At 50.2% G+C, this 233,089-nt stretch overlaps 1 protein-coding gene across 4 annotated transcripts; it reads left to right on the top strand.

Moving 5' to 3' along the window:
• The first annotated feature begins 17,851 nt into the window (after positions 1–17,851).
• msi2b (musashi RNA-binding protein 2b) lies at positions 17,852–218,538 on the top strand. Of its 4 annotated transcripts, XM_029255555.1 has the most exons (15): positions 17,852–18,062; positions 18,413–18,453; positions 18,878–18,959; positions 19,663–19,747; positions 25,772–25,813; positions 71,512–71,604; positions 126,718–126,766; positions 162,842–162,924; positions 174,408–174,522; positions 178,622–178,696; positions 193,573–193,635; positions 205,617–205,796; positions 212,324–212,478; positions 215,681–215,757; positions 217,780–218,538. In XM_029255555.1, the coding sequence occupies exons 1-14, from the start codon at positions 18,001–18,003 to the stop codon at positions 215,720–215,722; spliced, it is 1,167 nt and encodes a 388-aa protein (XP_029111388.1). In that variant the 5' UTR covers positions 17,852–18,000; the 3' UTR covers positions 215,723–215,757; positions 217,780–218,538. The 4 variants fall into 4 exon arrangements, with proteins under 4 accessions (XP_029111388.1, XP_029111390.1, XP_029111391.1 ...); XM_029255557.1 differs by lacking the exon at positions 193,573–193,635; XM_029255558.1 differs by lacking the exon at positions 205,617–205,796.
• Positions 218,539–233,089: the final 14,551 nt, after the last annotated feature.

The following is a 233,089-nucleotide window of genomic DNA, read 5'->3' as shown; positions in this document are numbered from 1 at the left end:
GCTGCGGACACTCCGAATCCTAAAGGATGTACATGACTGACAGTGGAGGGGACTGGGGCCACTTGTGGGACTCGGAGCTCTAACTCCACTGTCAAGGACACTGGGAATTCAGGGTTTTTGTTTGGTCCCCCTTCCGCTCCCTCCAGCTTCCCCAGGGTCTAAGGTTTTTTTGACAGGAGTACTGGAGTGTTCTCTGCCCTGAGCTGTTCTAGCTCCTCCAGTTTCTTGTGTAACATTGTGGCCTTAAAGGGGTGCCGGTCGGTGTTCTGTCACGTCTAGCTTCTGTGGAGTAGCCCAGTGCCCCCCATGGCCCCCGACCTCTTTTCTGTGAATGCCTTCCCTGTCAATTGGCCTAATATAAAATGTGTCCACTATACACACGTACCACTACATCGTGCACATCCACATCCTGGCTGAGGAGCAGCTGGGATGCAAACACTGCACTCGGACTCTACCTGCTCTGTTGAAATGCTGGTATCTCGTCAATGTTTTTCCTTACTGTGTGATAGTTGACCAGTTGGATGGTCCTGTTGATCTTACTGCGCACATGGGTGGAACTAGAAGACTGTTTTGACTCGCACTGTGGAATGCAATAGGAGTTGCGTGTGAGGTGCAGGGATGTGGTACCTTTGACAACTCCTTGTCCTCAGTTCCAGCATATGCTTTGTCTGTAGATGAATTCTTCATTCCCCCCAGACCAAAGGTCATCTGCTGTGGCTTTTGTTCCACAGACCTTCCCATGTGTCTCCTGGGCTGTTTTTCTGTTGACTGGCCTGTTGAGCTGTCTGGTGCAAGGCACAGGGCACAATGTGGAAGGTGTCAATATGGACATGCTCAGATATCATCTTGAGATCTCCTTGAAGCATCCATGGTATGTTTCACGATCCAGTGCAGCTGCTCACAAAGTATCTTGGGAAATGCAGTGAATAATATCCACATGCATACCTGTTATTTGTATGTACGTGTTTTTCCTGGTCATTGTGTAAAAGCCATCAAAATGGTAAAAGGGGTCAATCTGCGTACTTGTCATGACATTGTAAAAGGTTTTTAAAGCCTTGTCTGTAGCTGATCTCCAGTGTCTAGGATTGGTTAGGATTGAAGATGTCCAGTTTGTTCCATAAATGTTTAAGCAGTACGTACACTACTGATTATGAAATAAGAATCTTTCCTTAATTGTTTTTTTTTATTTTATTTATTTTTTTTTTTTTTTGGGGTGAATGGTCAGCAATCACACTTGAAATGTTTGTGCAACTATGAGTTACCTGCTTCTCCCATGCTTACTCTATTACAATGCAGAATCTTTCCTAAGGTGCCACTTATTTCCATTGGCATAATCACTTGTCTTGATTCCCAGGTAAGGTTTTGGTGGCACTGAAACTGACATCGCGCTCCTGAATTTGTCATCAGCGTTACCTTTTTTTGGATGATTAAACGCTCTGATTGTCCTTCCTCCTCAGTGGTTCTCCTCTTTCACATGTTGTTGTACTTAAGTTGACATCAGATTTGAAAAATGATTCATGCATTTCATTCATTTGAAGAAATTCATGCATTTCACTTCTGACACATTTAATGGCCTCTCTGGCATCCTTGTTTGTCCATGTGGGAATCCACAGATTAATATGAATCTGTAGTCTACCGGTGAAACCCTCCTGCACTTAAGGTACATCATTCTAGGTGGCCTTAACATTGAAGAGACCTGGTGTATGAAGTGGTTTTGTTTGGTTTTTAAACCCTCTGCACAGAAAATGGCGCTTTTCTCACCCTTGGTAGCAATACAGGCACAATCTTGCCATACCTTCACTTTCCTGCGGCATGAGGAGAAGTGCTCATAACTCTCCCTTTTTTTTTGACGAAGTCTTGCCCTCTAGTTTCTTGTGATTTTTCCCACCCCTTCATTGGTTTGGATGGATTTTTAACATGTTCATACATGGCATATTTTTCTATAAAGAAAATCTACCCACTTGATTCAGCTGATTTGCCCTTTACAGATGTAATTTCTTTACTAAAATGTGCTGTACCCCCACCAATGCTGCGTTCTCCCCTGCTTTAACCCTTTACCTTATTGAGCTTGATTTGTCAAATGGAATTTCATGACCTGTGCAGATCTCTGTAAATAAGATATTTCGCTGTACTTTTGTATAACACTGAAGAAGGTAAACAAAAACAAAGGGAACACTCTTTGACCCCCACCTCCAAAATCCAATCATTGTCCTATTGGTCAGACTGGTTTGAAGTGTTTGCTTAGCTAGATAATTGATCGTTTTATTATTTAAACTGAGTGTGTTAGCAATCCTGCTCAGATCGTATACATGTACAGGCCAGTTTGCTAGACTCATGAAAGATTTGATTCTCGGTTGTACAGATCTATTAAAAAAAATAAAAGTATTAAAAATAATTCTGCTTTCTGTTGTGTGTGGTGGTGGGGGGGCTGGGGTCATACTTGCGCCTTTGCTGAGATGTTTCCTCAGGGCTGTTAAGTGGGTTTGTTGTTTTAATGTCTCCCTTTGCATTTTTAATGCCTCCGATATTGGAAACGGGGTCTTGAGTTGCTGTATCCTGACACCTTTTTTAAGAAACCTTTTATGTTTGTCGTCGTGTGCGCCGTGGCGCTCTGCAGTTATCTTGTATGGGGGTTCTGCACCTTCTCATTGGGGAGGATGTCTCCATCTCTAGTAGTAGAGTTTTGACCACCTGGCCTTTTTTCTGAACTTTTCTCTCCTCTCCCCAATGTTTTTTGCCTTTTGTGTGTTCAGGGATGACATGTGAAATGATCCACTGAGATGCTGACATGTGTACTCATTGTTTGTACACAGTGATCTCTAGAAATTCAATGCCTCTGTAAATGTGCTAACACTCCAATCATCAGACTATGTCCCGGCATGTCAGGCATTGACTTTACTCAGTATATGTCTTTGCGGGTTTCTTGAAATATGAAAATGTGAATTTACAAAAGCGAGGCTCAGATGGGCCTCTATATTCAAGGTCTCTGAACTTCAGTGGTGCTTAAAGGTAGGTAGGTGTGTGTGAGAGAGACCTTTTCCAGTGCCTGAAGGGGGTGCACTAATGCTTTGATTAGTGTCACCTGGGAAACTTTCAAAACTCAAAGGGGGGGGGGGGGGGGGACAGCTGCAGAATGTCACCTTAGCAAATAACTCATTGTACTCCAAATCCAGAGCTGGTTACATTGTTCTAATTTTAATTGATTTACAATACAGGTTTCCCCCCCTTACATGAAACCATACCATTAGGTGGGGAATGATTATGCAGGGCTGAGAAATACCATTATTTCCAAAGGGGAGAATGTATCCACAGGTCCTCAACGTTCAACCCTCGAACCCTTCAAAACATGGCAAACAAAATAAGATTAGTGGGGAAATAGGTTCTGCTCCCCCGTTACTTAACACCTTGCTGGGTTAAACTGAGCGTAGAGGTAAAAATCCCTCCGTATTGAGCCAAAAGGCCATTTTGTGAACAAACAAGGTCCTATTTTTATTTACGGTGGGATCTGAACTCACAGACAATTGGGACTGGAAGCCCGTCCGTAACTTGATTTGTACTTAACTCCGGCTGCTGTCGCACTCTGTACAAACTTAATGTTGCCTATGTCCCTCTGGTTCGGTTGTGTGAAAATCTCAGATAAAAACGAATGCATTTCAAAGAATACAGCAAAACTTTGATTTTCATCAGCTGCTCATTTTATACAAGGTCGCTGCATTCTAGAACATATTATGCCTTGGCAGGTAAGGCGTGCGGTAGGGAACACTGTTCAGGCTCCTTACCACCTTTTTGAAGTTAAGGTTATAACATTGGTCAGTACTTCTGGCCACTTTATCTGTACAATCAATGAAGGTAATAATAGCGATGTACGTGGATTTATTCCCTGGGTAAGTTCTCTAGAACTCTGATGTAGCCAGAAAATAGCTTATTTTAACATTAACTTCCGGGCGCTTTAGAGCTGCAGCTCCAGAAATATCTACAAATTTGTATTTAGATTCCTGTTTAGCACAAAATGCTCCTTGAAACTATTTTTGTTCAACTGTAGAGCAAAAGTTGAATGCATTTACAAAGGCGGGTAATTTTTCCTGTGTTAGTTTAGTCATGTGTGGTGTCGTGTCGTGGGACAGCAGCAGGTAGCTTAGCGGATAGACGTGCTGCTGCTCAGGGACGGATATTTCTACTGTAACGAGGCGCGTCACTGGCGGGCGCCATGTTTGAGCGGGAAAAGATGTTTCTTGTGAATAAGTACTGCGACTTTCGAGGTCGGTTTGTCGTGCGGAACATCAGCGTGTTCAATCTTTTCGCTGAGTTGCTGTACGTCGCTTTGGGGAAGTGAGTGAGTCGGGGGGGGGGGGGGAAGTTATGTGAAATTCGGGGAAAAGTCAAAGTGCGCTAGACTAATTTAGCTCATCCTCGGATTAACCTTTACGCAGCTACTCCTGTAATGTAACGTAAATGCTTACATGTATCTATATTAAAAGACGAAAAAATACTAGGAAGGTGATTTGGATTCGTCAATATTCTCATAAGTTTTCTGCAGCTACTCGAGTCGTCGTGTGACGAACACATGATTCGTTGGTTCATATGATATGGTGGAAAGAAAGTAACTGCGCTCAAGAATCACGCATCTGCATCCAAGTGTCTCTTTCTCCTAATGTAATGAACACGCTGTATTTTCTACGAGATGCACGTCGCTTTGGAGAAACGCGTCTGCTAAATGAATAAAAGTAAATGAAATAGAGCCCGGATCCGCCCGCGGTTAATTTCCTCATTGAACCACCAGATGGCGCTTGAGGCCCACTTTTCACCTGTTGTCCTCACGAGTTCAGCGCTCAGGTCAACAAATCATTTAGAGAAACCATTTCGTCCCACTGAACTTCTTCCTAATCTTCTTTTAAATAACGCCCTCGGAGGATACGACTGTTAATTCAAATGTGCCATTAAATCATTGCATAAATGACATAAAGTGGATGACCGGCTTCAGCAAATGCCATGCTGTGCGGTATTAGGAAATGGCACATTATACTGTGTATATCATTCATCTTTAATATTACTGACTGGGTTAGCAAAGTTAAGGTTGCATTTTAACTGCTTTTCATAATGTTTTATGCTCTTAGTATTACATTTAACTGTTGAGTATTCCAGTGTCCTCGGTTAAAGTGTCATCGTTAAAATATTAAACGGCGGAAAAGAATGTTCCACTTTATGGATGTGTTGAACGTTTGCCAAACCTTTTCGTTAGGTCACGTATTCAGTCGTACGTACAGAATCGTTTTCTTAAAGTGATCAAAATGAAATGTGATCTTGATGGAATTATTACAGGTTTGGTGGTGAGATGATATACCACAACAGTATGTAAGGGACAAGCGGAGAGAATTGACTCTCCTATAATGAAAATCCAATTTCCGGAGGTACAGGAGCAGAATCGTCTGACAGGTTGCCTATGGGTGTGTGGTGGCGTTTAAAACAAAATGTAAAATATACATGCAAATATATTCCGAAGCAAGTGATTACATTTCACTTTGATTACTTAAAAATTGAGGCCTTGACAAACAAAGGAAGAAAACAACGAAATGTCTCTGCGCGACTGTCAGCGCTTGAGCAACTCGTGTTGTGGGATCCGCACAACGAATGACAGTCCTTCTGATTATATCTTTCAAAGTGCCCTGCTGTGATTTCCTCTACGCTGAACTCTGTGAACTTACTCATTCACGCTTGGAAAACCGTGTATACAGCTGCTCATTAACAATGAAATTGAAATTGAAATCGTACAGCGTTTTACTTTGGAATCGTATGTGACTGAAAGACAGCTGGTGTACTTTTTGGTAATGACTCGTAATTTTACTAATTACGAAAACGTTTGCAATTTTCGTACAGGAGTTGTTAAACAATATACTGTATGTTCAAGGATTATACAAAAGTCATCCGAAGTATAATTCTTAAATGTATAAGGAAAGGGGTCATTTAGGAATAAATGCGATAGAACGTGTACCCAAAAATACAGAATTAATGCACACATTTCTTGTGATTAATTGTCATTACGTAAATTTCATTGGTTAGCAGCAACAAACTCAGTATCCAGTAGCAATAATAGTCATGTCTTCAGGATTTCTGTTGTTTTCTTGCGAAAGATTTTGTTGCGACTTTCCCATTGTTTAGTTCATCTGAATTTTGGTCGGTAAATAGTGTATCGTTAAACTTGATTTACCTGTCTATTGCTTCAAGAAATTCAACACACACACACACACACACACACACATTTTCTGAAATCACTTGTCCCAAGCAGGGTTGCGGCGAGCTGGAGCCTAACCCGGCAACACAGGGCACGAGGCTGGAGGGGGAGGGGACACATCCAGGACAGGACGCCACTCCATCACAAGGCACCCCAAGCGGGACTCGAACCCCAGGCTCACCGGAGAGTAGGCCCTGGCCAAACCCGCTGTGTCACCGCGCCCCCTCGAGGAATTCAAGGCAATGTCAAATTGGGTAAAGTCTGATTTACATGCCAGGATAAATTGTGTGTGTCATAGCAGCAACACTAACAGTACAGAAGTAAAAATGCGGTACTGCTCAATTACAACTACTCTCCTATGCCGAATGAAGGAGGAGCGGAATGTCTTTCGCGCACAGCGCAGACTCGGCGATGGCCGTAGCAGCATCAGTCACGATTGCGAGAGGCTGCTGTGTGGTCTGTTTGCGCTGGCACAGTCCAACATAAAGGAACAAGTGACGGAAGCATCCGACACTCTTACCGAGCTCATGAATGAAGCTGCCTTCTTGTCGTATGGAACTGCGGCCCTCTGGGAAGCCATTAGAATGAAAGCTAACAACGTCTTTTGTCTCGCTTTCCTTGATGTGGGCCCGTGTTAAAACCGGATGCGCTTTAGCTCAGCGAATATGCCAGCGTGCTTTTCTTTGCGCCGAGGAATTAGCAACAGGCATCCCACTGCGATGACACATCGCACCACAGCCGAAACAAAACATCAAATGGCCGGGCGATAAAGGCATGTAATGCAATATGGTTCGGTCCATTGAGATTTTTTTCATTAAGGAATAAAATGTGTTTTAATTACAGGCAGCTGAGAACAGATAATGTTTTTGTTCTGTTTTCCAATCTTTCAAGATCTAAAGCACAAAGTCAGACAAGACGTTTTGGTATGTAATGTGTTTAGCTCAGTGAAAATCTGCTCCCTGCAGAAAGGAATTCTGAGCTGTTGCCGCTGCTGCTTCCTTGCTGTACAGTATCATCATGGGCCGACCAAGGTAAAACTGAGTGGAAAGAACAGAAAAGCTTAAAAACGGCTCGTCCGTCTCCGTCTCGGACATTCCTCGGCGAAGGTAGAGCTATATAATCGATGTCCCCAGAATAAAAGGAGGCTATAACGCATTGTTAGGTTTTTGGAGAACTCGTGGGATTTGAACACATGCACTCAAGGCACTTTCACTTATAACAAGGTTGCTACTGAAGTAGCTGGAGACGAAAAAGTCCGAGCGCCTGTAAGCTCCAGGGTTCATTTATACCGTGTGGACGGATCCCTTCGGAGCAGCGGACTCGCTGATGCTGTACGATCCACTTGGGTTCTCAAGAAGAGGACGGGTCGGTAACGTACAAACTTTTCCGCGACGCCTGCGCACCGTGTGTTGCGCACGAAACGTTCCCTCTGGCCGCTGCGTTTAACTTGGGGGGGGCAACCTGCTGTTTCCTGGGGACAGTAGGAGACCGTAGCTTTACCAGGGTTCCCTGACCCTGTTTACCCCGTGGGCCTACTAACTAGCAATTCGGAAAAGCTCCGGGAGCGGGCGAGGGAGTCTTTGTGCACTTTAGATTTATAACCTTAAGTGGGTTAGAATGTTAAATAGGAATTTTATTTACTCAGCTGTGAAATGTGGAGAATAATGAGTTCCATAACACCGATTAAAAGATTACCTTAAAAAGAAGTGGAAAATAAACTATTAGCGCCTTCATTGCCATCAATCAAGACAGGAAAGCAAACATATTAGACGCTTTCGGTTCGCCGAACGTAAGTCTCGGCTCTTTTGCGACGGGACACGACTGGCGAACGCGGCTCTGTACCCCGAGCTCTCATTTCTCAGAAGGGAGCAGTAAACGGCTGCTTTTTCCCCTCCACCCCATACGTCCTCATGACGAATAACGTGTGCTTCCGTATTCTTCTTCTACAATAGGCAGCTTTATCAACTATAGTGATGTTGCTTAACAGGCGCAAAAGGCACGACTGATACGCCGTACTGTGAATTGTGTCTCCGGTGACTGGAAGAAATGTGTACAGTAGCTTTAAAAGGAATCTTAGATCTGCACAACGTGTGGTGAAATGAAATGTCTCTTCCAACACCCCATTGATTAATTAAGTCACAGTTTGTCACTCTCATTATCTTTGGCTCCGATAATAGAACAGACTCCTTTAGCCAACATGAGAAGAAAAATACACTTGAGGGTTCTCAGTGAATCCTTCAGCTTTATCTCTGCGCTACACTACTAGATTGCTTCTCCCCTTACAACTGAAAATATAAAAGAAAAAAGTGCACGAAATGTGTAGCATCATTTCCGAGGAGGTCCCCGCGTTGTCGCGTGCCGTCTCGACGTAAAGGTGGGAAAAAATTCTCCGTTAAAAGTGACCCGTGCTCAGTTAATATAGGACAGAGCACACCTTGGGATACTTGAGCCCAGTTTGTCGGGTTATGGAGATGGTCCTGCGTGATGGATTGTCCTCTTAACCAATTGCAGAGGATCATTAAAAAAAAAAAAAAAACTATTGTGCTCATTTGTAAAAATGCATTCTGCACATCTGTGAAAGCAGCAGCACGAAATCATCCAGTGATACATGTAGTAGTAACAAAACAAGGATTATTATTTTTTTTTTTTCTTTAAGAGTGTAAGGTACTCTGTACTCATTGTGTTCTAGCATGAGTTAGTTTTAATCTTGTTCAGCGTGTAACGCAGGCCGTGTCAGGAGTCTTCATTCGGGAGATTATGTGCTAATGTTCTCTCAAAGTCAATGGACTTTAAAAAAACTAGGGTTCTATAACAAGTACAACAATGGTGTGACAACCTAATCAGAGCATTATAGTCCACTGAGTTATAATTTAGGGTTTAAGCATGTGAGCTGGAGAGTTTTAATTTGTTTTTTCCTAATTCTATTACAAAAGGACTGTCCTGATGAAGGTCAGAAAATTAAAAAGTTAAAAAAAAAAAATTTTTGGCAGATACTGCTGTACGGCAGAAACCAAACAGGAAGGTTTGGATAGTTGAAAATCACCAAATGGGATGGCGGAGAGGATGTTAAAGTGAAGGAAACATTTGCTCACATGCTGTTTAAATGAAGGGGGTACGGTGGTGCAGTGGGTTTGACCGGGTTCCTGTGGGTCTGGGGTTCGAGTCCCACTTGGGGTGCCTTCTGATGGACTGGCGTCCCGTCCGGGGTGTGTCCCCTCCCCCTCCAGCCTTGTGCCCTGTGTTGCCGCTTTAGGCTCCAGCTCACTGCGACCCTGCTTGGGACAAGCGATTTCAGACTGTGTGTGTGTGGTTGCTATTTAAATGGAATGATATTAGTTGGGTTTAACGGTTACGCTCAGAGGCCTTGTGCGGCGTCACAAAGGATGGGAGAGTTAAACTGCGCTGCGGGTCTCAGGATTGAAAGTCTATTTGGGAGCATCACAAAACAGTTGATACTCTCGTTTATACTGTGAATACTTTGTTGCTGCTTTTAGAAATGGAAAGAGTGAGACGGACGAGCGGATCGGTGCCTCAAGTCTGCAGTTTATTCTGTCTTTTTCACCTCCCAAAGGCTGAGTACAGACCTATGATACTTTCCCACGATCTAACGTCAGGGATTTCGGAAGATGTTACTCCAACAGGTTATATACTGTAGGATATTACAGCAATTATGGCTTTTGCCAGAAACTTGATTATTGCTTTGCATAACAGGGGCCTTTGAGGCTCCGGGGAGAAAGGGATCCCTTAACCACAAGAAGCGTCTTAGTGCCGCAGTCGCCATCGGCACGATCTTCTGCTGGAGTCTCTTGTCCATGGCTGCTCCGTTCTCGTTGCGTTCCTCCTTTCTGTCCATTCTCACGTTCCTTCCTTACTCGGTGCTTCGTCATCGTCTTCTATCACCTTCCCTCACGCTCGCTTCTCCTTTCTGGCCTTCATTCCATCTGTGAGCTTGTAGCAGTTGTGGGAACGGCATCAGTCCTGGGAGGGCCTTTGAGACCTGTCTTTTCATTCTCATATTTCCTTGTCGCTTCCTTTTGTTTGTTATTTTTTATTTGTTATTTTTCACCTTAATTAGTCACGGCCAATTAGCCATCCTTAAGTCCCTGGGTGAGAGCGCAACACCCACACCTCCCGGGGAGGGCTGAGCACATGCACACACCTCCTCCAAAGGTGCACGTTGTGACACACTCATCTGGGTTCATTTTACAGGCTCAAGGCTTCATCAGGTGATGTTAACGTGGTCAGCGGCGAGGGCTACTTGTCCAGTTGCTCCCTCAGTCCTGCACGCCATAGGCGCCGCTGTCAGCGATGAGGGCAGGAGAACCGAGGACACGTCGCCAGTGAAAGGTGAACGCAGGCCCCTTTATTTCCTGCCCTTCTTTGATAGTGTTGCCTGGTCAGGATTTAAACCTGTATTCTGGCTCTAGGGTGCGCGGCAGTTTACCGGTGGGAAGGCCTCGCTCGGCTATTTTAATTGAGCACTTTGGGATCGCTCATAGCGAATGCATTTTCAAGGGACTCAGTCACTCATTTAAGACACCGGGCTCTCCTGTTTATCTGTCCACAACGAAAGTCAACAACCGCTTGTCCCGAGCGGGGTCGCAGCGAGCTAGAGGCCTATCCCGGAGGCACGGGGCGCGAGGTGCAGGATGCAGGGACGCACCCCGGACAGGACGCCAGTCTATTGCAGGGCTACCCCAGCAGGACTCGAACCCCGGACCCACCACACAGCAGGCACTGGCCAAACCCGCTGTGCCACCTCACCCCCCCCGTCTGTCTGCTGCATTTAACAAACGTAGGACATCAACATTTCAAACTCGTACTTTAAAAACTTGAGTTAAAAATGAAACAATTGTCATTTAGCACCGGGCACTATTGCCAAATATCCTTTGTTATTAAATGATATTTCTACTCACTTCCCTGAACAAGAGGCTGCGACTTATATATTAACTTAAAACTGTTCGGCAGAGAATAGCCCCCCACACCCCCTGTGCAAATAATGCCGCGTGTCTTCGATCGCACAATATTAATATGATGCTGCGAAGTGCGTTTCATATTCTTTATGGGTAAAAGAAAGTGCACTTACAGACAGCTGTGCTAAAAGCTGGCAGGCCGCAAGAGCTGCACATCTCTTATGTTGTTGTGAAGGCTTAATAGCTTTTCTGACACACTCACTTAACACTGATAGCTGCACAGATTAAAGGAAATGAACAAACTCTCCATAAAGCGTGGATTTAAATGTTTTCATTGAAATAAACAGAAGAGCTGTCACAATTACAGTGATTTATGTGCACCCATGTAGGTTTGTTCCGCCGTGTGTGTTACTGCGCTGCCCAGCAGTAATTTCTCACTCGCTTTATTGACCTATATATTTACACGTTTACACACGAGGAGCCCCTGTCACACTCAAGTTAGCATTCGGATTTAAATATGGATTTCAGCGGGAGGAAGATGTCTTTTTGTCAGCGACACGGAGAATGAGAAGCGATCGAAAACAGAGAGAAAGCAGACGAGCGCATAAACGAGGCACGAGGCCGCGCGCTTAACGTCGCCACGTCGAATTATTCCCACACGTAATGCTCCCGTGCCGTCGCTCGTCTCCCTTGGCGATCGAGTTGCTCTTATAAAACTTTATAGCACAGAATCCAATGTAAATTACCACCCAACCTTTCTATGTGTCCCGCCACACAGCAACCCATGAACAACAAACAAAATATGCTTTCATTTTCTTCGTCTTTATTTGCAGAAGATGTGGCAGCTGTTCTTTTTTTTTACTATTTTTATTTTTCTCACCGTGTTTTAGGAAGCTGTAACTTTACGAGGCTCTTCACCGGACCCTGTACATCACTAGTGTGTCATGTTTGCGTGACCCGGAGTGGCACGGTTGAGTTTGCCTTCGAGAAGAGAACATATCTTACTTCTTCCCCGCGAGGACAGCTTAACAGCCAGACACTTTATTGCTGTGGATTGTGTCTCTCTGTGTGTGTGAGGTGAAAACAACGATTTGATCGTGTGCTGTAACTGCGCTTAGAAGTGACTGTCCTTAAGGTTACCGGCTTGCCGTGGGAAATGTATTTCTCATAAATGATAAATCACTGCTTCTCCATCCGAGTGGGCGTCTCAGATCGGCGAAAAGCAAATAGGGTTTACTGGGTTTTGTTTGAACAAATTAGTCTGTTTCTAGTAAAATCATAACCTAGAGCCTGAGCCTTTCGTATCTAATGAAAATCTTATTAGAACCTGGAGTAATTTGAATTACTATAGATTTCTCATAGCGATAATTCTTGTAAGCTTAATTTAAAATGTAATTTTAAAGTGCATTAAAGTTAAATAGGGCATCGCTGCTTCTGTGTGTATTTGTATGTCATTCAGAGATCGCTTCTTGGCCACGTAAGCTGTGCGGAGCAGGAATAGCAGCTCTCGCCTCTTAAGCCTTCGCCGGCTCTATTATTCCTTTAGAAGAGGTTTTGCAGCTCTGTCTGAGTGACATTGGTTTTCCACCTGCAGCCACATGTACCGCTGCGGGCTCAGCCAAGGTCATCTTCACCGAGGGCACGATGGCCACCTGTGTCCGGAACGACGGCGGAATTCACTGCCGCTTTCCCTGCTCTGCACTTGGCTGCTAAAGGGATCCTGGAAGAGAATTCAGCCTTGGCGCTCTTGATTTGCTTCAGACAGTATTTAGCACTTCGGCCTCGGTGTCGCAGAGACGTACACGTTCTGGGAAGGGCAAGGGCCTCGCTTGGGAATAAGGGTTATTTTTGCCACATTTTACGTGTCCTGTACTTCACTTAATGTTTCATGCCTATGATGCTTATACAGGCAGATGTCGATAAGTGTGTTTTACTTTGGACTCCCCGTCTATAACGAAACATTTTTATTGAGCGCTTGACACGTATCGTGAGAGCGGGTGTCTGTGCCCTGTAATGAGGATTTCCTTTGCTTTGTGTAGTGAGGCAGGTGAGAGAAGTGAAAAATGCTATTGTGAAGGTGAACGGGGGTAATATGGGGTTATTGCTGAAAACCCAGAGAAAGAATGTCCTTTTTGGAAAAAGCACAATGTTTTCCCTTCTTGTTTTCAGTCACTTTTCTAATACTCCTTAATCCAAGGCAGTTGCTGTAGAGCAGATATCACGTCGGAAATCACGGCACCGTTCGCAGGAATTCTGAACTTAACACTTGGTCAGGGGTTCGAAAAAGCTTTGCGGAGGCCGACATATTGAGGTTTAACTTGAGTCTGATGGAAACAAGACTTGCGATGGAGGGCATGTGATTTCCGGCCTTTTGCTTGGGACTAAGCCTCTTTAAGCCCTGTTCATTTCTTCCGTTTTCTTTTTCGCACCTCTGACTTGTCAGAAAGCACGATACACCTTTATTACGCAACATTTCCAACTATTTTCGCGCCATTTTGAAAAGATTAGCGTCTACGTAAATGTGTGCGTTTCTGTACCTTTTATAACGCCTTCATCCAATTTCGAGGCAGTGTTAAAGCTGTGGGCAGGGGTAACCTCTTCGCAAGCATTTCTTTACGTTTCTGTGCTCGAACCTTGTACACCTTACACATTCCCGTTTCATTCTAGTAAGAAACCGGCTGTAATAACGAAAGGTGAACGGTGAAGTTACGCTTTGTTTCGTAAGTTTGTCCCTTCCGTTCACAGCTCCGCTGACCAACATGTAGACGGTGCTGGAAGAAGCCATCCGGCGAGGTGAGACAGCTGCATTCACATGTCAGTCGGCGAAAAGGATTTGCGTCAGCGCTGCTTAGTCTTCGACTTGATGTGGCCCCTCCGCTTTTTACTTAGCTGCTGTCGGACGGCTCTCTTCGGGAAAAAGCAAATAAGGGGGTAGAAAAAAAGAGAAAAGATGGCCGGTAAGCTGTCTCCGGGCCACGGGTCTCGCTCGGACCGAGAGCGAGGAAATAAACAGCAATCACTGTAGCATGACTTAGAATCCACTGAGCAACCCGCCTTAATTGAGCTCTCACTTTCAGATTTAATGGAAAACCGGGCCCGCTTCTCCCAGTTACTGAGTAATGAGCACGCATATTTAGAGCTTATAATAGGATCTTCCTTTCCTTTCCTTTTCCTTTCTAGTAATGGACTTTCATGCCCCTTTACAAAGTGAAATTTTTGTGTCTAGCTACAAAAAGCTCATTTTGCGTTTTACACAAGCACTGTAACTCCTTTGTTATTTTCAAAATAAATGAATCTAATTAGCCGGCAGCATTCAAACGTTACATATTTGGACGTTTGCAGAAATGTTGTCGCTGCGACATTATATGTGGGAACATTTTCGGTTTGCGTGGTGCTAAATGTAACCTTCAAAAATCCAGTCGTATATTTTAAGGTAATGTGCTTATTAATGTTGTCAGTTAAGACATCCGTATAAGTTAATACCATTTCATAACATCGAATAGTTTGTAGTCTGACTGAGCAATTTGAAAAAATTGAGAAAAAGCTTCCGGCCATATGATTCTAAGTAATGGATATGTTTGGATAATATGAACTTACTTCAGTTCGTTTGTGGGCAAAAATCTGCAATAATGTAGACGTGTAGACTGGAATCCACTGTAAGGAACATAATGATTGGAATAATCTATATCAACTGTATGTTTTTTGTTATGCTATTCAGCAGGTGAATAAGGCTCATCAGACTATGAAGTACACAAAAATGAAAATATAACTTGTACCTTATTCCACGTACACTACACATGCATCTGTATGTTTGTATGTGAATGTATGTATATATAAAATAAACATGTATGTATATAGTATAAGACACCCACATATGCAAGAAGTGCTTACATTCTTTAAAAATGTGTTTTTGTTATATTGATATTGGTAGATTCCTTAGTGCAATACATGGTTTTAGTGCAAAACGTAGAATTTAATATTAAGATTCTTGGATTTGGTTCTATATAAAATTATGCTGAGAAAAAACATAATTTTATCAACAATACGTCTTACTCCTTATTATTATGACTTGAAATCAGATTAAATTTAACAAATTATTAATACTGTAGTTTACTATTTATGTATTCAGAAAAGATTAATTACCAGTTTAATTTGTTGGTGAATTAGTATTTTGTGTAATATTACACTCATTGTAAATTTAATACTCACTGTGGTTTTCTGTTTAATGGTTTAAAATGTAGTTGAGCTAACACCTTTCCCAAACTGATTACAACATACATGTACCCAGCATTACATTTTCACTTTTTTAGCAAATAACTACAAAGAGCTGTCTAAATTGTTTCAACACAGCTCCGTCAAAGCTCAGAACAAGAACCAGCATTCAGAACTGGCCTTCAACACCAACATTAGCAAAAAGTGAAAGACTAGAAGGTGCTTACATCGGTCTGGGTTGACCAACAAAGGTGTGTTTGGAGCCAACTAGTTATTTCAGTGTGTTATGTAGCACTAAACAATCATAACAAATAAAAACTTCTGAAATTAGAGGTTAGATTTCAGTCTCTCCAAAATGACCACTGGAAATACGAGGCCCCTGAGAATGAAGAATTCATAGCGTACATCTGTTTTTTTTTGCATTTCAACTATTTGCACTTTGTTACGTAACTGCATTATTATCTTGAAACAAATTAGTTTACCCCTCTGTGTGAGAAGACACCCCATTACTGATAGCACATTTCTCAGAGGTACAACAGCAGCACCCCTTCCTGGGATTTTAAACAGAAACATTCAAGCTTCATGTCCACGCCACATTCTCACCTATGAGTACTTTGTAATCCATCTGTATTTCCAAGCAAGCACAGTATCAAACATGCACTATTTTGTAATACATGTATATTTTAATACTGTTCTTAAATATAAATGATAAGCTTCTAAACATTTCTCCAGGAATGGCATAGCAAGGCTCAATTTCTTTATGTGTCTTGAGCAAAGCCATAATTTTACATATAATTTTTAAATTTCTGCACATAAATTATACGTTACTTGTTCATCCTGACTGACACATTTGTCTCCACCTAAACTGGTAACAAATCATCATTTAAGAGATGGCATTATATTTAATGTTTCAAATCAGAGAGATGTCACTGGCTTTTATTTAAAGAAGCAGCTATGTTTGACTGACATGTTCCCACTGACAGAGACATTTTTTTCACTAACATTTGTCAGATGCATACAATATACAAGGTGTTACATCACATTAATTTACATTATAAAAATATAACATTTTACAGGGGCGCACACCTGAGAATCTCTGCGCTCAGTAGCGCGCCGAGCTTTAACATTCTCCGTGGACCTCTGCGGATATCCGGAAGGTCAAGTACCAAAAGCTCAGTGCTTGAAATAAAATCACTGGCACTGAGATTTGCAAAATGACTGTGTGCAGTAGGATTTTCTTCATTTGATCACTTTCCCCTCATACAGCCTCACAGGATTGTAGGAGTTTCTTTTTCCTACATGTTTCTGAAAAGAACACTTGACGTGTGCGAGAAATGAAAAGCACTGCATTTGATTTTTTTTTTTTTTTACTTAAATGAGCCTTTTCAGGGATCTGCACCCCGTTATTGATGCCATTCGAGAGCTACAAAACATGGCACAAATAATAATCACTGTTTCACATGCCTGTGAGTGGAACGTAGCTTCATACGACTCTTTGTTTGCTTCAGAAACTGCTGTTGGTGTGTTGCAGTCTCTGTGGCAGGAGGCTGTGTGTGTCCTCCTTCCTCCTGGAAAAAGTTTGTGCGTTGAACTGAGGTGTTGAGTGCAACATTTTTAACAAATGTCCTCATCGTAACATTTCTCCAGCGGAGTTTTCCTACCAACAGATGTGGCTGTAACAGAAGAGCAAAGTGTGGAGATGAAGAAGAAGCCTGCAGATGAACAGAGCACCTGTCTGCACAGCACACACACACACACACACACACACACACACAGAGCAAGTGGCAGAAAAGAGCAATCAACACACCACTCTGAACAGGGGTTACACCAAAACAGAGCACATCAAACGTCGGACTGTCTGTTTATGATGTATGAATCGTGCATAATTCATACACCAAACTTTTTTGCATTAATTTGCAAATTCCACTTTGGCGTCAATTTGTCACCGAGGCTGAAGCAGGAGCTTTTCTGTCGAATGAATTTATTGTACGGAGCGCCATATGTCTCTCTTCTTCCAGATGTGTGACGGAAAAGTAGCGTTTTTAGGCGGTGTGAATTATGCTCGTCTGGTGGCTGCTGTTTCCAATATTGTCTTTTTGATACAAGTTTTTATAATAATCATGTGTATGAGACTCACTCAGTCAGTGGCAGAGAACAAACGAGGAAAATGAATGTTTCCAACCGACGTAAACTCGTCGGAGCATTCGATTCGTTTCCGTTTCGCGTACGTTATTATATGAACCGAACGCCGTCCACTTATTCCGCACGTTAGGAACAGCGTGAGGAGGACATTGAGACGCCGCCGCCGCCGCCACCGCCGCCACCGCTGGACACGGACTCTCGTCCCCTCCGCTCCCTCCATGATGTCATGGTTTCCTCGCCTCGCTTCACACCAAAAAAAACTCCCGAGGACGGCGGTCTGAGCTCCGCGTGGGCGGGGCCAGTGCGATGACGTCAATGCATTGGTTAGGTGACGAGCGCAGCTCCGCCCCAGTCGGGTCCAGGGAGGGGGAGGGAGCAGGCTGAGCTGATCCCACGTGTGACGATTGCATTCCCGGCTCAGTAATATTCTCTTAGCGGGGCTTCGCGTAGCTTTCGCCGTGTCTGTGTGTGTTTTGTTAGTTACTGCCTCTAGTTGGGTTAGCTATGGAGGGAGACGGGAGCCAAGCCACATCTGGAAGCCCCAACGACTCGCAACACGACCCGGGGTAAGAGAGCTAATTATAGCGACACTTTGTGTTTAATTATTTTGTTATGTATCAATAACGGAAAGATACGTGCGCTTCCATCCGTGCACGAGCGAGGCTTTTTCTCCCCGGATACAGTTAGTTACACCTTTGTTTGGTGATTTCGGCGAGCGGGGCCTCCCCCCTTCCGAAGGGTAGCTCGCTGGGCTAGCTCTGTATTCCTCCTGCCTCCTCCTGCCTTCCTCCTGCCTTCCTCCAGCCTTCCTCCTGCTCCCTCAGCTCGCTGTTTGTAGCTAGCCGAGTAGTTAGCTACACGTCAAAATGGCCGATCTGACATCTGGACTCACTTCTGCTCTCTTCTCTCCTTACAGTAAAATGTTTATCGGTGGCCTCAGCTGGCAGACCTCACCAGGTGAGCGCTCGGCTCGGTCGTGCAGCGGCTTCGCCGCCGCGGTGGCGGCGGCGGCAGCTTCTTGTTTCGTGTTCGCGTGGAGTTGTGTGTGTGTGTGTGTGTGTGTGTGTGTGTGTCCGTGCAGTTCTACTTGTTATTGTTGTGTTGTGCGTGTGCGTGTGTGCGCGCTCTCCCCCGTGCCTGCGCGCGCTGTGCGGGATCCGCCGTGTGCGCCTCCGCGCGCCGCACGCAAGGTTATTCCGGATCCCCGGCGCTTTGAAGTCCTCTATTCGACCCCTGCGCGCAGCGGCGGCTCCTTTAGCACCGCGCGCGCGCGCACACACGCACACGCGCGCACACACACACACACGGCGCTCAGTGGAGAAACGCACGAGCGAAAAAGCTGACCAGAGGTGTTGTCCCCTTGTGCTTTTTGTGTTCACAGACAGCCTTAGAGACTATTTCAGCAAATTCGGGGAGATCAGAGAATGTATGGTGATGCGAGACCCCACGACAAAACGCTCCAGGTAAAAAAAAAAAAAAAAAAAAAAACAAAAAACAGGGCACGTTTGGGCTCTTCGCCTTCACTTCACTTCCACCTCGCGCGACGGTGCATGTGCTGCTTGTCCGCCGCACTCCGCGCCTGCAGTTTGTTTATCCTCGTTTTTATTTTCGTCCCGAGTTGTGCTCTTCGCTCCGACCGAGAGGAGCTCAGCTGCGCGAAGGTAACGCTGTTTGACATTGACTGTCTCGGCTCTTGGCGCTCGGGCTCCCGCTGGCGCTGCTTACCTCCTCGCAGCGCTTTTCTTTTCTTTTTTTTTTAAAAATAAAAGAGAAATTTGGATACAATTCTAAGCGCCACGCGCATATTATTATATGCATTTGTTGAAGGCTGTTTTTTTTTTCTTTTTCTTTTTTTTTTCCTTTGCGCGATCATGATACGAAGGAGCGCCGTAAAGTGAACAATTTTAACGCGGATGATGAGATGTGCCGCGCGAACCAGGCAGGCGGTCCGCTCCTGTTTTTTCTGCTTAATGACGCGCTGTCGCGCGGACACATGATTTTCTTAAGCCGTTCGATTCGGCGCTGTTTTCGCGATAAATTGTGCGTCGGTCGGGCGGCACGTGTGTCTGCATTCAATCAATGTGAATTGCAACGGAGCGCTCTCACTTTAATTTTCTCTCTGTCTGTCTGTCTGTCTCTGTGTGTCTGTGTGTTTTTTTTTTCCAGGGGATTTGGGTTTGTTACGTTTGCGGATGCTGCCAGTGTAGATAAAGTCTTAGCTCAGCCACACCACGAATTAGACTCAAAGACGGTACGTTTGCCTCCATTCGTGTCTTTTCCCTGCATTTGTGTGCCTCTCTAACTCTCATGATGATGATGTGTTGCATTGCTTGGGTTCGAGCTGCGCAGTGACATGATCTAAAGTAGAGCAGCAGTGTCACCAACACACACACACACACACACACACACACACACAGAGTGGGCGCAAAGAAGTCGTTCTTTCCCCACTCATGGTTTAGAGCTTCGTCCACTTCGAACCCCTCTCCCTCGCTCCTGCTCCACACAAAGTGCACTGAAACCCACCATCTACTTAATGGGATCCTGCTGTATTTTCATTAAGGCTAAATGGCATTTTGACTCTCTTGTGTGTCCTTTCTAGTCCAGCTCCCTATGCATTTATACACAGATTTACAGTGATACAATGTAATCGCGGTGAGAGTTCAAAGCCACGTCTAGCTGCATTGTTCAGCTTTTCAACTTGTGTCTTAGGACCGTGCGGAATAGAGCCGAATCCCATTCATGTGCTTGGAGCACGTTATTATTTTATTTAGAATAATTTGCCAAAGCTGGATAGGTGGCGTTTCTTTGTGGAGAGCTTGCCAGCACTCAAAGAGCACTACTCTGGTACACTGTAACATTTTACCCTGTCTCCCTGCAATAATGCATCGATGAGCTTAAATGAAAACCCAACCCATTTACCTGGAGTAGAGGCATCTTAGCTGCTTCTCTGAGCATCACACCTCCAGCAGAAGTGCCTCTGAAAACTTATTTTTCCTGCACGTTATTGGTATTTTTAATGGGAACATGAGACGGGTTGTAGTGATGCAAGTACTCCTTTGCACAGGTAATTTTAAACTTGGAAGTAGCTGATGAAAATGTGTCACACGTATCTAAAGGTGGCACCTGTTTATTAAAAACACAATCATGTTGCTGTAGGCTGCTTGTTGATGGCTTTTACTCACACCAGTGATTGACACGCTGTAGAAGAAACGCATCATATTAAATATCTTTGGAAAGTGTCACTCTGCTGCAACTTCTTTGCATAAAACATTGATACAAAAGTGCTAAGCCTTCTTGCTGTGTTTTTTGTTGTTAAACTATGTGTAACGCATAGCTTCAAAAAATGTTTTCAAATGCTTTTTTTTTCGCCTCTGTGTGGTTTGGAATTATTTAAACGTTTGAATTTTCAAAATTGAGAACTTTTTATTCTGGGAATTGTTTTAACTTAATGTTTAGATTGTCTTAATATAGAGGGGTTACAAAGAAGTGTAACGTTAGGTATTTTTCAGGTTTTGTATAGTGACAGTATGTACTGAACTGACTGGAACTGATTTTGTGTAATTTACATATTTGTATTATAGTGCAAACCTTATCTCTAGATATTTCTTGCTAGTAGGATAGTATTTTAGGATCATAATATAGGCATCATGGGCTTTAACATAGGTGATGTTAAACTGGATGTTACTAAATTGGTCTCTCGGCACCTCATATTTGACAAATTGCTTCTTAATTTTAACATCTTACATAATTCGTCAGCACCTGTATATTGTCATTGTAGAGAATATTTGAAAAGCCACTTGTCAAAGTCACATGGGGGAAATGAGTGGATTCTCCCTGTTGCAGTCTCATGGAAAAAATAAAACCATGTATGGATGGTAGATTAATTCCTCCTTTTATTTTATTATCAATGTTGTAATTTTTAATTTTTGCATATTTCAAATAAACATTTTATTTAAACTGATTGATTTAGCATTATTATTAGCATTATTAAAATGCTTTCGAATGTGCTCTGTTTGGGAATAGTACTAATGTGGTTTAGCCAAAACTGTTTTTTTTTTTTTTATGGTATAGTTCCATTGTGTTCAGTAATATTGTGCATTTGTAAAGATCTCAACATTGAGATATCTTTCTTGAATTTTTTTTTGCTGTGATTAAAGAATGTCATGTGACTTTTTTTTTTTTTTTTTTTTTTAAAAAACATTAGCTTGTGTGTCAGACTTAAGCAAACACACAATTTTTGGCTGTGGGAACAGGAAGTACCTGCCTGTGGCACTAAATTTTGCTGTGCAAAACACAGGAGGGTACTTTTCATAGATTGCTGCTTTTTTCTCGACGTGACAGCATTATTTCAGGTCGTGCGTAGCATCTATAAGCGGCAGCTGCAAAAACCGTTGTCCGTCGTACCAGCCCTTGCAGTTACGTGTACGTACTGATTTTATTTACAGTGTTACGATAGTGTAAAATTGTTGCTTATTCCAATTAGAACTTTGACCTCCATTTGTTTGTCTTTTTTTCCTTTCCTTTTTTGGGATTGTTGGTGGAGAGAGTTTCTTATCGATTTCATTTAGTGTCAGCTGCAGGGAGCTCTTCCTGTTAATGAATTGATCGTCACAGGGCTGCGTTACAATCCGAAGCGAGGCCGCCGTGCGGTGACGATGGCCGTCTGAGCGCGGAATGGGCTTAAAAGCAATTTTTTATTGCGACCGCCTCTCGGTAACGTCAGCAATATGGTAAGAGATTACGAACAATGTAGTTTGAATGTGGAATCTTGCTTGAGGATATTTATGAGGAGGCATGCGCCGTAGGTAGCCGAGAGCGCGGGGAAAATAAGAATGCAACGGCGGTCCGGTGATTAATGCGGGGATTACTTCCTGTTGGAGTGCGGTGTCGTGCTCCTTTGTTTAATTCGTGTAATTGAATGGCTGGAGCTGAAGCGTGACCCCATTGATAGGAGCAGCGCGCGGATCTCGCGGAAATCGACGGCCTGTTCCTGCGGATGCGTCACAGACACTAACAAGGGCCCAGCCCGCAGAAGAGGCCGGAACTATGCCCACCCCCCTTAGGGGCCTGAAACATTCTTTTTTCTTTCTCTCTCTCTCTCTTTTTTTTTTTTTTTTTTTTAAAAGCTCCTAGAGCTGGTGTTGCTTCTGTCTCAGACAACCAGGCGGGTTCTCTGGCTGGAGTCTCCCTGGGAAGGGGAAAAAAAAAAAAAAAGGCACTCAAACTGGAGCTGTTGGGAGTGTTTGAGAACTTGTTTCCTTCAGGTTCTCGACAGGTTCTGTGTGTTTATGTATGAGATGTTTACATAAGCATACAAATATTAATTTTTTTTTAACTGACATCTATGTATTTCTTAGAAATTGAAAAAGCGTTTTTTTTTTTTTTTTTTTTTTTTTTTTTTAAACTGGTGATATTGCAAGATTAATCAATTTTTAATAGATGATACTCAGGTGGTGCTGCAGCCAGCTGTAAAGCGGAATGCCTTCTGTTATTGTCTTGCAGTTTTTTTGATTTATGCACCAAAAAGATGCATCTTAAAGGGTGTCTGGTTGTGACTCCCTGAATATGTCAAGGTGGGGCTGCAGAATGATTTTGAGGTGAAAGAGATTTTTTGCTGTGAACAGCACGCGCGCCATAGTTTCTACGTACGTGGCCAACACGTGTTCTAAACTGTATTTTCTAATTGAATATTTCCGTATTCTGTTTTCCGCCCATATTTTCCTCATGCAGGATTTTTCCCTTTCCTAAATCGGGAATTTGTCGGTCATAACTTTTGTGCAAGTTTTTATACGTCATTAGGAAGAGCTTCGTTCACCGGGGCGACGTGCCGAGCTACACGCGGCAAGTTCCCCCCGATAATCCGATCGATTTGACACTCGCTGAAAACGCCTGTTTAGTGATGTACCGTCAGGTGTATTGTTGAATAATTTGGATGTTATTTAACAAAAAACCATTGGGTTTCCAGCAAGTATTAACTTCTCCTGGGGTCGTGGGAGACCTTTAAGCACTATTCCTGGTTGGAGGTATTATGAGTGGCTTCTCTAGCTTTCTGTTAAGCACGTCGCTTCCGAGTGTTTTTAACAAAGCTGTGACTTCGCTCACTATGTCGTAGCTCTCGTTGTAAAAAGTTTTTTTTTTTTTTTTTTTTTTTTTTGTATGTTATGCAACGATATGCTTTTAAACTTTGCCGGTGGTACCAGGTGCGGTGGTTACGGAACTGGACTTGTGTTCGAAATCCTAAGACCCTCCTCTTGCAAGGGGCTTAGACTAAGTTGCTTCAGCACAAGTCCACCTGTGCAAGCGGATAAGTGCTTAGTAAATGGCAAAAGTTATGGGACGTTAACGGTAAATGTGGCGTAGAGTAGCGCTTCAGTTTTGAACAATTGACGTCAGGTACTAATCACTTTCTGTTTAAATTGACTTATTCCAATTTACGGCAAATACGTAATCCCTTTTCTCCCTCCGCTTGTCCTTTTTGTATTCGTAATTTCACGTGTAGAATTCTGCTAATGGACTTTCTTCCCGGTTATGATTTGTACTCTAAGCACAGATTTCATTTCCCAAAAAGTCCCTCCGCAGACACTGCGAACTATACGTAGCTTTCAGCTGGTTTATAAACGCTTGTATTGTGCAATACAGCTCCTCGCACAAGGAGGAGTTTTAAAGATAAGAGTGAACCTCTTTGTGATATCTTTCATCTAGTTGTGGTGACAAATCTCATTTCGATTTATTTTCTATTTAAGTGATTGGCCTTCAGTGTGATTGTTTTCCATTAGGAAAATTATCACTGTTTCTGTTTTTGGATAAAGAACAAAAGTGGACAGAGTACAGAATTAGTTCTGTTTTTTTTTTTTTTTTTTTAATAAAAAAAAAAACAACAAGCGGAAGGGAATGTATGCGGCACACAACAGCTGTTCCTCAGATAGCGTACACCGCTTGTTTTGGATTCAGCATGTAAGTCAGCCTCTAGCTCCTGACATTGCATTGTTTATTCAAATGTAGTCGATATCTGCCTTTGACAAAAATTCAGCTGCGGTCACTCCTACTGTGACTCCTGCATTTATTGTTTTTTTTTTTTTTTTTCCCTCTCTTTCAGCTCTGGAAAGTAAATAAATGTGCACATAAATACACAGCCATTTCACCTCACGGTGGTATTTAATTGGAATCAATAGAAATTAAAATGGGTCATTTACCATTTGTCACGTTAACCTCTGAAAATAATATAAAAATGTTTGCCTCTCTCTAGATCTAATATAAAGAGCGGCTGCATTGAGGTCCTTAGCATGTATAATGAGCTCGGAATCATAAATGATTAATCTGTGCTTAAACACATGTCGCTAAGCAGTTTTTCTCTTGGACTTGATTATTGACAGGAGGGCATGTTTACATCTTAAACCGGTGCTGACAATGCTATAAATAACAGCGAGAGTGGCTTTTAACTTCTGCCTTACTACGTTTATCTGTGTAATGCGAATGAAAGGACTGTCTGCTTTCGTTTTAAATTCAGGGATGGAAAGGCGACTTAGACGTGGGACTTTGGTTAAATATTGGATCGTATAAACTGAGGCTCTGAGAAAGTGCAGAAAGAAAGTGTGTTATTTGCACTTTGATGATACTGCAATGCCCTTTGTTTGCATATCTTGATGTTGGGAACTTGGTGCCACAAGGTAACTGTAGATGAATTTTTTTTTTTTTTTTTATTTCTGAGTTACTCTTCGTACGAAATAAAAATTACGTAGCGATAGACTTTTACGCTTGTAAATGCAGTCTTTGATATAGTTTGAGACCAGATCATAAAATACTAAAACTAGGCATTTTTTTTTACACTTCCCGAATTTCACTTTCTATGAGGTTATGAGAAGGTCCGCAGAGCAGATTTCATCTGAGACTTCGGTGCATGAACAGTTAACTGAAATTGTCGCCCCTGATTCTGAGAAGTTGAGCTTCCAGCAGTCTCCTTAGCTCAAGTGGAAAAAGTTTATAAAAAAAAAAAAATGTAATTAGCAGGACTGATAAGGACAGTGAGAAATATGGGATATAGAAAATTTTATCCGATTTTCCCCCTCCGTCTTATTACAGGAAGACCTGATGTATCACTGGGGTGTTGCTGCGCATTTACTTCATTTATTTCCTCAAATAACATTCCATTTTTAACCTTTGCAGTTTCCCTTTTACAAATGTCTGACTTTAAAAGTGTGGTGATACAGCCAAAATGATATATATATTTTTTCTAACATCTCTCCTGTCTGTGTATTTCTTTCTTGCTCTTCTACAGATTGACCCTAAAGTTGCCTTTCCTCGACGTGCTCAACCCAAGGTAAGGAGAGACGCGGTAACCTCGGCGCTCCCGTTGTGTTTTGGGATGAACGAGAGCTTTTGATGTGTTCGCGTGTGCGGGCTTTTCTACGAGTAGGTTTTAAAGAAGGTGAAATAAAGCTGTTTTGTCCCATTTTCTCCCGATCGATGACCGTGTGGTCAGGTTGCGAGACGGAAAGCCATCAGAGGCGCCGCTTCAGGAGAAGAGAAGGTGGAGCTTGTGACGGTACTTTAGGAGCGGGGTTTTGTGTCGACTAACTGAAGTGGTTAATATTCCACGAGGAAAGGGTGACTCGGACGGCGGGAGTTCTTGTTTTCATAGAAATAAGTGGGCATTGATAAACCTTTGGTCTGTGTAATAGGCTCTGACATTTCCAGCCTGCTTGGTTGGACCCATCCTCACGAGTAAATTGCACCACGCTGTTTGAAGGAGAAGAGGAGCCCCATTCAGTTCAATTATTCTCACAACCCGAAAAGCCTTTTTGCCCAAAACAGGCCGAGATCAGTAATGAATTTTTCCTCCTTGTGGCAGACAGAGAGGTATTGTTGCCGAGCAGTTCAGGTTTCAAACTGGGAATTGGCAGCGAAACCTTTCAAAGCCTGAGCACATGCTTTCTTAGGAGGTATCGGCATACGATTGAGAAATCACCAAAGACCTGTTTTGTGTGAGCTGCTCTTCTTTTTTTTTTCCTCCCTTGTTTGCTGATGTTTTTTTTTTTTTTTTTTAAAGCCTTAACCCCTTCTTTTCGTGTAACTCTAGGATAAGAAGGTGTTGAAAGCAGTAGTCGTAAATAAAACGGCTAGTTAAAGCGGCTCGGTTTAAAAGAGGATCATTCCCCTAGCTTACTGTTTTTTGACAGGCTTTTTAAAAATAGTTTAAGTTATTGTCATAGGAAATGATGCATTTATCCTCACGAATAAGGTCCGGTGACACTTGAGCCAGTTATCTAGGTTAAACTGTATCTTGAGCCGATGTAACGTCCAAAGCTGAAGGGCAAGCTCATTAGTTAAGAAAATGGGTTTATTTGTTTTAAGACAAGAATGTGGCTTCTTACTGCAATAGGATTAATGGTGTTAGATTAGTGTAGCATGCTCTCCCCCCCCCCCCCCCCCCCCACTTGGAGAATGATTTTAAGGTCCTGAATAATGGTCTCGGTGTGAGGCTGCACGTGGAAAGTTTTGTCATTGTTTTACCATGGTCCGGGCTGAATCGCCTCCCTCCCGAACTCCGCCGCGGTGCGGTCGCTTCGGGTTACGCGGTCAGTCATGTGATCTCCGTTGCAGTGTCACTTGAGTAAGCGGCATGAGGACAGTTGGCTCTCGCCCTTCAAGGCTGTCGCTCCAGCCGTTTCCCATAACCCCCCTCCATTCTGAAAAGTGCAAGGTTATCACCTACATCTTCTCTGAAGGCAGAGGGTGTTTATTACCACGGCGGTGGAGGTAAATTGAAATGGGAAAATGTCTGTCCCGAGCACGGTGTGAATGGAGAAGGAGTTGGGCGCGTGCTCTCGCCGACGACACGGGCTTCCGCTGACGGGAAGATCCCCCAGTCTGTTGGTTGCTGGGTCTAAACGCCAAGCGAGCTGCAGCCTCCAGGCATCTCTTTGTGTTTAGCAAAACCGCATAAAATGAGCTGATTTCTCTCGCTACGTTGTTCTGCTCGCTTCGCGCGGCGTCTCGTCACGTCCCAGTGTTTGGAGAGGCTACGTGACCGTGGAAGAACGTCAAACTCTTTGTTAGGTCGCAGTTGTGCGTCTTGAGCCATCGCTGAGCTGCGAGACGAGTTGATATGTTTTCTATCCTTATTTCCGTCATTACTCAAGATTGGTTTCCAGCCTCTGCTCTTTTTGGTTGTCGCCGTTGTTTCACGCAGCGTTTCGCAGTCATCTTGTCCAGACATGATTTTAATTGATAATGGGATTGTGGCGACTTTGGTGGGAGATGAATTCGGAAACCTTGTTATTGCACCCTGAGGAACGGGGGGGGGGGATTTCACCGCTGGCTTCCATCGTTCTCCACCGAGGCAGGTGACCCCCGGTGCCTGTCAGCCAGTCACATTACTAGGGATGTGGTTGTTATGTCCGTACCCAGGAACACATTTGTTGTCATTCTTATTCTGTTCTTAAATGAGCAATTGCACCAGCTTGATGTGTTATATGAGGCCTTAATATGTTGAAATTTGATGCGTTTCTTGAGGCTAGGAGGCAATAATTCTGCAAGTCGAGGTAATGGAGTGCTGTTACATATCAAATAGACGGTATCTTCTCTCATTTTTCGAATGGATTCTAATGCTTTGAGCTGTGACGTCATTATGGGGCCTATTTTAGGGACTGGGAAATGTGATATAGGTTAAAACATACAGTTCATGCCCTTTTGTTCCAGGAATGGCGTGTGTGATTTCACAAGCAGTTGGAATTTCTGTCTAAAGAAGATGAGGAAAATTAGTATATCTATATGTATCATCTGAGGGCTTCAACGCAACATTTCGTTGTATTGCGTTGCGTTGCATTGCATACGATGACAAAGTATCTCATCTCATCTTATCTGTTTGCTGGTTTTAAGGATCGCTTCATTCTTTTTTTGACATCCAACAAGTTTTAGGTCACCGGCACAGACTTATACGGTGTACAACTTTTGGTGAAAGGGTAACGTATTTTAGGTTCAGTTTTGTGTGAAGTCGCGGAGAATGTTCTAAAGTCTGCAGTCATTTGTTGAGCCCACGCTTTTCTCCAAAGTGCTCAGTGTTGCGCTACCTGCAAGTATTTACCCATTTATAGAGCTGGGCGATTCGATTTTACTGCACCAGTTTAGGGCACGTACCTTACTCAAGGGCACTACAGCTGCAGGTGGGAATCGAACCTGCAGCCTTTTGGTCCAAAAGCAGCAGCTCTAACCATTACTGTGCCAGCTGTCCCATAAATGTAAGTGGTTTAACTTGCTGAATAAAAAAACTGAGACTTTATTTTTTAAAAAATATTAGCTCATTTATGAATAGAACACTACATATGTAAAGTAATGGTGACACGGTTTACTCGTGTTCTAGCTATCGGTTATGTGACAAGGTACGTTAATTACATTTATTCATTTAGCTGGCGCTTTTCTCCGAAGCGACTTACAATGTTAAGGTCACAATTACAAGCTTACAGTGATTTATCCATTTATACAGCTGGGTAATTTTACTGGAACAATTTAGGGTAAGTGCCTTGCTCAACGGTAATACAGCTGGTGCTTGGGATTGGGATTGAACCTGCAACCTTTGGGTCCAAAGGCAGTAGCGCCAACCACTGCGCTACCAGTTGTCCCACCAGATTACATCAGATTCCCCAGTAATGTACCTGTGATGGACGAGAGTCTCTGCTAGGGCGTACCGCTCCTGGAATGGTACTTGGTGATTCCGGGTTAGGCTCTGCGCCGCTGTCCCGACAAGGACAAGCGGTTGACGAGAGTGTGAGCGAGAGCGTCTTTATACATTTACCGTTTGGATGGCAGGCGGCTTTCTTCGCTTATTGCGGAGGGTTTCGGCCTCACGCGTCATTTTAGTTCTCATTTTACGAAAGGGAAAACTCACCTTTTCGGATGCTTGCGGCTGCTCTTCACACCGTTCTGTGGTAACGTCCGTGTGATGCTGCCGTAGATGTACGTCATCAACTTTCTAATTTAGGTTTCGAAGATGCGTTTGCGTTACAAGGCAAACACCTCTTTAAAACGCGGTGCGTAATCTTGTTACGGAATCGATTCGGATACAAGCGGCGAATTTCCGACGTGTAAAAAGGAAGCTTTGCCTGCATGTTCCGCTCTTTTGTGTGTTGCAGCACCGAAAACACACGCGGCATCCGTGAATTAGAACCTCTAGGTGTAGAACTAGGCTGGGAACTCGGGTTGTATGTAGAGTGGGGTCCCTTAAACTCCGCATTTACACAAGTCACTTTCTTGGAGTCTCTAATCACCGGTGTTGTTGGCCGTTGAATGTTTTGTTGCGACGGTTCCGTTGTAAACCAAAACTGATCTTGACTCTTGAGAGTTCATAGCTCTTGTTGAGACCTCTTTTCAAAGTGTCTATTTAATTTCTCCAGCTCTTTCCCGTGCCCCGAGCGCCGTTACACCCCCGTGCTGGCGGAGCAGCCCCGATGGGTCATGTGGTTCTGCGGCCGAGTTGGACAAACCTCCTGGCCGAGTTTTTTAATGAAGCCCAAAGGTGAGGCTGTGTGATGGCCTGCCCCCCCCCCCCCCCCCCAATCCCTTCCTAGCTGCTGCCGGGAGCTCCGTTCCCAGCCCGCACCTCAGCAGTCCACACCACCAATTAGGCGCCCCACAAAAGCACTGTTGAATTCCGTCCACTGCACTCTGTTGCTCTTTTCACTTTTCATCATGGACCGCTTACAAACTGGACGTGTGATGAATACTGACCCCGCCTGATTGGACCGTTCTTCCTATGTCCGTTGTCTCATGACTTCCTTCCAGTGTCGCATATACGCATTTATTCATTTAGCTGACACTTTTTTTCCAAAGCAACTTATGACGTTAAGCTTCTTACACGTATTCACCCATTTATGCAGCTGGCTGGGTAGTTTTTACTGGAGCAATTTATGGCAAGTATCTTGCTCAAGGGTACTACAGCTGGAGGTGAGACTCAAACCTGTGACCTTTGGGTCCAAAGGCAGCAGCTCGAACCACTGCATTACCAGCTGTCCGTTGAGTGTCCGTGTGTGTACATATATCTATTTTTTGAATGCCAAATTTACTAAAACGGTTAAGTGGAATGAATGTGTTACTAGTATCGACAAGTTTTTAATTTCACGTATTTGTATTGCTTTCCACGTTTCCCACATCAGTGTAGAAACTCATGTAAAAGCGATTTTAAAAACAGTTCATAGCGGTTTATGAGGCTGCATTGATTGGAGGCGAGTCTCCTAAATGCCCGTAAACTTTGCTGCCTTCAAGCAATACCCCCTATATCATTTATAAGTTCTCGTTTGTCCGCAGCGTTTATATCGACAAAGTTGTTTGCCTGTCTGTTAAGGAAGGAGGCGGCCGAGCGGTAAATGGTGCTTTGTACCGCTACAGATGTCTTCTGTAACAGACGCCTCTTGTTCTTTACGGAGGAGTTCTGTTCAACGCCTGTTCTTTTCCACACAACAAAGGTGAGGTCAGGAATGGCTGCTGATAGTGGGCAGGGACAAGCATTTAACGTTGCTTGGGTATTGTTTATCACAGTTTACTGTAAGCATCGCCTTGTCCAAATCGTGATACGTGCCTTTGTTTCCTGTCAACACAGCTATATATATATATATATATATATATATATATATATATATATATATATATATATATATATATATAATTTTTTTTTTGGGCCATGATGGTAAGTTGCTGGTTTGCAGAAAACCCTGATTTACGGTAACCTGAACAAGCTACGATGAGTTATTTTTGCGATGGCAGTGAAACTGGTGGGAAGGCGAAATGTTATCAATGGATGTAGCACCGATTTTGCTTTCACTTTTCAATCTTTTGAAATGTAACAGTAATAAATTGGGTGTGCAGCTGATTTTATTCTTTGCAACAGCGTCAGTGTGCTTTTTGTTTTTTTTTTTTTTTTTTCTGTTTATTCTTCAGTCAGCGCCGTCGCGAACATCTAAATAAAAACGAGATACGTTGTCGGGGGGGCCGTGACATTTCGTGTCCCGTTAGCCTCTAATGCGCCACACAAACGCACGTTTCCATCCCTCTACGAAAAGACTTCTGCAAATTCTTGAAGCTGGTCCGCTTGCTCTTCGGACCAGGGACCGCGAAACCGTATCTCTCCCTGTTTCCGTCTGTCCTCGTGAGGGTGGGCTGCTCTTTATATATCTCCGAGGTTTCACTCTTTTTCGTGCTTTTTATTTGAGATCGTTATTCAAAGGGTCCGGGGCTTTGTGGAAACGTGGGCGCGGGCGGCACGCAAGCGGCAAGAGGAGGGTAGAGGCCCGCTGGAGTTAGCCTAGCAAAAACTGATGTTGAGTGACATTAATGAGGAGACCAGGCAGGCGGGAGGAAAAACAAGGTCCCCCTCTCGACATGACCGCTAACAAAGCCTTTCGCGGAGCCCCGCGCGGAGGGAGAGGCTCATCCGAGTTGCGCTCGTTCCGTATTCAAATTCGGATCCGCGTCTCGAAAAACAACACGCGAAACGTCTGTCAAAATGCCTCTTAGTCTTATAATCTTTGCTTTGGTAATCTCCCACATGGCATATAGAGAGGTCAACAGAAAGGCTCTCGGTGAGCATAATAGATGGGGGATTCGATGATAACGCAGCCTCAGAGACGCGGGCCCAGAGCGAAGGCGAAGAGGCATGGCATCGTGGGAACCGGAATGGCTGGCGAAGATGGCTTCCTTAAGAGAAGTGTCTCGAAACGAAACGAAAATCCAATTTGGGCCCCGAGTTCTACGGCCTAGACGTTCGAGCGCGGAGAGCCGTGCGGAGGGCTTGTAGCGCGCTGCCGGAGCCTGGGACGAAAGCGGCGCTTTCGTCGTCGTCCGGAGCTCGGAATTTACGGGTAACGACGCGGTCCGTTGTCTCGCTGGATACGAGTTGGTTTTCTTTCGACGTGCGGGTCGGAGCCGGAGAATATTCCCGCGCGGAATCTTTCTTATATCCCCGCGGCGTCGGGCATGTTCTTCCGTGCCGTTTCACTTTTTTTAAAAAATATTCTTCAGAGCGATGGTGTTTGTGATCAGTTTTTTTGTGTGCTGTCAAAGCTATGTGCGTGTTTGTCAGCCGTCAACTTTGACCTTGGCTGTTTCGTGTCAAGAATGCTCATTTGTGAATGAATGGGCTTTGTTCTCCGTACGCGCGGGAACCCTTTCTGTTGCGTTACCTCACTACGCACTTGACTGCAGGGGTATGCTGTCAAGCTTCAAAACCAGTCAGCACCCAGACGGGTTGTTATGCGGTGACAAACCTCGGTTGTAGCGGCGCGTCCTCGACTTCTCGTACCGGTTTCTACCGGAGCGGATGACTGCCAGACCTGCCGGAGAGCATCGCGGGAGCAGACGGCACTTGCAGCCAGACTCCGCGCAAGAGTGTTGTCTTTGATGCTTCCTTTACCACGGGTGTCGCATGCGTTCCTCTGCTGTGGCCCGTAGCCTTGTGTCAGCGCGTTAAGGTTAGCGGTGGCTCGCGCTCCCTTCCTCCGTTTCCGTGACCTCCGCCGTAACGGCGTCTTTCTGTATGCGGCTTGCTCGTGACCGCGCGGCCGTCTTCTTACTCGCTTCCTTTGGCGTTGCGGTTACTCCGCGTTTACGTTAAACGTGCCTCGGCCGTCTCGCCGGGTCTCCGAGCGGAACGAAGATGGATTGATCCGGTTTTGTTTTTCCCGTTGAGAAAAGCAGCTCGTAATGAGCCCTGACCCATGCTTGTTCCTGTGCTCCAGCTTTAATGGTCCCATCCTGGACTTGGATGCTTGTCTGCTCCAGTGGCTCCAATTCCCCCCACCCCCCCCCTCGTTCCCCCCCATTCTTCTGCTGCCTCAGAGCACCGGGTTTTGTCTCCTTGCCTTTCCGCTCTCCCTCCTCCCTGTCCTCGTTTTCCTTTTTCCTTTTTTACCATAAATTTAGACGTGCGTCTCCTCCCTTCATCTTTAGCCGTGGGGCAGGCCTCGGCTGGACCGCGGCGCGGAGTGCCGCTTGGAGCCGGCCCGAGTCCTTTTCCCACCGGGCCTGAACGCGAGTCATGACAGACATGCCTTCGCCGGCTACACCCCCTACCCCCTCCCCCTCCGCCCCCCTTTGCTCTAGCTTTCCCTACAGCTTGATAAATCTGATGCTAAATTTAGAGGCAGTTTTTCTCGGGCAGGGAGAGATTACTGGCACATAGAGTGTAGGGAGACTGGCAGCCTTCCTCTTGACAACAGCACCATTACGAGAAGACAACAGGCCTCTCTACCCCTTTACTTCCCTCCTCCAGCTAGGTTTTTCACCTATAAAAACACATGTAATTTAGTCCATGTGTTCTCCGAAATGTATTTGTCCCAGTCACTTCCTATCTCACGGTATACTCTTGGTATCAGATAATATATCACGGGACATCGCTTTATCCAAGGGACTATTTTTATTTACGTTTCTTGCCTTGATATAGCAGAGTCTGTACAAATAGACACGGGCCGTGTATGGTCTCTCGGATTTTTGTTTACGCCTTTGTTCACATGTCGGAAATCGTGTGCTGGGTGTTGGTCGGTCGAGGGCTCGGTTAAACTGGTCCGGGCTGAGCGATGGCTAAGTACCTTGCTGAAGGGCACCGCGGAAAGGCCCGTTGCTGCAGCTGAATCGGCAGTCGTCGCATCGAGACCGTTCTCAACTTCTCTTCTTCTTGGTCAGTAGTTAAGTCTTTATGGTGGGGGCCGGTCGAGCAAAAATGCTCCTTTTTGGGCAATCTTTTGAAGTGGGTTCATGTTCCAGATGCAAGCAAGGAGAGCATCCATGTGATTGCAATTGGGGATGGCAAGGTGGGTTGGGGTGGGATGCTGGGGCACAGCTGTTAAAGCTCAGCGGAGCCGTGCTGATGGCTGATACCAGCGAACCGGTTAAAGTGTGCAAAAGAAACATACTCTTCCCATACGAAAAGACATTATTGCAGTTAACTCGGTGTCAGGTTAATTTGAGGATATATTGTAACCTTTTTGATGATTTTGTCATCTTTAACCCCCCCCCACTTCTATGCTTCATTAACCCTGAAGAAATTTGTCAGGTTGGGCACAAGCAGTGAAGTGTGCGCAACCGTGGACGTTATAGAGTCATAATTATGGTTGTTATTATTAGGTTTTTTCTTAGAAATATGCTGTAAATGATCCATTTCTATGTAAATGGCATAAAAGGCTTCGACTCTGTCTCTAATCACTTCCACAGCTTAAAGCAATTATCTATGGTTAGTACTTTGTGGTTTTATTCTATGTCAGTTAAAGTTTTTTTCATTAGCGTTTAAACTGCATGTCTCTGCTTCCTAACCACGGACATCCAGGGCCTCGAGTAACGGACTTGTAGGGTTCTTCCTTCGTAGCTGTTTGGGTCGTTCTTCTCGCCGCTCGCATAGGCCTGGGAGGGGGCTGATGTTTGGAAGATGGCGGGAGCCATGTACCCGTGTACAGGTCTCAGGTGCCCGGGCACCAGTCTCCTTGAGATGTTTATGCATGAGCTGACTTTATGGCTGTTTAAAGGAGGGGGGTGGGGGAGGGAAAGCCCTTTCTCCAGAGCTGGAAAGCTGCTCTCGGTCAGCAAGCTGCTCGGTCACGTTCGCTTTATTGAGGATAACTAATGTTGTAAAGTGTAATTAGTTGGCCGTCAAGATAAATAGCGCAATTATCTGCAAAGTGCTACAGCACTTAAGTTACCTTTAAGCAAATATCGCAAAGATTTAGGGATGGAAGCCGTGGGGCGTTAGGCCTCTGACAGGGTCCCGCTCATGTGCTTTTAACAGTAGCTTTTGTGTTCGAACCTTTTGCTTGCTGCTCTCGTGCCTTTATGTATCCCTTAGGAATTCGCCATCCACCAGGTGGTCGACGGTAAGGAATCATTCATCGGCTCTCTCCCGCCATTGTGCCGCGCTCTTGATTTCCTGCCGCCGATTCCCGTCGTCTTACTTAATCCCGCATTCCCGCCGATAAGACCGTGTTCGTCTGGGAATCCTGCCCTTCTCAGCACGGCGAAGCCTGCGAAGTCGGACGCGGGCATTTCCTGCCGGGCTGGTCTTCGGCGTAACGCGACGCGTGGCGCTCCATCGCGTGCGATTTGCTCAGAAGGGACCGGGTTCCGAGGCTTTCTCGCGAGTACCCGACGGACGACCGGAAACGAGAAATGAGGCGAATCCGTCGAAGTCGTCGCTTCCGTAAAGCGATCGCGAGCCGAGGCGGATCGACGGCTTGCGGCCCTGCCTCGGGGGATCTCGACGCTCGGCACGTACGCGAGTCTTGCCTTCGTAAATCTTCGAGGCGGAGTCGCACATTTGTAGTAACGGAAATTATTCTTTGCTGTCCGGTAATGAACGAGTTACTATAACGGCCGCTTGCAGATTTTCCGTGAGCCCTGAGATAAATTACCTCGCGGCTATCTTCTTCACGCAGTCGGCTTTACCTGTACACGTGTGAAATCTCGCGCTTTGCAACCGTTTCCTCAAGTCATCGTTGCCGTCGTTGTGAAAGTCTTGAATATCAGACGTTTTCGTAAACAGTCCTTAGAGTCATTAAAACAGCACATTCACGAAGATATTTAAGGTAATGATGGCCATTAACACAAGTCCCTGCTTCATGGGTCTTAAAGGACAATCTCCAGATTCCAGACAGGTACAAAAAAATAGCTGACCTGTATTTTTTTTTTTTTTAATACCCCAAGTCTTTCAGTGTACAGTGTACATTACCCTGCATACATTTTAGATTTAAATTGTAATAAAAATGGCCTTTTGCGCAGAGGCTTTATATAATTAATGTGTTTTCATGGACGAGGGGGAGCCTCTGGTGCTGCTGCCCTTGCCTGTTGTACCGTGTACTTTACCACGCTCTCCTGCACCCCTCGCCGCCCAGTCGCTCTGCAGCTGGGTCTCGCGCACCTTCGCCTACCGTTCCGAACGTAACGCGGATGCTCTTCTGTGAAGGACGAGGTGCGTTTCACGCAGGGACTTCAAGTTTTATTTTTATAAATTGCACATCTATTCAAGGAAATAATACGTTATTTTAAGATTTTTACACTATGCGCCATTATGTTGCAGCTGAAATGATTCAAAAAGCCTTTCGAAGCATCACAGGCTACGGGGGCTTGTTGGTACTGATCACGGTAAAAGACTATAATCAGCAACTCTGGGAACACTATACAGGAATCATTGTAATGGGTCACGACGAAAGTAAAAGTAATAAAAAAAATAAGTAATAAACGAAGGAAGGTGGTGGGGGCATAAAGTGGGTTTTATTCATGTAGCGCTGTGGGCTCCAGGGAGAAAATGTCAACTCCCCGTGGTGCCGAGCCACCTTTGCCTTAGCGCGGTTGCTATGCTACTGCTCCGCGGTGGCGGATATCCTCCCTGGAGCGAAGGGAAGGTAGCGAAGCCTCGGCCGTGGGCCGGGGAGGGTAGGGGGAGGGTTGCCGCCGCAGTCCCTCATAGGCCGGTGGTAGCGGCAGCGAGGTAATTGGAAGAAAGGGGGCGGGTAGGCAGGGATCTGGGCCAGGGCAGGGGGTGGGAAAGAGCCTGGAGTTAGGCTGCACCTCCCAGGTTCCTGGGGCTTGAACTCTGCCGCTAGACGCCTGGCCTGGGACGTAGCTCAGAGCTGGAAGCAATTGAACTAAAGAAGCTATTAATTCTCATTCATCGCGGCCTTTGAAGGCTCAGGAAGGTAGGAGGCCGGGGTGTGTTGAAGACTTCCTGTACACAAAACGAGGTCTTCGTGCTGTATCTGCGAGGAAGTGATGATCTCAGCCTTGAATCCCCCCCGCCGCCACCACCCGTTTTGCGTTTCCCTTGTCGCGAGTGCCCCGTTGTGTTCCGTAGCCCCGCGACCAGGTGAACAACAGAGCGGTGCGCATCGCTGTTCTGTTGCGTACAGTCGGTCAATGTCCACGTGACCCTACTGGTGGGGGAGACGCGGTTCGTCGATTCCGATTTCGCATCGCTGCCCCTTTCGTGCCCGGCAGGGGGTTCCCGACCGGGAACGGCCCCGGTCTAAGTCGTGACCTTTCCCAGCGCAGCGTGGAGACGGGAACCGCTGCGGGGGAGGGGCTCACGGGTAATATTAGCCTGTTGATTGGTGACGTAACGAGGCCATTGTTTCGACAGCTGTCGGAGCGGGGGGATCGGCCGTTCTTCAGCCGACCTTGAGAACGCGCCATTCCGCGCGTCTTCGCGCCGCGGTATGCAGCAACGCGCAAACTTCTTTCGCCGACCGATAACATGTGTTTAGTTCATTTTCTCATTTTGAAACAGACCGAGTAATAAGTCAGGCTTTATTGCAACTTTAAATCACAATGAAAGCATCATTAGTTTTTGCTGCGGGGAATCTCTGTGTTGCAACTTTTTTTTTTTTTTTTTTTAAAAATCAAGCTGAATGATTTGCATTTGGAATCGTATCTGATGGAAAGTTGTAAAATGAACCGCAACTTTTATCGTTCATGTGTAACACCAGATACAAAATGCTGCTATTCATTAGTTCTGTTTTGAGTGATTTGTGATAGTTGTGCGTCTTCTCCAACCGTTGAAGGTATTTTGGATGAAAATTGAAGCTGTCGAGATGTTACAGCCAGACCGCTGCGCCATTTATTAGTCGGGTTTTCGGCTCTTGCGATGTCGGAATGGTGCGGACCTTGCGTAACGTAGTCGGAGATCCGCGACCACGTTGTCTTTGACGTTCGCATTTGAGCGATTTCCAGCCGGTTCTGCCACGAAGTCCGGCTTTGAGCGCCGTGCGTTTTCTTGTTGGAGGAAGGGGTTGACGGCTACGGGCGAGACGTTGCACCCTGCTCGTGCTTCCGAGGCCGGTCTTCCGAAGCGTTTCGCACCAAGGCCTGCGTTTTGGGGAAACCGCAGGAAGGCCTTAATGCGAGCTGTTTGCCGAGCCTCGATCAAACCGCCTATTAAAAGGCTATTAGTTCGTTAATGAAGGGTAGAGTCTAAATGTGGACAGAAGAGTTTTAATTGGCCTGATGGGGAAGGTTATTGTGAAGTGGCGGGCTGCCGTTGGCTCTGTGTGTGTGTGTGACGGCTGGCCTGGGATTTACTCCTGCCAGAACGGAGGCATTGACATTCAGCGCTTGCGTTCAGCTTTTGTTTCTCGGCTTACTGATTCTTTCTTTCTTTCTTTTTTTTTTCCTTTTCTTTTTTCCTCTCCCCTCTTCTTCCTTTTTACAAACCCGTCCTTCATCCTTACCTCGCTTACCCCCTTGTTCGGTCCCCCTGGAAAAAAAAGCTTTTCTCTGTGGTTTGGACATTAGTCTACGACATGTTATTCTCTTAACGTGCTTTTACAAATTCTTTCGAGAGTTGTTTGCACAAAGAGAATGGATAGGGAGTGTAGTAAGGGGGCTGATTTAAAGCAAATTACATTTCATAGTCGCCGCCATTCAGTAGAATGTGTGCGTATGTGTGTTACGTGGCAATGTGTGTAAAAATTAATAAATTAAACCAAGATGTGCAATTTGTTTACTGAAGGCTAGAAAGCATCCATCCTAAGTGTTGTGCTCTGTGTAACATGGCAAAGATTAATAGTTGAGGCAGGGCAGTAAATTAAAGTTGATTTATTGCTCGTATCATACACTGCTGTGCAGCTCATAGAATTGCATACCGGGGCTTTAATGCCACTGTGTCAATCAGAGGAGTCAGCTGATGAATATGTGAAGAGAAATTCGACAAGGTGATTAAGACGGAAAGCCCACAGGTTTAAAAATGACCCTAATATTAATTCTTCCAGCCCACGAGCGAGTTTGGCCTGCCAGCTCTGTGCCCAAAGGGAAGGATGGGTGTAGAGTTGTATAATAAATAAAGATGGCTGCTGCTGATTTTTTAAAAAAAAAAAAAATTAAAAAGCTAAGCTGATCGCTTGAAATTTGTGGTTTAACTGTTTTATGGCACTGAAGCTTGTACGGCAGCAGCTTTATTCGCCTGCTTTCCGAACATTTATCGAGAAGCCAGAAACACCGCAATTAAAGACAAGCGGCACTGTAACCGAACTGAAAGAAAAGTGTCAATCGCGTGCGATCGCAGCCTCGATGACCCTTTACATAACATTGGACAGACTAATTGCGTAATTGTTAGTTGACAAATCCGAGCAGCATGCTGTCGCAATTATTTCGTAGGAATGCGTCATCCTTCGGATAATGGGAAAAGCTCGAATCTTATTTTTGCTATTGTGATCAGGCCATTATTTTCCATGCGTTCTGTTCTTAGCACGGCACCTGTGTCATCTACACGATCTTGTACCTCAACCCCCCTCCTTTTGTCTGCTGCCTCTCTGCTGGGGAATGAAGACAGATGGAGGTGTGCGTTTGCCTCCGCACATCTGCCTCTTCCTGTGGTGGGGGGCAGCGTGTGGGGGTCAGGGGTGCTGGGAACTCCTCCGCACGTGTCCCCGCCGTCCCTGGCTCCGGTTAGGACCGAGGGGCTTGGAGGGGGGGGGGAGGCTGTTCTGCAAAAATCAGAGGGTGAAAATGCTGATAATGGGAATTCATCCATGTCTTATTGAAATTGCAATCGGCGGTAGGCATTTTTTTTTCCCACTGCGGCAACGGACAGACTGCCGCCCGAGGTGACGGGCGTGAGCCTGACAAGCACCGCCACTGCTAAATAATGTTCTTCCCATGATAAAGAACTGAATTAGAGAAACCATATAGAAAACGGTTTTAATCGGCATGTTTTGAAAATGCGCTTTTTGAATATTCGGCAACTCCAGGACAGAAAATGAGACGTGGTACTGCGTTGTTTTGACACAATTTGACTCGTTGAAATGACAAAATATAAATATTTGGACATTCTAGGTGATGCGCAGTGTGTTATTAGTAACGGATGCATGCAGACGACGTGTACGTTTCAGGGTCCCCCCCCCCCCCCCGCAATTTTCAGCCTGGGTACAGCTGAGGCCAGAAGCCTTGCTCAAGGGCAAAGGCATTTATAAAGCTTACCTCGAAAATGTGTTCGAAGCCCCGTGTTCTCCGCCCGGCTCCGCTCGCTGCCCCTGTGTTCCGCACGAGCGCCATTATCCGCGAGGCCTAGCGGTGATGTGATGGTGCCCGCCGTTCGTGAGGAGCTCTCGGCACACTGCTCTCAGCTCGGGATGACCCCGCAGCTTGTAGGCCGGTGAAAAATGGACTAGTTTATGGGCTACAGACTGCGACTGGCTCTCTAATCAGAGCTGAGCTCTATCTCCTGCCTCATCTACGGCTTAAACAAACACTTGCAGTACAAGAGCTTTTAAACAAACATGCCGCACCCAGGAATACGCTGATTTCCAGTTCTTATGAAAAGGGGGGAAAAAAAAAAAAAAAAAGAAGAGAGAATTGAACCAAGTGCACTGATTCCTTGCTGAATGGCTCTAAAAGTCAATTTACCACTTTATCTTGCTAGATTTTTGATTATTCAAGTCTGGGTGGTAGAGTTCTTTCCTGCGGGTTTGATTATTTTTGCTTTCACCTGGTGGGTAATTTGGCCGGTGAGTATTTCTCTCCCCCTTTCCCACCCGCGTGGCTCTGCAAGTGGTCTCGCCAAGGGCTGTCACTCGAATCAGGGGCTGAGCCGTAGCTGCGGAGGAGATGTGCTAAAAGTAGCCGTCCCTGACAGCCGCAAGTGAGAGCGCCGCGTCCCTGGCGTGCTCCCCGCTCAGCCTCTGATTGCAGGCTTCCCGGGGTTCAGGAAGTGTGCGCGGTGGGGGTCGTGACCCTCTGGGGGCCCCCAAGGCCCTGGCTCGAACGTGACCCGCTTGCAGGTCCTCCGACAGGGGCGGTACTCTTGCACCATGTAACTTTCAGAAGAGCTTGTACCGTCTTGTCTGTCCTACTCTTCTCCAGTGTTTGATGTCACGGTCGATGTTTTTGTTTTGTTACAGCTTTAGGTGTATGTTTCCGAAGGCTGAATAATGTAAACCCCATTATTATTATTAACGTTTCTCTGGCGTGTACATTTTTCTTCACCTTGTGGTCCACCACGGCACCTGGTAAAATTTAAACACTAAGCTGGTAGATACTCAGTTTGCCTTACAAGAAGATTTATTGAACTTGACTGTATTTTTAACCGTTCAAGATTGTTTATAACTTTAGGTTTGATATTTAATTTGGCTTACTGCTTGTTTTCTGGCTGCTATTTTCAGAAAATCTACCATAATTATGTGGTGAAGGTAGGAATAGGTCAAATACTATAGAATCAAGTTCATCTAGGAGCAACAACTTGCGTGGTTTTCATGGTCAAGGTAACTCGGAAGGTAAGTGGTTTGTTGCTTCCTTTTGTGCAAAGTCATAGCTAGAGTTGGGTTTGCCTGCCTTGATTGACAACCTAGCTCATTTGTGCCCGAGCCTTTTTTTAATTATTTTTTGAACTCCTGCTAAATTATTGGATGACCGCTTGTACTTGAGTAATTATGTTGTGAAAGTAAAAGTACTTTTACCTGGGTACTGTGTTTGACTACTCTATCCGCTTGTGTGCGGTGGGGGGGGGCCTAGCGGGTTCCAGATGATGTAGGAGCTCATTCAGTGATGTTCAATGCGTTGTAGGCTTTGGAGCAGGAGCAGAGCAAACATGTCTGTCTGGTAGCAAAAGGTCATAGGCTGCTATGACTGGGTAGGCTTAAATAGATATTAAGAACACTGTGTACACAACCAAAGGATTTCCTTTCCCCAAATCAGAAGTGGCTACTGTCCTATTCCCATCCCGATTGAATAAAATCCACTGTTTTGGAAGCGCTCGGCCTTAAATTTTTCTTTAAAAAAATTCAGGTTGACCTTTTTTCGCCAATTCGGAAGGAACGCTGCCTCTATTTAAACGAGGTATAGTTGCAATGTAGTCTTCAGGTATGTGCGTGAGTGTTCATCGCCTGTCGATTGATTCAGAAGACAGCCTTGCCTGCTTGTTTCCAACATTTTGATGGTACGTGGAGGAAAGCCCGAGTGATGGCTACTATTATTATTCAACAAACATTCGATATGTTCGACCCAGACGGTTTGAGGCGATGAGAGCTTAATGCGTTGAGTGCTCCTCATTCTATAAAAGAATTCGCTTTAATGTGAAATTGAGCCGCCTCCTGCCTGACCTATGTTTATCAGAACAGCGTTCCGCAAATGGTTGACGTTTTCAAAAATAAATAGCGCTACCTTTTAAAATAGTGTGCATTTTTTTGGAGATAACTGGTTCGTTGCAAGTTTCGAAAATGATGAGTGCGATCCCTTTTTAAGAAGGGGCGAAAAAAAACTATTCCGACTCAGACGTCGTACAAATGCACACGCTTTGATCTGTAAGGGTTTTAATCTGTGAAGGAACAGAAGACCTCTGCAGCATGAAAAGTTAAATTTTCCATTCAGCACCGAGAGTAGTCTTTTGAGGGGACCGCTAGCTCGTGCAACGCCTCTTTCGCGTGCTCTTCCCACCGGTTAACCTCAGCAAGATGTTCTACAGAGAGCCTTAACCGGAAATTTGCCACAGAGGTAATTGAAAACATATCTTCGGTGTTCATATTTTAAAAAAGGAAAATTTGGAGGTGGGGAAAAGGATGTGGGTGTCAGTGGGTTACTCTGCGGGGATATGGGCAGTACTCATCGAACCCGTAGTATTGTCAAAACATATGTAAGAGAAGCGCTGTCGAACGTTCCAACGTGTTTGTGAATTGAATGGTTTGTTGTGCAAGTAGTGTTTTCCTCACAGGTCACATATGGTCCTATGACCTCTCGCATCCCCTTCATCACCCCACTGGCCAGGTGAACAAGTGCGCCCCGCTCTTCTTCGAATACCCAGAAATCCGTGCGTCCCCTGAGGTCAGCTGGAGTACTTCCTACCATCCCCACCGCCTGCAACTCGGTCTATATCGTTTCCTGGCTCCTAGTCCAGTTAGTTACCATGCAAGATGATTACTATATTAAAATGTCTTCTGTTTAATGGGATGGATTTTTGGGCTTCTGGTGGGGCAGCATTGTTTTCAAAAAAATTTTTTTTTTTTTTTTTTTTTTCCTTCCCCTGTTTTTCTCTCTCTCTCTGTTATTCTCTGTCATTCTTAGTGTTGCAGCAACAATATAGACGTGAAAATCATGATGGAGGGCCGTATGACCACTTTGGCAGGATACCAGCATGTGATGACCTGGGGCTTTGGCCTTCCTTGTGGATTTACACCTTAATTAGAGACCTTTTTTTTTCTTTTTTTCCCTTTTTTTTTTTTTTTTTTTTTTCCCCCTCCCCTTTTTTTCTTAATTTAAAAACAGCCTAAAAGGCTTTCTCGGGGTCAAAGGCAACCTCCAAACAAATGTTCAAGGTAGTTGCTTGGCTTCCTGTTCTTTTGATTTCCCCCCCCCCGGAAAATTTAATTGGAAGTGGGGGAAAATGGCTCAGCAACCAGCATGTAGGATGAATGGCTTTTAAACTTTGGAAAGCGATACTGTTGTATCTTACTGTTGCTGCAGCTGCTATTTTTTTTTTTTTTTTATCTGCCTGCTTGTTTTTTCCTCCAGCCCGGTCCTGATAAAACAAAACAAAAACACACAAAAAATCCTGCTGACAATATCAATGTCCGGTTCCTCCAAAGCTTGCTCTGCGCCAGGAAGGTGCATTTTGAGTAGGTTTGGATCCAGCAAACCAGCTGTCAGGGAGGAGTACGTGGATGGAGACACACTGATTCGCAGGTACAAACAACAGGCTCTACATACTGGTTTGTTTTTTTCTTTTTTTTTGTTGTTTGGGTAGGCAGGCCTGTGTTTTTATCGCTGTCAGCTGTCATATTTTACCGCATCAAAGTGAAATTGGCCCCTTGAAGTTGCTTGACATTGAACGGCTCCAGGCGGGAGAGCGAAGAAAACCTCCATGCTAGTCTTTATTTTATTTATTTATCTTTTTTAAAGTTATGTTTTCTGGAAATTGCGCCTGTTCAAAAGGGCGCGTGGCTTTTTCCACAGGTTCGGTTGAAGCAATAAAAGCTAATGGAGCCCCCTGCTTCAAAGCAGGTACGTCCAGAGCCCTCCCCTGAAAAATCAGACGGCAGCAGGAAGATTAAAGCAGGTTTCGATTGTTTGCGCCCAGAGCTCCAGCTGTTCCCTGTGACACGTTGGGAAGATGAGCTTTGTGAAGCCGGACCTGGACCGCGCACGCTAGCGCGCCCCTGCGCCGACACGTCGGCGTGAGCTCGCGTCTCGTCTTTTCCTTTGTGTTCCCGAGCTCCTCTTGACGTGAACCTTTCCTCTGCAGAGGGTCCTTGCCGTTTTGTTTCGGTCAGATAGTTAACAATTCGTTTCCGAACGTCCAGCGCGTGAAGTTCTCGTAAGTGAGCGGCACGGAAACATTTCAAGATCCGGAACGGTCTCCCGAACATCGTGGGTTCTAGGCTGCTTGAAAGGGCCTTTCCGCGATCCCTGCGGCCGGCTTTACGAATAGATAAAAGACTCGCGTCGCTTTGTACGTCGGTGTCGGCGACGCAACGAACGTGTCTCTTAGGTTCTAGTCGTCTTGCCGTTTCCCCGAGGGGTACGTATGTGCATAGATTTTGCTAAGGGCAGTCTCTCTCCCCTTCTTTCTCTTTGTTTTCTTGCCATGTCTCCCCCTCTCTCCTCGCTCTGCTGGAACCAGGCGGATCTGCAGAGTGCAACAACATGCCAGTCTTCAGGTCTGCTCAGCGTCAGGCTCCAGAAACTAGATCTCGCTCTAATTTGCCGACCTTAAACAAAGTGTAACCGCTCAGTTAATTCCCCGGGTTTGGTTACCGCGGAGCGAGACGCGGCCCTTCCTGCGCGCGGGGGAGAGACGAAGACGTGTCGGAAGAAGCTCCGGACGAGCGCTAACCCCGGTGGCGGGTCACGGAAACGGGCGGTTCGAGGCCCGCTCCGCCCGCAGGCCTTTACGAGGCCCTTGAGAGTTGATGACCATGTCGTATTCCTGTTGAGGAGCTCCTTGCTGGGTTCGGCGCTTACCTGCTACCTTACGTTGCCTCTGAGGTCAGCGTGAGCGAAACGGATTCGTCGCTCTCGGCGTCAAAGGAATTCCAAAGTTCTCGGGGGGAGGAGAGGATTCCTACGTTTCGTGCGGCTGAGATCCTTGAACTCAATTCTCATATCATGCCACATGCTAATGTATTCTGTAGTGTTCAGTATTTTTGTTTTATGCATCTGTGAACATCTGTCTTTGTTTTTCATACTGCAGAGCAAACGATAATTGTCTTCAAAAAGTTTGTGTTGCTTCTTTTAATGTGCATTATTTGTTTCTATTTGTATAGGATCCTTCCGCAAACACTGGGCTGGACACTTTGTTCTTTTTACCGCATTTGTATTGTTACGGATGTATAATTAAAATGCGTGAATGTGATTGTGCAGACTAAGCAAATTCAAATTAAAAACTCTGGTAGGTGGCTTTCAGTGGCTTGAATGCATGGATTGACATCGTATTACAGAATTTATATTTTGAACAAAAATCCACACGCTTAAAAGTTGATGAAAAAAGAATTATTTTATATTTAGAATCAGTTGATAGCAGTAGCAGCAGTGCGTAATGTCTGAAAGAAATGACCACAGGTGTTCAATTATATTCAATTAGCTGATGCTTTTCTCCAAAGCGACTTACAGTATTTAGCTACCTACGCTTATTTGACCATTTATGCATCTGGGTAATCTTTTCCCGGAGCAATTTTGGGTAAGTACCTTGCTCAAGGGTACTACACCTGGAGGTGAGATTCAAACCCTTGACGTTTGGGTGCAAAGGCAGCAGCTCCAACCCATATTGTGTGTGTGTGTGTGTGTGTGTGTATCCTGCATGTAAAAGAAAAGTGTGCAGTTGTTTTCCCAAGGAACAAAAAGCAGCAAAAAATTAAATAAAATTTTCCTATGTTACATAGGCCTTTGTTTAAAAAAAAAAAAAAAAGGGCAGTTTGATATCTAAAGCTGTTTAGTTTTCTGTAAGAGGTGCAGACAAACGCAGCCACAGCCGAGAAAATTGCAATTCTCTGTGTGACGTAATTATTTCCACTGCTTGCCGGGTTTAGAATATGAACACCGTGCTATTTTCAGACTGAATGGGGGAAAAGTGCAAAGTGGATTGAAATAATTGAGTGTGTGGGCAGGGTGATGTTTTTAAATTGCCCAGTTAATTATTATTTTAGGAAACAGCCTTTTTCTGTTGCTGTTTGTGGGCTCTGCTCTCGCCGGTTTACCTCTGGGTTACGGGGGATTTTTGTCCGAGGGGGCAGCGGGGGGGCTTACGGGAGATAAATGTCATTAGGATTGATCAACGCCCGCGCGGGAACGCTCTCCGATGCCAGCCGGAACCTCTTTGGAGCGGTGCCGTAAAAGGGGATCTTTCACGCTAAGGTCCCCGTTGAGACCTATTTGAGATTACGACTGTGATCTCTCTCTTTAAGATGTGCGTGAAATCATTTCTAGTAACCGGCGTATGAATTATGCACAGCCTCTCAAACCTTGGCCTCATCTATTCCTTTTTTTTTTTTTGTTTTAAGCTGTGGGGGAGAGGGGCGGAAAAAAATAAAGGGGAAGAAAAGCAGTAAAATCCAGCGCTGATGCGCAGCTGAATGAAGTGAATCCAGAAGTTGAGCTGATTCATGACGGGCCTCTCGCCTCATCAAGTGTTCGTCTTTAGCTAATCAATCTTGGTTACGGCCCTTCCGTATCGAAGCGCCTGACCTTTCGTATAAAAACATTTTTATAAATTCATCCTCCATCCATTTAAATCACGCCGGCCCCTTCTCGTAAATGTGGCCCGCCGATCCGTTCTTCAGAAGTGCCGTTGTCTCTTGCGCTTCCGTTCCGTCGCGTGCTACGTAAAGACGGTCTGCTGGATGTTCCCGGCACGGTCCTGTCAGTTGGGGTCCAGCTGTACTTGTCCTCCGCCGCTGCTGAAATGCATGTGTCCTGAGGCGCCTCGGCTGGGCGCCGCATGGAAAAAGTTCTAAATTTAGCCGCGGCGTCGTCGATGTACCCGTTTGTGCCAGCAGCCCGCCGGTGTATTTATATGTGAAAAGCACTTCGACGTTAATGATTCGAGCCGCCGTACACATAAGCGACGCGACGAGGAAGTCGGTTCACCTCAAACGAGATGTGCCTCCGGGCACGCTCGCTCGCTCGCTCTCGTCACTTTTGACTGACTTTCTCGTTCCGCCGAAGCTTTGCGGACCTCCTCGGATCAGTTGCCGGATGCTTCGGGTTCCCCTTTCTCGTTGCAGGCTTCTCCACGTCTTGTGAGCAGTGCTGCTCCAGCTCTGACCTTGTGGTCGTTTCCATGTTTCCGCTGCATTCGCAGAAGCTTTATGTGCTTTTTTTTTTTTTTTTTTTTTTTTTTTTTTTTCCTTCATTGAGTTAATTTTTATGCCCAATATCAGGAGAAATAGGTCTTGGTGTTCCAGTGAACCAGTCAAGAAAATCAAGTCAGTGGTAAAGAATCTTATTAGCCTCGGGAAGCATCCAAAACGTGCTCGTTGTTTTAAAAAAAGCAGTTTTATTTTTGAAAGGGTATTATTTGATTTTTCATGTCTTCCAATGTTCCAGCCTTTGAGAAAGTCAAAGGGCATCTTCCACAATGTAGATGCAACAGCAGTCATTTGACATGTTTTCACTTACATTTACTTAGCAGACACTTTTCTCCACAGCGACTTCCAATGAACTCTATGTAGTGTTACCAGCCCACACACCTTATTCACCACGGTGACTTACTCTGCTAGATACACTGCTTACACTGGGTCACTCATCCATGCATCAGTGGAACACACACACTCTCTCCGTCACTCACACCCTTTGGGAGAACCTGAACACCATGCCTTTGGACTGTGGGAGGAAACCAGAGCACCTGGAGGAAACCCACAGAGACACGGGGTACATGCAAACTCCACTTGGATTGAGCGGGGATCGAACCCATGTCCTCTCGCGCCACCCAGGCACCGAGACAGCAGCACCACCGTGCCACCTCTGTTTAGATGTTAGTAGATCTGATTGAGGCAGTTTAAGGTGATGTTGGCTCTTATCAAGAAGGGAAGTTCTGCTAAATTATTCAAAATCCAGCAATGGTACTGTGCTTTTTCGAATGCAAGGCAATAGCCTTCGCTGAATCCATTTCAGGTAAATGCCCTCAAAGGAAGAACAGCTTTGCAAGTCAATCCAGGACAGCAGCATCTGGCGAATGAATACATAATGTTCAGGTTATTAAAGAGGGAAAGAGCCCTTCTGAGTGATATTTAGCGAATGATATGTTACAGGCGATAAATAAGATTTTTGTTTAGCAGAAGAGATGGCTGTTCCAGTCGAGAGTCTGAATGCCGAGTGACTTCTTGCTGCTTGTGCTCTGAAAGTACTTGCATCACATCGAGGACCTCAGGCTGTTAATGTACCATTTTTGTGCATATTAACGATGGGCAGAGAGCGTGAACCCGTGTGCTTGGAGATGCACTCTTTTGTAAGGTGAAAAGAGCGTTTTGCACCAGTATTCTTTCAAACTCCGAGTTGATACAGCCGCGTAGGCCCGGTTTTGCGTAGCGGAGAAAAGGCGGCGCAAGATTTTGGCGTGGTCCTTTCAGCGATAATGTTTGTGGAAAGTTAGACCGTGCTATTTTCCCCTCTTCTTTTTCCTCCTCTGCCGAGTTGGTGCAAGCTGGAGTTGGCTGGTAATTGCACAGGAGGCATCGGTAGGAACTGTTAAATCTCCTTTGTCTTTTGCCAACTATGGACAATAGTTAGCTGTGCAGTCTCCTCAAAATAACTCCGACATGGCCCAAAGGACACGAGCGGACCTTCAAGAGAATTTCAGTTTTGTCCATATAAGGAGAGAGCGAGAGAACGGAGCGACTCCGAAAGCTGCCAAAGTTCTCCTGCAGGTGATCTAAAAAGACAGCGGAGATCTTCCACTTCCTTTAACTCCTCCCGGTGCAGCTCTTTGCCGTCACGTTGTCGGTCTCTCGTTGGCGTTCGGCCAAGATGCCTCCCTTCGATAATGCTTATTGTCGTTCGCGCGAGTACAGATTGCCACCGCTCTTAATTTGTTTTCATTATCCTCCGACAGCGGCATTTCACAGGCGTTGCTCTGGAAGAAAATGCGAGGTTATTAACGGAAACGCGGAGAGTCTGACGGAGCCGCCTCCTCGCTCTACTGACGTCGGTCCTCGAAGCCGGAGCGCGTTCGTGAACGCGCTGAAATGTGAGATTGTAGAACGGCCGTGCGCTCGGCAAGGCCCGAGGGTCACGGTCGCCAAACTGCATCGGCGGCCGCCCTCAAGTAGCTGGTGTCCTTGTGGCCCTGGAGCGAGGTTGCCGGGATTTACCGCGCGGGATCGTGAGCCCCGGCGGCCCCGGGTGCGACTTTGCAGCGATGCCGCTGCTCTCGCTTATGAGATGCGCGTCTGCGCTCGGTTCGTAGCGCGAACGCGGGGTCGGGTGTACGGCGTCGTAACTTTGCGACGCATAGCTTGAATTTCTTCGCCGGGGCTTCCTCGAAAGGACCGCGTCCTAAAAAGCGCCTTGCGCTCCCGGAGAAGTTCGTTCTCAGCCGAACCGGGAGCAACGGCCCGTTTTCCTATTCGGAGCTTGGTCCGTCTCGCGTGCGAAAACAGCGGAGGCCTTGGGGTCGCCACTAATACGTTTACCTGTTTAATGTCCGCGCCGTTCTCGCTTGCCCTTCAGGCTCCTTCTGCGCACTCACATATATTGTTTTACAACAGCACACTCTGCTTTATGCTGAGTGAAGCAGAAACTGCGGAACGGTGGGAATGAAACAATACAGCGCGAGGCTTCCGCGTTGGAGCTCAGCCCCTCCTACTGATGGAAATGTCAGAGTTGTCTTCCGCGTCGCAGTACCCGGGATGCCTTTGAGAAAAATTGCGTTTCCCGCATTGTGATATGTAAGAACACGTGGCTATAAACATTAGATGCATTAAGCGCTCTTTAAAGGATTCCGTTTGGAGAGAAAGAAGTCCTTGATGCCGTGTCTTATTTTCTGCTGGGTTCTTTCCGCCGGGACGCATTGCGTTGGGAAGTATTTATGACATTTCTTCCGACGGCCGTAGACCGTGAAGCAAAACGGCTCGTGCCCTCTCTCAACGTTTCGCGCGACTTTGCTCCGAAGGCAGGTGAGGGTAGGATTACGAACTGATGCCGAGGTCTTAATATCTAGCGCCGTTGAGATTTATTTCCGATCGAGCCTGAACGCGGAGGTTACATGTCTTCTGAGCTTTTCGTAACGGTATATAAAATTTATACACGTCACAGGGAACCATGCGTATACCCAATACCCACGGTTTCCACGACGCTGTTATACTTGAGGAATAAGTCGCAATGATCCTAACGTGAGTAGAAATGAGTCATAATTATAGTGATTGACGTGGGCTTCTCACTATGTGATGTTTCATAGGAATATTTGCCATTTGTTGTCACTTCATTTACTTTTTTTTTAAAAAAAAAAAACAGTGGATACACATAATCAGTGTACTCCTTTTAAAAATTGAGGAGGAGGTCTGTGGTCATGTCTTGTCAAGACCGAATACAAACATTGAAAAATGTTATCAAAATGCTAGCAAAACTTTAGTGTCTCACAGTGTCTGTTTCGCCTCAAAAGCAGAAATGGTTTTAATTCCGTTCGTCCCGTCAAATTCTCTGTCATAAAATCCTTATTGTAGTCATTTAATAAATTCATTTTCTGGTCTGGCCTCAGAGAAGAATATATTTCTTTAATCTATATCTCTATTTGATTATTTAATCTTTTCTATGTATTTCTATTGCTTGATAGACTTTTGTTGATTATTTCATACATCACTCCATAAATATGGATGTCTAGATTTGCACTGTGACATGGATGTTTTGCACGTTTGTAATTATTAATCGTTCATTATGACGACGTTATGTTCGCTAAGGCTACGTATCTGTGCGGGTTGAAGTTTGTGTAAGTTTGTGCATGTGTATACTTTGTAGAAGCGTGTGCTTTTAATAGATGTGTACACCAGGCGATGGTACACACCTGCGGCGTTCCGTACACCAGGAAGTCTCCGACGCTCCGGGTTCACGAAACGCACAAGGCCGTACGCGGGTCTTGGCACTTTAGTGATTTTTGCAAAATCTATACATAAACAGACTGAGCTTCTTGGGAGATATTTTGGGAAGGAATGTCCTAAATACATATATTCACACATTAGCTATTGTTGAGGGAACACCGGTGAGGTATAACCGCGTTGTTTCTCCTGCACGTCTATAGTCAACAGATACCTCCCACGTTGATGATGTTTGGAATCCCATGTGCTTCCGGGGCCTCTTGAAACACCAATGCGTTTGGGACCGAGGGACCGAACTGCGAGTTTGAGGGTCAAGTATTCAGACCCGGTTTGCTGCACTTGACCCTGGATAGACTCTAAGTGGTTTAAGCGGGATGAACGGTGAAGTTTGAGTGAGAAAAAATAGCTGAACTGTACGAGTGCTCTGCCACCTGGTGCAAAGACTGCTGGCTCTTTTTCAACTTGACACTGGGGGCTTTAAGGGCGATGAAAACTACAGACTTAAGTATTAATTTTTTTTGTTTTGGTTTGCTTGTTTATTTGACCTTGAAAGGCCTTAACGCTTAATGTGGTCGACTTTCAAGTATGCTCGAGGCAACTTTTGGATGAAAACGGATCATCCCTCGAAGCCGATTCTCTTGGTTCCTGGACCCCACGCGCCCCCCGTACTCCCCACCGCTTTCAGAGAAAGGGCAGCAGGTTTGCACTGCGGTGGCTGACGGAAGTCAACCTTGCGAGGAATTGGAAGCCTTCGGCAGGGTGTTAATTACTGCTGGCGATTAACGCTGCTTACCCAGGATGCTATACGGAGAGGTCACCTGAGATCCAGAGGTGGAAAAAATTGCTAATTCTCCTAAATGCACAACCCAGACAACGGCAGCAACCGAAAAACAAGGAAGCGAAACAATCAAACAAATCTAAACTCTGCGTAAAACAAGGTTTTCCTTTCCTCCGGGATGTAACAGGAAGAATTTGATCCTTATTTGAATCCTTAAATTATACCTTATTAAAAATGCATGGGGAGCCGTTTAAATGAAAGCGGAGGGAGCAGCAGACTGCTCTGTAGGCTTTCCTGTGATGTTGGGTTGGCGCGAAGGTTGCAGAACCCTTTGAACAAGTCGGGACTTATTGGCCCACTTGTCTTTGGGCGTTGGGTATAGATCTACATGTTTAATCTTCAGTCCTGTCTCTCGGTGCCTCAGAACGTACTTTTCTGCTCTCCGCTTGAAACGCTCAGTTATTGAGAAGGGAGAAAAATGGGTGAAGCACTGTGCGCGCTGTAAGAAATGATTAAGCAAGCTGCTGAACGATGGAGAATGCAAAACAGGGATTCATCTCTGCGAAGCATAAAGGACCCGGCAACTTCTTCCGCGGCGGCAACTTGTCCGGACACCGAAGCTGGAGGGGGTGGCACGCGTGCGAGGGTCTAGATGCCTTACGCTCAGTCCCTTCGCCGGCGGCGCTAGCGTGTCGACCCCGAAGCCCTCTCAACTGCCCCTCCACCACCACGTTGCCCGTGCCTGTAGACCAGCTCTTCTACAAGTTACTGTCTCCCGAAGACGTCGTGCTCTATCTGCATCTCACCCCTTCTTGCCCTCCCACACAACAGGCGTGGTTGGGTAGCGTGTATGGAGGGCAGCTGCCTGGTGCCCCAAGCGTGGAATACCGTATTTTGTTAGTTTGCGCCGCGTTTCCTTCCCTCAGCCCAATTAACATTTATATTACAGCTGAAGGTGTTGGAAGTCCCTCTCACGGGGGGCGGTTGCTGCTGCTGCCTGTAGAACGAGAGGAGGCCCCTGAGTGCTGTTTCCATTCATGTATATTTATTCTTACATTCGCTGTCCCTTTCCTTTCTTTTTACTACTTTTTACTGCGCCGTCAGCATTTGCCTGTCTGTGCGCCAGAGCCGCTGTCATGTGGCCACAGGAATCGTAGTTCTGAATTATTCCGGTATCTTTAAAAAAGGATCAAGGAATGTGTCCAGATAGAGGAAGAAGTCTCTAAGTGCTTTGTTCAGCTGCGGTGCATTTTTTGCGAAATGCGCATGCGACGCCGTCAAGACGGGCTGATGTGGACTCCAGCTCAAATGATCTCGCCTGGTGCGGCGGGAACCTGCGCTTAGAGCAAATTCGGCTGGTCACACGTAATGTCAAGTGCACTTCTTTCCCCCTGGGCTTGTTTTAACACCTTTAGCACGCTCGAGCCTCGTCATTTTTTTCCCTCGTCTTTCCTGTCTTCGGGAACTGAGCCTATCAAAGCCCTGCTGCTCCCAAAGGTATCGGGAAGAATCGACAAATGCTTTTTACAGCTCCTTCTTACCCAGGGATGATTGCGGGGGGGCATCTTTCTCTTTGTGCTCTTTGGTCACCGATTCCTTGTTGCTCATCGTTTTTTCTTCTTCCTAATTCGTGGTCGTTGGGAGTCGAGTTACGGCCGTTCCGCACGTTTAGCGGCGGATTTAGGTGGTTCCGTCTCCGGATGATTCCTGCTCGTCTGCCGTTCGAGAGGCGCGGGCAACGGCGAGAGATCCGTACCTTGACAGTAAATAACAGCCTTGTCAATAGCAATTAAAGGCAACACAGGAGACCCCCTCCTCCTTCCCTGTCTGAGCCCAGCTTCCAGCTGATTTAAAGCTAGATACGAAAGGCGGTATAAATATTTCTTGGAAGGAAAACCCGCCAAAGGGTTTTGAATGACTGTGCTTTTATTCTCAGCAGTGCGTTTCGTGTTCGGGTGCTTCCTGCGTGCGGTGCGGCGCGGAGCGCTGGCCGACATCCCCCTGGCCTCCTTCGCCGCGGTTGTCTCGCCGTACAGTCCGGCTTCCTCATCTGACGGTGCAAACAAGCATAAAGGGGATGTAATTAAAATTCTACCACACGCGGGCGCACCCCCACCCGGCCTCGCTCGCGGTTCCCCTGCCCTTCATTAGCCGGGGTCGGTCTCCGGGGGGGGGGATATCTGTGGCGCGCCCGCCGGGGACACGCCCCGGGTTTCGGAATCGCTGACTCGCGACTGTGGGGTGGGGGCGGGCAGGGCGGACGCCGTCCGTCTGAGGGATCGGATTGTTGTGTTGTCATCCGCCGCAGTGGAGATACCGGCTCAGGGCTGTTTACCTGGCCCGGACGCGCCGAGGCAGGACGGCGGCCGAATGGCGCAGGCGAGGGGCTCTAGCGGTGCTGCGGGTTCCGCCGGGCTGCGTTCACGCCGGAAACGGTCCGCGCGCTTCCTTCCGATGCTATCGGGCCCGGCTCCAGCCGCCTCGTGCGTCGTCCCGTGGGCCTCGTCGTTTAAGTTTTTATTTGGTTTTACCTTTAATTACCTGCCGCGGTACCGTTTCAGGGGCATGACTCGGTCAGAGCGGCCACCGGAAACGTTTGCGTACGCCGGAAGGTACCTTCCTCCCCAGAGCTCGTGAGCTGTCCTCTCTTACCTCCCGGCTGAGGTTAAAGGTGGCATTTATTTTTCAGTGTTTTCGTGCCGAAAGCAGACCGGCGCTGGGGAATTGACAACACTGTGCTTCTGCGCCCGAGTTCACGCGCAGGCATATCGCGTCCTCTGTTCTTACCCGAATTCCCGCGAGTGTGTGTGTGTGTCTCTTGCTCTCTTGCTCTCTCTCTCTCTCTCTCTCTCTCTCTCTCTCCCTCTGTGCTCGTCTCCTAGCGTAGCAGGCGTGAGTGCTTGTCAGCTGCTGAGGGCAGGGCGAATGTTCCCGTGCAACGCTCCCGCTCCAACCCCGGGGCCTTACCCTACTCGGAAACGAAGGCGTAGGGAGAGACGCGGGTTGGGGCGGCGCCGTTGCGGTGGGAGGACCGGGCCTCTGACGAGTCACTTCCCTTCCCTTCCCTTCCGTTCCATTCCCATCCTTTCCCTCTTTGTGCCCGACTTGCCCTTTTAGCGACGGCTCCGTGCCGAGCTCCTCTTCCCCTATCAGCTATCAGCATTGTTTCCCTCCTCTGAAAGCAAAAACAACTCAAGCAAGTTAAGAGGTTTTGGCAGCGCTCGTCTGGGAGGGTTAATTAATCCACCGTGCCGCTGTGTTTCGGTGTAGTCAGGCATTCATGGCCCTCAGGTGGAGACACCCTATTGCGACTGGAAAAGAACTCCTCCTCCTCCTCCCTCCCTCGTCTCTGAGATGCACCCTTGTTGTGGTGGTGGAGGAGGAGGAGAGGATTGTCCTCCAGGTTCATACTGCCTGAATTTGGATCGCAGCTCAGCGCTCGCATGGATCTCATTGTGTGCAAACAAACGGACGCGGCTGAAAAATGTCGGCGGCTCCAGCCTTTGAAACAAGTTTTCCTAATAGCTGTTATCGGGGCTGCGGTCCCCGACCGGCCTTATTTGTGCAGCTTTAGCACTCGACGGCGAAGGAAGCGCGTTCGATTTGGAGGCTAAGTGATTATTATTACTACAGCGTGTTGGGAATAAAAAAATTCTATTAATTTTTTTAAATAGAGCTTGATTAAAATGTTAAGTAGAGAATTGTCCCAAAAGGTACCCTCGTCGCTTTGGAAGCAGGGCTGCGCGGAGCTGCACGGGCAATCCGCCGTGCCCTCGTTTCATCTGATTTGCATGCAAGAGAGAATTAGGTAATTGGCATTTATGCAGAACAAAAGAGGATCCGCTCCTGGAGCAAGATAAATAAAAAAATAAAGACTAAACAAAGGTTTCTGAATAGAGGCGAACGCATGTCTTCGTCTCCTCGTCTCGTCTCGTCTCCCTCCCCCCCCCCCCTCGCGAAACATGGGAGGCCGGGCCCGGCGTTTCCAGGCGAGAGGGAGGAGGGACTGGAGCCGGCTAGGCGGCAGGACACCCTTCGTTCTTCCGTATCTCGGCTGCGGTGCCCGGAGGGGAAACGTGCGCACGAGCCCTCGGCGCCCGCTCTTAAAGAAACGCGCCGCTCGGCAACCGGTGGTAACCTTGCGGAAATCGGACATCTCCGTGTCCCCCCGCGCGGTTCTAGAGTCGCGGTTTGCAGCGCCTTCTCCCCCTCTAATTATACGGAGCGGTAATCCAAGACGGAAAAAGGGCCTCGCTGCTCCATAATAGGTGTTATTAGCCGTGTTGGTTTTTGCCTCGGAGAGGGAGCCGAGGGCGACGGTTTCGCACTCGGAGCCGCACTCGAAATGGGTTTGAACAAGCCTTATCTTACAATGGCAGAGCTGCCCGCTGTTTACACTGTAAACCTATTGGGCGGCGCAACCCGCGCTTTGGAGTTTTATTAATTAGGCCACGTGCCGTGTTTGAGTGCAAATATTTCTGGAGCCCGATTTATTTTTTCAGCTGATATCGCTGTCAGAACAGATGTTACGGCAGCGCGACGGAACGTTTGAGCGGCGTTTTTTTTTTTTTCGGCGGAGGGGGGGGGGGCGCGAACGCGAGCTACGCGTCGAAGAATTTGTTTGCGGCCGTTGAACCCGCGCACGAAGCGACGCGAGTCCCTCGCTCCCCGCTGTTTGAGCTCCTTTCTCGCGTCGAGAGGAGGTGCAAGGTGACGCGGTGCCGAAACGGCGCGAACGAGCGGACGGTCCGCGGGCGCTTCGGGGGACGGCGGGCGGCGCCTCGGAAGGTGCTTCTTTGTTACCGGGAAGGAGGGAGGGGTCAAGTAAAAAGCTTCGCTTGTTAGGACCTTTCAGCTCTCCTCCGTCCTTCGTGAGAGACTTTTCTCAAGGCTATTTGTTTCCTCTACAAAGGCAACAGCATGCTGGCGAAGTTGTTTTCTCATCGATTCGCTAATCGATCAGTGTAGCCGAGCAGCTACAACAGTTCCTCCTTTCATCTGCCGTACTTTGCACGTTGCGTGTTGGGTGAACAGGTAACACGAGTTGTGTGCCACGGAGTGTCAGAACGAACACACACACACACACACACGTCGCTGTTTTTAACTTTCACCGAGTTTATTTGGCCCAGACTTTCGATCCGTTGCCGTCCTCGGTGACATTTCCGGCCTACGTGTGTGTTCCCTCCCGTTGAATGCTCGGCGATGTAGGGTTGTAGCGCTTAGTCAATGGTAGGTCGAGTTTATAAATGAAAAAAAGGCAAGGCTTTTTGCGTAGGTCGCCTACACCACAACCGTGTTCACACACCGTAGGCTCCACGGTTAATGGCATAATGACATTTTAAGCTTTTTTTTTTTGTTTTTTTTTTTATAAAATAATGCTGTGTCCATGAGTTTGAGTGTGTTTACACACACGCAGGGGCACACAAACACATATAATGAAGATAAATCTAATTAACACCTCCTTGTTAATCTTACATAGTATTTATATTATGCCGGTTCACTTTAATTTTGATTTGTTGTTAGGATTATTTAAGACATTTTAGTTAATTCCTTTTCTCCAAAAAATAATTATTAAATGACATTCACGGAAATAAAAATATGAGGTTGACATGAATTTCGATATTAAATACAGGATTATGTTTAGGCGGCCGCTTGTACGGCGCCAGGCAGTCGGTCCAGAAACGCTTTTTTGGATTACCGATTTTTTTCGGATCCTTCATTGTCTCGCTCCTTTGTTTTCAGACACCGCTTTACCTTATTCTCGGCGCTGGTTGCCAGTACTAATTGCAGACTGGGCTTGCCGAGGAAAAACGGGTTCGTCTGGATTGCAGGACGCCGAACGTACTTATACACTTATTACACCGAAAGCCTAGAATTTCACACTCGTACAAATTGAGTTGTTGTTCGATACGTACGTTTCGTAATCCAAGTGTGACATTTTCAAGTCGTTTCTGTGACGTGCGAACTCCTCTGCCGTTCGGAGCTTTCCGAGTTCTCGTTACGCCGCAGGAAAGATGCATGAAATTGCTCATAATTTGTTTATGCACTGTATTTTCTTTGTTATTCCAGGCTAATAGCAAATTGAATGCATGAATTATCTGCTTTTCTCTCAGTATCTAATACCTGTTGCTTTAGTGACGTCCTAATTTCAGAGAGTGGAAAGATTACATTGCGTCCAGGTTGCAGTGTAAAAAAAAAAAAAAAATATATTACATACCTGCTGAAAAATGATATTTTGAAATAGACCGTTCCATTTAGAAATACTAACTCGAGATGATCATTCGTCTGAATGTCGTTAGAAAAGGTCCATACGTATTCCTTTATGACGTTAACCCTCTTTATATAAACTAACCGCACACACAGTCGCACACAACGTGAAACACACACACACACACACACGCGCGCGCCTGTAAAGCACCTCTACATGAAAAGACACAGAAGGTAGTTTGTACTTGGCTCCCAGTCATGGACGAGTGGTACCTGGGCTACCGACACCAGAAAGGTGAGGCCCTTGTGACACAAGAGTGGTTTTTATTTGGACTACGGTGGAAAAAAGCCGCGACCGACGTCAGGAACCGCCTCGTCGAGTCTGTTATTACAAGCTGAAGGTAAATGAACGCTTTTGCACAGGGTACTGTTATAAAAAGGCTTTGCAGTCTGAGGTCAGTTTACAGAAAAATAGTTTTTCCGCAGCACCGGGACGCTGCGCTAGAGGATGTCGGGTCGAAAGTGTACAGACCTTTGCAGGAAATCGGGGTCCGGAGCAGCAAACTCGCTCCAGTAGGTTACCGCTAGGTTGGCGTTTGCCGACCTTAGCTGCTAGGTCGGACTGCCCGAGAGTCCCGTCCCGTCCCTCCGTCCCCCGGCTATTGGCTTTAGGAGCCGCGTCCTGGCGCTCGTGTTTTGGTCGGGTGTTCCCAGCGCGGATGGGAGTTAGAAAGCCACCCCTCGGGCTCTCGCGACGAACGCCGAGTTCACGGATGGAGCTTGATGGACATGGCTGCACGATGACCGCGTAGATTGTGGTAAACGGCCTTCCGGAAGCAAAGTTCCACACGTATAAAGCGGAACGTTAAACCGTAAAGAGCGGGGGGGTTTTGCGTTTTTCTTTTTCGCGTTCTCTTCCCCGCCAGTCGCTTTTCTCGAGAGCAGAAGTGGTGAAAATGGCACTAGCCACAAGCTGTTTTTCTAATTTCAAACATGAGAGAACAGAAGATCTTCATGGATATAAAAGTGAGGTTTTCCCTGCTTCTTATTCTCTCTCGCTCTGTCGCAGGGAAGTGGCTTTATTCTCCCGTTCAAGACGAGAGGAAACCTTGTGGCTCCTTGTCACGTTCTTCGCCACTGTATTGAATTTCTGGGGGCAGAACAAGTATAAGTTCACAGATGGAATCCTCTCAAGGTTTTAAAGTGTCCGGACGGATCGTCGACGGCAGCGGCGGGCCGCTGCGATTTTCCCTCTCGAAGGCGTCCTCAACGTGCGCGACTTCGCTGCGAGGCCATTTCATTCAGAGATGCTATTCTCTGCCTCCTCGGCGAGGTCGTTTCCGGCCGTAAGGGGGAAATAAGTGGTCGCGCTCCGCTTAAACAAGATATCGTACCTCGGCGCGTCGCTCCCGGCTCTCGCTCGTGCCGAATGGCCCGGCCGACCTCTCAAACGCGCGTCCGCCTCGTCACGGCCGGAATCCCCTTCCGTAGCCCGCGGTCCCGCGGCGGTTCGGGAAGCGCGCCGGAGCACGCCTTCGCCTTGCCTCTCGCCACATTATTATTCTCCCGATGCATTTTTGTTCATCTGAAATGTTATGCGAAAGGGAGCGGCCGCATTTCGGCGCGCTGGAAATCCCGAAAAGATGGGGGAATTACGTGGCTCAGTCGTTTAATATGTTCAAATCATTATTATTGATGATATGAATTTGCTTAGCTTATGCCCCTATCCGGGGCGACGTGCGAGACCTGTACAATAAGCGCACGATAATGACAAGATAAAGCCCAGAGAAGAAAAGGGAATTTCCAGTTTAAAATACTGATGCTGTTTAAAAAAAAAGAAAAAAAAGAAAAAAAAAAAAAAAAAAAGACAGGCTCGCTGTATCAGAGGGAGGCCAATTATAATGCAGAAGGGTTTTTTGTACTTGTCTCTGCGTGGTTATATAAGTACACGGTTCGCTGTGATGGCATTTAAGTGATACGTACTTAACACATCACCTTTCTCTTGGCACCGTTCTTCTCGGTCGTCATCAGTCGTAGGCTTTCGTCTCGGCTCCTTTCTCTTCCTCGACGGTCCTACCATTCGAGAGCGATCCACCGTTCCTGGAATCGCTCGAATGAGGGAGTGGACGGTCGCGCCGCTTTGGACGGTTCTCCGACAAAGGCGTTGAACGCTCAGCGCGGCCTTCGGTTCCAGTAGACGGTAGAAGAGAAGCCCTTCGGAACGTTGGGTGATGGGGCCAGCGGAAGCAACGTGTTCGCGGTGACGCTCGGCTGTCGGCGAGGCGTGCGTAAGCGGTAGGGGTTGCTGCCGCCGGGCACCGCAGCGCCGCGGTAATCCCCTCCCCCCCCGCCAGCCGTCCACACGGGCGACCCAGCTGGGTCCTCTGCTGCCTAACTGCACAGCCCCATCCTGTGGGAGAGCTCATCACAAGCATCGGTGACACAACTGCAGCATCTTGTTCTTCTTTTTTTTTTTTTTGTTTTGTTATGTTTTCTCCCCAGCTCTCCCGTGTTTTAATCGCAGGAATGCAAGAAGAGTTGCTTTGCATTCAACTGACGCAATCTCTTAAAATATCGTCATCAATCATTAAATAATCCGACGCGTATCGGCAGCATGCATGGGACGTGTCGGTACAGTGCAGGAGGAGTATGGCGCTGTTGAGTGAAGTGCGCTGGGTTTGTTCTTTCCTTCTTTCCCACTGGGCCTCCGCACTATTTTAAAGCCTCCTCATTTTACACACTACCTTTCCTTCGTTTTACATTTTGAGTGTGGCCGTTACAGGCCGTGAAGCTTGACTGAATTTTAAATTTGAAATGCTCTGTCGTGGATGCTTAATATGCACTATTATTGCATTTTACTTATTTTGCAGAGGTGCTCAGAATTAGCAGCCCTCAACAAATTGCACAGTGTATTGCATCTGTAAGTCTGTATATTCTTTTGAGCGTATAAACAGTGTAGAAATAGCCAGTTAGACAAAACCGTTGCATGAATTTCTTTGAAACGCACTTGAAACGTCGTTTGGGCTATACGTCAAAAGTACAGTTTCATGTACTTTATTCTGCACCTTTCGCACCTTTAATATCCGTACTCAGTAATAATAATAATGAAGATATCAGTATTTCTTGTCTCCCTGCCGCTGTGTATCGTAATGGCTACATTTGTCTGAATGATGCATAAGAGCTTCGTACACACGGTGTATAACGTACGCTGCTTTTTTCCCCATTAATGCTTTGTCAGTGATGAAATTAAACAAAAAGATCTGCAGAGATCGCTCCGGCCACTTCATCAGTTTGCCATACATACTGATGATTTCTCCCTAATTACTAGAGATTGCTTTCTGGTACAACAAAAAAATATCTACATTAGTGCAAAATAATCAGCTGCACTCATAAAATAATCAGCCATAATAGCACCAGGTTAGGAATTTTTGCACAATTTTGCCAAATAAAATATGAATAAAACATGCGTAACAATAATGCACTAGAGCTGCTGCCTCACTGCACCTGGGTGGTGCGAGAGGACGTGGGTTCGATCCCCGCTCAGTCCGTGTGGAGTTTGCGTGTTCTCCCTGTGTCTGTGTGGGGTGCTCTGGTTTCCTCCCACAGTCCAAAGACATGCTGTTCAGGTTGATGACTCTAAAGTAACCCATAGTTTGTGCGTGACAGAAAAACTGTGTTTCACTGATGTATAGATGAGTGACCCATCGTAAGTAGCGTATCTAGCGGTGTAAGTCACCACGGTGAATAAGGTGTGTGGGCTGATAACACTACACAGAGTTCGTTGGAAGTGGCTTTGGTGAAAAGCATCTTCTAAATAAATAAATGTAATGCATAAAAGCTATGAAAGTGACAGATATATTTTGAAAGCTCCAAAACATCTGTAGTCCGCTGATATATATAATTTAATGTTTTTTCATACTCCAGTTGCACAGTTGCAGTTATGCCAGCCCATTCCCGTCTGCTGTTGGGGCAAAGGTCATAATGCAGTTTTTATTTTACTGCAACTTTGCTCTCTCCTCGTTCCTGCAGAAAATCACGAGGTTGAACTGATGTGGTTGGCTGTTCCGAGATCCCAAATGTATAAATCACGTCCTTTAGTTCAGTAGTAGAAACTTTTAGCCTTTCTGTTCAAGAGGAACCATAAAAAGTATGTGTCAGTGTATTTTTTTAAGGCTGCTCTAGTTCTAGAAAATCTTGGTACCACTGAAGCCTGGTGGATGGAGGTAGCCTCCGTAAATATGCTATAGATCCTTAGATCATAATGGGCCAGTTTACCAGCTGCGTCTCCCGAGATTCGGAACATGGGGCGCGTTCGTGGGAAGCACGGCGTTGGCCGATCCCCGCCGCGCTCGACGGACGGGGTTCGAGCGAGCGGAGCGGCCGGCAGCCCGTCGCAGCAACGCGTTAGAAGTCTTCTGCAAATAACACAAAAAGGCCTCCAATATCGGTCTTCTCCCCAAAACGGCACGCGTGAGGATGACCGTCCGAGATAATCCAGGATCAAACAGCCGCAGCGTTGTGCCGGCTACTCTCGGGCAGTTTGGGTTCCGGTCTCCCCGAGTGCCAGCGAGGAGCGGTGGGCTCGGGATGCAGCGCTCGGACTGACAAGGCAGGCCTGTTAGCGGAGGGAAACAGAAGGGCACCCCAATTAAAGCGGAGCCAGGCCAAGCCCCTGCCCTTCAGGGTTAGGGACGTCTCTACTGGTGGGGCTTTTGCTCCCGTCTGCTGCTCAGGGCACGAAGCCTTCTGTCGGGTGCTTTCATTTACCTGGGCTTGGGCCGGACGGGGCCGACGGACACCGTAGCCGCAGAACGCGGGATGCGAATCGAATCCCAAGTTCAGTGTAGCATGCAGTTGTAAATGTATCTCCTGTATTTTTCCATACTTTTAGGCAATGTATTTTAAAGCAGATTATTAGTTGAGGGGTTCACTGGTTCACTCGCTCCCTCGGTGCATGATTCAGGTTAGCGGCATGTTTTACTCGTGTCCGCATGGCTTTCCTCGCACGATCCACAACCGCGAGCGGAACAAAGCAATGGTAACCAGTCCCCCCCCCCCCATGGTTTAAGTACCTTCAAGCACATTTTTTGTTAGAGACATTAAGGGTTGTTAACATGGGACGCGAGTGCTCCGTGTCGTGCCCTTTGCCGGCGTGTTGACGATGTACTATCTCTCCCTGCCTGGGGTGGCCCTGTCTTTAACCCCATCCCCTGACACCAGTGCCGCTGGCCCCGAGTCACAGTCTGCTTGCGTCTGAAGTCGTTGAGTGAGGGGGTCGCTGACGCTTTCTTTCTGATCAAAATTAGATTGTGTTCCCCCCCCCCCCGTCCTCCCACTTTTCTCCTTTTCTACACGCAAATCGTATGTTGGTCCAAACTGAAGGCGTGTGCTGCGCTTGGTGCGTGTTTTCTGGAGTTCTCCCCGCCACCGAATGTTGCAGAAAGCTTTTGGGGTTTACAGATCTCACCTTGAGTAAATTGCCTGATGGATAGCTTCGCAGTTGGATCATGATTATTTTTTTCTCGTGGTAGGACACAGAGCCTGCCGCTGCGGAACGCCACGCAACGGGCAGGACGATGCGGGAGGATGTGCCTTGCCGTACGCACGGCTCTTCTTGGAGATGGCCTTCCCTGGGTGGGATTGGAAGCCTAGAAACATATTGTCACGGGGGACTGAAATGAGAGCACGCTTAAGCTTTACATTATTGCTGCGGCATGGTTGCGTGTCGTCTTGTCGTTCCATAGACCTGAGGGGGGTGCGGCTGGTAAGTTGACCGAGGTTTTTGTTTATACTCTTTTTATTAAATATGCCTGTTTGGAGATTGAAGTATATTGGTGGGGGCAAACATATTTTCTCGGGGCATTATCTGTGGAGCCTGTTGTGTATAAACGTGGTTATAAGATGCGGTCTTGCCTTAACTCGAGCCACGTTCTTGAGGAGTTCGGGGGGGAGGCTGGAAAAATGAAACAGAATTTGACGTTAAGCATGTCATAAACGGCAATCCTGCGTTTGTTTTCCAGCTCCCCGGTTTGTGTTGAGTTGTTTATACTCCCATTTGGGCGGGGGGGGGGGGAATCTGATTTACTTCTCTGCTGAAGAGGAACGTCAGGCAAGAAGAGAAAAATATGTATCGGAAGCATTGATGAATTCTGCCTGTCTGCTGTAGATCTAATAGTTCAAGAAACCACATTAAGTCAAACATTCCTATTTTATTTCCTTCACTGGCAACAAGGGAAAATGTATTTCAGAAATGGCAAGATCTATTGTAATAAAATAAGGAGGGGGGTAGTCACTTTAAAAATGTATACTGCTTCCAGCATAATAGTGTAAGTAATTTGTTAAGTGCTTATAACTCCCTTGCTAAAGTTTCCAAGATTTTGCCTGAAGCAAGCACTTAATTAGCATATTAATTTTTCAGAATGGCTTTGAGGAGAGCTTTTCAATATTTCTCCTTTTTTTTGTTGCCCCTTAATATGAAAATATTTTTACATTTGCACAGTGTTTATGAGGACCTGGCTCTGTTTGCTTCATTTGAATGCAGTGTGAGCACGGTCTAAGCTGTGGGAGGCCACATCTCTTCCAAGTCCTGCAATAAGTCATGAGCCACTTCTATCAATCTTCATAACTGCAATAACCTATTGACTATGACTCGGGGTGTGAAGTGCACCTGATCGTTAAAACAAGGGTATAGAACATTGTTTTTTAACCTCGTTCTCGTGAGACCTGGTTGATGGCTACGGCATGTGGCCGAGGCATTAAGCGGAGACCGGAAAATCACAGTTGCTTTGCATAATGTATTTGTAGGCGTTGTTGTGGCGATGTGACGAGTACGTCGTTATAGATCCGGGTGTATCGCTTAGCCGTCGTTCGTGCCGGATCGAGCTCTGTAATACTTGTGTAACGACCGCAACGAGGATTGTCTGATTAACGAAAGATGAGATTTAAAAAATATTGTGGGCGCCGCTCAGCGCTTGGAAGCTGTTTCCTCGATTGCTCCTTTCAAGGCAGCTTGGCACTGCACCCTTTTGAAATGGCACTTAATGTTTTGAATTTGACGGAGAGCTCGGCTTCATTTGTATTTAAGAACTGTCAAGGTGATGAGTTCTTCTGGCTTCCACCGGGGGATTTGCAGCACGGCGGAGCGTGCAACACGTTGGTAAGCGTTCTGCATATTCTTTATAATGACTGTAATGAAGCTCGGGTCTTCAGTACAGGAGACGTCGACCCCTGATTGACCCTGGAGATTATTGACCGGTCGGTGCGCTGGGGTCATCGTTCGGTTTACCTCAGCACGACCCGAATGCTCCGGCAGGACGTGATCTAATTTGAAGACACAAAGAGCGGTGGCAAAGAGCAGGAGTTGCAAATAAATCTGATGGTGGGAGGTAGTTGAGACTGAAAGGCTATATGGGACTGATCAATGGCAGCCACTTGGTGAGCTGTGGCTTCACTGTGACCCCAGAGAGGACAGCTGAAGACTGATGGGAAAGTGGAGACACGGGCCTGATATCCTGCGGAAGAGAACTCTTCGTGATTAGATAAGTTTATGGCAGCGTAACCGTTTGATTGTAGCTCGTGCGACCTCTGTAGGCTTCGGTGGGATCATGTGGAGATCTGGTTTCTGCTTATGCCTTCTGCGGTACGGTTCATACCGGTCACCTGCGGGCTTATTTGTGTCCAGCAGATGCGTGAACCTGCCTTGGAGTTACAAAGTAAGAGAAGCGAGTTGAAGGCCGACGGTAGCGCGTCTGGTTTGACGGTAACATCCGGCTTGTGCCCGGAGGCGATGCCGGTTTGGCTTATGCTGGCCGGATAGTACCCGCATCTTCTCTGTTGTGCGGGCGAGGATTTTGTTTTCGTTCGCCCGCGTGCTCATCGGGCGTCCCCTCCCAACAGCTGAGGTCTGTTGTCCTTGCGCTGCAGCCTTGTGTCATCTGGAGCCACGGTGCTTTTGCCTGCCACTCAGCATTTGAGCTAAGCGTCTTTCTCCTCCCTCATCTTCTCAGTCTAATTGTATTGTGGTTATCAATTAGGTTTCTATTTATGTACTCCATGAGCTGAGATTGGACCACTTTTTAAAAGAGCTGGAACTAGTGGATCATCTTCTGCGCCCCTGCTCGACTCCCAAGCCATTTTTGAGATATCGATTTTGCACGGCTTGTGCCGCGTTGCGCCTCCGTCACCTTAGTCGTGCTGGAGCATCTACCTGTATGGGTGCAGTCCTTGCATCCGGTGCAGCGCTGCGGTTTCAACGTGGAGCGAGATACCTTTTACTGAAGAATGAGTCCTTCGCGAGCAAGGTCGTCGCACAGCTGCCGAGACCGAGCTAATGTAAAGCAAAGTCCACCTTTAGCTCGTTTGCTAATTTTCAGTTTTTTTTCTTAGTTTAGAGAAAACCGTTAAGCGAGCTGCTGCAGAGCGTGCAAACATAGGGAATGATACGCTGCGAGTAGCATCGGTAATTGCGGCGGAGAGTTTAAAAACGGGCGTGGTTGCGATGGCCGCTGAGGCGACCGAGGAGAGGAAGCAAAGCTCCTAAAGCTGGTGCGGAAGGGCCGGCTGACTGCCCGGTCCTCCAAGGCACAGGAAAACGACGCAAGTAAGGGCGATTTCCGCGTACCGTGAGCAGTCTTCGGAGCTGTCGGGCGTCATTTGTACCCCTTGTCTGGTTCCCACCGCTAGCTAAGGCAGTACAGAAAGCGAGGGCTCATAGGTGCACGAGAGACGTTGAGCGCAGACATCACGAGGCCCGAGGGAGTCGGGGCAGAAGAGCAGATACGTACGGTTAGTGCACGTCGTGACAGTTAGCAGCTAATTGACTTAAAGTCCAAAAAGCCAAAAGATACTTAGGTCTGACATGTGACCGTGTCACGTAAGAGTCTGAAGATACTTAAGGACACGCGAGGAGCGCGGCGCATGTTCCGCGTCTACCGCTAATAACGCAAGCAAGCTGTTGTGCTTTTCAGATTAATCGCGTTGTCGTTCGGTGCCACTCAGGAAAGGCAAATGAGATAAATGAACGACTAATGTGATGATGTTCCGCGGTCGCCCGGGTTAGCGTGTCGCACCGACCGATTCGTACCCTCGCCTTCTGGCGCCGGGCCCGGTAACGGAATAACCGGGGCCTTCTCGGCCCTCGGGGACGGGCGGACGAAGGGTGCGGGAGGGCGGGGACCCGCGAGTTCGCAGCGTCTGGCAAATGTAGCTAATCGGCTCATCGGAGCTCCCCGTCAAACATTTCCACGGCTGTCAATCAGGGTTAGCGGCAGTCGCCGAGGCGTTGTTTGCCGGGCACATTTGACTGACTGCATTAAAATTCCACTTCGCAAATATGTACAAATTGGTGCACCCGGAGCTAAATTTAGCCGCGGAATAGAATGTGGCGAACGCTCAGTTTCGCTTTGCTCCGGCGGGGCGGGGCGGGGCGTCGCGTCGCGTCGCTCGCCCAACGTTAGCGGAGGTAAAATGGGCCTTCGCTCATGGTGTCGGCTGTCTGGGGAATTATTAGCGGCGGGCTTGTGGCAGGGGTGTGCCGTGGCGGAAGGTACAAGTACCCTGCAATCAGCGCGAGATGTGCTATTTGAGATGATGGTGGGGTAGCGGGTGGGATATTGCGAGTTGCATTATCTCACTTTAATCAGGGTGATCCAGCTATGTAAATGGGAGCTGAAGAGGACCCTCTGATTAAAATGCCTGCTTGTTGCAACACAAGAGTGTCTTGCCTTTAGCTTATTTCTTTATTAAAAAAACCCTCCGTGTCAGTCATCCGTAATCAACGAGGAAAGTCTGCATTGCGGCTAATCAAGGCACATAAATAAGTAAATAAAACAAAGTGCCGCTCGCGTAGGCCGCCGGGGCGTCCGCTTGCCAGGGATAAGTTTATCGGCGGTGACCCGTCGAGAAAGGAGCGCGCGGGCGCGTCGCGGACCTCCGGCCCCTCGCCCTCGTGTTTACAGACATCTTTTGACCCCCATTTCCTGTTATCGATCCAGGTGTGAGCGATTTACTCTAGGCCCTCTGTCTTTCGGGATGTGAGGCAACTTCCTGTACTTTTCTCCCTCGTGTTTATTGTCCTCTTCACCCGCTTTGCTGGTGGGAGGGCGGCAATATTCCAGCATTTTCCATCTAATAAAAGACGTTACTGCTTTCTGTCGGAACGCCCAAAACGGTTAGAGTCGCGCTAGGGCGTTTTACCTTTCTTTGTAGCCGTATCGCAACGGAGCACCTTTCTCTGAATGTGTCGACGCAGATGCGGGCGAACTCGTACGTTCGTGATCCGTACTGAGGCCAGCGGCGAGCGCGAGGAGCTGCCGCTTTCAAATAGTTCACGCAAAGCCTCGTCCGCCGGCAGCGTGCCGCCGTCGCACCTCGGCTGAGCGCCGCCCGGGTAAACTTCGGGGAAGATGCCAGAAAAGGGTAACTTCTGCCGGGTACCGGACCGCCGAGCCTTCCCTGGCCGCGCGTTCGGTAAATAGCCGCTCCTCCCGGGGGCCTCTGGCCCCCCCCGTTTCCCCAGAATGCACCTGTCTACTTCCATTGCGGTTTCTGTTTTATCAGCACCTTGCAGCCAAAGTGAGGAGAACTCGGCCCATTACAGCGGTCCGCATAATAGTATCTTTCACCAGCAGTCTGACAGCTGACATTCTCACTGTGCAGGCAGAGAAAATACGGCAAGAAATTACTAGACACGCAGAGAATGATCAAGCTCTGTCCATGAAAGATGACGGGGCCAAAACGGCAACATCAGCAACGGAAGACTCCAACTCACAAACTCAGCTGCCATATATATATATATATATATATATATATATATATACACACACGTATATGAATAAACACATGCACATCGCGTTCACATCGCTTCATGTGGTGTCATTCTGATTTCTCAGCTCTTCTTGAAAGGTACTTTTTCATATTCATGTATTCTGCCGTACCTCTGACTTTTTATATTTTAGATTGCCAAGGCTCCGGACCTCGCGTTATCTTTAACGTAGTTTTCCACTTTTTAATAAGGCCCTCGTCGTTGCAGCGTAAGGTAAAGGCCCACCCCCTCCAACCCCCACCCCCACCCCGCCCCAATGCTTGCTTAATTTGTTTTTAACAACTATGGCTCATCGCTGCTGTGCGTGGGGCTCTCTCTCGTCGTTCCACCAATAGAGCTTTTCAAATTTGCACAAATAATGAGTAGTTGGTATCTTAACTGCGGGCGCTGAATCTGCAAATCCCTGCGCAATAAGAGCGGGAGATATTTTTTCTGTTCAAGCATGTTATTACAAGACGTGGCAACTCCATCCATTACTCCAGCCTCTCAATCACAGGCCTGACTCACGCTGTTAGGAGGTGACGCGTGATGCATCGTGGCAGCACAGTTCCTGCAGCAGCTGGGGGCTGCGGAAAGCCGTGCCGCTCGTCGCACGACGTGCGTTTTTTGCGGGGCAAAACGCCGCACCTCAAAAAACGATGCTGAAACGATACGGCCTGGATGTGACTGCGGAGAGCGTTAAGTCCCTGTGCCGCGAACGCTGTCGATCCGGCGCCGAGGAGGCGGCTGCGGAGACCGGCAAGGGTGAAAGGTCGTTAGTCGTTTCCACGGATACGGCCCGTCTCCCGTCACGGAGTAATCTCGGCACGCCACGTTTTCGGCAGCCCGTGACAGATTCGGCCCGTTCCTACGCGCAAGTCCGTCGCGTTCGCGGGAGCACGTCCTCCGGTACCGGCGCGCGTATGCAAATAGCAGGGACGGCGGAGGATGCGGGATGGTGGATGCGGGATGTCTGCTCCCGTGAAAAAGCTGCGGTTTTTTTTCCCCCCGAGGGAGGTGCATCGGGGGAGAGGAGCAGAGAAGGCCTGTTGACTGTTGTCGCCGCGGAGAGAGAAGGGGAAAGTAATTGCGCTGTTCCAGGGCCCAGAGAAATCCCATCAGCTATGGGCCGTGCTGTCAGGAAGCATAAAGACGGCGTTAAAAACTTAACTCGCAGCAGACAAGCTGAGGAGCATGGGTGTAGAAAATGACTCGGAGAAGACAGGCAGATTATCTATCAAGGGAAGCAGATGAAACAGCTGTAAAAGATGTAGGAGGGCGAGCAGAGATGAAGACTGAAGTGGCCCTGGCCTGTGTTTCTGTTACAGAGATCGCCTGAGATAAATGTGAGTGATGTTGATAAATCCCACCCTACCCCCACACGAGCACGTGAGAGCGCGCACACACACCGCTGCCTTCAACCGTCCGTTTTCTCGGCCGTGGCGCGGCGGCTGATGGGCGGGGTCGCCCCGGAGTTCTCTCGGGGGCGGGCTGTAGTCATCGGGTTTGGGAGGAGAGCGGTCGCACGGTTGCCTCTCCGGCCCGGGATCCTCCCCCCCCTCCCCCATTTGCCTGCGTGCTCCTGGCCGTGCCGTACATTTGCATGGTGACTGCACGCAATACAAATATCTTCACAGTCCATGCAAAAAAGGTTTCATGCCCAGTCTCTGCCAGCTCTTTGCTTTCGCCACCATCTTTTTCAGAGAATTCACTCAACAAAACAGTGTTCGTTGTGCGAAAGGTAGAGAGATCTGCGATCTGCGTTCCGTCTCTCTTTTTAAATCCCTAACGTAATTTTTATACGGTGATGATTATTGAATTAAAATAAGCTGCGTGAGATATGTGGAGTATAGCGTATATACACAGTAAGCGGCAGTTAGTACTCCGATGAAACGAAACTCTTATTTAAGTGACATCGCCTACCCGTAAGTGCATTTTTTAACTTAGTAAATTAACGGTCGTCGGTATCATTTACGTACAGATGTCTCTGGGTAAAGAAACAGGTGTGGTTGCTGAGAATGGGCTTTAGAAAGGAAGTGGGGGGGCGTGGATTTGCATGCGTCTCTGTCTCCCGGTGCTCTTAACACATGATTATTCCCAAGCTGTTCTCTTCGTGGGCTTTTCCGACGCGTTTCCCCGGTGTCACGCTTTAAGCTCCAAATGGTCTGCCGTGCTCGTGTTACGCTCAAGCACAGTATCTTTTCGTGTGCTTAACTCAAGAGTTTTTTTTTCTCTCTCTTCTTCTGTCTTTCCAGATGGTCACAAGAACAAAGAAAATATTTGTAGGCGGATTATCGGCGAACACGGTAGTGGAAGACGTCAAACAGTATTTCGAACAATTCGGCAAGGTAAGCAGTTCCTTTTGGTGACTTTGTGGGACGCCCTCGGAGGGCGCGGCACGCTCGGATTGGTCGGTCGCTCCCGGAGGCTCCTCCCCCTCGCCTGCCGTTGGCTGCCGCCGTGAGACGAGGCTCCCCGGCGTAGCGTCAAGGTGACCGTGTCGCCGCGCAGGTGCAATCCTGCTGATGAGAGAAGTGCTCTTGTCCTGCGCAGAGGACACCGGCGATCTGCGCTCTCCGTAACAGGAGGGCTTTTCTCTCATGGGGGAGCGCAGCCCGTAGAAACTGCACCGCGCAGCTATAAATTGACCATTTATTTGACCTTAAGTAAGGCCCATTGATTTAAACGCTGAAAATATATGAAGTAGGGTCTGAATTTTTTTTTTTTTTTTTCCCCCCCCCCCTCTCCCCTTCGAATCCAGTCCTGTTAGAGACACTGTGCTCCATGGAATTGAGTGAACACAAAGGTAAATTTTAAGAGTGCCGTTCTGGCTCTCTGCTCCTAAAATATTCAAAATTTCACCCATAGTCATCACCACGGAAGGGGATTAAGCTGAAATTTTTATCCTGATTGAGTGACTTGATTATGGGTAGGTTTATTTCTCCTCTCTATTTTTTTCCCCCTCCCAGAGGCATTCTGGGAAGACAAAACAAATCAGCCTGATTGAGTGTGTTTCCTGGGGGCCACGTTCAGTTTGATCAGCGCTGTGTTTGAGGTCACCGGATTGGGTGTAAAGCGGCAGGCTTTCTGTCTGCCTGTGTCTCTCCATACCCCTCCACCGCACTCACTGGGGTAATTTATCAAAATAGCCTGCTTGGTCATCCAATATGGCCTGCCACAGGCCGCTCTCTGTTTGCTTCTGCGAGCAGTCAATCCGGGAGGATGAACTAATTAATTTACTTTCTCCCCGATAAAATTAAAAGGGACTGCTCCAACAACAGCAGCAGCTCTCGTCTGGGGAGGGGGCGAAAAAACAAAGTAATGGTATTGAGGTGGGCAGGGGCAGTCGCTGTCGGTCAGCGAGATGTCTGAAATGCTGCAGGCTTAAATTTTCCTTTAGATGACTCGGCAGCCCCCCGCCCCCCATCTCCTTCTCCCCCATGGGCTCTACGGGCTGCTTGAATAAGGGCCAATTAGCAGGGTGCTCGCAGCGTGGGGAGCAGCTCCGAAGAGGAGGAAACAGGTGCCGGGTTGCCCGGGGTCACGGGATCTGTCTCTTCGGAAGGTGTGCGGGGCCGGGCGGGCCGGGGACAGGGGGCCTTGACGCCCGCCGTGACAGGGACGCTCCGGGAGGGAGACCCTGCCCGTTCCCTCCAGAAGAAGGGCAGAAGGATGAGAAGCTGCGCAGCCCCGTGGAAGAAAGCTGCTCTTAATTGTACATTTTAAACGGAATAGATGGGGATCGACCATTCTTTGCCGTTGCGCCTGTAATCACCTTTTGGGATTTCGGACTCTCTTGCTCTCCATAATTGTCCTCTGCGAGTGATGTAAATAATTTATTTGAACTAATACGGAACGATCATTTGTTTATTCTCGACTTGGTAACAAGGGAGATGCGGTTCTTCCGTACATTTTTATAAACAACGAGCAATGAATTGCTGGCGTTCTGGACAGCGGGTTGAATAGGAGCTGCTTCATACTTGGTGCTGGACGCGTCATCGTTCGTAGGAAGAGAACAAGTTTCGCCGTGCAAATCTCCTCACAAAAGGCCCACCGCCCAAGGTCTTACGCGCACTGAAGGTTTTTTATTCTGCGCCCTGGTCCTATGCATAATGCTGCAGTGGACTGAACCAACAATGTGGGGACAGGTGCTTTCATGATCCACCATTGTAATTATGGGCAGTAAAAAGGTTTAACCTCTGCGCCTAATTTGTAGAATAACCTCCAAGAAGAAATACATACCCCTCTTGTGCTCCGCTACGAACGTGGTGAACTGCCTAATTAGTAAGGACGGCTTTTGCTTAGTCATTGGTTTTTTTTGTAATCGGCTTTGAGTATGTCTCAAAACAAAGTGCTCTTATTTGGCTAAGCTGAAATAACTCCTGCTTGGTTTGTCCCCCCCATCCAACCTTTTCTTTCATCAGGACCCGGGACTTTACTCTGCCGCTGTGTCCCGGGTTTAGTTTCATTAGGCCTGCGAGTCATTTCCAAGCCAGTGGGTAACTACAATCAGCCCTTTGTACCTCTTCTGCCCTGGTTCCCATGTCCTTCTGGACGGTGGCCAGCCACTGTGTTGCTTCTGGAGGGACTTTTTAACCTTTTCTGTCCCATCGAGGAGGGCTCGTGTCATGCGGTGAGAAGACTTGGAGCCCTGGCAGACACAAGTTTGGACTGGCTGTGGATTCCGGTTCTTGTTTTTGACCTCCTACCATACGGCTTTGGCCCTGAGAAGATTGGTGCCCTAAAAAAAGAAAAGAAGAAGTTGCATCTTCACTTCTACCTGAAAATTTGGAATTTAAAAAAAAAAATAAAGGAAAAAAATGCTGCTTTCCAGCTCATCGTCTAGCCATGACTCACACCCTCAGCAGTCATACAGCCCAAGAGGGAGAGAAAAATTGAATGCGTTGCACGGTGACAGGGCAATTGTTTTGCCGTTCTGGTAATTTAATGTGCATTTTTTGTGTTCCCTTAGAATTTGTTGACAGCACAAAATAAGAAGTGTGTGACTGTCAGTAATGGCTATGTTCAAGACTGTCTATTAGTTAATTTAGCACACCTGGCGGACCTCTAACATTTAATAACAACTTCCTATTCTACCCGTTCTTGTAAATAAAAACAGTGCTGGGGTCCATTAGCATTTTGCACAAGTCTCCCTGCACCGGTGAACAGATTTGGGAAGCTCCTTTAAATTGTTAGGCGCTAGAAACAATATCAGTCTTTCTGTAACTGTTTTTGTTTGTGTTTGCCAGGAGGGAGCTGAGTAAAGCTCCCATTTTATGTCTATTTCTAGATAGCGCTGCTAGAGCGCTATATGTTGGAAATAAAAACGATATTGCGTCCGTCCTCTTTAGAGGGGAGCGATTTTCGGACGACTTTTGACTCCTTTCGTTGCCTCACACGGAGGACGTGTGGTCTTTGCACCCGCGTAAAACCGATCGGCCGCTTGTCAAGCAAACGGCATTGGCTTTCGCCGAAAAGCGTTCGCTTTATCGTTTCCGGACTCCGCGAGTATTTATTTGAAGGGCACCAGGTGAGTAGCTGACAAAAGGTTGACTTCTGAAGTCCATGAAAATATCCGGGCCCTGAGTGTTCCTTTCCAGTGCTGCCTTTTGAGGGAGGAATCCAGAGTCGCCGAAGGATGAAAAAGGAAAGCGAGAACCCGGTCTCTGTGTATTGAGTCCACAGGATTAGTTGTACGATAATGTGTTTTCTTCCCCTCGTATAAAGCCATGTTAGCGAAGGCGAAACTGGTACTGGTTTCAGCGGGACTCTGAATAATATTTCCAAACGGTTTGTTCAGCTTTGGTGCCAATCGAGGGAAGGAAGTAAGACTTGAAAAGATAGAAAGTACAGTTGATCTGGTCGTGGCGAAGCTGCGTCCGGCCGTCTCCCCCCTCGGCGTTGAGCGTTTAGTATCGGCACGCCCCCGGCATCTGAGATTGCGGTGTGTTTTCCTGCTCCCGGCTTCCTGGAGAGAATGAGCAGGAACACATGGACGGAAGTTTTTTAATTATTATTATTTAAAGAATTTTGTCGCACGCCGTGGTCTTCAACCTCCATGTTTCGTGATGCTGACTGTAGCTCTGCACCATAGCCAACTAAGCTGAACTTATTTGAAAATGTATTGCGTGTCATCCGTTGCATCCGTGCAGATATGACGGCGGGACGTATTAGCGTTACGTTCGAAGGTGGGGTGCATGCCACCAGATGGCACAGCCACCTTACGTAGCCGTCCGCGTGGTGTCTTACCCCGGAAAGCATCGGGACGCACGGCGCACAGGGAGTAACGTGCGCGTTTAAAGGGCAAAGAGTGAAAACGCGGAGCTGCTGGAACAGAGCCCTACGTTGGGGGTCTGCATCCCGCCTTCCTCTCGGGGGGGATAGCGGTGGGGGGTCGCAAGGGACTTCAAAGTAAAGGACAGATGAGTGAAGGATCAGGCTGCTGTTTTCCTCCCCTGCCTCGCATGCCTCAGGAAGTTGTGCTATCCTGGGTGAGAATTAATGGACACAAATCCCGCTCTGCCGCCCCGCAATTTTACACTCTGGGACACCCACCCCACCCCACCCCACCCCACCCCCGCTGGGTCCTAGTTTGCAGGTTTTTTGCTCTTTCCTTTCCCTCCCCGTGAGAGCTCCATAAAACCCCCATCTCCGCTTTTTTTGTTTTCGACGTTGTTGGCGTGTTGACGAACACGTTTAGTATAACAAATGGTTTTTTGAATAAGGCGAAGTTAAATTCCTGTATGGTTCTGCAGGGGTAGAACACCAGATAAAAAAAAAAAAAAAAAAAACAGCAATTTTCTAACAGTCACTGTGTAAATCATTCTTAAAGCAGTTTCGCAGAAACAAATGCAAGAAGCCGTGCGATTTTCCGCTGCTCTCGGGAGAGCTCTGACGGTTTAATCCAAGCACAATCGCATGCTGTTACGGGCCCTAAAAAACGAATGAAAACTAACCGAGCTTGTTGTAAACCTGCTGCCTGAAAAAAGAGGAGGGGAAGAGAGACTCGGACAGATGATTTAATATCCCCCCCGACCTTTGTTTGCTCTGTGTATTGGCAACGTTTCTGCGAGTCAGGGGGGACGATGTTAAAACACCCACTTGAGAATAGGAAGTTTTACTGCCTCTTGGCAGGGCTCTCACTTGTATCAGCCTGATGGTTATTTATTTATTTTATTTATTTATTTATTTATTTCCTTAAGATGAAGGCTTCTGCATCCTTGGAAGCAAAACAGCCCTCAGTGTCGACGCTGCCTTCAATACCTTAGCTTTTACAGTGCTCGCCCAGTGGCTGCGGCGGCCTTGCCCGGGTACCTGCGCGCAAGGTCAGAAAGCATGCACACCGTGCCACCCACTTATGTGTTTATATTAAAACGCGATCCATGAGGAGGAGGGGGCTGCGTCGAATAATGCGTGCCCTGCTCGAGGAACGTGCCTAGCTGCATTCCCGTCATGCTATTTTTTAATACGTATTCTCAAGGAAGAAGTCACTCTGCGTTCCTCAAGGTTAATCTGACATTCTAATTGCTGTGGTTACTCTTTTTTTCCTTTAGAACGCTGTAATGATTGGCTTTGTTTGACAGCTTGGGGTTCTGAACGCTGGGCGATGCGGGTGGGTCCAGATACAAGACCCGGTCCTGTCGCCATGTCACGGTTTTCAACGTGGCCCGATGTACTACTGACAAACGGTTCTGTACGAAAAGTCGGCTCGTTCACGTGACCTTGCGCCTCCCTCTCGTTTTGTGGTTCAGGACCGAAGAGAGCGCAGAGAGAGACTGGTAAATGCCTTGAGGAGCTGCATCCTCCATTGAGGAGCTGCATGCTTTACCGCTGTAAGAGCTTCATCCTCTTTCTCGAAATCTCCATAGATGACTTTGCCAAACACCTCCGCAGCGCTCCACATGTGGCTCCCCAGCTTCCGACAGGTGTCGGGTGCCATATGGGAAGCGCTTGTCCTGTGTAGAGTGGCACGTGTTGGACAGCAAGCCCTGTGGCCTTCGCGTGAACTCAAACTCCAAGCCCAACCTGGGCCAACCCAAGTAAGCCGAGATTCCCTTGATTGCCTTTGGAGCGAGCCGTCGTGTCACCGGCTAAAGTGTGTGCCAGCCCCAGCGGTGCTGCTTAAAGATTGAAATGTTTAAAGAAGATTGAATGTGATTGAATAGGATTTCCAGCACCTGCTCAGAAAGGTAAATCTCGTCGAGATAGTAAGCGGGAATCTTTGGTGCGGTTTAGGGTTGGGGGTTTGGGGTTTGCCGGCGATTGTGTGAAGTGTCAGGTAAAGCACCCTTTCAGATTTCCCACATTTGAAGATAATGTCAAAATGTCAAAGGGACCTGTCAGAGCCCGTCTGCTGCCACGCGTCTCCCAGTCAGACAATCAGCTTCCGCTCCTATAGCAGGCCCCCGAGCGAGCGGCCAGATTGAAATCGCCTCCGCCACTTCACGGCAACAAATTGCACCAATTAATCTCGACGAAGAGAAGCATTCGGATTTAAAAAAAAAAAAAAAAAACGCATTCCTTCAGACACGTGGATTCCCTTATCCATAAACACAGTGAATTTACCTGTGGAGATGGTTTTGGAGTTCTAATAACTTTTTTCTCAGGGGGTATGGGGGGCGGGGGGGGGCTGTTGGCTTCTGATATTTAAACGTGAGAAGCATTTCAACAGGAGAAGATCGCACTTGAAAACTAATCTTTCCCAGCAAAGACTCCTTTCAGCAGCTGAAACGCATTTTCTTTGACCGCAGATGTGTGTTTGCAGGAAGGTGGCGGGTAATGGACGATTTTTATTTATATATCTCATTTATTTATTTATTTGTTTGTTTGTTTGTTTGCAAAGGCAGCGATGGCCGCATAGGAAATGTGGGACCGAGTGACAGTTTTCAGGCAGACATCACGCTGCTGCGGAAGGATGGGGTGGGGGGTGGGGGGGTGCCGCAAAATGAGAAACAAAATTACGGTGTCACATTTCAAATCGCATTCCGAGCCTTTTTCCGAAGAGATGTGAGCATCGGGAAGCCTTTCTCCAGGCGCTGAGAAGGTGGACGTGATAGCCACGCTCGTGGTTCTCGGCAAGCAATCAACATTTAATGCAAAGCAAGGAGGGAGGCTGGAAGAAAAACGGCCACCGTAGGTAATTTTGCCTAAGTGTGACGAGGGGGAGCTGCCGTTGCGGTTCCTAACTAAGCTGCCATCACTTTAACTTTCTGCAGGAATTCTGCTCCTCGTCTTGCCTTTAAAAGAATAAAACAGTCGCGTCCCATAGGGGTACTTTCTTCCCGCTCGAAACAGTTCCGAAATTGCTGGGTAAATGTCCTTGCCCCCCCTCCTTGGGACAGGAGAGGTTGTTTTTGTCTATAGTTTAATGCAAAGGACTAATGAAGCCTCCCAGGTATTGAAAATCATGTACAATTACTGTGCTTACACAGCGGAGAATGGCTGTATAACACAGCTACCGCCGACGCTCCGCAAAGTCCCATGGAGCCACACCGGCGGCGGAGCGGCAAGCACGGAGGAACAAACGCATTGGCGTTGCCTTCAGCTTCGTCAGACCCGAAGTTCAAACGAGGCTTGTCCACGTACAGCGGCGTGGGGGTTTGTTTTGGTAGGTAAGGATGCCAAGATCCTTGATTCGCGTCAGCCTTTGCGTGTGCCTCAAAAAGTGATCGTTGTTAGCATTTGCCCCCCCCCCCCAGAGTGTCTTTGAAGGGGAAGATTGACATTTAGTGCGTTTCTCGTGTGTCGTGCGTGCGAATGGAGAATGGTGTGTCCTCTCTCCCGGTTCTCGCAGTCAAGTGTTCAAGGAAACAGTGAAGGACTTTCAGGCAGGTACACTAATTAGCTGAGATGCCATTGCTCTAATTTTTAATGAACCCTCAAACCCGAACCAAGTTTACTGACAAGACTCGGTGTACACACTTAATTTGCCACCTTTTTTGCTGGTTTATTTTTCCATCCTTTATTGCGTTGCTTTCGGTTTTCTGTCCCTGCACTTTTTGACTATCGAAATACAGTCATCCCGTATTAATTTGGCCGAAAAATTGAGCTATTACAGAGTTCCTTAGCTCAAGTGGATGAGTTAATGCAGTCGTGATATTTAATTTCTACTCATTCATTCATTCATTGTCAGTAAGCAGTCTTCTAGTGCAGGGTTTTGGTGGGCTGGGCCCTATCCTGGAAATGTAGGATAGGAGGCACAGTACACCCTGGACTGGACGATCAATGTCATCCAGTCCAATTTAGGTCAATCACACACTTTCACTCACACATACACATGATTTAGTGTTAACAATTTGGCAAAAACACGCTTGTTGGCTGTGGAGGGAAGTGGAGCACCCAAAGGAAACCCAGGATCTGAATCCACCGCTGACATGTTATGAGGCCTCTGTTGTCTCCGCTACAACACTGTGCTGCTGCACTGTTTTTTATTTGGTCTACATATTAAAAAATAATTTCTTGGCATTTTGAAGCCAGTCTGCTGCAAAATCATTTCTTTCCAGTTGAGGTGGATCTCACATTCTTTTCACTAAATCAAGATTATTGTCTGATAGTACTGTTTAAATGGTAAAAGATAGTGTCACTCAGGTCCTTTGCCTTTTAGGAGCTTGAAGATAACTTCATAATCTAGACAGTCTCGGCATGGATGCTTTACCCAAACGGTGGTTTTGATAAACCGTGTCCTTAAATCATCCAGTTGCAGAGTAAAGTGTGTGGCACATTAAAATAGCCCTACTTTGAGATGTAATGGCATTTTACAGTATTATACTGTATATCAATGTCATGCTTTACCATTTTCATGGTATTAATTTACATTTATTCATGTAGCTGATGCTTTTCTCCAAGGCGACTTATGGTGTTAAGCCGCTTACAATTATTGACCTATTTATACAGCTGGGTAGTTTTTACTAGGGCAGTTTAGCGTTAGTACATTGTTCAACGGTACTATAGCTACAGCTGGGATTTGAACCTGCAACTCTGGGTCCAAAGGCAGCAGCTGTAACCACTACTACACTACCCTACTACTACTCCTCTAAATAAGAAACGGTTATACTGCTAAATTGCACAACTAGGCACTTTGTTTCAAGGGCTTTGAGGTTTGAAGATGCACAGAGTGTAGTTTTTCCCAAAATGTTTCTGTAGTCCTTTATAATCTTCTTTTAGGGTTCAAGAAATAATTTCCATTTTTTTTCCAAGGGGGAGTTTTCCATTACTTCCAGAAAATCACTTGTGCAGCTTTGCGAGCATGCGTGTAAAAATGGTCAGTGGTCCTGCGGCTTGTGAGAGGTTACTGATAGCAAAGGTCTAAAATACATCATTATATCGGTGTGGGGGGGGTCCCTGGCCCCACCCCAGAGCCTCGCCGGGAAGCGCGGTCATTCTCAGCGGCCAGATGTGCGAGACACAGTGTGTTTTGGAACTGTATTCAAAACCGGCTGCGACATTTCGAGTTTTCTCTACCTCTGTGTCTGCAGTCAGCGTTTGTTTTTAAATCATTCTAATAGTGTCGTCTTTTACGTGGACAGCTGGCAGCGTAGTGGTTACAGCTGCTGCCTTTGAATCCGAAAGGTTGCCGTTTCGATCTCCACCTCTGGCTGTAGTACCCTTGAGCAAGATGCTTAGCCTACATTGCTCCATGAAATTATCCAGCTGTATGAATGGGTAAATAATTGTATCCTTATCACTGTAAGTCGCTTTGGAAAAAAGTGTCACGTAAATGTTTAAGCTCATAGGCTTACTTTACTTCAAACCTTTATGTGGGTAAAACCAGAAGTGTTTGCATGCGACGGCTGATACCGAAGAGGTCGGAGCTTCTGTCTTTGGAGCTAGATGTCAACGTAGCTCCAGCTATAGTACCCTTAACCAAGGTACTTTACCCTAAATTGTTCCACTAAGAATTACCCAGCTGTGTAAGTGAGTAAATAATTGTAAGTAGCTTAACATTGTAAATCGATTTGGAGGAAAACACCGTCTACATATGTAAATGTACTTCGCCCGAGATCTCTCCGGGTCGTGTACGGTGTAAATGTTCATGCGCCGTAACTTCATGAGCATCCCCAGATAAGCCTTTATTCAGCCGCTACTCCGGCAATGTATGTCGTTGTTTGTGTATCTTATAATATTATTAAAAAAAAATTGGTGGGAGGGTATCGTGATTTGTCTGTCCTGTGTCTTATGCACCTACTCGAACGATGAACCTCGGTGCAGCAAGCGGTAGGTAACGAATTAGGTTTGCTTGAGACTTTCACATCTGCAGCTACGTCTCCTTCTCTCAATGTAATGCATAAATTGTACTTTTGCTGAGATACGTGTCGCTTTGGACAAAAACGTCTGCTAAATGAATAAATGTCAATGTAAAATGTGGGTAAAAGGAGAGGAGATGGTACAGGCGTGTCCTTGTGTTGCTTTCACCAGTGAGAGAAGTGGGGAGGAGTTCGGTTCCAGCTCTCAAAGCTGGTCCCTTTGCAGAGACGAGATGCGATCTCTAGTCCAGCGGTGGGAACCCCTCCCAGACGCATCCTCCTTAGATTTTAAATGTGAATAAAGATTTACAAATCATTTATATTCACATCATTTGCTCAAAGCAAACCTTCCAATCAGAGGACATATTTCTCCTTCCAGACCAAGTTCCATTATGGCTGTGAGCCATAGCTAAACAAAATATTTGTGACTATAAGTAAACAATAATATAAGAATGACTCACTAGTGATTTGAATTGTGAAACATTGAACTCTTTTGTTATGCTTTAATTACAGTTCATTTTATTACATAAAAGACAGATTGTGAATTTCACATTGCACGATTCTAAACAGTTGATCAACTGTCTGCTGTTCCTTGGAAACAAACTACAATGGAAGAGTAAATAATTAAAGCGACGCGACCGGGAGAAGAAAAGGCAGATGAGCTCTCTAATTTCCCCCGACGGCAGGTGCTTGCCATCCGTCTGAGAGCTGTTGCAGACATCTGGTGCGGCTGCCACTGTGCGGAGCGCGCAGAGGTTCGGGGAGGAGGAGGGGGGCAGGGTCGCGGCCCGAAAGCCACCGTCGGCCTCCTTAACGATGACAAGCTGCCGCTGCTCTGCCCTCTGAGATGAGGGCCACGTGCAGATGTTCAGCCTTTTATGCAGCGCGTGAGAGAGAACAGCCTTAGAGCGAGGAACTCCAGCCAGAGCAGACCCATGCTTATAGTGCAGATGTCCTCTCGTTTTGCCGAAATATCGGGATGCGTTGCACCGCGGGCTTGGTTGCGGGCTTTTGGACCGAAGGACTCCTAGCTTAACGTTGTAAGTCGCGTAAATGTAACTCTGCGCTCGGCTCCTTACGTCGTCGCCTTTCGACTGACGGACGTCTCGGCCCCGCGTCAGCATTTCCGCACAGACGTGCGCCTTGGACTTTGCTGACGTTTTTTCCAAATCCACTTAGTACTTATATCTCTATGTTGACAGTAACGTACAGTTGATTAATCAACATTGGATATTATATGGAAAATGCTGATCGTATTTTGTCCCTTGAGCGTAATTTTATTTTGGAGCTTAAATATTTTGCCTTTTGCTGGTCACTGTGGTCATCCTATGCCGGGGTATTTTCTGCTTAGGGCACCAGTCAAATGTATCGGCAGTGATACCTGACAGCATCTAGTCTCTTCTGACCTTGTTGGTCTTTGTGATGCAAGAGTGTCGACGTGTTTGCTTGCAGATTTGTTTTTTTTAATATCCAAAAGAGGTAATATTTTGCCCTTTTTCTTGCGCATGTTTACTTTAATATCCTCAGTGATGTTTGTACCATCGCGATTACTCGATGGTCAGAATATAATTATTTACCTCAAATTTTTGTCTTCAATTTTCCATAGCCTTGATGGCTTCTCCCTCCTCTGTGAACCAAAATTTAATGCCATATTAAAAATCCACTTCAAGGAGAGAACATCTCTTTGTTGCGTGTTTCTTTTTCTTCCTCTGCTGTCATTTCGTTGGTAGCCCTTAACACAGTGACCGCAACTGCTCAAGTGCCAAATTGAGCCCTTTCGGAACCCTGTATGTGGCTCAGAAATCCCATCAAGGGTAATTATTTCGGATCGTGAGTCAGCCGGAAGGATGGATTTTTCTCCCTCCCTCTCTAAAGTACGACTGGATGGAGCCTTCAAATGGTTCTCTCTATGCTCCCCTGCCGAGTCCATCAGTCCTGTCTTCCAGCTGGCCTAACGCTGGCCGACCAGTCCGCCCAGGAAGCTGGGGGCACACTGTGCCAAACACTGGCACTGCCCGGACCCCCGGCAGAGAGTTTATGGACTACCGCGGTGCGGACGGGCCAAGGCCTCTACTGCAGCTGAGTAACAGAACCGATCTGATCTGCGTTCACGGGGGAGGCCTCCTCAATAGCCTCCCCACGTTTGTTCGGATTACTCTTCCTTCACTTTGTTGTCTAGCCAACTCTTTCATCCAAAGCGACTTTTCCCCAGTCCATGTAGCTGGGTATTTTATTGAAAGAATTCAGATCAAGACTCAAGCCAGCAGCCTTACCGTTGCAAGTCGATCTCTTGAACCACCATGCTACCTGTTGCATGTGTACAATAACGTTTGTTGTCAAGGCTGTTCCCCCCCCCCCCCCCCCCCTTTACTGCATTGTTTCTGGAGTCGCTTAGTGTTATTTAATAAGAAAATCACACTTCTCAGAGCTTCATTATTTGTTCCCTCAGTTGATGCTCTTGTGCAGACTGACATACGTGGCCACCAGCAGGCTTTTACATTTTCTGCTCCGTTCCCCTGGCCTGGAGCGCCTGGGAAAATTGACCCAGTTCCCAAAACATTGCACAGAATGTCCCTCCCCTTCTCAGCCCTTCTGCGGAAATACTTCACGGAATACAGATAACTCTAAGGGAGAAGTCTCGTTATCGTCTTTCCCCGTGCTCGCTCCCTGGTTTGACAGGCCTGGATCGCTTAACCGTAATTTTCCTCCGCGTACGCGTTCGTTTCCGCGGAGCTCCTCAGCAGAACGTTCTCGTAGAGGTGGTGGGTTCTCCTGTGAGCTCAACGTGTCTGATCGCCCACCGGTTTTGCTTTAATCGGCCTCAGTTCGGCCGCAAGATCTCCGCCGCCCGCTTCTCTCGAAAATTCACGCTCTCTTCTTGCGGGGCTACCGCAAAGCCCATCTCACTTTATGTGGTTCTCGTAATTCCAGGTTGTCTGTAACAACTGTCACGTCCCCCCATTCTTCTCCTGTTTTAGCCTGTGATTGTTTTTACAGTATACGCACATAAAATGGAGCTAATCGGCCATCCCTAATTGCCAAACCATTTTAAAATGTTAAGTTCATGCTGTTTAAGAATGGCTCAGAGGGACAAATTAGGTTCAGGAAGTTTTCAGTGTTGTCTCAAATTTACGAACATAGTGACTGTGCATTACTTCCACGCAGAATCTGGAAATTTCAGTTAAAAAACAAAAAAAAAACTTGGAAGTATTTTAACGAAGTGACCGCTTTTACATGAGCGGTTTCTTGGCCGAAAACTCGGGTGTTTTAAAATTATTACTTTATTCATAGGGCAAGCTTCACCTCTTCTTTCTTTGCGGAGTGTTAATTTCATTCACGCGACTTGTATCGTAACGGTAATTTTCAACCTTCGGACTTAGTTTCGGTTTACGAGTCGGAGAGGAAATCGTGCTGACGGGTCGAACTCGTTCAAGCCACGAGTGTACGAAGCAAGTCGGGCCTTCGCTTTGCTTGCTCTTCCCTGCCTGGCATGCCGTCACCGGGGAGGATGCCCGAGAGCCCTCGAGTCCTGCCTCGGCCGTCCGGGTGGGGCCGCTTCCCGGTTTCGGAACGGGACCCAACCCTGTGGCCGAGACGACCTCTCCGCAAATGGGTCGACCTTGGCTGGGACGCTGTGTGCCTCAACCTTTTTATCTCTCATTTTGTCTTTTTCAGCCGCTCGTTTGATGTTTCTCGTTTGTTAGCATTCTTTGCTGGCTCGCCGTTAGTTTGCCTGAGAAAGAAACGCCATCCGAGCGTCTGAATTTTTTTTTTTTTTTGGAAATGACGCAACGAAAACCGGCTGTGACACAGGGAGAATATGTCAAGGTGTCTCCGGTGCCGCGATGCATAGAGGCACCGTCCCCAGTGTGACTTTACTAAGGCGCGAAACAGCTTCACTCAGCCGGTTTTGGGTCGCCAACCCGTGTAGCGCCGGGTTCAGCCCGGTACGGCGCTCGTCCTCGAGTGCCACGGTCAGCATCCGTGCCGTTGCAGCTGCACGCTACTCCCATGAGCACCACACTCCATTTGTTGCGGAAGTAGAGCGGCTGAGCTGCAGTGGATTGGGGGGGGGGGCGCTCCTGCCAGCGCCACCCCGACCGCTCCTCCATGTCCACCTCCAGCTGCGCGTTGCCCTGACTCCACCCTGAGACCATCGGACCCCGGTGACCTCCATTGTCCATCATGAGCCAGGGGCAGCTTGACTCTAAAAATACACCGAACGACGAGCCCTCTGTTAAATACGCCTTTCTCCGAAACCCGACAGGCTGATGGTTTTTCTTTTTATTTTTTCCCTCTGACCTTGTTGTGTGTGTGTGTGTGCGTGCGCGTGCGTGCGTTTGCATGCGTTCGAGTGTGTGTGTGTGTGTGTGTGTGTGTGTGTGTGTGTGTGTCTGGAATGCCAGCTAATCCACAAAAAAAAAAAAAGAGAGACTATTTATAATAAACAATGAGAATTACATGGTATATAAAACAATGCCTAAACGGAGAGCTCAGTGCATGTAATAAACATTATGACATTTCCGCTCCTCTGTCTCAGGGATAATTGTGCATCGCGGAGAGCGTGAAGGCTGAATGTGACCTTTAAAAAAACACAATGCATGCGCATGTGCTGTGTTGGATACATTTAATTTGAATAGCCCTCTTTATTTTCCGCTCTTAGTGTTTTTGTAGCAGCGTGCGTGGCGTGGAGCCGTTTTGTGCCTTTTTCTTTATTTCTTCCTTTGACTTTTATCGCTGGCTTCGGTGCTAAATGGCTTTGTTTGGGGGGTGTTGTTCTGCGGGAAGGTCGAAACCCGTCCGCCCGGTCCCCGCCGTTGCCTCTAAACAAGGAAAGGAAGGTGAAATTCTGTTCTGCCGGTGCTCTCCGTGCTGAATTCCAACACGTTCCCCCCCCCCCCCCCCCTTCCTCCCCTATCACACCTGATTCCGTTTGACAAAAGCCCCTAATGGCTCAATATTTCAGTGTCTATCGAAAGCAAGCGAAGACTAAATCCTGGAGCCCATCTGCCGCATCTGTTCCTTCCCTGTATTTGTGACACATTTGCTCAGAAGTGTTTTAATTTTTTGTGTCAGCACTTGGAAAACTACTCCGTAACGAATTACTCAAAACCCTAATGAAAGCCCCAGAGAGCTGGCTGCGTTCCTGCGTCGGGAGCCCGACGTCAGCGCTAACCTTTTCCGCTCGCGGCGGCTTGGGAGCTCGCGTCTGCGAGGCGCTAGAACGAGGCACGGCGGAGAGGGCGCGCTCGGTAAAAACATCTGGGGCCGAGCGCCGTCACCAGACTGTGACCGGGGGCTAATCCGGACATCTCCTTTAGTGCGGGGGCCGGGGGGCCGGGGGGGGCGAGGCGTTCGAAAGCGAAGAAGAGGCGCGGAGAAGCTTTTCGTACTCGGCCGTAGAGAGACTGTTGACCTGTGCTCCTCGTTTTATTAGCTAAAACGACACGTCCTTCAGTTTCGGCGCTTCCTTTCTCTGCGGTCGAAGCCACGCCGCTCCTTATTTATTTATTTATTTATTTATTTATTTTATAGGGGGCAGCTAAGGAAAGTGAGCGCGTTCTCCTCGAAGTTAATAACCATTCACACTAACAGAATGCTTCATTACGCTCCCTGACCTCGGTGGCATTTCACTGCTGCCTGGTTATTAAGCCAAGTCTGCAAAAGTGCCTTTGAAAAGCTTCAGGGAAGCCAGGAGAGCTGAGGAACTGGTTCCCATCCAAGGAGCGCAGGCTGATTGTCAGGTGCAGCGTTTTGTAATTACTGCGGCGACGGCTCAAACTTGAGTCCCCCGCCTGCCTCCCCCCCCCCCCCCCCCTTAGCTTTATTAGGTTCCGTCAGCCGCCGTTCCCTCCTTCCTGCCCCTCCACATGGTGCGCGAAACCTGGTACGTGCTACCAAAGGGCAGCCGTATGTCTACCGGAGAGCCGCTGCCCCGTAGCCTTGTGCGGTCGATCTGGATCGACACTTCGTGTCCGGGTAGTCGTGTTCAGGAGATCGCTTTGGCGAGTGGCGTTATGTTCGCGCTACGCTCGTTTTTTTTTTTTTTCTTTTCTTAATATTACTCATTAATTGTAGAAGATGCCAGTGTTGTTGTCTGTAGGATCTATGGACCAAGTTGATGTTCTTGTTGGTTTTCAGGTCCCGAATGCCAATCAGTGTAGAGTGCTGCCGAAATTAAAAAAAAAAAAAAAAAATCTTTGTTGGCTCTTCTATTAACTTTCTGCTAACCATTACCTCTAATGAATAAATAATGAAATTAATATTTAATAGCATGGAAAAAAAAAAAAAAAACGTGCTTGTGACATAACGCAAGTGATGGACTTTCTACATAAACTGGCCTGCAGAGAAGAACGGTATGCGTTACCAGGGCCAGCGAGGAGATTAGTCATATTGGACTGAGCACCTCTCTTGATCTGGCACACACATATGGTCTGACCTCGGTTGAGCCGTTCTTCTCAGAAAGTCTACCGGCAAAGGGACCCGCCGTAATAAATTATCGATCAGCATGAAATGTTTTTGCTGGGCCTGCTGTCTCCTATCACATCCTACACGTTCTGTTCTTTCATGTGTGAGCGCATTGGAAAGCTGCGATTTCAGAGGCACCCAGGTATCATTAAAAAATCTGTTCAAAGATCAACGTTGGGTGAAGTACTGTTTCAGAAAACGGCGCCGTGCCCCCGTCGCTCCACTCCATTGCATTAAAACCGAATTGGCACTCGTGAGAACAGTAGGTGGTGAAGCGTGGCAATAATCTCAACAGTGTCAATCGCATCCCCTCAAAATACAAAACAGTCCAGCACTCATCCCTGCTGGTTTCCGTGTCAGGTATGAAAAGTGAGCCTTTGAATGAATCTGTCTGCTCTCATTTGCATTAAACATTTTATAATGAGTTCTCAGATCCTGGAGCTGGGCAGATGGAATTTCGGATTCACGCGGTTCGGCACGTTTCGACAAATGCCGTCCTGCGGTATTTGGGGACCCGTGACCCTGCACCGGGGGTCAGATTCCCCCCAGGTGATCCGGGGTGGCCGATAACGGGCCGCCTCGTTGCGGACAGCCGCCGCTAACTTGCGCGCGGCGGACGGGTTCGTCGGAAACATGCAATTAGTCGATCGGAGGAAGCGTTGCCATGGCGACGTCGGGAGTGACGGGAAGCATCGAGGTGAAAGGTCTGAATTTTCCTGGGACGGCGCTTGGCAGCTCTCGGAGCTGCTTGTTTGGCTTCCCGGCCAGCGAAAGCAGGAATGGAAAAAGAGTTTGCGTAGACCCGGGCATGACATCCTGGAGAGAAAGTGTTCCCTTTAATGACCTTGGAGGGTCGCTCAGCTGCGCTGGTTACTCAACACCACCCTGAAACTGTCTCTTTCGTTCGAGCACAGCTGCAGCGCTGCCTTTGGCTGCGAGTTGGTGACCTTCAATGACAAACGGCTGAAGCTGGGAATAAGGGAAATGTAAATGGTCTGCCAAGAAACCATTAGTGCTCCTCAATGAACACAGAGAGACATTCTCTTCATCCGATTGGCCTAATTCAGTCGCTCCTTTGCCGGAGCATTGGTTGTTCTCGAGGAAACTTGATTACCGGTGTTATGAATGATCACACTGTTTTATTTATTTTGCTTCGTTTGCTTTAAAATTATTTCTTGAATGCGCTCACCGGCGGCGGCGAAGGTGTCTCGATCCGCCGTTGGATCACCGGTTTAACCCGGTCTTCGTGCAGGGCAGCGCCAACAGCTTCATTTGTTAAGGAGTTTTTTTTTTTCCCCCCCCTCTCTCTTCCTCCTCGAGGCAAAAGTGGTTGCTGTGCCACCTCGCTGGGACCACTCTCCGAAACCGACGGCAGCCTTGAATCACAGCTAGAATGTTCTCTTTAACCTTGTGCCTGCCCCCCATCCTCAGCTCAAGCACAAAGTTCAGCCTTTGTGTGGTGTTTGAAATGGAGGTGCCATAATCTCCATTACATGGCCTGGCCAGAAAAGATGAAACATTGTTATCGGGAGGATAATAATCAAGAAGCCAATCTCTTCATTTCCATTTTCTGTTTTTCTCCCACTTGACTGTGGTAATGCTTCAGCCCGTCCTCTTTGCCATAATCACTGCGGCAGGTCTTAGGAAGGAGAGGATGGATTAATAGCATTAAAAGCCATGTTTAAAAACCAAAAAAAAAAAAAAAACAGGTTTTATGGGTTTTATTCTCCCAGCTGAAGTTGGGGATCTATAAAATTGAACCATCTAAACAGCGCGCAGCGTTGGGAATGCGGGTGGTCCCGGATTTACGAGAGTTCGGCTCACAATTTTTCGACTTCACGATGGTGAGCTGGGGATGGACATTCAGTAGAAACCGTAGTTCGAATTTCGATTTTTCCCAGGCAGGCGATGCGGTGCGGTACCATTTTGGAATGCCGGCAGTGATCCGCATCTCCCGGTCTGCCATGCAGAGGTGTGTATTAGGTGTATTGAATGTATTTTCGGCTTACGATATTTTCGATTTTCGAAGGGTTTTACGGAACGTACCCCCATCGTATGTCGAGGACCACCTGTAACGGGTTAAAGAAAGATCTTAACGTATGTACGTCCTCAGTATCGAGCTCCTTATGTGCAGAAAATGCGTCCGTAAGGCGGTTGTCCGGATAACGATACTAATGTCACCATTGTTTCTTAAGTGGGAAATTTTTAATCGTGTCCAAGAATGACATAAGTTTGCATAAAAATGACCCAAAACGTACACGAACACTAGTCGTGATATTATGCTTAGCTTGTTGTTGTTATATTGCTATCCTCATGTTACTCTTCTATAAAGAGCATCCTCCAGTCACGTTTCACGAGACACTATTACCGGTGTAGTTTTATATGACCGAGGTGGATACTGTGCCAGCGGAGTGCAAGTTTTATGACGGTATTCACAATTGCATGGAAACAGTACCACGAGAATAATATGAACAGTTTATTTGATGGTGTAAGGAATGTATGTGCGCTGGAGACAAATTAATTGGAATATCCGAGTGGAAAAGGGAAACGGCACCGTGAGCTGTGGGCGCACTTTAACGGCTGGAATGAAGACAATGTACGGTATTAAAAAAATAAGTGTACAAAATGGGCTCTGCAGCACTTTGTGCGGTCCGTTACAGTGATCGTCGCAACTTTTGTTTCTCTCGTCACTCACAAGGATGTCCGCTCGCGGGGAGAACGCGCCGCGGGGTGTTATGTACACATGAGCCGAAATGGCATCGGCATCCTCGGCCCGCACCCGCAGATGTTTGCGCGTTCATCCGCTGGGAATAGTTACCGATCTGAGTCGGGGGGGTCGTTCTGTTCGAATGGTTGAAGATGTTTCACCCCAGATTTGGGGCCCTTAAAGACCAAAAGGTGTGGATATTGGGGACGGAATCTTATGACTAGTGTTAGCGGTCCACATTCTTACTGTTAGTCTAGATAAGGTAAGATCTGTATGACAAGTGTCTTTATAAAGTGGAATTGCTGTGTATATTTCGGCACGGATTCTTATTCGTTGAAAGTCTGCGCACCTTTTCTTTCGAAAGTCATTAGGAATTCTGAGCAAGGGCTCCAGATTTTAAGTTCGGAAGCAGTTTGATTAAAACACTAACTACTGCTTAATGATTCAGGATATCAAATTTCCTTTGTATTAATGCTTCCTTGTTAGGTTTACTTTAAGCTAATAAGGCTAAATTAATGTATCCCCAGTTATTACCGTGTCGTTTGTCAGCAAGCCACTTCAAGTCGCCCTTGAGGGGTCTAGTAATTCCGTCCCGAAGAGATGGGCAGGCGGTGCAGACCGTTACCGAACCGCTATTTCGACTAGTGACCGTTACCTCCCGACCAATTTCACCGCATTCCATAGAGCCAATTTTTTTCTAGATGCGGTCCGAGACTGACTCCGATGTCTCAAGGAAGGGAGAGGGGCTGCACTTCAAGAGCTGCTTTTCCCCCTCATTATATATTTATTCCCTGGATGTTCCAGCTCATAAGGACCCTATAACTGGAGCCCTTTCTCAGGACAAGTAACACACACACACACAGCCACTTTACGGAGTGTACGGCGGCAGCAGGACACCGTCCGGTGTCCCGGTCGCAGAACGGCGGACGATTCTCGGATGCGGTCGGACACGTCTCGTCTGCTCGTGTTTTGAAATGCCCTCCCTTCGTTCGTTAGCAATTGTGACGTGCGAGCACCTTGCCCTGCACTCGGCGTTCGGAGAAAAACGAAGTTTGGTCGGCAAAGCCGATGATCCCCAGGGGGCTGATTTTCCGGCCTACTTGATGCGGAGCCCAGGGCCATCCCTGTGCCGGGTTCGAGGGTTAGGGCAGGAGAAGAACTTGTCGCGGTGTCGGAGGGGCTGCTGGGATACCACCCGTACGATAGCAAGCAAGCAAACGAACAAACGATTGCATTTAAGAGGGTACGAGGCGTTTGGGGCAGTGCGGCGTAATCACAGTAATAGTAAAGTTCTGATACACCGAAGCAATTTAATTTCTGTTGCCTGCGACTCCGAGGTCGCGGCAATTTGGAGAGTGCTAATTCGGTTAAAATCCGCTAATAAAGATTTATTAAAGAATCCGGTGCACATTTAGGGTGCTGGAAATAGGAGGTAAACAAGGCTTTTGGGGGAGGCTCGTAAACACGGCACTGTTGTCGGGGAACGACTAACGCACGCGTCCCTGTGTCCGTGTGTGTGTGTCCGTGTGTGAGAGTGCGCGCGCTCGATCGCGCTTTCCGCTCGGTCCCTCATGGACCACGCTTGATCGCAGCGAAGGTGTACGTCACAGCCAATCACCCGGAGCAAATCTGCACAGAAGCTAATCGCTTAGGGGGCAATTTAAGTATTGAATAGATGCCCTGAATCTAAAAGACAATGTTTGATTGTGTTATGTCATTTTCGCTCACTGTAATGAATGTGATTTGCTTGAACGGTAATTTTCCTCGGTACTCCGAGTAACTGTTCGTCTCGATGAGTCAGACGCGCGGCTAAATGTTGCCACCTGCTACTCCAAGTATGCGTAATGTACATCAGGCCTCGATTCCTCGTGAAGCAGGCCAGCTACCGCAAATAAATGTAACTAATATAGAAACGCTCGAACGGTTTAATCTGGGTTCTAAAAGTGTATGATGACTCATTAGGGCAGCATTTTTGTAACAGTTAATTTTATTTGTGGTTTTTCTTTTTCTTTTTTTTCCCCCCCATAAAATCTGACCGTTTCATTTATTTAATTTTTTTCCGAGATCTCTCTTGGCCTCTTCGTTTCGAGCTGAGGATGCGGAACTAGACGCGGACCGCCGTTCCCCGTCTCTACCCACGAGGCGGTCGCAGGCAGCTGAGACGGGGACTCTTTGGAGGTTTTCACAAACTAATAACGAAATAAACCTTTTGAAAAGGCAGCTGCATTTCCTGTTCTCTTTTTAAAGAGCGTTTCTCCAGCTGTGTGAATACGGAAAGCTGCTGGCAAATGGTTTTCTATGCCGCGCTGCATCTGAAAATCTCGCCTTAAATGTCAACTGCTGCGGAAGGAGCGGAGTCGAAACCGGTAGCCGGTGTTTAAGCGGCGAAGCGTTCGCCTGGCCCATCCCGAACCGCTGGGCTACTCGCGCGCGTCCACGTTAAACCTGCTCTTCAAGAGTCGCCCTCCCCGTTGACGGCTCGAGACGTTGAGCCCCGTTGCATTATTTTTTTCCCCTTTCCTTTTATATATGCGGTGCAGGTTCTGTCCATTTTTGCCTTCTTTCATGCTTCATTTCTGGAGCCATAACATTTTAAACATTGTCAGTGTGACACATGAAATGCAATTGAAATTGATTGAATTTCAGGCCGTTATTATGCTCACCGAGAGACCGAACATCAGTTAGAAAATGAGCAGATAGGGGGTTATCTGAGGCCTGCTGTGAGTTTGGTATCATAGTAGATAATGAGTCTGTTAAAGCAGTAAAAACAGCTAAAATGTAAAAGTGCTGTTGTGTCATCTTCCCGAGACACTTGCGCGCAATGTTTCTTAGAATGGGGGAGACTGTGACTCATGGTAAATTGCAGGAATCAGTCAGCGGCAGGGACCACGCGGGATAATGGTACATTGGATTTCTTTATTCGTCGTGCTTGAGAACCGCGCACTCCGTGAACTCTCCACCTATACGCTGCAGTCAGGCTATTATAATAAAATGTACATAATGAGTGGCGGAGATTAATTAAAAAGCTGAGGGTTGGGTCGGGGGGGGGAGGGGAACGTAGGCAGAGGAAGGTGTGGGAGACGTGGAAACGAGCGGGGAAAGAGGGGAAGGAGTACAGTTTGGCACACGGCCCGTGAGCGCCGCTTAAAGTTTATTTCTTTTTTTCCCCCCCTCATATTATTTCTTTTCTCTTTTTATTGAAAGTGCCAAAAACGCCGGGAACATAATCTTCCATTCTTCAAGTGGCTAATTAAAATTCTGCGATAGCTCCCTTTGTATCTATCCTTTGTGTCCAGCCGCATAATTTTTTTTGTATAATTTTCAGCGGCATACATCTCGACACGGCCCCGGTCCTCGCTCCGGTGCGTACGCGGCCTCCTCCCGGCATCCTCCCGGCATCCTCGCTCCACGTGCGCCGTCCATGTGACCGGCGCATCTCCCTCAGAGGCCCTTTATAACGACTTATGACAACTGACGCAGAACTGTCAGAGTGTAATTAACTCAAGCCCTAAACATAACCCTGACAGGCTGTCAATTGGCATGAGCGCTTAGCTATTCAATCATGACTGGTGTTATGTGGTGCATATGGAGGCGTAATGAAGGCTTCGTAGAAGGGTTGTCATAAAAAGTGCTCCCTCAAAGTGTTCTTTTTCCTCCGATTTAAGCTCTCGAGAGCAGAACGAATGAGTCGCAGCGCGATTAAGTGAGGTTCTAGGGGACCGCGACTGTGGAACGGCTCCGTTTTGACAGCCTGACGTCCTCCATCTTCCCGCCGCTCCAAACTTTACCCCCCGCCCCACCTCGGAGCAGCCTCTGACTTCCTGCCACGGCCCCGTTTTATATTTAGATCCGACGGCTTTTTAAATACCAGCGATTGTGTTTACAAGCGGCTCTCGTGCTCTTTGCTCAGTCCCGCGTGGGCGCCCCTCTGTTCCAGTGTGGCTCTGCTTCTCTTGTCAGCATTTCTCCCCGCACCCAGCTGGGTGGCACCGCCGGTGTCTGGCAACCCCCCGCACAAACATAGATCCGGACCACCGGCGGAGCGGCCGAGGAGATGTCCTCGGGCGGAACGCGGCGCCGGGGCTCCCCCCCCAGTTCTAATCGTGACACCATCTGCTCGGAGAAGGTTACTCGCTGCCGCTCCTGCCGAGAGCCGGCGTCAGTCTCCCGCTCCGGTCGCTCCGCCGGCCGGGTCGAACTGGCAGCTGGACACAGGGCTGCGGACCGCCGCGGAGATGCGGCCGCGGGGCACCGCTCGCCGGTCCCGGGGGGCGTTCGCGGGGGGGAGGGGGCCTGCTGTCCACCATCTGGGCCGTATGAAATCGCGGCAAAGAGGATGGTAATGCGAATTTGGGGGTGCCATGCGAGACACCCCGGGGAGCTGATCGCGCGTCGGGCCCGCGCCCACGAGCCATTTAGGGTCATTGATCTGAGCTATTATCTCGCGGCTGGAACACTCCGCCATATGCACGTCGCTGCTATCAAAAGGTCACTGGACAACCGGAGACTCGGAAGCCGTAAGAGCATTCGATGGGGCCGGGGGCACTTTCCAGATGACGGCAGATTGCGTGCCCAAAGCGGAATGGAAAGCGAGGGAAAGTTTCTCTCGTTCGTTTTTACCGAGAATATAATCGGTGCGTCTCCTGTTTATTCATTATGTAATGTTGTCCCACGCTGAGCGCGCGCCGTGCTCCGTAGCTACCGAAATTGTCAATTTCGTGGGCTTCGGTCTCTGATTACAAAGTGTGCGCAGCAGCGAAACATGCTTGTGACAGCCAGTGGTTTTCCAGACCCCCGTGAGCCTCTGCAGCTGAATGTCAGCAGGTGAAACTTCCCCCCGACACACTCTCCTATAGAGTGGATTATCTTTCGCTTGTTACGGCCCAACTGGCCTCCGCTACGGCCGTGACGCCGCAGCAAAGTGAATAAAAGGCCAATTAATTTTTTTTTTTTTCTCCCCAGGAAGGGAGGATGGGTCGGATTAATGGTCCACTCGAGCGCCTCGCTATATCTGTCATTAAAATACCACTGGGAGCCGTCATAGCGCCGCTCTGTGCCGTCCCTCGGAGGACTTGGCGGCGCTCGGGAGGTCTCTGTTGGAGAAGCCGAGTTAAGGATATCGCGCCCCCCCCCCCCCCCATTTTTGTAAGTTACGCCACGTAAATATACTCGTACAATTGTGCGCTTCTTGTGAGCGGTTGATGGATGACAAGGAAGCAGATATTCAAATAGCGGTTGTTTGAGAAGCCCGGTTTAAGTGCCTGCTGTGTTCATTTTCCCCTAAGGAAGACAATGCAGCAGGAAGGTTTGGGGGATTGGGGAAAACCAGGGTTGTTATTGCCCTCCCCAGCCCTCCGAAAATATGTTTTTATTTTCTTTATGTTGGTCCAGCGGGACCAAAGCCTCGCAGCCCCTGGGCTCTCGGTTCGAACGAGTGTTTGAATGCGACTCGCCGTCTTTCGAGTCGTCTGCGTTCTCCCCGTCTGTCCTCCGGGTTCTCCGGCATCCTCCAGCAGTCCAAGGACACGCGTTTCCGCTAAAATCCGGTCACTTGAAATTGCCATTAGCGCGTGCTTGTGTGAGCGAGCGTGCGCATCGTTGCCCTGTGACGGCCCGGCGTCCCAGCCGCCGCGTAGCTCACCTCACGCCCTGTGCTCCTTGGGATTGACTGCAGTTGAGACCGCAGCGGGCGCGGAACTGGATAAATGTTCTCTGAAAATGAATGGATGGATGGACGTTTGCCAAGCTATCAGTCTTTCTTTCCCCTCCAACCTCATATCCATTGCTGTTTATAGGGTTATTTCTCTTTCTCTAATGACGGCCGTGGGACACGGGGGCGGTCGTGACGCTCGGACGCAGCGCACCGCGGCGGGGTAGAGAAGCCCCGGCGCCCGACGTGGATGTTTCGCGAAGCCCCGTCGACCCGAGCGCGGGCTCCTCCGGTGCGTTTCTCCTTTTCGGGGTTTGCGATCCCGAAGCACGGCTTTCGCCAGGAAAGGCAGAAAAGTATCTCTTTATGTAAATGGTTGGCTCTTTGTGCAAGTCATTTGCATGATGGGCCAACCATTCTCCTGCATGAATAACTCTGACCTCACTATTACAGTCTGGAATAAGGCTTTAATTTAGTGTACAGTGCAAGTTTATGTCTTCGGTCTATTCAGCAAAGACTTTTGACTTTCTTGACTCTGAAAGTCAGTGTAGATTATATTTCATTTACAGAGAGAACTTTAAAAAGTTTTTTTCCTTTTTTTGGCTCGGTAATAACTGGCTGCATGGGGGCGTTGTGTTTTTAGCCCTCGGAGGTTTCCAAGGGCACAGGTGGAGAAAGACACCCGAGGATTCGCAGCAGAACAATACGCTTTCCTCGTTCGCCTCAGCACGTCGGGCACACGCCGCGGCTCCCGTCTCGCGCCCCGGGCCATTGCCGCCACATCCCGAGCAGTCGGCTTCCCAACCAGGAGATGATGATGATGATATTTTGTGCAACATGGTCATGCAACATAGTGTAGCTGGTCGCATGGCGGTTAGAGCTGCTGCTTTTCGACCCAAAGGTTGCAGGTTTAAATCCCACATTCAGCCGTTGTACCTTCCAGCGAAGTATTTACCCTAAATTGTTCCGGTAAAAATTACCCGGCTGTATAAATAAGCTGTATAAATGGGTAAATAATTGTGACTCGCTTACATTGTAGGATTATAAGTTGCTTTGTGAAAAAAGCATCAGCTAAATAGATAAATGTAACGCGTTGGAATCCACACACACAAGAAATATAGCAACTGACGTATTCTTGCACCGCTATCATGTACATACTGTGCCGTTCTGGCACCACAAGGCAAGTTACCTTTTATCATTGTCAAGGTATATTTGGGAGACATATAAATTTCCAAGAGTAAAAGTGGGACAAACAGTTCTTTTCTCCAGCCTCCTGGTGCTGCTAGTCACGATATCTTGGAAGAAGAGCTCCTGACCAACAACGCAGTAAAATACAGGGGACGCTTCGATTCTCCGAAGGTACGTCGGCGCCTTCAGAACGTGTGCCGCGAAGAAGGGCTCTTGAGTTGCCATTGATTGCTCTGCTTTCCTTAATTGACGTCTCCTTACTAAGAAGGGTTGCTCCTTTAGCCCAATCACAGCTTTGTGTCGAGAACAATCTGGGAAACGGAGCGCAGGCAAGTTTTATGTCACAATCCGGCGAGGGGGCTTACGTAGTCGTTGACGATGCATTTTTAGGATAAGGCTGCTAATGCATTTGGAGAAACTGTTCTTTTCTGCTCTAGTTGTCTTTATTTCCTGCTATTTGGTCATTTTGTTTGTCTTTTCCGAGCGGAAGCGGGGTTCGGGTTCAGCTGGCCTCTCGATCTCGGTGGCGGTACGCGAAGGACTCTACCGGGGTGTGCTTACGTACTGCGTCGCTTGTTCTTGCTGGGGAGGCAGCGCGTACACTTCGACAGGGTAAAGTGGGACGTGTCAAAAGCACAGTACTTGACGGTGGCCTGGCGCACCCGGGAGGGCTGCGCGTGCAGACGCACCCGTTGCTGTAGCGTATGTGGGCCGAGAGCTCGGCCGGGCGCCTTTCCTTCATCCCGCCGCGGACGGCGGACCGCGTCGAAGAACATGCAGGTAGAAGGAAAAGGTGTTTGTAGCTTGTTTTACATTTACCTGGCGCTTTTCTCTAGAGCAGCTTACAATGTTAAGGTATTTCTAATTATTTAACCATTTATGCAGCTGGATACTTTTCCTGGAGCAATTTCAGGGTAAGTACTTCGCTCAAGGGTCCTACAGCTGGAGGTAGGAATCGAACCCATTAGCTCTGGGTCCAGAGGCGGTAGCTCTGACCGCTACCCTACCAGCTGTCCCGTGTACGGAAAGACACCTTCCGGAGGTCAACGCTTTCAGTCTAACGTGACGGCGTCTGGTTGGATGCGGTCGAGGGGATAAAAATACCACATATATTATGGGTGAATTACATTTAATCCAGTCTTGTCTTTGGCTTTGATCTCCGAAAGTGTTACGTTCAATTTTTTTTTTTTCGCTTAAAAGCGTAGCTCAGCGGGCCTTTGAGACAGGCTAGCTGTAGTGACAGAGGAGCACATTTCCCCTTTCATCTGTGCGTAAGCCCTCTTCCAGAACTGTCACGAGCAGAGGTGCTGGGAGGGGTAACCATAGTGACAGCCCGTAATTGGCCCGAGCGCAAGTACATTGGCATAACCGCCTCACTTGTGAAGTATTTACTTTAAATGGTTCGCTCAGCATCGAGTGAACAAATGAATAAAGAGACAGATTAGAAAATTAATAAATAAATAGACGATGGCCACGAAAGTCAACTCGACACCCCCCGGGGTGAGAGTCAGGTGTTTCTATGGCAAACAATAACCAGAATGTGCTGCGGATGCTTTTCTCTTTTGGCCTTTCGAACAGATTTTCCTTTTCCTTTTTTTTCTGGATGTATTAATGGCTGCTTTTCCATGCGTGGGCCACATGCTCCATTAATGATGCCTGGCCACCCCCGTGGTGACGGGTTAATGCTCCACCGAGTCTCTCCCCGTGTGTTGACTGCGAGCGCGGCGGCCGGGTGCGGAGCGACATCGCTCCTACGTCCTCCCTTCCGCCCGACCGTCTCCGTCAACGCGGTCGATGACTTCCCGTCGGAAAGGACCGCGCTCTCGCGGCGAGTTTCGACGTTGGTTTTGGACAACCGTACGATTTCACAAGCGACTCGTGCGTCAGACAAGCGCGTAGAGTTTTACGCTGCTTTCGCACCTTCGACGGCGAGCGGCGGCGCGCTGCTGTTACACACACACACGCACAGGCGTTGCATTTCAACTTTGGACCAAGTGAATGGGAAAATTAAACGTTTTCTTCTTTCTTTTGAAGACTTATTTTGAGTTTAAAAAAAAAAAAAAAAATGCCTTGCTGCCGACTACAATCTGGGTAGCATCTGTCAGCTCGGAGCAGCTCGAGCCTTTTACTTCCGCCATTTGCCGTCAGACGGTTTTGTAAACCCGCGGAGAGCTCAGTCTTTGCACGGCAGCTGAAAGTCAGGCTCGCAGTACCCTCTGTGGAGGAAGAAGAAGGGAAGCGGCGAAACGGCTAATATGAAACGTTTTTTAATACTTGGCAAAGAACAAAAAAAAAAATCTTTTGGCAGCAGCTTGGACGGTGTACAATATCCACAGGATGTATATACGCACAGTAGAAATGTTAATGTTTTATGGGAAACGACAGTGATAAAACCAGGTTTATTATCAGATTACTATGTAATGGCTGTAGTGGATCAACACCCAGAGTCATTTAACATCTTTAAAACAGTTTACTCTGCTGATGAGATGAACGGGGTCCAAAGTCGTGTCTGACCCTGGACCCCAGCCAGAACCCTCCGAGGGGCTCGGATAGATGACGAAAGAAAAATCTTGGCCCCCGTGCCATGAGCGCACGATTTAATGAAGAGTGAGTGTGTGCCAGAGGTTGAGGGAGCGTCTGTGGTAGTGGCCAGCGGTAAGCGGGCTGCCCTGGGAAGAGAAGGGGGAGGACGGCCAGGGAAGCCCGTCACGGCAGCCAGAAGTAAAACGCGCACGCGCACACAAACGCACACAAACGCACACAAACGCACACGCACCTGCTCACAATCTTTCACCGAATGCCTCTTTTAAGTGGCTAAACACCGAAACGCATTTTTTAACAAAGGAGATTTGCCACCGAAGATTATTTGTACAGCTGTGTACGGTATGTCGCAGCATTTGTGGGGCAGCAGCTGGGGGAGGGACCAAGGTCCGAAACCCATGTCCCGTTGTTATGCAGCCGTGCTACCTTTGTAGTACCCTGAATTGCTCCAGTTAGCATAGCGTGCTTTATTAATGGATAAATCACTGCGAGTAACTTAACGCTATAAGTCGCGTCGGAGAAAAGCATCAGCGAAGTAAATACCTGTAAATGTTGTTACGCGTTCACTCGGCAGCATTCCCCGTGCACCTTTTACTGTTTTCGTGGGTCACCGTTGGCAGCGCACAGGTTGGAGGGTCCTGCCTCTCGTCGTCGTCTCTTATAATGTACGAAGAGCTTGGAAAACCAGCAGAATCGTGCGCTGTTCTTTTGTTTCATACGCTTTTTGTTTGTTTATTTTCGTGAAAGAGCTACTTTACTTGACATCTCGGAAGTGGAAGTCGGCATTTTCGATGTCATTAATAGGAGACGCGCGGAGAGATTGACTGGAGACCGGCAGCCGGCGGAGCCGACGAGTCCGACGGAGGGCTTTCGGGCCCGTTATGCAGCTTTGATTGAGTGACAGGCCGGCCGAGGTGGGCAAGCGGGGAGGAGAGGAGACCGCAGGTAACGCACACCCTGTAATTATTTTCATCACGCGCCCGTGCGGAGGCTCGCGAGTCACACGGAAACCGAAAGACGGGGAGCTGGAGATGCTGTGACGGATGACAGTGTTGTTTACGCCATCTGCCGCCGAGTTCGGCTGAACTCAATCAGTCGGGGCGGAGCGGGTTCTTATTGCAATTACGGAATACAATGGCAGAACGCGAAGTGTCTGCCTGGTATTGTGAAGTTTTCCGTGCCGCTTATTTTTGCTTCGTGGCTTCATTTAGCGCGAGACGCTTCCCCACTCCACGCACGTCGAGAGATACACACCACGGGCACATAGAACCCGGTGAAAAATTATTCTAATGTAATTTCCGTAATAGCCATGATAAGCAACAATAAGGTATAACATTTAATTACATTAGGTTGTCATCGCAGAGCTGTAATTAAACTGTTGGAGACAAGTGATTACCAAGGTTGAGGAAAATTGTAAAATATAATTGCCGTTTTATGCAAATTCTGAAATCCCAAGGTTACTTTGTGAATATCCTAATATTTACTGTCTTGTCACACCGTTATCACCGCGCTAACGATGCCGTGCTCGGAGGGCATCTCCGCACACGCCACCTCTTACAGGAACGGGCCTCTGCAAATGGACCACGTGTCTCAGGTGCATGTTAACCTCCTTGATCTGGATCGCGATCTCGTATCTCGCCATCGCATGAGATTACAAGATGACCGGGGCCCTCCTTGGGTGGACGCCAGTGCTAACTCTCCCCCCCCACCCCCGGTGATAGGAGTGAAGAGCAGCGAAGACACCGTCTGCAGTTAGGGATGTGCCCAGCAGATGCAGCCAAACACCGTGCTCGTTGTGCACCTGCCCTCCCCTTCCGCAACCCAGACAAATGAACGTCTCCCCTCTCGTCAATGGCAACATTTCTCATGGAGCTGCAAGGGGGCTGTTTGTCTGTTCTCCGGAAAGCGCCGGGAAGACTGGTCGGGATGGCCAGGAGAAGTGGGGTGGGTGGGGGGGGGGGGGTATAATTCTTGTTTGTTTGTGTTGATTTGTTGCTGTGTTTAGAAAAGCTATTATTAAACCGAAATATTTAGAATTTCTAAAAGCTGTCAAAATTAAAGAATGAATATTTCATGCGGCGCCAGCTGGAGTGTTTAGCATCGATCAATAAAGGCCACCAATCTCAGCAGGAAAGGTATTTTTCGCAGCGTGATCCTTGATCTGAGACACATTTTCCTGTTCCTCCCCTAATTAATTTAGCAAGGCACCCTTGGAGACCCCATCCGCTGCTGCTCCCCGACTCCCAACTCCTGTCTTTTGTTTAAGACGTGTCTGTCTGCCCTCGCTTCCTTTGGAGATAACGTGTTATAGTCCCGCCTCTTATCGCCCTCTCTTTAATTGAGATACCAAGAGCAGCGGGTTGAGCTCTGCGTCCGCCGGTGCGACTGGGATTTTCAAGAGAAACTCCGCCGACGTGTGGGATTCGGGCAGCGTCGTCGGAAGATGCTACACCCCCCATCCCGCCCCCGCCCATCTTTTCTGGCCTGCTGATCCTGTGAAGTGTGATCGGCAGCAAGAGCTGATTGAATGCTTGCAGGGTTCGGTCAGGCTGCCGTCCTCGCAATCTGCCGCGAAACCCCAACAGACGGCCCCGGCGTTGTTTACCGCGGACCTGTGAAAAACGGGAGCGCGGCAGATCTGGCACGTTCCCGTGGTCCCGCAGCCGGCCGCCGCGCGCGGCACGCGCCTTCCTGGGCCTCGCTGCGGACGTGGACGTAGGCGTAGCTGCCAGACGACGCGGACCGAAACGGAAGGCCTTGCCAATTACTGTTACCATTTCGGTCACTCGAGTGTTTACGCTGCCGTCCTCGTCTGTCCGCTCGCACTTTTCCTCACTTGTATAGGCGCCGCGTTTCTCGCGCACTTTCGGTGGTCTGAGGGGGTCTTTGAAAGCGAGACGCCCGCTCCGTTTCCGAGGTCGCGGGTAAGCTGGCTTCCTCGACCCCCTTAAATGCGGGCGACTCGGCGCGCGTGCGCCGCCACGTTTCCGCGAGAACAGGCTGACGGATTTTTATCACCAGATTGCTCATCTTATTAAAAGTCCTAATCGCCAGGATATGTTGGTGCTGTGCTGCTGTAGACAAAAGATTGCCCACATAAGCGCACAGTATTTGTACCTAATACTCTTACCTCTGAGAAAAAGTCAATTATTTTTTTTCTCTCTCAAATCGTGCCCAGTAATGGAGATTAAGAATCCATTATTTTTGTGTAAACCAAGTCATGCCCTGTTGCGCCCTGCAAACAGAGTCAATTCTTTCCATTACATTCAGCTGCAAATAATAAAAGGTGGCTAAACAATTTACGCGCAAGTTGCCGGGCGGCCTCGGAGCGCACCTTAGCGGGCTCGCGGGGCCGCCGAGCGGAGTGCGCGAGCCCGGGCTTTTTCCCGTTCCCTTCGCTCGGCGACCGCTATAACTTCGCCGGCGGTCGGGAAGCGGCAACAGGCTGCGCTTCGTCGAGATCTTGATGGGCGCGGCGGCGGACGCTCCGTGTACCCTTCGATGAGCTGGCAGCTACCACCTGCGTGCGGAAGGTTACCGTCAGGAGCTCGGACAATCTGTACCATTTCACGTTTTCCGCCTCTTCCGTCCGCCTTCGTGACGCGGCCGCCCTTACCTGGCGCCGGGGCTCCGCGTCTCAGACGGAATGTCACCCTGACTGCGGCGCGGAGGCGGTCGGGGCCCCGGAGGATCGGAGCGAGGCCTCGTTAGATGCTCTGCTTCGACTGAGCTCGGGATTTCTGTCGTCCTTTCGCCGGAAACGTCGCCAGCGAAAGCGCGCATCAAAGACGCTTTCGGCGCGCATCTGAGCGGATCATTTACACTTCTGTACCGTGTGTCATGTCGGAGGACGAGAAACACTCGGCGTTCATTAATAAATAGATCTGCCGAAGAGAACGGCTGAGCTGAAACGGAACGTGTCATTCTTTTGAACCGAGAGCGCATCCGCCGCCCGAGAGCGATGCGCATTTATTGCGTTTAAATCTCAGGTGCGTGCAAAGTTCATTTTAAATAACAAGGAAGATTTAGATCCGTTAAAATATCCGCAGGGATGCATTATTTTGTGCTGCCTCCTTGCTGCTCTGGGCAGCCTGTTTACCGAGGCTCGCCTGTTTACCGCTTGTCATCAGATACTTCTGCTGGAGTGCGGTGCGAGTGAACAGCGCAAGTGTCATTCAGCGCGATGAACAAAACGCTCCCCCCTCCCCTCCCCTCCCCCCCCCCCCCCGCCTCAACACGCTCGCAAAGGATGGCTGGGAGTTCATATGCCTGCTTAAGTCAAGGACCATCATCACAAGGACAAAACTCCCTGTTTTTAGAGAATCATCTGCTTGTCAGTGACAGCCCACGGCGCTCGCACTCACATTCGCCGGCTGCTTCACAATGTATACAAAGGAACCATAAAACGGGATGCAGGAGGAAGGCAAGAGCTCCACACGGAAGAGGGAGAAACGGTGCAGAATAATGTCCGCTCTATTTTTAACTCCCCCTCGCACCCGAACCCCGCAGTCTATATTGTCTGCTTTGTCAGGCTTTGTTCTGCGACCAGGTTGAGGTGTTTGGTCGCGTTTAAAAGGTCTCCCGTCTCTCCCTGCTTTTCAGCCGAGTCGGGGTGTGGTACGTGGACAGGATGAGCGCGCCGTTTCCTCGGGGCTTCGCCCAGCGCTCTCCTTCCCCTGTCCCAGCTATGAGAGAGCTCCCGTGTGGACGGGCGCCAGATTGTAACCCCCGCCGCAGGGCACGAGGGGCAGAGGAAATGAAAAAACAGCCGAGTGTCTAGAAGAGTGGAGTCGGGGGTAAACGCTACGCCCTGCGCATCTCCGACCGAATGTGGATGTTAGAACGTTGCTTAAAACAGCGCGTCCGTTTTCATTCGCTGTCCGCGCTTGTCCGGCGTTTTTGTCTGTGGTTTGCAGTTTATTCTTACCCTGTTTACTGTATGAAATAAAATGTGACGTGTAGTCATTTAAACAGCTTGGCATTTCTACGTTTGGCGTCCGGATTTCCGTTTCGGGTCAAGAGCAGTGCGGGTTGCGGACCGAAAGCCTTTAGGTGCTCGAGCACAATGCTGCCCGCTGCCCCGCTACCAGTAAGGAATTTCTGCTCGGCCGAAACACAAATTACCCATGAAGTTGTGTTGATTTTTATCCTACTTCATTTATTCATGTGTTTGTTTATCTTGAAGCTGCCATCTCCTGGCCCCTGGTGTGTAGCTGCGCCGGCCAGCGTTGACCTTGGCTCTTTGTGGTGGCCGCGCGGGGCCGCCCGCTCCCGCTGTCACTGTGGCAGGCTTCCCGTGATGCCCCAGGTGTGTGTCGGGGCTCTAGCCTGGCAGAGCAGGAAAACGTGACTCGGTAGACGCTGACCCCTTCGGCCGTCGTCTTTGTTTTTCTAAATCGGTGTTCGCTAAAGGAAAAAAACTCAAGGGTAAACATTAAGCTAGCAGCTTTGGTCACCACCTGATTATCAGAATTTGCTTTCCGGTAGCCGAGCACAAGCCCTTGCTTGGGAAATCAATGGACGATCAAGTGCTTGGAGTTCAGCGCTTGAGGTCAGAGCCCAAATTGCTCTTAAGGAACTCTCCAGGAGGCCGTGAAGATGCAGAGTGGCAGAGCGGCAAGTCCAGGTGTAGCCGTTTGTGTCGTCCTTTGGAAAATCTGCCATTACGGGATACGTTCATCGTATATGTGGAATCTCCGATTCTTCACATCATATGGGGAGGGCAAAAAACCAACAGCTTGTCCCAAGTCACCTTGAAATAGAAAAACATTAAAAATTTGCAGAGCACAATGCCTAACAGCCTCCTTTTTAATCAGCCCAGCAAAATGCTGTTTGCAGGGACAAGAGCTCTGCTACGAGCCATAAGTGATGGTCTTCTGTGCAAATTCCTTGGCTTTCAGGTGGGCTTAATGGAGTTGAATTAAGCTGAACCCAGGTGTGAGTGGAGGGAGGAGGGGAAAATCCATGCTGTTGATCTATAAAACTCATTAGGTTGTTCGAGTCGGATCATATAGCTTACTTACATAAGCTTGATCGTGCGGCATTGGCCTCGTCTTTGCAGCAGGGACCGAGAATCGTACAGCAACACGGAGAAGTTCGGGAATTAACATCCCATCCCATCAAGTGCCGTAATCGTCGACTTGCCGTTTTTATGGTTTTATTTCTTTAACACATTGGGTGTTTTGATTATGCTCTTGAGAGTTTTAGTTGAACAATGAGCTAGAAAGTAAAATAAAGGAGGAAACAATTGTGGTAGATTACCTGGAGTTGTAAAACACTCAATTAAACCTAGGAGGAGACTGAATATTCTTGCTGAAAGTCAAGGTCATTTTTTACAACTGTCTGCTCTTTTATTCTTTCATATTCTCTTTTCTCCTGTTTACACAGCTCTGTGTGTGTGTGTGTGTGTGTGTGTGTGTGTGTGTGTGTGTGTGTACGTACATGTGCGATCCGACGGTCAGTAGATACGCTGCTTCTGTTACCGAAGCATATTTTCATTTATGGGCCTTATATTTTATCATCGCCACCTCACCGTGCAAAATGCATTAACTTTATGAACAACTTTCAATGACAAAGCTGCTCAGAATGGGCAATCTGTCACTTTAATGCATTAGTTATTGCAAATTGACCATAATGTAGTGGGCTGATGACTGCTGTTTTTTAATTGATTGATATACCTCATTATAACTTTTAAGATATGTGTGTTTGCAGATGTGTGTATACTGGTGTGTTTGTATAACTATATCAACATACATTGACATGTTTCGCGTTTATATTTGAGAACGTTGCTTCTATTTATTTATTTATTTGTATGTATTTGTTTATATCTATGATATAATAGAAAAGGAAACGAAGACGACAATAAACACCTACTTTGCTCTTCGCCTTTCCTTCCCTTATGAGAATTGTACTGTAAATCTGTGCTGTGGCCTAATCTAAGAAAAGAAAGAAAACGTGATTGGTTTGGACTTAGACGTTGCCTGTTGCACTGTGTGGCGCGATTTAGGACTCCCTCAGAAAAGTGACCTTCGAACTAAGGCGGAATTCATTCTACGTTTATGTTTATTCATTTAGCGGACGCTTTTCTCCGAAGCGACGTGCTCGTATTTTCTGGCAGGTGGCGCAGTGGCTAAAAACCCGAAGGTGCGGTCTTCCTCTTAGAGCGATTTAGCGCAGCCCTAAGGAGTGCGTACAGGAATTTGACGGGAATCACGTCACCAGATAAAAGCACGCATCTGTCTTAGTGGGTAAAATTGTAAGCAGTTGCTTAATAAACGCTGTAGCTCTATTCAGTGTTGCGTTTAAGAAATGCTTTGCTGTGTAGGTTAGGGTGTAAATGCAAGAGAATGCCGTGCTACTCAACTAAGGGTGGTACGAAAATATGATGAGATGGTGTTCCGAATTCAAGGCTGATTACAGTAGGACTCGCAGTGGGAACGAGAACGATTTAGGATTAGAGGCCTCCCGGCCGATATGAATAGACAAAAGAACCCCGCGAGCCAAGCGAGCGTTCGGCCACGGCAGCGTCCGTAAGTATTGTCTCGACTTGAATTATTTATTGTAACGTACACTTCTATAGCGTGCGCTCTCGCTTCGGTCGCCCCGGTACGGCTTTCCGCAGCGTTTAATGGAAAGGCATACTGTAATTAAATGATCAACAGATGATTTTGGAGAATGCTGTGTTGCCTGCCAGCTGATGTCAGGCCGGACTGCCAAATACAGTCTTTCAAAGCGCAATTCAGCAGGGGGCTCATTGGTACATGTTGCTCTCTTCAGCGCCGCGCTTGCCATATGGGCTCCGAGGCATGGACAATACGCTTGCCGGGCGGCGGCCTCGCAGGGAGGCCCGGTCTCTGATACCTGGTGCGAAGCGACGCGGGGAGGGCCGCGCGCCTCTAATCGGCGGTCGTGATTGGGGGGATCGCGCGGGCGCTTTAATTACCACCGCCGCTGGAGCCGTATCGCCGACCGGGGAGTTGTTTTCGTAGCCTTGGCAACAAAAGAAACAGCCTTCGGTTTTTAAACAATGGGATGGCATCCTTTCTGGGATGTTGTGACTTCGGCGTGTTTATACGACGCCGTGCGATAACGTACTCGTGTGACACCGGAGGCGCGGGGAGCGCCGTAAATGCGCCGAGTGTTTTTAAAATGTCGAAGGCCACCACGAGTGGCTGTGTCTGCGGCGGAAATTCGCCAGAACGGTCGGCCGCTCTCGGTCCCGCCCCTCTGGGCTCGTTTGTCTGGATGTCGGGAGAGGTAATTTCTCCCTGAGCAGAATGGTAAATGGACCTTGTTGACACCGGGCTATCGAGCAGACTCCTCCGCTGTTTTCCGAGGGAGTTATTAGAGGCTCCCATATGTTTCAGGGAAGTGTTTTCTAAATAAAATAAAATAAAAAAAAAAAAAAAAAAAAGAAAGAAAACCCTGCCGGCCACGGTAATAAGAGAACCGATGTTGTAACCGGGCATGGCGGTGGCTCGCCCTGGGATCGCGGCCCCCCGCACAGGCACGGTACCCCTTTCGACGCAGAAGCTGCCGCCACCCGCGCCATTCCCGCGGAGATCCGTTCGGAATCGGTTATGGAATCAAAGTAATCGGTGGAATCCTTTCACGGCGAACACAGGGAGCCTTTGAAATGATCTGCTCCGTTTGTACCGGTTCCTTCTCCCTTCTGATAAGGGGGCAATGTCGGTGGGTGTGCTCGGGCCGTTCCCACGTGCTGCTCGAGCTCATTTGCACGTTCTTCAAATTCAATTTGTAAAGGAACGGCAGAATCAATACAAACACAATTTTCATTCTGTGATACTATTCGTTTAGTTATGGCTGTCATGGAAAACTGATGGGTCTGTTGATTGTGTAATGATTCCTGCTCTCCTGCGCCCGCGCTTTCGACGCGTGAATTTCCCTTGCAAATATCGAGCAGACAAACAAAACTGACCACAACGAGGAATTTAGGCGCCTGCAGAAAGAGTGTGACCGCACGTCTGATCTTGTTCCGCCAACCGGGGTCGATCTCTTGTTTTAAGTCGCGTTCCAAGTCCCTGCCGCGAAACCTGAAAGTCCGGCTTTACCGCCCTCCGGCGCGGTACTTCACCTCGGATGCTGGAGTAATACTGCCCAGCTGTATAAACAGCTACGTTAAAAAAACCTGTTTGGATAAAAGCACAACAACAGCGACAACTATTATTATTCAAAGACCGTCTCTACTTGTCTTCAAGTTTTGTTTTTTTTTTTTCTTTTCCCTTAAATTGCGCCACACTCGCTTGACTGTGCTCTCCTGGGTGGTCTGGATCCACGTTTGATTTGGCACTTGTTCTCTCATAAGTGGTGATGGTTTGTGGGCTGGTCTGCCTTGGAGAGGGTGAGTGTGTGTGTGTGTGTGTGTGTGTGTGGGGGGGGGGCGTGACAGTTAATCAGCAGTGTTGATGATGTAGCAGGTAGACCTCTAATCTCTGCAGGTCCTCAATCCAAAGCCTCTCCCCATCGCAGCGAGCCCAGCTGGGCTGGATACCCTCCTCGCGCTCCATTGATTAGGTGTTCGGGTCAGACTGAGTGACAGTGTGTGATTGATGCCGTACCTCGAAACTTAGGGTTCGCTCACATATCCGCGAGCGAACTCGCGCACGCAGGCGCAGTGTGGTCCGGGTTACTTTTTAACAAGACGCACGTTACGTTTTCCCCGCGCGACTCGGCGTTCGGACGTTCTTTTAAACAAATAAACATTAATAGTCCTTCGCAGCAAGAATAAATGAGTTTTAAAAAAAAAAGAAAAAGGAAAAACTTCCCAAGGATCTATTTGGGTTTGAAGCTCAGATTTATTCGTGTGTTGTTGTGTTAGTGAAGAGAAGTGTGTCTGTGAAATGTGTGCGAGCAGGTCTCCGCTGTACCGAGGACATGTGCATTCCAGATGATTCCGTTGCCCCTCAGAGCAGGATAAAATATGCAGACACGGTTAGTTCCACATACTCCTACAGTGTGCTTTTGAAAAACATATCTTTGCTGGGATAATCAACATAGGAGACTGTTCCCACCCCCCAGGAATCCATAAATGGCAATGTTAACTTTTTCTCCTGGCTTATTTGGGCTTTCTGATTAAATTACATGGGCAATAAAATGTAAATGTGAGAAACATTAAGAACAGCATTGTCGGATGTATATTACGCAGTATATTAGTTTTAAATTAAATATGCCCACTCCCCTGCCTTTTCGCCATTTATTGCTGCTGGAAACGGCGCTCTGCGTTTGTCCAATTTGTCACTTTCAGACACGGGGTTTGAAGGTTCCCTCGCTTTATTTCTTCATTTCCTCTGATGAACATTTCACGTGTTTGAGGAGGATGACGGAGGACATTGGGTCACTACAGTAACGGAGCGTGCGCGTTTCGTTGTGCGCGGCGAAGGCCTCCCGGTGGGATTGAGGACCGTCTGCAAGGCGAACCCCCTGCTGAGCCGCTGAAGTTTCTCCTCACTAGGATTCATTCTGCAATAAAAGAAAACACCGCGCAGGTTCGAGCGCTTTATAGCAGAGGCGGAGAATGGGGTACAGCACCGGACCACTTTTACTGCTCATCTTTTTTTTCCTTTTTTCTTTTGTTTTGATTTTGTCCCAATGTCAAAAGGAGGCAGACCACCAGACAATTGTTAAACATGTCATATCACCACTTCAAGAGCTAATACTCCAGCCTAATATTCTCATTCTGATTATTTTTCGTTCTACAGAAGGCCGAAAGAATGGAGGAAACACTATTATTGTCAAACTCTTCACTCCATTGTAGACATTTGCTAATGTTTTCTTTTTTCCCCCGCTTGTTGCCATTATCATTTCTAATTTATTTTTAAATGTTCTGTGCATATTGAGAGGGGAAAAAATGAATTTTAATATCTACGGAATAACTCGCTCAGAAGGGTGCATTCCTCGTATAAATATGTCATAAAATTCAAATATTTCATAAAATTTCAACAGGATCGCGTGCCTGATTATTGCACGCATAGACCGAGGTATATTTATTTATTACTTTCAACTTCATACCTGACAATTTAAAATGCATTTAGGGAATTAGAGCGAGAGAGAGGGAAAAATGCGACTTAACGTTCCAAGGCCCAATTCTCATTCTTTGCCATCAATAGAAATCAGGACTAAGGCTAATTCCCATTCACGAGCGCTCCCGCCCATGCGCTGTTTGGTTAACCATTATTTTTCTCACAATAATCGAATCATAAATTGAGACTGGACCTCAGCACAGAAGATGGCTGAAATATATTAATTCAGTTCTTGTCATTCGCCTGGATAATTCTAATGTTGTCATGGTAATTTGGAGCTGGGACACTGTGGGTCACTTTCCAAACAGAGACCTTGCTCAGGGAGGCCGAATCCTTGTGAAAGCCTGATAAGGCGTTGTGTGTAGCCTTCAGCACAATGATAAATTACCTTCTTATCTGACTCAACCCAGAGAGGCGTGCAGGACGGCGCGGGACTGAGCCCGTCAGAAAGAGAGAGAGCGTGAGAGATGGCGGAAACACGGTGGCCGTGATGCACGCGTTTCTCCAACAGTCGCAGTCACGCGCATCTGTGTACCGCATGCGTGACGTACAGAATCGCCCCGCGGCACGCGACGTCGCCGATATAGACGCGTCTGTTAATCAAACCGTCTGCATCTTCATCGATTTGTTTGGGCTCTCTGCTTAGCCGTGACACCTCCTCTGCAAGCGGGCCGCGCGGTTGAACGAGAGCGTAACACGGCGCCGTGGTGAGTGTCGCAAAATCAGTGGGCCGCACACAGCGTTTCTCCTTGAACTGATCAATTAAAGTGTTTTCTCATTTAGTGTGAAGAGCAGTGATTTACGTGAGCAGGACCCTGTGGTACTGTATACCTCTTGCTACGCTTCTGCCTCCTCCTCCTCCTCTTCTTCCTTGTCCTTCTTTCCTTCTGGCATAGCATAGTGGTTAGAGCTGCTGCCTTTGGACCCAAAGGTCACAGGGTCAATTCCCACCTCCGGCTGTAGTAGCCTTGAGCAAGGTACTTACCCTAAATTGCTCCAGTAAAAACAAGACGAAAAAAATTACCCACCTGGGTAAATAATTGTAAGCTGCTTTGCAGGAAAGTGTCAGCTAAATGTCAATATTCTTAATTGGTTCCGTTCAACACGGACCTGCCGGTTGGCGTCTTGACTAAGAGCGGCGCGGAAGGGCATGATTGGGGCAGCCCTACAGCTTCCCTATAGCTCCCATTACTGCCCCCTTTGTTTCACCATGGAGGGCTGCTTTTACATAATTTAGAGTAAATGGTCAGTGCAGTAAGGCAGCGGTGTCCGATGTGCCCCTCGAGGGCTGCATGAGGACCACCAACAAGAACATTAGTAAAATTATAAACCCATAGTGTACCTTCCATAAATCACATAATACAGTTAATGCTGGACACATAACACTTATTACAGCTAAAGTACAGTAAAATAGTTTTTTTTTTTTTAATTTTGACATTTTGGATTCAGTATGTCACTTTCTGTGACTTTTTTTCAGACAAGTTCACAGTAATTGCGACCCTTGGCCAAAAAAAAAAAGTTGAATAGCCCTGCTCTGAAGCTCAAATCCAGTTAATGATTTATTTCTTCTTATAAGTATAACTTGGTAGCAATGTGCAGCACTCTGAATATTCCAGAAGCAGTCCCTGTAGCCGATTCATAACCGCTTAAGGTTTGTTGAGAAGAGGTTATTGGCGAGGGAAAAAAGTCAAACATTCAGATTTCTAAATTATTCATATCCTGAAAACTATTCATATCCGAGCGTTGTAAATGAATCCATATGCAGCAGGGCTCTTTGAAATCCATGCGCGAAGGCCTGGTGAGTTCCTCGTCTCCCTCAGGCCACTTGGGCAAATGATTTGTTTTAATGCCCTCCCTCTGTTTTCGTGCAGCGTTTCATTAGCGTACGCCTGGATTTTTCTGCTGTCCACTTCGGAAAGCACTTTGTCTCAAGTGGTCATACAGAACCTGATAAATAATGCAGATTCTCCGAGAGTGGCTTAGCGCTTGTTCGCCTCGTTCCCCCTTCCTCCTGGCCCATGTCTTCAACCACCTCATCTGGGCCCTACGGTCATTTTCTAGGAGCCGAGCCTTGGTGCGTGGCGGCCCTGCGTTCCGGTACGTCCCTCATTTGTTGCTCTGGGGCGGAGTCCCGCAGGGCGGGCGACGTTCCGTCCCGGCGTGGCCCGAGATCGCCAACTGTCCCATGTCTCGCTAAGCTCGCCCCTTTGCGGCACCGCAAAACCCAACTAGAGCTTCCGCTCGTCCCTTTCCTCCGCAACGTGTATCCGCCCTTGAGCTCCACCGTCAATCCCTGCGTATGCGTCTCCTGCCTTTTCCCCTTCCTCTCAACTGGATGAAGGTAAGATGGGGTGTTTGCAGGCTGTATCCTCAGCTCCCGGAGTGTTGAAGGGCCACGTCACAGCGGAGCCCCGGCGTAGCCTCCGAGAGCCGCGCTCTTACGCGGAGATGAGCCGGTGATCTGAAGGAGAAGCGAGAGAGCATTTCCGATCTCTCCCAAGATGAGAAACGCCGTGACTCAGATTCGGAGCTTATTTGTTTCTGTCGCTCGCAGGGACGCGTGCGCACGCCCCGCGGCACCGGTACCGGATCGGCGCGAAGGTACCGAGCGCTCCGGGATGGCACCTTCGCAAGCAGTCCGTCTTTAATTTAGGCAGCTGGAGCCCACTTGTCTCCCCCTCCACGTTTTACTTTTGGTGTCGTAATTCCTGTTTTAGTACCCCAATAATGAGTACTAATTGCCCGCCCCCTCAGGCGTGGCTGCGGTCGACGCCGAACGCAGCGCTAGTCACACTTGACTGAGAGGAGAAGCGTTTGGCCGGGCTGCGCTCAGCACGCCCCCAAACCCAAGACTCTCTTTATTATTAATCTTTATTCAGTGCGCTTCTGGCCTGTACCTGGCCTCGCCTCCCGCCAGCTCGCTCGCTCCATTGTCAGAGGTGTTGTTGCTAATTGACCGTGAAGTGGGGGCCGTTATCGCAGGCGGTGTAATCAGCGCCCAGGGGTTTGGAACTGCTTCCAGTCTCCCCAAGTCTCAGCGACAGATGTGCACCTGATCGTCCCACAGACAAGCTTTTCGCCCGGTGGTCCCAGCCCCCCTGCCCAGTCCCATCACCGGCACGGCCAGGCCTCCCCCCCCGACCCCCCCGCTCTTCCTATTCGGCAACACGGGAAACGGCGGCACGTTTCTGGACCCTTCGCCTGAGACAGAAAGGATACGCAGTTCCCGAATTGCTGGGGCTTGTGCTGGAGGGAAGACGAAGACGGGCAAGGGTCGAGACGCTGCTCTGTTGCTCTTTGTCGTCTCGGTCTTTGTTTTTATTGCCCAGGTGCGCAGACACGCCTGTCATTATTTATCGTATGTTTATCTAAAGCAGCTAACCTGCTCAAGCTGACCGTGTTACCTAGTTATACAGTTTACATGTCTAGTGAACTTAAGCAAAAATTTAAACCAAAACAAGCGTTTACTTGTTATTTACAGGGCCAACTGGTAGCGTAGTGGTTAGAGCTGCTGCCGCCTTTGTCTCCGAAGGTTGCTTGTTCGAATCTCATTTCCAAGACGTTAATATATTTAGCTACTGCTTACTGCTGTAGTACCCTTGAGCGAGGTACTTACTCTCACTTCCTCCAGTTAAATTGCCCAGCTGTATAAATGGGTAAATAATTGTAAATAGCTTGACGGCGTAAGTCCCTTTGGAGGAAAGTGTCACGGAAATGCACTAATTCGTGAACTTTAACAAGTGTTAACCGAATGCCTTAACGACCTTACTACCAGCCGACTGGCCGGCACTCTTAAAATACAGAGCATTTTAAACAGGTAAAAAGCAGGTGGCATCCCAGGTTGTGTCAGCGAGTTGTGACACGCAGCCGGGTTCCCGGTACCCTGTTCCCAGACTGGCGGTGGTGCCCGTGGATGGATTGACTTGTTCGGCGTCCTGCCGTTGGCCCGGTTCTGCCGGAAACCCCCGGTCGCACTTAGACGGACGCCGGGCTCGTTACCCCGGGTCGGGCTTTCTGACGCTTAGCTAATTTCGGGTCCTGACCGTGAAGCCGTCTCCCGGAGGCCCTATAAAACTCCGCCTGCTATACAGCATTAAACATAACCTGCGAGCGGGGGGTGAAAGAAAAAGCAAATAGCGCAGATATTTTGTTGATATAATGGGAGGTTTTTATTGGAGTCCTTCAGGAATCTTCCGTAAGTGCGCCTCATCTTTCTCCTGTCAACAAGTCCAACTCTATCCCCCTGCCGTCTTTGTTTTAATGCGCTCCCAATGCTATCTGAAATCATTCTCTTCACATCTCCAGTGGCCTTTCTCTTTCCTTTTCTTCACACGCTACAATTCTACCTTTGTATTCACGCTTCAAATAAACCTCTTTTGTTCTGCTTTGTAACGCTGAGAAACCAGCATCACTCAAGTATATTAACTGTAGCCTATTACTGTCGCGGAGATCCGTTCCCTGAGCCCTGGTAAAGGCTCCCCAGACAAAACTCCCTGTCATGTTAATCCAAGCTTTAATAAATAGTAGGATATATAACTGTATTCAAATTGCGGCCCGTATTTCTGCATACAAAAAAGGGCGAGCTATCAAAAACGACACAGATGACAGCATTTTACATTAAAGAGAAGTATTAGATTGGCCAGCTTTCATTGCTATTGTGGTGAAAAATGTCGTATTATTGAATCTGCCATAGAAATAGCATAAATGGCTAATCTAAATAAAGAACGTGGGGGGGGGATGGGCTGCAGCTGTAATTGAAACGAGCGCCCTTTGATATAAGGCTCTAATGCACTTTATCTATATTGTACATCTGTAGCTAATAGGATGTACATCAAACCTGCCATGGTGTGGGAGATAGAGATTTTGGTTATTAAATTCCAGGTATTTTCCTTTAGACTCAATATGCACTTTGAGAACGGGGCTCATCAAATCACGCTATCGCTCTTTCTCCCTGGCTGTGACACATCCAATATTTTTCGAAAATATTAAAGGGGTTTACACGGGGATTTCAAAACGGGGAGTTTTGTTTCCTTTATTGTGCCAGGCTGTACGTTGCGAAAGATGCTCCCAGACTTGTCTTGGGGAACCTTTGGTTCAGATGATAACAAAGGGAGTGTTGGAAGACAAGCTCTCAGCTGCTCTACCCTTGCCTCGTCTCTTGCCTCGTCTCACCCGTTGTAAAAGAAGGCCCAAAATGTTATTGCTTTTTTCATTACATAGAAAATTACATTGCGCTCGCCAAAAAACGACTTGGATTCTCGCGCTCCTGGTCCGCTATCGCCGCGGTTAGCCATCGATCCGAGCAGAAGAAATAAAAATGAGGTTAAGCCAGCCTATCGGCGCTCGGATTCCGGATTTGCGGACGGCCTGCTAGGGTAGGGCGCGGCGCTCTCCCGACCCCTTTAATTCACAAAGAAACAACCTTTGTGGTAATTTCCTGAACACGCCGTGGGTTGCCTGTTGCTGTCACCAAAATGAAAAGTGACAGATTTATATTTATTTTTAAATTAAAGGAATTGTGGGTCTGCCGGTGTCAGAAGGATCTTATTTACATAGCAATTAGTGTTTTTAATAACTGCATTTTCTCCTGATTAATATAATTACCATATATATAAGTGAGCATGGGAAGAGAGAAAGGGGTTGGGGGTGCAGGTGGTGCTGAATGAGAGAGTGGAAGAAATAGATGTCTTGATAAAACACGCGGCTCCGGCGGCGGAAAGAAAAAGGCGACGCTAAGTAAATAGTCCATGTTAAATTCGTCGCTCCGGGGCGGAGGGATCGCGTTCGTCCCCCGTTACCGCTTGAGCTTGACAACGGCGCTTTGCCCCGTCCGTCTTCGTTGTCTTTGGAGATGGGGGCGGCCCCCGCGCTCATGTCACTGGGAGGCACACTTTCTCCTGATGGAAAGGGGATGCGTTCCGTTCGAGCGGCGCCTCGGCGTGCCACGGTCGCATAAATAAAACACCGTCGTGTCCCCGCGGTCGCCTGCAGCTCGCAATATAAATGGAGGGGAATTAATCACCGGGGGCCTAGTGGTCAATACAACCTCTGTTCTATGGATAAATCTGATCTCTCCAGTTACTGTAGAATCGAGGAGGGAAGGCGTGTTCCGTCACCGAGCCGTGCCCCGCTCCAGACGCCGTGTCTCGAGCTCGTAACGGCAGCCCGCGACGTCAGCCGCTTCCCGTTCTGCAGGCTCCGTTTTTTTTTATTTTATTTTATTTTGAAAAAAAAACCTCTAATGTGCTGCTCATGTAATTGCCGTTCCCCCCACTAACGATTGTTTTAGTGTCGTCTGGAGATGCGCCGTAACCGTTATTATGGCACTCGTAGGCATTTGGTGACTTAGCGAGGCCCCTCTGGTAGAACGTGCATCTGCTCAGCCGGCGGAGCCCGCAGCTCCTGCTCGCGCCACGTGATCCAGGCAGGCGTGCGGAACACTTTTCTGCTACCTTCCCTTTGAGAAGTTTCCAGCGCGGCAGGAAATTTCTGTTTGGATTCGTTCGGTTGCGTTTTGTTTCTGCAGAGCCGAACTATGTTTTATGACTCTTTATTATCTACATTTCTGCCTTAAAAAACGACTAACAAACCGTGAATGTAGCACGGGTAGAAGGGTTTTCTATTTCTGCGCTGCTTTTTTCTCTCCCCGGCTTGCTTATTTCTCCACGGTGGGGTCGGCGGAGCGGTTCTCGTAATGCCGCCCGTTCGATGTGTCATGCTTCGATTAACTCGTATGAGCAACAGTGGCTTTTTATTACAGGATCTCTCTTAAGGGTTTAGTCGAGGTGACAGTGCAAATAAGGGTGGAGATTAGCTCTGAATCCCTCCTGCTGATTATACACCCGAAAAGTCGTTCTCCAAATCGGGCAGGTTTCACCTTGTCCTTGTCGAGAGCGACCGAGACGGCAACCTTGAGAGGCTGCGGGGATGTCCGAGAGCGGTCGGACTCCTCTAAATAAACATGAGGGATACGCATCGGGCGGCGTTAACGCTCCTCGCTCTCCGACGAGTTGGCGCGCCGGGTGAAACTGGAGTTTTCACGCCGCTTTTCAAACATGGGTTAGGCCGGGTGCGGGGAGGCGTTTCTTTCTCCGCCATTAGTTGGGAAGGGTAAAGGCTTTGCCGTACGGGAGAGGAGTCGCCGCCGCTTAGTTGGGAGACTCTTCTCTGCGGGAAAGTCGTTTTATCTTTGTTCCGTCAAACCCCCCTACGAAACGTGTTCGTAAATCTCCGTACTCTTTGCGCAACAGCAAGCAGCAGGGAAGGTCTTCGAATTTGGACGAAATGTGTATATTTTGTTTTTCGTCAAGTAACGCCGTAGCTTCCGAGTGCTTTGAATCTTCTGAATAAAGAAGAAAAAAAATCATAATCGATTGTAGATTTGTTTCGTAAGGTAGCCTGAAACGTGTCCCGATGTGAGAGAACCGTGCCGCCCTCAACGGTATGTAAATGTATGAGTCCGAAAGCTGCCCCATTCATCTGGATGAAAGATTGGTCCGTTCCAGGCTTCGATCTCTGACCTTGTAAAAAGCAAGAGCTCCCATTAAAAAAATGCATCAGCTTCTCTGTTTACCGGGGTAAATAACGGACAGGGGCTTGTGTTTCGAGATCAAGTTCCGCTCCGGTCCCATTTTTGGAAAGCGTGGGAACAGTGACACACAGTTGTAGCTTTTTAGCGGTGACCGCGTCATCGGCGGATAGAACTTCAACTCCGCAGAGGTGTTCTCTGAAAGGGAGCCCTTTCATTGGATGAAAAATAGAAGTAGGTGACCAAGAAGCTTTTTTTTTCTTTTTTTTTTTTTTTTTTTTGTCCGCTGCACTTTCTCAGAGAACGGCCTTCTCCCATCTTAATGAAAACTGCAGCCCACACGGCAGGAGCGGTAACGAAGGGATTTATTTCAACTCGGGGAATTCTTTTCTCTCAGTCAGAGCCGATGGGCTGCGTTCATGTTGATAAGCGATGTCTGAATAGCCTGTTGGCACCACCGTGTCTGGCTGTGCCCTTTGCGTTTTTGCATCTTTGCTGAAGAACGCATCTACTATTTTTCATTAACCTTTTGCGGGACGCAGTCGTTTCCCCTAAGAAGCCAAAGTAAACGCCGTTCTAGCGTGTAAAAATACGCTGCTGTTTCCGACGTTAACATTTTTTTTTTTTTTTTTTTTTAAACCGTTAAATTGTTTGAGGAGGGCAAGACGATGCTGGTGCAGTGCGCAAGATGGAGGTTTTAACTGAGTCCATGAAGGCTAATGGAAAATTGTCCGTCGGGCATTTTGACCTTGAAAACACCTGCTGGAGGGAGTTTGTCATATAATTCGCTGTCGTATTTACCGCCGCGAGAACTTCAGGCCGTGAACTTAATACTGGGAAGTTATTAATTTACGATTAAAGTTCCATTTCTGTTTCGGTGCCACTAAACCATTTCGGTTTCCTCGGTGAAGTGGTGTTCTACGTTTCGCCTATTATGAAAAGAACACAATTTATTATAAACACGCTGCAGTGATTGGCACGTAAATGAATTTCCATCGCAATCTTGTGTAGTATTACTGTGGTTGTTAACAGCTGTGGGGAATGTAATCGATTTTGATCGTAAGTGATTTAAGTGACTTGAGTGATCTTTTTTGGTTATTAAAAATAAAATATTTGGAAACCACGCCTCGTGAAGAATGCGGTATTGCGCGTTCGGCGACATTTCGGCAAGAGTTTAAAGCCTCGGATTAGCATGCTCGTAGACCCGAAACTGAGAGCGGAACAAGATCCTGCTAGTTCTAAAAACTAAATTAAGTGGAACTAAGTGGAAAGAGAAGTCTTGGCACCACCCGTTCCTCCAAGCCTGCGCAGCACACTCTTGACAAATATTTCAACACTAAGCCAGGCACGGTGAAAGTCCTTAGCGCAGTTCATTTGTGTATAATATCCTACCTCCGCAACCTGCTGCAACAAACAGAGGCTTCTCCCGCAGAAGTCTCAGCAGTGGAAATCTGCTTATATTGCGCTCATCTATTCTCATCCGGCGTAGTGATAATTCAAATCTTTCATTGCATTACAAGCTTTTCTAGGGACGGACAGTAGAAGGAAGAAAAAGGCATTGCCCATCCCTAATCTCATCTGCTTGCCATCTTTCAGCTGTCAGTTTAATGTGTGCAGCTTTACATACATTTACATCCCTGTATTTCACGATGCCGAGTTTGAGTAATGGATAGACCGCTATCGGGCTCAAACAAATGCGCGAATAATCCCCTGCCGCGCTTTGTTTTTGAGATGTCCCGGCGCAGGCGACCGTGGGTGGGGACTGAGGTTAAGCGGCTGCACCCGGCTCCGTTCCGCAGGTGTAGTCCTCTGTCGTGTTCGCGCTTCCCTTTTTCCCTCTTTCATGTGGTCCTCGGCTCTGCCGTACGGCCCCGAATACAAATTTGCCGGACGGGCAGAGAACGGGCTCTACCTCCTCCTAATGACCAGGTATCGAGATCTTGCGAAAAGGGGCAGTGAACTGCAGCTCCCGACTCTTCCACCCTGCCGTTGAGGTCCACGGGATCCGAAGTGCCCCGAGAAACGGCCGGATGGGCCGCAACCTGGCGACCTGCACCGACCTCAGTAATGACTTATATTTTCTGGCTCGAGCGGCTTGTTCCCTCTTCTCTAAACGTTGGAAGTAATGACCGCGTAGGGCATTTGAGGAACGAATTCTGGTATTTTCACATTACCTTTTCTGCTTCTTGTCATGCAGGTTAATGTGAGCGGAACTCACTTTCCCCCTTTCTTATGGAACGTTTGACACCGCCGTAGTGCTCTTCGCCTCCGAACCCCGAGTTCGGACCTGTTCGACCAATCAGAGTAGGAGTTGGCCTGCAGACGCCACTAACTGGCCTCCGGGCCGTATCGTTTATTAAATGAGGGAACTGCCTGCGGGGGACAACCACGCAGTTGGCCTTTGCGGTGAAGTGCAACTGCTGCTCTTCATTAGAAAAGTAGAGGAGGGGTGAGCCGCCACATAGCGGGATTGAGCTCCAACTTGAACGCATTTTAGCAGCGCTCTTTCCGGATTTGTTGTTAAGACAAGGTGCGGGTCTGCTGCATGATTTCTGATGGAATGAGATCCGTATGGCGTGCCGTGAGCTGGTCGTCGCACTTCCGGCTATACGTTAAGGCCAGATAATGTAATAACTTAAAAGAGAAAGCCTGTCTCTTTCGTTCTCACTCTTAGCATTTTCCAAAAGGGACGTTGAGCTGAAACTTGTTGGACATGGTGTGTTCTGAAATTAGAACTTCCACCCGCTGTCCTTGAAAAACAGTGCACCGAAGTGTCCGGCTATTGATCGTCAGCCGCCGGAATGCCGCCGCATGGGTTATCTGCCGGTGGCAGGGAAAGCGATTCGAGGCGGAGGACCGAGCTTTTGACGCGTGCCCCAGTTCCCAATTCTGCTCAAGGCGTTTCGTCTAACGGGCGGTTGTTCGGAACGGGAGCCGCCCGCGAAGATCCGTCGCATCTCGACCGCCGTCTTCGGTCAGGCCGACGTGCTTTTCTTGTGCCGTGCACTTTGGCGCGTCGCACCCAAGAAGTGTTCTTTCCTCTCGTCACCATGTGACCAGTAAGGGTCCTTGTGAGTCGTAGGTGGTAAAGAACCATTTAAACGTACATTGGTAAAGTTCTCCTCTTTTTTTTTCTTTTTCTTTTTTTTTTTTCTTTTTTTTTTTTAAACACTGCATAACAAGTAAGCTGCTTGATAGGCAAATGTTTCTGAGCCAAGCTCTAGACCTGCCCTCTTTTCCAGGGGAGGGATATGCCCTTCTGTTACAGCTGCTTACCAAGTCCTACCGTTGTCCCTTGTATGTTTTAAGAATTTGATCCGTGCTGGTGTTTATCTGTGCCCGTGTTTATCCCTTGTAGGGCACTCCTGGATTCTTGTGCATGTGTGGTGAATGTAAATAATCCGAAACTGCAGTTCATCTAAACTGCTGTCATTATGCATTACCCCGGCTCTTAAATCTCTGCTAACGCCACTGCTCTCGGAAAATGCAGGGAGTCCCCTCGCATATTGATGCTTTTGTCCTCTGATAAATAATTTAGAGCGGTTGATTAAAATTTCAGTCGGTTCATTAGTTCGTTCGTTTGTTCGTTCGTTCGTTCGTTCATTCATTTCTTAGTTACTTACTTAGTTATTTTGTTAGTTTTTTTTTTTTTTTTTTTCCCCATGACCGACCTATGCATTTCTTTCGATGAATAGTGCACGTTGGGTGGGTTTTCCAGGGACCCACATTTCGCATTGCACAGTGTGATCGAAGGAAGATGTACCTCTCTGGAGTGCAGCATGATTTATACAAGCATTTTCTGTTTTTCCCCCTCCTCTGGTCGTAAACACAATCTACCTGCATCTGCCTTTGCAGGCTTGTATTCCCTCCTGTCCTCAGGTAATACATTTTGCAGTTAATAAAAGAATCTGCTCCCCACTTCCAATTATATTTTCAAGCTAAATAAAACAAGCTGTCAGCCAACTTCCCCCTGACTAAGGGGAAGGAATTGGCGTGAAGTGTGTCACCTGCAAGTGCAGGCTCATTTGGCTGAGGGACTGCCAGGAGCTGCCATGTAATTGTTTGCCCAACAACGGAGGTTCCTTCCTGTCAGCAGCGTTTAAAGACACGTATGTTTGCATTTCACCGTTTGCTTATTTACGGCCGTTGAAACGGAAGGAGGCTTCGGCGCCATTGAATTGCGCCGGGGCTGCGGAGGTTCCGCCCTGCCGTCGCTCTCGGCAGGCCGTGATGCTCCAGAACGCAGACAGCGGGTGATGTGTTGCTCTTTGGACCGGAGACCAAAAGACCGCCATTTGGAGTAACGGGACAGGACCCCGCTGGCGTATCCCAACGAGGTACTTAACTCGAGTTGCTTCCGATAAAAGACCCATCTGTGTACACTGGTACAGAAGTGTGAAACTGTAGGGCTTGTATCTTGCTTTGGTTCTGGTCAAGGTCAAGTGGGAATTTAAAATGCAGCATTTAATTTTTTTTAAATGATATCTTCTTTTAAAATATTGAAATAGTGCGTTCCTGAAAAATACTTGGGGGGGGGGGTGCGATGGCGCACTGGGTTTGACTGGGTCCTGCTCTCCTGGGGTTCGAGGCCCGCTTGGGGTGCCTCGCGATGGACTGGCGTCCCGTCCGGGGTGTGGCCCCTCCACCCTTATGCCCTGTGTCGCCGGGTTCTGCTCTGGCTCCCCGCAACTCCGCATGGGCCAAGAGGTTTCGGGCAATGTGTGTGAGGAATAATTCATGTAAATTTTCATGAGTCGAAGACGTAATTTCTGGTGCCGGTGGTAAAATGTGCGTTTGTTCTTAAATCCCTAAATTGACCCCCGTTTACGTTAAAATATCGCCGAACCTTATTAAAATGAGCACAGTTTACTCCACAATTACTGAAATGGTTAACATGGGTTCTAAGACAAAATAACAAGGCTGTTTCCCTGCATTAATCACCATATAATACTATATAGTTGTCCGTCTGTCCTCGTTCACCTCGTCCGTTGCTCTTATATAACCGTACACTTAAAAAGTACTCACAAATAAAACATATATACAGTACTCAACGTTTATGTATTGATTGAAACCGTGAAGACAAAAGAAATCAATGAAAACAATGAAGTGAGTGCAGTGAACAAGCTGTCATTCGTTGGATAGTGTAAGTGGAGCTTATAGAGGTGTGGTAAAACACCTCAGGTGAGCGGTGCTCAGTCTGTATGCTGTTTGCATGGTTTCCCTGTGTTCCTCTGGGTTTCCTCCCACGCTCCAAAGACCTGCTTGGGTGAGTTGGAGACTCTAAATTGGCGCGTGCGTGTGCGTGTTACACGGCTCTACTCTTTAGAATGGTGAATAAATAGAGTTTATCGCAGTGTGTTCACCATTAGAAGTTACCTTGGATAAGGAGTCAGCTAAGTACTACGTAATAATCATCGTGAATTGCTTTGGAGAAAAGTGTCTGCTAAATCGGTAAACGTAGACGTCTCGTGGCGCTCGGCTGTCGAGAGGTGCGCGGTGTCCAAATTTGATCCTTGTTAACGTGAAGAAATTTCTCCCGAGCCGAAGCTCCGGTATTAAATGAAATTCCTCGTAAAGCCGGATTTCGGCGACTCGGACGGGTGTATCCGAAGGTGCGCTTCAGCTTCGCAAGCGTAGACCAGCGCCCCTTGTCCTCGCCTCTCCGTCCCCGCGTCTGTCCCCCGTGTTCGTCTCTGACCGGCTTTTGTAGCTGCGGTCGGCGCTCAATAAAACCCTTGCTGTAAAAGGCTGTAAAGAGCTGCCATGGCGAACGGTGGGGGAAATGCAGCCCCTTGCTAATAAGAAACGTAAATCTCAGCCTCTGGTTCTGCACAGTGAGGTTTTGAGGTTCACAAACTACATTTAAAAGTAGTTATATTGGGGCACCGGCAATAGCGAGCCAGTACGCGCGCGCCATAAAACACACATTATTACGGCATTAGTCATTGTGCCAGTAGCGGTTCTGTTGAGTTTGGCTCAACTGAGGAAGAGCGGCGAAAGCTCTGCTTTCTTTTTCTAATTGGCAATAATGCCATTTCATGTCGGTCGTATGCTGACCAACCTGGGAATAACATTTGGCTCCCGCTCAAGTGCGCAAGGCTGGACGGAGGCACTTCGGCGTGGACTAGCGGCCACGTGTCGTCCAAGAGTGACGCACCGGACTCCAGGTGACCAATTAATTCCCCGACACATCCAAGTGCATTAAGTAGCCTCTCTGGGGTGGACGGGGATGGGGGGGGAGCTTGTGTAAATGCCGAATGTAGTGGCGCCTTGCATTGATCCGCACCGTGTGTGCTCTCCGGGCCAAGGGTTCGTCCCCCCCGACGGCCCCGTGCCCACCCCCCCTCGCTCTGGTGGGCGCGTGCAGAAGGCTTGAAGTAAAAGGTCAAACCCATATCATATGCTAAGCAGGACACCGTGCTCCACGTCTGCATCTGGTGGCCCTTGTTTGCGTTTGAGATTTGACCAGACGTGGCCCGGGTCCGCCGGCGGTCCACACTTTGCCTCTCCGAGGGGTCCGTGCGCTCGTGCCGAGAATCGACACCGGCGTTCTGTTTGCCACCTAAATGGAATGCGGCGTTCGCGCTCCGCGCTCGGTAGGCTTCCCGTGAAACCTTCCTTTCTCTGAAAACGGTGGGGAGCAGGGCGATGGCCGGAGATCTCGCTTCCCCCCACCATCCAGGAGCGACATTCACTTCGCCTTGGCAAGGAGTTTCGCGCGTAGCGAAGGGGTCCTTATCCCACAATCCGATGGAGGTACAGGCACCGAATTCTCCCTCAAATGAATGGCTTTATTCAAAGCACCGAGCGGACGTGTTCTACCCGACTGGCTGCGGGCACTCAAATATGACATTCATATATGCATGCACCCCCCCAACCAACTATTCACCATTCATAATTAACCTTTGGGGTTGGCAGAGGTGTAGGCCGTACAAATGGGGGCAGGCTCTCTCTCCCGCGGTGACGTCACAGACGAGCGGCGGTGCTCCGCTAGCGCGCCGAGAGTAATGATACAGCTTCATCTCGCCCGGCGATAAGGTGACAGGTGGCAGTGGGCGGCAGACAGCGCTCCGGCATGGGGGTAATGCGAGCAGGGAGGGTTTGGGGCTGTTGTGTCTTTTATGCGGACAGACAGATACATACGAGGCAAGCTCCGCTCCTGTCGCTTCCCATCACCCTGCCGGCACGGCTCCACCGGTGAGTCTCTCCACCAGCGAGACAGCTCCCCCCCCCCCCCCCCCCTTCGCCGGACAGCAAGGCTACGGACGCTGCCAGCGAATCCCCGTTACCTAGCGACCGTAACTGGGGAGCTCAGCCCTGGCTAGTTCGCATACTGAAGAGTGACATTTAAAGCCCTTACCTGTTCATCCCCATTGTCTCTGAAAGTCCTTCTTCCTCAACTGCAGCCAGATTGACTGCATCTTTAATACCATGCAGCCACGCGCTCTTGGTAAGCAACACTAAAAATGAAATATTGTGGACTGCTGGAGATGTATGTTTGGCAGCCAGCCTTTACTGTTCCCCACGCTATTCTAGATAAGCAGCTACCGTCTATCTTCATCTGGGAGACAGTCAAAGTGATCCTTATTGAGCATGATTGAAACTTATGAATATCATTAGAGCTCATAGTAATATTGTTCATCATAGAGGAGATAGATGTGTCTCTTCGACTGGGAATGGTGTTCATCTTGTTTGTTTTTCAGAAGGGTTTGCCGTTATTGATATTGAGCTGGGAACCACCCGGAGATCAGTCAGGGGAGGGGGTGCAGCCGCTTGCTCGGGGGTCGATTTGCAGGAGCAAAGGTTGGCCTAAGGGGATTTGTCGCGGAGATGTAGCGCCGCAAATGTTGCGGCAACGTGAACTCTTCCGTGAGTCCCGTGGCCACGGAGCTGTGTTGCGGATGTGTGTTTTCCCAGCGGCTCGCTCTCCTCTCTCGGGTTGACTTGGCGTTCGGAACCCAAAGCCACGTCGTAGGCCTTCCGGCGAAGGGGCGGAGCTCCGAGTCCGAGGGCTTGACCGTAGATGCCGCGAAACCCCCCCCCTCCCCGTCCCGCAGTGCCCAGGACTAACAGCTGAATACTTCCTTGTTTCTTGCAGGTAGAAGATGCCATGCTTATGTTTGACAAAACCACCAACAGACATAGAGGTAAGTCCGCTGTTTCTTTGTGCGCTCTCCGAGAGAGCGGCTCTGTTTCGTACCTCTTCGGCTACGGTGCCGGTACTGTGATGTCTGGTATTTGAGATGAAATTGAATTGAGAACATAGCTCTTTCACAGCCTTCATCGCGGCAAAACCCGGCGCGACAATAGCGGTGTGCCGATTGGCGGTCGTCTCCTCACAAAGGATGGGGCGGTCTTGCTCCCGCAGGTCGTCCGCAATATCCGCCTTCGCGTGTTCCGCGGCAGAGGTTATCCGCGATGGAAGGAACCGGCCCCCCTGCCAACCAAATATTTAAATAGATGAAACGGGGCCGAAAATTCTCCCCGCCTCGTCCGCGAAGAGCCGCGTCGATCCGGCCAGACGCTTCCCCTTTCGGCGGGGAGGCCGAGGGAGCGGAGGGTGGCGTGCGGCCCGATAACAGCGGCGATAAGGTCCCGGAGAAGCGGGTCTTTATCTCTTTCTTATCTGCTCCTTATCTGGGTTTAGGGGGCGGCTTTTCTCTAAGCAGAGGACTTTGCAAAGACACAGCACGTCCCTGTACAAAGCGCTCCGGTAGAGCTGCTAACCTTCACCAGTTCTTGACAAATTAGGGCCCCCACCTGTGCCGGTTTGCCACCTCCACTATTTTCATCCTTTTTTGAGCTTGAGGAGCTAAATTCTCTCCACTGACTCCTCCACCCCACCCCACCCCTCTTTCAATGGCCTCGTGAAAGGGGTAGTGTTCCATACATAACAGGGTCTTTGTTTAATGTGCATATTTTGCAGCGGAGCAGTTTAGCTGCGGCCATCACCTGAGCTCATGGACATCGCACCCAGACGCAGGGTTCCTCTCTTAGGCCCTCCTCCGCGCACAAGTCCTTCACTGTGGCCCCGGCGCGTCGGAAGAACGCCGCTCGAGTCACACAGGAGGCCCTGTGAGAGCGGCGGCGCTGAACCGCTCGGAGGGGCGTCTCGGCCCGCGCTCAGACATCCGAACTAACAAGCTCCTTCCTCGCAAGGCCCGCTCCCCCTCTCCGTGACACGCTGCACGCGGACCTCCTCCTCCAACACCCCCCCTCCTCGCCCGCCTCCAGCTGTCCGCAGAAGTGTCAGCCCATATCAGTGTTTATGACAAGCCCGGAAGAGTCCGATAAAGACGGTGTTCACGCAAGGCCACTCTCTTGGTGATACGCAAGCCGCTTTTTCCCCCGTTTCGTTTTCGCCCGCTGCACTACTGCGTGCGTTCGGTTGGATATATCGCATTTATCGGCAGCGGATGCAAAGGACGTTTTCACTTATGCGGATTTCTGTTTTTTCGTTCATAACAAGCGTGGTTAGAAGGCATTTGCTGCAATGAATTGTATAAGCGACCTTGAAGATACCTTAAACTTCTGAATCGCGGTACATTATTCGCGCTGGATGGATCGTGCAGGCAGAGGATCATTCGTAGGTCGGATCTCCTGCGAAACGCGCCGCGTTGAAAAGTTAACCTCCTTTCCTTGGAGCTGCAGTTGTTATTGGTGCGATGTGTTGTAAATACCCTCCGAGGCAGCTGCGTCCGTATCTATGGGAACGGCGTTGGGATTTCCAGGAAACGCGGCTCTCTGGTGACCGCGATGCCGTTTGGGGAGCGGAGGTGGGGGGGGGGGGTGTAGTCAGGTTAGGGCAGGAGATATTCCACTTCGCTCAGCCGCTCCCCGGGTCCCGCTCGACGCTAGCCGGCGGCTCCGCCGCTCCTCTCTGCTGCCTTTGTGAGGAGGTCACCTGCGGGGGCAGTCGCCGCAATTAGAAATACGATGCGTGGGACGATCGGCGCCGGCAATCAGCACGAGTGCGAGGGGTTTTCGCCGAACTGCGAGCGATTCCGGCGACGGCGCCTTAACCGCATCGCACAGCCGCCGTTGTGCTGCTCTTCGCGGATGCCGTGTTTTGCGTTTCGGTATTTGCCGACATCTAGAGATTGTATCCCGTGGCCTGCGATGCTTTTTAAAAACGTTGTCCGTTCGCCGTGCGGCTAGTGTTACAGCAGCCTGGCAGTAATAATTCCAGCTTCCAGTGGTCCACGGGCACGTGTGTCGTTATTGCAAGGTGACATTAAAAACACAGCATCTATCTATCTATCTATCTATCTATCTATCTATCTATCCATCCATCCATCCATCCATCCATCCCCCGGAATGGCACTGTATCGGTTATCTTACAAAGGTAAACACAGGAAACCTCTCTTCCACCGGCAGCCTCTCCACGGACAAGGAGCGATTGGCGGCGACAGTCCGTGATTTCATTATCATCGCTGCTCCTTATTCTCCGCCTTTCCTTTATGATGATGATTGTTATTATTTATGACTGCCTTGCGCAGGTGTACCCGGCGAAATGACATAGCTGCGGCGCAGCCGCGCAGCTCTAATCCGCTGCAGTCTCTATCGCTGCTCTTCACAGTAATTTGGAGTATTCAGCAGTGTCCTTCAGACTGCACCCCTGAGGTGACTGATGAAACGACTGCTAAAAGACATTTTCTTTATCCTCTCCCCTCCTGTCAGCGAGCACTCGCTACATTGGAATTTCGCACAAAGGCGGACGCCGCGCACCATCTTCCTTGGCATTTAGAGGAGTAAAATAAGGATGATTGTGTTTGAAATGGAGCTCTCCAGAAAAAAAAAAAAGCCCCTGCGCATTGTGGGTTAAAGGCGCGCCGGGCGAGAAGCCGGCTGGCGGCTGGAAGTTCCTGCCGGAGGGGGGTCCATTGTTCCGGCCGCGGCGGAGACGGCGTCTCCCTCGGCCGCCCGGCCCTCCTCGCTCTTTCTCACAGGCCTCCTCTTTTCATCGTGCCTTCGCCTCCCCGGCCGGGCGAAAGGGAATCTGGCCTCCGCGCAGACAAAATGACAAAACAGCTTTGTGTTCGCGGCGAGTCTCGGTCGCTGCTGACACAAGCGCGTTTAGAGTTTGTTTATTTTTTTATTTATTCATTCATTCATTCATTCATTTATTTATGGAACCTTTTTGACTCTTTTCCCGATTTCCCGTGTAGCGGCAGAGCGCAAAGATTGCCCGGTGCGAAACGTGGTACCGGATCGCGCTCCTCCTGTCGCAAGCACTGTAAATACAGTAATCTCTTGTGTTCTCCGTCGAGATGCAGGCGTGCCCGGACCCAAACCTTATTTTAAACACGACGGCACCAACCCTGCGCAACACATTTCATAATGAAACGCAGTTTGTGTGCCAGTGCTAATCCTCGGGGAAGCGGTAAGCCACAGGCATTGTCCTCTAATGGACGAGAGCCAGCAGCGGAGGAGTCTCGCACCTACCTGCGTGTCGTCTGCCGGAATGTAACGTGTCCGCGGCGTTCCCCGCGCTTCCGCCGCGCTCCTCCTTTCCTGTCGGATGCATCGTTTAACGTCGGCGACGAGGACAGGCGGGAAGGAGCTCCTGCAGGACGATGTGTAAAAGAGCAAGAGCAAACGCTGGCAAACTCTTCATCGGTTTTTAAAACAACCTATAAATATACATCTCTTGGGCAGCCCTGAGCAGTTTGGAACTTTATAGTCTTTAGCACTCTGATGCGTACGGAAAAAGTCGTTGACTTTACATTACATTTGTTTATTCACTTAGCAGACGCTTTTCTCCAAAGCAACTTCCAATGAACTCTATGTGGTGTAATCAGCCCACATACCTTATTCACCACGGTGACTTACACTGCTAGATGCACTACTTCCAATGGGTCACTCATCCACACATCAGTGGAACACACACATACTATGGGGGAACCTGAACAGCATGTCTTTAGAGTGTGGGAGGAAACCAGAGCACCCGGAAGAAACTCACACAGACACGGGGAAAACGTGCAAACTCCACACAGACTGAGCGGAGATTGAACCCATGTTCTCTCGCACCACCCAGGCCCCGTGAGACGGCAGCGCTACTCGCTGTGCCGCCCGTATCGTTGGAAATGTGGCCGCGTTTCATTTCTGTTGCAAGCAAGATATGTGCAAACTGGTGTCATTCCAACATGAGAAATTTCCCAGAAGGGGCATTTTAACGACTTGTTTTTCTCTTTTCAAAAGTTGCTGATAATGTAATCGTAATACTTCTGTAAAAATACTCTAAAGGCATCTTTACGAACGAAAAACAGCATCCGTTTAGGAATTTGTGCAGTTGTCAGTTTAGTGCAAGTTTTGAAATATTTTCAGCGGAAGCTCTTTGAATGGCACACTTTCTTCGTCTGAAGAATGGAGGTTTCTCCAAAGAGGTGTGCACCGGTGCCTGGCCTGGTGCTGTAACGCTGTAATACCGTGCTGTTCTTGCCTGAGGGTTAACCCCTGTTCTGAAAGACCCCCTGCAGAGAAAGACAGCGGGGCTCCGGGGGTCAAGCTTTGCGGTTTTATGTGTCGGGAGTAATGAACGCAAGCCGACGGATGTTTGTTTCGCCGCGAAACCGTGAGGTTCGTTTGTTTTTTGAGGTTTATTTTCGCATCGTTTGCCGCTACGTCATTTGTCCGGTCGTGCTTTCGTGTAGGTGGACAGGTTACGCACTTGAGCACGCCCTCGAAAAACGGTTAACGTTAATATCGGGCGAATGTTTACGGATAACGGGCCGCGGAACAACCTGTCCGCGCTGCACGAAGCAGGTTTTTGCGAGGTTTTGTTTTGGGAGCACTTCGAAGAGCAAACGTTAACGGGAGCTGAGGAACGAACGCAGGTGCCGGCTTTGTGTGCCCCGCGGTTGAGTCCGTGCAGGGCCTGTATTTAAAGGCAGAATGGAGTAGGATTGTTCCTGGGAGAGGGACAGAAGCCCCTATTGTGCGTCTCTAATCTGCTTACCTGCATCTCCAGCCCACAGCCAGATGACGGTTCCCATCAGCAGCGAGGACTGAGTCAGTGTGTGTGTGTGTGTGTGTGTGTGTGTGTGTGTGTGTGTGTGTGTGTGTGTTGCTGTCCTCTGTGCCTTTGTCCGTCCCCGTGTATCCGTGTGCGATGACACGGAAGACGCGGAGACCTCGAGCGTCGCAACACACTTCCCGCACCATTTGTTTGAGCAGCGGTGTTTCGTCGCACGGAGACCGAAACGGTCGGGTAGGCTCCCTAATGTTAAATACAGGGGTGTTAAACTTCTAATTTAACATTCGCGAGGGGGAGAAAACTTTCAAGTTGGACGCGGTTTACCGTAGGACGAGGTAATTGCAATTACGCGCGTCTCACTCGGAGCGCTGTCAGCTGGAGAGTGATTGCGGTTCGGGCCGACGGAGGAGAAGGGCGCTGTGTGAAAGTTTCTCCGCCCGCTCGTTTATTTCTTATTTATTTGTGGCGGCCGAACGCTCGTCGGGGAGGAGCTCCGCTCCGCCGTGTCCCCGAGAGTCCCTTGGGAACGGCGTGCGATTACGACCCTGCGGCGGAAAGGGTAAAGGGTTACCGCTAAGAGCGCGTCCCGCTGCCGTACCTGAGTAAGGCGTAGTTCTCTCTGCAGCTCAAGAAAGGCATCTTGCGTGCGTGGGACGGGAGCTGCTGAGCTGGAAACCGGAAACCGGAAACCCGTCAGAATCGGGCCGTCTTCCGTTTATCTGACGCTTCTCCAAAGCGACTTGCAGCGTTTAGCTGCTTATTATTATTTACTCATTTATTCAGCTTTTTCTGGAGCAGTTGTACGGTAAGTACCTCGCTCCAGGATACTACGGTGCGAGGTGGGATTCGAACCCACAACCTTTGGGTCCAGAAGCTCTAACCACTACACTTCCCCCTTAAAAACATTTTGGGAGGGGGGGACTTTGGAATTATAAATAAAATATTAAAACTCACACGCTTTCTGAACCGCTCGTCCCATACAGGGTCACGGGGAACCGGAGCCTACCCGGTAACACAGGGCGTAAGGCCGGAGGGGGAGGGGACGCACCCGGGACGGGACGCCGGTCCGTCGCGAGGCACCCCAAGCGGGACTCGAACCCCAGACCCACCGGAGAGCGGGACCCGGTCCGACCCGCTGCGCCGCCGCGCCCCCCATATTAAAACTCAACCCGTCTTTTACCGAAAAGGAGAAAGGTTACGACGGCCATATTCGCAGATGCTGCCGATAGTCGCGGCGCAGCGTTCACAAGTAGCAAATACTAATTGCAGCGATACGGTTCTGCTTGGCTGCAAAGGTAGAATCCGTAGAGGTTCCGTAGAGCTTTTTCATAAGCGAGTGACAGCTGTTCTAGTCGGTTGCTGGAGCCTCCGCACTAACAGGATGAGACCCGGTGGCAATAATTTTCTCAAAAACCGCGAGGAACGTTCAGCTGACAAGATCCCTGAGCAAATGTAATTAGATACAGTACACCTTAACCTTTTCTGGCATCGTTTACAAGGCCTCTGCGACTGTCTGCATTAGCTTTTAATATCCTCTTTTGGCACTTTTCAGATTTCCCAGAAATTAGCATTCAGCGGGGAATGTCATTTAAATATCATATTTAATCGGATGCGTTTCCCCTCCCTCTTTGATTGGGAGCGTTTTCCTGACCTAATCACGTATGGCGTGTTCGGCCGCCGCGCGTAATCGCGCGGGAGCGTTCCGCCCCCTCTTCGCGGCGAGCGGCGCCCTTCGGACCCGTGACCCGGCCCGGGCCCCCCCCCCGAGCGATTTAGCCTCCCGTCCGGCGCCCCGCCCCCTCTCCGGACAGCGCTCCCGCGAAGATGAACGGCGAGGCCGCCCGGCAGCCTTAATCTCCTCGGCCCCTCCGTCCCGCAAGTGCTGAGTCCTCCGGAATCGTTGAACTTTCGCTTCGCTCGCGGCAGGTGTGTGCCGGCCTTCGTAAGACGGCGAAAGGGAGGGCGGGGCCGGCGGGGGGGGGGGTTTATTCCGCAGTAAAGTTCCGCGCTCGACCTTTTATTACCGTTGTGTCAGACTTAAGCGGAGCAGATGGCCGGATAAGCGGACACAATGCTCTCGCCTCCGAGTTGCACGCGAACCCATTGGAAGCATTTCTGGAATGTGATTCATAATGTCTGTCTGAAAGGAAAGTTAGGAAGCAGGCAGAGCTAAATCATTTCCTCTGTTCTACATTCCACCTTGACGACAAATAAAATCCGGAAAAGTAATAAAATGAATGAGAAACCGAAGTTCGTTGACGGCGGCACAGGGCCGAAGCAATAAAAGACGAGTGGCAGTAGGGGACCTGCTGTTGTACCCTTCAGAATTGCTGCTGCTCCGGAATTTCGTGCATCGACGGTGTCCCGCAGGTTATCCTAAATGTGGAAGTCGCTTTCGGTAAGGGCTTCGTCTGGAACATCATCATAATAATAATAACAACAATATTGGGTAATCATGGTGGCGTAATATTCTTGAACAGGGTACTCGATTTGCCCCACTTAAATTGCCAGCTGTGCAAACGGGTGAAAATTGTCAGTTGTTTTGGATGAAGTCATCTGCTATGCAACAAAATAACGAACCCGTTTGGTTACGTAATTCCGTATGCCGTAATACTTCTCCCCTCCCGCTCTGTCCTTTTTTCTCCTTCCCCCGTCCCCTTCTCGTCTGCACGCGACTCCTCCTCCTTCCCCTCTGCTTCCGCGTCGTCTCCGCCTTCCGTTAAAAACGGAGACTGGCTTATTTAAAAGGAAATAAACGAGTGCCGATGCCGTGCTGCCGCGGAGGGGTCCGCTCGGGAAATGAGAGCGCTGGCTCCGCGCTGTCATCCTCTTGGGAGTTATGCAAGCTCTGACCTTTGAGCGCGTACATCTCCTTCCGGCGGGGAGCCGCTGAAACGCAGCCCTCGGAAAGCGAGACCCGACACGTCATCTCGGCATTCCGGACCGTGCCGGCGTTGCCTTAGCGTTCGCTCCATGCTCTCCTCACCTCGCTGCGGCTCGCGCCCGTTATCGATAAGGGGTGGTTCAGCGCAGTGTTGCTGCGGTCCCGACCCTGTTCCGGAAGCACCGAGCGCGTGGCGGGGTACGCCAGTCAATGACACACACATTCATTCATTCATTCATTCATTCATTCATTCACACATAAGGGCAGTTTGGAGTCACCATTTCGCTAGAAGCGCCTGTCTTTGGAGACCTGAGCGCATGGAGGAACCTCACAGGGAGACCGTGCAAAGTCAGATCCGTGCAGACTGACTGGGCGTCAAACCTACGACCGGCTGCACGGCCCGGGAGCTGCGAGGCACCATCTCTACCCTCTGCACCGCCGTGCATATCTGCAATTCATCACGATACAGGTGATCCCCGATTTACGATGGGGTTACGTTTCGCGAAACCCATCGCAAGTTGAAAATGCATTTAATACGCCTAATACACACCCCTGCGTGACAGGCTAGGAGATGTGGATCGCTGCCGCCGCCCAGCATCGTGAGCCAGTATCGCTCCGCATATCGCCTGCCTGGAGAAAAATCTAAATTCACGATTTGAAGTCCGGTCTATCGCCGGCTCACCGTTGTAAAGTCGAAAAAATCGTAAGTCGAACCGTCGTAAATCGGGGACCACCTGTATTGAAAAGGGTAAATAGAAGCGTAACGATGTTTTTGGGGCCTCTGGTTTTTTTTTTTTTTTTTCTGTATTCTGTGTTTAACATGAAATAAACGAAAATATGGACAGAAGAGTAATTTTTACCGTGCCACTTCAGGATAAGTACCTTGCTCAAGGGTGCTACAGTGGGCACGGGGACTTGAACCCACGTCCTTTGAGCGCACGGTGTTGGCCCTGAACACTACACTACCTGTTGCCCCTTCTCCTTTTTGGTCCTTTCGCTGTACGTCAATAATGGGTGAAATCAGTGGAAAAGGATGTCGGACGTATTTACCCTGCAGACGATTGAGGCTTTTTAATTTATTAGTTTTATTCCGAATCATAACAAATTAAGTCTTACTGAGCATTTTTAATTAGGTGGTGATGCCAGTTATGTTATTGTAGCTCTGCTGTCCATATATGCATCAGATGAAAGGTCGCTTCCGCAAGCACCGATGACACCTTCCGTGGAACGAGAGGCCGAGAGCGGGAGGTTGCAGGAAATCAAGCGCCGCGGTGTTCTTCGCCACTGGGCAAACGTGGCTGTCTAAAACCGTTTCCCATCCCGCTGTCCCAGGGTAAACTCGCCCGTTTTTTGGGAGAAAAAAGGCAAACATTAGACTTGGAAATGTGGGTTTATTCAGCAGAGACCCATTTTCCTGCCTAACAAGTACCAGCAGATTCAGCCCAGCGACAGGCAGCGCGAGCCTGATAAATATATAATGCGGCGAATGTCATTAGCGGCTCGTACACGGCTAAGAGCAGGGAGGTCCTGGAGCAAGTGATTATGGAGCACCCTGGAAGTGAGGTGTTATGATTTTCTCCGGCTTTCGTTTATAAAGAAGAGCTCCGTGCCTCTGAACCCTCCTTCGGTTTACACGACGACGTCGGGAGGGCCGCTCGGTGCCCCCGGGTACGGATGCTCCGAAACGGGGTCCTCCTCTGCGCGGCGTCGCTCCCCACGAGATCTCCCCGGCAGCGCTTTTAAGGGCTCACCTGAACGCCAGCGCCTTTCAGAAGGCGTCACTGGATCTCGTCGGTGGCCGTGCGTCTCTCGCCCCCTCCTCGTACGATAGGTTCCCGATAACTCATTTTCACTTTGTGCTCGGAGGCCTAGTGGGGGGCCAGCTGTGGCCTGAGCTTATTGGTCGCCTTTGAGGGCTCCATCTGATTGGCAGGTGGCTTCTCCCCAGCTGTGTGTGGGCACAGGGAGCAGCTGCAGCCGCGGGATCATCCACTTGATGTGGAAATTGTTTTGATAAATAATAAAACGGTGGTAATAACCAGCTGCTTTCCAGGTCACGTGACCCTCCCCCATCCGCGTCCGTCTCCAGCGCCGCGTCCGCATCGATAATAACGGAACAGGACCGCGATTGCCTCATGCATTATAAATGAAGCTCCGCCCCCCTCGGCGGTATGGCCGCAGGTGTCCGCACGTGGATCGGCGCCCCGCGACCTCCGAAATACCGTACCCCTTTCCTCGCGCCTTTCTCTTTCTTTCCGGAGACAGACTCGCGCGACGGAATCGGAAGCCCGTTATTAGGAGCGGGCTAACGAGGTGTCGCGTGATGAGGGAAGCGATGTTGCCGGGAGCCGGACCGTCTCAAGTCACGTGTAACTTTAAGATTGGCCCGACGTAGCATGCGGGCCGGAGAGAGGCGCCGGCGGGATGATTTGTGTCTCCCTTCCCTTTCAGACCGCGCTCATCTGTCCGGCACTGCCGCTTTCGTGTCTCGGTCGGCCATTACGGGGCCCTGCCGGTCGAGAGACGTGCGCGCCCGCCAAGGACTCTGGCCATAGGTAGTAATGAGGTGTGTCCAGCCAGTCGTGGGCGTCTGTTGGGGAGTTCCGACAAACGGCTCATTAGGCAGCCGGCCAGGTTAACGTAGGAGCAGCGTGAGGTGGGAAATGGCCTTTCCCGTTGTCTCTCCGACATCTCCCCGTTTCGCCTTCGACTGGAAAGGCGGGATCCGCGGTGCATTTGTCAAACTCACGTGGCCTTTGATCTCTTCGCTCACGCTATTAATATCGTTGACGTACGGAGCGTGCGTTCTCGTCACGTTTTACGTTGCCGTTTCTTCCATCCGCTCCAGGTCCCTACCTCATACCCGCTAGCAACGGGGTCTCGTTTGGACTGTGTCGTTAAGTGACTTCTCTCTCTCTCTCCCTCCCAGGGATGTGTAGAACCAGAAAGGCTCAGAGCAGAAGGATTCACGCTTGGTGGCCTCGTGTAGTCCAGAGAGCTTCAAAGTCCGGTTGCTGCAGGCTGTTGTCCGCACGCGGCCGCACTCGAAAGCCGGTTTTGGTCCGAACGCAGCGGGTGTCGTCGGCGGCCGGGCCGGCGTACGTATTGTCTTCGCTCTCTTCGGGAGACCATCCTTGCCTTTTCGTCGTCATGCGCTTAAAGCGGGTTTTTTACCGGCTGTCCCGGTGGACGCGGCGGCACTCCCTTCACGGAATCCTATCAATACATATCAATAGTTTATGAGGTTCCGTTATTAACTAAGGTCAAGAGGGGGGCAATGTAGGGGTCCTAAAATTTTCATGGTCGCTCTTCCGAGATGAAGGAAAGCGGAGGTGTGGAGTTGAGGCTTCAGCCGGAGCGCGCAGACACACGCGCGCGTCATCTTCATGTGCACATACAGAAACCCCAATGTGTACTGATATTTTAAAGATGGATGTTCTCCATCCCAACTGCGTTTCTTTAGTCACGACAAGGCTGAGAATCCGTGCAGAGCTTGATACACCTCACAGCAGCCCAGACAATAACAGAAAGCCGCTTTGATTTCGATTTTTTTTGTGTGTGTCACCACGTTGAATAAGGCAAAAGGGAGAGTGTTACCATGAGGCTTCCTTTTTTTTTTTTTTTTTTTAAAAGCCCCGTGCTCCTCTGCTCGGTGCCTCCGTGCGGATATGGCTGTCACTTAACCGAGGAGCGTAGCTTGTGGCAAGGATCCGCTTCACATCAGAAAACAGTCGCATTTGCGCTGCCTAGTTCTCGTTTCCTTTGGGGCGGGGCGGATCGGGGGGGGTCGTCGGAGTGCCGAGCGTCGGTCCGAGGCCCGCCGACGCGCCGAAGAAGAGCGAGCTTTTCGACGGAGCTCCCCTTCCGCAGCGGTTAAGCTACGTGTGTCATTCCCCGGGACGAGTCGTTCGCAACGTGCTCTTTGATGCAAACGTCAAATAACAGGCTTTGGGTTCGTCACGTAGGGCGTCGGCGTTCCGCGTTCGCGCCACGGCCGTAAATATGCACGCCCACACGGAACGGCGTAGCGCGGGAAGCGAAGCCACATCAGACCCTCGTTCTCTCTCAGCCCCAAATTCCACTTCCCCTCCCGTCTTTTTCATACTTTTGCTTCGCCTTTCTCTAGCAAACCTCGCTGAAGATTCAATATTTCTTTCTCTTTTTTTTTTTTGCTTTGAGAATTTTGCGGTTTCCACGATCGATGAGTGATCTTGACCTGCTGACTCCAGTCAATTAAACATTATAGCTGGCTCTCATTTCCTTTTAAGAGTAATAAAAAAGCTTATTTAGCTCCCCGTCTGTCGTACGGACACGTATTTTATCATTCCCTCACGGCAGCGAGACCAATCCGAGTCGTTGAGTTCGACGCTTTGCCGCCGCCGTTGCCCGCGCTCTTCCTCCTGGGCGCTTTTTCCCCACCTTTCGCTTCCCCCGTCACAACATCCCTCCATCGCTACCTCTCCCTCCCCCTCTCACTTGCTCCTCTCCTTCCCTCGGCCCCCGTCTCCACGTCAGACGAGACTGACGGGTCCCGGTGGAAATGAATGAAGAAACATCACGCTGGAAGACAATCTTCTGGCATTAAACACTACAGCACTTTGTGTTTCAGATGTTCAATCAAAATGCTAATAGCTCCTGCAACATGGGAGCGATATTATTGTAACGCTAATTGAAAGGAAGACGAAGATGGAAGCGCCGATACCGCCAGCTTATGCCGTATGCCCAGCTCACAGTTAGTTCTTTTTAATTACAACAGCGGTAATAAAGGGAACAAATTGCTTGATGACTGTGTCTCCTGCAACAGTTTGCTGATGCTCCTTCGTTTTTATTACAGCCATACATTTTTCATGTAGTTATCCTCCTTTGTTGCCGGGAAAATTGGCCGCGACCGTCTCTGTCCCGGGCACCGGTGCGCGCGGAGGTGTGTTTTAGAGCGCCGCGCCGCCGCACCCTCGCGAGGCGGCCGGTTTGCGGACGGCAAACGCCACCCTGCGAAGTGCGGCCCGGCGAGTTTTACCTCCGCACCCGCGCGCGCCTTGTCGTACGGCTCCGTTCAGCGATCACGCTGTGCTCAATTTGTGCCACAAGCGGAAACGTAATACGAATCGGTCCAGTGTCCCGTCTTCCTGCCTCTTTCATTATGCCCAGCTGCAGCCGCTAAACTTGAAATAAGTTCACGTTGTATTACGGTGCAGCTTGAAGCAAATAACCTTTTGGAAAACGGCGGTGCGGGTAACATGTTACGCCAGCCTCGAGAGTGAGCCGTCCGGAAGTCTCGCTCTGGCTGTTCGTCATCCTGTTGGTGGAGGTTTTCCGTGGGGGGGGGACGAGAAGAACGAGGAAAAGGAAGACTTGCATTGTAACCCTGGAGTACCGTTATAGTCAAATGCTCCTGTGAAGATGCTGGGATTGCGAGAGGAGTCATCGAACGGAGGAAAGGCTTTCGGGCTGTTCGTCTTGTATCGAAGAGCTGAGCCTAATCGCGCACAAGCCTCCCGTGACGTACCGGCTCTTAGTCGGCCTCGGTTTTAATTCTTCTCCGCAATCTCAAGACGGGAGTAGAGTGGGCAAAGCATGGCTTGCGGCAGGTTCTTTGCGCAGACCCGTCAAACCCCAACGGTCCAAGAAAGAGGGAACCACGTTGCGGAGCGCAGGCAGCACCTTGGGAACGGTCTCTCCCTCATTTCGTGAATCCCATCCAACGTTTGCGCCTATATATTTTGACCTTGGAGAACCTGGAACGGGGAGGTGGAGAAGACCTCTTCTGTGTTCCACTTGGCAAGAGGAGCTTTCCAAGCTCTGCCTGGCTAGAGAGGGTAATTAATAGGCTTCGGGTTATTTCTGATCTCTCGCTATTTCTGCCTGCATTCGGAGTCACGATGTTGGTGGGCGAAGCCCCAGGGGACACCTCCGTCTTATTAACTTGTCCAGAGGGAGCCTCTTCGCCCTCGATGGAACCGGACGGGATCGGGGAGGGGAGAGTTACAGCTGAGGGCTGGACCGAGGGCCACGTTGCTGCTCGTACAAGAGCCGCATGAGCGGCGCTTTAGAAAAGGATGGATGTTGTTGGAGAGCTGTTGAGGGCAGCTCCCTGTCTAGGGACAGCCTCATCTCATCAGAGGCTCGGTTATGGGTTGTGTGGCATCAGGTAGCTTGGAACGTGTTCTGATTGGATAGCCACCGCGTGATCTTGTGTGATATTGTTACTCGTCTCAAACCTTATACGAACATTGGTTAATGTTCCAGGAGCAAGTGTCGTTCTTTCAAAATGTACAGTATCGGTCGATGTTTGTGAAGCCGTCATGAAGGCGAAGCATGGCTCTTTTGAGGAGTCCACGATTTAGGGAGAGTTTTAATAGAAATTTACATAAACTTATCTGTTGTCTAGCAGGTGACACGGCGGTGTAGGCGGTAGAGTCAGAGCCTCATGTTGTCTGGGTTGTTTTCAGACGGGGGGTTTGAAGCTCAGTCTATGGATTTTGCATGTTCTCGCTGTGTTTGAATGGGTTTCCTCCCACAGTCTAAAGATGTGCGTTTCAGGTGAACTTATGATTCTAAGTTGCCTGTAGTGTGCAAGTTTGTGTGTGTGTGTGAGGGAGAGTGAGATTGCTCTCTGACAGAATGGTGTTATGTTCAAGGTGTACTGTGTTTTATGCCCAGCGCTTCCAGAACAGGCTCTGAAGGGATGATCGTTTCCAACAAGCGTACTCAAACTTCTGGCTCTGTATGTCGGCTACGCTACAGTTTTGCGGTGCCGCCCGATAACGATCCCTCTAGCCGCAGTACAAGTAGTCCTATCAACAGTAAAGTTGGAAAGCTTTCGTAGAGAACGGCAATCGGGTGGCGTAGTGGTTAAGGAACCTGACCCCGTTGTTGGCTCTGCGCTCCAATGCTCTGACCTCGAACCCAGCGCTCGATTTCAAGTGGTTCAGTAATTAGTGCAGCTTTGCAAAGTATGCAAATTAGCAGTCATAAGAGCATCTGCTGACCAAATCAATAATAGGTGATGCCAAAACACCAAAGTGACGTTTCCATCACTAGGCTAATGAAATGGTTCCGTCCTCAATATGCACCTCGAATTTGACGTACTTGTTAGGAGCTAATCCTTTAGCATTTCGTTTGTTTTATTCGTTCCAGGTGTTTGTGGGAAGTCATGAACGGATATGATTCATTAGAAGAGAAGCGCAGCACTCGGTTGTCTTTTAATTACAGTTTGTCACAGATTTATATACATATAGCGTATAGACGAGAGATAGTAGTAGTGCGGCGGTTACAGCTGCTGCCTTTAGACCCGAAGGTCACAGGTTTGATTCCCATCTCCAGCTGTAGTACCCTTGAGCGAGGTACTACAATCCTAAATTGCTCTAGTAAAAAAATAACCCAACTGTATAAGTGGGTAGGTAATTGTAAGCAGGTGAACGTTTTTAAGTCTCTTTGGAGAAAAGCGTCACATAAATGAATAAATGTAAACGTATTCGGTTCCATCAGAATGAGTTTGAGCGCAGCAGACTTAAGCGGTTTCATCACACGTAGAACGAACTGCCCGCGTGTTTCCCGTGCCTCTGGCAGGGAGGTTAAAACGGCCGCCGAAAAGGTGCAGCGGGTCACGCAGCGCCTGTAGCAAAATGAATAATCTATACTATAACCTATAAGAATATGCGTTTCACGTCGACCGGGCCCTTAGGCCCGTGCGTGTATTGCCTCTGGTTCTCCTGGATCCGTGCGTACGTGCGATTGTGCGCGTGTGTCTCTCGGGCAGCTTGGATCACCATTACCTGCTGAGCCGCTTCTAAAGAACCATTGAAATGTTTTTTTTTTTTTTTTTTTCTTCTCCCTCTCTCCCCTTCTCTTTCCTCCTCCCGTTGCTATTGAGTAAGATAGAGGAGCGGCAATCGGGGAAAGAAACGTTGAAAGGGAAGCTGAAATCTGTAAGGAATTTCCTTCAGCGGAGGAAAGAGGGCGGAAATAAAAAATGGACTCGGTAGGTTGGAAATCAGCAGCAAGCAACATAAGCGCACGAAAGAATCGATTTGACACGGGGTGAATTTTTTGCCTTTAAACGCCGTTGAGTGCAGGTGCACAAGGTTAATGAGAACAAGTCTCCCAGGTGGCGCTTGCCGGAGGGGAGAGCGGGAGGAAAAGAGCGGAAGAAAGACGGGCCTGCGGAGAAAGTCGGCGGGGAAAATAAAAGGGCCGTCGGTGTAACTCGTCCTTCGCACCTTTTCTTTCTCCGCTTTGTCGTCGGCTTCTTCGCGGAGCCGCGAGTCAGTCCCCGAGTATACAAATGTTCCCGTCTCGTCGTTCGGGCGTAATCGTTACGTCTGAAAGCGAGATATAGCTCTCGTGCTTCGGTGTTTGATGGGGTGTAATAATAAAGGGGTGGGGGAGGGGGCGGGGGCGGGGGCGTCTGTTGCTCCGTCGCCCTTTATGAAGACCCTCCCCACAATGGTCCGGTTGAAAAGAGCAGGGAGAGAGCGCGGAGAGGCCACGCTCACGCACCTGGCCTTTTTCCTCAGCCTGCCCATTTTCTGCTGTCCTCCTGACAGATAAGCCCGTGGGGGGGGGATGGGGGGGGGGTTGGGAAAATGGGTTCTTTCAGACTTCAGATTCCATTTCAGCTGGCTTTATCTCCAGAGAACAATGCAGATGGAAAGGGCCTTATCGGGGCAAGTGCGAGGCGCTCGCGGGCAGGGGCCGCTCCGTCCCCGATCCCACCGCCCCGCGGCTCTCGCGCCTACATTTATGCGTGTTATTGGAAAGGTGGGCGCAGCCGGCCGCACGTGCGCGCGCGCTCCCTCCCTCCCTCCCTCCCTTTGTCTCCTCTTCTACAGGTGCGCTCGGCGAAAGCGGGTCTCGCGCGCCCGGTGCCGCCGCTCCGAGGGGGGCGCGCGACGCTCGGCGTTTTCGCTCCTTGTCCGGGGACGTCCTCGTCCTCCCGAATCAGAAAGTGCGAAAGGCAGATCGAAGACGCGCCGATTCGGGGCGCTCGCGTCGCCCTTTATTCACATTTACCACGGTCGACACTTTACGATGCCGCTCTTACCGAGAGGTCGTTGGGGCGAAGGACCGAGCGGAGGTGACACACACACGCGCTCTCTCTCTCTCTCTCTCTCTCTCTCTAGCAGATGTTCACTAGTTCACTAGTCCTTTGTTGCGTCTTAGCGAGTGCTTTTACTACACTTTTACTACCGCTTCATACAGCTTGGCATTTCAGTGGAGCGATTCAAGGTGAGTACCTTGCTCACGGGACGCCGCAGGAAGGTGCGTCCGCGTGCTTCGCCGGTCGCGTTTCCTTTTCCTTAGAACTCCTTTGACTGGAAGCGATGGGAGACGACGGCTGTTAAGCGGGCGGATTTAATTACGCGCGCGCGCGAGGGGTCACGCGAATCACACGGCCACATTGCCGACCCCTGGAACCGAAGGCTTCGCACGTTCGCCGCCTGCGCCGCCGCGGAAAGTAATCTCGAGCCTTCTTAATGTCTCTGCGACCGATTCTCTCACGAGGGTTGGAAGGAGGCGAGCGCCGGCAGGTCCGTCACGTATTCCCCCCCTTAGTTTGTTTGTTTGTTTATGTCTGCCGGGCTCATGCTCCGGGTGAATAATCACTCGCTCTGTACATATGAAATTGTCTCCATTGTATTTATTGTGCCACCTCTCGCGCTGTCACTTTCAATGAGGGGGAAAATAAACTATTCAGTCATGGATACATCTCAGATTCAGATTTTTGTTTCTTTTTTCCTCCCCCTGTAATAACCGAGCGCTACCTTGTAGACAGGAATGCTGATATTCAATTCTGAGAAAGATTAATGAAGAGTCGCCGCATATAACCGAAAGCATTTCTGTAAATATTGCAATTGATATATATTTTTTTCCCCCCCAAATTGACTTTTTTTTTTTTTTCCTTTTTTTATCTTAAAGTGCTGACGGTAGCATCCCTTTAATATCCGGCTGTACTGGGGAAAAACGAAAAATGTCCAAAGTTTTGCACGTGTATTTGTCGAGAGGTTCTAAGATGTCAGCTTAATGAGAGCTTGCTGATATTTGGGTGGGATTACCGAATATGTTTGTGTGGAAAAGTCCTTCCTCTTACATCTCGTAGCTCAAAACAAAGACGGTTAGTGGAGCCCTTAATGGTAGCGCTGTACGTGTTGAGATAGCAGGGATATCTGTGAATATCTGTCCATCGTAATCCACGTCAAATGCGTTTTATCGCTGCTCGTTTCCAGCTCTATTCGATACGTGCCTTTTAGGTATTCTGAGCAATCGCAGCGCCTTTCCTCCTCCTTGAAATGGAGACGTCGACACCGAATCTAAATGTGTCCCCGCCCGGTCCGGTTAGAAGAAGTATGTTTAAATGTGGACTTGTCTGAGGAGCTCTCTAACCGGTGACTGCTGCAACTTTTTAACGTGACACTTTGCCGGCCTTTTGTTGGGGAAGGAGCGGAAGACTCGCCGAAGCTCCCGTCGTCACTTTTGCCCTGATAAACACGTCCCGGGCTGAGTGACAACGCTCCGCTGCAGCCATGGCAACGGAGGCAATCTGAATGGCAACAAGCGCCTCTAATTGTGGGCCTTGTTAGCGCCACTGGAGATAAGGGTTTCTCTCGGAAGCCTCGAAGGTTCGGTTTGCAACAAGAGGGAGGCTAAAGGGAGTTGCGATTTGCCGGCCCGCCAAGACACGTCCGTGGCCCGATTTCGGCCTTGCGCCCCTCTCCGGTCCTCGGTCGGCGACGGCCTTCCGAACGGACCCGGGCGCCGCGCGATCGCAGCCCGTCCCGTTCCGATGGAGAACCGTTCCGCCAAGCGACGGCGGCGGCGCTCCAGTCGCTCCTCTCCCTCCCCAAGTGAGCCGGGCCGAAATGAAGGTTCGGATTCGCACTAAGGCTCTCGGAGGCGCCGCCAAATAAAGCCGAGTGTTTTCCGAGGCCCGCGCCACCCCGTTTTCGAGCTCCTCCGACAGTTTGACTTGGGGCCGCCGGGTTAGAGGCGTTGGGGTAAAGAAAGAAGTCCTCCACATGTCAATTGCTGGTTTTAAAAATACCAGTCTTATCTGTCTCCGCACCGTGGGGTGCGTTGTCTGCGTGTGTATTTGTGTGTGTGTGTGTGTGTGTGTGTGTGTGTGTGTGTGTTTGTGTGTGTGAGGAGCGAGGGGGATGGGACGCGAGGGCACCGGGGCAGCTTCTGATAGTCTTATCTCTGGCGTGGAGAGTCCGGCAGCAGCCGGGTATGATGTCATGCAGGGTAATGGCTAGAACCTCTTAGGGAGGACTTTACTGGAGCGAGTGTTTCTGAACCAGCTTGACCCTCTTAGTAGAGCGCTCCTTTACCGAGATCAAGGGCGTCGTGCGAGAAGCTGAACGAGTTTGGCAAAAAGAAGGATGCCGTATCAGTAAATTGAACAAAACCTGCCATCTTCTCTGCCTTCAGTCGAGACCCTCGCGCTTATTTGAGGAAGCATCCCAGAAGGCTGCGAGGCTGGATCGGCGGCCCGCTGGTTGTGTGTTACGAGCTCGGTTTGCTCCCGAGCGCCGCCGCCTCATGCGCCGCCTTTGTTCCCTGAAGCCCGGGGAAGAACGACGAGGTCCGTCGCGGAGGCACGGGGCCTGTTGCAGGCTCCCGAACCACGCGAGGGATGAAAGCGGAGGCGACGCCGCAGACGCGCTCCCTTGTGATCCGACACCTCTCTGTGACACCTGCCGCAGGCGTTCGGGTCGCCGCTTCCAGTCCAGGTGTGTCATATGCAAAAGGGGAAGCGTGAAGGGGATGCGCTGGATCAAGGTACCTCGTGCAGGGAGACGCTGGCAGGAGCTCCTCTTCTCCAGCCGCCTCGCCTCCCGGAACCCGTGCCACGGCTGCGGGGAACGCGCTCGTGCGTGTCCGTGTTTCGGAAGACGGAGGCTGGATGGGCCCGCGAGGTGCCGATGCCGTCGAGGCAACGCGGAAGGAGCGCCGCCTAAGACGGCGGCTCCTTGTGTCCTGGCGAAGGGGGCGTGTCCCATTAACGGAGCAACTGATCCAATTTTGTAAAGTATGCATTAACATAAGCCTCTTACTTTCAGTGGATTACGGTGTTGCGATGAAGAGGGATTATGATACTGCACTTGTGTGATGCTCATGTAAATATAAAACATAAAGAGATGGAAGGAGCTGTAATCTTCTGATCAAAATGGAGAACATGGGCTTTGAAGAATATTGTTAGAAAGAGTTTTGTTATTCCTCCCTAGTTTTTTTTTCCTATTTTTTTGCTTTTTCTTAATTTGAAATTTTTCGGTTAGGCAGCATAATGAAATACGCAGCCTTTCACACAAAACACACACCATGTTACGAGCGGTTGAAATTACGGTTACGCGACCTAGAAGAGCAGATACACACGGGTGGTTGTCCTCTTAGGACACTCGAGTTGGACGCGTACGGAAGACGTGGCTCGAAATGAAATCATCTGCTCGGCACAAAGGAGATTTCCTCGGAAAAAAAAAAAAAAAAATCCCCTTGTCCTCTCGGGGTGTCGTTCCACTGACTGGCGAGTCCCAACTGCGTTGCTCTTACATCTCAACAGTTTATTTCATTTAAGAGGAGGCATATTTACGGGGATGTTCCGTTTCACACGGCTCACCCTCAACGCACCGTTTGTCTTTAAATGAACGGATGAGTAAAACGCGTGCGTGCGTGAGTGCGTGTGCGCACGACGTCCGGTGCATTTCATCGTGCGAACAAAGGGTTTTTGTTCTCGAAACATTAGGTGTTCCTACATCGGAGCTACTTCTCAGCCCATGGAGTGGTGCTGCTCTTACATCAGCGGCTTCAAACAACACGGCTCCTGGCAACTGTGTCAAGTGGTTACGGAAGAGTGCGATGATGGAAATATATACACGGGCTCACATAAAACGGAATGAAATGGAAGGGAGAATGAAGTGATCTTTTCACGAGTGTTGCTTGAAGGTCTGAAAAAAATCGTCGTGTGAAAAAGGCAGGCTGGACGAGGGGGACTGGTCATTAAAATTCCATTTTCACACTCCTTGTACTTCTAAAGGGTTATTAAAGGAAATTGTAGGGAGAATATGTACAATGATCTGTTTAACCTCCAGCGACTCCTGGATGGCTTTTGGCTTTGGCAGTCTGCGAGGCGTAAGTAGATTTCTGACAAGGTATAAATCAAATTATAAAAATGACAGGCAGTGACATTTCCACTGAATGACCCGCACAAGAGGGGAGGGGAGGGGTGGCTTGGAAGCGGTTTTGAACTGCTTGATTTATTTATTTCTTTTTATTTTTTTTTTCTTTTTTTGCCGCTCAACTGACCGGAGAGAGACGCGAGACGGTGGCCCGCTGGGCCGGGTTTCGCCATACCCTCACGCGCAGAGCGGCTGCGTTCTGAGCCTCGCGGCGCCTCGGTTGACTTTACGCTCATGGAGGTACCTGCAGCCAGGTGCGCGCGCACGCTTTCGCGTGTCTGCACGCATTTTGCGCGAGGCGAACGTCCCGCCGGGTCGAGGAGGGGGACGGAGAGCCCGTTTCTCCCCCTCGCCGCCCCCGACGCAAGCCGTCTCCCGCTCGCACGCGGGCGCGAGGCGCCCCTCGCAGTCGGGCCTGCCGCAGGGCCGGCGGAGCGGAGGGGGGCGACGGGGTGTCAGCCGGGGCGTCAGCCGGGGCGAGAGAGGTGCGAGCGGGGAGGCTTTGACTGCGGGTCAGGGGGTCCGAGGTATCGCCTGCTCGCACACGCCACCTCCAGCCATATCGCTGGCGGGCAATTTTGCCACGAACCAGAATGAATCAGAGCAGTGCCCGTTATTATGTCCTGCCGGCATTCTATTACACCGGCCACCCCGCTATCTCTGATAGGTTATTAAGCGTCGGCTTTCAGCCACATTAAACCTTATTAAAAGCACCTTCGTTTGCAGGATTACAAGGACATGATAACAATGACAGCGAGGCAGATGAAGGGGTCACTCGGTAATGAAGGTGTAATTTGCTTTCGGTGCACTTCAGGCCCGTCTCCAGGACACTTGTTGAGGAGAGTAGGAGCCCATCTCGATGCGCGAGAGCGCCGTGCAAAGGGGCACTTACGGCACCGCCGGAGACTCGGAGCGAAGGGGAGAGCCTCTGTTTACGCTCGGATACTTGTGCCGTCATTGCGGCTGAAATCACGCACGCGCACACACACACACACACACACACACACACACGAGAAAGTCCTCAGCATACTGCAGCAAACAGGCCAATTTCACCGCTCTTTGCAGTCATTATTTCTTTCGTTTTCCACGGGTATCTAAGCGAAGGTGTGAAGTGCCGGTTTTTTCTGCGGTCTGCGAAGAAATTCCCTGCGCTGCTTTATACTAAATTTCAGCTGATGCAAAGGTACGGAGAAATGCTTCCATTAGAAGGCAAAGTAAAAGCAAGAGGAAGAAGCAGGGTGAACTTAATGTTTATGTTGCTGGACCAGAAAGTTTCAGGTTCAAGTTAAGTTTCCTCCTTATAAATCTGCATGAGTTCATATTCTGCTGTACGGATGAATGGAGGAGCTCAGCTGCTGATACCTTTAAATAGCTTTAGTCTCCCTCACTGGGAGCATTTCTGATGGATATTGAGCACTATTTTATTTTATTGATTTTTTTTTTTTTTTTTTTTTAAATTTTTTTCCTGGACCGGACAATCGGCGAGTTTCGCAGTGCTGCATTGATCAGGAGAAACCTCCATAGCCTCCACTTTCCTTGTGTCCTCGGGGATGTTTAAGGAGCTGTAAATCCTGGGGTCGGGGATATTTTGCACGAGCAAATGAGCCCTATTTGCCGAGTTCCGTCATCGAGGTTATTTGCCGGTGCTGCTTTGCTCCCCGTGCTGCAGGCCGCTTCCAGTATTACTTAATCACGTCTTTAACCGCCCCATCGTGACGTGTGGCACGGAAATGGTTCTGGGAGACTTTCCCGTCGCGCGTCAGATGGAAGCGTTTACAGGAGGCACCTTCCCGTGTAACATGGAAATGAATCGCAGGAATGAGGCGAACCGGCGCTGACTGCGCAACCGGCCCTGGAGCCGTGGCACCGAGCCGCCGGGAGGTCCGACGTCGGGTTCGGAGGGCGGCTCCGGGGACACAGAAAATGAAGAATCGTTTAAGGTACCAGCAGGGAAAAATAAATGCTCTTCTTCATTCCTCTTGCTGCGTCACACGGAGCTGTTTTTACTCTAGTCGTAAAGTTTAGAGAGCGGCGTTAAACGTCGAGCCTCCACACCTTTCGCGTCTCTCCGAGTGGCGTTTGCCTTTGTTCGCTTTCATCCTGCTTTAAAGCTCACCTGCTGGATGCCCAGAAGAAGCAGAAATACCTGCTCGTTGTCTGCCGGAAACGCAGCGAGCGGGCGCGGTACAGCGCCGCGCAGGTACTCCGTTTTCCCCCCCCCCCGCACGCTTTCGTCACCGTGTCCGTCGGGGTCGCGTCGCGCCGAGTGTGCTTCCGGGTCGCCTCCGCGCACCTCCGCCCTTTCCTCCAGCATCGCGGCGAATTTTAGGTGGGCCCTGATCATGAAAGGTGGGCCACGCCTCGCTCTCAACTCCCCCCCCCCCCCCCACGCCAAGCGCGCTCTCCCCCGTGGTACGGGATTAACTGCACTCGTTTACAGCTCGCTTTGCTTCCACAGATGTCGGCTTTGAGATTGAAATGAGCTCTCCGGCACAAAGTGAGCGAATTAAAAAGAAGCGGGGGACAGGAGGGAACGGCGGGGTAACGGCAGAAAAAATAAAAATCCTCGAAGAGCCCCGGAGAACGGGGGACGGTTCCGTCCGAACGGGGCGTCTCGAAGCGCGACGCGCCCCCTCCTTCCCGAACCCACGAGAGGCGGCGCGGGGGCGCGGGCCTCCGCGTTTCCCATCCGACAGCCTGCGGAAATCCTAACCGTCGAAGAGTCCCCCCGAAGAGCGGCGCCGGGTGCGGGGACACTCCGGAGATGGCGCGGCACGTCAGGCGCTTCTAAAGCGTGTGGGCGACGGAAGAGAGGAGACCCATATATAATATACGTTTTTATGTGTAATTTGCACGTGTGCGTCTGTGAAATGAGCTGATGGCAAGACAGCCGTACGCCAGCGTGTCTACCGCCGCACCGCTCTCTTTGCCGCAGTTTTTTTTTTTTTCTTTTTTTAATTATGCAGATCCCATCCGCATTACCGGCTGAAACACAAATTGCCGCCCCTTCCCTCAGTGTTTCTGAAAGACGGCTTTTTCACAGTCTTTTAGCGTCTGTCTAATGCTGGATTCTGGCCCCGGCTCCGTGGGCTCATCTCCGAGGCGGACGCGCCGATTATCGCGCCGCTGCCCGGTCTTGACCGGGATGAATGTGGGCCTTATCTCCGTATAGGGACTGGCGCGGCGAGCCGAGGTGGCGGGAGAGTAAAACGAATGCGAACGCGCACAAAAGGAGGAAACAAACGGGAGGCGCGCTACGCAACAGAGCTTTTCATTTTTGCTAATTCACCCTGGCACTGCCCCAAATCCAGTGATTAAAAGACTTGTGAAGTGTTGAAATAGCTCCATAATGTACATTTTCACATTTGATTATACAACCAATTATGTTGCACTTAATAAAATTTCAAATGAGCCCAGGAAGCGGGGAGCAGAATGCGCTAGATATGCAAATACCCCGTGCCGCCCCACCCCGTGCCCCCCCTCCACGCGACGCCACGCCACGGGGGTGCTCCCAGCCCATGCCGCCGTCTTTTACCGAGCGCATCTTCGTCATCTGACGGCATCGCCGAGGAACAGCAGCCCTCAAAGCGCATTCACTGGTTCAACTGACGCTTGTCTCCAAAGCGACTTACAACGTTAAGCTGCTTACAATTTTTGACCCATAGATACAGCTGGGCGATGGGCGCCGGAGCAGTTTGGGGTACGTACGTCGCTCAAGGGTGCTCCGGCTGCAGCTCGAACCGCCGCGCTACCAGCTGTCACCTGTAAACGGTCAAGTTTTACATTTATTTGATGCTTTTCTCCAAAGTGACTTAAACCGTTAAGCTACTCACAACTATTTACCCATTTCTACAGCTGGGTAATTTTACTGCGGCAACTTTAGGGTAAGTACCGTGCTCAAGGGCACTACAGCTAGAGGTGGATCCCTACGGATCTCGTTTTACCGCGACGTTCGCGTATCCTGCCGCTCTTGGTCCAAACCGCGACTCTGATCGCGGCACCTCCCCCGCTCTCGCATGTGTCTCCAACGCAGGAATTTACCTCTGGCGTTTATAACTGCGGCATATTGTGTGGGAGATGCCGGCGAAACAATTTAGCAACAGCGAGAGAAAGAACCCTAAAAGGAGATGCGCTCAGTGCTGCTCTTCCAGATGCCCTTAATTACGGATGAACCGATGTGCCGTCCTGCCCTTAACCCCAACGCGTGCATGCGCGGCGCTGTCTGGATGGAGGGTTCGCGCGCAGCCGTGCTACGTTCGTCGGCCTATCAACTTTTTTTTTTTTTGCGCATGTTCTATGTTAAACGTGGTATTTGCTTGCTTCGTCAATAGTCGTGTCTTGGCTGTTTGCAAAGGGCTTCTGAGGTATCGCAGCATTGGCGTGTGTGTGTCCCCAGTGTGTGCGTAGCGCTTTAGCGTGTCCGTACACGTGCGGCCTGCTGCTGCTGGTCTGGCGTTGCTCGTACGGTCGTTAGGAGGTTCACCCATAAGAAGAGTTATAATTCACAGTAAATGTAAAGTGTCTTGTAGGGGAGCTGAAATGTCCTCCCCCCCGGAGCCCCGCTTGTTTGCGGCGAAGGGGGGTGCGGTGGTGCGCCGGGTTTGGCCGGGTCCCGCTCTCCGGTGGGTCTGGGGTTCGAGTCCCGCTTGGGCTGCCTTGCGACGGACCGGCGTCCCGTCCCGGGTGCGTCCCCTCCCCCTCCGGCCCTACGCCCCGTGTTGCCGGGTTCGGCTCCGGTTCCCCGCGACCCCGCTCGGGTCATGCGGTTTCAGACGGTGCGTGTTTGCAGAGAGCTCATCGTGAGTGTTTTCACTTTTGTCCACAGTTCGAAGCAGGGATACAATCAATCTATTTACCTGACACTTGTCTTCAAAGCGACTTACAATTATTTACCCATTTATACAGGGGGGTAATTTTACTGGAGCAATTCAGGGCAAGTACCTTGTTCAAGGGTACTACAGCTGGAGGTGGGATTCGAACCTGCGATTTTTCAGGTCCAGCGGCAACCTCGCTAACCCCTACTCTGTCTGCCTGTGGTAATCGGTAAAGCACCCTAATTTATTTTATTTGTTCATTTGATTTTAATCAACTTTTTAAAAATTTTTCTATTTTTTAGATTTGACACTTTAAGGAAGGGTAGAACCTTTTCCACCCGAGGCTTTGCAACATTTTTCTTCTGCTTACGGAGGAATAAATGATTTGAATATTGTGCCTCAGCATCCAAAAGATATTCTATAATAGGCAATAATGGGAAGAAATCGATCCTTATGAATCAGTTCCATAATGTGTCTCTCGAGGGCCTCCTTCGCATCCCCTCCGTCACCTTGGACCAGAACACGCGCGTTTCCTTCCCCCTTCTGCATCGCGAAGCGGCGCGGCTCGGCGGCGCTCCCCGCGCGCTGCCGCGGCGTTCGCTTCCTTTGTTCGCGTCCGGCGGCTCCTTTCATCGATCGTTTCTCAACTCCTGTGATGTCGTCCGGGCCGCGGAACAAGGGCCGTGTCGGCGTCGCCGTGCGCGGGGGGCCGTCCGCGCGGACGTCTCTGCGCGTTCCTGATTACTTCACACCGAGGACAAAGTCGGCAAGAACAAGAACAAGCGAACTCAAACTTTATTGCTGCCAGCCGATAAGATCAGAGTGTTTTTTTTTCTTGTTTGTTTTGTTTTGTTTAATGGCGACTCGTTCAATGACTTTGGCGGGTCTGCGTTTCCGCCTTATCGCGAGAAGTCCATTCTGCTTCCCCGAGTCTCCTTACCGTTTGCGAGGGCGCGGGACGCTCGGAGGATGGAGACGCGGGGGGGAGGCGAATGAAAAATCCCGGTTTGTGCCGCGTACTCTGTCTCTCTAAGTAGGACAGTGAAATTGATGGCGCATCGCTGCTAGCTGACCTACATACACAAACGTGGACAAAATAGACCTCTCAACACACACGCTGATATATACTAATAGAAGCTGCGGAAATGAGGGGGGCCGCGACGCGCGCGTCCAGCGAGAAACGCCGAGAGAGCCGAACGTACGGACGCGCGCAAGCACGAGGAAAACGATGGCAGTTGGGAAGCGTGCGTCCGCAAGAGCGCGCTGGGATTTAAAGAGAGTTACATGGGAGCGCAGTAGGGTAGGCGTGGCTCGCACCCGCGCCCGCACGGGGTGGCCCCCGCAGCCGCCCCTCTCGAGCCCGAGGCCACATCCGCCCCCCGATCTATCGGCGCCCCCCTCCGCGCAATCAGGACACGGACTCCTGCAAACAAGCTGATTAGCTCTTAATCAATGGTGCTAAAGACATTAGGGTTGGCTCAAGGAAAGTTAGCAGCGCCTCCCTCACTCACTCACTCACTCACTCACTCTATTGATCACTCACTCGCTCATTCTCTTTCCCGCTTTATTCGCTGTCATTCGCTCGCTCGCTCTTCAGAAGGACGGAGTGCGTAAGAGAGCGGCGGCGCTGTGCTCCTTGCGAAGGAGGCGCTTGCCCACCCCGACCGAGAGGCGATAGTTGAGGGCACTTTGACCTCGTTTAGAGAGGAGGAGACCCACTGCGCTGGCTAATGTCCCCCGGTCGCCCCTCGACACGACGCAGGGTGACCAAGACGGTGACCGATGGGCCCGATAAAGGCGACCTCCGTGCGGAGCGTGAGCGCCGTGCGCGGAACCGGCGGCGGCTCCGCGGCACCCGCTCGAGAGAAACGTCCCCTGCGGAGCACCGACTTCGTACTTTTCGTTCTTGATACTTCTCGTCGTTTGCCTTCGTTCGGCGTCCTTTCCGAGGACTTCTGGAGTCCCGCCGCCACCGGGAAAAGAGGAGACGTTCAAATAGGGCTTGATGGAAAACAAATATTTACCGCGGGTTTTAAAGATCGCTTTACGGTACGGCTGCTCTCCTTTCCCTCCGTCCTCTCGCGTCGGAACTTCGAGGGATCGGCAGACGGGAGCGAGCCGCCGCGATGGTCGCCGACGCGCAATCAGATTATTTAATAATGCTTTTGCCTTAATTTGTCATGCCAATTGGTACCTCTGAGAAATGCCTTTTCGAGCGTGCCTCTCGGCTCCATGTGTCCTGTGTAATTAAAGCCCAAATTGTTTTGATGCGAGTGTAATCACATTAATCTGTTTGTGCCGGAGAGGGGTGAAATTGGACTTGTTGCTCCGGCGGCGGCACCAAGTTGTGCGAGACGAACGAAGAACCGTCACAAAGCGTCGCTTTCGAAGGCCTGCCGCGTACGCTCTTCGATTACGCGGGCCGTCCGTCGGAGGAGGCGGGAGAGCGACGGCTGCAGTAAAACGTTAACGCGCGGCGTTGGGAGGAGATGGGACACGATGGGTGACGGGACGGCTTCGGCGACGTCGCTCGAGTTTCCCCCGCGAACACGCGCTCGTCGTTCGGCGCCGTTCTGTTCCGCATCTGCTTTAAGAAAAGCTCGACTAAAGAGGGAACGAACATATGGTGGATTATGGATGATGAACCGTCTAATTTGTAGTTTGTGGTTCAATTACAGGCTGAAGTGTTTTACTCATAGCTGTTTATCAGCGAGCTCTCAGAGCGCCGTATTCTTTTTCTGCTCCGTTTTCCACTCATTTCCATAAAAGCAAAATTAATAAGTAGCCCGTGACCAAAAAAAAAATGTTTTAAAAACAGCGCCAAGATAATAAGTGTAAATCCAGGACAATGGCGTATCCGAACCAGCATTTAAAGTCGCTTTAATGCGTTTTTATTGCGGCCGAGCGAATGTGCGAGTTTGTTTGTAAAAATTACAGCTCTGCCCATTTGCTGGAATCACAGTTTTTAATGGCACCCTTTCAGGCCACTCTTTTTGGCACATGAGGTGAACATTGTTTCATTTAAACATTTGTGTATCCGCTCCGTCTGTCCAAGCAATATTGATGGAGCGTTTGCTCTTATTTGGTGTTAGAGCTTAAGAAGTGTTGGCAAGATCTAGAAGAGCATGGCCGAGGTACTGCTTTTAAACGTTCGTCCTACGGTACGTTTAACCTATCGTGCTTTTTCTCCGAGCGTTTCCGATCCGTCGAGTGATTTCGGTTCGTGTTTTTTTTAACGTTCGATTTGACCGCCCTTAAAAAGGCTACGGTTACCGCAGTTTGACGCCGTTCCCCGAGGAGGCCTCGTGCGCTGCGTGCGTTCGGGAGACGCCGTAGCCCAGGGTCCCGGTTCTGTGGGCCGCTGACAAGCATCAAGTCAGGGACTCGTGTTGCCGGACGGAGAGGAGGAGTAAATGAGCCGGGCCGGGCCGGGGGAGGCCGTTTGATGGGGGTAACGGGAGCCGGCGTCGTACGCGCCGGCGGATGCATTTCAGGAGCTCCGTCACAGCGCTTTGCATGACTGGCTGCGTTTCGGGGGTCGGCGGCGGGAGGGGGGGTCCCAGGGGTGTCCTGTTACCGTTACCTGTAAGAGGAACACTGCTCTGCTGTGCGGTCTCAATCGGCTCCTTCGCCGCCCGTTCCTCCGTGAGCCTCGGCCACAGAGGCCTCTTTGTGCGGGGAGAGGCGCGCCGAGCAGGGTAGAGCACCTCGTTTTGCAGCGCTTGTGCCCGACGCGATCCCTCCCCCCCCACCCCGCGTAGTTTTTCCACTCCTATTCTGATGCATACTTCTATTCAAGGCTGCATAATGGATCTTTTTTTATACCGTTCTGCTCACTGTTTATCCCTGCCTTCTGTGTGCGAGCGTGCGGCGTTGCTGTGTGTTTCCGCTTGTGTACATCGGTGGCCTGTGGGCATGATGCAACATGAGTGTGCAGAGACTCGAGGTGTCTCATGCTCTGTCTGTCTGGAACGGATGTAGACAGCTGGAACTGCGAGAGAGGATTGCACGTCTTCAGACACGCGCACGCACACACACACGCGCGCACACCCTCGCTCGCTCGCTCACGCTACCATGGAAATGTCTCTGCTTAACTGGTAAATAGCATGTACGGGAAAACAGGACTTGCGCGTAGCCTAAAGTCTACGAGGCCTTCGTGCGTGTGTCTCGAGTTGTTTTTGTGCGCGGGTGATGTATCAACAAGCAATCTGCCTACCGCTTCACCCCCCCTTAAATTTGCCAGCAGCACGACGCACGTGGCGAAGATGATTGGCTGGAACCCCGCGGAGAAGTCGGACGACATTTGTAGCGCGTTATTCGTTACTGCCGCGCGGTCCCATATGTTATTGTACAATTTTAAAGCTTTTCTTCCCCCCTCCTTTTTTCATGCCGCTAAACGCGTTTCACCCGAATCATTATAATGTAGTGGGATGGCTGGTACTACAATCGATTACACTGTCCGATCCCATTTATTTTACAAGGGGTTCCAAGTTCCTAGGAGCTTACCAAGTGAGGTTTTTTCTGCTTTTTGATTAAGAGGATGTGTAAATAAGGCCGCAAACTCCCATCGAATCTGGACGATCTATTTATTGACTCGGAGGGATCCATCTCGCTTTTCCCTTGTGGCCTCTCCAAGGATAAGAAAACAGCTTTTCCTCTCAACAATGAGCAGCGGCTACAGGGCCGGCAAGTTGGCAGGGCGGCTAAAAAATGAAGCCCGATGACAAGTGCTCTCGTGGCGGCGCTCCTCTCATCATTAATGGATCGGGAGGCGGGTCCATTTATCAGCCGGAGGGGAAATTAATTGACACGGGCTTTGATTTTATTGTGTCCCTCGTTGTTTTCGTCCATCAGATACCACCCCCAAACGTCGAACCCGTCACCGCCGCCGAAAGGTGTTAGATTGCCGTTTATAACGTGTCACGAGCTGCGCGAGGGCATGTCGCAAAGACACAAAGTCCATACAAGCGCACAGAGGCAAGACCTCCGTGTACACGCACCAAAAACCGCGAAAACCCGAAGCCTCGCGAACAGGGCCCCCCCGAGGAGAGCGCCATCCGTACGAAGCCGTCACACTTACGATACCGCCGTCGTGGGTCACGTTGCGGTTTTCGTTCATCGCCATCTCCGGGCTCGGAACCCCCGGTCCACTTAGCGTCCATCACCTCGTTACATGAGGACCCGAGCGCCGAGCCCGCCACGCCGCACTCTCTGTTTGCCTCTTCCGCTGATGGAGGGGTAAAATTGGATGCCATTTGCATCGCCCTCTTGGTTTTCACTTGTACGCTAACAGTTTTTCGCAGTTGCAGGTAAATGGAATCGGCCAGCTGAGCGCACGCAGAGTCCCGCGTGTCCCGAATCCCACCGCCGCTGCTTTGGCGGGAGGTGTGACCTTTGGGCTTCCGCAGAGCCCCTTACCGCACATCGGTACCCCGCTGACGGAGGGTCTTGTGGAGAGCGAGACCTGGCTCCTCCCACGGAAGTGACTCGTTGTTTAAAACGCGGCCCTCGTTCCGACACGTGATTTACCAACGCTCCGACTTACGCCGGCCGTCACGTTAACGTTGTTATATATTTTTGAGTTCTGACCATTCTCGTAATTTGCGATCGCTCGGACTTACGGTAACGACGGCCGCTGCATCTGCTGCGCGAAACCACGGACGGGCGGCGCTGCCACCAGGCACCGCGTTTCTGATCGTTTGGGTCTCGGTCGTCGTTCGGGTGTGTAGCGGCAGCCGAGTTTTCTTTACAAAACTTTTTTGTTTGCGATTCTCGACCAGTTACGTTTTACTGGAAATAGCTAGCCAAATCAAAAAGAGAAAATGAAAAAGAAAAAGCGAACGATAATGGATTTGGAGTTGAAACGTGCAAGTAATATTGCGGCATGCAAATAAAATTCTAATGCCGTGTCCGTGTGGGGAAAGTGCCTGCCAGCGAAATGCGACTCCAGGTGACCGCTTGGAAACGGGAGACGCTACGCCCATGGAGCTCCGAGAGCAGGGCCTACGACACCGTGCTGCGTGTTTATTGCTGTCAGTCTATGTTGTTATTATTTTAACTTGAATAATGTGTGAGATTAGTGGAAAAAATAATAAAGCCAATGATACAGCATTCATGGGTATTAACTCTATATATTATCATTATTATGGTTCATATAAGGTGATTTTTTTTTGATTACAGCAAAGTTGACCTACAAGAGGGTGGATATGGATGGAACAGACCTGGACCCACCTATATGTGTGTGTGGATAAATTTATATGCATACACGTATGTGGTCCCTGCATCGATTTGTCTTGCAGCGCCCACGTTGCGTGCGAGGTGTCTGGGATGTTTCCGTCCGAAGCACCGCCGCTCGTTTCGGTGACGTTCGGAGACATCGATGTGCACTCGCAGCCTGTAATTTAAGCAGACGCCTTTTTTTCGTATTTATTATTCAAGGTGCAATTTATTTGCTGCCTCTTTTTCAAATGGAAAAAAGCTCATGTAATAATATCAGGTTTCGGTCATGTACCTCCTTCCTTTTAAACACATTGAATTGCCCGAGGCAAATCAGCTTTTTAAGCAAAGGTCACTGGAAGACTCATTGATTTAGCATTTTAATTTTATTTGTGTGCTGCTCCGAAGGGGACTGGCATTAAGCACGTTAAAGCTCTTTGTTTTGTAAGAGGCTGTGAATGTCTGGGAGTCTGCGGAGACACAGCCAGCGAGTGCCTCACTAATAAGTGTGAGATCCAGCCCAGACAGCCCCCGACGCCTTGGTAATAGCCACTAACACTTATTACCGCGCCCGAGATTGGAAATCTATGTGTTGTCATTGAGGTGATTTTTAGGCTCAAGGAAAGTCTTTTGAGGAAGGAAAGACGCAGGCGCCCTCCGTCCGTCCTGCTGTACAGAAATTTGCTGTGTCTTTGACATTTTTATTTTTTCGACATTATTATTATTATTATTATTATTATTATTATTGTTATTGGTATTGCTCTTAATGTTGCTCTTGTCATCGTCGTTCGTCCATCGCCAGGGTAAAGATTTAGCCCATGTGTACCGCGAGATGTTTTTTGCAGAAGCGGTTCAGGTTCGGTGCCTCCTCAAGGGCGCTGCAGCAGAAGGACTGGTACCGGAACCAACAAACTCCAGGGCGCGCGTCCGTTTCCTCGTGAACCGTTGTAATTTCCGCCATGTTTGAACCCGCTTCCCGCGCGTCCTTGCTCTGCCGCCGCCGTGCCGTCGTCCCGGCTTGGGGAAGATCGGCGTTCGCGGGCGCGGTTGTCCGACGCGGCGGGGTATCGGAGCGATGGACGTGCTTTGTTCGCTGCGGTTAGGCCGCTAACGAGTGGAGTAATGCTGTCGAGAGGATGGACGGGAGACCCTACGTCATTAGCGCCTGTGCGAAATTACGGCTTTCCTGCCCTCTTCCTCGAACCCTGTCTGCAGGCGGCCCCTCGCTCTCGCAAATTGTTCCTTCCGAGCTCTCGCTCGGAGCCCGGGGAGATCCGGCATCGACATTAAACAGCCTCTGCCAGTTTGATTTGCTGTTTGTGCCGATGCTCAGACATGAGCTCACTTTGTCAATATTGTGTTGAACTCTGACAGAAACGCTCGGCTCCGTCGTTACTTTATTGCCGCCCCCCCCGTCTTTGTTTTATTGGGTTTGCGAGCGTTAGTGAGGCGACGGTGCACTCGGGAGACGTTCGACGGCGTAAGCAATCATTGTAGAGAGAGCAAATATGCCCGTCGTGTTCTGAATGAAGCGCCGTCCGCTTTTCGCCGCTTGGGTCGTCATCGGGCGCGGACGCCGGCGGTCGGGGAGGCGGGCGCCAGAAAACGCCGCCTTCCCAAGTTCTCGTTAGCCCGTACGGTGCCTGCCGTCCGTTTGCCCGGATCCCAGCAGCGCCCCCTCGGGGTCGCCGTAGGAATGGCTCTCAAACTCCCCTTCGGTTGCGCGGTTGCGGACGCTGCCTTTCACGAAGGGTCGGATCCCGCTTGTTGCCGCGGGGGGCCTTGAGCGCGGCGAGGTTGGGCGTTGACCCACCCCGCCCCACCCCGCCGAGGCCAGCGGCTCCGTCTCGCCGCCTCGCCGGAGCGCCGGCTCCCCTCTCTGTGGCGGTGAGAAATTGCGCTTGACAGCTGATTTGTTGGTTGTCAGAAGTGGTCGGCGGCGCGCTGATAAGAGCGAGGTGGGCCGAGATGGAAAACGAGCAGCATCTCATGATTTCAAATGCAGACCGTGGCGCCTGAGCCAGGAGACACATGTAGATGTCTCCTTCCAGAAATCCCTGGGACGATCGCCACACGACACGCGCAGTTATTCCCGCGCGGCGACTCCTCCGTTCCGCCGTCAGCCGTTGGTCCGTTTCTTCTCGTCCCCTGCAGGTGAAGCCGTTTCCCCAATTATTCGCATCCTGGCGGACTACTTCTAGGTGCTGAGAGGGCCCTGGCGGAATATTATTTAAAAATAAAAACCAGCGGAACATGTTTTGTCACGATGGCGCCGCTCCGGATGCTCATTTAGTTTGACTTTTCGAGAATGAGTGTCATTTATTAAGGACCACTTCTCTTAGCATCGCTGCTCTTTATCGGAATCCCAGAAGAACAAAGGGCTCCCTGAAGAATAAGCAGGGGGATATATAATCACGAGGCCAGATTGGAAACAGTGACATCTTTTTTGATTAGCTGACGCAGCAGGCCGACTCTGCGCCGTTCGGCGATATGAAAGCGCCGGACGCGAGAAGGCCTGGGGCCGGCTGGGCCGCAGCCGAGTTCTCTCCGGAGGATGGGCGGATCTGTCAGGCTGGCCTCCGTCCAGCCTGCGAAGAGAGCGGCGGGGGGTGGGCAGGAAAGGCAGGAGCAAGGAGGAAGAGGACGAGGAAGGAGGCGGGGCGGGGAGGAGGGCCCGACTGATGTCCAAGGTTAGAGGTCGAGCGGAAAGCGGCGCGGCCAGGCCGAGCGCTGCCCGTCTTCTCCAGGATGTCCTGATGAGGTCGTAGAGGAAGCCATCGAGGGAGGCAAGGTCGGCGGGTAATTGGCTTTAGATCCTGCATTAATCCCCCGCCGCCGAGGGCCGCTGGCCCGATAACTTGCGTCATAATAGTAACATTAGCCGTAATAGGAGATGCTCGTGGCTGCCGAGGGCCTTCCGTAACCCCTGCTCTGTCCTCTCGAAGCGCCGAGGACCGTCGCCGCGCTCCCCGGTTTGTGCGTTCGCGGTCCGACGTCACGCGGGCACCGGGAGCCCTGCTTCCGAGCTCTCGCCTGCTAGCAGCACCGGGACCCGCTTCGCTCCGCCGTCGTTCCGGTAAACAGCAGCGCTTATGGGAAGAGGCTCGTCTTCTGTCGGATTGAAGTTCGCCGTACTGTATAATGAGGGAGGCGGTGGGGGGGGGGGCGGCGAGGGTGCCGGATTGTTTATCTGAGCCCCTCTTATCGGCCCTCCTGCCTCTTTATCTTCTCTTATCTCGCCGAGTGTGTGGAAGGGTGCGTGGCTCCCCGCGTCTGGCTTTCACTTGGTCCCATTGACCCGCCGACCTCCGCTTATCTTTCACTTTCTTAAAAGGCCGAGTCTTGTCTAACCCCAGTGGGGAGCCCGCGCAGCCCGCGCCCGTTTTGGACACGGCGTGTGTGTTCGCAGCGCCTGCGCTCCGCTCCCCCCGTCTGCGCCTACAGCTATGGGCCTTTCCCGTAGTCCGTATTCGCTCAGGGCAGAACAGGTGTGTGTTCGCAGCCCTCCTCTTGTCTGCGTAAAAAGCACGTGGGTCAGTTGCCTCTCGAAAGAGGAGCAAACAAGGGAAGATTTATTTATTTATTTATTTATTTATTCATTCATTCATTCATTCATTCATTGCTGCTGAAAGGAAACTGCGCACAATGAAAGGGTTAAAGCCCCGTCCCATAAATATAAATGTCACGTGGTCGGCGAAATTACAGATATCCGAGGCTTGCATTAACATGAAAATAAGAGTGTGTTATACAGTGAAATATCAATGAAGGAACACAAAATGCATTTAATGAAATTCAGATGCAAGGGCCAGCTCCATGAATCTCATTAAAGAGGCTTTGTGCTGCCCCCCCCCCCCCAGGAGCAGGCATATATTCATCTAATAATGTGTGGGATTTCATCATTTCGCAGTAGAAATGCGCTGTACTGTACTATGTACGCATGTCATTAAGGCCGCTAAGGTGTGTCGTGGAGAAAAGGGTACGGCGTGGCGCTCGGCCGCACCGTGGCCCTCGTCCCCAGACGCGTCGCCGCTTTGTTGGGTCTGGCGCCTCTTTTCTTCGCTTCACGTTAATGACGTTTTCTTCCTTTCTTCTCTCCCTCCCTCCCTCCCTCCCTCTGTCTGTCCCCGTCCGTCCGTCCCTCCCTCCCTCCTTCTCTCCAGGTTTCGGCTTTGTAACTTTCGAGAACGAAGACGTCGTGGAGAAAGTCTGCGAAATTCATTTTCATGAAATCAATAACAAAATGGTAAGTCGGTCTCACTCTCTGACACATTCCATCTGCGAGGATTAATATTTTAGTTTCTCTTTAGCAGAAAGCAGTAATTGGCAGAGGAGGGTGGGGGTTGGGGGGGGGGGGGGTACACGTGCGCTCCCGGTTGAACGGGAAAGGATTCGGCACTGGGGGGGTCTTCCTGCCACCCAGGATGTAAGGATGAGAAGGCAGTGGTGTGTACCAGCTACAAACCATGAAATTGTGTCTGTGAGCCCCGTCTGCCAGGGGTTGTGGGGAGGGGGGGGGTGTCTCTCACCTCGGCTATAATTCCCAGGACAAGAAGAGGCTAAGAAAGATAGGAAGAAAGTGACGCGAGCTTCATTTCGGTGTGGGTGGGAGGGACATTCGGTCCTTTTCGAGAGGACAGAAGTGATCTGATGCGAGCCGCTGACCCGGTCCACCCGGCGAACGCGACACCGGCAGCGCTGACCACGGCGGAAGTCTGTGTTTCTCTCGCACGGTCTCCGTTGCGGTTTCCATCTGGTCTGGATGACGGACAGGCGAAGACGGACAGGCGAAGACGGGCACGCTAACCTCGCCCTCCCAGTAGGGCGACGGGCTGCCCAAGGGGAATGTCACCAGGGGATGGCTGGACCGGTGGGTCGGGGGGGGCACTCCACGACGAGGGCTTCGCTGTGCCGGTGGAGACCTCGCTCCCTCACTCCGGGCACATCCCCCGCGTCCCTTTCCTACCTCCACGAGAGGCCACAGCCGGACCATTAGTGACCGAGGGAAGTCGGCGAAGTTTCCTCAAGTCGGGACCAGGATGCACCTCTTTCCGTGCTTCCGAAGTCTGCCAACCCCCCCCTCCCCTCCCCCAGGCCAATCAGGGACCATTCAGAGCCCCTCTTTCATCAGATGAAGGTGGGCAGGGGGTCTGGGAGCCGGCGATCCGGGCAGGAGAATCAGGGCCACAACCCCCGCCGAGCCCGTACCCCCCCCCCCCCCACCAAACTTCGGGGGCCCCAAATACAGAGGCGATACTGCCGATCTGTGCGCAGGCCACAATGCTATTGATTTTTAAATGATATTGCATCAAACGGTCTCATTGTTCGCCGAGTGCCATGTGAGAACTGTAATTTCTTTATTTTTCGATCCTTTCTGAGCCGTGTTCGTACCGGTCATCGACTGCCTGGATTCAATTGGGCTACAGGGGAACAGCATACATCGTTAGAATAGGTGGGGTAGTGCGGGGGATGGGGGATGTGGGGGGGGGGGGGGGGGGCACGGGATACTTCAAACACCACATTCGGTACAGGCTTCTTTTCTCTTGTGTGACACTTTTGCGGCCGCTGTCCGCCACGTCACTGCTGGACCATCGGGGGCGCTAGAGAGGAGCAGTTTTCTCTCCGACGTCCTCCCTCTCTCCCTTCCAAACCCAACATTTGATAGCAGAGCTCCTCTCGCCAAAAAAGATCAAAGTGGCCTCCGAATGCATCTTCTGCTAGCAGTCTGTGTGCGTATTTGACTTGCTAATTTTTAATTAACAGGATTATTATTATTATTGTTATTATTATTATTTTGCCAACACGCTAATGATGTCCTCCATTGAGAGAAGTGCGCAGCCGTCTCGCAGAGCCCCATCTGTGACCCCCATCCGCCCCTTTCCTCGGATGAACAGGTAGCTTCAGCCCCTGCTCGCAGCCCCCCCATCCCCCTCCCCCTCCCGTCGCACAGCATCCCCGTTGCCGGGATTGAGATATACGGAATTGTTACAGATGGGTTCGGTTCCCTCCGTCTTCGACCTTCTCTAAGGGCAGGGAGGAGATCCCCCTCCACCGGAGTGCCAGCATCTGGTTGTGGGGGGCAGGATGGGGTACGAATACGAAGGGCTCTGCTGCTGCTTTTCGTTACAGGCGTAGAGGAGACGCCTTATATTTACGTCTACGTTTCTTCATTTAGCAGGCGCTTTCTCCAAAGCGACTTCCAATCAGCTGTATGCGGTGTTATCGGCCCACACAGCTTATTCACCACGGTGACTTACACTGCTAGAGACACTACTTACACTGGGTCACTCGCTCATCCATACTCCTCCTTAGGGAAAGGACCGGAACAATGTGAGCGCAGCGTGAATCGACCCCTTCGATCCCCCAGTTTTTCCCTTCTGTTTACCTCATTGCGGAGGACCGGTCCTGACTAGGGCCCCCCCATCCTGACTAGGACCCCCACGCTGTCCGATTTCCTCGCTTGTAACTCTCGACGCGTTTTTCCACGTATAGCGCCTATCGGTGTATCCTGGGGTAAGGAGACCTCCATTCACAGAGCGTCACCTTCGCTCTTGGGCCTTCGCCAGCTCCGCCCACAGATGGGACCGTGGAGCCGGCCCAGCGGAGCCCTTCGGAGAAAGAGCTCACGGTGTCTGCTGTGACCTCCGAAAGGGGCCCGGGGGCGGAGAGGGTTTTGCGCACGGGTCTGGATCACACGCCGCCTGCGTTTGACCGTATCCAGCAGCACCGCTTATGTCGTCCGGCCTAATTCGAGTGCCGTTCTCAGTCGGTCCGGGCTGCTGTTTATAAGGCGTGCGGCTGTTGGAGAGGATGGAATGTGAACGGATCGTGACCCGCACTCGGGGGGCTGCTGGGGGAGTCCGGCGGGGGCAGGACGGCAGGGCGTAGCCTCCTCGATGCCCCCCGTCGGCCCGCGCTCTCTCCCTTCCGTGCGTCTCTCTTCCCGCCCCTCCCTCCATCGTACACCTTACCGCGCACCTGCCCGATCCGTTTGATCCGCCCCGCTTCTCTCTTGGCTTCCGAGAAGCCCGGGGAACGCCCTCTCGCCACCGCCGCGAACCCTCCGGAAGACCACGAAGGAGTCACGCGCGAGAGGCGACTTAATAGACGGAACGGCGGCTCGTCGGCGATCGCTCGGCGCTCAGTCCCCTCCGCTTTCTTCGAGGACTTAAATGGCCACGGAGGAAAATAACTTTGTTAGCCCAGGTTGCTCAAGTTCCTTGTTTTGTTCTTAACAGTCAATATCTAATACTGCCCCCTGGTGGCCAGAGGTATGAAACTAATTTAATTTCCTTGAAAGATATTTGTCTTATTTCCCTGAGTGGGCAGGCTGTGCCCCTCTCTCTCTCTCTCTCTCTCTCTCACACACACACACACACACACATCTGCACTAAGTAGCTCTACAGTACTGTGCTTTGAGTGGATTGTGCAAAGTAAATTTCACCCATTTGTCAAACACGCATTTAAATAAGGATTTTGTGTCATTTATTGTTCTAACTTTAGTGCCATAAACCTGATTGTTGTCTGAAACGTGACAAATTGACAGAGTCGTGATTGAAAGGACTGTCAGCACGCATTTGCATGCTGTTTGTGAGATGATTTAATGAAGATGATTTAATGAAGCGGGAGCGCCGACGGTACGGCGCTGTCGAGAGTCGCCGGTCGAGGCCCGCGACCGCATCGCTTTGCGGTCGGGTCGCGACCGCTCCTCTCGGCCTCGGCGGTCGGCGTCCGTCCGTGCGTGGCGTGCGGAAGGAAGCGAGATGCCGCCTCCCGAAGCTTTCGACCGCTGTGCTCCCAGCGATCCTCTTTTTCAGCGTAGTCGGGGTTCGGGTCCATTTGGAGGCCGGCCAGCCGCTCTCTGCTGGCGCCGGACGGCCAGGGGCCCGGTTCTGGCCTGCCGAGCGGCCGAGCCATTAGCATGTATGGTAAGTCGGGAGGGTGCGTGTCGGCGGGCCAATTTAGCGTCCGCCTCTCCACGCTGAGGCTCCTGCCGCACTATCATTTCCAGATAATCTACCGCTGCGAGGAGAAAACTGGCAGTTCAGGGTTTGTGGAAATGACTCTTATTTTTCTTCCTCCCCAACCCCCCCCGCGCCTTTTTTTTTTTTTTTTTTTTCTCTTCCCCCCATGCTCTCGAGACGCTGCGCATTTACAGGCGCGGCGAGCACGAAGCGAACAGTGGAACGGGTGTATTAGACGGGCCAATCTGAGGCTGGGGTTCGGCGGCCGTGCCGGTTAATATAAGCGACTGGGTTTAATCCACTAAGAAATGGATGAATTGTTTTTCTTCATCTCGCACCCACCGAATTTGTTTTGCCGTTAAACTAATCACAATGATACGGCCGCAGGCCCTCTCGGCGGCCGCGGACATACTTAGGCACTCCCTCACAGCGTTTGAAGAGTAGGTTAAGCTAATGGAAGCGAATTGTGATATTTGAAAAGATTACAGTAATTCAGCTGCTTGTAATGGAGCATGCTATTGCCAAAAGTGCTCTCCGAGAGCAGAAATGTCAAAATACAGAAGGAGGGAAATTCACCGCGTATTCTTTCGGAAGGAAGGAAAAGGGGTGAATGGAGGGAGACGGGGGGTGCTAACGGGGAGAGAGCGCGATGTCCTATACGTAATTGACCTTGCCAAAACTGCGAAACGCTCGGCTGGAAATGGCATCGTAAAGCGGGACCCGTTTCACAGCCTCCTAACGCTAGTTTATGTAACACATAAAGAAGGGCGGGCCATAAAGGCAGCGGTCGCGAACGCTTCTTCCCCTCCGCAGCGCGGCCGGTCCGGAGCACCTCGCGTTTCGCATTCTCCGTGCGCTTCCCCCCAAATTTGTCTCCGCGCTGCCGTGAAATAGACGTCCTGTTTGGTAAAGCATAAATAGCTTCTGACAGCATTTTTTTCCCCCTCCCTTTTCGTCAGCGAATATAGATTTCTGTGTCAGGCGGAATAGCTGTAAGTGTATCAATAATGTACGCGGCCCCTGGTCTCGGATGTAATTTAATTCAAGTTGCCATGAATTATACCTCACTGTTAAGTTGAGGGATCTGCCGCCTCTGGGCAACAGGGGCGGCTTTTTTATTTTGGATTTTTTTCCCCCAACGCAGAGCCAGAAAACATGAGCCTGTACCTATATGTATACAGTATTTATCTTACAGTCTGTGCTTTGTTTGTGCGAGCGGAAAGGAGCCAGAAGGGTGCGCGCCGTGCGAGTGGGGTCGCGAGCTTTCCGTAGACGCCGCGTCTCGAGGCTCGGCTTAACGGGAGCTCGGGTCGCGGGTGCGAAGGTTGCGGCCCGCAGGCAGAGATTCCCTCTTTTTTCGGTACATTGGACGGGTGAACGATCGAGCAAAGGACCGGTAATGTCCCGGCCGTGTAATCCACCTGGTCTGGCCGCTTTCGCGGAGGACCTAGGAGATCAATACTTATGGATTTTTTTTAAAAAACTTAAGCATAATGCTCCTAATCATGTAGTATATTAGCGATTATATTCACCTTCTGGGGCTTCTAGTCAAATAAGCAATTACATCCTCTAATATACACATGTAATTGGATGGAAAGCTACAGCTCACTAAAATGCTAATCTGAACAGCATGCGGCGAGTTATGGGTGGGGGGGGCGACTTTAACAACTTTTCCGTTTTGCGAAGCTGTTTCGAGTGGACCGCTGGGCTGTGCGGCACAGGAGTTGCGACCGTGCTGTTCCATCCCGAGTTGATGTCTAACTGCGCTTTTCTCCTCCAGTCAGGATGACCCTGAGACCAGCGTGCGGCAGATAGAGAGCTCTCTCTGTAAAACAAAACGAAACGGCGGCGAGTGCTACCGGAGCAGACCGATGCCTCTGCAAAGACCCTTTAATTGACACGCTGCGTAGGTCATGTAGGTGGAAGAGACCCGAGGCAGTACGTCGATTAGAGCCAGCGCGCCAACGGGAGAGTCTGGAGCGTCTCGAATTAGGATCGTCCCGAAAAGGGAGTGTGGAACGTGTCGTTGAAAAAGTTTGCATGAAGCAAAACATCTCCGAACGGTACCCTAGTGACAGCTGCTGGTGTAGAGGTTAGAGCCGCTGCCTTTTGAACCAACGGTTGCGGGTTCAAATCCCACCTTTTGGTGTGTTACCTTTGAGTAAGGTACGTACCCCGAATTGCCCACCTGTGCAATTGGTACATCGTTGTAAGTGGCTTTGGAGAAAAGCATCAGATAAATGCAGATTTGATTCCGATATATATGTAGAAATAGAGAATGTTCTTTATTTTTGTAGATTTGATGTGCTGTGTGTTGTGCCCAGTCTGAGTAACGTGTTTTCTGATGAAAGGGAACAAGCGATGACACTACAAGCTGCGTGGATCCTGACGTTCTTTGCTTGTAATGCACTGAACTTTTGGTAATTTAATTGAGGGATGGTTATTGATCCGTATTAACTAAATCCATATTAAACTGCCCCGTATGGCTTTAAAAAAAAAAAAAAAAAAAAAAAAAGAAGAAAAACCTGGTGACCTGGTCTGATGTCGAGCCATAAAGGGCCATTTGAGCTCGGGTGCACTAACCCTTTACCCAGTCTGTGCAAACCATCTGCAGGAGAACAAAGGTACAGCTTGAAACAAGAACCTGCGCTCAATAGGATCGCACCCTTTCCGTGCATCAAGTGAGACAACTGTTACCTCTAAGTGTCTCATTCTCACCAAATAGCAGAATTGGCACGAGGGTAATCGTCCGACGTGGGTGTTAGATTGACGTCTCTGGACACGGCCTCTCCCATCGGTCGATGCCACGAAATCGGCGCTCGGCGACGACGCCGCCGCCGATCTGCATTCCTCTCTAGATTCGAGATTTTTATTTGTCACGTACACACAAACGCCCTGTAGCGAAACGTTAATCCAGTCAGCTCTGTAACGCCATCGTCTTATTTCTACTCATTCGATCTGCCCGTTTCACCCTTTTCGACTAGAGCAGTTAAGAACGCTGTCCGCTAGAGCCAAAACGGCCTTTACCTCGGTACTTTTGTGCGCAGCGGCTTTGGTGAGGTTTGAACGATAGCGAAGTGGCCCGATAAAGAACTGCGATGTGAAAAGTGCGGTAAGAACAGTCGCCGTGGAAAGAGAGCTTCGTTAATTTCCAACGAGCGACGGAATCAGACGTTTTAGACACGAGCTGATTTTATGTTATTAATGCAACCCCGTGTTGGTTTTTGGCACAGAATGCTCTTGTCCAGTCTTCCAGATGTGTCACGTTGCACTTTGCTTACATTTATTCATCTCGTTGACACTGTTCTCCAAAGCAGCTTACGATGTTGTACCCCTAGCTAAGGCTTTACTGGAGTAATTCAGGGTAAGTGCGTCGCTCACAGATACTACGGGTGACCTTTGGCGACCTTTGGCTCCAAAGACAGCAGCGCTAACCACTACGCTACCAGCTGTCCCGGTTTAAATTTTCAATGTAAATTTGTCTCGTGGATTGGACAGACAGGACGGCGGTCCTTCAGAAAGGGATCGGGCTGATTAGTCTCCTTCCGCTGGCCGAGCGGAAGAGTTAACGCCGCGGAGCCGCTCGTGCTCTCGGATGAGTAATGTGCCGTTTTAAAAGAGCGGAAGAGATACGACTGATTAAAATTTCTTAACAGACGCAGTCCCCGGGAATCCAGCGCAATCAGAGAGGGAATATTGTACGTCGCGCTTTTCCTCGATATTTTAAACGCGTTTGAAAACATGAAAGAACGAAAGAAGGAGCGAAAAACGGGAGGAGCTGCTTTCCATGATTTAGATACTGTATCTCCTAGCAAATAAGAAAATAAATTGAGTGTAGGATTTCATGATTAAATATTAACAACGAAAGGGAAGAGCTGGAGAACAGCCCTCCCGCTCATGGATGTTAAAATATTAGAGTAAGAGTGGGAAAGTATGAACGTTTTAGCAGTATGGTTGTCAGGCTACATCCTTGTCCGGCAGAAGACAGACGAGCGTTTTCGTAGCTGTCGTAACGGATTACGTCCCTTTGTGTCCGAATGCAGATGTTGCAGACTTTATTCCGACGTTGCCGGGCATAAATGCTCATTTAAAATAAGGGCTCATTAAACTTTTTTTTTTTTATTATTATTATAAATGTTGGGTGTGTGGTCGATAAAATGATTTCCCACTTATTAAAATGCCCGTCCGCTCTAATTTTGTTTACGTGCTTTGCCAACATATGACGGCTTATTAATTGCATGCACTCGCAAAGTTTTAAGGTTTAAAATCGTAATCCGGGGACTAACGAGGAACGGGAAATAATTGGATTATGCTATTTACCCAGCTGATGTTAATGTCTGACTGGGACGAGCCGAGCAAACAGGCGAGCCGCCGGGGGTAGGCCGCTCGATCTCCGCCGCCGCTTCCCGTTCCAGAGCCGACCTTCAGATGTGCCTTTTTTCCCCGTCTCCCTCCTTCCGCTCCCTCTATCCTCCCGATTTGCGTCCGTCTGCCTTATTAAATGGTCCCTAGCACCGCCGAGATAGAAAATAAGGCAGATTTCGGAGACGGGCCCTTTGATATCGCCGTTCTGCCGGGAATGTTAACTCAGTCATTGTGACAATCTCCTCTCGGCAGCGCTGGAAATTCTGTCTCTGTTTGCAGGTTGCCTTTTCAGAATGCATATTTATTTATTTTGTCTGGTTAAGTGCCTTTCATGTTCCGTATTATGTGGCGCTAGTATTCAGAAGTGACTCGCTCTGCAGCATTTTATTTATTTATTTATTTCTTTATTTATTCGCACGTTTCTTTATTTATTTATTTTATTTTCATTCGTTAATTTATTTATTTATGTGGGGCAGGTAGAAGGCTGGGCGATTGCGGCCTCGGTGACTTTCTGGGTTTTATCTCCTCTAGTCAATGGTGATTTCCCCCCCCCCCCCCCCCCACAACCCACCCCCAGCCTGCAGACATGGGAAATTTGCTTGAAGGGGCACATTCGGCACCAAAGAACTTCTGTCCCTAGTAGGAGGAGGGATGTTTTCTGGATGGATCCCCCTAAATGAGAAAGAGCGCTGATCAGCAGTTCCATTAATGCCTCTCCATCAGCATGACATTCAGGCAAGGTGCTTGCGACACGGTTTGTGCCAGAAGGGGTGTGTGCGGGCGCGTCTGTGTGCGTGCGTGCGTGCGCGTGCACGGCCGCGTGCGCGTGTTTATGTGATCGGCGGCGTGTGCGAACGTTTATTTTCGGTGTGCGCGAGCGATGAGGCGTATGCAAACATGGGTTCCTGTGCACCGGCGCAGCGAATCTGCGTGTGCATCTGTGCGCTCGCTCGCTCTCTCGCTCGCTTCGATGTAGGGCGTTGCCCCGGCGTTTCGTTTCGATTCGCGGTCAGAGGGCAGCGAGCTCGCGTTCATGCGCATTTTTTGAGCACCGACTTGCATTTCATGCTGGGTTCAGCAGTGAGGTTGCTCTGCGCAGGCGGCCCTGCCGTTGGAGCGGTCAAGCCCACCCGTCCCGTCCCGTCCCATCGCGTCCCATCTCATCCCTTTCTGGCCCAAGGGTGACGGCACCGACCTCACCGGTGACCCGCTTGAGCGACACCTGTCACGTGTCCCCCTCCGCTCCAACGCGGGCGCTTCCTGCGCCGTCAATAATAACGTGTCGTCCGCCGGCAGTTTTGCTCCTACCTGTTGGCGAGGTGTTGGGTAATTGCCTAGTAATTAGACGGGCACTACAGACCCAGCGCTGCAGCTGTCGCCCTTCCTGTCGCAAGTATTTAACCTTTCGTTGCCTTAATTAAAAACAGATAGAAAGGCTGAAATTGTTGCTTTCATAAAACAGGCGCTAGGAGACAGGAGAGGAGAGCCGCAACAGCAACACGGGAAAATAAGTGAATTCAGCAGTATCTGTAATTCGGCGGAAAGGTCAGCCGCAGGGGCTCCGTGTGTTTAAGCGCCGTGATTAGCTGGTTTAATCTGCCCGTCCTACCTGGGTGTCTCTAATTGCCTTCCGCGAGGAGCCGGGCACATCCGCCACGGCCGCACGCTCGCGGGACCCCGGCGAAGCCCGGAGGGACTCGCGCGTGGTTCCTGTACGCAGCGCGAGACGTTTAAAAGACTTCGGCGTCGTGCTTTCGCGTAACGTACGCACCGTTTCATTGTTTTCCGCGGAGTCCCCCGAAACGCGCCGCCCGCGAGAGGAACGGAAACGTCGGCAACCCGCGTCCTTCCGGCGGAAGGGCGTTTCACGTTGTTGCGTTTCGGTCGTTCGTTTAATTTGCCTTAATCGGCGGGCCCACGCCTGCCTTATCTCCGCTCTTCTTGGGTTGCGCAGGGCGCGGCGCACGATCGCTCTTCCCGTTGCGTCTCCTCGCACCGCGGCACCTTTTCCTGGCGCCGCCCGCCGTACGTGCGGAGACGCACCTCGTGCCAATAAAGCTCTTTGACCTTGAAGTGTGGGTCGCCAGCCGTTGAGTGGCCTCGCTTTCCCAAAGGGCAGCATGTACTCCCCCTTCCTCTCCTCTCCTCTTCCCTCCCCCCCAGCTCCCCCTCTGCTCTCCACCCCCGCCAGCCAGCCATTAGCAGCCCCCTTCATATTCCCATTAAGAGCTGAAGGGCCTCATCAGCGGCAAACCTGAGCCGTCCATGTAATTAGTTAAGTAGTAATGTGGAACGCCGGGCAGAGTATTTACGGGCCGCCCGCTGACGAAATGTCGCGTCGCTTTCGGCCGTCTCTAACCGTTCGCTCGCCGGCGACGACCCTCCATCCTTTCCCTCCGGATCCCGTCCCTGCGAATGCTCTAATGGCAAGGAAATAATTAGTTGGCATCGCACCATTTAGCTTGCTGCCGTCGCTGTATTGACTCGCCGTATCGAGCCGCGCGGATCTCTCTGCGTGCGGGTGCGGGTGCGAGTGCGTGAGTGTGCGCGCGCGGTGAGCTCGGCGGCGAGACGCTGCTCTTCTCGCCTTTTCCACACCCGCGCGGACCTGCGAGGGTCCGTCCGTCCTGCACGCGCCCGACGACAACCCGCGAATGGGATCGCCGCAGAGGGCGCGAATACGAATACGGCCGTACGACGGCCGGCAGCGGCGGGGGGGAGGGGCGAGGCCCGAGCGAAGGCTCGGCTGGGGTGAGGAGAGGGGGTGCCGCGTGTATTTAACGAAGTGCCAGGAGGGACCCGGCACGAGCGTGGTTCGTACAAACTCGCTGTCATTCTGTCAAAAGCACAGATCTCACTGAGTCTCTATGAATGGGAGGGAGAGCGAGTGTGAGATCGGGACACACACACACACACACACACACACACACACACTTTTTTCTCTTTCTGGTGACTATGCAGATACATTTTTCTCAGACTCCTTGTATCGTAAACCCTCAGGCAGCACGAGGCGGGGTGCCGGTGGATGAGGTTCGTGGGACGGCCGAGTGCCGGTGGGACATCTCTAGGTGAAGAGCACTTTCTGTTGGGGCTCCCTGATGAAACGCAACTCCCGGGTGGCCCTGTGTGGGGTGGGCTGCCCGTGACTCCTTGCCGGATACCCGTGCACGTCTCGCGTAACCTTTTGGCCTCCAAGCGAAGTTGGCCAAAGCCGAGGTTCTCGACATCTCTCTTTACCGCCGTATCGCCGACTTCAGTTTTCACCCGTAAGGTAAACGGCGGGGCGGGACGCGTGGCCCGAGCGCCGATGTGACGCGGGGCCCTTTAAAAGTCGCGGCCCGACATCGTTCGGCTACAGTGCGTACGCGTGTGACGTGCGCTGTGTGTGTTCCCTCCGCAGGTGGAATGTAAGAAAGCCCAGCCGAAGGAGGTGATGTTCCCCCCGGGGACGCGGGGTCGTGCCAGGGGTCTTCCCTACACCATGGACGCCTTCATGCTGGGGATGGGCATGCTGAGTGAGTACGGGGCTCGGGGCCCGCGGCGACCGTGGCGGGGGGGGGGGTTGGGGGGGGATGCGGAGCGTCTCCAACAGTCGTGTTGTACCGAAGTCATCCCGAAAGGCTTTTTGCCCCCCGTGTACCTTGGTGTTGCTTTACCACGGTGAGCGTGATGCCCCGCGCTTCCTCTGTGCTCACGACAGCCGAGCGATGGGAGAGGGGGTCGCGCCCCGCTTCCGCCAGCGGAACCGGTCGTGTCATCTCCCGCACGTTTGACGAGACCACCGAAACAATGGTCGAAAAGGGGTCCTCCGCGTTATTATTTTCTTAAAACCCCCCCCCAACCCCCCGCTTTCTCACCCGTCTTCTCCTCGGCTTTAGTGACAAGAGATAATTACTGCGAGATTGATCGTCTGCTGAAAGTAACTGAAGCAAATAAATCGTTTGATGCCGGGTGTGGAATGTGAATGGCGGCTAATGGAAGCTGCAGGATAGGTCGTCCCGCCTGTAATTTGGCTTGATGAAGCATCCTCGCAGGGCTTGCGTGAAATATGCTATTGATATTCAGCCAGCCCTGTTGCCGGTGCGCCCGTTCCCTGGCCCAAATTCACCGGAGCACGGCTATGCATTACAGAGCTAAATGAAGAGGAAAATTGAAGTAATGTTAAATTATAAATTTATGATTTCATCTGCCTGACCTCAGGAGTGCTGAATAATAGGATACGGATATCGCGGGAGGGCTTCGTTTAGAGGGGACCCGGCCGGCGCTCTGCTTCCTCGTCGAGGTCAAATTCTGGGCCTCCCGCCGCCGATTTCGGGCGACGAACGAAGCGGACGAAGTTTTGACGGCAGGGAGGAAGGCTCTAATGGGAGCGATTGTATCGGAGAAGGCGTTAAAGAGGCGCGCGGCCGAGGTGGGGCGCAACTTGGAAAGCGAGTCGTGAACTTATTAGGATTTATCGCGGATCAATGCGCGGCTCGCGTGACAAGTTTTAAAAAAAAAAAAAAAAAAAAAAAAGTGAGCGGGGTGAGAGTGCGAGTTGAAGAGGCAGTGGAGTGGATGGTTGGTGAGAATATTAATTGCGCAGTTATTTAGAGGCACTCTTATCTAAATGAAATTGGAAAAGCAGGACAGCGAAACATTCCTTTTAATAATTTGCATAAAAAATCAACAAGACTCATTATTTAAACGAACTGTAATTTCTTACGTGCCGAAATCTCATTAAAACCCGCTCTGTTCCTTTGTTTACTGCACCTAATCGGGCCATTTATCTTTATTGTGTTATGCCGCATGTATGTTTGCTGAAATTAATACACATTTAAGCCTGTGCGAAATATGGGTTTACCAGATGGATAATTGATTTTAAAGTGAATCTGAACTGTTGAGCCATAAAATAGGTGCATTAGCATGCATATTAATAACGCAAATACGCAGGCGAGGACGCTGCCACCGGGCCAGATAAAGGGACAGGTTTTATTTACCCTGACGCTGGGGGGAGGGTGGCTCTGTCAGCGCCGTGGTGCTTAATGATCTGCCTCTCCTGTCGGCCTACAAACCCCATCCTCGAGACCCCCCCCTCCCCCTTTTCCAGCAGGCCTGGGGGTAATTAACGTGTAGCCCCGTAACCTCTTCACCCGTTAACGCCCCAGCGCCGCGGGCGACACGCGCACCGCCCCGCGGCCCGTTATTCTCCACGGTTGAACCGACGCCGATGAGCCGGCGCCCCCCGGCCGAGGCGCTCGCTCGGCGGTGCCTCGGCCCCCCGCCCGCCCCCGCCCCCCCCGCCCGCTGTCAGGAGAACCACACCAAAGTAGATTCATGGTAAGCTCTTTAAATGTCAAAGGAAAACTCCATGTCATGTGTATTTAGTTTCATCGCCTGGCATTTACTCCTCTTCGGTTGGGGGAGGCGGGTATAAAGGCCGGTGATACTCCGTGCACTTTACTTTCTGGCCAGGGGCACGGAACAGTGTCAGGGCGAGATAAATTACTCTCTTCATTTAACAGCGGACGGTACCATGGGCGAAGGCCTGTCGCCGCTTGGCGAACGCGGAGCCCTCCGAAGCAGTCGAGAAGCAGTCCGCTCCATTAATCTTCAGATTCGCCGCTGAGGTCTCCGGTCGGAAAGCGAAGCCGCCCGCGCTCGCGTTCCGCGTCTCGGTTAGCGCAGCGTGTGGGATGGTGGCGGGAAGAGCCTCCGTGGAGCGGAGGAGGCCGTGAGCGGCTCTTCCCCTCGCGCGTACCGCCGGTCGCGCCGGCGAACGCGGGTCCCCCGTGCTCCCTGCCGCGATGGAAACGTTAAAGTGGAGCTCCGCACGGGCGGCAAACCGCGAGTTCGCTCTACGGGTCGAGGGCCGGAATCGAGCGAGTTGGAGAGCTCGGGCCCCTTCCCGGGCTCAGCGGCTCACCGCTTCGTCGAGCCAACCTGCGAGAGCGCGATTGCGTAAAGCGCGTCTCCGGCGTCCCGGCTCTGCGCGTCCAGACCGGCGCGAGAGGGTTAACGGCACGTTTCCCGCACAGCTCTTTAGCGCGGCCAGGGCATTTCTCATTTTAGCTCCGCTTCCGGAGAGCGTTCGGCTGTTATGGATACAAAGTCTGACTCATTGTCTGTGTCTGCGCAAAGCCGTTTCTTCCTCCTAAAGCGCCCCTTAAAAATGAATGCTTTCTGCGCGCAAAGTGGCTGGAAGACGGAGAGTCGCGATATTACCCTGGACTCCAGTGAAGTGCATCCAGGCTCTGGAAGGCCTATAAAACGGCCTCATTCATTTAAGGCTCCGTTTGATAACGACTTAGCAAATGATGTTCAATGTCATCAAACAGAGAAGAAGCCTTTAAGAGAGCAATTTCTGCAGGCTGAACACATCCTTCAGAAGCGGCCGCGTGACGTCAAAATAAATATATTCGCCGCCGGAATTATCCCGCGCGCCCGAACATTTCGAAGGCCCTTTCGCTTTCTCCGTCTCGCCGTCTCCCCCCCGCCCCCGATTTCCCTCAGGCTTCATCCTCTTACCTTTTTTATTTAACGCTGAAAGGAAGGTGGAGCCACGGGAGGAGGAGGAAGCGCGCCGAGGAGTTTCGTTTGATCGCTGGAGAAGAGCATGAAAATGAGCGCGGGGCTACGGCCTGCAGATTAGTAACGGACAGATGTACGCACGTGGCGTCCGTGTTCGACAGCATATTGTGCCTGTTGCCGGGAGCGTCATACAGCCTGAACGTGCAGACACACACACGCAGACACACACGAACGCACGTACGCACAGTCTCATTACCTTCTGTCACTGCTGTTTGAAAGCAGACCCCATAACTGAACTCCAGGACTGCTGCACGTGTGTAATGAGCCACCGTGACAGGAACGGAGCGTCATCCCACCTGCTCCTTGCACCCACCCCGCATCTCGGGCTTTCCGCCCCCGTGGTTTCCCGGGGCCGGCGGCAAGACGAGACGAGCATGTGTGCCGGGTTCCGGGCCGCATCTCCAGCGTGGCCGCGATGCGCTCCGGCAGACGCGGCGCACTGCTGATTTGAGCCCTTTTCATACTCGAGAACGCACTGTATGATGAGTCGTGCGGTACAGGACCGTTCTGGGGTGCTTCTTGGCTCCAGTCATCATTAAAAGTTTCTGCATCAGCAAAGACTGCAAAATCTTAACAGATTGCAGGCAAATTCCCAAATAAGAAGCTCTTGTTGTTTTTTTTTTTTTTTTTTTTTTTTTAGAAGCCCATTTTTTTTGAATGCCTTCTCTGTGGACGTAGAGCGTTCTTGGTGCAGATCCAGCGCATCCCCGAGAATGTCATCGTGCGGTTCTGGTGTACCGCGTCCTGGTGGCAGACCTGTTCAGTCATTGTCTGACGCCGTCGTGTCCTTCGTGATCGATTAGCCGAGGCTAAAAAAGAGAGGTTATCGATCAATGACAGTAAAAACGGCACTTGGAGATACGTGCGCCGTCGCCGCCGGGGAATGAATCAGACCGCAGGCTGCAGGAGGATTGTAGTGGTAATAATGCACACCTTGTGACTAATCCTCTGTGTAGTATCAGAAAGTCGGTTTGGTGGGGGGTTGTGTCACGCGGAGCTGCTGGGGTTTTGCTCAGATGCTGTTTCTCCCTGTCTTTTCCCAAGGTTACCCAAACATCGTCGCAACGTACGGTCGTGGATACACTGGATTCGCCCCAAGCTACAGCTACCAATTCCCTGGTAAGTTTTACCTTGTTAAACGTCTCTCTGCTCTTCGCCCTCCCTGCGGGTGCCCGGTAGCGGGCTGCCCCACGCCAGCCGTGGACAAACTCGCGCCCCACCGCGCTCGCTCGCTCCTGACCTCCGCAGCGACCTCCCCCGCCAAACTCTGCGGCCGTGCGGCGCCGAAGCGGGACGGCCACCTCTTGTCCTCCGGTGCCGGACGGCGTTTCCCCTCGCTGCTTTGCGCGCTGTCTCGGGAGGAGAGGGAAGCGCCCGGGTCGCGGAGACGCCTAACAAACGGCAGCGAGTGTTACGGCGCGGCGGAGGCCCCCGTCTTTAATAAGCTCTCCACGTCTCGCTCGCACGCCTTCGAGGCCAAGTGTTTTAAGTGAAGGATGAATTTGTCTGTCCTCGGTTTCCCTGATTTTTATTGAGGAAAAATCCATACCGTTTACAAGGGAGGACTCCTCGCAGAGCCGGTTCGCCGTTCGCTTATTCGAAACGGGGCTCCGGCAACTCCGCGTGGCCGAGCGTGCCGAGGAGGGCCGCGTACGGTCCGTCTTTCCGGAAGCCCCGCTGCATCGTGACAGTTTACGCACGTGCTCCGCCGGAGGATTCGTGTGCGGGTTGTGTTTTGTGCACCCGGCACCGGCAACGTCGCAGTTAAGGGAGAATTTCTGACACCGACGGCAATCTGCGTAACGTGTCATTTCAGTGGGGGGACGCAGCTGAAAGACGGGATGTTATTTACGCCGATCGGGCTTTAATTATTTATCGCCGGCTCCCCAGTGGAGATCGTTGAAAGTCGGGTAACCTGCAGTTATTGTACAAGTGAATGAGGTGAAATGTGCAAAACTAAATATTTGACTGGAGTACACCTGTTTAGAGTAGGTCAGCTGGTGGCATAGTGGTTAAAGCTGCTGCTTTTAACCTCAAATGTCGCAGGATTGAATCCCATCTCTGGCTGTAGGACCCTTGAGCAGGGTACTTGCCCTAAAATTGCTCAAGTAGAAATTACCCAGCTGTATAAATGGGTAAATAGTAGCTTAACCTTGTTAGTTGCTTTGGGGCAAAGTGTCAGATCAACGTAGAGGTAGAGTGAGTCCAAAGCAATTGCGAAGGCGTGAAGTTCTGCCAGGTAGTTTCATGCGAAACTCATTAGTGGCGTTCGCCGGACATTAACCTGGAGGCTGCGCCGGACTCGCCCGCCGCACGCGTCCTGCTTCGCTCTTCCCCTCGCCCCGGGTGGTAAATTGCCATCTGTTTTCCAGTGTTCTTGTGTTCTCGAATTATAGCCAATTATCGATGCAGTAGCACAGCACATGTAATTTGCATGGCCGGCGCTCGCAACATGTAACTGTAGTAAATCTCAGGCCTGTATGTGTCCTCTGTCGTCAGCATGAGTAGATTTTTCAGGTTCAGTCATTTTATCTACAGGTATAAGTTAGCATATTTAATGGGCTTGTAAAATGATTTACAAGCGGTGACTAGCTCTCTATTGCGGCGAAACATAACGTGGCGCAACGGTGTGTTGCCGTGTGTCGGTACGTACTATAAAATGATTATAACACCCTCGAAAGATTGTTTTTAATTGCTCTCCTGCTTCATGGGCTTGCATAATAAATGGGCTCCTTGTACAGACGTAGTGCGAGATCTCAGAGTGCCTAATGGGAGATGTATAGTCAGCGATATCTCAAGGCTGAAATAACCATTAGTAAGGAGAAGAGGACCTGAGTGAAAAAATACATGCTTGGAGTAAGTATTTCATTTTTCACCTTGGATCACATAGTTTCGCATGTGTGTGGAATATCAGATTTGAGCAAAGTCCGCTTGCCTTAGCCTCGCAAACCTTGATGGCGAGGGAAACGCGAACTAATAGAGTGTATTTTTACGCCAGTTTGGTTCATATTGCGCGTGGTCCGTGATACTTCTCAGCCGCAGGAGGAATAGTTTGAATAGTGGAGTGTAAGATGGCACCGTGTGGTAAATGTTTTACTGTTTTATCTGCTTTCCGGCATGTGCTAGCACTTGGAAGAAGATTTTGCTGCGCTCAGCACACTTTTGGCTCTAGAGTGTGACTTGCAGAACAGTGGAGGAGAAGAGTAGGTGGTAAAGGTTAAACACCTGTTAAACCCGTAGAGAAAGGTGATTGTGGCACCTGCCCAGAAGGCCTGGGAGGGCGGCATGTCGGGAGAAAATAGGATCAAGGGACTCGCTGGTAGTCTGCCAGGAATGAGAAAGAGCTTCAACAGAGAAACGTTGGCTCGAGACAGCTCAACCCGGCGCAGCCCAGCCCAGCTCAGCTCAGCCCAGCTCAAATAGATCGAAGTAGCTCAAATCGCAGATGCGGATCAGCGACGCCACGATCGCGTCCAACGCGTGTGGAGGATGAGCCGGAGCTCGGCGTACGGAACGTCGCAGCTCCTCGGCGTTCCGTTCTTCGCGCATGCAGATGAGAGTCCGGCGGCGCCCGCCGCAGTCATAAACAAACCCCAGGTTCGGGCCGCCACCGAAACAGATAAATTAATTAATAGAGGGAAATGTATAATGAAGAAGTGTAAATTGGCAGGCGCTCGAGAATCCGGTGGTGTGACTAAGCCTGGCGAAGGGGATTAAAACATCACCGCAGGCTTTTTTTCTCTCCGTGGGCCTGCCGCCTAATGTGGACTCGCGCCGGGTAAACGGCATCAATCTCTTCATTATACGGGGCAATGTCACCACGGTGCCAGAGATGTTCTCCGGGTAAACACGCAGCCTGCTAAATCTGCTCCTTCCTTCCTCCGCGAGCCGTCCTTTCTCCAGATGACAATTAGATTTCCGTTATATCTCCCGAGGACGTGTCATTATGTGCGGCTCACAAAAGATGAAAGCGCACACCTTAGGTGCACGTCTCTACAGCTTTCGGTTGTTTGCCCGCACGTTTTGTTGTTTCGTCTGCGCCCGTGTTCTTTCGCGGAGGCGCGGAGCGCGGTGGAGACGCCATCCGAACCCACACGTTAAACGTGCGCATATGTATAAGTGATGCGGGGCGGCTTCGTGCTTCGCAGCCTTCGACCTGTAGCCGGGTGGCCGCGGCCGCGTAAAGCTCCACGGAGGGGCTTCGCCGTAGCGGCCTTAAGCGAGGTACTTGAATTGCAGCACTAAAATGTGCACCTTTACGAATGGGTCGCTTCGCAAATAACAGTAATAAGAGATGCGCGTCGAGGCTGCGAATCGCGCCGCCCGTTCCGAGACGGAACGCGAGCAGCTGGAAGGAGGCATGGCATCGAGCCAAGATCGCAGAGGGTTAACTTCTCGCTAGCGTTTAATCCCCCATCTTCTCCGGTAAAATGATCTCCTCCGACACAACTCACAATGCATTCCTTTTCTTCCCCACGATTTCAGATAATGTCAATGACCTTGGTGTAGAACATGAAAGGTGAAGAAAGCATTTTGCCTGCATGTAGCATCCAGGGATTTGCCATAAGCTCGCTTGCTTGGGCGGTTATTGACTTTGCTGTAAAGAGTCCAGCTAATTTTTCTGAAGCACTGGCGGTAATCCGCAGAGCCACCTGAATGGAAACAGAACGGGGACCGTCGATAGGTGCGCGCCCTCCTTCACCTTTCCGTCTCCCCAACGTGTCTGCAAACACACAGGCGTACGCGGTCGAGTTGCTCCCGAAGATCAGAAAACCCTCTCGAGCGCCTCTTTTTTTTTTTTTTCTTCTTCAAATAAATCACAGCGGCCTACAGTTGTCTGTGCTTCTCACTCTTTACTTGCTTGCTGTGTAAGTATAGGGTCAGCATGGTGGTGCAGCAGGTAGCGCTGGTGACTCGGAGATGCGGGGCTGTTGGATCGTACATGGGTTGGAATCCATCAGTCTGTCTGGCGTTTTACATTTCCGTGTATTCGTTTAGCAGACGCTTTTCTCCAAAGCGACGTACATCTCATAGTTGATGCAGCGTGTCCATTACATTAGGAGAAAGAGACACTTGGATGCATACGCATGATTCTTGAGTGCAGTTAAGTGTGTTTCCTTCACCACGTGCACCGACATTCGTCACAAAACAGCTTGTTTTGCACGATCTCGCCTGCGTGGGTTTCCTCCGGGTGCTCTGGTTTCCTCCCACAGTCCAACAACATGCCTTTCAGGTGAATTGGTTACTCTAAATTGCCCTCACTGCGTGTGTGCGAGTGAGTGAATGGGTGTGTATGATTGCCCTGCGCTGGACTACTGATATCCCATCCGGGATGAGCCCTGTCTCATGACCTGTACTCCCAGGATAGGTGCCAGACCACCGCGGCCCTGTGTTGAACGGGCAGTTACGGATGGATGAATGAATATAATAATGTATATAACACACTTCACGCTGCCCACCAATGCAGCAACAGTGCGTGTTACAGACACGTGTTTCTCAGCACTGTTCCAGATGCGCTTTGCTCGTCCTGCTCCGTTCAGGCATTCGGAACACCTGACCTGGCGACACGCAGAGCTGACAGCCGTTACGCCTCACGCGACTGTTTTTATCCTCGGCATTTCGAGTTCCTCATTTTCATTTCGATCCAAATTGTTGAAATGTTGGAACGTTTAAATGCGTAGTAACCTTTAGAAACGTAGAAATGTCCGGCGCGCCGTTCCTCCGACGCGACGAGTCGGTTCTGCTCGATAACGCCGTGTCATGGCAAAGGCGCTTGGAACAATGTTAATGAATGCTAATCGCGTTGCGTACGTTCCGTTTGTGCCGCGCTGCAGTCGGAGGCCTCGGATATATCAATTTTAGGCGACGCGGTTCGCTCCCCTGCGGCGACGCGGGTCCTTCCGACGCGGTCGCTCGCCGACATCGCGGCCTCGCCGGCTCGCTCGCTCGCCTTCCGTCGCCCCGGAAGCTCCGCGCGACGGCTCCGGGCCTTCCTTCGGTTGCCGCGCGTCAAAGTCCGCATCGCAGCGGCGGCGCGAGCCTCGAGTCGAGTCGCGATCGCAAGTACAGCCGGACCGACGGCGGTTCCGGTTCGGCACCATCGCAGCCCCGCTCGCGCCCCCTCTGGTGTTAGATGTATTCATAAGTGGCAGCGTGCGCTCTCATGAAATGTAACGTCTTTTGCATATTTATAGCGTAAATATGCCATCTGGAGAAGCCATTCATGAATTCATCATGTCCGCATTCTCTGTCTCGCTCTCTCTTTCGCTCCCTCTTTTACTCAGAGAGGAGGCAGAAGGTGCGAGAAGATGGAGTTTTGGAAATGGAGAGAAAGGAGCAGCGGTCTCATTTCTGGGAGGCCAATTTTTACCGTATCAAGCGGTGTGCTTTGATGAAAGCTGAAAGGTGTGCCGTGTTAGAAACAAGATTCAAGGTCATAGCCTCTTAAAGCGCTTCCATGCCAGGGGTCCGTAATGGAAGGACATTTTAAACTTTGCTCCTCCATTACTTAGATCTTTCTCGGGAGCACCGACATTGAGAATTGACGCTCACTTTCGATTAGGTTGCAATCGGTTATGCAAACGGGCCGCTGTCAGCGAGGAGCTCCGCCCGCGGGAGGAGAAACGGCACGCCGAGGCTGCGGGAAATCGGAGGGGGAAAACAAAAGGCAAACAAAAGGGCTCTCGGCCGCGCTCCCCGTCCTCGGAGGGCCCGCCGGCTTCCCTCTCGCCATTTTCTCGAGGGTGTGAAATTCCCGCCGCGGGTGGCTTAATAGCGCCGGAGAGAGAGCTCGGCGGGCCTGTCGGAACACGCGGCGGAGGGGGGCGAGCGAAGCGGCGCTCTCCGGCAGCCGCGGTACCTCGCAGCGCACTTCACCGAAAATGGCTCTAATTGAGGATCCTGCTTGTTAACCCGGTGGACGTGTGGAGGTAGAAGCCTTGCGTGTGTCATGGGTGAGAAAAGATGGCTGCGGCATCCTATGCGCACCGCTCACACGCAGCCACACACACACGCACGCACGCACGCACAGATCGGAGTCCTTTGGCTCATTTGTGGCTAATTTCGCCGTGGGAGCGGATGCTATGAATAAGGATGATGATGCAGGCCGCAGTGGGTGTCATTTGATGCCATTACACCCCTCCCCCATTTATTTTTGCCGGAGATAATTTGCTTTCCGAGATCCGCTGGCATCCCTTTGCTCCCGGCGTGAGCGTAAACAGGCCGCACTCCCGAGCCCCTCAACCGGCGAGCTTGTCCGCTGATTCCCGTCTACCCGCGTACCCACGATGCTGCGGGAGCACGCGGTCTGGGTAGGCATCTCAGCAGGGTCAAATTCGTTTTTAATGCCCCCGGAGCTTGCGGGGTTCTGAGACCCCCGTGCAGAAAGACCTTAACTTGGCCTCGACCTGAACCCCGGCAGCCGCAGGTCTCCCCGTCGCTTTCGACGGTCGCCCGGGGTGCTTCCCGGCGTCGGCCTCACGCGTTACACACATTATCCGTCAAGGACGAGCACGGCTCTCCCAGGACGTCAGGAAGCACGAATTTGTCACACCCCTGTCTTAATCTCACTTTTTTGCTGTAGAAATGATATTTCTGCGGCTGGTAAATTGCCCTCATTGAGTAGGCGGCACACTGTAAAGTGGATCGTCTGGGCACATTTAAGGAGAGCTGTCATCACAGAGCGCCGTCACTGGCGTCCCAGCGATGGCTGTGATCACGGTAATTGCGGCGCACACCTGGTACTTTACCTCAGGAGCAACATGAGAGGGAGGGAGAGAGAGAGAGAGAGGGAGGGAGGGAGGGAGCACGGTGCAGCGGAAGATCATTGAGGTAGATCGGAGGCGCGGGCCAGAAGGGTCGCCCTCCACCTCTCCTGCCGCCCCGGTAGCGTTGCGCGTCCCAGAGGGCGTCGACTACGCGCACCTTCTTCGCCGCGTGTGCCGCGGGCCGTCCCGAATCCCCGCGCTCGAGAGCTCCTTGCGGATCGGCGTGCCCCTCTTCCTTCCGTCAGTCCCGAAGTGCCCGCTCTCACCGCGTTCCGCGGCTTGGAACGCCGAAACGCGCGCGTCGTTCGGCTCGAAGTTCGCGTCTTGGAGCTTCGTCGTCAGCTGTGCGATTACCATTCGGCGCACGCTCCCCGGAACCATCCGGCACTCGCCAACACCCAGGGCTGGCGTCAATGTAACTGCGCATCGAAAAATGTCCCTTTTTGTGTGCGCGCATCCCACACGCACACGCCCGCACACGACTCAACTTGGTTCGCTCGCCCACCTCTCGTCCTCTGCAATATAACGGCTCCACTGGCTGAACTGGGACTTTGTCTCAGTAATTAACTACACCAAAATACAACAACAAAAGAGATCTGTTCTATTCATGTCTTTTTTGTTTGGTCACATTTCCATCGCCGGTGCTCTACGGATTGGGGAGCCGCACGCGTTCGGTCGGTCATTAAAACGGATGACAAATGGAGCCTCTTTAGCTGTGTGCTAATGAGAGCACCTAGGCTGCCTGCTCCGAGTGTCACCGGCGCGTCACCGGCGCGAGACAGCGCGTTATTTCCGCACGCGTCAGGGACGCAGGCGCACCACGAAAGTTGCCAAACGTGGAAGGAATCGATGGCACGTCTTAACCGGGAACGTTGACGCCTCCTGCTCCCCTCATGCGCGGAGTGCTGTAGATAATGGAAACGTCGAGGGCTGCAGTTCACGCTAAATCTCATTCGCTCCCCTCATGCCGGGGCTGTGACGCGTCGCGTCGACGGGTGCAAGTGGGAGCAGACCGGGCCGTGTCGCGGGGCCGCCGCCTCTCGGAGAGCGCGCGCGCCGGACGTTGAGCCTGTGCGGGGACGCGCCGGAAAGGTTCTTCGCTGCCGAGACGCATCAGCCCTCGCGTGAGACACCACCTCGTCCGCGGTTCGAGACCCCCTGCTTTCGCAGAGATGTCCGGTTTACCGTCAAGCGACCGCAGTGCGATGTACGTCGCACGGTGAAACTCTCACTTGTGTTCCTCCCACAGACCGTAAAGATTATTAATAAAAAGCAGGGACAGCCGGTAGTGTAGTGGCTAGCACTGCTGCCTTGGGACCCAGAAGTCGCAGGTTTGAATCTCATCCCTGCCTGTAGTACCCTAGAGCAAGGTACTTACCCTTAATTGCTCCGGTAGACTTTGTCCAGCTGTATACCCTTTAAACGGAGCAATAACTGTAGGTATCCTACCACTGTGAGTTGCTTCGGAGAAAAGTGTCAGATAAATGTACAAAGCAGACAGACGGTAAATAGAGCGCCAATAAAGAGGTAATAAATATAACGCCGAAACGTTGTGTTCAACGTAAAGGCCGTATGTAGAGAAACGCACGTCAGATTCGGTGTTTTCGTGCAGCTGTCGGTGAGGGTGGGTGTTGTGTCCTCACGGATGGCGACTGGAGCCGTCCCCGAATGTTGGGGGCGACCGCTGAGAGATGACCGCGTGCTCCAGTAACACCGTTTGTCTTTCTGCAGCAGTGTGTGTCACACGGATTGAAGGACCGGGGGGAGTCCGCGCTCACGTCCTTCGTAGCTCGACGAGGCTCTTCCCGGGACGGTAAAGCGACGCAGGAGACGAAAAAGTCAAATCTCGACCTTCGCGGCTTTTAAAACGCGGACGCCTGCGACGCGCTCGTGGAGGGGGAAGAAAACGTTGGAGGACGTTCCTGAGGAACGTGTGCAAGTGCCCCCCCCCGAGAGTGTCTTTTCTAGTTCTCTTTCTGCGGCGTTACATCACTGTGACAGGACGTTTTTCGTTAATGCCAAGATATTAATGAGAGATGAGAAGCTTGATGGAGGCAGCTGGGCTCCGCAATTGCCTCCCTGACTCTGAGCCATGTCCATGTTTCCTGGCATCGCCAGTCAGGTGGAGACTCGCAGAAACGGAGTTTCTTCTTCCTGATGCTCTTTTCAACGGGAAATCGAACGTCTCTATATTTAAGCGCAACGATATGTGCTGGGGGTAGCTGGTAGCGTAGTGGTTAGGTTGCAGGTTCGAAATCCCACCTCCTGCTCTAGTTCCCTTGAGCAAGGTACTTACCCTAAATTTCCCCAGCAAAAATAACCCAGCTACATAAATAGGTAAAAAATAAAAAAAAAAAAAAAAAATTAGAAGTAGCTAAATATTGTAAGTCGCTTTGGAGAAAAGTGTCAGCTAAATTAATAGGTGTTTATACTGTATGGCATAGTGATTAGCTTCGAGCAGGTGGTACGGTGGCGCAGTGGGTTGGACCGGGTCCTGCTCTCCGGTGGGTCTGGGGTTCGAGTCCCGCTTGGGGTGCCTCGCGACGGACTGGCGTCCCGTCCTGGGTGCGTCCCCTCCCCCCTCCAGCCTTAGTCCCTGTGCTGCTGGGTTAGGCTCTGGCTCCTTGCAACCCTGCATGGGATAAGCGGTTTCAGATGATGTGTGTGAGCTTGTACTCAAAAGACCCAGGTTTGAGTCCCTGCTTCTGCTATAGTACCACTGAACGAGGTCCCTACCCTAAGAATTACCCAGCTGTATGAGTGGATAAATAATTTTAAATCACTTATACTTCAGTGTACAGGATCACCACTGTAGGTCGCCTTGGAGGACAGTGGCTGTGAAATGTATAAATAAAAATACTGTATAATATAGTGTATAATAATAGCACAGGTCATGCAGATATATTCTGGAACATTCCGTCGATACATGCCGGTTGCAGATCCGGTGCTGTCACTCGTGTGATTCGCCGTGGTAAATGCTGCAGAGCCCCGTGAAACCCGTCACCCACATGTTGGGCAGGTTTTTACGTATATTTTTACCCCTTTTACCTTTGACTTTGTTCACGGACGTATTCGTTGCTTTTTTGTGCTTGTTTTGCAGGAAGAACGCAGCGCAGACAGTTTGGCATTTGCTGAGCCGAATAGATGGAAATTGGCCATCTATTGTGTACTGTTTTGGCAAAAGTTGGATCCATGTGGTTTCGCTATCAATAAAAGAGGAGAAAAGACTAATCAGATTGGGCAGCGTGACAGTGCATTAGGAGCAGAAATGGATGTCGAACATTTGCTCGGAAAATATGGACGCTTGAGGCTTCAAGGCGACAGCGAAGGACAATAAATCTGCTCAGCGTGTGTTACAGCCCGTCAACTCGGGAGATCCTGGCATGGGATATGAGGGGAGCGCGTGTGTGAGCGCGGCGCCAAAGAGCCGTTTCCCTACCTGCTGCGGCGCACGGCTCTCGGGCGGAGCGATGGGACGCGACGCAAGGAGGCCTGTAGAAGGTAGAAGGACGGGGGTTGGGGGGAAGGGGCATATGGGGGGGGGGGTGCATTCCGGAAGCCGGACAGAGGGGGGGAGAGAACACGGGAAGCCTTGTGTGCAACTGAGGGTAGAGGGAGTGCGAGGCAAGCAGGAGGAAACGTGTGTGTGTGTGGGTTGAGTGGTGAGGGAAACGTTCAATCTCAGCTGATGGAATCAGTCTATGTAGCGGCTGCTCTGGTGCACAGCAGGGAGCTGAGCTGAGATGGGGAGAGCGATGCAGAACCTTCGTGACCCTGGCTCGCCCGACACGACGCGCAGGTGCCACCTGCTCTCCATCGTCGCACGCTCGCAGAGAGCCGAGCCCGCTTTCCCGCAGACGCACCTTAAACCCGTCTCGTGTTCGCCCCTTCCGAGCGGGCGCCCTCCGCTTCTCGCCGCCTGTTTGCAAAGGTCGGTGAGGTCGCCTCCGCCGTATGAGGACCCGGGGAAGCACGGCGCCCTCCGAGGACGCGAGATACTCGTGCCGTTGTTTTTTTCTTCCCCCGTGGAAACGATGTGCTTTTAGTCGTCGTCAGCGGAGTGTGCGGCAGGAAAATATGGGCGGGTCGCTTCGCGCCGCTCAACTTTATCATCCGCTCTTCTTCGCCGGGAAAGGTCCGGAAATCCTTCGGCCCCCGGTGCGAAGAGGGTAAGCGCCCCCCGCCCCCAGCCGCCTCGGCCCCCCGGGGCGTTGGCTCAGAACAGACGTGTCCTTGTCCCCGCGGCCGGCCCGGCGGCCGACCGACACCCGCGAAGCGGGGCTATTGATGAGCTGAGCCGGGGTGAAATAATTGAGAAAAATTGAAAGCTAAATATTGGCTTTATCTCTTTGGCAATAAAGGCCTGTGAAATTGATTTTATGCTGCGGGGGCCTCTCCTGGGCGGCTCCTCGCCGGGCGGACGGGAAACAATGAGCGGACCCGATCCGTTAATTAACCCACCTAATCCTGCAAAGTTAATCTCTCTCAAGAACTTTACCCGACAGGAACTTCGGGGAGCCCGAGTCCTCCGTGTGCCCGGGAACGATGGCGGGGAGAGGTGGGGGGGGGGGGCTACATCTGCATGGCAACAGCAAACCAGGGCGGCGGCGGCAAGGCTGCGATTACCATTAACGTACCATTTGTCTCGTCGAGGATTTTTGTTTTCTGAAGAGACTTAGGAGAGGACCCGATTCAAATATTTGCAATCACGGCAGCGCTGAGCCCGAGGGGGGGGCCTTCCTTTATTTTTCTTAAATGTAATAGACACTGGAGGGAGCCTGCGATGCGATGATTGTCTCTTCTCCCCAGAGAGCGCAGGCCGTTTTTGCGAACGGTGCCTTTTCAGCCCGCACCGCTCTCGTCCCTCAGTGCGACCGGTTACTGAGACGACGCATCTGCTCCCCCTCCACCCCCTGCCCCCCACGCCGCGCACCGTCGGCGGTGCGAATTACTTCATTCTTGGCAGGTTCACGGAAAGCGGCGGGTTCCGTGTTTTCTGTCGCCGCCGCGGTTCCCTCCGGCCACGTGTCCCTTCCTTGCTGGGCACCTCCCCCTGATTTCTGGGGAGTTTTTCCTGCTGGTTCAAAGACCTGACCCTGATTTTCGCTTTAAGCGCACCCTCCCCCCGCCCCGCTCTGCGGTCCTCTGCCGGGGGCATCTCAAGGGAAGCCTGACTTCATCACCCCCTTGGGCTTAAAGGCTTCCTCTGTCTGCAGACAGAGCTGAGCTGTTCCTTCAAGAACCCTTCCCTACGGTTTGACCTATGCGGTATCTCTCTCTCTCGTGTTCTGTCGTCATGGCGATGGTCTCCTTTGTGCGAAGCGACGGGATCGTGCGGTTTTCCGGGGCCGATGCCACGGGATGGGGCCGGAATTGCCGAAAGGCTGAACCTCCTCCCTTCCCCGCTTCCCGTTTTACGTTCCCGCCGTCACGGTGCGGTCGTTCGCGTACAACGCTCTCCCGGAGCGATTTGGAAAAACTGCTCGATGCTCCCTGCTCTCTAATCCGACGTTCACCGCATAGTCTCGCTCCTCCCGGGGCCCTTTTCGTAGAGTTCATCCCGAAACCCTTCGGCTGTGTTTCTTTCTTTCTTTATTTTATTTACGGAAAAGCCCTCCCAAGAGCGAATCCCGTCACCGAGCGGCCCGGGACGAAAACACGCGCCGAGCCTCCGTGACCGTGACGAGCACTAATGCGCGTGGCTTCGGCAAGTACGTCCGCTCATTAAGTAAGGCTTCGTATGAAGATGATTTGCCGTTTTTGATTATATATTACCACCAAATAAAAGGTTATTAAGGCCACTAACATAATGGGTATATGGGGGGACGTCTTGATTGAATCAGAGGGGGGAGACTAACCCACAAGAGACGAGCCTAATTACATGCCATCCCTCTATCTGAAGAGAAGCATCTGCCACTGTCGTGGCTTTATTGTCTGTAGTGTTTCAATCATGAATAGACCACCGCAGCCAAAGATGTGTGTTTTAATTAGAGAACCAGTCAGTAATTACATTTATGTTATAATAATGACTTAGACACAGTGTTCTGGTTTATGTCTTTCATTGTTCAGCGCAGCGATTATAATATTTAATTATGATGTTTGAACACTGCAGATTTAGTTAGTCGGGTTTTCGGACAGCCCTCCATTGTCCTAGCGCCAGCCCCTCTGCACCCACACGCGCACGGGCGGGCACAAACCCACGTGCACGCCTGCCACGGTCGCATTATCGCCATGCTGACGTACGGCTGCCATTCGCCCTTGTCACGGTGGCCTTGCGCGCGGCCCTCCTGCACACTTCCTAGCGCCGCACCCCGAGTGCCGCCGACCCCCGGTATTATTCGCTTTCGTGTTTTCGTCTCGTTTTTTTCTTTTTCTCCGTTTCCACCCCAGAAGGTAGCGTGGCGAGCCGTTTTTCCTCCCGTGATCACGGCCTAAATGAGGCGACTCCCGTGGGTGCTGTGATAATGACTTTTATGCTAGCGATGTCAGGTCAAGGTAATCCTCTCCGCCCCCCCGAGGGAACGGCACCTTTGTCGCCGTCAAGAGCTGCCTTATAATGTCAGGCGCTTCGGCTGCGCGTCGCGGTTAATTGCCGGCGGTTCAGCGTTACCGGCCGATCGAGTCTCGCGCGGGTCGACGGACCCGGAGCCAGAAGTGAGGCTGTGTGACATTGAGTTGAACTCCAGGTTACATCAAAAACGGTTTTTCTTCTAGTCGAAACAACAGGGAGGAGCTGATATATACCTGCTGAAAATAGCACCACGGAACTGCAGCATCTGCTCTTGGAAACATAATTGGGGTAGAGAAAAAGATGATTATAATTTGGGTTATTCGTGACAGGCGTTTTTGTTTTTTCTCGGGCAATTTTATGCGCGCTTTTACCCATTTATACAGAAGCATGTTGCGATGGAGCAGTTCGGGGTTAAAAACCATCCTCAAGGGTTCTGGAGCAGGGCCCCTCCCGCGCTTTCGCCAGCAGCCGTCAGCGTCCTTCATCTCTCTTCTACCTGCTGCCCTTTTACGAATTCTTAGAGATAACGTCAATCCCCCCCCCCCCCACACACACACACACACACACACACACAGACACACGCGCGCGCACAGAGCACCTGTATGGAGTTCCACCCACCAGTCATACGGCAGATCCATAATGGCACAGTAGCACAGTGGGAGTGGGGGTGAATGGGGCGCCCGTGGCGCTTACATCACCAAGAGCTCGCCGCGTCTCCCCACAAATCATCCCCGTTCCTGCTGCGCCGTGCCGTTCACGGTGTCTGCGACCCAAATTATCCCGCAGATTGATTGAGTTCCGAAGCATAAACCTCCACAGCCGACAGCCACCGGTGATTCGCTCTCCCAGGTTTACGACTTTCCTGCACATACGGAGGCAATGAGATAAGTGACTTAAGTGGACCACAAAGCGGGAGAGCGTTTTGCAATTTCCGTATCGCCTTCATGGTCGTGATGTCGGTCATGACCCGCGTTAACCCTCTCCTTCGCCACAACCGAGGCTTCCGCGTTAACGACTGAAACGCCGCTGTCTCGAAACGGCGTCCCGATTCTTACGGCGTGACTTCGTCTTTCCAACGAGAGGTGAAAAGCGTGCTCGGGCTACGCCGACGTGGTACGGAAGACGCTCGAAGCCCAGCCGGCGGAAACGGGGAATTTGCGTGCTCCGCACAATCGGCTTTCGGAGCGCAAAATTAAGAGGAACGAATCTTAACCAAACAGTACTGATAAGTCAATTAGTAGGCATGAAAACATCGCTGGGATTCGGAATGATAGAGAGCATTTATCGGAGCCTTAATTGCGTCATTTAAGCAAATGAGCGCGCGCGTTCCCCGCTGCATCGTGAGCGCACGTTCGCCCCGGGCCCCGGCCCTGCCTCGTACGCGCGGTTCGGCGAGACGGACCCAGGGCCGGAGGCACGAGTTCCCCTAACGTAAAGGTCAGCGGCGCCGCGGCACGTTGTTATAGTTACTTTTCGTTTTCCAGCCAATTAAAGGTAATTCTGGCCCCTGGTCTTCGGGGTGTAATTAAGGCCGTGGAAAGAGCTGCTGATCTTTGCCGGTCTTGAGCTCCCGATACTTGTGTTTTGTGCCGTTGAGTGACTCTCTCTCTCTCTCTCCTTCTTTTCCTTGGTCATTGTCTCACGTACAACCACACACACACATGCACGCACACAGTTAAGGTCTGGTTAACCCATGTGTTCCTCTGCTGCCTCCCCAGGCTTCCCGGCGACGGCATACGGACCGGTGGCGGCGGCGGCGGTGGCGGCGGCGCGCGGCTCAGGTAGGGGGCTTCGTGAAAGGAACAGCCGCCCAGTACGGCTGCAGAACGCAGGGCCAGCCACACCTTCTCCTGGGTATCACGCGTGCCTGCGCTCTGCCCTTTTTCCCCACCGGCCGTCTTCGCCGTTTCGCTCGCACCACGCACGCGCGCCGCCGGCTTCCGCGCCGTGCCGACGGCCCGCAGGGCTCCTCTTGGCGTTCTCCGGCTAGCTTCCCCCGCCTGCGATTCTCCACCTAGCATCCTCCGCCCGGGATTCCTCACGCAGCACTCTCCAATTGGCGTAGCGTCGTCTCCGCCTGGAGTTCTCCATCCGGTGTTCTCCACACGTTCGCGAAGCGCTCCCTTCATCGTACGGTGTTATCACGTGCTTTGTTTGGAGCCCTTAACGCCGCGAGGATTTTTATTTCTCATGCGGTCTCTTCACATCTATACTTGTGCCTCTGTTTTAGACATGTTGTACCTTTGGAACCGAAAGCACTGAAACGCGCAGACGTAGCAGCAATTTATTTTATTTTCTCGCCATTGATTTAGGAGTCAGATCATTTAATGAACCCATCTGGCTTCATCCTTTTCAGCAGTAATAAATAGATAAATAAATAAACAGAGTGAATAACAATCGCCTTGGCAGGAACTGACAGGCAGTGTTTTACTGAAGGGATGTTATCCATCCCCCCCCCCAAATTGGCCTTAGGGGGCAGCGTGGGGCAGCTCTGTGCGCTCCCCCCATTGCCTCCCCCATCTCGTAGTCCCCGCTGTGTCCTCCGCGCGGCCCCGCCGACGCTCGCCCTCGCTCGGACAGCGGGCCACCTCAGTGTAATTCACAGGTGGTAATGGAAACTGCCCCTTTATAGCACAGCTGAGGAGCGCCGCCCCCCCTTCCTGTCAGCTGCATTCGGGGGGCCGTTCGGAAGAGTGCGTCCGACGTACGAAACCAATCGGAAACATTTGCCTCCAGTCAGACTTCCGCTGAACCAACAAACGTACCAAATTTGCAGCTGTTCTTTTGTGGCAGCACTAAAACTGTTGATTACAGAGGGCTTAAATTGCGGCGCGGGGATTATCGGCAGGCTCGTCGAGCGGGGAGACGGCACGCCGTCGACTAGACCGACATGGGAAATCAAAATCCGAGGCGGTCCTCAGCGTCCGTATCTCGGGCCGCGGGGTGACGGGCCGGGGGGAGGGGGCGCTTCCGGGGGGTCCGGCCCGGCCTCTCGCGGCGGCACCTCTCATGAATGATCCATTCACCTCCGCTGCATTTAGGAATAAGTCTTGCGTGGAAGTGTTTGACATTTAGAGCTGACCTTTCTCTCAAATCTCATCATCTTTGACTCTCTGCAGCTCCTCTGCAAAGCGTGACAGATATGTATTTATACATCTCATTATGTATATATTTACGGATCTGCCCCGGATTGGATTTTACAGTGCGCGCGCTTTGGAGCGCCCGTCACTTAATACTAATGCCAGCGGAGCGGCAAGGGTAAGCGAAGGGCAGCCCGGTAGCTTAAGCCAGTCGGACAGTTTCTGCCGCGGAGCGGTCGACTTCAGCCTCCTCGGCCCTCCGCCGTGCTTAATGTCGCTCGACGGAGAGAGATGCCGCCGACATCCCGCTCTCCGATAGCCGTGCCGTGACGAGCCCTGTATTTTTATTTCGCCGCCGCCGCCCCCCGAGTTCTCCGTGCTCTCCGACAGCCGGCCTTCGGGATCGCGGTCGACCGCCGCGGTCCGCATTTCCCCCCGTGCCTGAGCGTAACGGCTTCAGGGTTATTTCTCGTTCCTCCGGGGAACTATTCCTTTTCATTGTTTTTATACAAGTTTCCCACAAATCCCCGCCGCTTCAAGAACTAGCAAGTCTGCGGCGTGTCCTTCCGCACCATGTCCTTTTTTTTTCCTTTCCTAGATGCAGTTGAGTTACGATTCAGCAAATTTTATTTCCTACTTCACGTTCTGACAGTCGCACGAGTTAGTCCTTGAAAGGAGTGCATCATTCATGAGTCGGAGAGGTGCCGCATCCTTCGTTTTATTTTTGGGAAGGTGAGGGTAGGGGGTGGAGGGAGGCTGGCTCGGTAGGCGGAAAGCAACATTTGGACTTCCGGTACAGACCGTGGGAGAACTCCGCTTCGTTGGGGTAGCAGCAGCGAACGGCTACACGCTCGCATCTTATTGATCGGCCACGATCGGAGGCCGTTCCCGATTGGACGGCGCGTTCGTGTGATCAATACGATCGCTATGCGGCCAACGTGCGGCGCAGCTGAAGGAGAAGTTCATCACAGGTTCTTTATGCCTCTGGTGTCCTTCCTTTTTAGTCGCATTGCAAAAACTGTCCATCTCAAGTATTGTTCTCCTGGCTGTGGCCAAAAAAAACCCAGAAAATTGCGGCTGAAATGGCGCTTGACCAGATTTCACCGAACATTCTTGCAATAAACATTCCATGCAAACTGGCGCTGCCTTCGACAAAGGACCCCCTTCCCTGACCGAGTGTCCTTCGCCGTTTTGTCGTGCCCCGTGCCAAGGGCTGACTGGCCGGTGCCTGACTGCGGCTGCCTCGCCAAGTTCAGGCCCGGTCATCCTCGGTGAGCCCCGCTGCTCCCTCAACGCCACGACTCGGAAGGCCTCGCAGGGAAGTAGCAGGTCTAGCGCGAGTCGTTTCCCGGGCAGCCTTCCTCAGGCCCCCGCAATCCCATTAAACATCGATTGCCGCCCTTCTTCCTGAGTGAGGGGAATGGAACTCGGAGGGCCGGCGACGGGTGATTAGACCGCGGTTGGACCTGCCCCCTCGGTCCCCGAGCGGCGGCGAGACGCTAACTCGATCCTCGCCGACCGCCGGTCCCGTCAGCGGCGGCTCCTCCCCGCCGCGTCCAGCAGACGCGGCCAGCCGTCCCTCGACGCACTAGAGAGCGCCGCACCTTAGATTAAAGTCATTTCCATTCGTCCTCTTGAATATTCAGTGCGTTTGGTGGCATTTTAAAAGCCAGCCCTGCGCTTGAAGCGATACGGCGCCGGTTGAAGCAATCGAAGTGTTCGCTACTCTACTGAAAGTTTGCCGTTAAAACTTTCCGCTTGTCTTTCTCCACCTTCTTCTGTGTTTCTTCTTCCCTCTGTTTTTGCCTTATGATGACATACGTTATGTTTGCTTTTCCTTACGATGTCACTGAACCTGACCCTTCCTTATTTGAAAGTATGGGAGTACTGCATGCGTCCTGCTAATTTTTCCTTAGGGCATCCAGTTCAGGCTATATGCTGTCGGGGTGTGACTGTGCATGCATTATGGGAAATAACGAGCAAAACAGCCAACCTGACTAGACGCGCAGGTGAGCAATAAGCAGCGGTGAACCCGGAGCTCGGCCGGCGATGGAGACCAGGAATGCTCCGCAGCCGTCTTTTACAGATACCGTGCTACTGTCTAACTGTTTGCAGACATAGCGGGCGGAACGGGGGTAGGGGAGGAGCGCAGCTCGGAAGCGAGCCCTGCCGAAACACGTAGGTGCACGCAGACAGGCAGGCTGGGAGCCAGAGCGCCAGCAGGAGCTTGAAGGGTTGGGAGGGTGTTGGTGTTGGTGTTGGTGTTGGTGGTGGGGGGAGGTGGGCGGGGCTTGTTTCCTCCTGGCCTGTGACGGTGAGTGTGAGCAGTCATGTTTCTGTTGTCTCTCTCCTGTTTGGTTGGCCCGCTGAGACGGAGTGTCTCTGACGGAGTCTGAAACACTCCGAGTTGTGCTCCTCCGCTCTCACATTCTTCTGAGCGCACGCTGCCGGAAGGTTTGTCCGCACCCTTTAATCCTCTCTCGCCCCCACGTTCCCCCCCAACCCGACACCCCGTCTCCTTCCTTTTCTCCTCAGCCCCCGGGCCCCTCCATGCCTACCCTCTCCGTGTCCCGCTTCCTGTCCGTAGCGGCTGGTTGCATGTTGATTTTTATATGCTTGGTCCAGATAAACCAGCCGTTCTATAAGAGATGCCCTCGTCATCCTCCTCTGTCTGCACAGATTTTTTTTTTTTCTTGCCCATCTTTTCATTTTTTTTTTTTTAATTTTCAAAAATCTTTTCATTCTTTTGCCTCGTTTCTTTTTCTTTTTTTTTAGACACACGGCGCCTATTGATTATCTCTGTTTGCCGCAACATAATATTGTTTATTTTTTCTCTTTTTTAAATTCTTTGGCTTCACCTCCCCCCTCCCCACACACACACGCCCCATTCATCTCTTCTCGGGAGAAATACATTTCAAACGCCCTCCCTCACGCCCCTACCTTCTGCCTGATCCCGGACTTGTATGTGTCTGTGGAACTGACTTGCCTGCATGTCCCCTGTAGTGGTGGTCATGGTAGCGATGGTGTAGATGTAGATATTAGTACTGTTTTTTTACTTTCCTTTTTTGTCGTCTGGTATCTGGCATTGATCTTAGATGGTCTTTCTGCGTAGCGGTCCTTGTCTCTGTACCGACAAACTCACAGCCTGTGTCTCTGGGTAAGGACACAGCACAACGTGGTGTAGCACTGTGGCGAATAGCACACCTTTGCCCTTCACCTTGCAACGAGTCCCGCTAATCGATTATCGAGTTTTGCCGGAGAAGGCGGCGCTTATCGAAATTTGCGAGGGGAAAACACATCGTTGCTTCCGGGCTGCCAGGCGATGGGATCCGGTCGTTCGTCCCGGCGGACGCAGCTCGTCGACTGGCCTCGATCGACGCTGTGAAAGAAAAAGAAGAAACGGAAGAAACGGACAAACACCTTTCGTTTGTCTGCAGGGTTCCGGTGCACCGCAGCACTGAGGGCGTGAGAGAGTCTCCGGATGGGAAAGCCGCTGGGGAGGGGGACGCTAGCCTTGCCCCGCTCCCCCCGCTCCCCTGCCCCTGCCCCGGACGCCGCCACCGCCGCACCCCGCACCCCCTCGCCCAACAGCTGGGGCTGGCACTTGCATTTGAATGGTTTGGCAGCGGGAGGGGGTCGTGGATTTTGCCATCAGCCTTCGGAGACATATGTCCCAGAGGGCTTTCAGCGCCTCGGCGGGAGGCCAGTCGCACTTGTTTTGGAGCACCGAGGACTCCGGAGGGGCGCGGCACGGGGGAAATGAGTCTGACGCTGCCTCGCTTCGTCACCGGCAGTCTGCGCAGCGGATTCGACCGAGGAGGGAGTTCGGCGACGGTCACGTAGACCCCCCTCCCCCACCGGACCGGGACCTCTCCCCCCATCTGGCTTTCCAGGCCCCCCACGCTCCACCACGCATTGCGGAGAATCTCTGTCACTCTCCATTAGACAGCCCTGACTGGAAGGGGGAAGGATGCAGCTAGCAGCTGTGACAGTGACTCACAGAAAAGCACCGCAGGTGCAAAGTAGGCCAGCGCGTTCGGCACGGACGCCCAGCGGCAGCGGATGCGCGCGTCGTAGCCGAAAGACGCCCGTCGGGCCGGCCCGCGCTCCGGGGCCCTCATCCGCGCGGATGCGCTTCCGCACGTGCTTTCTCCGGCCCGCTTCTCACACCGCTTCCCGAGAGCTGTCCGCACCTAGAGCTGCCTTTTCTCCTTCTTTTTTTTTTTATTGGAGAGGGAGGGCAAGCGGTGAAGGGGTGGAGGGCAGTAAGTAGGAGCTTGTTGGGGGGGTGCAGCTGACAGTGGAAATAAATCATGTGTTAAAATTCATTAGCCAAGCCTATCAGAGCACAAAATGACAAGACATTAACTATAGATTATTTATGAAATGTCGGCGCTCGCTGAAAAGAAGGTCTAGTACTGTTAATTAGTCACCTATTCAGTTAGAAAAGACTATTTTAAATGGAAAGTGAAAACTACTCGAGGCAGCAAAGAGAGAGCTTGTAATTTTTAAAAATGACATAGGTGGAAATGGAGTAGCTAATTACAGCTGTTCAGAAATTCAAAGCTAATTTGAAAAAGCATTTGACAAGATTATTGACATCCTGCACAGAGTGATGTGTGCCACTGGGTGCATTTTCTTTTGGATGGCCGCGGCGGCGGCAACGTCGTTCCGGTTTTCGGGTCTCCTCCGTTCTTTAACCTCTCGCTCTGCGCTCGAGCGTAAACGGTTGTTTTCTTTGTTGCCTTTCGCAAAGCAAGCGATGGTCCCGCGCTTTTGGTGTAGGGCTTTAAATCTCTCTCACCCCTCACAATGTGCCCAGCAAAGCGAACCAGGGAGAGCAGTATTTATCAACATGAGTAAGGAGCGTGACTGCACCGTGAAAGGAACTATTAAAACAAACCACAAGTTGAAGGTACAGGATGAGGGTGTTGGGCAAGTAAACGAATATAATGGCGTAATGATGACGGTAATGAAAGCCTTAGCCCGTAAAGTGTGTTTTCCAGGCCTGGCGCCGCCCGCGTCTCCCTCCACGTGCTTCGAGAAGGGCCAACAATTACCGACGCAAATAACGCTCGGCGAATTATTTATTCTTCGGGGCCCCCCCGATCCCGTCGCCATGACAACACGGAGCCTCTCATTTGTGTCGTAGATGAGTAATTACCACCCAATTAAGGCACAAGTTTGAAAAAGGGGGAAAAAAAGCTCTGCCGAAGCTTGGTCAATTGATATGACCCATTATCGTCAAATTATTATTGATAAATGCGAAGGAGAACAGGAGGGCGAGAAGAATTCCGAGTGGCGACGCGGTGTACCGGCGGCGCTTCGCCAGGGCCCCGCGTGTCCGGCTCGTTTCCCAGCGTAACTCGCTTTCCCAGACTGCCCCTCCGCCTCCGCTGCCGTGTAGCCGGGGAGCCTTACGTACAAGCGGTGCGGCGCAAACGTCAGCCAATATTGTAATGTGGGAAGTCTTCGGTACTCCCGAGACACCTCCTGCATACCGAAGGATTTTTAAGTCTCGCCAATAATAATGACCCGAGTTGGTTACGGAAACTCGGCGGCGGTGACGTATGTGCCGGCAATGTCAAGAACGTAACGACGATATGTCGAAGAAGGCCTTGAGAACAAGTGCGCGGCTGCGGGGGGGCATCTTTGAAGTGAACCCGTGAGACGGTGTGGGGAGTTCGGTGCGACTGCGACTCTCCTGGGGGTTTGGAACCCAGGTGGAGGCGCAAGGACGCCTGGCAGGAGAGCGTATTTGATCCGCGGCATCCTTGACGGCCCTGGGAAGCCCGGACAGGAGCGGCGGCGGCGGTCCGGGAGCCTGGCGTCCGCCGCCCCGGCGAGGCTTCCCAGCGGCTGATTAATGGACTCCTTTTACGCGTTTGTTTATTTCGCCGCGTTTCTTTATGACGGGCCGTGTGTTTAATGGCGTGTCGGCCTGGCGCCGGTATCCCGCGCGCTCATCTTCTCGAAGGGTTCGAAGCCTCCAGACTAACTCTTTATCGCCGACTCCGGCGGCGGTCCCACGCGAGTCCGCCGGGGTGCGGCCGCGCCCGAAAGCGACCTCGGGCCGCCGGCCGGAACGCGCTTCACGCGACCGGGTCACGGCTCACGCTTTTCGTGTAAATTGCGGTCGGCCGTTCTCGATTTTTGGCAGGTTGCGATGCAGCCGTGCGTTTTTTCTCGAAAGCGCCTGGTAACATTGGCCATTTATGTAGCTGCATGTTGTACTGGGCAAAAGCAAGGTTAAGAAGTGAGTACGGTGGTACGCGACGAAGGGCCCTCCTGGGGAAGCATGGGGCTGCAAGTCCATCCCCTCTTAACCGCTTTGCTTCCCGCTTCTCTCCAGCTGCGGATTTCGCCGTTTCGCTCGGGATGGCGGCTTTATCGGCCGAGCGTAGAAAGGCACGTACGTGCGCACGCTGTGAAAATCCCCAAGAACCTCACGCAACCCCCATCGCATTCACAGAAGTGTGTTTTTTAAATCCCAATCTCTGTTCTCCAGGAGACTGGCAAAGAACCTGCGACTTCAGAGGAACATCAGAGGAAAGCCATTATTATGGCAACTTAAAAAGCTCAAAATGTTGATGTTTAATTCAGTTCCTCTTCGCACTTTCGCTCAGTTAAAGTGAATCATTTGCATGCTCAGAAAAGAAAATTAGCTTGGGAAGATAATCAAGCCGTTCCATTCTTCCACACGGCAGATTCGCCGTCTCTGTAGTCCATAAATGGAAGCTTTTTAACTTCATTTTATTCTATCATTTTACACAGATAGTACTATCATTAGAAACAATCTACCTGAATAATAAAGGTAATTTTGCTGGGCTTTATTAGATAAGACCTTCTCGGTCGCGCGATGTGTGCAGCTGAGGGCTAATTTTCCGTGTCGGTGCAAACAAAGCTGCCAGGTGTGTGTGTGTGTGTGTGCGCGTGCGCGTGCGCGTGTGTGTGTGTGTGTGTGTGTTGTCGGCTGAGTTTGCACCTCCCTTTTCCCGCTGTCGTGGAAGTTGCAGGATTCTTCACGTGGGTTGCAGCAGGAGGCTACCATAGGCTGCAGCCGGGCACCAGCATACATGTAGATGTGAGCGAGCGAGCCTACACACACACACACACACACACACACACACGCGCACACGCAGACCAGCGCACGCCACTCCGCTGTTTAACTAATGGAGCGATTGTGGCGCAGACCTGTGAAGGTCCACGTGTGTTTGTTGTTAAAGATCTAATTAGAAAGATGAGAGAAGCGCAATGGCTCGCTTGCTCGTCTAATTAGAGGTATGTTCGGAAGCCACTTTGAACCTCAAGGACAGCCGGCTATTAGCACATACATCAAAAATGGATTAAAATCTAAGTGCTTTTTTTTGTTTTGTTTTTGTTTTCTTTTAAAATGATTAAAGATGAGCTGCCTCAATGGGCATGTGGCCGTCGAATGCTCTGATGTTGCCCATCGCCATGGCGACACGGGGTGGGGGGTGGGGGGTGGGGGGGGGGTGTAGGAGAAGCTCTCGGTCCACTTTCACCTCCTCATTTCCATACATGAAGCTCCCCTAGAGGACGGTGATGCTCATCTCATACACTTCTGATTTTACCATGTTTCCTATACAGAGGGTAAAATATGGTGTTTTTTCTTTCTGTTTTCTGTTTTTTTCCTTCCTTTCTTTCATGGGGATTTATGCTGAGGTAGCAGATGCAGTGAAGGAGCTTGTTAGCACTGGGCACAAGGGCAAACGCAGCGATTTCCATAAGACATTGAAAGACCTGCTTCCTCCTTCCGCAGCGTGTGTGTGCGCGTGTGTGTGTGCGCGTGCGTGCCGGGTGGCTGGGTGAGGGGGCTGTGTCTGGGTCCCACCCCCAGCCCCCCTGGGGCACTTTTGTTGGACAGCCTGATCTATGTCTCACACGCACGTACGCGCTCATCCTCAAAGTAGCACTGATGTCGGCCGTAGGCTGCTGTCCAGGGTTCGATCCCACTGCAGAGCCCAGCAACCCCACAGCAGGTGGAGTGTTTCCATCACAACCATAGCATTGCTTAAGTAAGTGTGTGTGTGTGTGTGTGTGGGTGTGGGTGTGGGTGTGTGGGTGTGGGTGTGGGCGTGGGCGGGGACAATCTGAATCCTCCACTTGGTTGTGTCAAACTGCAGCACTTCAAACTGACTGTGATGAGCAGTTGGTTACATTGACTTCGCAAATAAATATATTAAGCATGTGAATGTGCTCCAAGCGCATTCGTTTTAGAACCGAATCATCCTCCCGTCTGGAACGGATTTCGTTTCCGTGACTTTGCCGGAAAAGCGAAACGTACGCGAAGAGCAGGGCGGCGGACGGAAGCGCGCCGCACGCGCGTCACCGGGCCGAACTCTGCTTCGGCGCTTATCGGCGCGCTTGACGCGCCAGCGCCGACCTGGGCGGCAGCCCTGCGGCGCATTGTGGGAAACGTGCGGTCCGAGGCTCGTTCCGAAGACGAGGTCCATTCGGTCGGTCGGTCGGTAATTAATAAGGAGCGCCAAGAGGCTAAGAAAACAGCGGCCCTTACAGGAAGCGAGAGCGGAGAGATCAATCACGGAAATAGAGCTTTCCTCTTCCTGTCATGTATCTGTGATTGCGTTCGGACCCACATTTGTTTACCGCGCCGCGCGCATGTAGGGAGACTCCAGTGAAACTAATTAACAGGAAAGACAAAAGGCAAAGAAAGAAGCGGCGAGACCGACTTATTCCGCACAGACTTATCAAGCAGATGCATTGCGCTCGGCCGATTCCCACGAGGAGTCGCTGGTAGCCGGTAGCCGGAGGTTCTCGGTTCTGGCTCCGTTGTGGTGGAACGACCTCCCCCTCTCACTCAGAACTGCTGAATCTTTTTTCACATTTAAAAAGAGTCTGAAAACTCACCTCATCTGGACTCACTTCCCTCATGACCTCTTAAGTTCACGTTTAAGATGATGCCCGGATAACCCTTTACGCAGCTGCTCCTGCAACGTAACGTAAATGTTTCTATGTACGTCAAAAAAAAATGACTAGGGAGGAGATCAGGAATCGTCGATATTCTGATGGCTCTCTGCAGCTACTCGCGTGACGAACGTTGGTTCATGTGGCGGAAAGAAACAAAGTAACTGCACTTAAGAATCGAGGGTTTGGATCCGAGTCTCTCTTCCCGCTAACGTAACGCACACGTCGTACTTCTACGGGATGCGCGTCGCTTTCGTCCGCTAAATAAACGAACGTAAACGGTAGCCGGCAGCCGGGAGCTCCGAGCGACGGCCGAGAAGCCGCGACATTTCGCTTCGCCGCGTTCGCGTACGGTTCCCGCGCACGGGCCGAATTTATCGCCCGTGAGTGTTTTTCTGAAGACGAACGTTAAAAGAAACATTTCGTCGCTGGCGTCGGAGTCTCGGTTTGATTTGTAGCTGTTTATATTCCCTTGGCACGCGGCCACATTTTGAGCCCTTAATTTGAGAAATGGGCGCTCTGCCAGCAAGCAGAGGAATCAGAACCATAAATTGTTGACTGCGGGCGCATGTCTTGTGTGTATATATGTTACACGTATTACCCTAATTTATATAGCATTTGGCAGCTCGTGACAGCCTAATTATTACTTAGGACGCGCGGCATCCCTTTGATCGCTTCCGTTCGAGACGCAAATGAAAAAAACAAACAAACGAGGCGGCGGGGAGGTCTCGGACGAGCGGCTCGAGCCGCGCGTCTCCGCTTCTCTCGAGCGGATTAGCCGCGGTTACGAAGAGGCGCGAGGGCCAACGATCGCCTCGATGGCCCTCTTTATCAGAGCAGGGGCGGCGAGATTAACGCGGCCCTCCGCCGGTGTCGACGCACCTTAATTTGGAGCGACGGCTCTCGTCCTCCCGAGTTTGTTGGCAGGGGGTCCGAAAAGTCCCGCTTGCAACGTTTAGGGTTTCGGCGGCCGGAGGCCAGACGGTGCCGTGGTGTCCCTTTAAAGCGCTTAACTGTTATGTTATGCCGTTATTTTATGGCGAGGATCCGCGTACTTATCTGTCTCCTACATCGGTCCAACAGGCCTTGAAACGCGCTCGTATAAATCGTGAGATTAATCGAGGCCCACTGGCCTAATCGCGCACATTCATGAACAGAAGCTTGAAATGAAGTATCGATTTGAGCGAATCCTATTTTTTTCCCCCTTCTCTTTTGCAAAAAGTAATGTTGCTCTCCTTGTGCTCTTGGCAAGAAAGTGAGCTGACACTGGTTACATTTGAATTTTTTCATTAGAAAGGGCAAACTCGCAGAAGATGGATTGACGTGCGAATTCTGCTCCGCTTTATCTTCGGACGGGAGGCAGCCTTCTCTCAAATGTAACCTTTACCTCCGTATTGACGTTCGCTACGGAGCGGACGGACCCGATCGCGATCTGCGCGAGGCGGCGGCGGCGTCGGTCCCGCGCCGATTAGACGCGTTCCGGGCGGCGTCGCCCCTTCGCGCGGGCCTCGCCGGCCCTTCGGACAACGCGGCAGGGAAGGAGCGAACCGGTCGCCGGAGAGTACGTGTGTGACGTCTCATTAGTGCCGTGCACCACACTACTGTGCCATGCATCAAAAGAAAAGAAAAAAAACAAGACAAAAGACACAAAAAGTTTTGACATTGCTGTGAGAAAAGTTTTCCGCAATGATGGAGTCCCCCCCACCCCCTTCCCCTTATACTGTATCTCCCAGGGTTCCCCGATTACGGTTTCTATTCCGCGCCCAGTGACCACCGGGGGCCCCCCTGCTCCTTTGCGGACTATGGCTCCCTGGGGCCCCAGGCCGCTCAGATGCTGCACAGTGAGCATACCAGCTCAGCCTGCAACTCCCCCCTCCAGCACCTGCACAGCCCGGATCAGTTTAAGAGCCCAGGTTTGTACCGCGCTTCCTTCATTGGCTTCACTCGTTTGGTTCATGACCTTGTTTCATTCAGAACTTCAAGCCATTCATTTTTTTTTTTAATAAAAAAAAAAGCCAGAGTGAGAAAAGAACCATGGTTAAAAAAAAAAAGAAATAAAAATAAAAAAGAAAGACCCAACTCAGGCCAACCCTTTCAGTGCCTTTTCAAGGGGTTGACCTGAACTGCACCGCATGCCTACTGTACCATTTTCTATTTCTTTCTTTTTCTATTTATTTTTGTACAAGTGTTGGCCTCTTTAGAGGTATACATGTATCCCTTTGAGCACATGTGCTGCATATCGTGGGACTCACCCTGCACGCTGTGGGCAGCTCAACAGCGACACATGAGGAGGTGAACGTGCGCGTGGTGGGGGGTTGGGGGGGGGGGCTGGACTGGACTCTCCTCTGCCGGCCCCCTTTCCACTTTAGCGAAGGCTTAAGCGAGGTTCCGTGCACAAACGTGTCAGTGATGCGCGAGTAAGGAGCGAGAAGAATGAATAATTGGGTGAGGAGAAGATAACGAAAGCTGGAGTGAGGAGCCGCTCCTCCTTAATGATCCCCAGAGAGGAGCGACCGTGAATGCGCGGTCCTGTTTACGGAGCGCAACGTGGGAGAAACGTACAGTACGGATGTGGATACGCTGTACGTGTACATGTGTTACGTAGCCATCGGGGGAAGCCTGCAGCCTTCAAATTGGCGAAGGAATAGAGCACGCTTAATTTAATTCCTCTCCTTGATGAAATTGAACTCTCCAGTGCTGTAGATAACTCATTGCTGAGTTTTAAAGTCATTATTATTATTATTGTTGTTGTTGTTATTATTCATATTGCGTAGATGTTTCTGACCAACGTGGGCGTCTCGTTCGTCGGCCGCAGTCTGCACGTGGTCCTTCGGTGGACGCGCGGTACCCGAAACACCCCGTTTTCCTTGGACTGCGAACGCAACGGAGCCCATTTTCACACACTTAAAATCCTATTGTTTTTAAACTTTGTTTTATTTTCTTGCAGATTGTTTTATATATTGGAGTAAAATTGCGAAATAATTGTAAATGAGATTTGAATTGGATTTCGAGCGGCTCTGCTGGAAAAGCAGAGAGCGCGGACGGGCGAATGGACGGCGCCGACCGCGCGGCGTACCGAAGTAGCTGTCGGCCGTGCTCCTTCCGCCTGCAGTTTAATGCCACGGACCCCGGCCTCGTTCTCGGACGGACATTTCGTTATTTCTTTTCGATCGAGGACCTCGTCCGGCGTTCGAAAGTCTGGCACGGCAACCGCGGCCACGTTTAGGGTCGAGCCCCTAGACCGAGCCGGGCCGGTGCGGCGCCGCCCTTCCTCGGCCTAATCGGCCTCGTCTTCCCGTGGCCTCGGGAGTCTGGCTTCCCGTCCCGCGTCTTCTCTGGGCTCCGCGTTACCGGCTGCTCCGTTTTTACTTTTCCCTGGGACCCCGGAGCTCCGCGCTCACGCGGTACGTGCGGCTGAATGGCCGCCCTTCGCGGACGCGTGGTCTCGTGCGTCGATGCGATGGCTCCCTTTCGGGGCGTAATTGTTAACGTGTCGCGCGGCTCTCCGCGTTCACTTAATCCCCTTAAGCTGCCCTCCTTGCGCATTGTGGCCGACGCCTCCCGGTCGCTGCTTATGTTGCGTGGAGCGAACTCCCTCACTAAAGCGGGGACCGTGCTCGAGCAGATGGTCCGCGCACCGAGCGTCGCCGGTCGTCTCGGTCGGCGTCGCTCCTCAGGTGTCATATTGTTCCAGAAAGGTCCTGGACACATACCGGTGGCAAACAGCCAGAAAAAGGAAGCTCCTTTGTCTCCGTTCCCTTTCTTATCGGGGGGTCCCGGTCGGGCCGCGTCCAACGCACCGCTGGCTCAAGATGCGTTAAATCGTCCGCTGCGGACCGCGTGTCCTGGGGCGGCCGGTAGAGCGGTCTTTAGAGCCGCTGCCTTTGGGCCCAAAGGTCACAGGTTTGAATCCCACCTCCAGCTGTAGTACCCTTGCGCAAGGTACTTACTACCCTAAATTGCTCCAGTGAAATTACCCAGCTGTATAAACGGGTAAATAATTGGAACTCGCTTTGTCGAGAAGCGTCGGCTAAACGAATGAATGTATCCCGGGCGTGCAAACGTTCGCCACCCTGCGCTGGAAGTAAGGGCTGAATTCCCGAATGCTGCGCTGCTCTCCTTCTTCTGGCCAGAGTCTGGTGAACGGGGAGAAAGAGTTGGGCAGGAACAGACCTCCGCGTCGTCTCGCGATGCCTTGACGGCCGTAATGCGGCCGACACGGTTCATACGAGTCAAAGTGCTCCTCGAAAAGCTCTTGTTGCTGGATTCTGCGCAGATGTAAGGAAGAGAGATGGAGCGAAATATATCATGTAAATGGATCGAGGGCAATATCCGTCTGGATGCTTCTGTGCAGAAAGACTTAAGTATTTAATTATTCATTGTAAGATTAAGTCATGAAATGATTTTTATGGGAGCGCAATCTGTGGAAAAAGGACAGTGTTGGAGTACAGGCCGTTTAGCAGATGTTTATCCCCTTTATTGATTTTCTTATCTGAATGTGTTTAGCAGAGCTGACGTTTCTCTGCACGGAAAATAAACACTTTATGAAAGTGTAGCCTGTCTATAAAGGTACAACGAAAGGGCACATCGAGACTGCCCTTGCGGCGGCGTCCCGCGGGACCGGGACGACCGATGCAGCCGAGTCACTTTCATCGCGGGGAAGGCGGGCAGCGGAATACTAACGGCGGCGCGTGGCTCCCGACGCCCCGTCTCCGAGTGCTCCTCGCAGCACGTTCGTGGCTTCATCTTCCGCGTTGCCGGCGCCTTTCTCCGACGCAACGCGCGCCGTTAGCTTTGTGCACTGCGCTACTTGCACCGATTTACCTTGTTTGAGGGTACTACTGCAGAAGCAGAGGTTCTAACCTGGTTCCTTTGAATGGAAGGTGAGGCGAGTGCTTTAACCGCTCCGCCACCTGCCGGTCCCGGGACACGGTAACGACTTGGGTGAAAATTAAATGCGTTACTAAACACGGTAAAAGAGCAACGTAGAAGGACGCTGCTGCTACCCCTCGGGGACTTTATGTCGCCTTTGGGACGCACTGAGAGCAGAACAATGCAAGCGCAGCATCCTTCCGAACAACTGCGAAGGCGTGCGTGTCTTAACACAGCTGTTGTTCCATTTCACTCCGTTGGCGGTGACCCAGTAACGCCTCGTCGTTCTCCGGCGACGTTACGCCGGCGACGGCCGAGTTTCTCCAGTGCCGTACGCGCTCTGTAGTTCCGCTTCTCGTCCGGCGAGGGAGACTCTCTGCGATGACGCGGGATACTTTACCATGTTTGTAAGTCTCCCAGTGAAACGGACACACTGTGCCGTGGTAATAAAGTAGGTTTCCGGTGAATTGTTGGTAACGCTTCTCCTGCCTGATGGTCACTTGATGGTTGGTGATGATCACTGAGCTGAGAATGTGGGTGGCGGCACTGAAAACTCATAACATCTGGTGTGGTAACGTGTACCTGTCAGAGTGAGCGTCCTGATTTAGCCTTTATTTAAGGGGGGGGGGTTCAGTTTCGTGACCGTTCTGCGTCACTTAGACAAACGGCCACCGTTGTGACGACTGCAGAGATGGCAGCGATACGAAGCACAGGTGTGAAGTCACTTTCCACAGATGTTTTTTCTAATTGTTTTTTTATTTGGTTAAAAAGAACATAAGTGCGGCGCCGCGGCGCGCGGAACGGAATGTGTGCCTTGGCAGTTTGCCTGTTTGCTCGTCTCTTTGTCTGCCGCTTTGTTCAATGACGCCGCTCCGTGTTTGTGGCTTCTCCTCCGCAACGGAGGAGCGATAAGGGCGACGTGCGTCGAGCGCGCTTGCGGCGCCAGGGTTAGACAAACGCCGCGCGCTTTTACACGCGAACCACGGCTTGCCGTTGGAAACGAACGCGAAGCAGAGGTTCCCTAACGTGCCGTCTCCTGGGCTGCGTCGCTCCGATAAGGGGGGGTGGCTGCGGCGCTCAGGATGCCGGGGCACGAAGTCGTGATCTGTGGGATGGAACCCACGTTACGCCCAGTGTTTGCCCCGGTTCCGTGTGCGCGTGTGACCGAGCATTCCCATGCTTATGCCGCCACAGCCGCTGGTCGTGCCCTCCTCCGCGCGGCGCCCCCTCCGGTCCGGCCGGAGCTGCGGCCGAGTGCCGGGTTCGGTGTCGCGGAGGGACGTGCCGCGTGGCGGGAAAGCACGCGCCGAACACAAACGCGCGTCCAGATCGGCCCGCGTGCGTCTCTTTCGTATGTCTTTGCCGCTGGCGTGCGGGCTCGCGTGTCGGGTTTTGGTCCCCGCGCCTCAGGCCGCGTCACACGCGCTCTCGCCGTCGCCGGATAGTACGACGACATAACCGTTTTGTCCCGAGGCGACGTTCGCGCACGCCTTTTGTGCCCGACTCGCGCGTGAAGGCTGACGTTTCCCGGCTCGGACTCCCGATAGCCCCCCGTGGCAGACGGCGGACCCCCGCTGCATCACCGGTGGCCCCGTGACTCGGGTCCCGAGGAGACAAAGAAATGCGTATCGACGTCCGGCCCCTACGTGTCGGCGCCGTGTTCTGCGGAAGTGTCTTCTCCGCTTGTCTCTTCGTTTTGATGGCTTTTAGCCGCGTAACTCTTGAAATTTTGGCTACTAATAGTCTTCTTTGCGAATGGACCCGCGAGTGAACCCAAAGCTTGCGGCCGCACGAGGGCTCCGTTGAATTTCCCCCTTTATTAACGTGAGGGCCGTTTGGTGCCGTTTATGAAGAAAAATGGATATGGTGCGGTCGGGGGGTCTCAAAGTTGCGCGCTTTTAATTTGATTTGTGGATTTTGATTTTTATTTATTTTAATTTGTCTTTGAAGGCAGCAAAAGTGGAGGTCATCTGGAGATGACAGCAGCGATGGCTCAAGTGGTCTGTAACAATTAGAGCAATTTGAGAGTACCCCGGGGTTTCTCTCTCTCTTCCTCTTTTCTTCCCCTCTTATTTTAATTGCCGACACATTATTGGTCTGGGACTTAAATCAGATGTGTTCTACTTTCAGGAACCCGTCTCTCTCTCTCTCTCTCTCTCTCTCTCTCTCCCTCTCTCCCCCCCCCCCCCACTCTGTGACAGGGCTTTTTCCCGCGCTCCTCTGCAGTAAATTGGCAAGGCTGCTTGTTCTGTAGTTCAGGACTCGGCTCATGACCGCCCACCCTCTTCCCGTCGCTTTGGGAGCAGGGCGGCAAGTTCCTGCCCCCCCGGCTCCTGCACCCCCCCGCCCCTGGATGCATTTTGTGTGTGTTCCCCTTCAACGGAGGGATGATGTCTCTCGCTGCTGGGGAGATGTAACTCAATGATGGAGCTTTTAGCGCACATTACCCAGGACACCTCCTGTAATTTCCTGCCTGTCAGGAAGCAGCCAGGTCTGATGCCCCTGACACCCGACGGGAAGATAATCACCATCATATATTTAAAGAAGGAGAGGGAGAAAACAACTCTCCCAAGGACAGGTGTTGATTAGACGGGGGTGTTGTGTTGAAATCCCCCATGCAATTTGTGAGAGGAATTCATGAACTCACATTCATATTTGACGATGTACAAACTCTGAGCGCCCAACAAGGGAGGTGATGGGGGATGGGGGATGTGGAGGGGGTGGGGGGGGCGTATAAAAGAGGTTATGGTAATGAAAGAGGCCTTTGCGAACCAACTCATTTTCCAGCATCTTAACCAGGCAGGGCCCCGCGAGAGGAGAGCCCACAGCTTTATTAGAGTCACCTCCATTTCTGACCTCACGCAAATGACACGCGGCGTTTCTCCTCAGCCGCAGCTCCTTTGTAGTTTGCATGGGATGTGAATGCTGTCTCGACCTGTCCGGGCACAGAAAAGCGTCCGTTCTGCATGAGCGTAAAAATGGCACATGAAAAGAATTGCGTACTTTGCTGGAAATGTGATAAACGAACACCCCGGTTCTCCGCTATTGCACTGAATGACCATTTCTATGACAAATACACAGGTGTATCTGTGCGTCTGTCTCCGTGTATGCATGCATACATACATACATACATACATACATGTATATATGTATATACTGTACATACACACCGTTGTGCGTACACATATATATGCGCGTATATATGTGTGTCTCCGTCTCTTTATACGTGTGTGAATCAGGCTTCGGGCTTCCTGTTAAGGGCTGAGTTTCCGTTACCCTTTACCACTTTGATTTTGCATGCAGTGTTATTCTGTGAAAAGATATATTATAATATTATATTATAATATTAAAATATATATTATTCTGTTTCACGTTTGTATGTATTAGTCCTTACGGTCTGATTTTAATTTCCGTTTCGAGAGGACCGATTTCTCCTGCTTTGGCTTTTTGTTCTCTGGGTGCTGTGCATGCCAGGCTCATACGCAGCTTTTCAGCTTTTATCTCTGCAAACCAGTCCTGAGTAGCTACTCTGCTCATCCCACTTCTGGCACCACTGCTTGCTCGGCAGGCACCAACCCGCCTCGACCCGGAGCCTTCCCTGGCGCCAACAGCCCGGGCCCCGTGGCGGACCTGTACGGCCCCGGCAGCCAGGACTCCGGCGTGGGGAACTACATAAGTGCTGCTAGCCCCCAGCCCGGCTCCGGATTCAGTCACGGCATCGCTGTAAGTACGCTTCCTCGTCCCGGGGCCCCGCCCGCCCGCCCGCTCGCTCGCACGCATGCACGCACACACATTCGCGCGCGCACACGTGCCTGTCTCCCGAAGCCGCCCTCCTTCCTATTGCCAAGGACGGTCGATGTGCCCGGCGTGCCTGCGCGAAAGTTGTTATTCCAAACGAGTCCACGCTAACTGTAGAGCGACAGAGTGCCGGAGTAACTTCACTTCTTCGTATAAACTGCCTGGTGTTCATCTCTTTTGCCCCGAAGTCCAAGTGGCGATGCGCAAGGCTGTAACATATTGCGGGGCAATACGTGTAACTTCACCTTTTAAAAAAGCCCCGGCACACGAAGGCCGTAGCTTCCAACTTGCGACTTTGCATTCCAAGAGCACGGGTTTCTTCAGCGTGGATCCTCCTCGTAACACTGGCAGACAAAGAGGGAGGTGAAAGAGAGCGGGAGCCGGCGCAGGATGTGTACACCTCCAGCAAATTGGACGAGCACATTTCGAATATAATTTTAACTATCCACCTTGTAGCGCTCCGGAGCCAAAGGAAGCCTTTTCGAGAAGCTCTTTCACAGCAGTTGGCACTTCGCAGACTATGCGCTGGTGGACCAGCTGGTGATCGGATCGATGCCGTTAACACCGCTTTATAGCGTTCACCTGCGTCTGTCAAGAATCCACTAGCAGTATGCATGCAATGCAGCATCTTTCTGGGGCTCATTTGTTTTTTGGGAGGAATACCCACGGCGCTGCCAAACAGGTGCTCCAGCAAAGCGCGCAGCACATAGCTGGACTGATTTGGAGCTAGTGTGCTCTGGCACCTTCTGCACGCTTCCTGGCGTTCCTTCATGAGCTGCGCCGAGCGTCGCTGCCCGTCTCCGGTGCTACCAGGCCTCCTCCGAGCCTCCGACCAGAAGGACAAGGTCGTGTCATTAATTACATTGACTTTCAAAACAGCGTTTTATTTCTCGCTGAAAACCCGCGCCGACCCAGTGTCGGAGCAGGTGCGGTCGAGCAGAAACGACCAGCGCCGCCATCTGCGCGAGACCCCCGCGTGATGCGCCGTGGCGCGGATTCCTCCCTTTGCCCTTTGAAGGTACCGCCATTCATTATTTATGATACCGTTGTTTTTAACCTTTACAAAGTTTATCAATATAGATTAGGACATGGGAGGGAGCTAAAGATCTTTCTGTGGTCCGCTGAGGATTGATGAACGACAGCGGTTCCTGAATCGCAGCCCTGTGGTGAGGTTTCATTTCTGCTGCCTTTTTGAACTTTTCGAGCCGCAATAAGAGAGCTTCAAGGCCTCGAGAGCACGAACAAGGCCCTCCTTGTGCTTTATGCACTGTTTATTGAGAGCGCATGCCACCTTTGAACACCTGATCCTTGCCTAGCCTGCAAGACACTCTGCAGGAGAGCAGCGAGAGGAGGAACAAAGAGGACATTGAGTGGAAGAACAGTGTCTCCTTCAGCGTGGGCCGTGCTCCTTTGTGCCTTTCTCCACGAACGTTCATCAGGCCTCGCGCAAAATGCACAGTTAAGCGCGACTCGTAAGGACACTTCAGACGCGCGCGGCTCTCGTGCCTTACGCCGAAAGGGAGCAGTCGCAAGTGTAATGAAATATAAACGAGGATTTCGCTACCTGGAGGAAGTGAGGAGGGATGGAGAGAATGTGAAGGAAGTATTTAAAAAAAAATCTTTGCGATGTGCGTGAAATACGAAGCGGGAGCATCGCAAGGAAAGGGAGAGCCTTCCTCTCAGCGCCGTCGCCCTCGGACCTTCGGAGACCTTAGAAGCCGCGCGGTCGTCCTGTTGCCAAAGTAACCGGAGGAGGGACACAAGCAAAAGTTTATCAAGCAAGAGTTCATTCACTCGGCCCTTACGTCCTTCTGGTCGGCACCCGCACCCTCCCCCCCATGCCCCAGCGGGGCTGTCCACGCTTCTCAAGGGTACTCCGTGCTTGACTTCGCCCCAGTGTCCTCCGATGGGCTCGCAGAGTGGCAGCTCTTTGTTTTTCTTTTTTTTGGGATTGTTTCTGTTTTTTCCAGTTCTGAAGCTCCTTGGTCACTTTTCTGCTCTGTGCAGCAGTGCCACAAGCACGCAATATACACGCGACAAACTGACCCGACGACGCACTACTGGCACTACTGGCAGTCTTAGCATAGAGACACCGCTAATCGTCCACCGTCTTCCCACAAAATTCCACCGGGGCTCTTTTCTGGGATCGGCTTCTCGGCACAAATCCACGGTTATTCTTGTTGTTACAGTACTTCTGCATGAATTGGGTTGTTCTTAATATTGTCTGTGTTAGCATGAATGTGTACAAGCGCCGGACAGAGAGACTCCGCAACTGCTTGTATCTCGGTGAGAGTCCGACAAGTTCTTCGCTCGAGGGGCTGAATTGGAGCGAAAACAAAGAGCCCCTCTGCTGCGCTGCGTTACCGGCGTCCTTCCCCTCCCTATTTGGCCGCCGTGGGGGCAGGCAGGCGAAGCGCGAGGCGGAGGGCCTCGGGGACCGAGGGGCTGGGATGGCGTGCGCAGATGGGGGAGGTTCAGGCGGTCCCCCGTCGCACGAATCCCACACGCCCGGACCCCGACGTCCAACGGCCCGCGCTGCCTCCGCACGTAATCAGTAGTGCCCGCGCCGCAGCGTCCGGCGCCCTCCGTCCGCCGTTTCGCAATCGGGGCGATTCTTAAATTCCTTAATCCCTCCAAATTAAGCACTTCCTGTAGGCTCTTTTGGCTTGGAGCAAAATCTTTACTATGTCTCCGTCCATAGCCGATGCAGCCATTGAGGACACTCGGTGCTGCTGTGATCACGCCTCCTCATTAGGATACATGAGGCATCGCAACATAAATAAAGAACATTTTCTATGTCCGCATTGCTGAAGTGTACCTTATATCCCCGGAGGGGTAATGAGAGACATGGTAGGATTCTGTCCTCTTGCAACCAGTGAGAAAAATGCCCTCCAGAGTTCTCGGTTTGGGTAAATGTGGGGGAAAAAAAAATAATTGATGGCAATGATTGCATTTCATAATTCATATTAATGATTGTACTCAATTAACGTATGTGGTTCTTCCAAATTATTTAAGGGAATTCACAGATGTAAATACTCATTCATGCTGGCAACGCACAAACCTGTGAATAAAATTTCCTTTTTCCCTAAAATGCATACTGACACATGTACTAACTGTACACTTTTAGGGTCCGTTGATTGCGACAGCTTTTACAAATGGATACCATTGAAACCTAACAGGTGGTTGGTTGCCATCTCATTTGAGGTATTATGTGCCATTTATATTATCTGATAAATCTTTTTCTCCCTCTATTTCTGCTCATTACTTTCCCCTAGTTTCTTTTAAATCCACATCCCTTCTTGCCGCCGTGTCTTTAACCGTCCGGACACTCCTCTCTTCTCACCTTCACCCTCCTGCACTCGCACAGAAATGTCAAAAAGTTTTTACAGGGTTTCTGGAAACACTTATGTATCTATTAAGAGAATCTGATGGGTGGAAAAGGGGGTACATGCATCTGCTTAACTGTCGCCCTTTATAATTGGGATGACATTTCTGAAATTTGTGCGGAACCCTTTAAAAAGTTTATTCCTGTCATTGAGTGAAGTTCAAACACCCCACTCTTTCTAGAGCCCCTATTAGCACCATGCAGTCCCTCCCCACCACCACCCCTCATTGTATGAGGCTCCACTTGCATGGCAGTATCTGTGATGATGATGATGACGACGACGACAACGATAGCGATAATGAAATTATCAATTCGTTGGGTTTACTCAGACTGCACTGTTGCTTTCTCTCCACTTTGCCATCGCACACCTAGAGGTCGTATTAAATCACGGGGTCAACGGACGTTGAACAGGTCGCTGTCGCGCTCCGCCGTAGTAACGGTTCCAGAGGCCTCGGTCCGGCCGGGAGCGCCCGCGGTGCCGGCGCATCTCTCCCTCCGCCTGGGGGGGGCGTTCGGTGGAGACGCTGTACGGAAGTTGACATTTAGACTGGCGTCTCTCTTTGTATGCTGACAATGGACACTTTTTGTGCGTTTCAAACTATGGAAGTAATGTGGGCTTCACAGCAGCCCGACTTCAAATCCCACCTCCTGCTCGTAGTGCCCTTGACCAAGGTAAAATGACTCAACTGTAAAATGGGTGAATCGCTGCAGGTCGCTTCATACTGCAAGTCGCTTAGGAGAAAAGCGTGGGCTTTTTCGATGAACGGTTAACTAAGTGGTAATTAACGGTGGAACGGAAGCCGATGGAGAGCGTCTCTCAGTCTCTGCGGTGGGCTCAGGAGCGTCCCGAGTAACTGCTCACCTGTCTCAAGTGGTAAAAAGGAAGTATTTCACTTGCTTGTCGTTTATAGCCGGTTGCATTCAGAGGATCTCCCTTCTACCGCATCGCTCAGCTGGGTCTGTGTCCTCTGTGCAGCTTAACCTGCTGTCAGTCAGGCCTCCTCCGAAGATAAATATTTCAGGTGTGCGCGTGTGTTGCCTGGCTGGAGGCTGCTGCCTGAAGGCAGCGGCGATCCGCTATAGAGCTGCCCAGAGGCACAATCCCTGGCTGCCCTTTGAAGCTCCCCCGCGTCGTAGGCTGCGATCTGTTGGGTGGGATCCCCTCAAAGTCCCCGTGGCTCCTTTCTGCCCTCTCGCCTCACTGCCCATCCGTGCGTCTAAGGCCCTCTTTAAGGTCACTTTGGCGAGGAGGCGCCAGGCACCAGGCTTCTCCCGGCTTCTCCTGCCCTCGCTGCGGTTCAGTAGAAGGATCTGGAAGGCGGCCGAGAAGCGCCGCGTCAGCGGCCTCGTAAACGCAGCCCTCCGTCTGCGAAAAAGACGAGAGAGAAAGCAACGGTGACGGCAGTTTCTGTAAACCGGTGTGCGCTCGTCACTGCACGTCTGCATGCTCTCAGCGCTTACGCACGACATTCACGTAGATCAGCCGTGTCGTCTGTCTGCGTGCGCGCGTGCGCGTGCGTGCGTGCGTGCGCGTGCGTGTGTGCGTGCGCGCGTTCGTTCGTTATCGGCGTTGTATCTGCGCTGCCGTACAGCCTCCGTGCGCCTTGTGTGACCGCCGTAACCCGGAGGGGTCCTGCGAGTCTTTTCACTCACGGTGAAATCAGACACTGGCGTGTGCTCCGTACAAGAGGCCAGACGTTGTTGTTGGCGAGGAACCCCTTCCCATCACACGTCTGCTGGAGGTTGTAGGCAGAGCTCAGATACAGCGGTCCAGCGGTGCCCCGTCAAGTAGGAGGACCGTGTCCTTAACCACTTTCTGGTGTCTGTGTTTGGATCGGCAGAGTCTGTCCGGAGGCCCCGGCAAGGCGGGCCGAAGTTTCTAATTGGTTCTGTGTACAGGTGATGTCATCGGACTTCAGGCACTACAGCGTCACCCACAGGAACGGGGCTGGAGGTGGCACCACATGAAGAACAAAAATAAAAGCGTAAAAATCATCTCAGAAAAAAAAAAAAATCTGCTGTACTATAATCCAAAACACGGCTTTTAAAAATCCCTTTCAATCCTCCTTTAAACCCGGTAACTTCATGTAAGATTCTGATGTTACTTTTAACTTTATTTTAGCTCCTTCTCTTCTTTTCAAGTTTCCTGTTTATTTCAAGTAGCTGTAGAGTTTGATTCTTTGATTATTTGCGTATTTCTGATTTTCTCTTATAGACGTAACGGTGTAAAGTGTAAACTTGCGTTTTTCTTTCGACTTCTTTGTAGAGCTTGATGTTTTCAGTGGTTATGTTCCTCATTTTTACCTTTGGTACCGATCCTTAAAAATGATCAGACCTTCAGGTGTCATTTTGCACACGCAAGAAAACTGACATGGAGGGGTGATGCTTGACGAACGAGAAAAAGAACGTTTTAATTCGCATAGACAGTGAGAGGGTAACTAATAAATCTTAGTAGCTCTGTTTTTGTTTCGTGACGTCTTGTTAACTATTATTACCTATTTTGGGCAATAAGAAGAGGACTACAATATTTTCACGGTCCTTTTTTTTATAACTGTTGTTTTTTTTCTTTTGTTGTTACGAAAAAATAGAGATTTTTTTTTTCCTTTTCAATAACTTGTGAATTCAGATTTGAAAAAGAGAAATGTAACTGTAAATATTATTCCAGTCACTGCATATAACCAAGTGAGAAAGAGATACCATATTTTTGTGAAGGTGTGATAGGCTGTAACTGTGCTGTAAAAAAACAAAAAAGGAGACTTGTGAAGCTCTTAACAGCGAACGAAATCCATTGGGAGCACAAAAAGTCGTTACTGCCCCGCTGAGGATACGAACGAACGAACGAACGAACGAACCTACAAGAACACTGTTAGCTTGCTCTGTACATACTGTAGGCTTATTAACTGTACTAGTGTCATACCAGCATATTGACTAGATAGTGAGTACAGGTGTGCACAAGGTAAACTATTGAACACAAAAACACATGAGGTAACTTCATTTACTCCATGTCTTCGAAGCAGGAGCGCTTACGAACTCCTGCCGAAAGCTTAACGAGAACTAGTACTAAGTTGCTCTCGGCGATTCTGAAAAACCTTCTTTAACGGAAGAACGAAAGCTGTAAAATCCAAAGCACACTTTTACCTTCTATCGGTTGGTTGCGAAGACTCGGAATGAGATTCAGAATTCTGTCCAGACATTTCACGCCGCTCCGTGAATATCGATGTTCCGTAAACGCCGCAAACAAACAGAGACGCGCATTTCGGTTTCGTCCCGTCCCGTCCCGTCCCCCCCGCCTCCGTTTGTTCCTTTCCGCTTGACGGGAAACGAAAGGCCTAAGTTCCGCTCAGCAGAGGCAATACGTAAACCGAGCTTCTTTTTCCCAAATTGGTCTGGAGTACTTTTGAATTAAACTAGGAAGGCAAACATTTTATATCGTTACCTCAGTCCTGTGAGTTTTACCGTAGATGGGTTGACAGATTAATTTATTTTATGTGTAAACAGATTAAAATTATGAATGAATAATAAAATCATTGCACTGTGACTAGTAGGAAGAGAACTGACCATTTTCTATTTGCACATGATAAATGTTGTCTATTTTAAATGGTCTTTACCAGGGGAAGTATGAAGGATTATTTATAAGTACGTTTATGCTATTTTTTCAGTACAAACGCCTACAGGAGCAGAGATGGGTGAACATCTTGGCTAATAGCAACAAGAGTCAGCCGGTGCCCACGTCTTGGGATTGTATTGTATGGCTAGAACATGCAAACTTTGAATATTTCTAAAACTGTTGATAAATGTCGCTATTTTAGATACAGCCAATAGAAGACACTGAATCACGACGTTAACCATAGCTGCTGTGTTCATTTCTTATATATGGAGGGACTGGATTAGCTCAACTAGAGAAATGGCATTTAATGAGTCGCTTTAAAAACTACGGAAAGATTTTTAGATATTATGGATTGATTGATTGATGTATATGCTGATGTTCTTTTGTTTCTTCCTGCTGCAAATTTATTTTGTATATTTTATTTTGTTCTGTTTTAATTTTGTTCAGAACAACCAGGTTAAGCAAAATGCTGGATGCTTTTTAAATAATATGGAGACTTGATCAAGTAATAATTTAAACAAAAAAAAATACAAACAAACAATTATGATAACTGTTGAAATTCAAATGAAAATATGAAAAAAAAAAATACAAATAAAACTACTCTCCCTTGAATACTTTCAATTTTGAATCAGGGGATTTTTATCAATATTTTTGTGGCTGTTAATAATATAAATAACTATAACAATATTATTATGTACTGTACATCCACTGATTTCTCTCTTTCCATTCCCTGTCACCTCATACTATAATCTTTTGTTGATCATAAATGTATTTTAGTAGTGTGTAAAAATGGCAAATTACCTTGTAACAGAGTGCTGTCTTTGATGCCAGTGTAGTGGTCTATACTCTTTGTTGGTCTCTCTCACTCTCCTTATGTCTCTATCGAATTCTCTCTTTCTCTCTCTCATAGTACCTAGAAGTAGATGTTACATATTTAAGATTAAGATGTAGATGTAGTTATTAGCAGATTTAGGACCAGTAAGGATAGAACTTTCTCTTATTAATTATCAAAGTAAAAAGAAAAAACATGCTGACAGTTACTTTAATAGCAATTTGATTATTTTTCATTTACTTTTTCGTTGATCTCACGTGGTTTCAGCTAACCAAAGCTCACAGAAGAAATACAGAAAAACAAATTGCTGTAAGACAGATTCTTAAACAAGGCATTAATTGGATCCCCACCCTTGAATGTTTAAAAAGGGGTGTGCCATACTACCTTAAATGCTAATGCTAGATATGCAAAACTTTTATTTTTTATTTTTTAAGAGGGACACAAGCTATAATTATGAAAATGATGATTTTATTACATGAAAGAAAGTCATATTTTTTTAGAAAGTTCTAACAGATTAATGATAATAATAGTAATATTAATAACAATAACAATAATAATAATATTAACAATTAAAACTGTGTAATATGTTTTGATGTTTGTACACTTAAATATCCCAGTAGCCCATGGCACTATTTTTGGATACTGATAATTTTTTTTAATGTGTCTGCCTAGATTAATAAATACTTTAGTTATCACTCATCAAAAACATTTAAATATTTTGCATTTTTTTACACTTGAACCTGGAAACCAGCTCTTTATCTTAATCAAAACCTTTTCGAACTCTCGCTCCTCAAAGCATTAAAAAGCTCACTTGATGCAGGCAGTAGCTTGTAAATCTTATATGTAGCAAACAGCTTAAGGAGACAGAGGAATAACGATAACATCATCATCATAATAATGAGCTGCTCGTGTCTGAGATGTTGGATTTCTCTAACTTAGTGCCGACTCTAAGGGGGGTTGCGGTAGGGGGGGGGTCTGCCTACCGTAGTGTGTGTGGAGACGAGATTTTGGCCGGGAGGGTTTGCGTACCACCCCAGCTGTCGGTCCGCTTCGATCCGAGGTCGCGGTTTTCGTGTGATGTCCCATTGTCTACCCTTCAGAGGTAACCGAGTACCCGTGAGGGCTGGGGTCACGCTGTTAGATTGCCCGGTGCCCTGCGGCGAGGACCTAAGTTTGAATCGTTAGTCATCTGTGACCCAGGAAGCCCAGAGAACACGAAGAAGCCAGCGTTGCCCGCGGTCCTCGGCCCCAAGTTGTTCACGGCGACACCTTTGGCCAGCGGGGCTCCTGCCCGTGGCGGGTGGAATCGGACACGCGGCCGTCTTCTCGTTCGAGGCCGCGGGAGGAGGTCTGTGACGGTGCGCCCCCTTCCCGTGGCGCACGAGCTGATGGTTAGCAGACTGGACGCCCACGAGAACCCACTGACCCCGCGACTGGACGCTCCTAGAGCGCAGGGTGCGGCGCGAGAGAGATTTCCTTCGTACTAATCATCGTCGGACACTTTATATGTCCCCATCTGCCAGGGGTTCGTTCCCTTTGTTGATCCCGTAATTGTTGTACCGTAGAGTTTCGTACGGTTTGAGAAAGACGTAGAGATGTACGTAGAGCAGTCTGGGGTGTACCTTACAGGAAGTAGTGAAGTCGTGTTTTACCCAGTTAACACATTGTACACTTGAACGGAGGAGTGAATTCACTGGTGTGCTCTGAGATATGGATAAGCGACAGGTTGACAGGAAGTCCGTGACGGAGCGTCGATCGGAACGTGCGTTAGCCGGTAGGAGTTAAGTGCGCGCCGCCTGGCGGCCACCTCGGCGCTCTAGGGTACCGCTTCAGCTTTTGGTTAAAATAAAGGCTGGTGATCTCTTTCAAATAGTCCACGCCATTTCTATTAAGAATTTTTATTTATTTATGTTGTTAATTTGATCCTGTAGCTTGGACTTTAAGGTAGCATGGCTCTGTTGCTGTAATTTTATTTTTCATTGTACAGCAGTTTACAGCTGATGAATGTTACACATCTTGCTAGACTAGTTAATTCATTGGATAATTGTTGGTTTAAAAAAATTAAAAAGAAAAAAAAAATGACCTGGAAGGTGTCGGCTGATTTTGGGAGCGTACTACCGTATCCATTTAAACTTGAATTTCGAGGCAAGTGCTAGGCAATGGCCAAACAATAATACTGTTAAAGACACCAGTGCGCACAAAGTGACACATAACCGTGATATGACCGTACAGTTTGCTCTGTGCAAAAGCCTGTCTGCATAAATACTACATGTATTCGTGAAACTCTTCCACTGTATGACTTCTGAATCTTCGTTTTGCACAAAAAAAAATCCCTCCTTTTTTTTTTTCCTTCAAAAAAAGCGTAGCAACCAAATGCTGTTTGCATCACTCACTGTTACAGCATCTCCGTCACCGTGGCGTTCCATGTACTGCAATTACTCCGAGCAACACTGCAGTACTGAACTGTTCCGCTAGAGAAACGTCACACGCGAACAGCACGGCCCAGAGGGATCCTGGGAAGTACGCGTAGCCGGCGGCGCGGTCGCTGAGCGCCGCCACCTCGGGGGCCCTTCGTCTCCGGGCCGGATCCGCAGCCGCGTTTGTGAGAAACAGGTCGAGGAGGGGGGTGGATTCTTATTACGGCGCGACGCCTCGGGGGGGGGCGGGGGTCGAGTGCCGAGCTGAGATTTGTTCTTGGGTGCTCCGCCACCGCTCCGTCTTCTCTCATTGCCTTGCCCATTCCTAACACTTGCCCATTTTTAACGACAACGGACTTTTTACCATGAGAACTGACTGAAGTGACTGACGTCTGAAAGCATCTTTCAGGTCTTCTTGTATGGCTTGCTCAAGCCTCTGTTGTAAAATAAAACAAAAAAAAAGTGGATGGCGGTCTCTCACATCTCAGATGTGGAAAGTATAATTTTATATTTGTATTTTCAAATAATAATAATAAAAATGTTTGTGAAAGGTTTCCATCCTCTACTGTGGTCCAGAAATCGATGTGTTTGTCTGGAAAAAAATAAAATAAACTGTTTTGAACTGTTTCATTCTTTGTTTTTATTCTCCTGCTTTTCAAGTAGCACATGTTGTAATTTTGCCCGGTACGCCTCACTGTTTTACACGTTCGGCAGCAAATTCTGCTATTGCTACATCATGTTCCCACTTTCAGAAAGGGAGAAATGCCAAGTAAGAGGGTCTCAAAATGCAGAGAGGAAATTACAATCACAGCCAGGAGCTTTATGGTTCGCTTCAGTCCATCGGCCTTCGTATTGACCCGAAAGGAGGATGACGGGAGCCAAACTGCAGTTCGGAGGGGGTTTTGTCTCCTCTGCGGACAGCGCTTTTGTCGCATTTTAAACTGGGAGCACGTGCACAATTACACACGCGTGCGTATGGAACCTCTGCTGCCCGCCTCGGCCCTGCGCGCAGACAGATGGACACAGACGCGTAGCCACAGCTCGGGAGGTTCCTTGGCCGCCTCTGTAGGAGGCTCTCTGTCCCGTCATGCCTGGGTCCCGCGCGGTGAAATTCCCACGCCGGGGCTCCCGGCGCCGCTCTCTAAACACCACGCGGTTACAGAAGCTGGAAAATAGAGACGCTCCGGCCGTCCGCCTTATCAAGCGCCGCAGAACCGCGAGAAGCCTGCGGTGTCCATGGTTCGAGGGAACCCAGAGGGAGCGGGGGGCGGGTTTCTGTTGAATGCACCACACGGCAGAGGACGTGATCGTTTCGAGTATGTTTTTATCCCAGTTACAGGAGCACAAATGCGAAGCTAAAATATCAATCACACAGAAGGAGCCCCAAGCGAAGCAGTTTAGATGACAAATAAATAATACGTACAGCAATACTGTGCTATGCGGTAATGTTCATTGTGACACGCTGACACCTTCTTCCCCTTGTGGTCCAGGTTCCCACCCTTTCCCGGCATGCCGCTTTGTCGAGCGACTGGGACACTCCGGCGGTGCCGCCTCCGCAGCGAAGGGCCTTCGGCTCCGTTTACCAATCGCACCGCTCACATTTGCCAGCAGATTTGCTTTTTCCTCATTAAACCGTCTCATTGCTTCCCATCCTTCCTCACGCCACACTGGCTCAGCAGCGCATCCTTCCCGGGGCTCCCAGTTGCGGCAGGAGACCTCATTGCCCTCGTACATTGCGTCAGAGGCCCAAGCTGTAAAATGTACCCTAAGCATAAAGGAAACAAACTGCACAAACAAGGTACACGGTGGTCGATGTGCACAGAGCCCGGTATTGATCAATGAGGGAAGAAACAGATCCGCAGTTTTTCTCACCTGCTCTAATGGGGAAAAAAATGCCCTTGCATCATGTCACCTCATTTATGGAAGAGGCCTCTCGCTCCCGGTCCGATTGCGTCCACAAGAGCCCGGCCGCATTCTAACGCACGCAGCAGTGGGACGCACCTGTGCTGCGACGCATTAGGGGAGCACTGTGTTGTTTGTTTGTGTGTGTGTGTGAGAGAAGATGCGACTTGGCATGTGGAGAAAATGCACAGCGAAAGCACATTAGCACAGTGACAGGCAGCCCAAAGCACAGCTGAGACGGCGCTCATGTCCGCCGCACGTGACCACGGCATTTGTGGCGCCGGCATCATTGTCAGAACTTAATCAGCTACTATTTTACCACCAAAATGAAAAATGCAAGGTGTGGCGTCAGCAGAAATTAATGTCATTTTTAATTTGAGCCGCTGTCCCTTTCCCCTATATGAAATTGCCTCGGAGGATTAAAGGCATGACAGCCGTTATAAATGTGTTGAAATCCATCTACCTGCCAGAGGCTCGTTCGCCCACCTGCCCCCATCTTTCGGCCAGCAAAGCTAGTTGTGATGTTCCACGTTCCCCGTTCTCCTCCATCTCCCCCTCCTCTCCTCGTGGACCCTGCAAAGTGTCGCGTGCCAAGCGAGTAAAGTCAGCACAAAATTCTCACGGACGCCCAGGGTGGATGTTCTTTGAGCCTCTTGGATCAGAATGTTCCCCCGAGACCGAGGAGAGCAAACCCTGGTCCCGAAGGGCCGTGATCTGCTGGGTTTTACGGAACACCTTTTCATTTGCGTGACTAACTGTCCGAATCCTTACTAGAGTACGGCAGTCAAGAGGTGAGGTAACGTACCATCCAGCCCACAGCACTGCCCCTGTGGATGAGGGTTCGCCATCGCCCACTAGGACGACCCTTCGGTTCTCAGCCACGACAAGGAAGGAACGGCCACGTCTTCAACAGCCCAGCTTCTAACGCCGTGTTTTTAAATACCGTGGGGAGCGGGGACTTTACCGCACACAGTCTCGTACCGTTCGTTATCACCCACCGTCATGTGCATTGACACCTGGCATTCTTTTCTAACCAGGGAAATGCGACAAAGTTGTCCAGGTTCTAAGGAGCTCTTCAGCCCAAAGGCTCCCTGTTTAAGGTGCAACGCAGAGAACATTGGAAGACCCACGTAATTGTCAATTATCAATTTGCGTTTAGCCGTAATACACGTGTTCTTAAGTGGTGGTGACAGATTGGATGTTGAGAGTCGACTCGAGCCTCGGGCAGGAACCCGCAGTTTCTCCTTAGACGAATTGTCGGAGCCTCGAACGCTTCCGCGGATCATGCTCCCGCACACACAAATAAAGGTAAAAATGGTGAGGCGTGACCGTCTTTGCAAAAAGCACCTACTAAGCAAGCAAATGATGTAAAAATAGTGCATTTATCTCGAATGCCGTAACGACGGCTGCGAATCCACAAGTTGCCGCTGCCTTTTATCGTTCCAATCAATAGCCGGATAAGCACACATAAGTTGCCCTTTTGAAGCTCTGAGACATTTGACACCTCCTGTGCTCTTTGCAGACATAAAAAGGTGAATTATCGAACCCACAATTGCTCAGTGCTATGAATACAAAATCTTTCAGCAGAGCATGAGTCATAACACAGCTCTTTTCAACGCCATCCTTCAATCAGAGGTTCCTGTGATAATACCCATCAAGATGTATAACTTACTTTCTAAGAGCTGCTTCAGTGACACGGTTATGACGAGCGACGCTATTTTAATCTTCCTAGAATTAGCATTTGCCACAGACGAGTCGGGCAGAGGGGCTCCGAGGGTTCGCGCCACCCAGGAGATCGTGCAGATTTCATACCTGTGTTCAAGTGACAAATGTCTGCGGCGTTGGAGAGATTGGGGGGGGGGGGGATGGGGCGAGGGGGCGCGGCGCATCACAATCACCCGCTCCGTACACTCCAATCAGCTCCTTGTTAACACCTGACACCGCGCACCATTAACACAGCGCACTAATTAGGATTAAGTACACCAATCACATACCGGTGGAGCACTCTCCAAAATACTCAGGATCATCATTCCAAAGAGCGGCGCCACGTGGTGTTTTGTGCCTCATGGCAGAGTCCCACAGTGCACGGCGGCGAGCCACATCCATCACAGACGCGGCCGCTCGCCATCGCCGAACGCTTGCGTCTTATTCATTTAGCTGATGCTTCTGTCCGAAGCCACTTACGGCTCTAAGCTACTTAAGTCATTTACCTGTTCGTGCAGCGGGGTCATTTTACTCGATCGCTTCATGGTAACTACACCTCGATCAAGGGTGCTGCAGCAAGAGGTGGGATTCAAACCTGGGTTCTTTGTGTGGAAAGCAGCAGCTCTAACCACTACGCCACCTGCTGATCTATTACGTTTTACACATTTTACAATTAAAACGGAGTAAAAGAAAGGAGTGCGCAGAGCGTGACGCGCAGCACGGAGTCATTCATCTTGAAGTGGAAAAGAACAGTACGGCGAACTGACAGCAAACAGTTACACGTAACCATGGTAACTTCGTGTAGCTGTACTAAATGAGGGAGCGAAACGGGCCCATGTCATATTTCGTGTTTTCGGCGATGTCGATCTTAGATCTCTTTGATCTCTTTTGATCAAAAGATGAGAAGTCGTTGCCATGTCATGTACTATTTGGCAAAAGAATGTGAGACACGGTCGGTAAAAGGCAGGAGGAACAACAGGTAAAAATGAGGAACAAATTTAAGTCTTTGTTAGCTGTACAAAGAAAGAGAGGGGAAAAAAATGAAAAGAATTCTTAAATCCAAATCAAAAGAATGTGTCCTATAGAATTATGCTTCCCGCTAGATGTCTGATGCGACAAAGAAAGAAAAAAGCGAAAAGCTGTACGTTACTCCATAGCGGAGAAAGTTCTACGATAGAGACGGAGGTCGTTGCGCGAGACCCGAAAGCGCAGCGGCCGTGCGTCTGGCGCACAGAGCGCTGACGGCGTCCGGAGGGCCGAGAAGGGTCCTCTCCGGCCGAGCGTCTAAACGACCCGCCGTAGCGCTCGTCCCCCACGACCACAACTGTCTCTCCGCAGCACTCGCGCTTTAGCCCTTCGTCACGCTACACTTTACACTGGCAACTATTCATTTCATTACTCTCTGCTTACGGTAAGGGGACGTGGTGGCGCAGCCGGTTTGGCCTGCGCCTGCTCTCCGGCGGGTCTGGGGTTCGAGTCCCGCTCGGGGTGCCTTGGGGCGGACCGGCGTCCCGTCCCGGTCGTGTCCCTGACCCCTCCGGCCCTGCACCCTGTGCTGCCAGGTTAGGCTCTGACTCACCGTGACCCCGCTTGGGACGAGCGGCTTCAGTCTGCGTGCGTGCATCTTCTTAGTGCACGGGCTCATCCAAGATACCTTCTGAACTCTCCTCAAAGGTACAAGAACTCCCTGGTGGGCCCCAAAATACAACTTTGTTAGTCACTGACCCCCTTATTCTGTATTATATAAACCAAGAGGGTGTATAAACTATTAATGTACATGTAACGTTGTATTATAGCACTTTTTTTTTTTTTTTTTTAAACTACAGATGGTCCCAGAGTTACGATAGTCTGACTTACGATTTTTCCACTTCACGAAGGTGACCTGGCGATAGACTTTCAATAGAAACCCTACTCTGAATTTTTAATTTTTGCCAGGCAAGCGACACGGGGTACGATACTCTCTCGCGACGCTGGGCAGCGGCAGCGATCCGCACCTCCCAGTCTGTCCCGCGGTCACTATACAGACACCCCCTGTATCTACGTTGCGTTTTGTGCGTCCATAACGTCAGAGAAACGCCCGTCTGTGTCTCCTGCTACTGGTGGGAAGAAGAAAAGGAGGGAAATTACTCTTGAGGAGAAACTCAAGATATTTGCACAGTACGAAGGCGGCAAGCCCCTAATGGCCATCGCACGTATGCTAGGCTATGATGTTCGGTAGCTTAGGTATATTAAATGCATTTTTGACTTACGATATTTTCAACTTACGATGGGTTTCGGGGACTGTCTATAATTTCACACATTAGTCACAATAAAAGTAGTGTTAATGTAGGACAAATACAGTATCATACTTTCATGTTGAATTACTACTGTATTTTCATAGTCATGTCTACATTTATTCATTTAGCTGATACTTTTCTCCAAAGCAGCTTACAATGTTAATCTACCTACAGTTATACATCTGGGTAATTTTTAGGGTAAGTACCTTACTTGAGGGTACTGCAGCCGAAGATTGGAACCTACAACCTTTGGGGCCAAAGCAGCAGCGCTAACCAGCATGCAACCAGCTGCACCCGACGCTGGTAAATCTGTCTTCTTTCCTGCACCACCAGGACACGCAGGTTTTCACTTATTGGCCATTTTAAATTAAGAAAAAACAAACTTGACTGGAACCACAGATGCAAAGTCCTGAAAAGAGGACGTTCTGAATTACTAAACCACGCCGAACCGGTAAAAGTAAAAGAGGGCGTAGATGGACACGCGCGGTCGAGTCGATCGGGAACAGGGTGCCTCGCAGCAGCGCGTCGCAGACGGAGCGCTCGTACCACGGCGCAATAGGGTAAAGGGGACGCGGAGCAGCGTGAAGCGACGCCGCCGGGGAATCTCGTCCTTAAGAGGGAACCCGAAGGCCCCGAAACTTCGAAGTAACAGCGAAAAAACTTTAAATAACACGCAATTAAAAATAAGTTAATGATGAATAAATAATTTACCTGTAAATGAACTGAAACCTCCGAATGTCAGCGAGGAAAGGACAAGTCTGGCTCGCAAGTAATTTCTTAATTTGTGTGGTCTCATTATGCAGAGAAAAGCAATCTCTCTCCTGCGACTGTGTCAAATTGACTCTCTACGGCGAAACGCACTCATCTGCATAGCTGTCACAACGCCTCATGTGATCTGGCTCCCAATAACTTCACAATGCACAGAATTACCGGTGTCAGTTTTAATGTGACATAGCAATTTACATCACACACTGTGGGGACGAGCTAGCATTTCATGCCGTCGCATGGTTAATGGGTGGAACGTTATTTGCATTATAATTTGGATGGTGAGAAGTGTAATCAAGCTGCATTGACTCAATGGGAGAGCCGTGGCGTGGTGGGCGACGGCGCGCTAAAGAACTCGGGAGCACTGCCGACTGGGCTCGCATGCAAATTCGCGGCGCGCTGCCTACCCAGCAGGCCTTTCTGCCAGGGCGGGTTTTGCACAGCCTGCAGAAGGAAGGCGGCGGCGGCTGCGGCTGCGGCTGCGGCGGGGGGACAGACCTCGCCGGCTTCTCCTCGGCGCTCATTAACAGCAATTAAACTGCAGGCCGATGCACTGGCGGGCCTAATTGTCAACCGCAAAATCCATCGGATTCGCTCCGAGCGGGAGGGGCCGGGACTCCGGGGGGGGGGGGGGGGGGCTCTATTTTTAGAACCCAGAGGCGAAGAGCCGGACCGCGTCTGCGCCTTCGAGACGAAGCGTCCGCGGCGAGGCTCCTCGGCAGCGCCCCGAACCCCGTGCGCCGCAATGACGGCAGATGGTACTTCCCATTTCGGGTGACAGGGGTCTGACAGAAAAGGGTAATTGCGTTGGTCCGCCACCGCCGTATTCCGTGGCAACATATAATTAGTGCCGCGTAAGTAATTTGGTTCTCTAAATATTTCCCCCCCGTCGCACATTCAGGAGTAGCCACAGGGACCACCGCACTGAGCGTTTAATCATAGTGCTTTTCTCATTATTACCATTATTATTGCTGTTATGATGAGTGTTATTATTATTTGGGGAATTAAGTGCTGGCTCAGTGGAGCTGAGTCACGCAGGTAGCCCCCCGTCCGCGGCCCCCCGCCGCCCCACGCCGTCCCGCTGTAATTGACGTGACATATTGACGGGCACTCTCCCGCGGGCGAGGGCCTGCACGCCCTTCCACTCCGCTAATAATCGCTGATTAAAAAGTAGTTAAGAGCCCATGAAGGCTGAAATGTGCATTAACCAAATGACCTTCTGGAGAGGGGGTGGAGGAGGGGCGAGGGAGCTCGCAGACCGACAGCGGTCGTCCTCGCGGTAGGCAACGCGGAAATGTAGACGAGCACGAGAGGAGAGGGCTGGGACCGCGTATCGCCTCGATTTGATTTCAGGAGCGGCCTTCGCCGCCGTCCCATCCGTACGGTCCGATTTCCCTCGTCTTTGTTACATCCAGGGAGTCGCGCCCCTCTTCTAACGGAGGACGGCGTCACGCAAACAACTTTCACTTTCCGCAACGTGTCCCGTTAACCGGCGATCTAAGGGCGAAAATAAACTCTGCACATGAGAGCTGAGCTTCCTGTGTATCAGGGTTCAAGCAGGGAACCAACTGCGATTCAGGTCTAAAGGGTGGCACAGCGGCGCAGCGGCTTCAAATGCAGGGAGTTTGCGTGTTCTCCGGGTGCTCTGGTTTCCTCCCACGGTCCAAAGACATGTGTTTCGCTTGAAGCGGTGACTCCGAAGAGCTCTCCGTGTGCGAGAGCGGGAGATCGCCCTGTGATGGATTGATGTCCCCATCTGGGGTGCGCCCCGCCTCACGCCCCACACTTTCAGGATAGGCTCCGGTCCACCGTGACCCTGAACTGGACGAGCTGCATCGGTAACGAATGGTCGGCTGGTCTGCTTGTTCAGCCCAAGTGAACAATGTGTGTCATGTATGCATGTAAGTAGAGAAAAAGGGAAACGGGTTAAAATGAGCCTGGCCCAAAAAAAAAAAAAAGAAAAGAAAAATCCGGCAGGAATCAGACTCATTAGAGTCGCAATTAATAACGGCCTCCTGCGTCACCCTCGTCATCCGAAAGGATGTGGCGGGAACCAGGGTAGGAAAGGCTGACACCGTAAAGCCGCCCCCCCCCCCCCCCCTTCTCCCCATGCGCCGGTTGCTCATTAACGCAGAGTTCCTCTTACACGCTGCCTCTAATGATAATGGAGAGGTGTTTCAGCGCCGTTCACAAAACAGGCTGTTGTGCGGTTGTTATTTATTGCTGTTATCACCATTGGAGATTTTATTCCCCTAAATCAATAACAGCCTCCCAGCAAACAGTGAGCGTCGCTCCAGGAGGGGCAGAGAGGACTCATCAATCACGGAAGCCATTGACAGGAGAGGATGCTGGGAAAGAGGGGAGGTTTCAAGCGCGCCCGCTGCACCCCCACCCCGGGGGCCCATCGACTCGGAAGGTTCCCTCATAAAGGTCAGCGCGCAAAACAAGCGCCCTCCGCATCTTTTTTCACTTTTAAGTCCCATTTCCCGTTTTAAAGGCTGTCGCGCTCACACATGCGCCGCGCCGCCCCGCGCGCTCGCTCCGCCGCGTCCTCCCGGCACCCTTCGAGCTCAGGCTTTCTAAAACGCGCCGAAAATGGCCTTAAAGTTACGGGAATTTGGAAGAAAGCGCGGCCTATTAAAAGCGGCCCACCGCGCGTCCGTACTTCATTGTGGCATTTCAAGCAAGGAAGCAGAACCCGGCGAGGGAGCTCCTTTCCGCGCCCAGGAGACGGCGGCAACCTTAAATTGACTTTAAATAACAAGCGACCCTATTCTGTTTCGCGGCGGAAAGAATCGCTGCCATTTCTTACGACTTATTCCGCATTCTCAATAGATTATTACTGTTTGGTGTGCGAAACCCTTTTTTTGCGGGTTAGGCTTTGCGATTACCTCCCGTTATTCCCTTCCGTTCAAAGTCAATATTAAGCCCCCGGTTCTGCGGCCGCGGTACCAATCAAAGCTGAGAAATACAAAAGATCATAGGGCCGAACAAGCATTGTAATGTTGGAAGCGGAAGGCCCTGCGCAAATGTCACCGTCCTGCCAATGCATATTAATTATCGCTTTCGTATTCCACATCTGTTCAACCTTCATCAAAGTGATTTCATTCAGACGGCGCAAAAATGATGGGGAGAAAGAGAGGGAAACTTCTCTGATTTCGGCCTGGCAATTTAATTCCGTGTAATCCTTCAGTGGCCGCATTATTTTGTTCGTGGGGGAGGGGAGGGTGATGGAGGGAATGAGAAATTGTTATGATGATGATGATGATGATGATGATGATGATGATGATTACGATTCGCTCGCCGCCGAGATGTATCCTTGCAGGTTGCTTTGTGCGGCGCTCGCAGCTGACGACCCACAAGCCTTTTCATATCTCAGCCCCTCTCTTTTTTCCCCTCCCCGTTTCGAATTCAAACTCCGCCGAATACCACAAGAAGCAATTTGCTAACAAATGTTTTCACAATAGCTTCCCTTTACCCGGATTCAGCGCTTCCGCGCACAACTGAATACCCGCTAACAATTAGCATTGAGAGCGGATCCACCGATATTGGTGCATTTCTTCTCCTTTTTATTGTTCGCCGTGTATTGAAAAGCAGTCAATGGCCCGTATCGCACAAATACATTATCTAGTCCTGTCATCCCTTCCC

The sequence above is a fragment of the Scleropages formosus genome, chromosome 10 (genome assembly GCF_900964775.1).
Source record: "Scleropages formosus chromosome 10, fSclFor1.1, whole genome shotgun sequence".
Lineage (NCBI taxonomy): Eukaryota > Metazoa > Chordata > Actinopteri > Osteoglossiformes > Osteoglossidae > Scleropages > Scleropages formosus.
The sequence above is the reverse complement of the archived record's forward strand: the minus strand, read 5'-3'. Positions and strand labels throughout refer to the sequence as shown.

What these genes read in the sequence shown, in the direction of transcription:
- msi2b (XM_029255556.1), top strand. Translation starts at nt 18,001, where the DNA reads ATGGAGGGAGACGGGAGCCAAGCCACATCTGGAAGCCCCAACGACTCG. An exon ending in CTCGACGTGCTCAACCCAAG is followed by an intron (nt 25,814 to 71,511) that starts GTAAGGAGAGAC and finishes CTGTCTTTCCAG; the next exon opens with ATGGTCACAAGAACAAAGAA. An exon ending in CTACAGCTACCAATTCCCTG is followed by an intron (nt 178,697 to 193,572) that starts GTAAGTTTTACC and finishes CTGCCTCCCCAG; the next exon opens with GCTTCCCGGCGACGGCATAC.